The sequence below is a fragment of the Mus caroli genome, unplaced genomic scaffold (assembly GCF_978045245.1).
Source record: "Mus caroli unplaced genomic scaffold, Mus_caroli_1 scaffold_15, whole genome shotgun sequence".
NCBI lineage: Eukaryota > Metazoa > Chordata > Mammalia > Rodentia > Muridae > Mus > Mus caroli.
Window position 1 is genome coordinate 57,961,472 of NW_028227270.1, and position 288,358 is coordinate 58,249,829.

The 288,358-nt window shown below is 40.8% G+C and overlaps 3 protein-coding genes and 6 pseudogenes across 3 annotated transcripts; 4 read left to right on the forward strand and 5 right to left on the reverse strand.

The window, feature by feature from the left end:
* Positions 1-1,974: 1,974 nt before the first annotated feature.
* Positions 1,975-31,877, forward strand: LOC110287698 (uncharacterized). Its single transcript, XM_085831016.1, has 4 exons — positions 1,975-2,074; positions 23,733-23,859; positions 24,046-24,106; positions 25,469-31,877. The coding sequence occupies exons 1-4, from the start codon at positions 2,072-2,074 to the stop codon at positions 26,787-26,789; spliced, it is 1,512 nt and encodes a 503-aa protein (XP_085687142.1). The 5' UTR covers positions 1,975-2,071; the 3' UTR covers positions 26,790-31,877.
* A 22,111-nt stretch (positions 31,878-53,988) lies between these two features.
* On the reverse strand, positions 53,989-199,416 carry LOC110288370 (uncharacterized). Its single transcript, XM_085830835.1, is given in 9 exon segments — positions 53,989-54,491; positions 106,121-106,124; positions 123,462-124,180; positions 170,836-170,842; positions 173,756-174,332; positions 174,334-174,393; positions 178,569-178,629; positions 178,824-178,950; positions 199,399-199,416. Coding segments are annotated over 9 exon segments (2,076 nt in total).
* Positions 76,889-99,083, forward strand: LOC147000936 (uncharacterized). Its single transcript, XM_085831014.1, is given in 8 exon segments — positions 76,889-76,976; positions 94,738-94,864; positions 95,051-95,111; positions 96,756-98,258; positions 98,260-98,330; positions 98,333-98,434; positions 98,437-98,536; positions 98,538-99,083. Coding segments are annotated over 8 exon segments (2,370 nt in total). The 5' UTR covers positions 76,889-76,973; the 3' UTR covers positions 98,941-99,083.
* On the reverse strand, positions 125,473-125,853 carry LOC110307687 (zinc finger protein 431-like; annotated as a pseudogene).
* On the forward strand, positions 148,030-150,001 carry LOC110307686 (ATP-dependent RNA helicase DDX18 pseudogene; annotated as a pseudogene).
* Positions 199,417-208,278: 8,862 nt separating the features above from the next.
* Positions 208,279-211,659, reverse strand: LOC110288255 (uncharacterized; annotated as a pseudogene).
* A 20,585-nt stretch (positions 211,660-232,244) lies between these two features.
* LOC147000937 (homeobox-containing protein 1 pseudogene) lies at positions 232,245-233,257 on the reverse strand (annotated as a pseudogene).
* A 28,751-nt stretch (positions 233,258-262,008) lies between these two features.
* On the reverse strand, positions 262,009-277,006 carry LOC110307688 (uncharacterized; annotated as a pseudogene).
* Positions 262,668-262,990, forward strand: LOC147000938 (NADH dehydrogenase [ubiquinone] 1 beta subcomplex subunit 2, mitochondrial pseudogene; annotated as a pseudogene).
* Positions 277,007-288,358: the final 11,352 nt, after the last annotated feature.

Sequence of the window (288,358 nt, forward strand, 5' to 3'; positions counted from 1 at the left end):
AATGCTATTCCTTCTACTGGGAAATGGACTGCTCTTTTTAAAGTCAGAATGGCTATGTGTTTTTTCAATAATATTTATGGTTGTAAAAAGTCAATTATTGGTTCCCTTTAAATGCAGCACTGCTCTGATCTCTTACTTGTATCCATTCTGTGATGTTTCCCAGGCACAAGAATTTCTTTCCATTTCTTTTACAAGTGCTGCTTAGGACAAGGTCTCCTGAAGCCCAGGCTGGCTCATGCTATGTAATTGATAATTGCCTTGAACATCTAATCCTGTCTCTAAAGCCACATGATGGGAAGACAGTCCTGCATCTTTTCTAGGCTAGGCTTTGAAGGTGAACGTTTTCCTGGTATGGCTGTACTTGAAATTAGCAATGAGCAGTGAGGTCACCAATTTTCCATCTTGATAGGCACCTTGACTGGCCATTACTCTGGTCTGCAGACCAGGCAATTAATAATCTGGATAAAGGGGCTGGGGAGAAGGCTCAGCTGGTAAGAACACTGACTGCTCTTCCCAAGGTCCTGAGTTCAAATCCCAGCAACCACATGGTGGCTCACAACTATCCATAATGAGATCTGGAGTGTCTGAAGTCAGCTACAGTGTCATTATGTATAATAATAATAAATAAATCTTTGGGCTAGAGCAAGCAGGGACTAAGTGAGTGGGGCTGACCAGTGTGAAGCAGAGGTCTGAAAAATTCAATTCTCCACAGCCACATGAAGGCTCACAACCATCTGTACAGTTACAGTGTACTCATATACATAAAAAAATATATAAATCTAAAAAGAAAGACTTTGGATAAAAACTGAACTTCCTGTCAACTGTTGTTGCCACCAATGCAATTATTTCAAATGACTGTAGTTACAGGATTTCAGTTACCTAAAACCAAACAGATGGGCACTCTGAGGGGTTTTTGTTTTGTTCTTTTTTTTTTTTTTTTTTAACATTTAAGATGGGAAAACCCTTCTTTACTCTGGAGGTTTTGGTTGACAAGAAAAAAAGTAATCTAGGCCAGAACTTCTACTGTGAGCCTACATATATAAAGGATATTGAAGATGGTAGTTCTTTCTCTTTCTCTTCTTCCCACATACCAGCTAGCAAGGTTTTTAAAATTTTTCTAGCATTAAGGCTCCATCTTTGGAATTCTGTTAAATGCTGAAAACCAGCTGAGACATACAGGCACTACTGTTTTCTTCAACTCTCCATTGTTACAGTCATTGATTTACTAGTGGGGCCACATTCTGTGAGCCATTCTTATCTCTCCACTTTCTGCATAGTCAGAGAGATCCATGCTCTGAGTTCTGTTCATCTGGAAAACCTTTACTAATACAGACATGTTTTTTCACCTTCCCACATAGGAAGACGTGCTGGCTAACAATAGTGCTCCATAGTGATTGGAATCCATCCCCTGCTTTTCTCCCAGGGTTGTCTGGAGTCTCATAAGTAGCAGTTGAATATTACCTGCGGTTTTCCTGATGTCAGTGTAAAATGAGAGAAGCAAACATCACATTTGGTGTCCTAAAATCTCTCTTTAATTGTAAATATCCTTGGATCTATAGTTTATTCGGCTCCAAGTTGAATAAAGTACTGTGCAAGGTGTGGCTCTTGATTCCTTGGTGGAGGAGGGGGCGGAGCGAGGAGGAGGAGAACCGCTGGCGGCCTTGGAGGAGCAGGAAGAAGAAATTCCTGCTGAGTTCTGGATGACAGAAAGATAGACTATTGGAGGACAGGGCTGAAAGAAAGTCTTGCAGATCTGAAAAGGGTCAGCTCCTGGATAAGAAACCCGATCTGGGAAGCCCTATGCTGTGTGCCTTCAGTGCACCTTAACCCTAAGGGAGGTGTTCATGTCAATCAAGACGTATTAACCAATCAGGGCCTCTGGATAGGCCCGCCAATAGCAGTAGAGGCGTGTTCTTCCGTGTACCTTGTTTCCCCCCCCCCCCCCGCCCCCGCCCCCCACCCCGCTCTCTGTTCCTCTCGGTTGCGAGCTGACTGAAGTCTTGGACTGATGTGTTTTGATCTCTGCTGACAGGGGCCTTAGGGAATTGCCAGCGATCTACGACGTGGCGACATGGTGAGCGTGTGACCACTGCCCTTAACGGGAAGGAGCAGGGCATTAAGCAGCTGGAGTCAGGGTGATGGGATGCAGGGGACCAGACCTGGCCGTTCTTGGTTCCTCTTGAGGCAGTTGAAGGGGAAGAGTTTCTGAGGTGAGAAGACTTGGTGTTCAGAGACGTTTAGGGTTGCTGTTTAGTATTAAGACGTTTGCCTATCTTAAGTCTCAGTCGCTTTGCTGCTGAAGCTGACCTGCCTGAGTTCCTCTGAGGCAAGGCTGGGCGCTGCAATCTCTGGTCTTCAGCGCTTCCTCTAAAAACAGCAGGGGATTGAGTAGCTTTTGTTCTATCTCCATAGAAACTGGGCTGCTCCAACTTCCAGCTGTTAGTTGAAGTCACAGGAAGAAAAGTGGGGTACTTTTAAATATGTCTTTAATCTTTATTTCCAAGTTCTTCTAAAAAGTTTCCTATGAAAGTTCTTCAAGGAAAGGGAGTGGGTGATTAAGGAAAGGAGTCATTGCTAGAGCCTTTCCCTCTTGTCCAGATGCCTCTTGCTTGCTAAGCTTGGGGGAAGTTTGGAGCAATAAACTTCTCTTAAACCAGGAGAAGAGAGTCACCCTCACAGAAGGAAAGACTTTTACACAAGCAAATATGGATAAATTCACATAAATTCATAATTCAAATTCATAAACTTTTGGGAGGTTAGTTTGATCCAATGTATATTGAATTTCCAACTAGAGGGGACTCCTTTGCAGATATGTCCAATCCACTTGCACAGTTACTTCAGCTCAGAGTGTTGAGAAGCTGTGTGTTAGGTTACATCTCTCCGCAGCTAACATTGCACATAGGGGTGAGATCTAACTGTATCTTCCTTTTTTGGTGTTTTTTTTGTTTTTTGTTTTGTTTTTTGGATTTTTTTGAGACAGGGTTCTTCTGTATAGCTCTTGCTGGCCTGGAACTCACTCTGTAACCAGAGTGGTCTCGAACTCAGAGAACATCCTGCCTCTTCCAAGTGCTGAAATTAAAGGCGTGCACCACCACTACCTGGCCTAACTTTATCTTCTTATGTCATTATCTCTGCCAGGGAATAGCCTGCAATTTTTCAAAATCACTCTCCTTTACCAATAACCAGACCAACACCAAATGACTTCTCAGCTTTCTCTTTTATAGAAGATTCTGATGCTAGGGATATTTGCTCAAAGGCGCATACATTCTGCTATCTATTATACTTTTAATATGTATTATACATTGTAGTGTGATTAGGGAATCAAAGTCAGCTGGGCATCTGAATTAGACCCAGTCTCAAACACAGGAAGTAATCAAAATTGTGTTTGTGATAGGCTTGCAGACTCCAGTTTTTCTTTCTTTTACAAATTAATATTAAGGTTTAAATTAGATTCCAAGTTAAAAGGCACCTTCTTCTTCTTTTTTTTTTTTTTTTTTGTAACTTGTTCTTTATTTGTAGTTTTGTTATATCCTCATCAGAAATGTGTTCCAGCATTCCTGGTGTGTTCTGTTAACTGTGATAGTGAACTAAGTTACTAACTGAAAAAGATTCCACATTTGTAAGCACATGCTATGTACCTAGGCCTTGAGCCTGACTATAAAAACACTCCCCTGCTTTTTAATAAATCGATTTCTCTTTATTCAATTTACATCCTGCTCATTGCCTTCCTCCCAGTCACCCCCCTCCCACAATTCTTCCTCCAGTCCCCCCTCCCCTTCTCTGAGTGGATGGGCCACATTGTATTACCTAGATTTGGTAGTACAATGTATTTCGTAGGACTCATATGTAGTATCTTGGTTTCACAGTAAGTTCAAATTTTTATTCAGATTCTTGATTGCCTGGTGTGTGGACCCAAAAAATAGGCCCGTCAGACTCTTGTCAATGGTCTACAATTGAATAATTGATTAACTCACTGTTCATTCTTTTTTATATATATATTTTTTTAATTACATATTTTCCTCAATTACATTTCCAATGCTATCCCAAAAGTCCCCCACACCCTCCCCCCCACTTCTCTACCCACCCATTCCCATTTTTTTGGCCCTGGCGTTCCCCTGTACTGGGGCATATAAAGTTTGCGTGTCCAATGGGCCTCTCTTTCCAGTGATGGCCGACTAGGCCATCTTTTGATACATATGCAGCTAGAGTCAAGAGCTCCGGGGTACTGGTTAGATCATAATGTTGCACCTACAGAGTTGTAGATCTCTTTAGCTCCTTGGATACTTTCTCTAGCTCCTCCATTGGGGGTCCTGTGATCCATCCACTTCTGTGTTTGCTAGGCCCCGGCCTAGTCTCACAAGAGACAGCTATATCAGGGTCCTTGCAGCAAACACTTGCTAGTGTATGCAATGCTGTCATTGTTTGGAGCCTAATTATGGGATGGATCCCTGGATATGGCAGTCTCTAGATGGTCCATCCTTTTCTCTCAGCTCCAAACTTTGTCTCTGTAATCCTTCCATGGGTGATTGTTTCCAATTCTAAGAAGGGGCAAAGTGTCCACGCTTTCTTTGGTCTTCGTTCTTCTTCAGTTTCATGTGTTTTGCAAATTGTATCTTATATCTTGGGTATCCTAGGTTTCTGGGCTAATATCCACTTATCAGTGAGTACATATTATTTGAGTTCTTTTGTGATTGTGTTACCTCACTCAGGATGATGCCCTCCAGGTCCAACCATTTGCATAGGAATTTCATAAATTCATTTTTTTAATAGCTGAGTAGTACTCCATTGTGTAAATGTACCACATTTTTTGTATCCATTCCTCTGTTGAGGGGCATCTGCGTTCTTTCCAGTTTCTGGCTATTATAAATAAGGCTGCTATGAACATAGTGGAGCATGTGTCCTTCTTATGAGTTGGGACATCTTCTGGATATATGCCCAGGAGAGGTATTGCGGGATCCTCTAGTAGTACTATGTCCAATTTTCTAAGGAAGCGCCAGACTGATTTCCAGAATGGTTGTACAAGCTTGCAATCCCCCAACAATGGAGGAGTGTTCCTTTTTCTTCACATCCTCGCCAGCATCTGCTGTCACCTGAATTTTTGATCTTAGCCATTCTGATTGGTGTGAGATGGAATCTCAGGGTTGTCTTGATTTGCATTTCTCTGATGATTAGGGATGTTGAACATTTTTTCAGGTGCTTCTCAGCCATTCGGTATTCCTCAGGTGAGAATTCTTTGTTTAATTCCTAGCCCCATTTTTTAATGGGGTTATTTGATTTTCTGGAGTCCACCCTCTTGAGTTCTTTATATATATTGGATATTAGTCCGCTATCTGATTTAAGATAGGTAAAGATCCTTTCCCAATCTGTTGGTGGTCTTTTTGTCTTATTGACGGTGTCTTTTGCCTTGCAGAAGCTTTGTAGTTTCATGAGGTCCCATTTGTCAATCCTCGATCTTACAGCACAAGCCATTGCTGTTCTATTCAGGAATTTTTCCCCTGTGCCAATATCTTCGAGGCTTTTCCCCACTTTCTCCTCTATAAGTTTCAGTGTCTCTGGTTTTATGTGGATGGAGTTCCTTGATCCACTTAGATTTGACCTTAGTACAATGAGATAGGAATGGATCAATTCGCATTCTTCTTTCTACATGATAACCACCATTTGTGCCAGCACCATTTGTTGAAAATGCTGTCTTTTTTCCACTGGATGGTTTTTGTTCCCTTGTCAAAGATCAAGTGACCATAGGTGTGTGGGTTCATTTCTTGGTCTTCAATTCTATTCCATTGGTCTACTTGTCTTTCGCTATACCAGTACCATGCATTTTTAATCACAATTATTCTGTGGTACAGCTTTAGGTAAGGCATGGTGATTCCACCAGAGGTTCTTTTATCCTTGAGAAGAGTTTTTGCTATCCTAAGTTTTTTGTTATTCCAGATGAATTTGCAGATTGCTCTTTCTAATTCGTTGAAGAATTGAGTTGGAATTTTGATGGGGATTGCATTGAATCTGTAGATTGCTTTTGGAAAGATAGCCATTTTTACAATGTTGATCCTGCCAATCCATGAGCACGGGAGATCTTTCCATCTTCTGAGATCTTCTTTAATTTCCTTCTTCAGACACTTGAAGTTCTTATCATACAGATCTTTCACTTCCTTAGTTAGAGTCACGCCAAGATATTTTATATTATTTGTGACTATTGAGAAGGGTGTTGTTTCCCTAATTTCTTTCTCAGCCTGTTTATTCTCTGTGTAGAGAAAGGCCATTCCCTTTTTGAGTTAATTTTATATCCAGCTACTTCACCGAAGCTGTTTATCAGGTTTAGGAGTTCTCTGGTGGAATTTTTTAGGGTCACTTATATATACTATCATATCATCTGCACAAAGTGATATGTTGACTTCATCTTTTCCAATTTGTATCCCCTTGATCTCCTTTTGTTGTCGAATTGCTCTGGCTAGGACTTCAAGTACTATGTTGAAGAGGTAGGGAGAAAGTGGGCAGCCTTGTCTAGTCCCTGATTTTAGTGGGATTGCATCTACCTTCTCACCATTTACTTTGATGTTGGCTACTGGATTGCTGTAGATTGTTTTTATCATGTTTAGGTATGGGCCTTGAATTCCTGATCTTTCCAAGACTTTTATCATGAATGGGTGTCAGATGCTTTCTCTGCGTTTAGGAGATGATCATGTGGTTTTTGTCTTTGAGTTTGTTTATATAATGGATTACGTTGATGGATTTCCGTATATTAAGCCATCCCTAGAATTAAAACCTACTTGGTCAGGATGGATGATTGGTTTAATGTGTTCCTGACTTCGGTTAGCGAGAATTTTATTGAGTATTTTTGCATCGATATTCATAAGGGAAATTGGTCTGAAGTTCTCTATCTTTGTTGGATCTTTCTGTGGTTTATGTATCAGAGTAATTGTGGCTTCATATAGTGGGTTGGGTAGAGTACCTTCTACTTTTTTATGTGGAATAGTTTGTGCAGAACTGGAATTAGATCTTCTTTGAAGGTCTGATAGAACTCTGCACTAACCCCATCTGGTCCTGGGCTTTTTTTGGCTGGGAGACTATTAATGACTGCTTCTATTTCTTTGGGGGATATGGGACTGTTTAGATCGTTAACTTGATCCTGCTTTAACTTTTGTACCTGGTATCTGTCTAGAAATTTGTCCATTTCGTCCAGGTTTTCCAGTTTTGTTGAGTATAGCCTTTTGTAGAAGGATCTGATGGTGTTTTGGATTACCTCAGGATCTGTTGCTATGTCTCCCTTTTCATTTCTGATTTTGGTAATTAGGATGTGCCCTCTAGTGAGTCTAGCTAAGGGTTTATCTATCTTGTTGATTTTCTCAAAGAACCAACTCCTTGTCTGGTTAATTCTTTGAATAGTTCTTCTTGTTTACACTTGGTTGATTTCAATTTACATCCTGCACACTGCCTTCCTCCCAGTCACCCCCCCACCCTGCAATTCTTCCTCCAGTCCCCCCTCCCCTTCTCCTCTGAGTGGATGGGCCACATTGTATTACCTAAATTTGGTAGTACAATGTATTTCGTAGGACACATGTAGTATCTTGGTTTCACAGTAAGTTCAAATTTTTATTCAGATTCTTGATTGCCTGGTGTGTGGACCCAAAAACTGGGCCTGTCAGACTCTTGGCAATGGTCTACAATTGATTACCTCACTGTTCATTCTTTTCTTTTTTTTTTTAAGATTTATTTATTATTATACATAAGTACACTGTAGCTGACTTCAGACATACCAGAAGAGGGCATCAGATCTCATTACTGGTGGTTGTGAGTCACCATGTGATTGCTGGGATTTGAACTCATGATCTTCGGAAGAACAGTCAGTGCTCTTACCCGCTGAGATATCTCGCCAGCCCTCACTGTTCATTCTTAATATTACATACTGTCAAAGCAGCGAAGTTATCTACTTCCTTTGGTCCTGTCCCTTTCTGGGCTGTGACTACAGTACTTTCAGAGTTCCTGAACTAGAATCCTGAGCTTGAAGGTGTATACTGTGTGCCTTCAGCACATTCTAACCCTAAGGAGCATGCTTATGCCACTCAAGAATCACTGGCCAATCAGGGCATCCGGGCAGGCCAATCAGGAAAATAGGAGGGTTCTTCTGAGTACTATCTGCCATACTGGAGGTTCAGCTCTATGGTGAGCCTGTGACTGCTGCCTCTAACCTGAAAGAGCAGGGCCATGAACATTTGAAGATGGGGAAGTGGACACTTCCCTTGGCTGGGTGAGAACCAGTGGTCAGATGTGCTGAGCCATCTCTCCAGCCCCAAGTTAAACACTTTAAAAAGTTGCCTTGGATGAATGAATGAATGGATGGATGGATGGATGGATGGATGGATGGATGGGTGGATGGGTGGATGGATGGGTGGGTGGATGGGGCAGAATCTTCAAACAGTCTTATTCTGAGGTTAGAAAAGATCAGCAGGCATGTTCATATTGGAACCTTAACTACAGTGCTGTTAGGTGATGTTTCCTTGATATTTTCTGTATTTGTGTTCTCTGTCCTTTATGTAGGGGAGAGTTGTGGCATGGATCTATCTTTTACAACTCTTTTCTAGATCTTACATTATCGACTAGAAGATAGTTTTGCTCTGTAAATCTCCATCAGCCTCAGTGGCTAAACTTGCAAGGTCCTGTCCCCCATTAAAGTGTTCAAAGTATAACTTGGGGGCTGAACCTAAAAGGACTTATTGATGACACCATATGTGAAATTTATACTGTTTCCTAGGCTGGGTCTTCTTTGGGCATCAGCCCGAGCTGAATAAGTGATCTCTCCCTGGGGAAGATGTTAATTCCACACCAGCTGTACCTCCAGGCTTTAAATAATGTTTCTGATAGAAGCTTTCCTATGTTGAGTCAGGTAGCATTCATTCCGCTCTGTTTTTTCCCAGTACAATAACATTGAGCTCCTATTGACTAAACCAATTAAATACTTAAGTCTAAATCTCTACCACCACTGTGTTTTTAAATTACTGGCTGAGTCATGTATGTAATCAACTTTTTATTATAGTAAGAGGAACAGGATTTGCATGAAGGGCATAGCTTATGCATTCACACCAGAAGATAAGGGAGTTTATCATGATCCCTACTGGGGAAACAGTGTAGTAGGCCTGGCTAGGGAGAACCCTTCTTTATTCTGGAGCTTTTGAATTGACAAAAACATTGTTTAATCTAGGCCACAGCTTCTGGTAGCATCCTACATTTATTTTTATTTTTTTTTTTTTCACTTCTTTAGATGAGTTTTATTTGGTGGATTTAAATCAAAGCACAATGCATCTTTTGAATATGCACTGATCAGTTTTTATGTGGCGTTCCTGAGTGGAACATTGATCATAGATTTGGGGCAGCAGGCTTGGGGGAATAAAGGGAGTGAGAGAAAACCTGCGTCCTGCCAGAGTTCGGTGCTCTGGGCCGGCAGACGTGGGAGGACTGCCTCATGCTTTCCACATGGCCCAGGTTGGTGTCTGGCTGTGGGAAGCCACGGAACCCAGTCTGCTGGGTGGTAGACAAGGGGCAGTCCGAGGTCTCTGGGCATCACTGAGGCCAGAGATAACAGGTTCTCATTCTCCAGCATCCCAGACACTGCTGGACACCATGGAAGAGCTGAGAACAAAATGGGGGCTCAGGAGCTGCTCAGTCATCCCCAGGGCCTAAGGGAGGAGAGGGCAGAGGGAGAGGGGGCACTGGGTGCTTCCCACACTGGTGAGAGTCTTTAGTCCAGAGTGCAAGAAGGCCTTCCAGCTGGAGGTTAGATGCAGCTCTTTAGGAGAAAGCCTATCCCATCGTTCAAGCACAGCAGGTCTTGATGAGCAGAGACAGTCTATGGTTTTAGAGTTTTATTGTAGAAAGACAGGGAGAAAGAGAAAATAGAAAGAGTGAGACCAGCCATGGACACATAGAGAGAAAGGGGAAGGGAGGGAGAGTAGAAAGGTGAGAGCTTAAAGAGAGCATCCTACATTTATAAAGGATATTGAAGATGCTCGCTCCCTCTCTTTTTCTGTTTGCCATAATCTGGCAAGAGAGATCAGTTGATTTTTCTAGCATTAGAGGTTCCATCTTTGGAATCAAGGTATATGCGGAAGGCCAGTTGAGACATACAGGCACTACTGTATCCTTCAACTTTCCATTTCCAGTTAGTTTCCTAGTTGGACCACATTCTGCGAGCCATTCTTATATATCCACTTTCTACATACAAAGGGAGATCCATACTATCAGTTCTGTTCAAGTGGAAATTCTTTAATAATACAGATGTTTTTTCACCTTTTCACTCAGGAAGATGTGCTGGCTAACAGTAGTGCTCCACAGTGATTGGAATCCATTTCCTCACTTCCTGCTTTTCTCCCAGGGTTGTCTGGAGAATCATATTGAAAGGGCAAGATAAACCCTATTTTTCTCTATCTAAGGAGCCCTTTTGTTGCCATTTGAGGACTAATCCTTATTTCAAAAAGGTGCCAGCTTAAGAAATAAACTGAAAATCCCAAAAGTAAGTCATAAGACACCAGGTTTAGGAACAGACCATAAGATCCAGAAGAATATGGTAGAACCCCCTTCCAGAGACCAGACTGGGGATATCTACAGAAATGGGGAACGATCTGAGAATGGTCCATCTGGGCTGGGCAGCCCTGTTTCATCATATGGTTAAAAGTTCATGACATAGGAATGCAGATCACTGACAACCTGTGACCCCTAGCCCTACCAATGAAATTTTAGACTACACTATCCTTCTTGAGGGTTCCACCTGTTTCCTATAAGGAGGTCCTCATACCTTTGTCTGGGGTCGCCATTTCAAAGAATGCTGGTTGTTTCTCCAGAATGAGTGCTTTTTCTTTTTGCATATTGTCTGATCTGGGGTGTTCAGTGATTTTTCCACCCTTTCAATATGTAATAGGTGAATATTAGCTGCAGTATTCCTGAGATCAGTGCAAAATCACAAAAACAAATATCACATTTTATATCTTAAAATGACGCATTTATTGATAATATGCATGGAACCATTCTGCATGTGGTTCATACAGTTCACTCTGCACCAAGATGAATAATGAACTGTGCAAGCTACCCATCTGGATTCTAGTAAGAGGAAGAGAGTCAGAGCAGGGCAGGGAGAAGAAGAAAAGGATGAAGAGGAGCGGGAGGAAGAGGAGGGGTGGAGGAACATTCGGGAGATATGATGATGAGGAAGAACAATAGGATGAAGAGGAGGAGGAGGAAATAGAGGAGGAGGAGGAACAGGAGCAAGAGGGGAGGAGGAGGATTAGGAAGTGGAGGAGGAACAGCAGGAGGAAGAGGAGAGGGGGAGGATTACGAAATGGAGGGAGAAGATATTTGTGCTCAGTGCTGGTAACAGAAAGCTCGGCTTTTGGAGGACAGGCACATGTAATACTGAAACAAAGATTTTGCAAATCTGAAAAGTGTGAAGTCCTGGACTGATTTCCTGGGGTAGGAAGCCCTAAGAGGCAAGCTTTCAGCACAGTCTATTCTTAAGGCCAGTGCTCTTGTCATTGGCCAATCAGGGCCTCCTGTAAAACCATCCAACCAGACGAAGAGGAGGCCTCTTCCAGATGCTTTGTTCCCTGTTGCAGGTTCAGCAGCATAGTAAAGCAGGCTTCTATGGTTGCTGTGATGTACTTTGACCTCTGAGGCTGGGTGCCTTTGAAGAGTGTAGGCGAGCTACTAAGTCTCATCATGGTGAGCATGTGACCACTGCCACTAACCTAAAGGAGCAGTGGGGTGAGAAGCAGGAATCCTGATAGTGGGCTCTCCCCTGGGTTAGGTGGAAAGTAACAGCCAGCTGTGCAATTCTTGAGGTCTTAGGCACTAGATGTACTCAGTGGTGGCATCTTAACAACTTCATTATGGGAGCTTCATCTGCACAAAGCATTTGAAGCAAGGGCTTGCCATGTAGAAACATCCTTAGCAAGATGCCAAATTCGGAGAGTCCGAGATTCTCTGGTATCTTCTAAATATTGTACCCTGGCCGCCATTTAAAGATCCATTTGGAGTTAATCTTGTGGCAGTTGTAAACCCAACTCATGAACTCCAAATTTATGCTGTGATAAGAAGCATAGAGTAGAATCTCTGATTGAAAAGACTTTCCAATAATAAGAAAATGGGAAGTCACATTTAGTTGAGGGAGGGACTGCCTCCTAAACACCCACAGAGAAGTAGTATGGTAACCAGGCATCTGAGAGACTATGATGCTAGGATACATGGGGTTGTTCATCAGCATTGTGGGGAAATATTGCTCCAGGTCATAACAAAGGAGACAACCCTGATTAACAAATAGGCCCTTTCCCAGGTCACAGACCAGCCCTTTAACAAGCTGCTCAATGAAGTATTGCAGGCTCACAACCAACACTAAGGCCTAGTGTGCCATAAAGGACCATTTTTTTTTTCTTGAAAAAGCATAGTTCTGCCACATGGTCAAGACATCTGTCAACACCATTTGGAAAGGAAAAACACTGTTGTGGTGAGGACTGTCCTGATCAAGCAAGGCTATCCCTGAGGCCTTCATAGATGGAGAATGACATAGCTTCTTCTCAAACTCAGCAACGTTCTTGGTTGGGCCTCTAACAGCGTGTGGCCTAGGCATTGGGATCTTTCCCTAAGGCCATGAGGTATTGACAAAGAAACAGAGAAAAAGAGCTCCTTCCCTAAAACCAGGTATATTCTTGGAAGAGCTGGTAATGGTCTGGGGCCAGAGCCTGTGGAGAGGGGTGGTTTCTTATCCTGAGAATCTAATAGTTCCTACCACATAGGGCTGATGATGTCAATCACAGACCTCCGTAGGCATGCGCAGTGATATTGATGAGATTACTTGTGTTCTCCTTGAGCAGCAGTGTTTGATTAGATTCTTCCTTTGTCCCATTGTATGCTAGTTTCTCCTGACTGCATGGAAGTCTCCCATCTTTCCATTTCCTTGTAGGTAGTGTACACGATGCCATTGCTCCCCCACCCCAGCTTTTATCCTTTCTACCTCCTATTTTTTCCTATCTTTGGCCTCGTCTGAGACTTTCCACTTAGGATTCTGCCAGTGCAGACTGACCTGATGCTTCAGGGAATTGGTGTACTTAAGAAATGAGTCTGAAGCCGGGCGTGGTGGCGCACGCCTTTAATCCCAGCACTTGGGAGGCAGAGGCAGGCGGATTTCTGAGTTCAAGGCCAGCCTGGTCTACAAAGTGAGTGCCAGGACAGCCAGGGCTACACAGAGAAACCCTGTCTCGAAAAACAAACAAACAAACAAAAAAGAAATGAGTCTGGAATATCCTGCTATGTTAATCTCCCGTCTGCCTAAGAGGCTGGCCAGATCCCCAGTGGTGTTCAGTCCATTGTTAAACTGTTCACATTATAACCTGGGGTGAGAACCTAAAGAAGAGTTAAGGATAGCAACACATGGAGAATAATGGAAAATCTCTCTAGGTTGGCTCCTCTTTTAGCTTTAACTAAAGCTAGATACATACTATTTTCACAGAGATTTTTTTCTTTTTCTCTTTTTTTTTTTCCTTTTTACACTCCAGATCTTATTCCCCTTCTGGTCCACCCTCAGACTGTTCCACATCCTATACCTCCTTCCTTTCCCGTTGTCTCTCCTAGGATGCCCTCCCACCTCCCACCAAAGCTCTAAACTTCCTGGGGCCTCAGTCTCTTGAGGGTTTGGTGCATCTTCTCTGAGTGAACCCAGACCTAGCAGCCTCATGCCTTGGTGATCTGATAGGATGCATGAGATTATTCCAGTCTTCTTGTATCTGTTGAGACCTGCTTTGTGATGAATTATATGGTCGATTGTGGAGGAGGTACCATGAGGCACTGAGAAGAAGGTGTATTCTTTTGTTTTAGGTGAAATGTTCTTCTGTAAATATCTGTTAATCCTTTGGGTTCATAACCTCTATTGCTTTCAGTGTGTTTCTGTTTAGTTTCTGTTTCAATGGGTTGGTGAGAGTGGACTGTTGAAGATTCACACTATTATGTGTGGGATTTAATGTGTCTTTTGAGCTTTAGTAAAGTTTCTTATTTGAATTTGCCCTTGTATTTGGAGCATAGATGTTTAGAACTGAGTCTTTCTCTTGGTGGATTTTCTCTTTGATAAATATGAAGTGTTTTTCCTCATCATGCTATATAACTTTTGGTTAAAAGTGTATTTTATTGGATAGTAGGATAGCAGCTCCAGCTTGTTTTTTGGGACCATTTGCTTGGAAGACATTTTTCTATCATTTTACTCTCAGATAGAGTCTGTCTTTGTTATTTAGGTATGCTTCTTGTATGCAACAAAATGTTAGATCTTGCATGCAAATCCAGTCTGTTAGCGTATGCCTTTTTATAGAAGAGTAGAGTTCATTAATATTGAGAGATATTAAAGACAGATGACTGTTGGATCCTGTTATATTTGTTTTTGTAGGTGGCTTCATGGGCTTGTGGTTCTTTCCTTTTGGCTTTGTTGCAAGAGGCTTAATATCTGTGTTTTCTTTGTTGTGGGTACCTTCTTTGTGTAGGAGTTTTACTTCTGGATACTCTGTAGGGCTAGATTGGTAGATAGATACTGTTTTAATTTGGTTTTGTCCTGGAATATTTTGATTTCTCCAATCTATGTTGATTGAGCATTTCACTGGGTATAGTAGCCTGGGCTGGCATTTGTGTTCTCTTAGAGTCTGTGTGACCTCTGACCAGGCACTTTTGGCTTTCATAGTCTCTGTTGAGAAGTCTGGTATAATTCTGATAGGTCTCCCTTTGTGTGTTACTTGGCCATTTTTCCTTGTAGCTTTCAATATTCTTTCTTTCTTCTATGTGTTTAGTGTTTCGATTATTACATGATGAGAGGATTTTTTTTAGGTCCCTTTTTTTTGGGGGGGGAGGTGTTCTATAGGCTTCTTTTACTTTAACAGCCATCTCTGTCTTTAGGTTGGGGAAGTTTTCTTCTATGATTTTGTTGAAGATGCTTTTGAGATCTTTTGCGCTTGCCATCTACATTCTCCACTATTCCAATTATTCTTAGACTTGGTCTTTTCATTATGTCCTGAATTTCCTGGATGATTTTATGCTGTTGTTTTGGATTTTTGTTTGTTTCTTTCTTTTATTGATTTGTTTTGTTTTGTTTTTTCTCGAGACACGGTTTATCTGTAAAGCCCTGGCTATCCTGGGACTCACTTTGTAGATTAAGTGAGAAATCTGACTGCCTCTTACTCCCAAGTGCTGGGATTAAAGTCATGCACCACCACTGCCTGGCTTCTTGGATGTATTGATTAGGAGTTTTATATGTTTTGAATTTTCGTTGACGGTTGTGTCAGTATCTTCTACAGCTGCGATTCTTCTATCTCCTGTATTTTCTTGTTTGTCGATGAGTAATGCCTGACCTCTTTCCTAGGTTTTCCATTCCCAGGTTTGTATTTTCTTTATTGTTTCTACTTCCAATTTTAGGTCTTGGAGTGCTTTCTGCAATTCCTTTACCTGTTTGATTGTGTTTTCCTGTGTTTCTTTTCTTTCTTTTTTTTTTTTTTCTTTTTTCGAGACAGGGTTTCTCTGTATAGCCCTGGCTGTTCTGGAACTCACTTTGAGGACCAGGCGGGCCTGGAACTCAGAAATCCTCCTGCCTCTGCCTCCGGGGTGCTGGGATTAAAGGCATGACCGACCACGCCCGGCTTTCCTGTATTTCTTTAAGGGATTTATTGTTTCCTTTTTAAGGGCTTTTACCTGTTTACCTGTGTTTTCCTGAATTTCTTTCAGTGAGTTATTTGTATCCTCCTTAAAGAAATCGATTATCTTCATTAGATAGGATTTTAGGTCAGCTTCATGATTTTCAGGTGTGTTGGTGTATTCAGGGCTTGTCTTGGTGGGAGGACTGGGTTCTGATGATGTTCACCGACTATATTCTGTTCTTTATGGTCTTGTACTTGCCTCTCCCCATCTGTTTAATCCCTGTTGTCTGTCTGTAGTCTGCTCTTTTGTTCCTGGGTCACTTCAGGTCTCCTGGTAGGTCTAGCTATAACAGACCTCCGGATGTGAGGTCTTCCAACTGGGGGGTGGGAGTTGGGTTCAGAAGGTCAGAGAAGCTCCTGATCTGTTTGTTGCCCTGGCTGCAGTAGATCTCCAGGGAGGACATCAGACTTTTGGGTCTTCAGAGGAGCAGTCAAACTGTTGTCCTATGGGAAGCCTGTGGACTGTGCTTTCATTTTCCCTGTGTGCAGCAGAACTCCAGGGAGGCTTTTAATCTATTGGGTCAGTTGCCCTGCACGCTACAGAGCCCCAGGAGGTCTTCAAACTGTGATGTTGGTTGCCCAGTTGCCCTGTGTACAGAGGAACCCCTGGGATACCTTCAAATTGTGTTGTGTTCAGGGGAGTACACAAACTAGTGATCAGCTGTTCAATTGTCCTGTGTGCAGCAGATCTCCTGGGAAGTCTCTGGCTGTGGTGTCAGAGGCTTAAGTGAAGCAGATCTCCTGGGATGCCTCAGGATATGGTGTCTTCAGGAGAGCAGACTAGCTAGCAGTCAGTCTGTCCAGGCAGAAATCACCAGGGGAAGGGGAGATTTTTTTTTCTTAATCTTTGAATTGTGTGTTGAGTGTTTCCCTCCCTGGGAAGGCATACTAATTCTAGAACAGATGGATTTTCAGCCTTTCAGGCACATTTTTCTAACAGGAGGTATATATCTTTACAGGGTCCTGATCCCAGTCTGTTGTTTCCCAGGGCAATGGCCTTGCTTTCTTCTTGATTAAAGTTTCTGAATTCCTAAGTTAAAGGGTAGTAGCACAACAGAGTTTTAATATTACCCATTTGGCTCCTGGAATAAACTGTGTGTTGCAGTAACAGGGAAAGGATTTGCATGAAGCATTGTCACAGCCCTGAGAACAGAACAGGAGGAACAGTATCCAGTGTACAGTGCAGAGTGAAACAGAGTAAGCAATAGCTAGATCTCAGACTAACTCAAGTTTAAGGCACTCAGCTGAGGGCTCACCAATATGAAGGACCTGAGTTGCACAGGTTGGGTGATCTTGTGATTTCCTAGCCTATGTGAATTTGTACATTTTAATATAAACACACAAGACTGGTGGGTGTACAATTTGAAGTATTTAGGTTGATCCAATGAATACTGAATTTCCAGTTAGGGTACTGTCCTATGTGGATGTGAGTGATGCTCATTGACATGGTTAAGTCAGCTAAGATTTTTGAGACACAGGCCACTCATTAGGTGCAGCTGTGTGTGTCAGGTTTCAGGACTCAGCAACTACCAGTCCACACAGGGGCAAGATCAAAAAGTATTTTATTAGCCAGGCATGGTGACGTACGCCTTTAATCCCAGCACTCGGGAGGCAGAGGCAGGCGGATTTCTGAGTTCGATGCCAGCCTGGTCTACAAAGTGAGCTCCAGGACAGCCAGGGCAATACAGAGAAACCCTGTCTCGGAAAACCAAAAAAAAAAAAAAAAAAAAAGTATTTTATTAATGCCATTGCCTCTGCCAGGGAATGGCCTGTTCTTTGTCATTGCCTCTGCCAGGAAATGGCCTGTTCTTTGTCAGTGCCAGTATACCTGTGTGTTATATATCTTTCCCCAAAGTCCATTTTTGGCATTAATTTATAAATTTCATTTTTTAAAGAACCACACCCTGACTTGTTTGAATTCTCCAAAATTTTCCAATCAATAATATTTTTAATTTTTTCCTAATTTTTTTGCTTATTTGTCCATATTTATAGCAGTACCTTCTGTGGCTCAGACTTGACTTATCCTGTATAATTGAGAATTACTTTGGAAACTCAATCTTTCTCTGCCACCCAGTTCCTGAACAATAGACCTGAAACACATTCCAGGATGTGCCATGGCTGGTCGGTCAATGAAAAGGAAAAAAGACCATGCATGAGTGTTTTCTGAGGTCTCTGTCCTTTTGGGGTTAATTACAAATAAAGTGGAGCTTTCTTAAGAATTGACTTCATTGACTTGTATGGAAGGGTGGATCTGAGGAGACCTGTCCTGTCTTAGTTCCTTGATCAGTAAACCTCCAGTAGGGGAGATGCTAAGTTTCTGAGGCCCAGGTAGGTGGTCCAAGCTAATGAGGGACACCAGTGGGAGAGAGCATGCAGGTTCTTCTAGGATTCTCCTCAGCTACATGCATTTGAGTTCTGAGGAAGACCACAGTCCTAACCATGGAGAAGGTAAGGACAACTGACCCCAGACCAGGAAGAGCACATTGGTAGAGCTATCAGAGTCCAATCTGCTGGAACTAGAATGGACTATGAGCCACACTGTTCTGTTCATACATGTGTTGATCTAGGTTGATCACATGGCTTTCTTTACTCCTTGACAGTGAATTCCTTGGGGATGGGAGGCTTTGCAGTTGTCACCATTGGATGCTATAGTGTTGATACCATCACTATCCAGTGTGCACACAGAGTCTTTTGGTATGCAATTTGAGGACAGGTAGGGAAACTTGAGATCTGGTTTGTAGAAGTTCTAAATGTTCTATTCCACACTTCGGTTTCATTGGATACATTTTACAAATAGTTTAGGAACTGGTAGGATGGGGGTGCTGATCATCTGTGAGCCTTACTTCATTAGAATCCTTTTAACTTTCAACTCCTACCAGTCCCAATGGCATGATTCAGGCAAATTCAGTTCCATGGTACAAAGAGAGTTTCTGTGATACAGAGGTGTTTGATGTGTTCATTGTGTTGAGCTGTCAATAGGGCAGATTCTGCATTTTGTTTCATAAGTCATGTGACAGGAAGCAGACATTAAATTATTCTTCAACTTTGTTTTTTGTGTGGGCATCAGAGGGTCTGGGTTTGACTGAAACCACAACAGCCTATGAGGAGTTATAAAGCCATAGCCCACCTTTCTGATCACTTCCATTTTCAGAGGGAGCTCTAGAGAATGGGGCCTCTCTATATGGAAGAAAGATGAGAAGTAGGTGGAGGGGCAGAAATATAACAACTTAGGGGTCACTTTGAGTTATTTTTCCTGTGAATTTTGAGTTTGTTTTTTTTTCTAAGCAAATACAATCACAGTTAACATCATTGAAACTCTAATTTTTCCTGGCTGAGATTCCTCACAGCTTTTGATGAAGACTTGAATATATTTGGGCATTTTATTCTTGGCTTGTTCTCTACACACAACATGTATGTATAAGGTCAGTAGAAGACTCAGCAGTAGGGATAGCCATGATTATTGGGTCTCAGATAACAGTTACTAGGGATGGTCCACGTGCCTCTACCCTGGTCCTATAATTCACATCTAAACACTGAGCTTCAGGTTCTCTGCACTAATTTATTCACTTCTTTATTAATTTAAATTTTTGTTTTTATTAATCTGTGTGAGTCTTTTCCTTTATTTCAAGAAAAGGCTCTGTGACCTGGGCAGGTCACTCAGGAAGCATTTTGCTTGGGGTGACCTGAATTCAGATACCAACACCCATGTTTACTACCTGCAAATCCAGATCCAGGAGGTCTGACACCCTCTTCTCTGGTGTACCACTCACACATACATGGAAAACATCCTCTCTCACATGAAATCATACACATGAACATAGGGACAGACATGTCTTCAAAGGTGCTAATATCTTATAATGCAAGGTAAGCAAATCAAGCAAGTTTATGTGTATAATAGAAATCATACAGTGTTTTTTAATCTGGGATTTTGTATTTTTTTAGAGTTTCCATTTCATAAATGTAGTACACACTTAATATCTAATCATCAATCATAGGAAAAACATGGATTCTAAGTGATCCCAATAGATATCCTTTTTTCTTAACATAATAAATGAGATGTTTTTAGTAAGTAACCCTACTTCTTCCAAATTGAAAATATCAGAATGCTTAATCTCTTCAGTTGTTTGGATTAGCCTCCATTCCCAATCCATCTCACATTATTTATTGTCAAAGGAGACAATAGGAATGAACAGGAAGAGTGCTGGCCACTGAGTTTGTAATTTTCATTCTGATTATAATCTTGCAGTTCTTATTTAAATGACCATGTTAGATTCACAGGCCTGTTTGTGTTTCCTTTTCTCTGTGCTATCATCAATTTTGTATGATTCATTAATTAAAATCTAATTATACTCTTGTTTCTCTAAGAAATAATAAACCTTCACCTCTTTTTTTTTTTTCTTCTGATAATTTACTATCAGTTCCTTGAGTTTTTGTTGGTTTGGGAACTTTTTGTGGAGAAACAGTGTTAGCTTTATCTTCTTGACCTGAAAAGGTTGCCTCTTCTCCTTTCTTAGAAAATCTGTGTTTTCCAGTCCTTGCAGTCATCAATGTTTGGATTTTTATTCCTTTAGCGACTGATTTGGTATTGGGACGTTTAAATTTTTTTTCATATATTATTGTGTCTGTCTCCTAAGTTACTTAATTTGTCAGCATTTCAGAGCCTACAATCATTTGAGAGAACTACAGTTGAGGCAGTACACAGTCAGAATGGATGTTTGCTAACTTGGTGAGAGATTGTGGTATTGACTCTTGACTAGTGAAGGCTCATCCACTGAGTGTGGAAGAATTGCTAAGTGAGTAGGCCTGGTGTGGATGAGTGAGAGCAAGCAAGAGAGCAAGCCAGGAAACAATGTTTGCTCATGATTTTTGCTTTTATATTTGAAGTTGAGTTTCTATCATAAGATTTCCAAATAATGGAATGAGGTTTTTGTTTTTTTGTTTTTTAAATTGGATATTTTGTGTATTTGAAATACATAAAACAATTCAAATGTTATACCCTTTCCCCATTTCCCCTCTGGACCCCCTTTTTCCCCATACTCCCTCCTCCTGGTTCTATGAGGATACTGCCCCTCCCACCCACCTACTCCCATCTCATGGCACTGGCATTCCATTACACTGGGGCTTGGACCCTTCACAGGACCAAGGGTTTCTCCTTCTGTTGATGCCAGACAATTCCATCCTCTGCTCCAGATAGGGCTGGAGCCATGGGTGCCAACATGTGTACTCTTTGTTTGGTGGTTTAGTTCCTAGGAGCTCTGAAAGGTCTGGTTAGTTGATATTGTTGTTCTTCCTATGGGGTTGCAAACCCCTTCAGCTGTTTCAGTCCTTTCTCTAACTCCTCCATTGTGGTCCTTGTGCTAAGTCCAGTGGTTGCCTGTGATCATCTGCCTCTGTATTTGTCAGACTCTGGCATTACCTCTAAAGAGACAGGTATAATAAGCTCCTGTCAGCAAGCATTTCTTGGCATGCACAGTAGTGTCTGGGTTTGGCGTCTGTATAGGAGATGGATTCCCAAGTGGGGCAGTCTCTGGATGGTCTTTCCCTCAGTCTCTGCTCCATACTTTGTCCCCTTCTTTCCTTTGGACAGGAGCCATTCTGGGTTAGGAATTTGAAGATGAGTGGTTGGCCCCAGCCTCCAACTGGGGATCTTGCTAACCTCTGGATATGGTCTTTAATGATTCTCCCCTCCTTTGTTGGGCATTTCAACTAATCTCATCCCTGTTAGGTCCTGGGAGCCTTTTGCTTTCAAGCATCTAGGACTTGTTGGTAGCTACCCCCAGATCCCCCTTCTGCATTGCTACACACCTATTGGAGGCTGTAGCCTCCCCCTTAGGCTGCCCAAGCCATACCTTAAAGATGGCGCCTGCCCGATGCAGAGCTGGTGGTGTAAACAAGTCTATATTTGGTGGAGATGCGCCCCTGCACCTGCCGCCCAGATTGGCTGAAGCCACGTGCCTGGAGAGGTGACATGGCCTACCGTGAGTGGATGGGGCCTGAGAGTATATAACAGTGAGAGGCCCAGGATTCGGGGGAGAAAGATGAAGGGAGAGAGATGAAGAGGGAGAGAGATGAAGACTGAAGCTTGCTGAATAAACTGCTGTTAGAAGAACTGGTGGTCATGTGCTTCTTGCTGGTCAAGAGCAGATGCGAGACACACACACACACACACACACACACACACACACACACGTGTGCTTAAATTCCTGATCCTCTGTAAATCATCCCTCTCTCCTTACATACTTGGTCCTGTTCCCTTTTTCCTCCCTTCCACTCCTCACTTCTTGCCAAGTCCCTCCACATGAGTATTTTCTTCCCCCACTTTCTCTTCTATTAATTTCAGTGTATCTGGTTTTATGTGGCAGTCCCTGATCCAAGTGGACTTGAGGTTTGTACAAGGAGATAAGCATATATCAACTTGCTTCCACTCTAGACTGGTGCCATGAGTGGACATTGGGTGTAAATTCCACAGCCTGTCCCACAACACGCAGAGGAAGCACCACTCCCAAGTGCTCTAACACTTCCAGGATCATAGGATTAGAGGTGAGGAGCACAAAACATGTGCCCCAACACTTGCAGTTACTGGGACCATCGGTAACCTGGCACCCAGGAACTCGGCCAATATCTTCTTATGTCCAAGTGGAACTGCTAAACCATATATTCCCTTTTGGTGACATCTTATTAGTGTTAAAGTGTGACCGGTGTACCTGGGGTTCTAGAAGATGAATACAGAACTGTATTGTATGTATCACTCTCAAAAGACTTTATGTAAAGGGCTAGATAGATGGCTAGCAGGTAAGAGCACTGACTGCTCTTCCAAAGATCCTGAGTCCAATTCCCAGCACATGGTGGTTCACAACCATCTGTAATGGGATCTGATACCCTCTTCTGATGTGTCTGAAGAAAGCTACAGTGACATATATATGAAATAAATAAATAAATAAAATCTTTTTTTTTTTAAATAAGAACTTAAATAAAAGCACATGAGTTCATTCTGGGTTTCCGGTTTGGTTGGTTAATTATGGCAGGAGATACAGGGTCTTCCTATGTATCTTTGGTTGTCCTAGAACTCATTGTATACATCACACTGACATCCTACTCAATGTCTTCTGCCTATGTCTCCTGACTGCATTGGTTTGTTTTGGTTTGGTTTTTCAAGACAGGAATTTTCTGTATAGCCCTGGCTGTCCTGGAACTCACTCCAGGCTTGCCTCTAACTCAGATATTTGCCTGCCTCTGCCTCCCAAGTCCTGAGATTAATGGCATGAACCATCCTGCCTGGCTCTGACTGCATTGTTAAAGGCATAAGCCAAGAGACCCAGCATGCTTATTGATTTTTATATATAGTAATTGTTAATATTAATACAATTTTTTGGTGTGTGCCAAACACTATTGTTCTTGTAGACCTTTTCTCTTTATATTTGTAATTGACATTTTTAAAAAGGGTACATCCTATTCAAAGGGCTGAGAAATGACAGGGGTGACAGGGCTAGAATGATGCCTCAGGGCTTAGAACACTGATTGTTCTTTTTTTTTTTTGATTTTTCGAGACAGGGTTTCTCTGTGTAGCCCTGGCTGTCTTGGCACTCACTTTGTATACCAGGCTGGCCTCGAACACTGATTGTTCTTGAAGAGGTCTTGAATTTAATTCCCAGCAACCACATGGTGTCTCACAACCACCTATAATAGGGATTCGATGCACTCATCTTGTGTGTCTGAAGACAGCAACACAAGTAGGAGGTTTTGCCGTAACCTTAATCCATATTTCACATGTCTATGAGAACAATGAGTGTACTCACGTATATGAAATACATAACTCTTAAAAAAAAGAAAAAAAAAGAAATGACAGGGGCGAACCTTATTATTAAGTTTCCTTCTGATATGACTTGGTAGTTACAGTAGAACTTGGGTGTGAGTAAATAAGTGGGACAGGCCCCAGAATTATATGAACACATTGCCTATGAAGAATAGATGCCCGATGTTGTTTCTGTTGTGCTTTCTTTTGTACACGTTTATGGGATGCTCTAGAATGCAGTGACTTATGAGGACGTGCATGTGAACTTCACTCAAGAGGAGTGGGCTTTGCTGGATCCTTCTCAGAAGAAGCTGTACAAAGATGTCATGTTGGAGACCTACAGGAATCTCAGTGCTTTAGGTAAATTTGTGAATTCCCTTTCCTGATTTAAAATTCAAGAAAACAGTTTTTTCTTTTGATACACTTCTGTAGTTTCAATAAAAATGAAGGAAGGATTTGGTGAATAAATCATGCATGACTATAAGGTTCACTGAAGATAGTAACTTAAATTTTGCTAAATTTAAAGGCATACATTTTCTGTTTTAGGCTTTAGTTGGGAAGCCCAAAATATTGAAGAACATTGTCAAAGTTCTAGAAGACACAGAAGGTAATTTTCATGTGCAAGCTCATACAAATCTGCCTCTAAAGATATGTTAATATGTGCTGAAAACTGATAAGAAAAGGAGCAGTGTAAATTAGCACAGCTTTAAGTGCATTAATGATTGTTACATTCCAACAAAACCATTGCCATTAATGTCCTGTATCTGATTTTTTGCAAGACCTTCCTTTAAGAAAGAGGACAAGGAAACAATGCCTTCGTGTGTATCCCCATTTGAAACATAGCCCTATTGATGCTCCATAGTACAACTGCCAGTCTGTTTCTGCTTACTTTGGAAAAGCTACACAAATTGAATAGTTGATAAGTATGTGTCCAAAAGCTTCTAAGAAGCAAATAGTCTATATTTAAGCTGGTTGTACTCATTTATTTGCAGTGTCAGTGCTAAGTTTAGTTAGAAGGGCAGCAATTGGGAGGTGAGTAGGAGGTTTTGCAGTAACCTTAATCCATATTTCATATGTCTATGAGAACAATGAGTCAAACATTGTGAATGCAAACTTCAACATTTTATTTATTGGACTTCCTTTCATAAGTATATTATATTTTATAATGGATACACACCATGTACACCAAACAAATATCCCAAAAAACTATGTCTATCTGTCTATCTCTCTCTCTTTCCTTCTGTCTCCTATAACTATTAGAAGATATATAGTGGGTTTCAGTTATAGAGTAGACTTTTTGAACATAATACAAGTTAACAGTTAATTACATTTCCACGTTTGATGGCAATACATCAGCAACCTCATTCTGGAGAAAATTCTCTTGAGTCCTAGGGATGTGGAAATGCTCCTATTTCTCCTGGTTCACTTTGCAAATATACTATGAGCCACCGTACAGTAAAATTTGGAATACACTTAGTATGTTAAAGCTCTGAATTCCTCCACTTTTCTTAAAGTATGGGAACAACATTTTATAGAAAAAGAATACGTAAAACTGAGACATGTAATCAATGTTCATACCTTCTCAGGTGTCTCTGACCATGAGAAACATCCATAATGAAGAGGAACAGCATGAATGTAAGCAAAGGGATAAAAGGTCTGATGGCTCTTTACATTTAGATAAATAGTAACATTAAATCCCAGAGATGAAAGTATTCTGGGACTTCAGAGATGGCTCAGCAGTTAAGAGCACCAACTGCCCTTCTGAAGGTCCTGAGTTCAAATCTCAGCAACCATATGGTGGCTCACAACCATCCATAATGAGATTTGACTCCCTCTTCTGGAGTGTCAGAAGACAGGACAGCTACAGTGTAGTTACATATAATAAGTAAACAAACAAATAAACAGAAAAACAAGAAGAAAGTATTCATCCGTGGGGTAAAGCTTTCACATGTGCCAATTCTCTTCTCAGGTGTGAAAGGAGTCAGCGTGCAGAGAAACCCTCTGAATATACTCAACGTGGTAAAGGGTTTGCTTTACATGCTCACAGTCATGCCCAAAGGCATGAAAGGATTCATACAGAAAAGATCCCCTCTGAAGTTATTCACTGTGTCGAAGACTTTTTACCTTACACAAGTCTCCAAGTACATAAAAGAACACAAACTAGACAGACACCCTATGAATGTAAACAATGTGGTAAAGGATTTGCAATGCCCAGTCGTCTTAAAAGGCATGAAAGATTTCATACTGGAGAGAAACCCTACAAATGTAATGAATGTGACAAAGCCTTTTCAGAGAAAGGTAGTCTCCAAATACATATAAGGATACATACTGGAGAAAAACCCTACAAATGTAATCAATGTGATAAAGCCTTTTCCCATAAACAGAGTCTCCAAATACATATAAGGATACATACTGGAGAAAAACCCTTCAAATGTAATCAATGTGATAAGGCCTTTTCAACACACAGTTCTCTTCAAACTCATAGAAGATCACATACTGGAAGGAAACCCTTCAAATGTAATCAATGTGATAAAGCCTTTTCCCGTAAACATTGCCTGCAAACACATATAAGGATACATACTGGAGAAAAACCCTTCAAATGTAATGAATGTGATAAAGCCTTTTCACAAGACAGTACTCTTCAAACTCATAGAAGAACACATACGGGAGAGAAACCCTTCAAATGTAATCAATGTGATAAAGCCTTTTCTGTTAAACATAGTCTCCAAACCCACATAGGAATACATACTGGAGAAAAACCCTACAAATGTAATATATGTGATAAAGCCTTTTTACAACACTTTCAACTTCAAAATCATATAAGAACACATACTAGAGAGATGCCTTACAAATGTAATCTATGTGAGAAAGCCTTTTCACGACACAGAAATCTTCAAATTCATAGAAGAAAACATACTGGAGAGAAACCCTACAAATGTAATGAATGTGATAAAGCCTTTTCACAACACAGTACTCTTCAAACTCATAAAAGAACACATACCGGAGAGAAACCCTTCAAATGTAATGAATGTGATAAAGCCTTTTCACGACACAGTACTCTTCAAGTTCATAGAAGAACACATACTGGAGAGAAACCCTTCAAATGTAATGAATGTGATAAAACCTTTTCAAAACACAGTACTCTTCAAACTCATAGAAGAACACATACTGGAGCGAAACCCTTCCAATGTAATGAATGTGAAAAAGCCTTTTCCCAGCATTATAATCTACAAATTCATAAGAGAAGACATACTACAGAGAAACCTTACAAGTGTATTCAGTGTGTGTAAGTCTTTTCAAAACATGGTCATCTTCAAAAGAATAAAAGAATCCACGCTGGAGAAAAAAGCTACGAAGGAAATGGATGTGAGCAACCTTTTTACAACGCCATCATTTCTGAATGTATAAGTGAACATACTGAAGAGAAAGACTGTGAATGTGATCATAGTCTTAATCATCATGAACATATTTGTAGGGGCCAGAATCCTTCTGAGTATAAGCAATGTGGTAAAACCTATGCTGGGCAGTTATCTCCTAGTGTGTGTGTGTGTGTGTGTGTGTGTGTGTGTGTGTGTGTGAGAGAGAGAGAGAGAGAGAGAGAGAGAGAGAGAGAGAGAGAGAGAGAGAGACCTTATAAATATACACAATGTGGTAAACCTTTGCATATAACAGTTATCTTTGAATACATAAAAGAGCACATGATATATCTCAGAATACATAAAAGAAGACACTGGAGAGTGAAACTGTGTGTGAATAATGTGGTAAGAAATTTGCAGTTGACATTGATATTTATCTCATAATGTATAAATTAACACAGACTTGTAAGAAACCTCATGAAAGCCGGGGTGGTTGCGCACACCTTTAATCCCAGCACTCAGGAGGCAGAGGGAGGCGGATTTCTGAGTTCGAGGCCAGCCTAGTCTACAAAGTGAGTGCCAGGACAGCCAGGGCTACACAGAGAAACCCTGTCTTGAAAAACCAACCAACCAAACAAACAAAAAAACCTCATAAAAATAAGGAATGTGGTAAAGCTTGTGTGTGGACCAGTCGTTTTTTTCTTGAGAAAAATCCATGCTGTAGGGTAACCCTGTAAATGGAGCCACTGTGGAAACATTTTGTACGTCACAGTAGCTGTATGTGTGAGTAAAACCTTTGTCAAGTACTGGATCAGTTAAAGTTTGCATGTCAAAATAATCTTTTAGGACTTTAAAGAACTCAAAAATAAGGCAATCTATGACTGATGGAACCGTGTCCATCTTGGGCCGACCCAGTTACATTAATTCACACAACATTATTCATTCTTGAGAAAACCTTTAGCAAATGTCAACTATCTGCTCAAGTATGATGATGTCTCTATTTTGTTCATACCTGGAAACTCATAGGGACAAAAGCCCTGTGAGGTTCATTGATAAGATAACTGGTTTAGAATTCACAGTTCACTTTAAGTCCATGAAATAACTCATTCAGCTGTGAAACCCTGTTGTTGAGTATTACTGCATTTTTTTTGTTGTGATAAAATGTCTAAGGTATTGTAGAAAACTGCAGCCCCAAATCAGGGTTTCCACCCCAGCTTTGGCCATTTCTTTTCCAGGTAAAACACACACAGCTTTTATATTTGTAATAAATCTTAATCAACACCCATATTGGCTGATATCTATCCTCTATGCTATCATGTCTATTCCCCAGGCAGTAATTTTGTCATATAATTTTGCCTTATTTCATTTGGGCTATGCTTAACTCCACTTAGTCACCCCACATGGCCATTATTTTATTATTGATCTCACCTAAGGCTGCTTTTTCTCTGTCTGCTTTCTTCTCCTTGTGGTTCTCCTCTGACCCCAAGTCCAGTATCCCTAATCCCTGTCTATGTCTCTTCTGCCCAGCTACTGTCCAGCTGTTGATTGTTGTCATCTTTAATAACCAGTCAGAAGAAACTTGAGAGAAAGATCACACACCTTCTCTTGGGTCTGTGTGCAGATCTTGTCTTCAATGGAACAATCAGTTTTTAGTTTCCTGCTTTTAACATTACAGTACATAGCAAGAGATGAAACTCCAACATGAAGGCTATTTTTAGAAGCATTTAAATTTCATTAAAGTTCCAAAGGGATATAGGATCACCATGATATTGTCAGGGCAACAATTGTCATTTGTGGCAGCTAAAGAAGGAGCTGAGAGCTTACTTCCTCAACCTATAGCCTTAAAAAGAGTGTTAGAGCCGGGTGTGGTGTCACTCACCTTTAATCCCAGCACTTGGGAGGCAGAGGCAGGAAAATTTTCTGAGTTCGAGGCCAGCCTGGTCTACAGAGTGAGTTCCAGCAGAGCCAGGGGTACACAGAGAAACCCTGTCTCAAAAAATCAAAAGAGAGAGAGAGAGAGAGAGAGAGAATGTGTTATGACTAGACATGATTTGAGAATGTAAACTCTGAAATTCAACCTCAGTGACATATTTTCTCCAGCAGGCAGACATTTCCTACATCTCCTCACATGACAGTACTAACTGAGAAGTATTGATTTCTCTGCCATCAATCCTCTATGCTTGCTTTCTGTTACATAAGCCAACTCATGATGAAGAAAAACTGTTGATAAGCGTTAGATTCCACAAACCCTGGGTTATAGTAGTCAATGCTTATATAAGAAGAACATCATGAGTAAAGTTTTCTTTGCTCACCAATTTCCTTTAGTTTTATTTATGGGGTTTGTCTGCATCCTCGAGTGAGTATGTGCATGTCTATGCTGATTTCTAAGATTATTAAGTTGTTGTATCTTCTTATGGCAGAAGATACAGGAAGATGTCCGAACCTGACCTTGTCCCTGGGACTGAATTTTTCTTAATTACTTTGCCATCTCTCTAGCTATCTAAATAATTAAAGTGTTTTATATCATCATGATGTCAGGAAATAGAAAAAAATGTTATACAAGAGAAAAACCCTATCCATGTTGATGACCTCGTTATACCCTGTAACATCACAGATGTTTTCCATATCAAGGAAAACATCCTGTTTCTTGTCTTCTCCATCAGAGCCTTGAAGGAAGTAAATTATTTCCCATGGTCACTCAAGTGTTGTAGTTGAGATCTCCAATTGTGGTGGTGGTTTTATTTTCAAACATTTGGAATAGATATTAACGTTTGTTCTGTCTTTCAAATCCATTTACAGATGTTTGTTATGCAATCCTTGACTTCCTTCTGTGATTTCTGTTCAGCTTTAATCCCACTTTTCTTGTTGATAGGTACTCTTCTACTGCAATGGAATTAATTGGATGCTCATCTTCTAAGTGGTCCATTGTTTATTTAAATATGGGGCAGTGAGATCATACATTTCTAGTAAGGTTGCTGGTGAAAGCATAGTGGGCGCTGCTTTGTGTTTCATTTTCTCACAAAATCCTTTGAGAGTTGGTTGTTATGCATCCTGGCTTTGGTGTCAGTCATTAGTCAGTGTTATCCTTTTACTCTTGATAGTCATGTGTCAGCCTTCTGAGTACAAGTCCAAAGATAGAACATGTACACTTAGTGGGTCCTGCTTTGTCAACATGCTTTAATAATATTGAAATTAAAATGCTTAATAGATGAAAATAGAACAACCATACCTTAGGTATACACCCAGAGCATCCGATTCATCTCTCTCATAGAGATGTAATAATGTAGCATCGTCAGCAATCAACTACATATCTCGCAGACAGGTGGACATGTTGTTGCCAGATAATACTTTTTTGTTGTTTTGGTTTTTTTGTTTAATGAGGTTGAATGGTCCAGCCTAGCTGGTTAGAGTAGTTAGGACACAGTCCCTAGTCTTAACACTATTAACAGAAGTCTCCCATCCTATGTAGCTTTCCTACCTAAAAGCCACTCTCTGTGAACTAAGTACAGTATTATTTTGGTTTATGGTGGCATCTATTATAATTCACCAAAACTAGGGTAGACTTCTATTTTTATTCTACAGATGGTAAAACTGAGGGTCACAGAGTTAAGTTGCTTCTGAATCTACTTAATTGGAACTGTTCATCTTTCACATGCTGTAATTCTAGTGCATTAGTAATTGAAGTGGAAGCCACCTAAACCAGGCATGGTTGCACATGCCTATATTCATGATGCTTAAAAAGTGAGGACACCAGGATTTCACAGTCATCCAAGTTAAAAGTGGTCAATAGGGTGTGTTGCAAGGTCCAGAGAGCCCAGGCAGTCTGTGATTGTCTAAGGCCAATGGTCATAGTCTTCCCTGCAGCTCCAAAACTTCGGGGTCATGACATCAGTAAGTGTTATCTGAGATGTTTACCACTGTAAGTTTTCTATTCTTCAAGTTTTTTTGTGCAAGATAGCCTAGGTCACTTCAGGGTCAGATTCTGCCCCAATTGAAAAATTCGTCATGCTGGGATGAGCTTCCTCATGGCATATTCAATGCAAATTATTCATCCCTGAAAATACAAATGCAGTCAAAGGAATGCACACAGCAGGTTTTCTTGATGTATTTGTTAATTATCTTTCATCCTTAACCAACAATATATTAGAACACATTTGGGAATGGATAAAGAATAGAAAATGAAGCAGAAAATAATGCAATGTTTTTACTTAACATATACAAAAATACCATTTAAATAAGCACCTTGCTGAATAGACAGCCAAGTAGTTAACATGAACTGGATATTGTTACAGTAGATAGGGGTCCCATTCCCCAGACTACCTGGTTGCTAACTATTATTGCCAAGTATTTGCTGTTGCCTTCTGGTCTCAGAGTATACAGAGCCCAATCATATGCATGCAAAGTAAAATTAAAATTCATATTAAATAAAATTAAAAAGTATAGCTCAAAAAACTGGAATTTTCCACTTTGTAGAAATGGCCCTGAGATAGAGGGCAGTCGGGTTAGTTGAAAAGTAACTTTTTCTTGTACTGCATTGATGCATCCATTGCCTTCCTCTGAACCAGCTTGCTCTGGAGGAAAAGCTGTTTTTTGTTTGTTTGTTTGTTTGTTTGTTTGTTTTTGATTGGAGTAGCTCAGCAGAATTGTTCTTGTGCAAGCAGTAACCACAGTACTGTTAGGTGACTTTTCCAATATTCTATATTTGTGTTTTGTGACCCTTGTATATGTGGGAATTGTGGCATTGATACATTTTTAACTCTATCTTTAAAATCCTACTTCGTGATTAAAATATAGACTTGCGTTATAAATCTCCATGTATCTCAGTGGCTAAACTTGCAGACTCCTTTCTCTATTGCTATGGTTCAAAGGATAACCTGGGTCCTAAAACTTAAAAAGAATTAAAATGGTAGCATATGTGAAATGCAAAATCTTTTCTTGGCTGGTTTCTCTTTGAGCTGAATACACACTCTTTGTAAAGAAAAATTTCAAAATAATCATTTACTTTTGTGCAGTGATTTTCTTATCAAAACACATTAATGCTCGAGCAGTTGTACCTCCAGCCTAGAAAGATGTTTCTGAGAAAAACTCTCCCACTTACACTCAGGTATCCTTGATCTCAGTTCTTGCTCCCGAGGGCAATAACATAATGTCTTCTTGATTAATCTAGCCAAATGGTTAAATGAACTGCCTGCACCTCCACTCAGTTTTAAATTATCTGTTCGAGCCCTGTAGTCAACTTTCCATTGCAGTAAGGGGGAAAGGATTTGTATGTGGAGCATGGCTTCTACCTTCAGACCAGAGTAGGAGGACAAGATTCTTGTGTAATTCACGGAAAGACATTGGGTACACAAACATCTCTCAGTATCACCATTATGTAGAAGTACCAGGTTATGCCTGGGTGAGTGATTTTGGAATTCCCCAACATTTATTAACTCACGTCATGTGAGTGAAAGCAGATCAGACTGTTGGGCATGCACATTGGGATGATGAGCTTGGTCGGATGAATATTGAATTTCCAAGTAGATGTCAATATTGCCTATATGTCCAATCCACTTCCAAATTTACTTCAGCTCCGAGGGCTGAGAAACAGGCCATTGATTTCACTGCATGTGTTAAGTTACTTATCTCAGCAGCTAACATTGCTCATAGGGGTGAGGTAAAACCCTTTCTTCTTAACAGCATTCTCTCTGCCAGGGAATGTTCTCCTTTTTTTGAAAATTGGTTCAGATATGTGAGAACTTGTCAATGATGTTTACCTTTTTAAAGAGTTAATACTTGATTTCGGTGTTTGAATGTGATTTCCTTTAAATGCTGACCCATCCAGCAGGTCCAGTTATTCGAGGGTCTCGAGGGGACCTTCTCCTAAGAACCAAATGGGGGGAGGGAGAGACGGACACCAAGTATGAGAATGACATGGAAGCAGTCTGAATAGCATCAAGGTGTCTCTGTATTCATCAAGGCTTAAATGCACAAGCAAAAGGGGAAGTACTTCTCAGCAGGAGGAATGGGGCAGCGGAAATGCACAAGCAAAGGAGGAAGTACTCAGCAGGAGAGATGGGTCAGTGGAAAAAGAGGAAGTACTTCTCAGCAGGAGGGATGGGGGAGCAGAAAATTTTCTTTTGGTGACTACATGGGGAAGCAGGAACTTGGTGGTATCCGGGTATATCTTGTGGTCAGGAGTTCCAGCGCTGACTTAGGGCTGGAACATTCTGTGGTTGTTCTCAGAGCGGTGCGTCAGTGGCCCACTTTTTACCCCTTTTTCTTCTGGGGGGGGGTGGGAGAGGCCCAATTAAGAGATCAGGACAATTGTGTTGTCTTAATAGCTCCCACTATGTCCCCCGTTTTAATATTTTTTTTTTTTTTTGGTTTTTCGAGACAGGGTTTCTCTGTGTAGCCTTGGCTGTGCTGGCACTCACCTTGTAGACCAGGCTGGCCTCGAACTCAGAAATCCGCCTGCCTCTGCCTCCCAAGTGCTGGGATTAAAGGCGTGCGCCACCACGCCCGGCTTAATATTTTTATAAAAGCATATTGTATAATAAATTTGTAGCCACGTTTTTAACGACCACCTAAACGTCTGTTTGCTCACCGGGTGATTCTCTAAAACCACGAAGGACACAAGGACAAGTCATCTATGAGGCTTGAATTAACGGTTCCATCTGTTGGGTATAACCTGGGCTAGCCAAGGGATTTAGGAATGAAGCAAGCTCCATGGGTAGAGGTAGAGGTCTGATCCCCAGTGTGCAATGTTAGGGGCCATGTACAGGATTGACTCTCAGGCTCACAGATTTTGACCCAGAGTAACCCTGACCTGCTCCCATGCCGTTTTTTCCTGGGGGAAGGACCCGAGGGCCCTCAACCTTCATGCAATCAGACATGCCTCTCACAGACTATCTAACAGCTTCCAGACTAATCTCTGTGCAGTGTTTAGCCTTACAACTCTCATGGGCGATGGCTTCAAGTTCCAATTTTTCGATGTGTCTAGCCTAGGATGACTGTTTAGTTTCCAATGTGGTGAGAATGTATATTACCATGTCGGAAGCACAGACTATGGCAATCTATAAATGATTCTTGGCATGAGACTGATGGCCAAATTTAGGGGGAGGGGAATGATCTTACTTAAGCATTTTATTGAAATTGAGTCTCTCTCCCCGAGACAAGGGTGATGAAGCAGTATCCATGTCTGACTCTTCTCCAGTAACCTGCTTGTTATCGCCAACATTCAGCTGATGGTAATGAACTGAAACAGATGCGCTTGAAAGAGATGAATCAATTTGAGTTTTTACAAATCAGGTCAATTTCTGAAATGCCCAAGGACCGAAGGATATCAATAATAGGAGTCCCAATAGGGGCCCTAAAAGGGAGGGCAACAAGGTCGAAAGCCAGGGGGAGGTTGAAAACCAATTTTGATACCATGACTCTTGTTGTTCCCTCTCTCCTTTTTTTTTTTTTTTTTTTTCCTAAACTGGCAGTAACCTTGGCAATGTTATCTTTAACTAATCCAGTTTTATCAACATATACGCAGCATTCTTCCCTAAGTGCAGCGCATAAGCCTCCTTGTTGTAGAAAGAGCAAATCTAATCCCCTTCTATTTTGAAGGGCAACTTCTGAAAGGGAGACCAAGGAATCAGTAAGATCATCTAGGTTCCTTTTTATATTCTCTATATCTTGGCTAATAACCTCACTGAGCAGATGGTAATTGCTCGCATTCTGTTGAGACGACACAAGGGCTGCGATTCTGGTCTCAGTCCCAGCAGCACCCAGGCCAAGAAGGACTGCAAGGGTCACCGCCGAGATGGGCTCTCTTTTTGGCAGGATGGCAAGGAGGCACCTCGATCCCAAAACTTCAGTAAGTCATCTGACTCATGAATACTAAAATTTGGAAAAAGCTGAACCAAGACACAATAATCTCTATTATTTATAAAATCTTGTATAATAATGTACTGTTTAAGGCCCGTGGAACATGCCAAAAAGGTATCATTTGGGGCAAGAAGATAAGAAAACCCATTTTTATTTACTCCAAACGTGTTATTGCAAATCTCTAGCAAGGGCCACAGAGAAAGCATGCCTGGGCCCAACACACAACCTCCTATCCCAGAGAGTTCTGTCAAGGTAAGCTGAACTGACTCGAAGGGAAGCTACCTAGCATCTGAAAGCAGGGTAAAATCCTCATAAAAGGGCGGGAAAGCAGAAAAGCACATCCAACAATCTTCAAATTCTGATGCATTATCTCTTTTTGTCTTATCCATCAAGGCTAAAGCAGAAGCATTCAATATAGATCACAGTAAATCAGTGGAAGAGGGGGGAACCCCTGCAGGGAGAGTGGACTGAAATAGGGTCATAGCACACCTTGGGGCAGGAACAGTGGGGCGGGTACCTGGGAGTTGAGGATTGCTTGGGGATATAGGGTGGTGTAACTGGGGATTAGGCCCTATAGATGCTTTATATTTGTTGGGAATTTCCTTTTGTAGTTTAATCTTGAATTTCAATCCCCATTCTGTGTCCTCTTTATATATGCTCAACCCCCAAGAGAATTCTCTCTTGGTCCAGTCAGCAATCCTTGCGGCTGTTGTAAAGCCCATTTGTAATGGGTTGCACCACCCTTGTCTAGAAGAATTGGGGGAACAATAGCTATTAAGGGGTTGTTTTCCAGGGGAGGTGACTTTGGAATTGGGGTAAAGTCGTTTAACTGTGACATAATCCCAAGAGGAGGACGGGGTCCAATAGGTATCCCCAGTGGTTTCACAGCCCCAAGAGGTGCAGTAAAAATCATTTTCATAGCCACATTTATAATTTAGAGATCTATCTCGATGAGTTCCTGGACAGACATATATACCTCCAGTGTGTAAGGCCAGGGCAGCACAATGTATATCACTGCTGCAACCTGGATCAATCTTTTTATCACCTGTGTTAACTGCTGTTAATTGAGGCATATAATAATCAGGGGTGCCCCAGGCAGCGTCTGCACTCAATGCGAGGACACAGATGTCTACTTCTATCTCAGGCCAATGGGGCTCGGCACCAATCTTGGAGCTGGAGTTAGAGCAGCCCCAATGGCCAGGTTAATAGACTTAGAAACTTGTTGATAAAACACATCTACCTCATTACAAAGCTTGATCATACCATTTATATCTAAACTCTTGGTTTTACCTCTCAGGGCAGCCCTACATGCCCAATTGGCGTTTTCAAGAGCAAGTTGTTGGACCAACAGACCCTCACTTTCCTCAGGTCCCAAAATTCTCTCAGCTGCTTCCTGCAATCTGGCAACGAACTGCTCATAGGTTTCTTGGGGCCCTTGTATAATCTTGGTTAGGGGCGTAGTTAGCGCCCCTGCAGCAGGGACAGCACACCAAGCTACCAGGACTGCCTGTGCCATCTGGGCGAGGACACCAGGGGAGAGCCCTAATTGTTTTATGTCTACAGCGAAATTGCCTTTACCGCAGATTTTATCAGCAGTCCAGGAGGCTGTCTTACTATTAGGATTCTTTCTATTATTTGCAGCCAAATTTTCTCCTCTGTCCACAAACTCTGCCTTCCAAGTTAAATATTGGCCTCTAGTGAGGATAGACTGAACAACTTTATTCCATTCATTGGGTATCAAGTAGCCTTCCCCTGCTAAACCTTCTAATATAGACACTGTGAACAGGGGCATCAATAATCGATGAAGGCCGAGACTGATGATTCGCCAGCAGCTTAGTTTCGCTCGGGAGTTTTCTAAAAAACTTCAGTAAGGGCTAGGAGGCAAGTGCCCTCTCCGCCCTTTTCTGCCTTCTCAAGGAGGTCTCTGATGATTCCCCAATAACCAAAAAAGGACTCAGGGACATCTTTTCCTTGTTTTATTAAACTATTGATATCTTTGCCTACCTTATTCCAAGTTAAAGGGTGTATTTCAGGACCATTCAATACCAGCCATGGATATCTCTTGTCCACAAAACAAAAAAAAAATTCCTTTTTCTTAACTTTTATCCCTCTCTCCTTAAGAGACCCCTTCATCTCTTGAATAAAAACTGTCTCTTTAGACAGAACATTCCCCATGGTTAATTGGAAAACAACTGAATGCCTAGGCTTACCTCTCAATGTCCACGACACTCGAGCGAAGTACGGGGAACTGTCTCACTGTCTGTGCGGTACCTCTTGAATCCATTGTCCGGAGGGTGGTTGTACCTCGTGCCCCACATTTGGCACCACTTGACCCGTACAGCAGGTCCAGTTATTCGAGGGTCTCAAGGGGACCTTCTCCTAAGAACCAAATCGGGGGTAGAGCGAGATGAGAACCTTGTGCAATGAACGACACACATGGAAGCAGTCTGAGTAGCATCAAGGTCCCACTGTATTAGCAAGGCTCAAGGTTTAAATGCATAAGCAAATGGGGAACTACTTCTCAGCAGGATGAATGGGGCAGCAGAAATGCACCTCAGCAGGAGGAATGGGGCATTGGAAAAAGAGGAAGTACTTCTCAGCAGGAGGGATGGGGCAGTGGAAATTTTTCTTTTGGCTACTACACAGGGAAGCAGGAACTTGGTGGTATCAGGGTACATCTTGAGGTCAGGACACCTGGAACTGACTTAGGGCTGGAACAATCTGTGGTGGTTCTCGGAGCGGTGCGCCAATGGTACGCTTTTGACCCCCTTTTCTTCTGGGGGGAGAGGCCCAATTCAGAGATAAGGACAATAGTGTTGTTTTAATAGCTCCCAACAAAATATATATTTCAATGCCTTTACCATCTAAAGATCCTATATTTTCAACCTAAATGGAAATGACAACATTCCTAGGTTCTGTCAAGCAGCAAATTCATGTTTTACTTAGCATTTTATTTTTCTGACTAGCAAGCTAGATCTGTTGTGATTAAATCCTAAAACCAAATGTCTCAATTAACAAGGAATTTTATGTGCTGGTTCTTACAAACGTCATTCCATTGATCTTCCTGCCTGTCACTGTACCAATACCAGGCAGTTTTATTACAGCTTGAGGTCACGGGTGATGATTCTTCCAGTAGTTCTTTATTGTTGAAGAGAGTTTTTAGGAGCCTGGGTTTATTGTTATTCCAAATGAATTTCAAATTGCTTTTTTACTCTATGAAGAATTGAGTAGGAATTTTGAAAGGGACTGCATTGAATTTGTATATTACTTTTAACAAGATGGCCATTTTTACTTTATTAATCTTGCCAATCCACAAGCATGGGAGATCTTTGCATTTTCTGAGGTTTTCTTTGATTTCTTTCTTCAGAGACTTGAATGTTTTACAAATCTTTCACTTGCTTAGCTATTGTTGTTATGCCAAGGTATTTTTTATTATTTGTGACTACTGTGAAGGGTGTCATTTCCCTAATTCCTATCCCAGCCTGTGTATCCTTTGAGTTGTGGAAGGCTACTGACTTATTTAAGTTAATTTTATATCCAGCCACGTTGCTAAAGTTGGTTAGCCTGTGATTCTTTAAAAAAAAAAATGAATGGTGGCGCACGCCTTTAATCCCAGCACTCGGGAGGCAGAGGCAGGCGGATTTCTGAGTTCGAGGCCAGCCTGGTCTACAAAGTGAGTTCCAGGACAGCCAGGGCTATACAGAAAAACCCTGTCTCGAAAAAACCAAAAAAAAAAAAAAAAAAAAAAATGAGAGGCAGGCAGATTTCTGAGTTCGAGGCCATCCTCCTCTACATAGTGAGTTCCAGGACAGCCAAGGCTACACAGAGAAACACTGTCTCGAAAAACCAAAAACAAACAAACAAACAACAACAACAACAAAACCAAAAAACAAAAAAAAGAAATTTATAAATTAATGCCAAAAATGGACTTTGCGGGAAGATATATAACACACAGGTTTATTGACACTGAAAAAGAGCAGGACATTCCTTGGCAGAGGCAATGGTATTAATAAAATAGTTTTTGATCTTGCCTGTACGTGGACTGGTAGTTGCTGAATCCTGTAACCTGACACACACAGCTGCACCTAATAAGTGGCCTGTGTCTCAAAAATCTGAGCTGACTTAACTATGTCAAAGAGGACCACACATATCCATATAGGACAGTACCCTTACTGGAAATTCACTATTCATTGGAACAACCTAAATACTTCAAATTGTACACCCACCAGTCTTGGGTGTTTATATTAAAATGTACAAATTAACATAGGCTAGAAAATTACAAAATCACCCAACCTGTGCAAATCAGGTCCTTCTTCATATTGGTGAGCAGCTGAGTGCCTTTATCTTAAGTTAGTCTATGATCTAGCTTCTGCCTACCCTGTTTCACTCTTGACTGTACTCAGGGTAACTGACACTACAGCCTGAGGCATCCCAGATCTGCTACTCACAGGGCAACTGAGCAACCGATAGCCAACTTGTGTGATCCCCTGAAGACACCACAGCTTGAAGGGACCTCAGTGGTTCCTCTGTACACAGGGCAACTGGGCACCAACTTCTGAAGACCTCCTGGGGGCTCTGTGGCATGCAGGGCAACTGACCCAACAGACAGAAAGCCTCCCCTCCAGTCTGCTGTACACAGGGAAACAGAAACCACAGTCCACTGTCCACCCTGGAGAACAACTTCACACAGGACAACAGTGGGACTGCTCCTCTGAAGACGCAATAGTCTGAAGTCTCCCAGGAGATCTACTGCAGCCAGGGCAACAGATCAAGAGTTTCTCTGTACCTCTGAAGAACCCCCATCTCAGTTGGAACGTCGCACAGGAGGTCTGTTATAAGGAGGGCCTCAGGTCTACCAGGAGACTTGAAGCAACCCAGGGACAAAAGAGGCATACTCCAGACAAGTCACCCAGACCAGCAAACACCAGGGATAACCAGATGGAGAGAGGCAAGCAAAAAAATCATAAGAAACAGAAGGCAATATAGGTGGACACCATCAGTACCCAGTTCTCCCACAGCAAGCCCTGAATACACCAACACACCTAAAAATCAGGAAGCTGATCTAAAATCCTATCTCATGAAGATAATAGATTTCTTTAAGGAGGATATAAATAACTCACTGTAAGAAATACAGAAAAACACAGGTAAACACGGAAAAGCCCTTAAAGAGGAAATAATAAATCCCTTAAGGAAATACAGAAAAACACAACCTTACAGGTGAAAGAATTGCAGAAAGCAGTCCAAGAAAAAAGTAGAAGGAGAAACAATAAAGAAAACACAAAGAGAGGCAAACCTGGAAATAGAAAACCCCAAGCATTGCTACAGAGCAATAGTGATATATGCTGCATGGTATTGGTACAGAGACAGACACGTTGCTCAATGGAATAGAATTGAAGACACAGGAAATAAATTCACACACTCACTGAACACTTGATCCTTGAAAAAGATGCCAAAAATAAACAATGGAATAAGAAAGCATCTCCCATAAATGGTGCTGGTCTAACTAGCTGTCTGTTTGTAGGAGAATGAAATAGACCCATACTTGTCACCTTGTACAAAGCTCAAGTCCAAATGGATTTAGGACCTTCACATAAAACCAGATACACTGAATCTAAGAGAAGAGAAAGTGGAAAGAGCCTTGAACTCACTGGCATAGTGGGGAATTTCCTAAACAGAACTCTAATGGCTCATGCACTAAGTTCAAGAATTGATAAATGGGACTGCATAAAACTGGAAAGCTTCGGGAAAGCAAAGGACATAGTCAATAAGACAAATCAGAAAACTACTAATTGAGAAATAATCTTCATTAACCCCACATCTGATAGAGGAATAATATCTAAAATATGTAACAAACTCAAGGAGATAATTACCAAAAAATCAAACAACCCAATCAAAATGTGGGGTATAGAACTAAACCAAGAATTCACAACTGAGGAATCTCAAATTGCTGAGAAACATCTAAAGAAATGTTCAAAGTCCTTAGTGATCAGAGAAGTGCCAATCAAAAGGAACCTGAGATTTCACCCTACACCAGTCAGAATGGCTAAGATCAAAACCTAAGGTGACAACACATATTGGAGAGGACGTGGATAAAGAGGAACATTCCTCCATTGCTGGTGAAATGGCAAACTGGTACAACCACTCTGGAAATCAATCTGGAGATTCCTCAGAAAATTGGAAATAGATGTACCTGAAGACCCAGCTATAACACTCTTGGGAATATACCCAAAAGATGCCCCCCCACCATGCCAAAGGGGCAGGTGTTCCACTCTGTTCATAGCTGCCTCATTTGTGATAGCCAGAAGCTGGAGACAACACAGATGTCCCATGACAGAAGAATGGATTCAGAAAAGGTGGTTCATTTACACAATGGAATACTACTCAGCTATTAAGAACAAGGACATCCTGAGTTTTGCAGGCAAATGGATGGATCTAGAAAATATCATTCTGGCCGGGCGTGGTGGCGCACGCCTTTAATCCCAGCACTCGGGAGGCAGAGGCAGGCGGATTTCTGAGTTCGAGGCCAGCCTGGTCTACAAAGTGAGTGCCAGGACAGCCAGTGCTACACAGAGAAACCCTGTCTCAAAAAAAAAAAAAAACCAAAAAAAAAAAAAAAAGAAAATATCATTCTGAGTGAGGTAACACACACAAACCAACCTGCATGGTATGTACTCATTAATAACGATATTAGCCAAAAAGAAAGAAAAAGAAAAAACCTATACAGAATACACAGGACACAGTCCACAGAATTTAAAAGGCTCAACAAGCCGAAGTGTTCAAGTGAGGATGCTTCATTCCCACTTGGGAGAGAGAAGAAAGCAATTAATCACAAGTGGGGAGGGAGGGAGCAACTTGAGAGGGAAAGTGGATGGGTTGGGGGGCAGTGGGAGGTAGAGGGGAACCTGATTTGGTATTGGTTGAGTGAAAAGGACTGAAGACCTGAGGGCCAGCAGAAAGAATGTAAACAGGCAACCTCAGGAAATAGGAGGTTGGGGGTGACACCCTCCCCCCCCGCCCCCAGAATGCACCAGAGACTTGGGAAGTGAGAGATTACCAAGACTCATAGGGAGGGACCTTTGATGAAATGCCTGACAGTAGGTAGGGGGAACTTATAGAGCCCACCTCCAGCAGGAAGACAGGACATCAAATGAGGGATGGGGTTGCCATTCCACAGTCACATCTCTGTCCCATAATTGTTTCTGTCTGAAAGAATTACAGGGATGGAAATGGAGTGGAGCCTGAGGAGAAGAAGTTCTAGCGACAGGCCCAAAGTGGGATCCAGCTCAAGGGGCGGTCCCAAAGCCTAACACTATTACTGGGGTTATGTAAAGCTCACAAAAAGAGATCATGACTGACCCCTGAAAGACCCAACAAGCAACTGAAGGAGTCAGATGCAGCCATTTATACCCAAGCAATGGACAGAAGCAGCTGACCCCTGTTGTTGAATTACGGAAGGCTGAAAGAACCTGAGGAGAAGGGCGATCCTGTAGGAGGACCAGCGGTCTCAATTAATCTGGACCTCCAAGATCCTTCAAACACTGGACCCTCAAACAGACAACATATATCAGCTGATATGAGGTCCCCAACACACATCCAGTAGAGGACTTCCAGTTCTGTGTTCATTCAGAGATGATACACCTAACCCTCAAGAGACTAGGTGTTTAGAGTTCAGGTGGGGTTGGCCATGGAAGCATCCACGTGTAGATGGGGTTGGGTGGGGAGGAAGTGTGGGACGGATGGGGAAGGTTGGGGAATAGAATATGGAGTGTAAAAATTGAATTAGAAATAAAACAGGGCTGGTGAGATGGCTCAGTGGTAAGAGCACCCGACTGCTCTTCCAAAGGTCCAGAGTTCAAATCCCAGCAACCACATGGTGGCTAACAACCATCCGCAATGAGATCTGGCGCCCTCTTCTGGAGTGTCTGAAGACAGCTACAGTGTACTTACATATAATAAATAAATCTTTAAAAAAAAAATGTATCCAAACTCTTAAAAAAAAAAAAAAGAAAAAAAAAGAAATAAAACATTTTTTAAAGGATATTTCTATAGGAAATTCTGTGTTCCAAATGTTTTTGTAGATCCAGCTCCCATAAAAAAGTTATTAGGAACCTGACAGGTGGCTGCTGGTTTCTACTCCGCGCAGGGGAGAGTCATCACCTCATCTCCCACTTCTCAGTCAACTGGGAATTCAGGTTAGGGGGCAGTGGTCACGGCTGCCACTTGCCTAAGGCACTCAACAATAGAGGTCAAAGCATATCACACCAACCACAAAAGCCAGCTCAGCAATGGAGGTGAATGGAATAAAGCATATGGAAGAACCCTCCTCCTCTTCTGATTGGAGGTCTTCCTGGTGTTTCTGATTGGCCAGCTGTAGCCTCCCCTCCCCCAGCCTTAATGGCTCCACTGTTTACACCTGGATAGAGCTTCCGGCTAAATCGTTTTGCCACGCCCACTGCTGGAACCTGCTGCTTTGCTGTTCCAAAGCCATCGTGTGATCACCCTGCTACTGGACCCCAAGATTATTTGGCGGGAATTGGGCCCCTCCACCTTCCTTCATAATGGAGTGCCAAAATAGTAAAAATTAAACCTTGAACAGAGACCTTTGTCTTGGTTCCTTACTTATCTCACATAGCCCAGCCCCTCTTCTCTTCCAGGTTTCCAAAATGCATTTCCAGGCTAAAACCCAGGTTGTGATCTACTGGCCAGACACAACAGCCAGCGAATCTTGAGTGACACTAGCACCTTCCTTAGGGTTAGACTGTGCTGAAGGGCACACAGCAACATTAGGTTTCCTGGCCCAGCTTTCTTGTGCAGGAGCTGACCCATTATTAGAATGGCAAGTTTTGCCTTTCAGTATCACTTTTGCCTATCTTTCAATAGCCTACCTTTCTGTCTTCCAACACTAAGCAAGGGTTTCTTCCCGGACCCATGCTCCTCCTCCTCCCTTCTCCTTCACCACCTCCTCTATCTTTTCTATTTCTTCTTCTCCTGCTCTCCCTTCTTTTCATCTTCTTCTTGGTCACCTTCTTGTTCTTTCTCTTATTTTTCATCTTTTCTACATGTCCCTCCTCCTCCCCCTCCTCTTCTCATGCTAAACCTCCTTGAATCAAGATGGAGAGCTTCAAAAATCCGTTATTCATTATATGACCCATTCGCAGAATGATTCCGAGGATATTAAAAATTGAGAGAGATTTTAGGACACAAAATATGATATGTGATTCTGTGATTTCACACTTCCATCAGGAAAACTGTAGCTAATATTCATCTGCTACATAATGTATGTGTCTGAAAATCGCTGAAGGAAGACCCCAGACTCAGATACTATGCAAAAACAAAGAGGGCCTTGTCTAGAGAGTGAGTTCCAGGACAGCCAGGGCTACACAAAGAAACCCTGTATTGAAAAACAAAAACAAAACTGAAAACAACAAAAACAAAAAAAAAAATCCGCATAAAAAATGAATTTACCAAAAAATCAAATTTCTATAGTTACACTAATCCTACCAAAAGGGTATCTAGGTACTGATTGTGGTTCAGTTTTTTTTTTTTTTTCTTTTTTTTTTTTTTTTTGGTTTTTGGAGACAGGGTTTCTTTGTGTAGCCCTGGCTGTCCTGGAACTCACTTTGTAGACCAGGCTGGCCTCGAACTCAGAAATCTGCTTGCCTCTGCCTCCCAAGTACTGGGATTAAAGGAGTGCACCACCACCGCCTGGCTTCTTTGCAGATTCTAGAACACCTGGTGTTGGACCCAAAAAATGGGTCAGCAGGATACTTATCAATCATCTAAAATTGATTACCTCATTGTTTATTGCTAATATTAGGCACTGTCAAAGCAGGGAATTTATCAACTCTTTTGGCCTGTCCCTTTCTGTCTCCACTTTCCAAGCACCATGATTGCAGGCCTGTGCCTCCATGTCTGGCTGAGGTGACTTCCACTTCATTGACATAGTCCCTGGAAACAGCAGGAATAAGAAGAACAGTTCCATATATCTATTCAGTACTGACTTAACACTCTGAGTCTCAGTTTCACCATCTATAGAATAAGGAAAGAATCTGCCCTAGTCCTTTGGTGACTTATAACAGATGTTATGATAAAGCAAAACAACATAGCTCCTAATGTGAAAGACAGGGGAGTTTAAGGCAGGAAGGCTGCATTTCATGGTGGACTTCTGTTACTAGAGTTAGGACCTTAGTCTATGTCCTAGCTACCCTAACCTGATATAGACTCAGCCACTCATGTTCACTAAGCCAATTAAAAGAACTCATTTATCTAGCTGTCACATGCCCACCTATAATGCTGGTAATCTGGAGGAAAGGTGGGCAGAAGTCTCTGATGTTCTAGAACAGATTTTAGTTCTGGGCCATCCATCGTAAGAATAGTCTTTAAAATAAAACAACAGAAATGAATAAAGTAAAAAAAGGAAATTACTAATGAAAATTGAAAACAGATTAACTGGGCTGGAGAGATGGTTCAGAGGTTAAGAGCACTGACTGCTCTTCTGCAGGTCCCAAGTTCAATTCCCTGCAACCACATGGTGGCTCACAACCATCTGAAACAAGACCTGATGCCCTCTTCTAGTGTCTGAACAAGGCTACAGTGTACTTACGAATAATAAATAAAATAAATCTTTTTTTAAAAAAAGAAGAAAACAAATTAATATATTTGTTCATGTGACTAATTTGAAACCGAATTTTCTCCCTTTTCTAAGTTCTGAACAGAATTTTAGCTCCTTGCTCTCCTGAAAAACATTTAGTTAACAAATAAATATTTATTATACACAGAGGTCCTTAACTAGAGAGAAACATCATTTACACGAATGAGATTCCAAGGAAAATTCAAAATTCCTGGCGTCCACTGTAACACTACACCACAACCAAAGGGAGAGATGAGTATCCAATTCCTACCATCCCTGCAGGATACAGGGATAATGGGGTAGGGACTGAGAGGCTTTATGGCCTAATTGGACACCCCATGGGGTATGCAAGGTACTATCATCTACTGACTGTGTAGTTGCCTTGATAAAAAGAGGGGAAGAAAAAAAAGAGGGGACTGACCCACCACAGCTGAGTGGATACACAGAGTACAATAGAAGCAGCTGATGTTCAGCTACACCCCAAGCATTGCACTCCAGATGGCCTTTTCTTCCTCTTTCTTTAAAACCAAAGTCTCACCCTCCACCCCCAATCCATACTCCATGGTTCTTTTGAAATGCCTGACTTCCACAGTTCTAGAGTGACCTGGATTTGAGGGCCCTGGTCCCTGACAACAGCCTTGATGTCACCTAGAGTCACCACCACTCAGAATTCAGAAATGAATGTTTTACAGGCATTAAGGAACCAGAATAGGATCCAATTCAGCTAGTCAATCTTCATACATGCATGGTACTCTTCTCTTATTACAAAAAGCATAAATTACATCAGAGGCTCCTACTGCTGCCAAATGAGTCCAGAAACCAGACAGATTGTATTAGAAATTTTTCAATAAAATGAAGTATGCTCTTTCTTTTTGGATTTTTTTTTCTTGAAACAGAATTTCACTATAAAATATGTTCCTCCAAGAACTCACTATGTACACCACCTTGGCCCAAAACTCAGAGACATGCCTACCACTATCCCTAATGTCATAGGTTTACAGGTATGCACTTCTAAGATGAGCTGTTTTTTAAATGACTTACATTCGAACCAAAGAACGAATGACAAGGTAAGAACTGAAGAGGAAACCTCATGGTTTTGATGTTCAGTACTACTGAAATGTAATAGTAATAATTTAAACTGCCAAATCATTTCATGTTTTCAAAAATGGGGTTATTTTCTTGGCTTTGTTAATTTCCTCCATGGGAAATTGTTTCAACTGTGTTTGTGGATATACAGCTGTGCCATGGGTGTAGGCAGCAGTGAGAAAATTACAGGTGTCTATTATCTACTTCCATTATGGGAGTTCTAGAAAGAAAACCCAAGGAGGTTTGGGCTGCAACTCACACCGTTGTACCTTATTTTGTACCATTTATATACTGCTGGTGTGTGACATGCATAAGCCAGAACCTAAGTATAGGAATAAGAAAATAATGAGGATAATATGGGTCTATCACTGACTGAACTCAGGTCCTAAGGTTTAGAAGCAAATAGCTCTACCCACTGAGACAGTTGTCTGGCATTCATTTGTGGTGCTGAGAAAAGTGTTCTAAAGAAGTGTTTTCACCTAAGAATAAAATAACACTTTTTTTTTTTCTTTTTTGGATTTTCGAGATAGGGTTTCTATGTGTAGCCCTGGCTGTCCTGATACTCACTTTGTAGACCAGTCTGGCCTCGAACTCAGAAATCTGCCTGCCTCTGCCTCCTGAGTACTGGGATTATAGTCGTGTGCCACAATGCCCAGTAACACATTTTTAAAACGACATAGGAGTACATCATTTTCTTTTGCTGATAAAATGTATTATCACTGTGAGATGGCTCAGTGGTTAAGAGCGCCGACTGCTCTTCCAAAGGTTCTGAGTTCAAATCCCAGCAACCACATGGTAGCTCACAACCATCTGTAATGAAATCTGATGCCCTCTTCTGGAGTATCTGAGGACAGCTACAGTGTACTCATATAATAAATAAATAAATCTTTAAAAAAATGTGTTATCACTTTATACTGTTTTCTTCCATCCTTATAGGACAATATGTTTACAATCTAAAAGGAAGGCAATGTTTTCTGGTAAAATGTTTCATCCACATAATCTTATTTGAGCATCTATGAGAAGGCTCAGTGTGAAACACATCTGGTGTGCAAGGTTGGCAAACTGATATTGATCAACGTATAATGATGGCCAAATGTGATCACACAAAGTCATCTTCCAGTCTTCACCTATCCATGGGGGCCTAAAGGCCTATTGTCACATCACACACATACAACACAAAACAAAATAATACATCTCATTGCTCTTGCAATATCTAGCATCTCTAGATAATTCTATCACAACTGAGTAATTCAAGATGTAGTGCCAAATGGATAACTAATGGGGATATGAAGGAGCATGAATTGTCAAATTGTACATACATCTTTGCTCTGGAGAGATGGCTCAGTGGTTAAGAGCACTGACTGCTTTTCCAGAGGTCCTCAGTACAATTCCCAGTAACCTCATGGTGGCTCACAACCATCTGTAATGGGATCTGATGCCCTCTTCTGGTGTGTCTGAAGATAACTATGGTATACATAAAATAAATAAATAAATCTTTAAAAACACATAAAACAAAAAAACAAAACAGCAGAACTTCTGTAAGGCAAAGAACACTGTCAGTAGGATCAAACAACAGCCTAAACACTGGATCATAATCTTCAATAATCCTTCATCTGGCAGAGGGATAATATTCAAATTTCTAAATAACTCAAGAGGTTAGACACCAACAACCCAAATATCCCAATTAAAGTATAGGGTACAGTGCTTATCAGAGAATTCTCAACAGAGGAATTGTGAGTGGCCAAGGAATACTTAAAGAAATGTTCAAAGTCTCTTGTCATCAGGGAAATTCAAATCAAAACTATAAGGGTCCATCTTACACCCACTGGAATTGCTAACATCAAAAACTCAAAAAATGCGTATGCTGGAAAGAATGTGGAGCCAGAGAAACACTCATCTAATCCTGGTGGATGTGCAAACTTGTAGAACCACTTTGGAAATCATTTTGCCATCTTCCAAGAAAACTGAGAAATGTTTTACATTAAGAGCCGGCTATATCACTCCTGGGCATATACCCAAAATATGCTCCCCGACTCCACCAGGACACTTTCTCAACTATGTTAATAGCAGGTTTATCCATAACAGATATAAACTGCAAAAAGAAAACTTTCATGTCGCTGAGCTGAAGAATGGATAAAGGACGACATGCCATTCCATTACACGAAAACACTCTGGCATTAAAAACAAGGGCATTAGACGGGCGTGGTGGCGCACGCCTTTCATCCCAGCACTCGGGAGGCAGAGGCAGGCGGATTTCTGAGTTCGAGGCCAGCCTGGTCTACAAAGTGAGTTCCAGGACAGCCAGGACTATACAGAGAAACCCTGTCTCGAAAAAACCAAAAAAAAAAAAAAAAAAAAAAAACAAGGGCATCAGCCGGGCGTGGTGGCGCACGCCTTTAATCCCAGCACTTGGGAGGCAGAGGCAGGCGGATTTCTGAGTTCGAGGCCAGCCTGGTCTACAAAGTGAGTTCCAGGACAGCCAGAGCTACACAGAGAAACCCTGTCTCGAAAAAAACAAAACAAAACAAAAACCAAAAAAAAAAAAAAAAAAAAAAAAAACCAAGGGCAACGCCGGGCGTGGTGGCCCACGCCTTTAATCCCAGCCCTTGGGAGGTAGAGGCAGACAGATCTCTGAGTTCGAGGCCAGCCTGGTCTACAGAGTGAGTTCCAGGACAGCCAGGGAACACGGAGAAACCCTGTCTCGAAAAACAAAAAACAAACAAACAAACAAACAAAAAACAAAAAAAGTGGGGGGGGGGCATCATGCAGGCAAATGGATGAAATAAGAAAACGTCATCCTGGGTGCGTAGCCCAGACCTGAAAATACATGAATGTTAGGCACTGAATTATAAGTGGATATTACAGACAAAGTATAGGATAATCATAATAAACTTCACAGATCTAAAATACCCAATTAATTAAGAGGGCCCAAGGAAGGCTGGTTGAATGTTCCTCATAAGATTTCAAACTGGGTGGGAAAAGAAATTCAGAAGGAAGCTGTGGGTGGGGGGAGTGGGGTTCAGATGCAGGGAAAGCAGAGAAGATAATGGAAACTGGTGGTATAGGATCCAAAAGACATGTTTAGGTTCTGCCAGGAACCTCAGATAGGGGGATCCCCCAAGATGACTATTGCAAGACTCTAGCTAAAACTCTTTTTTTTTGTTTTTTGGTTTTTTTTTTTTTTGTTTGTTTGTTTTTGAGACAGGGTTTCTCTGTATAGCCCTGGCTATCCTGGAACCCACTTTGTAGACCAGGCTGGCCTCCAACTCAGAAATCTGCCTGCCTCTACCTCCCAAGGGCTGGGATTAAAGGCATGGGCCACCACGCCCGGCTAGCTAAAACTCCTAGGACTGGAAGATGTGGATCATGAATTGCCCACTTCCTGTAGCCAAGCAGGTCTCCCAGTGGAGAAATATGGACATCATCTCACCCACAAAATCTTCCATCTACTCTTGACTTCTTACTCTAGCTCTGTCCTCTCCCTCCTGCTCCCCCTTTCACCCCATTCCTCTCCCCCTCTCTCTCCAGTGCTCATGGCCAGCCTCTACTCCTCTGTTCTCTCTCTGCCTTTGTCTATCTCTACTACCTTCTTAACTCCCCTCCCCTGTGCTGAATAAACTCTATTCTCTACTCTCTCTGTCTCTCTCTCTCTCTATCTCGCTCTGTCTATCTCTCTCTTTCTCTGTCTCTCTCTGTCTCTCTGTCTCTCTCTCTCTATCTCGCTCTGTCTATCTCTCTCTCTCTCTGTCTCTCTGTCTCTGTCTCTCTCTCTCTCTACACACACACACACACACACACACACACACACACACACACACACAAACTTCCTTCTAAAACCTGCCCTGTCTATAAGACAAATAGGGAGAAGAGAGCAAAGAAGGAAGAAGTGGTCAACCAATAACTGGCCCAAATTGAGAACCATTCCATGGACAAGAACCAATCCCTCACACTATTAATGATATCATGTTATGCTAGCTGACAGGATACTAGCAAACCTCACTTCTGAGAGACTCTAATGAACAGCTAACAGAAATACATGCAGAGACAGACAATCATTAAACAGAGCTTGGTGAAGTGTGTGGAAGAGTTCAGGAAAAGATTGAGGGACCCAAAGAAGATAGGGAATCCACAGGAAGAACAATAGAATCTACTACCCTGGAATCTTGATGGTTCCCAGAGACAGAACAACCATCCAAATTGTGAGCATGAACTGGACCTAGGCCCTCTCTCATATATGTAACAGAGGTACATATTGGTTTCAGTGTGGATTCCCCAACAACTATAGTGGTGGCTGTCTCTGATTTGATGCCTGCCTGTGGATAACATGCCCCTAAGTGGACTGCCATATCTGACCTCAATGAGAAGATGTGCCTAGTCCTGTAGAGAATGATGTGTTCAGGCTGGAAGGATGGAGAGGACGGTAGAGTTGAGGCTCATACACAGGACTGGTTCCTCCATCTCAAAAGGGAATATGGAGAGGAGCTGCAAGAGGGTGGTTGGAGAAGAGGGGCTGATACTGGGGATTTAGTTGAAAAATAAATATATTTTTTAAAAAGTGAAATCAATTGTTGACTCTTAAAAAAGGACTCTTAAAAAATCTATGTAGCTTTCCTAACTTTGAAAAGGAGAAAGCAGGACTGGAGTGATGGCTCAGCGGTTACAAGAACTTCTGAAGGTCCTGAATTCAAATCCCAGCAACCACATGTGGCTCACAACCATCCGTAACAAGATCTGATGCCCTCTTCTGGAGTGTCTGAAAACAACTACATTGTATTTACATATAATACATAAATTAATCTTTTTAAACAAATAAAAGAGTGCCATTCCCCTGCAGAGAGAAAGGCATTAAGAAGGTGCTATATAATCTTGCCCTAAATACAATGTTAACTTCTAAGACATGTAAACATACAATGTCTTAGTTAGGGTTTTACTGCTTAGTTAGGGTTTTACTGAATAGACACCATGAACAAAGCAACTCTTATGCGGCAAAGAATTAATTGGGGCTGGCTTACAGTTTCAAAGGTTCAGTCCATTATCATCAAGGTGGGAGCATAGCAGCATCCAGGCAGGCATGGTGCAGGAGAAGCTGAGAGTTCTTCATCTTCATCTGAAGACTGCTAGCAGAATACTGGCTCCCAGGCAGCTAGGACAAGGGTATTGAAGCACACACCTAAAAGGCCACAGCTCCAACAGTGACGCACCCTGGGCCAAGCATATAGGAAACATCATAAATACATACAGTTAAAACCAATGGCCTGTTTCTCACCCCTCTGAGATGAATTACCTATGAAAGTGAAGAAAACATATCTGCAAGGAGCGCCCTCTACTGGTAAATTTAATATTCACTGGATCAAGCACACCTCAAATTGTATGCATACAAATCTGGTTGGCACATGACGTGAATTATTAATACATGCAGTAAAATTACAAAATCCTTCAGCATGTCACAATGAGGTACTTTTGCATAACTGTGACTCTATCAGCTGATTGCTTACAATATTTCTCCCTGTGAATTGTACAATAAGAGACTACTCTCATTCTTGTGTGAAGTTAACAGCCATTGTCCACATCCAAATCCTTTTCCTCTTGCTGTGATGCAAAGTTGACCACATGATTCAAATGGGTAACTGAAAAACTGAGTGGTGGTACACCCAGCTAATTGAAGGGCTTAGCTAGGTTAGTCAAGAAGACAACATGTTATTGCCCTCAGGAGCAACAGTGGGATCAAGGCCAGTCTCATTCTAGACTGGGAGCGGCTGCTCTAGAATCAATTTGTATCTCTTGCAAGAAATTATTCTACACATTTAAAAGATTATTTTTTCAAAGCATAGCCAAGATGAAGCAAGGCAAATTCTAGGATGAAATCATTGGCTGGGAAATAGACATAATAGCATAGAGCATAAATATCTGCCAAGCTCATATGCTGGTTAAGGCTTATTATAAATATAAAGGCCGTGTGTCTTTTACCTGAAAAATAAACGGCCAAAGGTGGGGTGGAAACCCTGGTTTGGGAATTTTCTACAATACTTAAAATATTTTCTCCCATCAACAGAAAACACACTAATATGCACCCATAGTTTTACACATGGATGAGTTATTTGATGGACTTAAAGTGAACTGTGAAATTTAAACCAGTTACCTTATCAATGAAATTGAAAGGGCTTTTAAACCTATGAATTTACATGTTAAAAAATTGAGACATAGCGTATTTGAGCAGATAGTTGACACTTGCTAGATTTTTTCTCAGGAATAAATAATTTTGTGTAACTTAATGTATGTGGATTGGCTAAAAATTGTTCCAAGTCCATCAGAGTCGTAGCCTGCCCTACTTATGAGTTCTTAGAGGTTGAAAAATTACTGTGATGTGCTAAAGTAACAGATTTAGTATAAGCTAAAGGCTTTCCTCTCACATAAAGATACTGTGAAGTGCAAAGCTTTACCTTAATGACTACATTTGTAGGGCTTTCCTGCAGCATGGATTTTTACCACATTGTGTACATTCATAAGTTCCCCCCCCCCCACACACACACCTCTGTCTCCCCAGTATGTGCTCCTTGATGCATTAGAAGATAAGTGTGTTGGGATAGGTTTTAGCACACAGTTAATATTCATAGGGTTTCTTGCCAAAACAAATATGTTCAGGATGATTAAGACTATGGATATTTGTAGATTTTACCATATTACATACATTCATACGCTTTCTCTACAGTATGATTTCTTTTATGCTTTTGAAGATGCCTGTGACATATACAGGCTTTCACACATAGATCACATTCATCAGGTTTCTATCCAGTATGTATTCTTTTATGTCTTTGGAGGTTATAGTGTTGTAAAAAGGCTTTCTCACATTTATTACATTTATAGGGTTTCTCTCCACTATGAATTCTTCTATGCGACTTGAGGGTACTATGTTGTAAAAAGGCTTTCTCACATTTATTACCACTGTAGTGTTTCTCTCCAGTATGAATTCTTTTATGTGAATGGAGGTGAGTATGTTGTGAAAAGGCTTTCTCACATTTATTACATCTGTAGGGTTTCTCTCCAGTATGAATTCTTCTATGGACCTGGAGGTTACCATGTCGGGAGCTATTAAGACAACGCTATTGTCCTGATCTCTGAATTGGGCCTCTCCCCCCGAGAAGAAAAGGGGGTCAAAAGTGAGCCACCAACACACCGTTCTGAGAACAACCACAGAATGTTCCAGCTGTAAATCAGCACCAGATGTCCTGACCACACCCTGATACCACCAAGTTCCTGCTTCTCCGTGTAGCTGCCAAAAGAATAATTTCCACTGTCCCACCCCTCCTGCTGAAAAGTACTTCCCCTTTTGCTTTTGCATTTAAGCCTTGAGCCTTGCTAATACAGTGGGACCTTGATGCTACTCAGACTGCTTCCGTGTGTTGTTCATTGCACAAGGTTCTTGTCTCTCTCTACCCCCCCACCCCCATTTAGTTCTTAGGAGAAGGTCCCCTTGAGACGCTCGAATAACTGGACCTGCTGGACAGGTCAACCATGCTGTGAAAAGGCTTTATCATATTCATTACATTTGAAGGGTTTCTCTCAGGTATGTGTTCTTTTATGTATTTGGAGATTATGATGTTGGGAAAAGACTTTCTCACACTGATTATATTTGTAGGGTTTTTCTCCTGTGTGTGTCCTTTTATGCTTTTGAAGATCACTGCTTTGGGAAAAGGCTTTTTCACATTCTTTACATTTGTATGGTTTCTCTCCAGCATGTATTCTTTTATGTACTTGGAGCATAATATGTCGAAAAAAGGCTTTGTCACATCGATTACATTTGTAGGTATTCTCTCCAGCATGTATTCTTTTATGCATTTGGAGATCACGGTTTTGTGAAAAGGCTTTATCATATTCATTACATTTGTAGGGTTTCTCTCCTGTATGTGTTCTTTTATGCTTCTGGAGATTCCAGTGTTCTGAAAAGGCTTTCTCACATTGATCACATCTGTAGGGTTTCTCTCCAGTATGAATTCTTCCATGCCTTTTAAGCCAACTATGTTGTGAAAAGGCTTTACCACACAGATTACATTCATAGCATTTCTCTCCAGTATGTGTTCCTTTATGTTGTAGGAGATTACTGTGACTTGAAAGGCTTTTTCACACTGATGACATTCATAAGGTTTCTCTCCGGTGTGAATTCTTTCAGGCATTTTAAGATGACTGTGATCTGCAAACGCTTTACGACATTGCTTCCATTCATAGAGTTTTTTTTAGTTTGTGCTCTTTTAAGAATTTGGAGACTATGTTGAGCAAAGGCTTCAACAAATTGAATAATTCCATGGGGGTTCTTGTCTGTATAAATTCTTTTATGCCTTTAAGCATGATTTTGACCATGTTAAAAAAAAAAGACTTTATCACATTGAGTATATTCAGACACTTTCTCTGCCCTCTGACTTCTTTCATGCCTGACAAGAAAATTGGAACATGTGAAAGCTTTTTCACACTGAGAAATACTTTCACCTGTATGAATTAATGGTATTATTTGTCTAAATATAAAGAAGAATCAGATCTTAAGATTTTTATCACTTTGCAGTTTATCATTCATGCTATTACCCCTTCCTTATGTTTTTTTTTTTTACCTTCAAAGATACCTGAGAAGGTATGACCATATATTACATGGCTCTACTTTATATATTCTTTTTCTATAAAAGGATTTTCCCATATTTGAACAAAAGTGGAACAACTGTGGTCTGTTCCTGAAGCTGGTGCTTTATGGCTGTTTTAAAAGCCAGGCTCTGGGAGCTGGCGAGATGGCTCAGTGGGTAAGAGCACCCGACTGCTCTTCCGAAGGTCCAGAGTTCAAATCCCAGCAACCACATGGTGGCTCACAACCATCCGTAATGAGATCTGACTCCCTCTTCTGGAGTGTCTGAAGACAGCTACAGTGTACTTACATATAATAAATAAATAAATCTTTAAAAAAAAAACCAAAAAACCAGGCTCTGTCTTCCCAATGGAGACAAATGGGGTTCTTAAAGGAGACAAATGGAGTTTATCTCTCCCTTTCATTATGATTCTCCAGAAATGAGGTTTATTTTGTCCTTTCAACATGAGATTCCAGACAACCCTGGTAGAAAAGCAGGGGATGGAAGCCAATCACTATGGAGCACTATTGCTAGCCTGCATGTGTTCCTATGTGGGAAAGTGAAAAAACATATCTGTAGTATTAAAGTTTTTCCAGAGGAACAGAACTCATAGAATGGATCTCTCTATGCATGCAGATAGTTGATTTGTAAGAATGGCTCACAGCAGAGCAGGAGACATTGCTCAGCAGGTAAGAGCCACTGACTGTTTTTCTGAAGGTCCTAAATTCAAATCCCAGAAACCACATGGTGACTCACAACCATCTGTAATGAGATCAGATGCCCTCTTCTGGGGTGTCCGAAGACAGCTACAGTATATTTACATAAAATAAATAAATAAATCTGTGGGCCAGTGCAAGTGGGGCTGGAGCATCTCAGGCCAGAAATACAGATAAAGTGTCTGAAAACATCTATGGTGTACTTACATATAATAAATAAATAAATCTTAAAAAAAAAAAAAAAGGGAGCTGTGTGTGGTGGTGCACACCTTTAATCCCAGAACTCAGGAGGCAGAGGCAGGCAGATTTCTGTGTTCTGGGCCAGCCTGGTCTACAGAATGAGTTCCAGGACAGCCAGCGCTATACAAAGAAACCCTGTCTCCAAAAAAAAAAGAAAAAGAAAAAAAAAAAAAAGAATGGCTCACAGAATGTGGTCCAACTAGTAAAACAAAGACCATATAGCAATGGAAAGTTGAAGAATACAGTACTGCTTGTATGTCACCGCTGATCTGCAGCATATGCCAGAATTCCAAAGAAGGAATCTCTAATGCTAGAAAAATAAAGTGATCTCTCTTACAAGATACGGCAAGCAGGAAAGAGAAAGTTACCATCTTCATTATCCTTTATGTATGCAAGCTGCCACCAGAAGCTGTGTCCTAGATCAAAGTATTTTTCCTGTTGAATCAAAAGCTCCTGAATAAAGGGGGGTTTCCCATGGTAAGGATTGCAAATTGTAAAACGTCCTCATGGTGCCCACCTGTTCAGTGTTACATCATTAACTACAGTAATTCGAACTGCAGTGCATTTTACCTCATCCTGATTGCTGCCTGTCTCAAGGCTGTGACATCTGCATAAAAGACTCCATTTTTATACTTTATTTTCATTTTATGTCTGAGTGTTTCCCTGGCACTTGTTTGTGTTCAGGGCCTGCAGTGGTCAGAAGAGGGCATCAGATTCCTTGGGATTGAATTTATAGCACGTGTGTCAATGCCACGTGGTCATCTGTAACAATAGCTCATACCTATGCCACCTCTGTACTCTGGTCTACAGAGTGAATTCCAGGACAGCCAAGAATACACAGAGAAACCCTGTCTCAAAAAAACAAAAACAAACAAAGAGACAAAAAAAAAAAAAAAAACACCCCAAGAAAAGGAGAGTTTCACAAAGGTATCAATAACAAGTTTAAAGCCGTGTTTTATGCTGTAAGCATATATTAAGTTCAAAGCAACAGTGTTCACATGGCCTTGCCTTATCGAAGTGCACACCTGTATCTTCATCCCAGGACCTGAATGTTTTTCCTTGAACACAAATTTGTTCCAAACCTGGTTCTCCTTTTAGTGTAATTATGAATGCTCATTGTATTTCCTATTTAAAAGACTTTACTTAGTTTTAGTAGGAATGGGCACAGTCTATAAAAAAAATTCTTCCCTAGATTATTTTAATTCAAATCAAGAACTCCATAAAATCATTAATTATTCTAAAAGCATTAATTCATCAAAGTTCATCTTCATGTTGATCTGAAGGAAATTTACCCAATAAGATTTGCTGATGCCCATGAATCATTAAACTAAGTAATAGTGATAAAAATGCATATCTTCTGCCAGAAGTAATCCTGGTGTGAAGTGTCTTGGGACCTTTCTTCGAAGAGCTCACCCATCTTATGCGACGCAAAAGGAGGTGGGCTGCATATAGGAAGGACTCCTGCTTGACTTAGCCTTTCCTAGATGGCCCCTGACACTCAGATCCATTTGGTGGGGAGCTTAGAGGGAGAGTAAACTGCACTTCTGCTACATATGTACCAGGGACCTCATTCCAGCCCATGTGTGCACTTCTTAGTGTGCCAAAGGCGTGTGCCACCACCACCCTGCAAGCTGGAACTTTTGAATTGACAAAAAAAGTCTTTAATCTAGGACACAGCTTCTGGTGGCAGCGTACATATATAAAGCATATGGAAGATGGTAGCTCCTTTTCTTTTTCTGCTTGCCACATTCTAGCTAGCAAGATCATTATATTTTTCTGGCATTAGAGGCTGCTTCTTTGGACTCCTGGTATATGCTGAAGACCAGCTGAGACATACAGGCACTACTGTATTCTTCAACTTTTCATGGGTACACGCTAATTGCTTCACTAACTGAACCACATTTTCTGAACCATTCATATGTATCTGCTTTCTGCATACATAGAGAGATCCATGCTATCAGTTCTGTTTGTGTGTAAAACCTTTCCTAATACAGATATGCTCACTAACCTTCCCCCTGAGGAAGACGTGCTGGCTAACAATAGTGCTCCATAGTGACTGGCATCCATCTCCTGCTTTTCTCCCAGGGTTGTCTGGAGAAACATTTTGAAAAGGTAAAATAAACCCCATTTGTCTCCATCTAAGGAGCTCTTTCGTTTCCATTTGAGGACCAGTCCTGATTTCAAAAAGGTGCCAGCTTCAGGAATAAGCTGTAAATCCCAAAAGTAAGTCATAAAACACCCAGGTAAGAACAGACCATAAAATCCAGAAGAAGATGGTAGAATCCCCTTCCAGAGACCAGACTGAGGATAACCACAGAAATGGGGAACTATCTCAGAATGGTCCATCTGGGCTGGGCAGCCCTGTTTCATGATAAGGTGAAAAGTACATGGCATAGGAATGCAGATCACTGACAACCTGCAACCCCCTAGCCCCTACCAATAAAATTTAAGATTGCCCTATCTTTCTAGAGAGTTCCATTTTTTTCCTATAAGGAAGAGTTTGTGCCTTTGTCTGGGGTTGCCTTTTCAAAGAATGCTGGTTGTTTCTGCAAAATAAGTGCTTTTTTCCCCCCATACTATCTGAATCTGGGGTCTTACTTCAGTGATTTTTGAACCCTTACAGTATATAGCAGATGAATATTAGCTGCAGTAATCCTGACATCAGTGTAAAATCACGATAACAAATATCATATTTTGTGTCTTTAATTGTCTCTTTAATTGTTAATAGGCACAGAACCATTCTGCCTATGGGTCATATAGTTTACTCTGCTCCAAGGTGAACAGTGGACTGTGCAAATTATACAACTTGAGTCTAGGAGGAAGAGGAGAGGCAGAGGAGGGGATAAAGAAAAGAGGAGGACTAGGAGGAGGAGGGGGAGGAGTAGGAAAAGAGGAAGGAGATGAGGAGGAGTAGAAACAGAAAGGGGAGGAGGAGGAGGACTAAGATGATTATGAGGAGGAGGAAGATATTCGTGCTGAGTACTGCAATACAGAAAGATAAACTATTGTAGGACAGGGAAACGCCATACTGAAACAAAAGTCTTGCGGATCTGGAAAAGACCAGCTTCTGTACTTAATTCCTGGGCCAGGAAAGCATTAGGCCTGGGCCTTCAGAACTCATGTCACTCAAGATTGCCTGCCAATCAGGGCCTGCAGGAAAACCATCCAATCAGGAGAAGAGGCGGGTTTTCCCGGGTGATTTGTTTAGTGCTGCAGATTCATCTCCTTTGCTGAACAGCCTTGAATGGTTGGTGTGACTTCCTTTGACCTTTGCTGCTGGGTGCCTTGACGGAGTGCCTGCGAGCTATTGAGTCTCATCATGGTGAGCATGGGAACACTGCCCCTAAACGGAAGGAGCAGTGGTCTGAGAAGCAGGAGTCTTGGTAGTGGGTCCTCCCCTGGGTTAGGTGGAAACTAGCAGCCACCTATGAGGTTCCATGAGGTCTTAGCCACTAGATCTACTGAGTGGTGGCATCTGAATAACTTCATCATGGGAGCTTTATCTGCACAAACCATTGGAACAAGGGCTTGCATATAGCAACATCCTTAGTGGATGCCAAATTTGGAGAGGCCCATCATCTCTGGTTTCTTTTGGAACTTGTGTCCTGGCCGTTTAACATCCATTTGGAATTAATTTTGTGGTGGTTGTAAATCCCATCTTTCAGGCTGCGTAACACTCCAGATTGAAGCTGGCCTCGAACTCAGAAATTCGCCTGCCTCTGCCTCCGGAGTGCTGGGATTAAAGGCATGCACCACCATGCCCTGCCTAAAGGAGTTTCAAATACTTAGGAAATAGTAAGTCACACCTAGTAGAATTTAGCAGAGGTAGGGACTGACTCTAAAACACTTTACAGGTAGGTAGTATGCTAACCCAAGCATCTGAGAGATTAGGATGCTGGGATACACATGTTGGTTCTTCAGGATTGTGAGAAATATGGCTCCAGGTCATAAGAAAGGGGACAACCCTGATTAACAAACAGCCACTAGGCCCATGCCCAGATAAAGGTCAGTACTTGAACAATCTGCTCAATGGAGCATTGTGTGGTCACAGCCAACACTTAGGCCTGGTGCCATAAAGGATCAGTTTTCTTCTTGAGAAAAGCATAGTTTTGCCACATGGGCAAGACATCTGATGAAACCATTTGAAAAGGAAAAACACTGTTGTGGTACGGACTGGCCTGCTCAAGCAAGGCTTTCCATGAGGCCTTCATGGATGGAGAATGACATAGCTCCTTCTCAAATCCAGATACATGCTTGGCAGAGCCTGTAACAGTCTGTGGTCTAGGACTAAGAAACTTTCCCTAAGGTCTTGAGGTATTCAAGAACAAAAACAAAGCCGGGCATGGTGGTGCATGCCTTTAATCCCAGCACTTGGGAGGCAGAGAAAGGCAGATTTCTGAGTTCCAGGCCAGCCTGGTCTACAAAGTGAGTTCCAGGACAGCCAGGGCTATACAGAGAAACCCTGTCTCGAAAAACAAAAAAAAAAAAAAACAAAAAAAAAAAAACCCTAAAAAAACAAAAACCTGAACTGCTTCCCTTTAGCCAAGCATATGCTTGAGAGAGCTGCTAATGGTTTGGGGCTTGGTCCTGTGGAAAGGGGATGTCTCTGATCTTGAGATTCCAAGAATTCCTCCCATGTGAGGCTGATGATATCAGTTGCAAACCACTGTAGGCGTGGACAGTAATGTTGAAGAGAGTATCCTGTTCTCAGAGAGCAGCATTGTTTGATTAGATCCCTCTTTAGTTTGTCCCATTGTGTGGTAGTTTCTGCTGACTTCATAGAAGCCTCCCATTTCTTTCCCGTTCCCCTGTAGGTAGTATACAAGCTGCCTTAGCATAAGCCTTATCTCCTGGCCAACCACCCCAGCTTTTATACTTTCTACCTCCTACTTTTTGTACCTTTTGCATCCTCTGAGGCCTTCCACATAGGACTATGTCAGTGAAGAATGGCCTGCTCTTGGAGGGTATTGGTGTACTTAAGAAATTATTAATGAAATATATTGACTGTGTAAATCTACCGACCACCAAGTGGCTAAACCAAGTAGTGTCTGCTCTATCCTTAAAGTGTTCACAGTATAACCTAGGGTGTAAACCTAAAAGAGACATAAGGATGACAGAGTATATGGGATGCAAATCTCTTCTGGCCTGGCTCCTCTTTGACCATTAATCAGAGCTAGATGAGTGGTATTGTTATAGAGATTTATTTTTCTTAATGTTTTGTTGTCTGATTTCCTTCCTGGGAAGACATGTTAATTATAGAACAGCTGTATTTTTAGCCCTTTAGAAAAATGTTTCTGATACAAACATTTTTGTGCCCTCAGGGGCACTGGCACTGATCAAAGCCTGTTTCTCCCCAGGGCAATGACCTTGATTTCCTCTTGATTAAAGTTTCTAAATTCTTAAGTTAAAGGGTACTAGCACAACAGTTAAAGTTACGCTTTTGAGTCAAGGAATAAAATGTGCATTGCAGTAACGGAAAGGATTTTCATGTGGAGCATGGCTTCTGCCCTCAGACCAGAAAAGGAGGAACAGTGTCCTGTGTGTAGAGCAGAGTAAAAGAGAGAAGGTGATAGCTAGATCACAGACTTACTCAAGTTTGAGCCAACCAGCTGCAGGTCTCACCATTATGAAGGAGCTGATGGAAGCAGGGTGGGTGATTTTAAAATTTCCTAGCATGGATCAATTCATGCATGTTAGTGAAAATACACATGATTGGTGGTTGTACAATTAGGAGTGATTGGGTTGATTCAATAAATATTGAATTTCCAGTTAGGGTACTGTCTGTTTTTTGTGGTTACTTCTTGTCCTCAATGACATGGTTACGTCAGCTCAGATTTTTGAGACACAGGGCATTCATTGACTGCAGCTGTGTGTGTCAGGTTACAGGACTCAGCAACTAGCAATTGACATAGGGGCAAGATGAAAAATAATTTTATTAATGCCATTGCCTCTGCCGAGGGATGGCCTGCTTTTTTTCAAAAACAATATACCTATGTCTTTTTGCATATATATATATATATATATATATATATATATATATATATATATATATATATATAAAATCTTCCCCAAAAGTCCATTTTTGGCCTTACATGTTAAATTTCATTTTGTAAAGATACTTAGCCTAATTCTTTATTTGTTTCAATTCTCCAATGTTTCCCCATCACTAATCTTTTCTCTTTTCCCCAATTACTTTATTTATCTCTGTTCATAGCAGTATCTTCTGTAGTGCATGAGTGACTTATCCTATTTAATTGAGAATTACTTTGAACAGTCCATCTTGACTCTGCCACCCAGTTCCTGGAGACAGTCCCGCAACACCTTCCAGGATATGCTATGACTGGTCAATGGGAAGGAAAACAGACCAGTGCAGGGCTGTTTTCTGAAGTCTCTATCCTTAATTACAAATAAAGAACTTTTGTAAGAATTGACTGCACTGTTCTTGAATGAAATATAGGCCTATCCAGAAAGCTCTCAATATAAATAGTTATAATTGACAAATGGTTCTCTGTATTTTTTCATATTTTTAAAATTTTTATTTATTTATTTTATGTATATGAGTACACATATGTATATGTGGTTGTTAGGTATTAAATTTAGGACCAAGACTCGCTTAGGTCAACCCCACTTGCTCTGGTTGGTCCTCTGGCTCAGTTCCTCCTTGCTCCAGCCCAAAGACTTACTTATTATTATAAATATGTATACTGTAGTTGTCTTCAGACACACCTGAAGAGATTGTCAGATCTAATTATGGGTGGTTGTGAGCCACCATGTTGTTGCTGGAATAGAACTCGGGACCTTCTGAGAACAAGTCAGTGCTCTTACCTGCTGAGCCATCTCACCAGCCCAGTTCTCAGTAGTTTTATGAGGAGTCTCTCATAAGATGTTTCTTGTGTATCTACAAGTAAAGCCTCCAGTCACTAATTACCCAGAAGGTACAGTGCAGGTTTCTTGTGTGTCCATGTAGAGTACATTCCCACGGAGATGTTCCACTAGGAAGAACAGTCATAGGCAATAACTTGCATTTCTGAAACTATGAAAATGTTAGTGTAAATAATATTCTCAAAGATTTCCTTAAAGGTCATCATCTAATAAATCTTTTTACTTGAAAATTCAAAAGCTGTAAAGTTGCTCACATATAGACTCCTTATTGCAGGTTGATTTTGAGAGAATAAATTGTCTAGGGAAGGAAAACTTAAAGTGAACATCTCAAGGGTAGAATACACTTTGACCCAAGTCATTGCTCCAGAATTGTCATATCCATTGTGTTATCTTGCAGATGAGATAGACCTTGAGATAGATATCTGACCGTGCACATCATAATTTGCTAGTTAGATTACTCTGCACTATGAAAGCTAAAAGAATCATATTTGATCACAACTCATTCAGTACATGTCATAATGAGTTAAGTGATTAACAATGTAGTATAATGTATTTATTTTAGTGCTTTAATATTTTTGATGTATTTTGCTAACGGTAAAATGAACTGTCTCTTAAAGATAAAATGCTGCTCATTGAAAAAATAAATAAATAAAAGAATTTACCTCACTGACAACATCGTGTGGACGGGTAGATCTCTGAAGACCTGTCCTGTCTGAGTTACTTGATCACTAAACCTCCAGTAGGGGAGATGCTAAGTTCCTGAGGCCCAGCTGTGTGGTCCAAACTAATGAGGGACATGGGCAGGCCTGGCAGTCAGCAGCACCAGAGGGAGATAACCTGCAGATACTTCTAGGATTCTCCTGAGACAAGGCCATTAATAACTCTGAGGGAGACTACAGTCCTACCATGGTGAAGGTGAGGATCAATGACCCCAGACCTGGAAGGTCACATTGGCAGCACTATCAGAGAGCAGTGGAAGATGCAGCAGTAGGGGTAACCATGACTACTGTGTCTCAGAGAACAGTTACTGGGGATGGTTCCCAGGCCTCTCTATCCTGTTCCTATAATTAACATCTAAATACCGAGCTTCCGGTTCCCTGGATTAATTTATTCAGTTCTTTATTAATTTAAATTTTCATTGTTGTTAATCTGTGAAAATCTTTTCCTTTATTGGGCGAAAAGATTCTGTGAGCTGGGCAGGCCACTCAGGAAGCATTTTGCTTGGGGTGACCTGAGTTCAGATACCAACACCCATGTGAACTACCTGCTACTCCAGATCCAGAGGATCTGACACCCTTTTCTCTGCTGTGTCATTTGCACACACATGGAATGTATTTTCTGTGACACATAAAAACATACATATGAAAATGGTGAGTGACATGTGTTGAAATGTGCTAATATCTTATAAAACAAATCAAGCCAATTCATGTGTATAATAGGAATCATTCACTGTTTTTAAATGTTATATTGTATTTTTTAAGGTTTTCATTTCATAAATGTCATACACACTTAACATCTAATCATCAATCATAGGAGACAACATGGTTTTTAAGTTATCCTAATAGGTACCCTTTTTTCTTAATATAAAAGAGTTAGGTAGCTTTAGTTATCAACCCTATTTATTCCAAACTTGAAGTGTCAGAATGCTTAATGTCTTCAATGTGTTGGAAGTGCCTCCGCTCCCAGTCCATCTCCCACTATTGTCAAAGGAGAGAACCAGAATGAATAGGAAGAGTGCTGGCCACTGATTTTTGTAATTTTTATTCTGATTACAATCTTGTAGTTCTTAATTTAAATGACCATGCTAGATTCGCAGGTCTGTTTTTGTGTTTCCTTTTTTCAGTATTGCCATCTATGGTGTAGGGTTCATTAATAATAATCTTATTATATTGTTATTTCTCTAGGAAATGATAAACCTTAACCTCTTTTGTCTTCTGATAACTTACTGTATTATAAGATCTTTGAGTTTTTGTTGGTTTGGGAACTTTCTATGGAAAAACAATTTTAGTTTTCTCTTTTTAACCCAAAAGGATTGCCTCTCTCATTTCTTGGAAAATCTGTGTTTTCCAGTTCTTGCAGTAATCAGTGTTTGGATTCTTAATACTTAAGTGCCTGATTAAGTTTGGGATTCTTAAATTTTTCTCATATATTATTGTCCCCATCTCCTAATTTCTTAAATTGTCAGCATTTCAGAGCCTACAGTCATTTGAGGGAACTACAATTGAGGAGGTGCCCCAATCAGAATGGCTCTTTGCTAACTTAGTGAGAGATTGTGGTGATTGACAATTGTCTAGTGAAGGCTCTTCCACTGAGTGGGGATGAATCCCTAAGGAGGTGGGCCTGGTCTGGATGAGCCAGCTAGCTGAGCATGAGACAGTGACCAAGCAAAAGAGCAGGCCAGGAAACAATGTTTGCCCATGGTGTTTGCTTTTACTTTTGAACTTGAGTTGCTATTACAAGCTTCCTAAATAATGCAATGTGGTTGGGAAGAACCAACCAAATGAACCTGTTTGTCACTTGAGACACATTGGCTTTTAGCACTTCATCACAACAGTTCTAACATGCAAGTGAGAAAAATAAAATGGTAAGCAAAATGTGTTTGCTTAGATGCAACTTCTTATCCAAATGAAATTTAAGTGACTACAGACTTAATCTATTTCCTCTTCTTTCTGTTTATTCTGCTTTGCTTGAAACTCATCCTTCATTTTCCATCTCATGTTCTTCCTTCCTGTCATGCCTTCCCCATAATAGACTCTGTCCTTGAATCGCATAAGGTGCAGTAGAAGTAATAGCTAGCAATTCAGATTCTAAGCTGTTTTGCTTACTTAATGTTTTCATAGTTTAAAATTATTTATTTTTATTGTCAGATGGGTCTGTAGTGTACGTGTTTTTATATGGCAAGTGTGTGCTTTTATGCTGAGCTTCGACCACATCTTGATTTTTCAAATTCTGGATGCATTATCATTCTCTTTCCCAGGATGGTACTACTCATGATGGTAATACTGCTGACCCTTCTCAGTCATTGGATGGCAGGTGCTGACCTTCTTTCTCCCTGATGTGTTTGTTGTGACTTAGGTAGACTGTGAGTCTTTTGCCTGTATGTGTGAATATATACTTTATGTGTGCCCAGTCCTTACAGTAGTCAGAGATGGCCTGAGACCACATGTAAGAGGAAGAATCGATAGCTGTGGGTCCCTGTAAATACAGGCAGACACTTGAGCTCACTTATTTGTTGGGCCAGCAAGAGCTTTTCATGTAGTGTGTAGCCTTTTAACTACCTCTTTTTATTTGTTTTGTTTTTTGTTTTTTGTTTTTGTTTTTGTTTTTGTTTTTTGAGACATGGTTCCTCTGTAATAGCCCTGGCTGTCCTGGAACTCACTTTGTAGACCAGGCTGGCCTTGAACTCAGAAATTCTCCTGCCTCTGCTTCCCAAGTGCTGGGATTAAAGGTCTGCCTCACCACCACCCAGCAACTACCTTTTCTTAAGCCCCAGACAGGCAGACAGACTGCCTCCCGAGTGCTGGGATTAAAGGCGTGGGCCACCACGCCCGGTTTTATTGTTTTATTTTAAAGAATATTCTTACTATGAACCCCTGGATGGCTGGGAACTGTACTGTCTGTTCTAGGACATCAGAGAATTCTGCCCACCTTGCCTCCAGATTACCAGTATTATAGATGGGCATGTCACAGCTAGATAAATCAGTCCTTTTAAGTGGCTTAATAAGGATGATTGGCTGAATCTCTCTGGGTAGGGTAGCTAGGACATAGACTGTGGTCCTAGCTCTAGTAACAGAAGTCAATCATGAAATGCAGCCCTCCTGCCTTCAACTCCACTGTCTTTCAAATTAGGAGCACTATTGTTTTGCTTTATCATAACATCTGTTATAAGTCACCAAAGGACTAGGGCAGATTCTGTCCTTATTCTATAGATGGTGAAACTGAGATTCAGAGTGTTAAGTCAGTACTGAATGTGGAACTTCTTCTTCTTCTTCTTTTTTTTTTTTTTTTGACCTTCAACTTTATCTGCATTTATTTTATGCTGAATTTATTCCTGGGCCATGAGTTTTTGTTTCTTCAGTTTCTTCTGGGATATCTTTTTCTTCTGTGTAATCTCCTCTTCTGGCTTTGGAATGATCTGTTCCTTCTCAGTGAGGATCTTCTCAATGTGGCAGGGGGAGCTCACGTACAGGTTAATCTGGCCATGAGCTCTGTAGGTTCGTTGGCGCATCTTAGGTGCCTTGTTCACCTGGATTGTTCAATGACTAGAGAATCTACTTCTAAACCCTTAAGTTCAGCGTTACTCTCTGCATTTTTAAGCATGTGTAGCAAAAATTCAGCACTCTTTTTCGGCCACCGACCCTGTGTCCAGCCCTACTGTTTGGCCTGGGCGCACCTATCCACTCCACCATTATACCACCGGAATGGTGTCAGAGACCATCCCGTGAGAAAGTGATCCCTTCTCAAATCTCTTTAACAAATCAAATGGCCTTGTGCTAAGAGCTGGTTGCCACCCCCCTTCCTCCTTATTCCCTTCCTAACACCTAAGGCTATAAAGTTGAATAAAAGTCCCCTCTTCCCTATCTCTTCCTGAGTTCCCATGACATCCAAGGACATGAGCTATGCCTGAGCCCAGCCTGACACCCAAGGCTGTCAAGGAGGATCTATGTTCCAGAGATAAGATGCAGAGTGCCCGCCGTTTGGCGCCTGACTTCGGCCCCCATGTCAGCAGATGCCCACTTCTTTGTTCTTTGTATAATTCTCCCTCGACCCCTCCCATATTCCCCGCGATGTATGCTTTAAAAAGAAGGCACCTCAGCCTAATAAACGAGACCTTGATAGGTACAATCTACTTGGTCTCCACCTCTCTTTCTTTTCCTCCCATTTCCTTCCAGGTTCGTGGTCCCCCTCGCACCCAGGAATAACTGAATCCCGCAGGACGGGATAGAATGGCACACATTGCTTCTTTAAAGTTGACCCGTCCAGCAGGTCCAGTTATTCGAGGGTCTAGAGGGGACCTTCTCCTAATAACCAAATGGGGGGTAGAGAGAGACGAGGGCCTTGTGGGAATAACGACACAGAACCGTTCTGAATTGCATCAAAGCCCCAAATGTATTGAGAAAGGCCCAAGGCTTAAATGCACAAGCAAAAGGGGAAGTACAGATACTTATCAGCGGGAGGGGTGGGGTAATACAAGCAAAAGGAGAAGTACTTATCAGTGGGAGGGGGGCAATAGAAATTCTTTCTTTTGGCAGCTACATGGGGAAGCAGGAACTTGGTGGTATCAGGGTGTGGTCAGGACATCAGCGATGACTTAGGGCTGGAACATCCCGTGTTTGTTCTCAGAATCGATGTGTCGGTGGCCCGCTTTTGACCCCCTTTTCTTCTCGGGGGGAGAGGCCCAATTTAGAGATCAAGAGTTGTCTTAATAGCTCCCAACATCTCCCCCGTTTTAATATTTTTATAAAGGCAGATTGTATAATAAATTTGTAGCCATGTTTTTAACGATTGCCTAAATGTCTGTTTACTCACCCGGTGATTCTCTAAAACCACGAAGGACACAAGGACAAGTCATCTATGAGGCTTGAATTAATGGTCCCAGTCTGTTGGGTATAACTTGGGCTAGCCAAGGGATTTGGGAACGAAGCAAGCTCCGTGGGTAGAGGTAGAGGTCTGATCCCCAGTGTGTAATATTAGGGGCCATGTACAGGGTTGACTCTTAGATTTTTACCCAGAGTAACCCTGACCTGCTCCTGTGCCGTTTTTCCTGGGGGAAGGACCCTAGGGCACTCAACCTTCATGCAATCAGACCTGCCTCTCAGAGACTGTCTAACAGCTTCCAGACTAATCTCTGTGCAGTACTTACTCTTACAACTCTCACGGGCGACGGCTTCAAGTTCCAATTTTTCGATGTGTCTAGCCTGGGATGACTGTTTAGTTTCCAATGTGGCGAGAATGTATATTACCATGTCGGAAGCACAGACTACGGCAATCTATAAATGATTCGTGGCATGACACTGATGACCGAATTTAGGGAGAGGGGAATGATCTTAGTTAAGCATTTTATGGAAATTGAGTCTCTCTCCCCAAGACGAGGGTGATGAAGCAGTATCCATGTCTGACTCTTCTCCAGTAACCTGCTTGTTATCGCCAACATACAGCCGATGGTAATGAATTGAAACAAATGCGCTTGGAAGAGATGAATCAATTTGAGATTTTACAAATCGGGTCAATTTCTGAAATGCCCAAGGACCAAAGGAGATCAATAATAGGAGTCCCAATAGGGGCCCTAAAAGGGAGGGCAACAAGGTCGAAAGCCAGGGGGAGGTTGAAAACCAGTTTTAGTAGTCCACCTTTCCCCTAGGCCATTTTAAATATGTGTGTATGGGTGTAACTCAGCTATCTATAGTTCTAAGTATCTACTCTGGTTCCTCTTTAGGTCTTAAACTTCCTTCTTCCTAGATGATGGTAAATTCCTGTGTAAGGCAGTGATCTAGCTTTTATTCAAAGTGATAGTGTAATGCCAGAGGCAATTCTGAATGTCACTGAATAGGCAACGTTCTTCCTGAATTCCAAACCCATGGTCAGCTCAAGGACTTTCTAGGATGCTATATCCTGTCCTATGCTAAGACTACTACTTCTAAGACCTCTTTTGCCTCTAAATTTTTATCTATATAATATGTTGCTCTGACAAAGCTATGGAAATATTCCTATGCTTATCATTAACAAAATGGGCAGTATGTAGCTGCTGATCTAAAGCTGTGGTAGATACCTTTTTAAAGTTTGTATTCTCAGATTTTTAAACCAAGGATCATTTTCTAATTCTAATAAGCAGCAAAACATAAGTAGGTCTCTTTAACAAAATCATAACAGCAGATTCCTTATCTAAATTAGGATCTACACAATTATTTAAATGACAAGAATTACAATGAATATGAAAGGACTTGTCAAGATTGGCGATCTTAACTCTTAAAATTATCTAACAATAAGCATATAGGTAAGGTACACAAACTTTCATAGCTATAAGGAGCTGGCCTGAATGACCAAAAACAGTGTCTCTGACGAAAGCATCTTGTACATTCTCTGTACCAGTCTTTTTGCCTCATGAGTCAGCTTTTTAAATTGTTTTTATTTTAAGTTGGCACCAAGTTGTTTTTTAATTGTTTTTATTTTAAGTTGGCACCAAGTTGGCACTCCTTGCTGCAGCCCATGGTGGAGATAGGAAGTTTCCTCATTTGTTTATAAGTGGCTGTTCTCCGGTTTCTCCTCTTTTGTGCACTCAACACAGCCTTTTGGTCACCACTGTCAGGGCACTCACAGGTCACAGGTCAGCCTATCACATTGGAAGCTAGCATGCTCTTGTAGCATTCTGTGGAAAAAACAGAAACATTCCCCCTTTTCCCCATATTAATTATCTGAACAGGATCATGGCAAGTGCCAATAAGTGGATCCTTTTTATCTGCCCTAGACACTATTATATCCAGTTTTTCCAAAAACAAAAATGTGATCCAAATAATGTGCACGGGGATATAATTTCTCTCCCCCCTTCTTTGTTTTTAAAGAAGGTATAGTTTTTAAAGTTTTACAATACCTTGTCTTTGAGAATTATAAAATATCTCAGTAACATGTGTAACATTAAATTGTTGACAAAACATCTCAAATCTTAGGCTGTAATAGCCAGTTTTAATTTGATTTAGAATACCAAGTAAGCAAAAAAAAAAAAAAAAAAAAAAATCAACACAGGCAGTGACTAACTATACTTTTAGTTGTTTTTCTTGTTAAAGTAGTTGTAATTAGAAAGATTAAAAAGGTATCAATAATCATATGTGCATATTTTATTTTTTTTAAATAAAAAATGCGTATCTATTTGCAATAATTGATTAAGTATAAGTCCTCGAGAATTAACACCAATGTGTGGAACAGGTAGAAACTGAGGACACTGAGAGCAAATCTTTACAATATGACATGCACATTTATTTATTTATTTATTTATTTAAAGTGCCAAATTATTATTTTAAGCCATTACTATTTTGATGATGTAAAGAATGAGATTATATGGCCAATTATTTTTGTATAAGATCCATAATCTACCTGGGATATAAATCTAGAGTAGCGAACCATCTTGGCAGGTTACCTCTGGCCGCTTACAGGAAGATCAGAGCTTCTCTTCTTACTCATGATATGTTTCCAATGACTTAATCAATGACATGAAAGCCACCTCAGCCAGACATGATGGCTCAGGCCTGTAATCATGGTGCTTGAAAAGTTAAGACAGAAAGGGACAGGACAAAAGAGTTGATAAAGTTCCCTCCTTTGACAGTACCTAATATTAGCAATGAACACTGAGATAATCAATTTTAGATGATTGATAAGTATCCTGCTGGCCCATTTTTGGGTTCAACACCAGGCATTCAAGAATCTGCATAAAAAATTGAATTTACTGAAAAATCAAATTACCGTAGTTACACTAGTCCTACCAAAAATAGTATCTAGGTACTGATTGTGGACGTGCCTAATAAGACAGTTTTTTTTTTTTTCAATTTTTAAGATGATCCTCCTGAGAGAATAGGCATGAGTAATACTTGGTGTGCTTTAATACACTTCCCTCCTCTCTGGAGAACATAATCATCAAGACTTTTCCACTTTAAAAACAATATTTTGCCAGTATAATTATGACATTTTCACCATCTCTCTTCTGTCTCTGAATTCGTTCATAGAAAATTTATTGTTTTTCATGAGGGATATTTTTCCTTGAACAATAGTTACTGTTTGAATGTGACCTATGATTTCCTGCAGGACTTCCCAACTATGAAGCAAATTGATGGCTGAACAGGAATATAGGTGTGGAATAGCATGTACACATAATGTACCCTGTTCCTTGATTGAAGAAGAAGACATGCTCTGGGAGACTGCAAGAATTTGTTCATAACTACAAAGTTTCCAAACTCAGTCCATGTCTACCACTATTGTGGCTGTGCAGAGCTCAATGGGCCTGTACTGTCTGAATCCTTTCATCTCTCATCATCCAGTAGCTGTGCTGCTATTGTCCTGAGACCCAGCTGGGTGACCCTAGATAGTGATGTACTCTGGGCAGAGCTAACAATCAATAGCAACAGTAGGAGGTACCTTGTGGGATCCTTCTAGGATTCTCCTTTGATGTGCACTAGTGAGCTGTGATGTAGACAACAGGCAATACTGTACTGAGTGTGGCAGCCACTGTTCAGGACAGTAAATTCCATGACTAGGAAGAGCAGGTTGACTGACCTATCACAATCTGATCTGCTGGGACTGGGATGGATTATGAGCTATACTATGGTTCTGGTCATACATGCGGTGATCTGGACAGAGGAAAACTCTCTCACTAAGTACCCCCCTAAGTAACTGAGAAAACAAAAGGAGTGAAAATAAAACATGGTTCAGAATTGAACTGTGCATCTGACCCTGGGAGGGAATTGTGAGTTAGTACATAGAATAAATTCTGATTGCTGTAGGTTAAGAATTTTGACACATAACAACTCAAAATTAGTTAAAACTTTGTGGTTTTTTTTGTTTGTTTTTGTTTTGTTTTGTTTTGTTTTTGTAGTTGATTTATTTCCGAGGAAACTGAAATACCAGGAAAAAACCAACCCCCCTAGCAAACAGAGTAGAGGCAAGAATGTAGGTTAGCCAGTTCAGTGACTCTGTTCCAGGAACTTGACTAACCACAGGACAGATAATTACACAGTCTGCTTCAGTGACCTTGTTCCAGGAACTGGCTGACCACAAAAGTTAGATTAAAACTTGAGAACAATCTTGAGAAGCAGGGAGTTTCCCCTTGTGATTTTTTTCACTGGTATTTTTGGTATTTTCCAATAAAGCCCTCCCTACCCTCTTGGGTTGTGTGTTTTTTTTTTTTTTTTTCCTCTAAATACCTCCTCTCCAACCCCTGTGTGGGATTCGAGGAGTCAGTCCTAGTATGCTCGCTGGTTCCTGTCAATAAACCTGATGTTATTGCAGCAAGGACGGTCTCTCTTGAGTTCTTGGGGAGATCGCGTGAGGGTTACCCCTCTTCAGGGGTCTTTCAAAACCATACATTTGATTCTTTACATCACATGTCATTGCTGACTGAAAGAGTAACTCAAACATGTTTTGTTACCTTGTAGTATACAAGTATATATTTATACCATTAACTCTTGAGTCCATATGACAGAACACACAGAAAAGCTCTCATTTATGGAAATACCCAAGAAAATGCCAGGTGACAGCTCATATGTAACTATTTAGACTTTAGGATTTTGGGGAACTATAGTTATAGATCAAGGTGAGCTGCCATGGAAATGCTAGGAATGAAAGCTGGTTCTCCAGTTGGTACTCTTAACAACTGAAAGATCTCTCCAGCCCTACTAACCCACATTCAATAAAGTAAAATATAATACAATACACAAGGTATTTTGGACAAGAGGAGCAGCTTTGAAAAGAGCTGCAAGCACATAGTGGAGTTGGCCTAAAAGTGAGACTATGTGTGCTTCAGAGACAGAGGTGTAAGATTAGGGATGCCTAAGTATATTGTAGTCAGGCAATTTCATTATCTGAAGAAGCTGAAAAATAATCTTCATGGTTTTATATTTTTCTGCTGGATTTGGTCTGTTCCATCGATATGGTTTGATTCTTTGTGGAATAATATTGTTTATTCTTAGCATTGTATGTTGGAAACATAACACTCTCATTGATGGAAGAGTGTGGTTGGGTAAGAAACAGAATTCACTCTCTAGGCATTGAAGCAAGATGTGGTGTTTAAATGAGAATGTTGCCCTTTGCTTCTATGTTGCATACTTATTTTCCAGTACCTGGAAGTCTTTCAGAGGTGTAGGGGAAAAGTATAGGATGATAATTGTGGGGAATTTGGGTGACAGCTACCTCTATATCTAAGGTGGGAGAGGTTTGCCACCACAAAAAGCAAAAAGCTCACTTGCAGCGTTTGGATTCAAGGTAGGTACTTAATCTACTTCACAGAGAAGAGGGCCCATCTTATTTTCATCATGATCTGTCATTTGTGCTCTCCAAGTCCTATTGCTTATTAAAGAGTGGAACTCTTAAGTAGGAGAATTAGCCCCAGGCAATGAGTTCCCTATTTGGCTAATCAATGCAAGTCAGTCAGTCCTTGAATCATACACATAATCAATAAAAATGCAGTGAGCAAGTTTTATTTATGTATTTGAGTCTTCATAGTCACGCATGTATGTAACAAGGAAGAAACTGGCAGGGAAGAATTTAGAATGGAGATGGGAGAAGTAAGGGGATAAATTGTTGAAGGATATTTGAATATGGTTCATAGAAAACCTAATTGGTATTGAAATTTCCAAGCTTAGGAAGATACTGACTTTTAGATGCAGCTAGGTGTGTCTTGGAAAGGTATATTTTGGGTGTGCCTTTGAAAGCCAAAGCCTCAATACAAGAGAATGCTAATGAATGGAAAGTGCCTGCCCATTTTGAGGCAAATTACTTGGGAGAGGTCTTGAGGTCTTTTTTCAGTGACTTGGGGCAAAATCAGCTTGGATGGCATTGAGGTGCTCTTCTGTAAAGGTGAAGTTTCAGCTCTCTACAGACTTGACCCAGATCCTCCCACCACTACCTCCCCCTGGAGCTGACCTGCTGCAGCCTGCCAAGGATGTAATAAGGGAGATACCGCCTGCTTTTGCAGTAATAAGACATTTGAGCTTTCTCCTGGTGGGCACTCTCTTTGGACTCTATCTCTTGTCTTAGAATAGCATTGTGGAAGCAGAGTGGTAAGAAATAGCAGGACAAAGATGAGGAAGGATTTGAAGAAAGAGAGCAAAGGAGCCCTCCTGGGTTTCAGCGAGCTCAAGAGAAAGGTAGACTACCTATGTAAACTGGCATAGACAAAGAGATTTCTGAGCGTCTATCAGTTTAATTGTACATTCAAGCTTGTAAATAGATATATTGCATATAGTTAAGGAAATGAAGTTAGCTCTTTAGGCTTTCATGTTTTTACCAAACCTCCCACCTCATTTGACATTATTGTATATATATCAGAAAAATGGAAAAGGTAAAGATTACATGAAGTGATATATTATATTCTAATTTAAATGCATAAAAATTAATTTTACAAGAAAAATATAATAAATACAGATATAGTTATGAGCATTGGATGTTGTTCCACGTGATGCAGGTTGCATTCTAAAAAACCTCATGGCTGTAATTCAATTGCTGTATCTGCAATTCAGAGGATATAATGCCCTCTTCTGACCACTGTAGGTAATGCACACAGACAGGACCCAGCAATAGACTCACATAAGTAAAATAAAAATAAAGTATAAAATATGGAATCTTCTACAGAGATGTCACAGCCTTGAGACACACAGATTCCGGATGCACTTCTTCCTGGTCCTACAGAGAAGCTCCTGTGCCTTTCCTCTGAACCAAGTTGCTTAGTAAAAAAGCAGCCTTTTTTACTCACATAAGAACGGTAACCACAGTGCTGTTAGGTGATGTTTCCTTGATATTTTCTGTTTGTATTCTCTGTCCATTGTATATGGAGAGTTGTGGCATTGATACATCTTTTAAATTTTAGATCATACATTATTGACTAGAAGGTCGTTTTACTCTGTAAATCTCCACCTGCCTCTGTGACTATTCAAACTATAAGCTGTGGCCCAAACCTAGGAGAGACTTATGTAGAACAGCATATTTGGAACTAAAAATTCTGTTCTAGGCTGGCTCTTCTTTGGGCATCAGTCAAAGATGAATGAGTGATCTTTTCCTATGGAAGGATGCTAATTCTCCAGCCTTTTAGAAAATAATTTCTGAGACAAGGTTTCCTATGGTGAGTCATGTAGCTCTCATTCCACTTTGATATCTCTCAGGGCAGTAGCATTGCTATCCTATTGTTTAAACCAACTAAATTCTTTTCTTTTTAAAAAAGATTTGTTTATTTATTATACACTGTAGTTGTCTTCAGACACACCAGAAGAGGGCGTCAGATCTCATTAAGGATGGTTGTGAACCACCACGTGGTTGCTTGGATTTGAACTCAGGACCTTTGGAAGAGCAGTCAGTGCTCTTAACCGCTGAGCCATCTCACCAGCCCACCACAACTAAATTCTTAAGTTAACATCTGTACCACCTCTGTATTTTAAAGTTATGCATTTGAGTCATGTAATCAACTGTTTATTGAGTCAAGAGGAAAATGATTTGCATGAGGGCCATAGCTTCTGCATTCTGACCAGAATAGGAAGAAGTTTATTGTGTACACTAATGGGGGAAACAGGGTGGGTAACCAGCTGCTGGAGTCGCCATAATGAAAAGTGCCTGATGCTGGCATGGAGGTAATTTTATAATTTTGCAGCGTGCCTTAATTCATGTAGGGTAAATGAAAGCAGACTAGATTAGTGGGTGTATGATTTGTGATGTCATTTAAGCCAGTGAATACTCAAATTGCAGTTCGGTTACTACTGTCCTATGAGATATATGCAATCCTCATTGTAATTAAGTCAGCTCACAAATTTAAAACACAGGACTTCACTGGCTGTAGTTGTGTGTGTCAAGTTACAGGTCTCAGCAGGCAACAATCCACATAGAGGCAAGGTCAAACAGTATTTGAAAGATGGTATTCCTTCTACCAGGCAATGGACTATTCTTTTACAAAGTCAGAATGGCTATGTGTTCTTTCAATAATATTTATGTTTGTAAAAAGTCAATTATTGGTTCCCTTTAAATGCAGCACTGCTCTGATCTCTTACTTGTATCCATTCTGTGATGTTTCCCAGGCATAAGAATTTCTTTCTATTTCTTTTACAAGTGCTGCTTAGGACAAGGTCTCCTGAAGAAACCCAATCCGGGAAGCCCCTATGCTGTGTGCTTTCAGCGCACTGTAACCCTAAGGGAGGTGTTCATGTCAATCAAGACTCACTAACCAATCAGGGCCTCCGGATAGGCCCGCCAATAGAAGTAGAGGCGTGTTCTTCCGTGTACCCCGTCCCCCCCCACCCCCCCACCCCCGGTCTGTTCCTCTCCGTTTCAGGCCGACTGAAAGCTTAGTCTGATGTGTTTTGATCTCTGCTGACAGGGGCCTTAGGGAATTGCCAGCGATCTACAACGTGGCGACATGGTGAGCATGTGACCACTGCCCTTAACCGGAAGGAACAGGGGGCTAAGCAGCTGGAGTCGGGGTGATGAGGTGCAGGGGACCAGCCCTGGCCATTCTTGGATCCTCTTCAGGCAGCAGAGGGGAAAGAGTGTCTGAGGTGACAAGACTTGGTCTTCAGAGATATTTAAGGTTGCTGTTTAGTTAATAGACGCTTGCCTATCTTAAATCTCAGTCGCTTGGCAGCTGAAGCTGATCTGCCCAAGTTCCTCTGAGGCAAGGGTGGAAGCTGCAATCTCTGGTATTTAGAGGCTACTCTAAAAACAGCAGGGGATTAAGTGAGTAGTTTTTGTTCTATCTCCACAGAAACTGGGCTGCTCTAACTTCCAGCCTGCTAGTTGAAGTCACAGGAAGAAAAGTGGGACACTTTTAAACATGTCTTTAATCTTTATTTCCAAGTTCTTCTAAAAAGTTTCCTATGAAAGTGCTCTAAGGAAACGGAGTGGGTGATTAAGTAAAGGAGTCATTGCTAGAGCCTTTCCCTCTTGTCCAGATGCCTCTTGCTTGCTAAGCTTGGGGAAGTTTGGAGCAATAAACATCTCTTAAACCAGGAGAAGAGAGCCACCCTCACAGAAGGAAAGACTTTTACACAAGCAAATATGGATAAACTCACATAAATTCATAATTCAAATTCATAAACTTTTGGGAGGTTAGTTTGATCCAATGTTGTTGAATTTCCAACTAGAGGGGACTCCTTTGCAGATGTGTCCAATCCACTTGCACAGTTACTTCAGCTCAGAGTGTTGAGAAGCTGTGTGTTAGGTTACATCTCTCGGCTGCTAACATTGCACATAGGGGTGAGATCTAACTGTATCTTCTTATGCCGTTCTCTCTGCCAGGGAATGGCCTGCACTTTTTCAAAATCACTGTCCTTTCCTAATAACCAGACCAACGCCAAATGGCTTCTTAGCTCTCTCTTCTATAGAAGAGAGAGATGCTAGGAATATTTGCTCAAAGGCGCATACATCCTGCTATCTATTATACTTTTAATATGTATGATATATTGTAGTGTGATTAGTGAGTCAAAGTCAGCTGGGTGTCTGTTTCAGACCCTGTCTCAAACACAGGAAATAATCAAAATTGTATTTGTGATAGGCTTGCAGACTCCAGTTTTCCTTTCTTTTACAAATTAATATTAAGGTTTAAATTAGATTCCAAGTTAAAAGTCACCTTCTTCTTTTTCTTCTTTTTCTTCTTCTTCTTTTTTTTTTTTTTTTTTTTTTTTTTGTGCCTTGTTCGTTATTTGTAGTTTTGTGATTTCCACATCAGAAATGAATTCCATCGTACCGGGTATATTCTGTTAACTGTGTGATAGTGAACTAAGTTACTAACTGAAAAAGATTCCACTTTTGTAAGCACATGCTATGTACCTAGGCCTTGAGCTTGACTATAAAAGCACTCCCCTGCTTGTTAATAAATTGATTTCTTTTTATTCAATTTACATACTGCACACTGCCTTCCTCCCAGTCACCCCCCTCCCGCAATTCTTCCTCCAATGCCCCCTCCCCTTCTCCTCTGAGTGGATGGGCCACATTGTATTACTAGATTTGGTAATACAATGTATTTCGTAGGACACATGTAGTATCTTGGTTTCACAGTAAGTTCAAATTTTTATTCAGATTCTTGATTGCCTGGTGTGTGGACCCAAAAAATGGGCCAGTCAGACTCTTGTCAATGGTCTAAAATTGATTACCTCACTGTTCATTCTTTTCTTTTTTTTTTTTTTTTTAAGATTTATTTATTATTATACATAAGTACACTGTAGCTAAATTCAGACACACCAGAAGAGGGCATCAGATCTCATTACTGGTGGTTGTGAACAACCATGTGGTTGCTGGGATTTGAGCTCAGGACCTTCGGAAGAACACTCAGTGCTCTTATCTGATGAGCCATCTCGCCAGCCCTCAGTGTTCATTCTTAATATTACATACTGTCAAAGCAGTGAAGTTATCTACTTCCTTTTGTCCTGTCCCTTTCTGGGCTGTGACTACACTACTTTCAAAGTTCCTGAACTAGAATCCTGAGCATTGAAGGTGTATACTGTGTGCCTTCAGCACATTCTAACCCTAAGGAGCGTGCTTATGTCACTCAAGAATCACTGGCCAATCAGGAGAATAGGAGGGTTCTTCTGAGTACTTTCTGCCATAATGGAGGTTCAGGTCTATGCTAACCTGAAAGAGCAGGGGCATGAACAATTGAAGCTGTGGAAGTGGGCACTTCCCTTGGCTGGGTGAGAACCAGTGGTCAGATGTGCTGAGCCATCTCTCCAGCCCCAAGTTAAACACTTTAAAAAGTTGCCTTGGATGAATGAATGGATGGAGGGATGGATGGGTGGATGGGTGGTTGGATGGGTGGGTGGGAGGGGCAGAACCTTCAAACAGTCTTATTCTGAGGTTAGAAAAGATCAGCAGGCATGTTCATATTAGAACCTTAACTACAGTGCTGTTAGGTGATGTTTCCTTGATATTTTCTGTATTTGTGTTCTCTGTCCTTTATGTATGTGAGAGTTGTGGCATGGATCTATCTTTTAAAACTCTTTTCTAGATCTTACATTATGGACTAGAAGATAGTTTTGCTCTGTAAATCTCCATCAGCCTCAGTGGCTAAACTTTCAAGGTCCTGTCCCCCATTAAATTGTTCAAAGTATAACCAGGGGGCTGAACCTAAAAGGACTTATTGATGACACCATATGTGGAATTCATACTGTTTCCTAGGCTGGGTCTTCTTTGGGCATCAGCCCGAGCTGAAAAAGTGATCTCTTTCTGGGAAAGATATTAATTCCACACCAGCTGTACCTCCAGGTTTTAAATAATGTTTCTGAGACAAGCTTTCCTATGTTGAGTCAGGTAGCATTCATTCCACTCTGTTTTTTCCCAGGACAATGACATTGTTCTCCTATTGACTAAACCAACTAAATACTTAAGTCTAAATCTCTACCACCACTGTGTTTTTAAATTACTTGCTGAATCATGTATGTAATCAACTTTTTTATTACAGTAAGAGGAACAGGATTTGCATGAAGGGCATAGCTTCTGCATTCACATCAGAAGAGAGTTTATTGCAATCCCTACTGGGGAAACGGGGTAGGCAATCAGCTACTGGAGTCACCATTATGAACAAGACCTGATTATGGCAGGGAGATGATTTTTTTTCTTTTTTTTTTATTGGGTATTTATTTCATTTACATTTCCAATGCTATTCCAAAAGTCCCCCACACGCTCCCCTACCCACTCCCACTTCTTGGCCCTGTACTGAGGCATTTAAAGTTTGCATGACTAATGGACCTCTCTTTCCACTGATGGCTGACTAAGCCATTTTCTGATTCATATGCCTCTAAAGACACTAGCTCCAGTGGGGTACTGGGTAGTTCATATTGTTGTTCCACCTATAGGATTGCAGATCCCTTTAGCTCCTTGTGTACTTTCTCTAGCTCCTCCATTGGGGGCCCTGTGATCCATCCAATAGCTGACTGTGAGCATCCACTTCTGTGTTTGCTAGGCCCTGGCATAGTCTCACAAGAGACAGACATACTGGGTCCTTTCAGCAAAATCTTGCTAGTGTATGCAATGGTGTCAGCGTTTGGAAGCTGATTATGGGATGGATCCCCGGATATGGCAGTCTCTAGATGGTTCATCCTTTCATCTCATCTCCAAACTTTGTCTCTGTAACTCCTTCCATGGGCGTTTTATTCCCAATTCTAAGAAAAGTGTGCACACTTTGGTTTTCATTCTTCTTGAGTTTCATGTGTTTCGCAAATTGTATCTTATATCTCGGGTATCCTAAGATTCTGGGCTAATATCCACTTATCAGTGAGTACATATTGTGTGAGTTCCTTTGTGATTGGGTTACCTCACTCAGAATGATGCCCTCCAGGTCCATCCATTTGCCTAGGAATTTCATAAATTCATTCTTTTTAATAGCTGGGTAGTACTCCATTGTGTAAATGTACCACATTTTCTGTATCCATTCCTCTGTTGAGGGGCATCTAGGTGCTTTCCAGCTTCTCAATATTATAAATAAGGCTGCTATGAACATAGTGGAGCATGTGTCCTTCTTACCAGTTGGAACATCTTCTGGATATATGCCCAGGAGAGGTATTGTGGGATCCTTTGGTAGTACTATGTCCAATTTTCTGAGGAACCACAAGACTGATTTCCACAGTGGCTGTACAAGCTTACAATCTCACCAACAATGGAGGAGTGTTCCTCTTTCTCCACATCCTCGCCAGCATCTGCTGTCAACTGAATTTTTGATCTTAGCCATTCTGACTGGTGTGAGGTAGAATCTCAGGGTTGTTTTGATTTGCATTTCCCTGATGATTAAGGATGTTGAACATTTTTTCAGGTGCTTCTCTGCCATTCGGTATTCCTCAGGTGAAAATACTTTGTTCAGCTCTGAGCCCCATGTTTTAATGGGGTTATTTGATTTTCTGGAGTCCACCTTCTTGAGTTCTTTATATATATTGAATATTATTCCCCTATCTGATTTAGGATAGGTAAAGATCCTTTCCCAATCTGTTGGTGGTCTTTTTGTCTTATTGACGGTGGTTATTTGATTTTCTAGAGTCCACCTTCTTGAGTTCTTTATATATATTGAATATTATTCCCCTATCCGATTTAGGATAGGTAAAGATCCTTTCCCAATCTGTTGGTGGTCTTTTTGTCTAATTTTTTTTTTTATTTTTTTATTTTGTTTTTTTTTTTATTTTTAGATTTATTTATTTTTATTATATGTAAGTACACTGCAGCTGTCTTCAGACACTCCAGAAGAGGGCGCCAGATCTCGTTACAGATGGTTGTGAGCCACCATGTGGTTGCTGGGATTTGAACCTCGGACCTTCAGAAGAGCAGTCGGGTGCTCTTACCCACTGAGCCATCTCACCAGCCCTCTTTTTGTCTTATTGATGGTGTCTTTTGCCTTGCAAAAGCTTTGCAACTTTATGAGGTCCCATTTGTCTATTCTTGATCTTACAGCACAAACCATTGCTGTTCTATTAGGAAATTTTCCCCTGTACCCATATCTTCGAGGCTTTTCCCTACTTTCTCCTCTATAAGTTTCAGTGTCTCTGGTTTTATGTGGAGTTCCTTAATCCAGTTAGATTTGACCTTAGTACAAGGAGATAGGAATGGATCAATTCGCATTCTTCTTTCTACATGATAACCACCAGTTGTGCCAGCACCATTTGTTGAATATGCTGTCTCTTTTCCACTGAATGGTTTTAGCTCCCTTGTCAAAGATCAAGTGACCATAGGTGTGTGGGTTCATTTCTTGGTCTTCAAGTCTATTCCATTGGTCTACTTGTCTGTCACTATACCAGTACCATGCATTTTAAATCACAATTACTCTGTAGTACAGCTTTAGGTAAGGCATGGTGATTCCACCAGAGGTTCTTTTATCCTTGAGAAGAGTTTTTGCAATTCTATTTTTTTTTTTTTTTTTTTTTTGTTATTCCAGATGAATTTGCAGGTTGCTCTTTCTAATTCGTTGAAGAATTGAGTTGGAATTTTGATGGGGATTGCATTGAATCTGTAGATTGCTTTTGGCAAGATAGCCATTTTTACAATGTTGATCCTGCCAATCCATGAGCATGGGAGATCTTTCCATCTTCTGAGATCTTCTTTAATTTCTTTCTTCAGAGACTTGAAGTTCTTATCATACAGATCTTTCACTTCCTTAGTTAGAGTCACGCCAAGGTATTTTTATTATTTGTGACTATTGAGGAGGGTGTTGTTTCCCTAATTTCTTTCTCAGCCTGTTTATCCTTTGTGTAGAGAAAGGCCATTGACTTGTTTGAGTTAATTTTATATCCAGCTACTTCACTGAAGCTGTTTATCAGGTTTAGGAGTTCTCTGGTGGAATTTTTAGGGTCACTTATATATACTATCATATCATCTGCAAATAGTGATATTTTGACTTCTTCCTTTCCAATTTGTATCCTCTTGATCTCCTTTTGTTGTCAAATTGCTCTGGCTAGGACTTCAAGTACAATGTTGAATAGATAGGGAGAGAGTGGGCAGCCTTGTTTAGTCCCTGATTTTAGTGGGATTGCTTCAAGCTTCTCACCATTTACTTTGATGTTGGCTACTGGTTTGCTGTAGATTGCTTTTATTATGTTTAGGTATGGGCCTTGAAGTCCTGATCTTTCCAAAACTTTTATCATGAATGGGTGTTGGATTTTGTCAAAATCTTTCTCCCCATCTAACAAGATGATCATGTGGTTTTTGTCTTTAAGTTTGTTTATATACTGGATTACGTTGATGGATTTTCGTATATTGAACCATCCCTGCATCCCTGGGATGAAATCTACTTGGTCAGGATGGATGATTGTTTTGATGTGTTCTTGGATTTGGTTAGTGAGAACTTTATTGAGGATTCTTGCATCGATATTCATAAGGGAAATTGTTCTGAACTTCTCTATCTTTGTTGGGTCTTTTTGTGGTTTAGGTATCAGCGTAAGTGTGGCTTCATAGAATGAGTTGGGTAGAGTACCTTCTGTTTCTATTTTGTGGAATAGTTTGTGAAGAACTGGGATTAGATTTTCTTTGAAGGTCTGATGGAACTCTGCACTAAACCCATCTGGTCCTGGGCTTTTTTTGGTTGGGAGACTATTAATGACTGCTTCTATTTCTTTAGGGGATATAGGACTGTTTAGATCATTAACCTGGTCTTGATTTAGCTTTGCTACTTGGTATTTGTCTAGAAACTTGTCCATTTCATCCAGGTTCTCTAGTTTTGTTGAGTATAGCCTTTTGTAGAAGGATCTGATGGTGTTTTGGATTTCTTCAGGATCTGTTGTTATGTCTCCCTTTTTTTTTTTTTTTTTCTGATTTTGTTAATTAGGATGCTTTCCCTGTGCCCTCTAGTGAGTCTGGCTAAGGGTTTATCTATCTTGTTGATTTTCTCAAAGAACCAGCTCCTCGTTTGGTCGATTCTTTGAATAGTTCTTCTTGTTTCCACTTGGTTGATTTCCTGCCGTCTACTCCTCTTGGGTGAATTTGCTTCCTTTTGTTCTTGAGCTTTTAGGTGTGTTGTCAAGCTGCTAATTTGTGCTTTCTCTAATTTCTTTTTGGAGGCACTCAGAGCTATGAGTTTTCCTCTTAGAAATGCTTTCATTGTGTCCCATAAGTTTGGGTATGTTGTGGCTTCATTTTCATTAAACTCCAAAAAGTCCTTAATTTCTTTCTTTATTTTTTCCTTGACTAAGGTATCATTGAGAAGAGTGTTGTTCAGTTTCTATGTGAATGTTAGCTTTCTATTATTTATTTTGTTATTGAATCAGCCTTAGTCCATGGTGATCTGATAGGATGTATAGGACAATTTCAATATTTTTGTATATGTTGAGGCTTGTTTTGTGACCAATTATGTGGTCAGTTTTGGAGAAGGTACCATGAGGTGCTGAGAAGAAGGTATATCCTTTTATTTTAGGATAAAATGTTCTGTAGATATCTGTTAGATCCATTTGTTTCATAACTTCTGTTAGTTTCACTGTGTCCCTGTTTAGTTTCTGTTTCCGTGATCTGTCCATTGGTGAAAGTGGTGTGTTGAAGTCTCCCATTATTATTGTGTGAGGTGCAATGTGTGCTTTGAGCTTTACTAAATTTTTTTAATGAATGTGGCTGCCCTTGTATTTGGAGCATTGATATTCAGAATTGAGATTTCCTCTTGGAGGATTTTACCTTTGATGAGTATGAAGTGTCCCTCCTTGTCTTTTTTGATGACTTTGGGCTGGAAGTCGATTTTATTAGATATTAGAATGGTTACTCCAGCTTGTTTCTTCAGACCATTTGCTTGGAAAATTGTTTTCCCGCCTTTCATTCTGAGGTAGTGTCTATCTTTTTTTTTTTTTTTCTGAGATGAGTTTCCTGTAAGCAGCAAAATGTTGGGTCCTGTTTATGTAGCCAGTCTGTTAGTCCATGTCTTCCTATTGGGGAGTTGAGTCCATTGATATTAAGAGATATTAAGGAAAAGTAATTGTTGCTTCCTATTATTTTTGTTGTTAGAGTTGGCATTCTGTTCTTGAGGCTGTCTTCTTTTAGGTTTGTTGAGGTATTACCTTCTTGTTTTTTCTAGTACGTGGTTTCCGTCCTTGTATTGGTTTTTTTCTGTTATTATCCTTTGAAGGGTGGGATTCGTGGAAAGATAATGTGTAAACTTGGTTCTGTCGTGGAATACTTTCGTTTCTAAGGTAATTAAAAGTTTGGCTGGGTATAGTAGCCTGGTCTGGCATTTGTGTTCTCTTAGTGTCTGTATAACTTTGTCCAGGCTCTTCTGGCTTTCATAGTTTCTTGTCAAAAATCTGGTGTAATTCTGATAGGCTTGCCTTTATATGTTACTTGACCTTTTTCCCTTACTGCTTTTAATATTCTATCTTTATTTAGTGCATTTGTTGTTCTGATTATTATGTGTCGGGAAGAATTTCTTTTCTGGTTCAGTCTATTTGGAGTTCTGTAGGCTTCTTGTATGTTCATGGGCATCTCTTTCTTTAGGTTTGGGAAGTTTTCTTCTATAATTTTGTTGAAGATCTTTGCTGGTCCTTTGAGTTGAAAATCTTCATTCTCATCTACTCCTATTATCCTGAGGTTTGGTCTTCTCATTGTGTACTGGATTTCCTGGATGTTTTGAGTTAGGATCTTTTTGTGTTTTGTATTTTCTTTGATTGTTGTGCCGATGTTCTCTATGGAATCTTCTGCACCTGAGATTCTCTCTTCCATCTCTTGTATTCTGTGCTGATGCTCGCTTCTATGGTTCCAGATTTCTTTCCTAGGGTTTCTATCTCCAGCGTTGCCTCACTTTGGGTTTTCTTTCTTGTGTTTACTTCCCTTTTTAGGTCTTGGATGGTTTTATTCAATTCCATCACCTGTTTGGTTGTGTTTTCCTGCAATTCTTTAAGGGATTTTTGTGCTTCCTCTTTAAGGTCTTCCACCTGTTTAGCAGTGTTCTTCTGTATTTCTTTAAGTGGGTTATTAAAGTCCTTCTTGATGTCCTCTACCATCATCATGAGATATGCTTTTAAATCCGGTGCCGCAGACCTTCTTTTTCCTGTGCCTCGTAAGAACGAGTCTCTCGAGTGGATAGGCAAAGTGTCAGATGGCGACAGACAGAATCAATCACACAAGAGAGGTGTTGAATCTGAATGTAATTTTCTGGTCGAGCTTAGACTAATTATATTACAGCAAATATCATAAATTGTAAAACATAACAGGTACGGTACATTGAAGTTTCCCAGGTGCAAGAGGAGTGACTACAAAAAGAATTTGCAGGAACCAGATAAATGTTTAGGTTAGGGATAAGTATCCCTCCAGATGTAAGAGGAGTGACTTCAAAAGGACTATGTTTACTTAGAGATTAGCGCCTGCTTCAGCCCTGGCCAGGCAAGAGTTTTACACTTTGTTAATTGCTCCAGGGGGTTTAACTCTTGACAGGCTTCAAGAGTAATGTAGTGTCACTGACCCCGAAATTCTCTAGGCCTTATTAAATTTTATCTAGTTTGGAGAATTCCCATTATCAGGATAGTATATCAACTTGCTCTGGTGTGGAATGTAGTTTGTAGTAAATATTTCTATCTCAGTGAGACTTTTAGTCTCTTTCTGCAGATAACTGAGCTAATGGCTAGTGCTTTTATTGTTTTATGGTAGAGCTAAATTAGTTACTGAATAGGTTAAACTCCTTGCTGCTATCTGGAATCTAAGAACACTGGGAAAAGGCTTTAGCTATGTTAGAATACAATCTTAAAAGGCATTTACTCTAAGGTAATGCTTAATAGAGTGCACGTGAGTCTATACATTAGACTAATGTGGTGGGAATTTGATTATTATGGGTTCAGGAGAAAACGCCAAACTTCCGGGAGGGGAATTACCATGGAACTCTGATCCTCAAGAACAGCTTCCGGGGGCTGGTGAGATGGCTCAGTAGGTAAGAGCACCCGACTGCTCTTCTGAAGGCCCAGAGTTCAAATCCCAGCAACCACATGGTGGCTCACAACCATCCGTAACGAGATCTGGCGCCCTCTTCTGGAGTGTCTGAAGACAGCTACAGTGTACTTACATATAATAAATAAATAAATCTTTAAAAAAAAAAAAAAAAAAAAAAAAAGAACAGCTTCCAGGCTTTACACCTGTCAAACTGACCCAAACTGGAGGGCTGACTTTCGTCAGACTTCCAGGAGAAGAGTCCTAGGAATTCATTTCTCATGAGCAGCTTTTTGGCATTACTGCCTCAAGCTGGCTCCACCAGAGTCCCTTGGCAATCCCGGTCTAGCTTTTCGGGTGTGTTGGGGTGCCCTGGACTTGGTGAAGTTGAGTGCTGGGTTCTGATGATGGTGAGTGGTCTTGGTTTCTGTTAGTAAGATTCTTACGTTTGCCTTTCGCCATCTGGTAATCTCTGGAGTTAGTTGTTATAGTTGTCTCTGGTTAGAGATTGTTCTGCTGGTGATTATGTTAGCCTCTATCAGCAGACCTGGGAGACTAGCTCTCTCCTCTGAGTTTCAGTGGTCAGAGCACTCTCTGCAGGCAAGCTCTCCTCTTACAGGGAAGGTGTACAGATATCTGGCTATCGGATCTCCCTCCTGGCCGAAGATGAAGGCCCAAAACAGGACCTGTCCCAGAAGCTGTGTTGCTTTGGCCTGTCCGAGAAGCTGTTAGCTTCTGTAGTCCACACTCTCACCTGTGCAGACTACTTTCCGTGGAGTCTCAGACCCAAGATGTCTTTCCCCCTCCCCCCCATGCTGAGCCAAAGCCCTCCTGGGTCGGAAGGTCACCTATCCTCTGGCTGGGAAGGTGGCCGGATGTCTGGAGCCTGAAAAGGGGGCTCTCTCAGAAGCTCTGTGTCTCCTGCCTGTCCCAGAAGCTATTAGCTTCTGTAGTGCATACTCTTACCTGTGCAGACTACTTTCGGCGGAGTCCCGGAATCAAGATGGCTCCCACCGATGCTGAGCAGGGAGGTGATTTTTAATTTTGGATCTCTGATGAAGACAGCCTATATTGATGGGTGTTTGATTTGTGAATGTCAGTTAAGCCAATGAGCATTCAATTTGCACATAGGGTACTGTTCTACAGATATATGTGCTATCTTCACTGAGATCATTAAGTCAGCACAGGAATTGAAACCCAGGCCATTGAGTGTAATTGTGTGTGTGTCAAGTTGTGTGTCAAGTTACAGGTGTCAGCAGCTAAGAGTCCACATAGAGGCCAGTTCAAATAGTGTTTGATTAATGCTATTCCTGATGTGAGGATATGGGCTGCTAATTTTGAATGTCAGTATGGCTATGCAGTTTTTTAGTAATACTTAAGTTTGAAAAAAATCAATTATTGTTTCCCCTTTCAACGTAATTTCTGTGAATTCAGCTCTGCTCTGATCTCTTACTATTTGCAATTCTGTGGTTTTTCCCAGGTATAAGAATTTCTTTCCAATTTTTCAATAGCTGGCTCATGCTATGTAATTGATAACTGCTTTGCACATCTGGTCCTGTCCCTAAGGCCACATGATGGGAAGACAGTGCTGCATCTCTTCTACCCTAGGCTTTGAAGGGGAAAGTTTTCCTGGTTTGGCAGTACTTGACATTAGCAATGAGACGTGAGGTAATCAATTTTACCTGGTCAATAATCATCTTGACTGGCCATTACTCTGGCTGCAGAAAAGGCAGTCATGAATCTGGATAAAGAACTGAACTTATTGTCAACTGTAATTGACACTACTTCAAGTAGTTCAGATTACTGTATTAAAACAAGTAAAGTAACCTAAAACTGAAACAGGTGGGCATTGTGAAAGTGTGTTTTTATTATTTGCAACATTTAACATGGGAGAATCCTTCTTTATTCCGGTTCTTTTGAATTGACAAAAATGTCTTTAATCTAGGCCACAATTTCTGGTGGCATCCTACATTTATAAAGGATATCGAAGATTCTCTCTCCTTCTCTTTTTCTGCTTGCCATACTCTGTCAAGGGAGATCATTTGAGTTTTCTAGCATTAGAGGTTCCATCTTTGGAATTATGGTATATGTGGAACACCAGTTGAGACACACAGGCACTACGGTATCCTTCAACTTTCCATTGGTACGCAGTTATTAGTTTCCTAGTTGGACCACATTCTGCGAGCCATTCTTATATATCCACTTTCTACATACATAGAGAGATCCATACTATCAGTTCTGTTCAAGTGGAAATCCTTTAATAATACAGATGTTTTTTCACCTTTTCAACTCAGGAAGATGTGCTGGCTAACAGTAGTGCTCCACAGTGATTGGAATCCATTTCCTCATTTCCTGCTTTTCTCCTAGGGTTGTCTGGAGAATCATATTGAAAGGGCAAGATAAACCCTATTTTTCTCCATCTAAGGAGCCCTTTTGTTGCCATTTGAGGTCCAATCCTTATTTTAAAAAGGTACCAGTTTCAGAAATAAACTGAAAATCCCAAAAGTAAGTCATAAGACACCAGGTTTAGGAACAGACCATAAGATCTAGAAGATGGTAGAACCCCCTTCCAGAGACCAGACTGGGGATAATCACAGAAATGGGGAACTATCTGAGAATGGTCCATCTGGGCTGGGCAGCCCTGATTCATCATATGGTGAAATGTTCATGGTATAGGAATGCAGATCACTGACAACCTGTGACCCCCTAGCCCTACCAATGAAATTTTCGACTATCCTATCCTTCTAGAGAGTTCCACCTGTTTCCTATAAGGAGGTACTCTTACCTTTGTGTGGGGTCACCATTTCAAAGAATGCTGGTTGTTTCTCCAGAATAAGTGCTTTTTCTTTTTGCATATTATCTGATCTGGGGTCTTCAGTGATTTTTTTTTTTTTTTTTTTACCTTTCAATATGTAGTAGGTGAATATTAGCTTAGGTATTCCTGAGATCAGTGTAAAGTCACAGAAACAAATATCACATTTTATATCTTAAAATGATGCAGTAATTGATAATATGCATGGAACCATTCTGCATGTGGTTCATATGGTTCACTCTGCACCAAGATGAATAATGAACAGTGCAAGCTACCCATCTCAATTCTAGGAGGAGGAGGAGAGGCAGAGGAGGGCAGGGAGAAGAAGAAAAGGAGGAAGAGGAGCGGGAGGAAGAGGAGTGGTGGAGGAACATAGAACATTAGGATGAAGAGAAGGAGGAATAGATAGAGGAGGAGGATGAACAGAAGCAAGAGGAGAGGAGGAGGATTGGGAAGTGGAGGAGGAGAAGCAGGTGGAAGAGGAGAGGGGGAGGATTACGAAATGGAGGGAGAAGATATTTGTGCTCAGTGCTGGTAACAGAAAGCTCGACTATTGGAGGACAGGCACATTGCAATACTGAAACAAAGATTTTGCAAATCTGAATAGCGTCAAGTCCTGGACTGATTTCCTGGGGTAGGAAGCCCTAAGAGGCAAGCTTTCAGCACAGTCTATCCTTAAGGCCAGTGCTCTTGACACTGGCCAGTCAGGGCCTCCTAGAAAACCATCCAATCAGACGAAGCTGAGGCCTCTTCTAGGTGCTTTGTTCTCTGTTGCAGGTTCAGTAGCATTGCAGAGCAGGCTTCTATGGTTGCAGTGATGTGCTTTGACCTCTGATGTTGGGTGCCTTTGCAGAGTTCAGGCGAGCTACTAAGTCTCATCATGGTGAGCATGTGACCACTGCCACTAACCTAAAGGAGCAGTGGTGTAAGAGGCAGGAATCCTGATAGTGGGCTCTCCCCTGGGTTAGGTGGAAAGTAAGAGCCAGCTGTGCGATTCCATGAGGTCTTAGGCACTAGATGTACTCAGTGGTGGCATCTTAACAACTTCATTATGGGAGCTTCATCTACACAAAACATTTGGAGCAAGGGTTTGCCATGTAGAAACATCCTTAGCAAGATGCCAAATTCGGAGCATCCGAGATTCTCTGGTATCTTCTAAACATTTTGTCCTGGCCGCCATTTAAGATCCATTTGGAGTTAATTTTGTGGCAGTTGTAAACCCCATCTCATGAACTCCAAATTTATGCTGTGATAAGAAGCATAGAGTAGAATCGCTGATGGAAAAGACTTTCCAATAATAAGAAAATGGGAAGTCACATTTAGTTGAGGGAGGGACTTCCTCCTAAACACCCACAGAGAAGTAGTATAGTAACCAAGCATCTGAGAGACTAGGATGCTGGGATACACAGGGTTGTTCATCAGGATTGTGGGGAAATATTGCTCCAGGTCATAACAAAGGAGACAACCCTGATTAACAAATAGGCCCTTTCCCAGGTCACAGACCAGCCCTTTAACAAGCTGCTCAATGAAGTATTGCAGGCTCATAACCAACACTAAGGCCTAGAGTGCCATAAAGGACCATTTTTTTTTCTTGAAAAAGCATAGTTCCTCCACATGGTCAAGACATCTGTCAACACCATTTGGAAAGGAAAAACACTGTTGTGATGAGGACTGTCCTGATCAAGCAAGGCTATCCCTGAGGTCTTCATAGATGGAGAATGACATAGCTTCTTCTCAAACTCAGCAAAGTTCTTGGTTGGGCCTGTAACAGCCTGGGTCCTAGGCCTTGGGATCTTTCCCTAAGTCCATGAGGTACTGACAAAGAAACATAGAAAAAGAGCTCCTTCTCTAAAACCAGGCTTATTCTTGGAAGAGCTGGTAATGGTCTGGGGCCAGAGCCTGTGGAGAGGGGTGGTTTCTTAACCTGAGAATCTAATAGTTCCTACCACATAGGGCTGATGATGTCAATCACAAACCACACTAGGCATGCACAGTGATATTGATGAGATTACTTGTCTTCTTGATCAGTAGTGTTTGATTAGATTCTTCCTTTGTCTCATTTTATGCTAGTTTCCGCTGACAGAATTTAGAAGATGTGACAGTCCAAAGATTGTCTTGAGGGTCAAAAGAGACTTTGGACATTTGAACACTGTGTATGATGTTCCAGATTTTAAGAGCCCATGAAGTGAGAATAAATGCATTTTTATCAAGGAATGACCATGAGCCTATAGTGTCCAAGGTCAGAGCATAATTAGGTTCAAAGAGGTCAAAGGGGTTCCAGATAGAATGTTGGCTTTAAAGTCTTATCTCTTCTTGGTGTTCTTCCTTTTTGAGAATATGGAGGTTTTGTAAAAGGAGCCCTACTAGATGCATTTCCTTATTGACATGGGATTGGAGTGTCTATTGACTTAATCCATTTTCTCTTTTTTCTGTTTATTGGGTTTTGATTGAAATTTATCCGTCAGCTTTCTTTTCATATCCTTCCTTCCTATCATGCCTTCCTCATAATAGACTCTGTCTTTAAATTGCTTAAGATGCAGTGGAAGCAATAGCTAGCTAGTCAGTGTTAAGTTATTTTGCTTAACCAATGCGTTCATACTTTATTTGTGTTTTCTGTCTTTGAAGATAATGTTTCTCTGTCGTCCTACCTAGTAGTCCTGAATGCCATCCAGGCCTTGAACATAGAGATCAAATTGATTCTGACTTCAAATGTTGGGACCAAATGTGGGCCAACTAGCCTGGCCTTTTTTATTGACAGATGTGCCTGTAATGTGTGTGTATTTCGTATGTGTAATATCAAGCATATGTTTTTGTGCTGAGCTTTATCCTCCTCCTGGTTTTTGAAATTTCACAGACATTATCATCTTATTTTTCAGCATGGCATGTACGCATGACATTAATACTGCTTAGACTTCTCAGTTATTGGATGGCAGGTGCTGACTTTTCTACCTGTTGTGTTTGTAGTGACTTATGTTGGGAAGACTATGAGTCTTTTGCCTGTATGCACAAATAAATATCTCATGTGTGCCCGTTCCTCACAGTTGTCAGAAGATGGCCTGAGACTTCCTGAAAGTGGAATAATGGATAGCTGTGGAACCCCTGTAAATAAAGGGAATTGAGTTCACTCTTTTGTAGGACCAGCAAGAGCTCTTCATGTAGCACCTAGCTTTTTAACTACCCCTTCTTAAGCTCTGGAAAGGCTGGGCAGTGGTGATACATGCTTTTAATTGCTGCATTTGGGAGACAGAGGCAGGTGAATTTTTGAGTTTGAGGCAGCTGGTCTATAGAGTGAGTTCCAGACAGCCAGGTCTATACAGAGAAACCCTATCTCAGAAACAAAACACAACAAAACAAAAAGATCTGGATGAAAGTCTTACGCATGCTCTTGCACACACACCCACACACACGCACATACACATACACCTTAATATTTTTACCATGCCTTGTGGCTCAGTGTCTTGCCTTTTCCAGCCTCCCACAACTAGTGTGTCCTTTCCTTTAGTCCTTGCTCAACCCTCTCAATCTGCACTCAGCTTTGTTGCCCACTTACCTTTTCCTTGCCCAGCACCCTAATTCTGCTGTCAACTTAGTTGTATTTTGAACCTCCCACCTGGGGAAGTGGCCAATGATCACTCACTGGGGATCACACATGGCTGGTGACTGTCTTTTCCTCTAAAGCATGATAGATCTCCCTTTCCTGCCCCATGGCTCTCTCTACTCTCCTTCAGGAATCTGGCAGTCCTTCCACCCATGCATTGACTGTTGTCAACCATACTGATTGATCAAAATCCAGGTAAAGACAAGGACCTTCAGAGTTTACAGGCAGAGTCCCAGTCTTAGCATTAGAACCATGCCCTAAATTTTATTGCTGAACTACCTCTCCTACCATATATTGTTTACCTCTAATCAACATTAGTGTGGCCAATATTTTCTTATGTACAAGTGGAACTATTAAACCATATATTCCCTTTTGGTAATATCTTATTAATGTTATAGTGTGAGCTGGTGTACCTCAGGTTCTGGAAGATGAATACAGAACTGTATTGTATGTATCACTCTCAAAAGAGTTTAAGTAAAGGGCTGGAGAGATGGCTCAGCAGGTAAGAGCACAGACTGCTCTTCCAAAGATCCTAAGTTCAATTCCCAGCAACCACATGGTGGTTCACAACCATCTGTAATGGGATCTGATGCCCTCTTCTGATGTGTCTGAAGAAAGCTACAGTGACATATACATGAAATAAATAAATAAATTCTTTTTTTTTTAAAGTAAGATCTTAAATAAAATCACATGAGTTCATTCTGTGTTTCTGGTTTGGTTGGTTAATTATGGCAGGAGATACAGGGTCTTACTATGTATCTTTGGCTGTCTAGAACCAATTGTATATATCACACTGACATCCATCTCAATGTTATACTTCTGCTTATGTCTCCTGACTGCATTGTTAGAGGCATAAACCAATAGACCCAGCATGTTTATTGATTTATATATATATTAATTGTTAATACAATTTCTTTGGTGTGTGCTAAACAATATTGTTCTTGTAGAGCTTGTCTCTGTATATGTGTAATTGAACATTCTTTGAAAAGGCTACATCCTATTTAAAGGGTTGAGAAATGACAGGGGTGACAGGGCTGGAGAGATGCCTCAGCGCTTAAGAACACTGTTCTTACAGAGGTCCTGAGTTTAATCCCAGCAACCACATGGTGGTTCACAACCACCTGTAATAGCTATCCAATGCCCTCATCTTGAGTGTCTGAAGATAGCAACAGTATACTCACATATATGAAATATATAACTCTTAAAAGAAGAAAAAAAGAAATGACAGGGGCGAACCTTATTATTAAGTTTCCTTCTGATATGACTTGGTTGTTACAGTAGAACTTGGGTGTGAGTAAATAAGTGGGACAGGCCCCAGAATTATATGAACACATTGCCTAGGAATAATAGATGCCCGATGTTGTTTCTATTGTGCTTTCCTTTATACACGTTTATGGGATGCTCTAGAATGCAGTGACATATGAGGACGTGCATGTGAACTTCACTCAAGAGGAGTGGGCTCTGCTGGATCCTTCTCAGAAGAAGCTCTACAAAGATGTCATGTTGGATACCTACAAGAACCTCAATGCTATAGGTAAATTTGTGACTTCCCTTTCCTGTTTTAAAATTCAAGAAAACAGTTTTTTCTTTTGATGCACTTCTGTAGTTTCAATAAAAATGAAGGAAGGATTTGGTGAATAAATCATGCATGACTATAAGGTTCACTGAAGATAGTAACTTACATTTTGCTAAATCTTAAGGCATACTTTTTCTGTTTTAGGCTTTAATTGGGAAGCCCAAAATATTGAAGAATATTGTCAAAGTTCTAGAAGACACAGAAGGTAATTTTCATGTGCAAGCTCATACAAATCTGCCTCTAAAGATATGTTAATGTGTGCTGAAAATTGATAAGAAAAGGATCAGTGTAAATTAGCACAGCTTTAAGTGTATTGATGATTGTTACATTCCAACAAAACCATCGCCTTTAATGTCCTGTGTCTGATTTTTGCAAGGCCTTCCTTTAAGAAAGAGAGCAAGCTGTGGCCGGGCTTGGTGGCGGCACGCCTTTAATCCCAGCACTCGGGAGGCAGAGGCAGGCGGAGAAAACCAAAAAAAAAAAAAAAGAAAAAAAAAAAAAAGAAAGAGAGCAAGCGCTGGGCGTGTTGGTACATACCTGTAATCCCAGCACTGGGGAGGCAGAGGCACACAGATTTCTGAGTTCGAGGCCAGCCTGGTCTACAAAGTGAGTTCCAGGACAGCCAGGGCTGTACAGAGAAACCCTGTCTCAAAAACTAAAAAGAAAAAAGAGGACAAGGAAACAATGCCTTAATGTATATCCCCAATTTGAAACATAGCCCTATTAGTGCTACACAGTACAACTGGCAGTCTGTTTCTGTTTACTTTGGAAAAGCTATACAAACTGAATAGTTGATAAATATATGTCCAAAAGCTGCTAAGAAGCAAATAGTCTATATTTAACCTGGTTGTACTCATTTATTAGCAGTGTTGGTGCTAAGTTTAGTTAGAAGGGCAGCATTTGGGAGGTGAGTAGGAGGTTTTGCAGTAACCTTAATCCATATTTCACATGTCTATGAGAACAATGAGTCAAACCTTATGAATGCAAACTTCAACATTTTATGTATTGGACTTCCTTTCATAATTATATAATATTTTATAATGGGTACACAACATGTATACCAAACAGATATTCCAAAAACTATGACTGTCTGTCTTTCTCTCTCTCTCTTTCCCTCCCTTTCCTAAAACTATTAGAAGATATATAGTGGGTTGCAGTTATAGAGTAGACTTTTTGAACATAATACAAGTTAACAGTTAATTACATTTCCACCTTTGATGGCAATACATCAGCAACCTTATTCTGGAGATAATTCTCTTGAGTCCTAGGGATGTGGAAATGCTCCTATTTCTCCTGGTTCACTTTGCAAATATACTATGAGCTACAGTACAGTAAAATTTGTAATACACTTAGTGCATTAAAGCTCTGACTTCCTCCACTTTTCTTCAAGTACGGGAACAACATTTATAGAAAAAGAATACGTAAAACTGAGCCATGTAATCAATGTTCATACCTTCTCAGGTGTCTCTAACCATGAGAAACAACCCGTAATGTAGGGAAACAGCATGAATGTAAGCAAAGTGATAAAAGATCTGATGCCTCTTTACATTTAGACAAATAGTAACATTAAATCTTACAGATGAAAGTATTCTAGGAGTTCAGAGATGGCTCAGCAGTTAAGAGCACCAACTGCCCTTCTGAAGGCCCTGAGTTCAAATCTCAGCAACTACATGGTGGCTAACAACCATCCATAATGAGATCTGACTCCCTCTTCTGGAGTGTCAGAAGACAGGACAGCTACAGTGTACTTTCATATAAGTAAAAAACAAACAAACAAACAAACAGAAAAACAAGAAGAAAGTATTCATCCATGTGGTAAAGCTCTCACATGGGCCAATTCTCTTCTCAGGTTTGAAAGGAGTCAGAGTGCAGAGAAATCCTCTGAATATACTCAACTTGGTAAAGCCTTTGATTTACATGCTCACAGTCATGCCCAAAGGCATGAAAGGATTCATACAGAAAAGATCCCCTCTGAAGTTATTCACTGTGTCGAAGACTTTTTACCTTACACAAGTCTCCGAGTACATAAAAGAACACAAACTGGACAGAAACCCTATGAATGTAATCAATGTGGTAAAGGATTTGCAACGCCCAGTCATCTTAAAAGGCATGAAAGAATTCATACTGGAGAGAAACCCTACAAATGTAATCAGTGTGATAAAGCCTTTTCACAGAAACGTAGTCTCCAAACACATATAAGAATACATACTGGAGAAAAACCCTACAAATGTAATCAATGTGATAAAGCCTTTTCCCAATATGGTCATCTCCAAATTCATATAAGAACACATACTGGAGAGAAACCCTTCAAATGTGATGAATGTGATAAAGCCTTTTCAAAACGCTTTCACCTCCAAAATCATAAAAGAACACATACTGGAGAGAAGCCTTACAAATGTCATCAATGTACCAAATCCTTTTCACAACACAGTACTCTTCAAACTCATAGAAGAACACATACTGGAGATAAACCCTACAAATGTAATCAATGTGATAAAGCCTTTTCTGAGAAACGTAGTCTCCAAACACATATCAGGAAACATACTGGAGAAAAACCCTACAAATGCAATCAATGTGATAAAGGCTTTTCCCAATATGGTCATCTCCACATTCATAGAAGAACACATACCGGAGAGAAACCCTTCAAATGTAATGAATGTGATAAAGCCTTTTCTCAATTTGGTCATCTCCAAATTCATAGAAAAACACATACTGGAGATAAACCCTATAAATGTAATCAATGTGATAAAGCCTTCTCCCAGAAACGTAGTCTCCAAACACATATAAGAATACATACTGGAGAAAAACCCTACAAATGTAATCAATGTGATAAAGCCTTTTCCCAATACGGTCATCTCTATATTCATAGAAGAATACATACTGGAGAGAAACCATTCAAATGTATTGAATGTGATAAACCGTTTTCAAAACAATTTTGCTTCCAAAATCATAAAAGAACACATACTGGAGAGAAGCCATACAAATGTAATCAATGTGATAAAGCCTTTTCACAACACAGTTATCTTCAAATTCATAGAAGAAGACATACAGGAGAGAAACCCTTCAAATGTAATCAATGTGATAAAGCCTTTTCTGAGAAACGTCGTCTCCAAACACATACAAGGATACATACTGGAGAAAAACCCTACAAATGTAATCAATGTAATAAAGCCTTTTCCCAACACAGTAATCTCCACATTCATAAAAGAACACATACTGGAGAGAAACCCTACAAATGTAATGAATGTGATAAAGCCTTTTCCCAATATATTCATCTCAAAATTCATAGAAGTACACATATGAGAGAGAAACACTTCAAATGTAATGAATGTGATAAAACCTTTTCAAAACACTTACCTCCAAAATCATAAAAGAACACATACTGGAGAGAAGCCTTACAAATGTAATCAAAGTGACAAAGCCTTTCACAACACAGTTATCTTCAAATTCATAGAAGAAGATATACAGGAGATAAATCCTACAAATGTAATCAGTGTGACAAAGCCTTTTCCCAATCTTGTAACCTCCAATCCATAGAAGAATTTATACTGGAGTGAAATATTACGAATGTTATGAATGTGATAAAGCCTTTTCCCATCATTATAATCTACAAATTCATAAAGGACATACTAGAGAGTCCTTACAAGTGTAATCAGTGTGTGAAAGTCTTTTCAAAACATGGTAATCTTCAAAAGAACAAAAGAATCCACACTGGAGGGAAAAGCTATGAAGGAAATGGATGTAAGCAACCTTTTTACAACGCCATCATTTCTGAATGTATAAGTGAATGTACTGAAGAGAAAGACTGTGAATGTGATCATAGTCTTAATCATCATGAACATACTTGTAGGGGCAAGAATCCGGAGTATAAGCAATGTGGTAAAACCTATGCTATGCAAAGTTATTTCCTAATGCAGCAGGGAGCACATACTGGAGAGAGACAGAGACAGAGATACAGAGAGAGAGAGAGAGACTGTATAAATATACACAATGTGGTGAACCTTTGCATATCACAGTTATCTTTGAATACATAAAAGAGCACATGATATATCTTAGAATACATAAAAGAAGACACTGGAGAGAGAACCTTTGTATGAATAATGTGGTAAGGCCTTTGCAGTTGACATTGACATTTATCTCATAATGTATAAATTAACACAGACTTGTAAGAAACCTCATAAAAATAAGGAATGTGTTAAAGCTTGCATGCGGACCAGTCGTTTTTTTTTTTTTTTTCTTGAGAAAAATCCTTGCTGCAGGGTAACCCTGTAAATGGAGCCACCGTGCAAACATTTTGTACGTCACAGTATTTGTATGTGAGAGTAATACCTTTAGCATGTACTGGATCGCTTAAAGTTTGCATGTCACAATAATTTTTTTTTTTTTTTTTTTTTTTGGTTTTTTCAAGACAGGGTTTCTCTGTGTAGCCCTGGAACTCACTTTGTAGACCAGGCTGGCCTTGAACTCAGAAATCTGCCTGCCTCTGCCTCCCAAGTGCTGGGATTAAAGGTGTGCGCCAACACCGGCCGGCAACATTATTTATTCTTTTTTTTTTTCTTTTTTTTTCCCCTTGGGTACTTTCTTCATTTGCATTTCAAATGCTATTCGAGAAGTATAGAGGACTTTTGGGAACATTATTCATGCTTGAGAAAAACTCTAGTAACTCTCAACTATCTGCTCAAGCATGATGATGTCTCTGTTTTGTTCATACCTGGAAACTCAGAGGGACAAAAGCCCTTTGAGGTTCATTGATAAGGTAACTGGTTTAGAATTCACAGTTTACTTTAGGTCCATGAAATAACTCATTCAGGTGTGAAACACTGTTGGTGAGTATTAGTGCCTTTTCTGTTGTTGTGATAAAATGCCTAAAGTATTATAGAAAAATGGAATCCCAAACCAGGGTTTCCACCCCAAGTTTGGCCATTTCTTTTCTAGGTAAAACACACTCAACTTTTCTATTTGTGATAAAGCTTAATCAGCACCAAATATTGGCTGATATCTATCCTCTATGCTACCACGTCTATTTCCCAGCCAGGAATTTTGTCATATAATTTGCCTTATTTCATCTGGGCTATGCTTAATTCCAAGTAGTCACCGCACATGACCATTATTTTTTTATTGACCTAACCTAAGGCTGCCTTTTCTCTGTCTACTTTCTTCTCTTCCTTGTGGTTCTCCACTGACCCCAAGTTCAGTATCCCTAAACCCTGTCTATGTCTCTTCTGTCCAGATACTTCCCATCTATTGATTGTTGTCATCTTTAATAACCAGGCAGAAGTAACTTGAGAACAAGGTCACACAGTGTCTCTTCGGTTTGTGTGCAGATCTTGTCTTCTATGTAGCAATCAGTTTTTAGTTTCCTGCTTTTAACATTACAGTACATAGCAAGAGATGAAACCTCAACATGAAGGTAATTTTTAGAAGCATTTAAATTCATTAAAGTTCCAAAGGGATATAGGATCGCCATGATATTCTCAGGACAACAAGTGTCATTTGTGGCAGCTAAAGCAGGAGCTCAGAGCTCAAGTCCTCAACCAATAGCCTTAAAGAGGGAGTAAGAGCCAGGTGTGGTGTCACTCGCCTTTAATCCTAGCACTTGGGAGGCAGAGGCAGGCAAATTTCTGTCCCGAGCTATGGTTCTCTCCGGCAAGAACACACTCGGACAACCGGATTCTTCTGCAGCAAAAAGCTTTATTGCTTCTTCAAGAGGGAAGACCCAGACCCCGGAAAATGATGTTGCTTATATAGCCCTCAGCCATGGCATTTCAGCACCTGATGTGGCATGTCAGCTCCTGATTTGTTGCTTGCCCATCACCCCATTACTACGCCCCGAGATGGGCAGTGACTAGGCGTGAGTTCACTCGCACCTGCATACAAGGCTTGTTTACTAGTTAGGCACAGCAGAGGCCGGTGCCATCTTATACTGGCGATTGCTCGCAGCACGGCTCTCCACAAATTTCTGAGTTCGATGCCAGCCTGGTCTATAGAGTGAGTTCCTTCACAGCCAGGGCTACATAGAGAAACCCTGTCTCAAAAAAACTAAGAGAGAGAGAGAGAGAGAGAGAGAGAGAGAGAGAGAGAGAGAGAGAGAGAGAGAGAGAGAGAACGAACTAGATATGACTTGACGAAGTAAACTCTGAAAATCAACCACTGTGACATATTTTCTCCAGCAGGCAGACATTTCCTACATCTCCCCAAATGACACTACTAACTGAGAAGTATTGATTTCTCTGCCATCAATCCTCTATGCTTGCTTTCTGTTACATAAGCCAACTCATGATGAAGAAAAACTCTGTGGATAAGCCTTAGATGCCACAAACCCTGGGTTATAGTAGTCAATGTTTATACAAGAATAACATCATGAGTAAAATTTTCTTTGCTGACCAACTTCGTTTAATTTTATTTATGGGGTTTGTCTGCATCTTCGGGTGAGTATGTGCATGTCTATGAAGATTTCCAAGATTATTAAGTTGTTGTATCTTCGTATGGCAGAAGATACACCAAGATGTCCAAACCTGACTTTGTCCCTGGGAATGAAATTTTCTTAATTACTTGGCCATGTCTCTAGCCATCTAAATAATTAAAAGTGTTTTATATCATCATGATGTCAGGAAATAGAAAAAAATCTTATACAAGAGAAAACCCTATCCATGTTAATGACCTCGTTATAACCTGTAACATCACAGATGTTTTCCATATCAGGAAAAACATCCTGTTTCTTCTCTTCCTCATCAGAGCCTTGATGGAAGTAAATTATTTCCCATGGTTCCTCGAGTGTTGGACTAGAGATCACCAATTGTGGTGGTGGATTTATTTTCAAACATTTGGAATAGATATTAAAGTTTGTTCTATGTCTTTCAAATCCATTCACAGATGTTTATTATGCGATCCTTGACTTCCTTCTGTGATTTCTGTTCAGCTTTAATCCCACTTTTCTTGTTGATAGGTACTCTTCTACTGCAATGAAATGAATTGGATACTCATCTTCTAAGTGGTCCCTTGTTTATTTAAATATGAGGGCAGTGAGATCATACATTTCCAGAAAGGTTGCTGGTGAAAGCATAGTGGGCGCTGCTTTGTGTTTCATTTTCTCACAAAATCCTTTGAGAGTTGGTTGTTATGCATCCTGGCTTTGGTGTCAGTCATTAGTCAGGGTTATCCTTTTACTCTTGATAGTCATGTGTCAGTCTTCTGAGTACAAGTCCAAAGATAGAAGATGTACACTAAGTGGGTCCTGTTTTGTCAACACACTTTAATGATATTAAAATTAAAATGCTTAGGGCTAGAGACATGGCTCATCGGTTAAGAGTACTGATTGCTCTTCCAAAGGCCCGGAGTTCAAATCCCAGCAACCACATGGTGGCTCACAACCATCTGCAATGAGATCTGATGCCCTCTTCTGGTATGTCTGAAGAAGGCATCAGATCTCATATAATAAATAAATCTTAAAAAAATTAAAATGCTTAATAATTGAAAATAGAAAGAACAGTGATACCTTAGGTATACACCCAAAGCATCCTATTCATCTATCTCAGAGACGTAATAATGTACAATAATCAACAATCAACTGTGTATGTCACAACATAGCTTGACATTCATTGTGTATGTATTCATTATTTGTCATTCCATGCTACTTCATATCCTGTGAGTTGTGCAATTGGCATTTCATCTTGACCCACTGCCTTCTAAGGAAATTATCTGTATTGTAAGTGTGGTGAACTTTATTTTACAGTTTTTTACTTGGGTTTGTGTAGAATATGGTCATGAGAACCACAGATATGTGGAGACTCAAGACAACTTTGTGGCTTCTACTTTTGGCCATCATTATACTGAAATCAAGGATAGGTTGGCAGCCTTGCTGACAACCTACTTTCATACTAGGCCTTCTCAGTGATAGTCACATAAGATTAAATGAAAGATTACAGTAGTAAAATATAACCTTCCCCCTGAGGAAGACATGCTGGCTAACAATACTGTTCCATAGTGATTGGCATCCATCTGTTGCTTTTCTCCCAGCGTTGTCTGGAGAGCCATATTGAAAGGGCAAGATAAACCTCATTTATCTCTAAGGACTCCATTTGTCTCCATTTGGAGGACCAGGCCTGGTTTCAAAAAGGCCATGAGGCACTATCTCCAGGAATAAACCATAAGTCCCTGGAGCTAAGTCATAAGACATCTGCTCCAGCAACAGACCATACAATCCAGAACAAATTCATTAACCCCCTTCCAGAGAAGAACCTAGGGATAACTATAAGAATGGGGAAATATCTCAGAACCAGCCATCCAGGCTGGGCAGCCCTATTTTATCATATGGTTTAACATCCTTAACTTAGGATTTCAGACCACTGACAAACCTGTGACCCCCTAGAACCCACCAATGAAATTTTAGATCACTTAATTCTTCTAGAACTCCACCTGTTCCCTATAAGGTTTGCATGCCTTTCTCTAGGTTTGCCATTTCAAAGAATGGTTGACAGCCACAAGCTGGTTGTTTGTGCAGAATAAGTGCTTTTTGTTTTTGCATTCTGAGTCTAGGATCTTCCTTCAGAGATTTTTGGACCATTACAATACGTACCAGGTGAATATTAATTCCATTTTTTCTGACCTCATTGTGAAATTACAAAAACAAATACACTATTTTGTGTCAAAAATATCTCTTCAATTGTTAATATCCTTGTAAGCCTTCTGCCTTTGTGACATGTAGTTCGCTCTACTCCAAGGTGAATAATGGAGTGTACAAGGAATCCATCTTGATTCAAGACGGAGAAGAAAGAGGAGGAGGAAAAGAGAAGGAGAAGGAGAGTGAGCAGCAGAAGCAACTGCACAGGTCCTGGAGAAGGAGAAGGAAAAGGAAGAAATTCCTTCAGAATCCTGAAAGACAGAAAGATAGGTTATTGGAGGACAGGCACAGGTGATACTGAAACAAAAATCTTGCAGATCTGAAAAGGGTCAGCTTTTGCCCTAGAATACTGGGGCAGTCAACCCTCATTGTGTGTCTTCAGTGCACTCTAACTTCAAGGGAAGTGCTCTTGTCAGTCAAGATTCACTGGCCAATCAGGGCATCTAAGAAGACCTTTCAATAAGGAGAGGAGGGTTCTTCCAGGTGCTTTCCTCCAAACTGCAGGTTCAGCATACTATACCCCGAAGGGAGGAGATTATGACAGTCAAAATTCAAAGGCGAATCAGGGCTCCCAGGAAGATCTGCCGATCAGAAGAGGAGGGTTCTTCTGGTTGCTTTGCTCTGAGCTGCAGGTTCAGCTCCATTGCTGACCAGCTTGAGTGGTTTGACCTCTGCTGCTGAGTTCCTTAGGGGAGTGCCAAAGGGGTGAGCTACTAAATTGCTATATGGTGATCATGGGACCACTGCCCCTAACCTGAAGGAGAGGTGGTCTGAGAAACTGGAGTCTGGGTGGTGGGTTAGGTGGAAATTAGCAGCCATCTGTGAGGTTCCCTGTCAGGAGCCATAATGGGACAAGCTAATAACTAGCAGGTGATCATCCTGAAGTGGCCTGCCTCAGATTATTATATAATCTGTGACAGGTGAGCCCTCATTAAGCAAGGCTGTGAGGGACTAATTTTGGGAAAGATTCCTGCTATTAATATAGTTTTCCTGTTATTATTAAACATATATAACAATCACTAAGTAGAAGTACACCCCCCTTTGAAGTAGATCTCTGCAGATCCATGAAGATGTACTATCTTGTAGGGATGCTATATAGACAAATAGATGACTTAAGTCTTAATGATGATCCTATAAGAATTCCTAAAATTATATCTGTGATTATTAAGCTCTTTTATAATGGGACTGCTATTAAGTCCTTTTCTGATAGTAAAATCTGCAATGAGAACTCTGCCAGTCTCCTAAGCGTCACCAGTTAATTGCTCTTAGATGATTACCAGACTTTCTCCTACTCAGAGCACATTCTAAGATGTTGTAAACCAATTAACCAAAGTCATTAAAAGGCAACTAATGATTTATTATAGGAGCTAGGACAGAAGATAAAATATGGACTGGGTTTATCTATACAAAAATTCACTAATAACTTATAGTTTTTTATCTTTTTTTTTTTTTTTTTTTTTTTGAGACAGGGTTTCTTTGTGTAGCCCTGGCTGTCCTGGAACTCACTTTGTAGACCAGGCTGTCCTCGAACTCAGAAATCTGCCTGTCTCTGCCTCCCCAGTGCTGGCATTAAAGGCGTGCACCACCACTGCCTGGCTAGTTATGGTTTTAAACATTCAGTGTACCTGTGGAGCTCAGAAAGATGATGGATGTTTAGCCAGATGATTACTCCTAGTGTATATGCATGTAAACATTCACCACTGTAAACTATTACAATTTATGATTGGATTTTTTGTGTGAACTTGTGATGAACTTTGTAATATGTGATCATGTATTCTGAATGATGTTGAAGAGCAGACGACAAAGACTAAGAATTGACTTCACTGACAACCTTTGAAGCTGGCATAATCACTACATAAGGGAAGATGAGAGAAAGGAGAGAGCTTTCCTGTGTGACAGTAGTCGGCATTGAGTGGTCAGGAATACTTTAGGATGATCAATAAACATTAAAACTGCCCAGTTTTGGGGGGTTCATAGACAAGGCAAGTCCACAATCTAAATATGGAACAAATGACTGTAGTTATTACCCTGGTTCAATCAATTCACATTAACTTTCAAACAAGTGTGACTGTGCCTAACAGGAATGTTATTTTTCCTATCTGAAAATACACAACCTGAGAGAAAAGAGGTGAGTAATACTTGCCCGGCCCTAGTGCACATGCTTAGACCTGGAGACTCTTGGACCATAATGCCTGTTTCAACTGTTTAAAATAATTTCTATGCTTATACTTAAACCATTTCAACCTTCTCCTTACTTCTTACTGTTGAGTCTCCAACCCTGGGACAAATGCTTAATATGCCTATTTAACAACCTAGCATCCCTTGTGTGTAGTACCCTTCTCCCAGGTGTACCTCCTCATGCAATAGGAACATGGGGTTACCTGCTCCTGTTCATCTATCATTTACCCTTCTGTACTCTTGGCATATTTCTGCCCTCTCCTCTCTCTCTTCCAATGGCTCAGGGACATGTCTACTCTGGCCTCAGATGTCCCTGCTTCTGGCTGTCCTCTCCTTTTTATCTATAATAAACTTTCTACTACTTTGTGCTTAGGAGATCGTGTCTTTCTTTCTATTGCTTTTTTGCTTCCATTCACCTCCCTTTACTCCTCCTTCCTTTCAAGTTTGTTGGATCTTTTTGCTTTAATTGTTGTGACTGAGTGAATTTAACTGAAGTTTAGGGACAGGACTTCCCAAGCATGTCTGCACTGGACATTCAGTGTGTAATGAAATGTGCACACAATGGACCTTGTTACCTGGAAGATGAACATGTGCTCTACAAAACTGGATGATTCTACAAAAATACAAATATTAGGGCTCTATCAGACCTTAAGGTGGAAAGATGGATCTGGGAAGGCCTATCCTGTCTGAGTTATTTGTCACTAATCCTCCAGTAGGGGAGCTTCTACAGTCCTGAGGCCTAGCTGGTTGGTCCAAGGTAATGAGGGACATGGGCAGGCCTAACAGTCATATGCACTAGTCGGAGATAACCTGCAGGTTCTTCCAGTATTCTCCTGAGACACAGGATTCTCCAAGGGAGACTATAGTCCTACCATGATGAGGGTGAAGACCACTGGCCCCAAACCAGGAAGAGCACATGGGTGGAGCTATCAGAGTCCAATTTTGTGTAACTAACATTGACTGTTAGCCACACTTTTGTGTTGGTACATGTGTTGATCTGGGCAGAGACGTTTGACATTCTTTCCTCCCTGAGAGTGGCTACCTGAGAGCCTCTCTTCTTGAGGAGGAAAGGCTCTGCAGTTGTGGCGTTCAAAGCTGTGGTGCTGGATAACATCACTATCCAGTGTGCACACACAGACTTTTGATGTGTATTTCAAACACATATAGGGAAACTTGAGGAGTGTTTTCTAGAAATTCTGAATGTTCTATTCCACAATCCAGTTTCATCTGATACATTTTATAAATTGTTTAAAAACTCCATTCTCACTAGAATGGATGTGCTGATCTTCCTTCATACTTACTTGATTAGAATCCTTTTAACTCTTTACTCCTACCAGTCCCACTGGCATGGTTCAGGCAAATTCAGTTCTGTGGTACAAAGGGAGTTTCTATGATGCAGAAGTGTTTGATGTATGCATGTATTGTGTGGTGGATAGGGCAGATTCTACACCTTGTGCCATAGGTCATGTCACAGAAAGCAGACATTAAATTATTCTTCAAATTTGTTTTGTGGCTGGGTATCAGAAAGGCTGGGTTTGACTGAAATCACAAGGGCCCAATCACTTGCATATTCAGACCTAGTTCTAGAGAATGGGGCCTCTCTGTCTGATGGAAAGATCAGAAGTAGGTACAGTAGTAGAAATAAACTACTTAGGGGTTACTTTAAGTTACTTTTCTTGGAGTTGTGAAGTCTATTTATTATATTTCTAAACAAATACAATCCTAGTTAACATTGTTGAAATTCTAATTTTTCCTGACTGATACTTGTCATGCTTTTGATAGACTTGAATATATTTGGGCCTTTCATTCTTGGCTTTTTCTCTGTACACAACAGGTGAGGACAAGGGCATTAGAAGATGCAGCAGTAGGGCTAAACCTCATTATTGTGTCTCAATTGCTGGAGATGGTCCCCATGTCTCTTACCTGGTCCCATAACTAACATCTAAATACTGAGCCTCAGGTTCTCAGGATTAATCTATTCAGCTCTTTATTTATTTAGGTGTTTGTAGTTGTCAATCTGTGAAACTCTTTTCCTTTATTAAATGGAAAGTACTCTGTGGGCTATGCAGGTCACTCAGGAAGAATTTTCCTTGGGATGACCTGGGTTCAGATATCAAGACCCATGTTAACTACCTGTTACTCAAGATCCAGAGGATCTGCCACCCTCTTCTCTGCAGTGTCGCTCACACACAGATCGAATACATTCTCTACACATAAAAACATACACATGAAAATACAGACAGACATGTTTTAAAAAATGCCTATATATTATAATGCAACTAAGGCAAAAAAGTTTATGTGTGTAATAGAAATAATAGTTTATTTTTTATAAATCTGTTATTTTGTATTTTTTTAACTTTTGATTTCATAAATGACTTATGTCTAATCATCAATCAATCATAGAAACAACATGGTTTCTAAGTCATCCTAATAGATACACTTTTTTCTTAATATAAAAAAAGATGTTTTTAGTAAACATCCCTATTTCTTCCTAGTTTGAACTATCAGAATGCTTCATCTCTGCAGCGTGTTGGAAGAGCATCCACTCCCACTCCATCTCACATTATTGTCAAAGGAGAGAATGAAATGAACAGGATGAGTGCTGGCCAATAATTGTGTAGTTTTTATTCTGATTATAATCTTGCAGTTCTTAGTTAAATGACCATGCTTGATTCACTGATCTGTTTTTGTGTTTGCTTTTTCCAGTGTTACCATCTATGGTGTATGATTCATTAATTATAATCTGATTATATTGTTGTTTCTTTAGGACATGATAATCCTTCACCTCTTTTGTCTTCTGATAATTTAGTATATTATAATTTCCTTGAGTTTTGTTGTTGTTGTTGTTGTTGTTGTTTGGGAACTTCTTGGAAAAACAGTTTTAACCTTCTCTTGTTGACCTGAAAGCGTTACCTTTCCCTGTGTCTTGGACAACCTGTGTTTTCCAGATCTTGCAGTCGTCAGTGTTTGAATTTTTACAATTTTGGTGACTGGTTTGGTTTGGGTTCTCACTACTTGCTTAGATAGTTATCTCTTTCTCTTCATTTGCTTAGGTTGTCAGTATTTCAGGGCCAGCAACCATCTGAGGGAGCATCCATTGAGGGCTTCCAATGTCAGAATGGCTGTTTGCTAAGTTTGTGAGATATCATGTTGAATAACACTTGAAGTGGGAAGGCTCTTCCTCTGAGTGGGGATGAATCCTTAAGAAAGTGGGCCTGGGCTGGATGAGAGAGCTCGGTGAGCATGAGACAGTGACCAAGCAAGAGAGCAGGCAAGAAACATTGTTTGCCCATGGTTTTTGCTTGTATTTTTGAACGTGTGTTTCTATCATAAGCTTAGCAAATAATGGAAATGTGGTCTGACAGAACCAGCCAAATAAGAGTGTTTGTTACTTGACACACTTTTGGTGTGAGGATTTACTCACAACAATTCTAAGAAGAAAGTTAGAACAAAAAAAAATGGTAAGAAAAAACTGATTTTGCAGCAGGACAGAACCTGGAAATATCATTTGCTGGTATGCTGAAAATATAGGATCTTTGAAATCTATATTCATCCTAATGAACTATTCTTGTAGAACCTGGAATGCTGGCCTGCTAAGAGTAATACATACAAAGAAAATCAATGTTATATGATTTCAGTGGGAAATAGACACCATGAAAAATTAAACTATAGGTCATTTATGTGATATTTTGGCCCAAAACCCTTCTCATTTTGCCCATGCTGTGGGATATTGAGTAGGGCAGAATTAAATAGTAAGGGGCTAATTTGTTAGATGGAAAAATAAATCTTTAGGACAGTTATTACTAGTGACTCATTCAGGACAACAGTGAAATAACTCAAAAGTGGGGGGAGGGGGGAGTTAAAGCGAATTTTGTTGGTTGTCTAGAAAAACAGCCCAGGTAGTTTCAGATGGCCCTGAACGAAGGTCCTTGCTATGAACTTGAAACTTAGAAGATATCATTGGAGTTATACTCTCCTGGTAACCCTGCAATCATAATGAGTGATCCTAGTCCTATTTAGGAATTCCATTCAAAATGTGCCGCCAAACTGATTTCCAGAGTGGTTGTACCAGCTTGCAATCCCACCAACAATGAAGGAGTGTTCCTCTTTCTCCACATCCTCGCCAGCATCTGCTGTCAACTGAATTTTTGATCTTAGCCATTCTGACTGGTGTGAGGTGGAATCTCAGGGTTGTTTTGAGTTGCATTTCCCTGATGATTAAGGATGTTGAACATTTTTTCAGGTGCTTCTCTGCCATTCGGTATTCCTCAGGTGAGAATTCTTTGTTCAGTTCTGAGCCCCATTTTTTAACGGGGTTATTTGATTTTCTGGAGTCCACCTTCTTGAGTTCTTTATATATATTGGATATTAGTCCCCTATCTGATTTAGGATAGGTAAAGATCCTTTCCCAATCTGTTGGTGGTCTTTTTGTCTTATTGACGGTGTCTTTTGCCTTGCAGAAGCTTTGCAACTTTATGAGGTCCCATTTATCAATTCTCAATCTTACAGCACAAGCCTTTGCTATTCTATTCAGGAATTTTTCCCCTGTACCCATATCTTCGAGGCTTTTCCCTACTTTCTCCTCTATAAGTTTCAGTGTCTCTGGGCCTTTTTTCTTTCTTAAATTGACAGGCCTATAATGAGGGTGTCTTTAAATGTTGAGCATATGCTTTTGTGCTGACCACAAACACCTTGAGTTTTGAAATTTTGCAGACATTATTATTCTATTTCTCAGGATGGCACTACTCACAACATTGATACTGTTGAGCCTTCTTAGTCACTGGATTGATAGTGCTGACCTTTTTTCAGCCTGTTATGTTTGTTGTGAATTTATGTTAGAAAGACTGAATCCTTTGCCTGTATGAATGAATAAATATGTACTTCATGTGTGCCAAGTCCTCACAGTAGTCAGATAATGACCTGAGACCTCCTGAAAGTGGAATAATTTATAGCTGTGAGCCCCTGTAAATACAGGCAATTGAGATCAGTTATTTGCAGGATCAGCAAGAGTTCTTCATGTAGTGTGTAGCCTTTTATCTACCCTGCTTTAAGTTGGGCAAAGGCACACTACCAGTACCTGCCCTGGTTCCCTAGTATCTGCAGATGAAAGTCTCTCTCTCTCTCTCTCTCTCTCTCTCTCTCTCTCACACACACACACACACACACACACACACACACACAAATACACATTAATACTTTTTACCCCGCCTTATGGGACAGTGGCTGTGCTCTTCTAAGCCTCTCACAGGTAGTGTTCCTTTCCCTTTACTCCTTGCTCAACACTCTATATCTGCTCTCAGCTTAGTTCCATTTCTATTGCCCACCTGGGAAAGCAGCAAATGACCACTCCACTGGGGCACTACAGATCTCCCTTTCCTGTGCCATGAACTCTTTCCTCCCTTTCAGGAACCTGGAAGTTCCACCTCTTCCACCCAACCGTTGGTAGCTGGAAACTTTATTGATTGAAAAAAAAAAAAAACATTTCGAGACAAGGACCTTCAGCATTTATCGGCAGATTCCCATTCAGAGCATCAGAACAACACCCTACAATTCACTGTTGAGCTATCTCTCCCTATGTGGTATACCTCTAATCAACATTAATATTGGTAATATTTTCAAATTCACTGTTGAGCTATCTCTCCCTATGTGGTATACCTCTAATCAACATTAATATTGGTAATATTTTCTTTTGACCAGTTGTAACTGTTTAAACATATATTCCATTTTGGTAATATCTTATTGATGTTATAGCCCAAACTAGTCCACCTCAGATTTCTGGAAAATGAATACAGAACTGGATTTATGTATCATTCTCTTATGAATTTAAGTAAAATCCTATGAATTCTTTCTATGTTTCTGGTTTGGTTGATTAATTCTTGCAGGGAATACAGGGTCTTTTTTGTACCTCTGACTGACCTAGAACTCATACCATACAACATACAACATACCTGACTCAATGTGATAGTTTTGCCTCTGTCTCCTGAGTGCAGTGTTAAAGGCATAAGCCATTAGATGCAGCTTACTTACTGATTTTCATGCTTAGTAATTGTTCATAAAATTTCTTTGATGTATGATAAGCACTATTGATCTTGTAGAGCTTGTCTTCTCTTTACATCTGTAATTGACATTTCTCTAGAAAGGCTACATTCCATTCAAAGGGCTGAGAAATGACAGGGGTGAACCTCATTATTTAGTTTCCTTCTAATATGACTTAGTAGTTACAGTAGAACTTCAGTGTCAAGAAATAAGTGGAGCAGGCCCCATAATTATATAAACATATTGTCTATAAAGAATACATGCCCACTGTTTCTTTATTGTGCTTTCTTTTATACACGTTTATGGGATACTCTAGAATGCAGTGACTTATAAGGACATACATGTGAACTTCACTCATGAGGAGTGGGCTCTGCTGGATCCTTCCCAGAAGAAGCTCTACAAAGATGTCATGTTGGAGACATACAGAAACCTCAACGCTATAGGTAAAACTGAATTCCCTTTCCTGTTTTATTTTTATTATTTATTTATTATATATAAGTACACAAGTACACTGTAGCTGACTTCAGACACCCCAGAAGAGGGCATCAGATCTCAATATGGATGGTTGTGAGCCATCATATGGTTGCTGGGATTTGAACTCAAAACCTTCAGAAGAGCAGTCAGCACTCTTAACTGCTGAGCCATCTCTCCAGCCCCTCCCCCTTCCTGATTTAAAATTCTAGAAAACAGTTCCTTTGAAGCACTTCCTTAATTTCAATTGAGATGGATGCAATTTGGTGAATAAATCATGTGCAACTCTAAGGTTCACTGAAGATAGTAACTTACATTTTGCATATTTCCATACATACATTTTCTGTTCCTCTATTTTAGGCTTTAATTTGAAAGACAAAAATACTGAAGAACATTGGCAGAGATCTAGAAGACAAAGGTAATTTTCATGTGCAAGCTCATACAAATATGCCTCTGAAGAAATTTTAATGTGTGTTGAAAGTTTTAAACAAAAGCAACAGTATAAATAAGCACATCTATAATTGTATTGGTGGTTCATAAATTCTAAGAAAACCATGGTCCTCAATGTCCTATATCTTGTTTTTGGAAGGCCTTCCTTTAAGAAAGAGGACATGGAAACAATGCCTTAGTGCATATCACCATTTGAAACATAGTCCTATTAGAGCTACACTGTAGATCTGGCAATCTTATTCTTTTTATTATGTAAACGCTATACACATTAAATAGTAATACCTGTAGGTCCAAAAGCTTCTGAGAAGCAAATAGTCTATAGTAAAGCTAGTGTTGCTCATATATTAGTAGTGACATTCAATGAGATGAGCAGCTTATGAGATGCAGAGACAGGCGAATTTCTGAGTTCTAGGCCACCCTGTTCTACAGAGTGAGTTCCAGCACAGTCAGGGCTACACAGAGAAACCCTGTCTCGAAGCCCCCCCACCCCCCAAAAAAAAGAATGATGTTGTATGGTAAACATAGTCCCTATATCACATATCTCTGAGGAACAAAATGTTACACTCAGTGTGTGCAATGTTCAAATTTTTTATTTGTTAGTCAGCCTTTTATAGATATATCATATGTCATAATGGATACAAACCACATATACATAAGAAATATTAAATGAATTAGTGTACCCCCTCTGTCTCCCAGGACAATTAGAAGACATGTATTGGGTTGCAGTTAGGGTAGACTTTATGAATGTGATACAAGCTTCATATCATTGGATTTTCAACCTCATTCTGTAGAATATTGTCATGAGTAATAGGCATGTGGAAATGCTTCTATTTCTCCTGGTTCATTTGTCAAATCTAGTATTACTCACAGTATAGGAAAAGTTGGAATACAGTTAGTGTGTTAAAGCTCTGAGTTCTTCCACTTTTCTTCAAATATGGAAAAAAACCCTTTTATATAAAGAGAATATGTAGGGCTGGAGAGATGGCTCAGCGGTTAAAAGCACTGACAGCTCTTCAAAAGGTTCTGAGTTCAATTTCCAGCAATCACATGGTGGCTCACAACTATCTGTAATGGAATCTGATGCTCTCTTCTGGTGTGTCTGAAGACAGCTACCATATACTCATATAAATAAAAAAAATAAATTAATTTTAAAAAAGAACAGCATAATAAGAAAGAGAATATGTAAAGCTGAGCCATATAATAAATGCTCATACCATTTCAGGTATTTTTGATGATGAAAAACAACTCATAATGAAGGGGAAGAGCAGCAATGTAAACAAAGTGATAAAATCTTAAGGTCTGATGCCTCTTCATATTTAGACAAATGGTACCATTAAATCATACAGACAAAAGTATTTATCAGTGGAGTAAAGCTCTCACATGTGCCAATTCTCTTCTCAGGTATGAAAGGAGTCAGAGTGCAGAGAAATCCTCTGAATATACTCAACCTGGTAAAGCCTTTGCTTTACGTGCTCACAGTCATGCCCAAAGACATGAAAGGATTCATACAGAAAAGATCCCCTCTGAAGTTATTCACTGTGTCGAAGACTTTTTACCTTACACAAGTCTCCAAATACATAAAAGAACACAAACTGGCCAGAAACCCCATGAATGAAATCAATGTGGTAAGGCATCTGCACAGCACAGTAATCTCCTTACAGCAGAAAAGAAGACACTGGAGAGAAATGCTATGAATGTAATCAGTGTGATAAGGCCTTTTCACAACATAGTCATCTTAAAAGGCATGAAAGAGCCAGGCGGTGGTGGCGCACGCCTTTAATCCCAGCACTCGGGAGGCAGAGGCAGGTATGTTTCTGAGTTCGAGGCCAGCCTGGTCTACAAAGTGAGTTCCAGGACAGCCAGTGCTATATAGAGAAACCCTGTCTCGAAAAACAAAAAACAAAAAACAAAACAAAAAAACCCAAATAAACAAAAAAGATACATACTTGAGAGAAACCCTATGAATGTGATCTATATGGGAAAGCCTATGTATGTCACAGGCATCTTCAAAAGCATGAAAGAATTCATACTGTAGAGAAAGCGTATGAATGTATTTAATATTCATACTCTTAATTATGAACATATTTGTATTGGTAAGAAACTGTCTGAATATAAACCATGTGTTAAAGCCTATCCCAGCACACTTATCTCCAAATGCAGCAAGGAGCACATATGGAGTAAGACAGCGACAGACACTCTGTATCCACTTAGCTGTGGCCACTCAGTCCTGTCCAGTTCTTCCCACTCCCCACCCCCTTGGCAAATGCACAGAAGTGTCAGTGATAGCACCGTGCATACCCCATATGACAATCTCCAATTAGACCATAAAGCCCCTCATTCTCTGCCACATTATCCTTGTATCTTGCCCAGATGGTAAGAATTGGATATTCTAAAGACATTCACATCTCTACCTTTGTTTGTGGTCTAGTGTAACAGTAGACCACATGAATTTTGAATTTCCCTTGTAATTGTATTCTCATAAGTGATTTACTCCTCTAGGTAAGGACTTCTGTACAAATTATATATTATTTGTTAACTAAATACTTTTCAGGGTAGCAAAGAGCTAAAATTCAGTTAAAGACTTAGAAACAGAGAAAATTCTCTATTCCAATTAGTCACACTGAACAAATATGTTACTGTTTTCCATTTTCATTAATAATTTCCTTGTTTTCTTTTTATTCATTTTTGTTGTTGTTTTACTTGAAATTGTTTTCTCACTGAGTATCTGGTTGGCCTGGAACTATAATCTGTTCTAGGACATCAGAGAATTCTGCCCACCTTGTCTCCAGATTACCAGCATTATAGGTGGGCATGTCACAGCGAGATAAATCAGTCCTTTTAAGTGGCTTAATAAGGATGAGTGGCTGAATCTCTCTGGTTAGGGTAGCTAGGACATAGACTGTGGTCCTAGCTCTAGTAACAGAAGTCTACCATGAAATGCAGCCCTCCTGCCTTCAACTCCCCTGTCTTTCACATTAGGAGGCATGTTGTTTTGCTTTATCGTAACATCTGTTATAAGTCACCAAAGGACTAGGGCAGATTCTGTCCTTATTCTATAGATGGTGAAACTGAGACTCAGAGTGTCAAGTCATTACTGAATAGATATGTGGAACTGCTTTTCTTATTCATGCTGTGTTTCCAGGGACTCAGTAAATGAAGTAGAAGCCACCTCAGCCAGACATGGTGGTACAGGCCTGTAATTATGTTGCATGGAAACTGGAGACAGTAGTTTCAGGATTTTTCATACAAGGTGAAAGTGGTCTATGAAGTTTGGTGCTAGGCTCAGAGAATAAAGGCAGATTGTGATTGGTTCAGGCCAATATCCATAGTCTTCCCTGCAGGTCCAGAAGTTCAGGGTCATGACACAAGTAAGTGTTAGCTGAGGTATTTACCACACTAAGTTTTCTATTCTTGATGTTTCTTGCCCAAGACAACCTAGGTAACTTCAGGATCAGATTCTCCCACAAGGGCAACTATTATCCACAAGCCAGGATGAGCTCACTAATGGCTTATACAAAGCCAATTATTCATCCCTGAAACCATAAATAGACATCCAACAGAAATGCAACAGCAGGTTTTATTCATATATTTGTGCATTTTTTTCATAATTAACAAGAAGAAATTGAAAATAATTTGGGAGTGGCTAACGAAAAGATAAGGAGCCCAGTGTGGTGGCTCACACCTTTAATCTCAGCACCTGGGAGGCAGAGGCAGGCGGATTTCTGAGTTCGAGGCCAGCCTGGTCTACAGAGGGAGTTCTAGGACAGCCAGGGCTATACAGAGAAACCCTGTCTCGAAAAACAAAAAGCAAACAAACAAAAAACAACAAAAAAAGAAAAGATAAGGAAGAGGGAAAGTAATGCCATATATTTTCCTGAACATGTACAAAAACACATTTTAAATAAAAACTTGACCAGATAGACAGTGTAACAGTTAAAATAAACTGAGCATGGTTACAGTAGACGGGTCCCATTTCCAAAACTAACTAGTTGCTAACTATCATTGTGAAGTGTCTGCTTTGCCCTTCTGGTCTCACTGTATACTGTGCACAGCCACATGCAGGCAAAATACCCACATATAAAACAACATTTAAAAAGAATAGCTCAAGCAGGGCAGTGATAGCACATGCCTTTAATCCCAACACTTGGGAGGCAGAGGCAGGCAGATTTCTGAGTTTGAGGCCAGCCTGGTCTACAGAGTGAGTTCTAGGATAGCCAGGGCTACACATAGAAACCCTATCTCGAAAAACAAAAACAAAAACAAAAACAAAAACAAAAAAAAACCCAAAAAACAAAAAAAACAAAAAACCCCACAAAAACAAAAAGAATAGAATATCTCAAAAAACTGGAATTTTCTACAGTGAAATCATTGCCCCGAGAAAGAGACCCGGCGGGCTAGTTGGAATGTAACTCTTTCTTGTCCTGCACTGATGCGTCCATTGCCTTCCTCTGAACCAGCTCGCTCAGGAGGGAAAGATGCTTTTCTTTGAGGTTAGAGTAGCTCTGCAGAATTGTTCATGTAAGAACAGTAACCCCAGTACTGTTAGGTGACTTTTCATTGATATATTCTGAATATGTTCTGTGTCCTTTGTATGTATAAAAATTGTGGCATTGAGCCTGGAGGTGGTGGCGCATGCCTTTAATCCCAGCACTTGGGAGGCAGAGGCAGGCAGATTTCTGAGTTCGAGACTAGCCTGGTCTACAAAGTAAGTTCCAGGACAGCCACGCCTATACAGAGAAACCCTGTCTCAAAAAAAATTGTGGCATTGAAAACATCTTTTAAGTCTATCTTTGAGATCATACTTCATGATCTAAAATGTAGACTTGTGTAGCCCCCCGATGCTACACGAACCGTGTTCTTGAATGGGAGGCTGGAGCTATAATGGGAGGAAACGGTGGGAGAAATAATGAGACCAAGACAAGATACTGATCAAGGCCCCAGAGTTACTAAAGAGTCTAAGCTTATAAAGGGGGAAGGCACGTCTTCCACCACATCAGATCTTGATGCTTTGTTGCCAGGCTGTCAGCACTTGGTCATGAATGTCTCAGGAAGACAGGTTCAGCCTCTCAGTGTCTTAAAGAAGAGCACAGAGGTGGCAGAACAATATAGACCTGTCTAGGTCAGAAGACTCCACCCTAGATGGTCTCACTCACAATGGCAGAACATGTCTGAGCCAACCTGCTCAAGGCTGGGGGAGGGCTACAGACTTGCACTGTAAATCTCCATCTGCCTCAGTGGCTAGACTTGCCTATTGGTGGCTAGACCCTATTGGTGTGGTTCAGAGAATAACCTCGGGCCTAAAATTTAAAAAGAATTAAGAATGGTAGCATTTGTGGAATGCAAAATCTGTCCTTGGTTGGCTTTTCTTTGATGTGAATACACACTCTTTGTAAATAGATATTTAAAAATAATATTTTAGGTGTGTGGAGTGGTTTCCTTATCAAAAGTCATACAGATGCTAGAGCAGCTGTACCTGCAGGCCAGAAAGATGTTTCTGAGAAAAGCTCTCCCACATACACTTTGGTGTCCTTGATCCCAGTTGTTGCTTCTGGGGGCAATAATATATTATCTTCTTGATTAAGCTAGCTAAATTCTTAAATTAGCTGCCTGCACCACCACTTAGTCTTAAAATCCCCTATTAAAGCCACATAGTCAGCTTTCCATTGCAATAAGAGGAAAAGTATTTGCATATGGAACATGGATGGCTTCTTCCTTCAGACCAGAATAGGAGGACTAGTTTCTTGTGTATTTCACTGGAAGAAATACGGCAAGCAAACAAGTTAGCATACTCATTATGATGAAGTACCTGCTTGTGCCAGGGTGAGGGATTTTGTAATTCCCCAGCATGTATTCATTCATGTCATGTGAATCAAAGCAGACCAGACTGATGGGCATACAAATTAGGAGGTCAGCTTGATCCAATTAATACTGAATTTTCAACTATAGGGCACTATCACATATATATCCAATGCACTTGCAAATTCACTTCAGCTCAGAGTTTTGAGAAACAGGCCATTGATTTTAGCTGCATGTGTTAAGTTACATATCTCAGCTGCTAACATTGTTCATACAGGAAAGGTAGATCCCCTCTTCTTAATACCATTCTCTATGCCAGGGAATGCCCTGCTTTTTTTTTTTTTTCAAAATCAGTACTGATATGTGGGGACTTCTCAATGATGTTCACCTTATGAATGAGTACATAATAGATTTCAGTTTTAAAATTTGAATTCCTTTAAAGGCATCTCTGCTACTATCTCTTAACTGTTTTCATTCTCCAATGCTTCTAGTTTCTCTCCACTGAATTTGATGTTGGCTTCTCGTGGTATTCCGGCTCACTCTAGCTGCTTCCACTGACTTCTGACAATCCAATGAAGCCTAAATTGGCAGAACCAACTAACCTGGCACCTTGGGGTTTTTAAGAAAATTAACCACCAGGCGAAAAATGAGCATAAACTGAAGCTAGCTGCACTCCTCCCCACTCCAACCCCCACAACCAGCACATATATACCAGACAGAAGTACAGCTTGGTCCTTATATGGGTCCACTAACAAATGGAAGGGGTCTTTCCCTGAATATGTTGACTGCCAGACAATCCAATTCCCCTAACTGGAGCAGTACTGTCTGAACTCAGTGAGAGAGGGTGTCTAGTCCCGCAGTGACTGATGTGTGAATATTTGCAGATTAGAGGACTGGGTGGAGGTGGATGGGGCAGTTGGAGGTCATACACAGGGAAAGCTCCATTCTCAGAGAAGAGAAGGGGAAACAGGGGAAGGAATAGTGGAGATATAAGGGAGAGGGAACTAATATTGAAATATAAAGTGGTCTTAGCCATTCTGACAGGTGTGAGGTGGAATCTCAAGGTTGTTTTGATTTGCATTTCCCTGATGATTAAGGAAGTTGAACAACTTGGGTGGTGGTGGCTCACGCCTTTAATCCCAGCACCTGGGAGACAGAGGCAGGCAGATTTCTGAGTTTGAGGCCAGCCTGGTCTGCAGAGTGAGTTCCAGGACAGCCAGAGCTACACAGAGAAACCCAGTCTCGGAAAAATACAAAACAAAACAAAACAGAAAAAGAAAAGAAAGGATACTGAACATTTTTTCAGGTGATTCTCAGCCATTCGGTATTCCTCAGTTGAGAATTCTTTGTTTAGCTCTGAACCCCATCTTTTAATGGGGTTATTTGAATTTATGGAGTCCAGCTTCTTGAGCTCTTTGTATATATTGGATATTAGTCCCCTATCAGATTTAGGATTGGTAAAAATTCTTTCCCAATCCGTTCGTGGCCTTTTTGTCTTATTGACAGTGTCTTTTGCCTTACAGAAGCTTTGCAATTTTATGAGGTCCCAATTTGTCAAATCGGATAGGGGACTAATATCCAATATATATAAAGAACTCAAGAAGGTGGACTCCAGAAAATCAAATAACCCCATTAAAAAATGGGGCTCAGAGTTGAACAAAGAATTCTCACCTGAGGAATACCGAATGGCTGAGAAGCACCTGAAAAAATGTTCAACATCCTTAATCATCAGGGAAATGCAAATCAAAACAACCCTGAGATTCCACTTCACTCCAGTCAGAATGGCTAAGATCAAAAATTCAGGTGACAGCAGATGCTGGCGAGGATGTGGAGAAAGAGGAACACTTCTCCATTGTTGGTGGGATTGCAAGCTTGTACAACCACTCTGGAAATCAGTCTGGCGGTTCGTCAGAAAATTGGACATAGTACTACTGGAGGATCCAGCAATACCTCTCCTGGGCATATATCCAGAAGATGTCCCAACTGGTAAGAAGGACACATGCTCCACTATGTTCATAGCAGCCTTATTTATAATAGCCAGAAGCTGGGAAGAACAAAGATGCCCCTCAACAGAGGAATGGATAGAGAAAATGTGGTACATTTACACAATGGAGTACTACTCAGCTATTAAAAAAAATGAATTTATGAAATTCCTAGGCAAATGGATGGACCTGGAGGGCATCATCCTGAGTGAGGTAACCCAATCACAAAGGAACTCGCACAATATGTACTCACTGATAAGTGGATATTAGCCCAGAAACTTAGGATACCCAAGATATAAGATACAATTTGTTAAATGCATGAAATTCAAGAAGAACGAAGACCAAAGTGTGGACACTTTGCCCCTTCTTAGAAATGGGAACAAAACGCCCATGGAAGGAGTTACAGAGACAAAATTTGGAGCTGTGACGAAAGGATGGACCATCTAGTGATTGCCATATGCAGGGATCCATCCCATAATCAGCTTCCAAACACTGACACCATTGCATACACTAGCAAGATTTTGCTGAAAGGACCCAGATATAGCTGTCTCTTGTGAGACTATGCCAGGGCCTAGCAAACACATAAGTGGATGATCACAGTCAGCTATTGGATGGATCACACGGCCCCCAATGGAGGAGCTAGAGAAATTACCCAAGGAGCTAAAGGGAACTGCAACCCCATAGGTGGAACAACAATATGAACTAACCAGTACCCCGGAGCTCTTGTCTCTAGCTGCATAAGTATCAAAAGATGGCCTAGTCAGCCATCACTGCAAAGAGAGGCCCATTGGACTTGCAAACTTTATATGCCCCAGTACAGGAGAACCCCAGGGCCAAAAAGGGGGAGTGGGTGGGTAGGGGATTGGGGGGGTGGGTATGGGGGACTTTTGGGATAGCATTGAAAATGTAAACGAGGAAAATACCTAATAAAAAAATAAATTAAAAAAAATTTAAAAAAAAGAAAAACCAAAATCAAACCAAACCAAACCAAACCAAAAATCAAAAAGAAATCATGATTTTGATGAACAAAAATATTTATTGAATTTTATAATAATGATTTAAACTGGCAAATCCTTTCATATGTTCTCAATAATTATTTTCTTTGCTTTGTTAATTTCCTACATTTAAACATGCTTGAAATGTGTTTGTGGGTATATGTCTGTTCATATGGTGTTAATGTGACAGTGACTGAACACCTTACAGGCCATCTGTAATCTACCTCCACTATGAGAGTTATAGAAATAAAACTCAAGAAGCATTTGGCTACAAATGACCTCACTGTTCCTTATTTGGGTTTACAAATAATTTATGTAACTGTTGGTGTGTCAGCATATACATGACAGGGCCTAACTGTAGAAATAAGAGAACATTTTGTCGATAATATGAGTCTCTCAGAGACTGAACTCAGGTCATCAGGCTAAGCGGTAACCAAATTTAACCAATGAACCAATCCTCTGGCATTCACTTGTGGTTCTGAGATAAGTGTTATAAAGAAGTGTTTCCTCCTAAGAATGAACTAACACATTCCAAAAAAAGAGATAGCAGTTTATCAGTTTCATTTGCAAATATGATTTATTATTCAACTTGTTCTGTTTTCCTTCATCCTGAAATGACAATGTGTTTAGAATCTGAAAAGAAGACAGTATTTACTGATGTGATGTCTCACCTAATCTTATTTGAACATCAGTGAGAAGGCACAGTGAGAAACATCTATGGTGTGTGAGGCTGGCAAATGACTTTAATCACCAAGTAAAGATGGCCAAAAGTGCCGGGTGGTAGAGGCGCACGCCTTTAATCCCAGCACTTGGGAGGCAGAGGCAGGTGGATTTCTGAGTTCGAGGCCAGCTTGGTCTACAAAGTGAGTTCCAGGACAGCCAGGGATATACAGAGAAACCCTGTCTCGAAAAACCAAAAGAGAAAAAAAGAAAAAGATGGCCAAAAGTAGAACCCAAAAAATTCTTTCAGTCTCCACATATCTGTGGTGTCCTAAAAACCCATCCATTACAAACACAAACAACAGGAAAAAATTAAAATGAATTTCATTGATCTTACTTATCTCTAGATAATTCTCTTAGAATGCAGTACTTCAACATGAAGTGCCAAATGAATAACTACTGGGAACATGAAGAAGTATGGATCCTGAAATAGTATATATGTATCCATAGCACATTAAGAAATATTGTAAGAGATATATTTGATTGATTATCCTATGTCATGACATCCCTACAGTATTCATAAAAATGATGCTTTGTGTACATACATGAGGTATTTAATTTTATATTTCCTTCTATTAAGCATTTTTTTGAGACAGGGTTTCTCTGTGTAGCCCTGTCCTGTCCTGAAACTCACTCTGTAGAGCAGGCTGGCCTCGAACTCAGAAATCTGCCTTCCTCTGCCTCTCAAGTGCTGGTATTAATGGTGTGCGGCACCATTGCCTGGCTCTCTATTAAGCCTTTTACCATTAATATTACTAAAATGTTATGACAAAACTGGACACGTTGGAGGTACACCTTCTACCCTTGGATTGTACTTAGGAAGCTGACACATGAGAATCAAGACTTAAAACATAACCGTGACTAATGACTGACAACCAAGCCAGGTTGGATAACAAACATCTGAAAGGAATTTGTGAAAATACGAAAACCAAAACAAGGCCCACAGGCCCACCACACATTCACAGGCATACTTTCTTGAAAAGTGTGATCGCACACAGCCTGATATTTAAATAAACAATGGGCCATTAGATGTTGGGCATCCCATTTTATTCATTGCAGCAGAAATCTATCCATCACCAAGTGACGTACAGTAGAGGATGAACAATATAGACCTGTGAGTGCATTCATAAGGTGTCCCCAGTATGTGCTCCTTTCTGCATTCCTGAGATATCTGTGCTGGGCAAAGGCTTTACCACACTTTTTATTTTCAGAGAATTTCTTGTCAGTATGTATATTTTCTTGAGAATGAAAACTATGTGGATTTATAGAGACTTAACATTAAATATATTCATAGAATTTTTTTTTACATTATGAATTCTTTTATGCCTTTGAAGACGACTGTGACATGCAAAGGTTTTACCACATTGACTACATTCATAGGGTTTCTCTCCTGTATGTGTTCTTTTATGCATTCCTAGATGACTGTGTTGTGAAAAGGCTTTATCACATTGATTACATCTGTAAGGTTTCTCTCCAGTATGAGTTCTTTTATGCAGTTGGAGACCAGTGTGTCGTGAGAAAGCTTTATCACATTGATTACATTTGTAGGGTTTCTCTCCAGTATGAATTCTTTCATGCATTTGAAGACTCCTGTGATATGAAAAGGCTTTGCCACATTCATTACATTCATATGGTTTTTCTCCAGTATGTGTTCTTTTATGCATTAGGAGATTATAGTGTTGAGAAAAGGTTTTACCACATTGGTTGCATTCATAGGGTTTCTCTCCACTATGTGTTCTTTTATGTCTTAGGAGTCCAGTGTGATTTGTAAAGGCTTTATCACATTGATTACATTTGTAGGGTTTCTCTCCAGTATGAATTCTTTCATGCATTTGAAGACTCCTGTGATATGGGAAGGATTGCCCACATTGGTTACATTCATATGGTTTCTCTCCAGTATGAATAACTTCATGCCTTTGAAGATGACTGTGATTTGCAAAGGCTTTACCACATTGATTACATAAATAGGGATTCTGGATAGTTTGTATTCTTTTATGTATTTGGAGACTACTGTGATGTGCAAAGGCTTCAACATATTGAATAACTTCATAGGATTTCTTTTCAATATGAATGCTTTCATGCCTTTGAGCATGACAGTGGTATGCAAAGGCTTTGCATTGAGGATATTCAGAGGTTTTCCCTCCAGTATGACTTCTTTCATGCCTGTGAAGATAATTAGCACATGTGAAAGCTTTACCATTCATTACATTGATGAATCTTTTCATCAACATGCAATAATTTTACAATGTGTCTAAATGTAGAAAGGGATCGGCACTTAAGGCTTTATCGCTTTCCTTAAATTCACGGGGTTCCCTTTTATTATGGGTAGTTTTTCATCTTTGAAGATAATTGTGGTGGTAAGAGCATTTATCACATGGCTCAGATTTATGCATCCTTTTTCTAAGAAAGGTTTTGCATATATTTTATGGAAACAAAATTCTTTGAAGAACGCAAAGCTTTATCACTCTGATCAGATTCACAAATTTTCCTGTGATACGTGTCATTCTACACTTGCAAAGTGAACCAGGACAAATAGAAGAATTTCCCCATTCCTAGCACTCAAGATTATTTTCTACAGTGTGAGCTTGTTGATGTAGTCCCAATGAAGTTGGAAAAACAACTAATTATCATCTCGTTTCAAGCTCAGTAAATCTACTCTAATTGGGGACTACTGTGAATCTTCTTGTTCTGGGAAAAAAAGAAGTTCATTGTTTTTATCAATATCACTTATGTAGACATGGCTTGTTTCCACTGTGAGAAAGGTTATACTTATGAAAGGAAGACTAAGAAATAAAAGGATTCCACATTGAATTCACACAGTTTGACTTTTTGTTCCTTATAACACATGTGGTATAAGGATAAAGGTTACTCCACAACAGCCTTGCTACCTCTCATAAACTGCCCCCTCACTAAACTTAGCAACATCACTACAAGTATGTGAGTAACACCAGCTTTACTATATACTATTTGCTTGCTAAAATTTCTTAGACATACATTTTTCACCTTTTCGATATGTATAGCTTTTATAGTATCAGGGGTAGTATGAGAAGAAATGAATGGATGGGCACCTTTAAAATGTAACTCTAAAAGGTCTATGATTCAGATGGTGATATATGATAAGGCATTGTTTCCATGTCTCCTTTCTTAAGGAATGCCTCACAAAGGAAATTCAGATACCTGCAATTGAATTACATGGTTTTATGAAAATTTAATAATCATCAGTATACTTAAAGGGTTACACGCTTGCTTTTCCTTAAAACTTCCAGGACATAATAAAAATTCTTCAGAAGCATCTTTGTACGAGTTTGCACATGGTAATTACCTTCCATGTCTTCTAGAACTCTGACGATGTTCTTCAATATTGTGGTCTTCCCAATTAAAGCCTAAAATACAGTGCCAGAAAGTGTATGATATAATATTTGAAATTATGCAGTATTTAAGTTACTATCTTCAGTGAAACTTAGGGTCATTCCTCTTCCTCCTCAGTTGAAACTATAAAAGAGCATCCAAAGAAAGAAACGGTTGTCCCTTATTTTAAAACTGGAAAGAAAATTCAGTCTTACCTATAGCATTGAGGTTCCTGTAGGTCTCCAGCATGACATCTTTGTAGAGCTTCTTCTGAGACGGATCCAGCAAAGCCCACTCTTCCCGAGTGAAGTTCACATGCACGTCCTCATAAGTCACTGCATTCTAGAACATCCCTTATATGTCATTTTTTTAAAGCATGGAAATGATAACACTGGACATGCATACTTCATTGACAGTATGTTCAAATAATACTAGTTCTTCTCCTACACATTTCCTAACACAGAAGTTCTAATGAAACTACCAAGTAATTTTAGAAGAAACCTAGATGATGAGGTTCACTTGTCATTTCTGCGCCCTTTGAATGAGGTATAACCTCGGAAGGGAAATGCCCATTAACAGACACAAAGAGAAGGGGGTGTGCAATCAAATCAATAATACTTATCACACATCAGAGAAATTATAAGAACAATTATTAATTACAAAAATAAACAGCAAGGTGGGTCTCTAATGGCTCAGACCCTTCATCTCTGCATTTAGTAGACAGAGGCAGGAGTAGCTCGTTTAATTGGATGCCAGCATGGTGTATGTAATGAGGTCTAGGACACCAAAAGGTACATGGTAAGATACTGTCTCCCCTGCAAGAATCAAGAACACAAATCAAAAAGGTAGGAAGAGGGCTGGAGAGATGGCTCAGCAGTTAAGAGCACTGACTGTTCTTCCGAAGGTCTTGAGTTCAAATCCCAGCAACTACATGGTGGTTCATAACCACCTGTAATGAAATCTGATGCCCTCTTCTGGGGTGTCTGAAGACAGCTACAGTGTACTTACATATAATAGTAAATAAATAAATCTTTTAAAATATGATACATCCACTCCAGTTCTGTATACATCTTCTAGAAACCTGAAGTGTCTCAGTTCAAACTGTTACAGTAATAAGATATTACCAAAAGGGTATTTTAAACAGTTACAATCAAACAGATGAAAACAGTAGCAATGTTAATGGCGAACTTGTGGAAACAACTTAGGAAACTGGAGAGATGTCTCAGCAGTGAAGAGCTCTTGCAGGTTCTACAAATAACTGAGCTCAATCGCCTGTAAATATATGTGGCTCACAACTATCCATTATTCCAATTTCAGGAGGTCTGAGGCCTGCATTCATGCACACAGGCAAAATACTCTGCCTTTCTACATAAATTCAAAACAAACAAAAAAGATAGGAAGAATGTCATAAAACTGCATTCCAATGATCAGAAGTTTCAAGCAGTAATAATATCATGAATGCATGTCATTCTGGGAAACAGAATGATACTCTCAAGCAAATTTCAAAAATCAAGATGTCAGTGAAGCTCAACTCAGCAGAACAGCACATGTTTGACATGTTAAAAAAAACAACAACAACTCTATATTCCAGGTCCATCAGCCAATAATATAAAATCATAAAAACAAAACAAACAAACAAACAAACAAAAAACCCAAGCATGTTGGCCCAGTCTTTATCCCAGCACTTTGAGGCCAGAATCAGAGGGATCTCTAAATTCAAGGTCGGCCTGATCTACAGGCCTACTTTCTGGACAGCCAATCTACCCAGAGAAACATTGTCTTTAAAACGAAAAACACCATAGTTAAAAAATATAATAGTATTGGGCTAGCAAAATAGCTTAGCACTGAATTGCTGCTACTGTATCTTGAGTGATTTATGGAGAGAGTCTATTGTGGTGAAGGCATGACAGCATGAGAAGGAGACTGAAGGATCATTTTCAACCACAACACAGTAGACTCAAAGAACAGGAGATGGGTTTTGTCTACAGACACTCAACTCCCATCCTGAGAAGGAATTGCGTCTAGAAAGGCTTATTCCACAAAAGCTTCCATATTCTCCCTAAGGAAAGCCATCAAGGAGAAACAAATGTTCAAAGACATCATCCTATCTGGGAGCTTTCTGATTCAATTAACTGCATTGTTGAACCCTGGTCACAATAGGCTCATATTCATTCCATGATGAAAATGCATATAGTTCAACTTCAATGATCCTCAAATTCTGCAATAGTCACTATACTGTTCAAATGTCCAAAGTCTCTTTACTTACTCAAGGTAACATTGGACTGATACAACTTGTAAGGTCAGAAAACAAGTTATATATATATATATATATATATATATATATATATATATATATATATTTTTTTTTTTTTTTTTTTTTTAAATCTGTACTCACAGATCAGTGCCTAGGGGCTTCCTGTGGCAGGCAGCTAGTGGGAGCAAGATGAAGTATTTATTTATTTATGTATATGAGTACACTGTGGCTTCCTCCAGACACACCAGAAGAGGGCATCAGATCCCATTCCAGATGGTTGCGAGCCACCATGTAGTTGCTGGGATTTGAACTCAGGACCTTTGGAACAGCAGTCAGTGCCCTTAACCACTGAGCCATCTCTCCAGCCCCCAAGTTATATTTTTATAACATGCAATGACACAGAATATTCCTTCCCTTTACAATAGACAAGGATATGCACATAGGGAAGATTGTAGCCAGGCAAGTAACTCAGAAGGGCAAACACCAAATCCTGTGGCTTTCTCAGACACATGCAGCTCCAATTGTAAAGAGCTTAGATGGCCCTATCCCTACAATTTCTCATACATCTCTTGGTTTGGTTAGTTCCACTCCCTATATACAGCCATGTAAGGCAGATGCCTCATAGCTTGTGAATCTCAACATCTTGGGATCTCAGTGTGAAACTGAGGCTTCATCTTCAGGGCTTCAGACAATGAACTCTCACGCTCTCTCTCTTTTTTTTTTTTAATAATTTTTTATTTATTTATTTTTACTTTTATGTATTTTGGTGATTTGACTACATGTATATCTGGGGGGGGGCGTGGTGGGGGTGTCAGATCCCCTGGGGCAGGTATCACAGCCAGTTGTGAACTGCCATGTGGTTGCTGGGAATTGAACCCAGGTCCCCTAGAAGAACAGCCAGTGTTCTTAACCGCTGAGCCATCTCTCCAGCCCTCACGCTCTCTTAATTAGGGATCTGACTCTGCCAAACACAGATGACTGGAACAGTGCTGAACTGAAACCACAGAACAAGCATCTGTGACCTTACATTTTGCATCATTCTTGTTTCTAGGACCAGCACAACATGGGTGATCCTGTCGAGTTTAGCTTCTAAATAAGGATGGACCCCATCATGTTTGGACCACAGTTGTAGCAGGCTTCATATAAAGTTGCTCCTTGGAACTAGAAATCATTTTGCCTACTGCTTCCACTAATTGAAAGGCTAGCAGGACAGAGTTTTACTATTATGGCACCTTCTTAAGCTTCCATTTCAGAGTAAGGGCCTTCATTTTAATTGTGATGATCTTCTTGAATAACAGTTTTTTTTTTTTTTTTTTTAAACAGTGAAGCCGGGCATGGTGGCGCATGCCTTTAATCCCAGCACTTGGGAGGCAGAGGCAGGTGGATTTCTGAGTTCGAGGCCAGCCTGGTTTACAAAGTGAGTTCCAGGACAGCCAGGGCTATACAGAGAAACCCTGTCTCAAAAAACAAAACAAAAAAAAAAACAAAAACAAACAAACAAACAAACAAACCCCAAAAAAACAAAAAACAGTGTATGATTTGTATTAAACACCAAAAGCTGTTTGCACCAATTCTTTATAATGAGAGGTAAAATCTTAAACATAAAAAAAAATCCCTGGGGCTTGTGAGATGGCTCAGAGGTCCTGAGTTCAAATCCCAGCAACCACATGGTGGCTCACAGCCACCCATCATGAGATCTGACGCCCTCTACTGGTGCAGCTGAAGACAGCAACAGTGTACTTATCTATAATTATAAATAATTCTTAAAAACAAACAAACACACAAACAAAAGTCTCAGTTTCCCAGGAAAGCAAATGAAGCTCCTCATACAGACCTCCTGACAATGGGCTGTTAAGTATTGATAACTCTGACAAAAAATAACCTCAGAGCTGAGTCAGTTCCTAGAACATTTGACCAAAGATAATAACTAGGCTGGAGCTGAATCAGTTCATGAAATTTGCTCAAGGCCTCACCAAATATAGTAAAGCTAATATAGCAGCCAATCAGAAACTGAACCATGTAACTTCCTCTGTACCCACCAATGAAGTTTTAGATTACCTAACCTTTTCTTTTAATTTCCTATAAAGGACTTCTGCGCCTTCCCTGGAGTCACCATTTTGACAAATGGTTGATCCAAGCATGCTGGTAATTTCTGCAGAATAAAGAATCTTTACCATTGCAAACTATTGGAATCTGGGATCTTCCTTCAGTGTTTCTTGTACCCTACCAATAAGGCATAAGCACTTTTGAAAAACAAGTCTATTATCATTTTCATGTGTGTATTTGTATGTGAGTTAGAGAAGGTCTTCCATTTGTATACAGGTAAGACACCAAAGAAGAGGGAGTCGGATCATCTGGATGTAGAGGAGCAGGTTGTTATTAGCCTCCCAGGATGGGTTTTGGTATCTGAACTTAGGTCATCCCCATTAAGAATACTTCATGAGTGACTTGTACAGTCCACTTAGTCCTTTTTACTCAACAAAGAAAAGGCCTTTCACAGATTAATAACAACAAAAATCTAAATAAAGAAATGAAGAAACTGTTCCTGGGAACCTGAAGTGTCAGTATTTAGATGTGGGGTATGGGACAAGGTTGGAGGCCTGTGTACAATCTCCACTGTTATCTGAGACTCAATACTCAGGTTGACCCCAGTGCTGCATCTTCCTCGTCCCTTGTCCTTACCCTTTATAGAAATCACCAACCTTTGCCCATGTACTCTTCTCTTTCTGCCCATCTCTGTGTCCAAGCCCCTAACTCTGGGCAGACAGCCCCTGCTCAGCCAACACCATGTCATGCCTGCTGAAAGACCAGGCAGGGTATCCACCAACCTACCACATTTTTTGTTACCCTAGACACATTCTTCATATTTGCCCCTAACACTGGAATACAACACCAGAGGCAACTTTTCATCCCCACTGTTCATACCTCCTGAGGAGCCCTCTTACCCTTCCCCAACCATCCAACACCAGCAAGCATTGCCCTGTGGATACAACAGCCCAACAGGACAGTAAAAAACACAATCCCCATCACCCTCTCTAAAATACAGACAACAAACAGAAGTCTAGGGTAAAACTATTTTTCTAAACCAGTCAAATCCAGAATTCAGAACCTAGACCTATAAATACCTAAAACACTGAACACAGATGCATAAATGTCAGCTAGGGACATAATCAATAACAGCTGAGAAATATGTCACCAATAGAACCATGGTATCCTACCACAACAGGTCCTGAATATACCAACTGTCTTAGTCAGGGTTTCTATTCCTGGACAAAAACATCATGACCAAGAAGCAAGTTGGGGAGGAAAGGATTTATTCGTCTTACACTACCATACTGCTGTTCATCACCAAGGAAGTCAGGACTGGAACTCAAGCAGGTCAGAAAGCAGGAGCTGATGCTGAGGCCATGAAGGGATGTTCTTTACTGGCTTGCCTCCCCTGGCTTGCTCAGCTTGCTTTCTTATAGAACCCAAGACTACCAGCCCAGAGATGGCACGACCCACAAGGTGACCTCCCCCCTTGATCACTAATTGAGAAAATGCCTTACAGCTGGAGCTCATGGAGGCATTTCCCCAACTGAAGCTCCTTTCTCTGTGATAACTCCAGCCTGTGTCAAGTGGACACAAAACTAGCTGGCACACCAACAAATCTGAAGAACAAGAAGAAATCCTTGGGGCTGGCAAGATGGCTCAGAGGGTAAGAGCACTGACTGCTCTTCCGAGGGTCATGAGTTCAAATTCCAGCAACCACATGGTGGCTCACAACCACCCATGATAAGATCTGACACCCTCTTCTGGTGTGTCTGAAGACAGCTACTGTTGGGAACTAAAAACAGGGGCCCTGGGGAAGAGGGGAAGGGAAGACCCACACCCCGCCAGAGTTCCACCCATGCTCTGGTCAGTCAGGCATGGGAGGGCTGCCAGACGCTTTCCACTCAACCCCGGGAGGGCATCTAAGCCTCTGACCCACTCTTGGGGTGTGGGGGTGGGGGCTAAGAGGCAGCCCTACCTGGGAGCCCCGGGCTACTTTGCTAAAGCCACCAGGGTTATGGGAGAGAAGGATGAGGGAAGAGAGGTTCCCAACACTGGCGAGAGTGAGCGCAGCCTTAATGAGCAGAGACTGTCTATGGTTTTAGGGCTTTATGGTAGAAAGGCAGAGAGAGAGAGAGAGAAGGCTAGAGAGAAAGAGAGTAAGAGGGAGAGAGGAGAGAAGACGAGAGAGGAGAGAGAGGGGGTGAGAGTGAGGGGCAAGAATAGGAGAGTAGTGAGAGGGCAAGCAGGGCCTGAACAGCCCTTTTTACAGTCTTTACTGTTGCTAGGTAACTGGGGAGGAGTTTAGCCTGAAGGTCAGAAGCTTGGGCCATTGTCTATGTTACTTCTAGCCAGGCTTCTCTTGTGGGGGGCTGGGGAGAGAGGGCGGTAACTTAGGCAGGAGCCAGAGTTCCAGGAACGTAAGGGAACACCTACCGTGTCATGAAGGTGAATTATCACCCTTTGGGGTTCAGACCTCAGCTCAACTGAAGACCAGCCTGTCTGTGCATAGCCCAATTCCCCACAATCTACAGTATACTTATCTCTAATAATAAATAAATCTTTAAAAAAGAAAAAAGAAGAAATCTTTAAAACCAAATACATAAAGATGATAGAGGTCCTTAAAGAGGAAATAAATCCCTGAAAGAAACACAGGAAAACACAAACAAACAATTGGAGAAAATAATATCTCCAAGAAAGTCAAGAAAGCACAAATACAGTTAAAGGGCACCAACAAATATTTTAAGTCAAGCTGAAAAAACGAACAGTTGAAGCAAACAAACAAAAAAAACTGTTCAAGACTTGAAAATAGTAATAGAAGCAATTAAAAATAAATAAACAGGGGCTGGAGAGATGGTTTAGTGGTTAAAAGCACTGACTGCTCTTCCAGAGGTCCTGAGTTTAATTCCTATAACCACATGGCAGCTCACAACCATTTGTAATGGGATCTGATACCCTCTTCTGGTGTGTCTGAAAAGAGCAATGGTGCACTCATATATATAAAATAAATAAATAAATATTTAAAAGAATAAAAATAAAAGTTTCAAAGGAAGAAGTTCAAGTAAGATAAAAAACAGACCTATTAGAATTAGACCCGTTTTCTCAATGGAGACTCTAGAAGCCATTAGGACTTGGGAAAATGTGCTGCAAACTCATATAGCCAGGCGTGGTTTTGCACGCCTTTAATCCCAGCACTCGGGAGGCAGAGGCAGGCGGATTTCTGAGTTTGAGGCCAGCCTGGTCTACAAAGTGAGTTCCAGGACAGCCAGGGCTATACAGAGAAACCCTGTCTCGAAAAACCAAAAAAAAAAAAAGGAAAGAATCCAGAATTCAGACCAGATTACTATACCCAGAAAACGTTCAAAAATCATGAATAGAGAAAATAAGACACTCCATGATAAAGTCAACTTTAACAGTATCTATCTACAAAAAAAACCATACAAAAGCTACTAGAAGGAGAACTCCAATACACACACGCACACACACGCAAACACACACACACACACACACACCACAACACAATCCACTACTTGCACCACCACAAATAAAAGTAAAATAACAGGCATTAACAACAATTGCTCGTTGCTGTCTTTCAGTATCAAAGGTCCCAGTGCCCTAATAAAAAGACACAGATTAACAGAATGGAAGTTAAAAAAACAGGATCCATCCTTCTACTGCCTACAAAAAATACAGTTCAAAGTCAAGGATAGACATTACCTCAAAATAAAGGGCTGGAACAATATATTTGAAGCAAATGGACCTAAGAAAAAAGCTGGTATAGCTAGTTCAACATCTATTAAAACAGATGTCAACAAAATTTAATCAATATATATTCACATACACATTATTGGCTCACTGGGTAGAACTTACAAATGTTAAATCAATATAATATAGCCAACTTAAATAGACCTACAACCCCTAGTAAATGGAAGAATTCATAACAAGACCCAAAACCAAAAAGCCCAGTGAGGGATGCTTTTAGTGCAGAATTCAATCCGATTTTCAAAAGAAGACTTACTGTCAATACTGCTCGAAGTATTCTACAAAATAGAAACAAAATGAAGCATACACAATTTGTTTTATAAATCCAAAATTAACCATGATTCCCAAATCATATGCTGACTTAACAAAAAAGACCAATTTACTCCATGGACATAGATGCATCACCATATAAATAACCAGACAGAAATAAGCCACAGAATCATCTCATTAGACACCAAATAAGCCTACATCAAAATCCAACACTGCTTCATGACGAAGGTCTTAAAGAGAGCAGGGATACAATGGACCCATCTAAATATAATACAAGAAATTGACAACAGTTCTATAGCCAACATCAAATTAAATGCAGAGAAAAGGACAAAGCAGTTTCACTAGAATCATAAACAAGACAAAAACATCTACTCTTTCCATATCTATTCAGTATTGTACTTTTAAGTTCTAGCCAGACCAATAGGACAACTGAAAGAGATCAAGGGGATATAATTTGGAAAGGAAGAAGTCAAAGTATCCTAGTTGGAGGATGACATGACAAAAAAAAATTCTACCAATCTCCTACAGTTTCAAGAAAGTGGCTGGATACAAGATTAATCCAAATAAAATCAGTAGCCCTCCTATGAAAAATGACAAGCAGATTGAGAAAGAAATCAAGTAAACAACATCCTTCACAATAGCCTCAAATAATATAAAACATGTTGGAATAAATTTTATTTTTAAAAAAAGCAAGTGAAAAAGCAATCTACAGATTCAACAAAATCTCCATTAAAATTCCAAAAGAAGCTGGGCAATGGTGTCGCATGCCTTTAATCCCAGCACTTGGGAGGCAGAGACAGGTGGATTTCTGAGTTCGAGGCCAGCCTGGTCTACGAGTGAGTTCCAGGACAGCCAGGGATACACAGAGAAACCCAGTCTCGAAAACAACAACAACAACAACAACAAAGAAAATTTAATCAAGATGAAAATAAGGTCATTGCCCTGGGAAGATTTTGGGATCAGTGCCCTCTTAGGCAATATAGCTTGTATCACAAACATTTTTGTAATGGGCTGAAAATCCCGCTGTTCTAGAATTAGTGTGCTTTCCCAGGCAAGAAATCTTAACACATAATTAAAATATTAATTTAAAAAAATCTAGCCGGGCGTGGTGGTGCACGCCTTTAATCCCAGCACTCGGGAGGCAGAGGCAGGCGGATTTCTGAGTTCGAGGCCAGCCTGGTCTACAAAGTGAGTTCCAGGACAGCCAGGGCTATACAGAGAAACCCTGTCTCGAAAAACCAAAAAAAAAAAAAAATCTTACCAGGCAGTGGCGGTGTACACCTTTAATCCCAGCACTTGGGAGGCAGAGACAGGCGGATTTCTGAGTTCGAGGGCTACCTGGTCTACAGAGTGAGTTCCAGGACAGCTAGGGCTACACAGAGAAACCCTGTCTCGGAAAAAAAAAAAAAAAAAAAGAAAAAGAAAAAGAAAAAGAAAAAGAAAAAAAACCTCTATAGAAATAGCATTCATCTAGCTCTGGTTAAGGCTGAAAGAGAAGCTAGGCTAAAAAATATTTTGCATCCCACATGCGCTGTCATCCTTATGTGTCTTTTATATTCTCACCCCAGGTTATGCTATCAACAATTTACAGATGGACTGGAGACTACTGCTGATCTAGCCACTTAGGCAGATGGGAGATTTACATAGCAAAGATAATCCAGAAATATCTCTTAAGTATACTAGTGTCCTGAAACAGCAGGTCATTCAGCATTAAGGGTTCTAAGTGGAAGGTCTTAGAGAATGCAAAGATAGGGAAAGTAGAAGGCAGAAAGCAGAAAACCTGCAGTGAGGTGGCCAGGAGCTAAGGCTTATGCTAAGTAAGCTTAAGAAAAGCAGCATTTGCCCAGCAGCTGTGGTGGCGCGCGCCTTTAATCCCAGCCTTTGGGAGGCAGACGCAGGCAGATTTCTAAATTCAAGGCCAGCCTGGTCTACAAAGTTTTTTCCAGGACAGCCAGTGCCACACAGAGAAACCCTGTCTCGAAAAACCAACCAACCAATCAACCAACCAACCAAACAAACAAACAAAAAACCCCAAAGAATAGCAGCATTCATGCTACTGACAGGGGGTGGGGGTGGGGAATGAAAAGAAGCGGGAGACTAAGAAACTACCATGTAATGGGACAGACTAAGGAGTAATCTAATCAAACAGTGCTGGGGAGGGAAACACAGGATAACTCACCAACATTGCTGGCCATGCCTACAGTGTTCTCAGAACTGATAAAATAAGTGCCCTGTGGTAGGAAAGGCTGGATTCTCGGAATCTGAAGAAACTCCCCTCCAAAGAGCCTGGCCCCAGACCATTACCAGCACTCCCAATCATATGCCTGGTTTTAGAAAAGGAGCTCTGTGTTTTTACCAATACATCATGTTCTTAGGGAAACCTACAAGATTGATAGCTCCTCCTCCTCCTTCTCCTCCTTCTTCTACAAGATTGATAGCTCCTCCTCCTCCTTCTTCTTTTTTTTTTTTTTTCCGAGACAGGGTTTCTCTGTGTAGCCCTGGCTGTCCTGGAACTCACTTTGTAGACCAGGCTGGTCTTGAACGCAGAAATCCGCCTGTCTCTGCCTCCCAAGTGCTGGGATTAAAGGCGTACGCCGCCACCGCCCAGCGAGACCTGGTTTTTGATCTGTGGAAGGGCCTAGTGGCTAGTTGTTAATCTAGGGTTGTCTCCTTTGTTTTGATCTGGAGCCACATTTCTGGATAATCCTGGTGAACAAACATGTGTATCTTAGCATCCCAATCTTTAAGATACCAGGTTTGCATACTGCTTACCTGTAACCTGTTTTAGAGGCAATCCTCCCTCAGGTAAATTCTTTGTGGTGTGACTCTTTCCTAAGCACTGAAAATCCCTTAGGTCATTGATTCTACTCTTCTCATCACAGCTTAATATTGGAGTGCTACCCAGCACATGACATGGGGTTTACAATTGCCACAAAATTAACTCCAAATGGATCTTACATTTAATGTTAAATGTCAAAGTCACAATTTCTAGAACAAACCAGAGAATGTGGCCTTCTCTTAATTCGGCAACCTACCAAGGATATTTCTACACACAAGACCAAATGGTTTGTGCAGATGCAGCTCCCATAACGAAGTTACTCGGATGCTACCGCAGAGTAAATAGAATGGCTGCGACCACAAGAAATCCCAGAAGTGGCTGCATCTGGCCACTGGTTCCCACCCAGCACATGGTAGGGTCCACCACCACAGCTCCCGCTGCTAATCCCTCTGGTCCATCTAGTTAGAAGCAGCAATCATATGCTCACCATGTTGTGACTCGGGAGCTTGCGCAGCAACAGAGATCAGAGTAATCAAACCAACAATTCCAGCCTACTCAGCAATGGAGCTGAACCTGCAGCATGGCACAAAGCACCCGGAAGAACCCTCCTCTTCTCCTGTTAAGAGGACCTGCCTGGAGGCCCTGATTGGCCAGTGACTCTTGAATGACATGAGCACCTTCCTTGGGGTTAGAGTGTGCTGATGGCACACACCATAGAGTTTTAGGGCCCAGGATTCTACCAGGAGCTGACCCTTTCCAGATCCAAAAAGATTTGCGTTTCAGTAGCACTTGTGCTTGTCCTCCCATAACCTATCTTTCTGTTTTCTAGCACTCAGCAGGCATTTCCTCTTCTTCCTCCTGGAATCAAGGTGGATAACTTGCACAGTCTATTATTCAACTTGCATCTGAGTGAACTATCAAATCCACAGGCAGAACTGTTCTAACAATTAAAGAGAGATTCTAGGAAACAGAATATATTTGGTTTAGTGAGTTCACAGTGGTATCAGGAAAACTGCAACTACTCTTTACCTGCTACCTATGAGACTCTAAACCACCATGGGAGAATAGCAGGAAACACGAAAACCACTCTATAGCAATATTGTTAGCCAGCACATCTTGCTCAGTGTGAAGAAACTCAGCTGTACTAGTTTAAAGTCTCTATATGAACAGAACTGATGGCATGGATCTCTGTGTATGCAGAAGATGGATATATAAAAATAGCTCACAGGATGTGGTTCAACTGAACAAACAATGGCTATCTACCAATGCAAACTTGAAGAATCCAGTAGTGGTTCAGTCCTTGTGCCTGGATGTCTCAGCCGGTCTTCAATATATATCAGAATTTCAAAGATGGAGCCTTTTTTTGGTTTTGGTTTTGGTTTTGGTTTTGGTTTTGGTTTTGGTTTTGGTTTTGGTTTTTCGAGACAGGGTTTCTCTGTAAAGCCCTGGCTGTCCTGGAACTCACTCTGTAGACCAGGCTGGCCTCGAATTCAGAAATCTGCCTGCCTCTGCCTCCCAAGTGCTGGGATTAAAGGTGTGTGCTACCACTGCCTGGCAAGAAGGAGCCTCTTATGCCAGAAAAAAATAAAATGATTTTGCTAGCCAGAGTAGGACAAGCAGAAAAAGAGAAAATCAACCATGTTCAATGCCCTTTTAATATGTAGGCTGCAACCAGAAGCTGTGGCTACCAATTAGGTTTTCTATGAAATATAATCTAATATCCTGCAACAATTTACCCAATTCCTTGTCATTTCTTTATCCCAAATATTTCCCCACTTCTTTCTTCCTTTATACATATGTGTGACTATGACTGCTCAAATATATGAATAAAACTTGTTGAGTGCATTTATAACGGTTGTGTGTATATGGTACCAGGACTGATCCTGTTGTGTTGGATGGCCAAATAGGTATATCATCCTTGCCTGCAGCTCCTTCTACCATTTGCAGGAAAGTTCCACTCTTTAACAAGCAATAGGGCTTTAGGAGCACAAATGATCCATAGATCACTAGAAAAATAAAGGTGGGAGAGAGAATAGGGAGGGACTTGGGTGGGGAGCAGTTCAGGGTCAGAAGTGAAGAGGGGCAGAGGGTATGGCCAGATGACCAGGAGAATGAATGCAAATCTGCAACCACCTAGGGGTGGGGAAGGGGCATCACTAGGAAGAGAGGGAGACTTGAGATAGGGGAGGCACCTGTGAATCAATGGGGATGTCCTTGCTGTGACTCATAGCATTGTAGATTTGAAGCCTTGGAAGACTGCCGCCTTTATCTCCTAGAGAGATAAAGAAACCAACGGACCCACAAGACTTTCCACCTCAAATTTATCCTGCCTAGAAAAATGCATGGATTGGGGATGGAGCAGGGACTGAGGGAATTACCAACCAATAAACCAGCCAAGCTTGAGATCCATCCCATGTTCAAGTATCTGTCCTTATTAATGATACTGTCATGCTTGCAAAAAGGAGTCCAGCATAGCTGTCCTCTGAGACTCCACCCACCAACTGACTCTGATAGAGGTTTACACCCACAGCCAAACAGTAGATGGAGCTTGAGGACACTTATGGAAGAATAGGAGGAAGGAATGCAGTCCCTAATGGAATAGAACTCCACAGGAAGGCCTACAGAATCAGCTAACCTGGAACCTTGGAGCTCTTTGAGACTGAGCCATCAACCAAAGAACATACACGGGCTAGATCTAGACCTCCCAGCAAGTATGTAACAGATGTGCAATTTGGTCTTCATGTGGGTCCTGAATAAATGGAGTGGGGGATATTCTAAAAGCTGTAGCCTCCAAGTGGGATATGTTCTAGCTGGGATGCCTTGTCTGGCCTCAGTGGGAATGGAAGTGGCTAGCCTCCCAGAGTCTTGAAGTACCAGGGTAGGGGGGATACACATGGAGGCCCCCACTGGTTCAGAGAAGAAGGGGAGGAAAAATGGGGAAAGGATTATGGGAGGGAGTGACTGGGAGGAGGGCAGTGAGCAGAAATGAAAGTGAATAAGTAAAAAAATTAATTTAAGCTGGGCAGTGGTGGTACATGCCTTTAATCCCAGCACTTGAGAGGCAGAGGCAGGCAGATTTCTGAGTTTGAGGCCAGCCTGGTCTACAGAGTGAGTTCCAGGACAGCCAGGACAACACAGAGAAACCCTGTCTTGAAACCCCCTCCCAAATAATAATAATAATAATAATAATAATAATAATGTACTTATTTTAAAAAGCAGGGGAGTGCTTTTATAGTCAAGCTTAAGGCCTAGGTACAGAGCATGTGCTTATAAAAGTAGAATCTTGTTTTTTCTAAAGATTTATTTTAAGTGTATGAGTACACTGTCCGTCTCTTCAGACACACCAGATGAGGGCATCAGATCTCATTACAAACGATTGTGAGTCACCATGTGGTTGCTGGGAATTGAACTAAGGACCTCTGGAAAAGCAGCCAGTGTTCTTAACCACTGAACCATCTCTCCAGCCCTCAAAGTAGTATCTTTTTCAGTTAGTAACTTAGTTAACTATCACGGAGTTATCAAAACATACCAGGAACCCTGGAAACCATTTACGATGTGGAAATCACAAGTTTATTGATGAAGAACATGTCAACAAAAAAAGGTGACTTTTAACTTGGAATCAAATTTTAACATTATGATTAATTTGTAAAAGGAGAAAACTTAGAATCTGCCAGCCTATCACAAATACAATTTTTATTATTTACTTTGTTTCAGAGTCTCATTTAGAATCCCAGTGACTTTGATTCAATAAGCATACTATAATGTATAATACATATTAAAAGTATAATAGATAGCAGTATATATTTAATTATGTGCTGTTGGACAAACATTCCTAGCAGTAGAATATTCTATAGAAGAGGGAGCTGAGAATTCATTTGATGTCGGTCTGGTTCGTGGTAAAGGAGAATTTTCTTAACAGAATTGCTTCTTCATAGCAGCCTAGACTTGTCAATCCTGGGATCATTCCAACCCTCAGAAGAATTGGACTGCTCTAGAGCTAGATGTAGAAGAAAATCTGGTTTCTGTAGTTGGAAAGGGAGATTTACTGTGTTCTGATCCATCACACAATCCTTCTGTATAGTTAACTTTTAGTGCTGTCATAAAACATACCATAGCCAATGCAAATTATACATGAAAGCATTAAATTGGACTTACACTTCTAAAGGATTAGAGTCCATTATGACAATGTAAGCACATGGCAACAAGAGCAGAGAGCTCACATTTTGAATCTCTGTCTGGATGTAAACATCAACATAGATTTTTTTAAAAATCCAAATAAAAATTTTAACCATTTAAAACAGAAAGCTGGGCTGGAGAGATGGCTCCAAGCTTAAGAGCACTGACTGTTCTTCCGAAGGTCCTGAGTTCAAATCCCAGCAACCACATAGTGGTTCACAATCATCCATAATGAGATCTGATGCCCTCTTCTGGTGTGTCTGAAACAGCTACAGTGTACTTACATATAATGAATGAATAAATAAATAAATAAATAAATAAACAAACAAACAAATCTTTTAAAAAAATGACTTAAAATAATAAAATAAAAATAAAACAGAAAAGCTGATCCCAGGGTATGTGCCATGATCTAGAACACAGAGTTCTCAACAGGATTATAGAGAAATAGAAAACACACTGACACAATAAGACACAAAGATACAACAATCAAGACTGTGTGCAGTGTTGGTGACATAATGAGGGAATGAAGAGAAATAGCCATAAACAAATGCACAAAATATAGTCAAGTTTTTATCAAACACTTAAGGAAACGTTGCCAGACATAGTATCATTTTCCATTGTTACCTGTGATTGTATGTGTGTAAAAATTAAAAAAAAAAAAAACAGATTCACAAGCCCCACAAACATAACTCAAACTGCTCCCTAACTGTAATATTTCTTACTGCCCAGTTACTACTGATCTTTCTCCCAGGAATGTTTCCTGTCACCTCTTTCTATCAGTTTCTAAACTATTTGTAAAATTTATCCTGCAAACCAAAATGTGAAATGCAATGTTCACAAGTCCTAGAAATCAGACTTTCAGTCTTAGAAATTATCTTCTAACTTCATAACAAAAGCAATACCTGTGCGTCTTCTCTGGATAGTGATTTTGTAAGCACTACAGCTTTCCACTGCCAGGACTGCAGACCTTTCCCCTTCCCCATGAAATCCAAACTCAGGAAGGCTCAAACCAAGGGCCCCTGCCCAGGTGACCATATGAATGAACAGAACCATACATAGTCCATCCCTGCCCCACCAGAACAGATTCTGAAAGCTCAGCCAATCTGCTCTTCTCTTCCTGGTTATGAAACAGTGGATGACACACTCAGCATGGTATAGCTTGAAGTCTACTGCAGAGCTTCCTAGACCTGTATCAGAGAAGAATTCTGGAAAGAAACCACAAGATACTTTCTACTGGTCATACTGATTGCTGTGGCTTCCCAGAGTCCATCATTATCTAGCTTCACACACCTGGGCCTTAGGACAGTAGCAGCATCCCTGGGTCAGAAGAGATTAAATGACTCAGAAGGCACAGGCCTACCCAAATCTGCACTTCCACCCTAGGGGCAGATGAGGTCCAAGTCTGGGGAATTTGTAGTTCAAAAGAAATTCTTGCTGGGTGTGGTGGCGCACACCTTTAATCCCAGCACTTGGGAGGCAGAGGCAGGTGAATTTCTGAGTTCGAGGCCAGCCTGGTCTACAGAGTGAGTTCCAGGACAGCCAGGGCTACACAGAGAAACCTTGTCTCGAAAAAAAAACTAAAAAAAAAAAAAAAAAAAAAAAAAAGAAATTCTTGCTGTCTCCCAGAGAACATCTATTTCTCCTACCTGCCAGGAGCCATGGCCTCAGTCATGGCTTTGTGGATATTTTCTAGCTTACATAAACAATCCTGAGAGAACATTTGTGGTCATAACAGTAAGAATGTTTATGCGAAAAGAGGACACTGTGACCGTTAGTTCCAGGAACTGACGATTGCCACCTGACCTTCAGAGAGCCCCCGGGCTCTTCTCTTGCTTATGCTTATATTGCCACTCCTGAATAAAATTTTCAGAGCTTGATCAGTATGATTGACTTGCTCTCATTCTTTGTGTCTCTTGTCCCTCCCACTCTCTCTCCTGCCCTGGATCCCCGCTGATTATCCCTGCATGTCCGGGGTACATACCAAGTCACATGGCACTTTGTGTGCACTTTCCCCTACACCCTCGATGTCCAGGGCAGCCATACCTTTGCTTCATAGCTGGGAAGTCTTGAAGCCCAATATAGGTCATGTTCAAACAGTAACTGTTGTTAAAGCAAAAAGTGGCCATGAATCAAAATATAATGAGGGGTTTCTAAAAAGCCTTGGAGACATAAGGAAATGGGGGAAATTAAGTAATGATAATCCCAAATATTCATTTAAAAAGTTGAAAGTGGCTCTATGACCATGTGCTCCATAGACGAGGGATTTGTATTAGAACATACCAAGTATACTTAACTATATTCTCTCATGAACATTATCTTAGAAATTGAAAACAACAGTCCTGTTAGGAAGGGTCACATCATTTGACCTAGATATTCTATTTGGTATAACTAGGGTTACTGCAGTGACTGTGTTTCACTATAAGTTCAATTTTCTTCCAAATTCTTGATAGCCCGGTGTGTGGACAGGGAAAAATGGCCAGTCAGGACATTTATCAATCATCTAAAATTGATTACCTCACTACCCATGGCTAATGTTAGGTAATGTAAAAGCAGGAAGGCTTTCAACACCCTTTGTCAGATCCCTTTCTGAACCCCGATGACACTGCTTTCAAAGTTATTCATAGAACTCAAGTCTTTCCCAGGTTTCTCTTCATTTATAAGTCCAAACAGAAACCAAAGAGGTTGGAGGACACTGAATCGGTGGCCTATTTTTCCTTTTAATGACCTGTCAAAGCCAAGCCTGGTAGAATTGCAGGACTGACTCTCCGGTACAGGGCAACGGAGGCAGGAATGGGTGTTCAAAGAAATAATCAGCTATGTAGGATGGCTGAGCCTGCGGTACAGGATACATTCCTGTAAACAGAATTAAATGACAAATAACACTTGTGAAAAATGAAAATAAATTTTTTAAAAGACTTATTTATTTATTATATGTAAGTACACTGTAGCTGTCTTCAGACACTCCAGAAGAGGGCATCAGATCTCCTTATGGGTGGTTGTGAGCCACCATGTGGTTTCTGGGATTTGAACTCAGGATTTTCAGAAGAGCAGTCGGTGCTCTTAACCACTGAGCCATCTCTCCAGCCTGAAAATAAATTTTTTTTTTTTTTTTTTTTTTTTTTTTTTTTTGGTTTTTCGAGACAGGGTTTCTCTGTGTAGCCCTGGCTGTCCTGGAACTCACTTTGTAGACCAGGCTGGCCTCGAACTCAGAAATCCGCCTGCCTCTGCCTCCCGAGTGCTGGGATTAAAGGCGTGCGCCACCACGCCCGGCTATAAATTTTTAACAACTGAGAGACATTGGAGAATAATAACAATAAAGAGATAAGAGCAGTGATGCATTTAAAGGAAATGAAATTTAAAAGTGAAATCAATTAATCAATTATTGACTCTTTAAAATGATAAACATTGTCAATTTTAAAAAAAGACCCATATGTACGTATTGACTTTGAAAAAATGCAGGCCATTCCCTGGCAGAGAGAGCAACATAAGAAGATACAGTTAGATCTCACCCCTATGTGCAACGTTAGCAACCGAGAGATGTAACCTAACACACAGCTTCTCAACACTCTGAGCTGAAGTAACTGTGCAAGTGGATTGGACACATCTGCAAAGGGGTCCCCTCTAGTTGAAAATTCAACAACATTGGATCAAACTAACCTCTCAAAGTGTATGAATTTGTATTATGAATTTATGTGAGTTTATCCATATTTGCTTCTGTAAAAGTCTTTCCTTCTGTGAGGGTGGCTCTCTTCTCCTGGTTTAAGAGAAGTTTATTGCTCCAAACTTCCCCCAAGCTTAGCAAGCAAGAGGCATCTGGACAAGAGAGAAAGGCTCTAGCAATGACTCCTTTACTTAGTCACCCACTCCCTTTCCTTAGAGAACTTTTTTTTTTTTTTTTTTTTTTTTTTGGTTTTTCGAGACAGGGTTTCTCTGTAGCCCTGGCTGTCCTGGAACTCACTTGGTAGACCAGGCTGGCCTCGAACTCAGAAATCCACCTGCCTCTGCCTCCCAAGTGCTGGGATTAAAGGCGTGAGCCACCACGCCCGGCCTTAGAGAACTTTCATAGGAAACTTTTTAGAAGAACTTGGAAATAAAGATTAAAGACATGTTTAAAAGTGTCCCACTTTTCTTCCTGTGACTTCAACTAACAGCTGGAAGTTAGAGCAGCCCAGTTTCTGAGAGATAGAACAAAGGCTACTCACTTAATCCCCTGCTGTTTTTAGAGGAGGCTCTAAATGCCAGAGATTGCAGCTTCCAGCCTTGCCTCAAAGGAACTCGGGCGGGCAGGTCCGCTTCAGCTGCAACGCCACTGAGACATAAAATAGGCAAACGTCTTAATACTAAACAGCAACCCTAAATATCTCTGAAGATCAAGTCTTGTCACCTCAGAAACTCTTCCCACTCTGCTGCCTCAAGAGTATCCAAGAATGGCCAGGGCTGGTCCCCTGCATCCCATCACCCCGACTCCTACTTAGCTCCCTGCTCCTTCCGGTTAAGGGCAGTGGTCACGTGCTCACCATGTCGCCTCCTTGTAGATCGCTGGCAATTCCCTAAGGCCCCTGGCAGCAGAGATCAAAACACATCAGACTAAGTTTTCAGCCTGCTCACAACTGCAAGGAACTGAGAGCAGGGGAACAAGGTACACAGAAGAACATGCCTCTACTTCTATTGGCGGGCCGATCCGGAGGCCCTGATTGGTTAGTGAGACTTGATTGACATGACCACCTCCCTTAGGGTTATAGTGCGCTGAAGGCAAACAGCAAAGGGCTTCACAGCTCCGGTTTCTTATCCAGGAGCTGACCCTTTTCAGATCTGCAAGACTTTCTTTCACTCCTGTCCTACAATAGCCTATCTTTCTGTCATCCAGAACTCTGCAGGAATTTCTTCTTCCTGCTCCTTCAAGGCCGCCGCCTGTTCTCCTCCTCCTCGCTCTGTCCCATCCTCCACCAAGGAATCAAGAGCCACACCTTGCACAGTACAGTATTCAACTTGGAGCAGAATGAACTATAGGTTCCAAGGATAATTACAATTAAAGAGAGATTTTTGGGTCATAAAATGTGATGTTTGCTTCTCTCATTTTACACTGACATCAGGAAAACCGCAGCTAATATGCAATTGCTACAGATGAGACTCCAGACAACCCTGGGAGAAAAGCAGGGGATGGATGCCAATCACTATGGAGCACTATTGTTAGCCTGCACGTCTTCCTATGTGGGAAGGTGAAAAAACATACCTGTATTAGTAAAGGTTTTCCATGGGAACAGAACTCAGAGCATAGATCTCTCTAATTATGCAGAAAGTGGATAGATAAGAATGGCTCACAGAATGTGGCCCCACTAGTAAATCAATGACTGTACCAACGGAGATTTGAAGAAAACAGTAGTGCCTATATGTCTCAGCTGGTTTATCAGAATTCCAAAGATGGAGCCTTAATGCTATAAAAATAAAAAGACCTTGCTGGCCATTATTTGGGAAGAAGAGATTGAGAAAGAACTACCATCTTCAATATCCTTTTTATATGTAGGCTCACAGCAGAAGTTCTGGCCTAGATTGATTTTTTCTTCTCAACCAAAACCTCCAGATTAAAGAAGGGTTTTCCCATCTTAAATGGTGAAAATAATAAAAAGCCTCAGAGTGGCCATCTGTTTGGTTTTAGGTAACTGAACTCCTGTAACTACAGTCATTTGAAATAATTGCATTGGTGGCAACAACAGTTGACAGGAAGTTCAGTTTTTATCCAGAGTCTTTCTTATTAGATTTATATATATATTTTATGTATATGACTACACTGTAGCTGTACAGATGGTTGTGAGCCTTCATGTGGCTGTGGAGAATTGAATTTTTCAGACCTCTGCTTCACTCTGGTCAGCCCCACTCACTCAGTCCCTGCTTGCTCTGGCCCAGAGATTTATTTATTATTATTATACATAATGACACTGTAGCTGACTTCAGACACTCCAGATCTCATTATAGATAGTTGTGAGCCACCATGTGGTTGCTGGGATTTGAACTCAGGACCTTGGGAAGAGCAGTCAGTGTTCTTACCCGCTGAGCCTTCTCCCCAGCCCCTTTATCCAGATTATTAATTGCCTGGTCTGCAGAACAGAGTAATGGCCAGTCAAGGTGCCTATCAAGATGGAAAATTGGTGACCTCACTACTCATTGCTAATGTCAAGTACAGCCATACCAGGAGAACATTCACCTTCAAAGCCTAGCCTAGAAGAGATGCAGGACTGTCTTCCCATCATGTGGCTTTAGAGACAGGATTAGATGTTAAAGGCAATTATCAATTACATAGCATGACCCAGCCTGGGCATAGGAGACCTTGTCCTAAGCAGCACTTGTAAAAGAAATGGAAAGAAATTCTTATGCCTGGGAAACATCACAGAATGGATACAAGTAAGAGATCAGAGCAGTGCTGCATTTAAAGGGAACCAATAATTGACTTTTTACAAACATAAATATTATTGAAAGAACACATAGCCATTCTGACTTTGTAAAAGAATAGTCCATTTCCTGGTAGAAGGAATAGCATCTTTCAAATACTGTTTGACCTTGCCTCTATGTGGATTGTTGTCTGCTGAGACCTGTAACTTGACACACACAACTACAGCCAGTGAAGTCCTGTGTTTTAAATGTGTGAGCTGACTTAATTACAATGAGGATTGCATATATCTCATAGGACAGTAGTAACCTAACTGAAATTTGAGTATTCACTGGCTTAACTGACATCACAAATCATACATCCACCGATCTAGTCTGCCTTCATTTACCCAACATGAATTAAGACACACTGAAAATTATAAAATTACCTCTATGCCAGCATCAGGCACTTTTCATTATGGCGACTCCAGCAGCTGATTACCCACCCTGTTTCCCCCATTAGTGTACACAATAAACTTCTTCCTATTCTGGTCAGAATGCACAAGTTATGCCCCTCATGCAAATCCATTTCCTATTGACTCAATAAACAGTTGATTACATGACTCAAATGCATAATTTTAAAACACAGTGGTGGTACAGATGTTAACTTAAGAATTTAGTTGTGGGGGCTGGTGAGATGGCTCAGCGGTTAAGAGCACTGACTGCTCTTCCAAAGGTCCTGAGTTCAAATTCCAGCAACCACATGGTGGCTCACAACCATCCTTAATGAGATCTGACGCCCTTTTGTGGTGTGTCTGAAGACAACTATAGTGTATAATAAATAAACAAATATTAAAAAAAATAAAAATAAAAAAGAGGGCGGCCCGGCAAGATGTCGCAGTTGCAGATGAAACTCCTGCGCAAGAAGATCTAGAAGCGGAACGCCAAGCTGCGGCAGCAGAACCTGAAGCTGCAAGAAGCATCAGACACAAGCCTGTCACAGCCTCAAAATGGAGATGTGCCTAAAGAAACAGGAAAAGGTGGAAAAGTGAAAAAGGCCCTGAAACGTTCTGTGCCTGTGGGCGCAGCAGAAGCACAAAGTGGAGGCATGCCTGAGGAGACCGTGGAAAATACCAAAGTTAAAAAGTCACCCCAGAAACTTATGACTTTACCCAACGGAGAAGCAACACCAACACCGCCTCCTGATTCAGAGGTAATAAAGAAAAAGAAGAAAAAGAGGAAAATGGCAAATGATGCGGGGCCTGATACAAAAAAAGCGAAAACTGAAGAAAGTGCTGAGGCTTGTGAGGAACCAGAAGATGACGTGAAAAAGGCAGATGGCAGCGAGGTGCCCAGCCTGCCCCGAGGACTGACAGGTGCTTTTGAGGACACTTCATTTGCTTCCTTGTCTAATCTCGTCAATAAGAACACCCTGAAGGCCATAGAAGAAATGGGCTTCAAGCGCATGAAGGAGATCCAGCATAAAAGTATCAGGCCACTTCTGGAAGGCAGGGACCTTCTGGCAGCTGCGAAAACCAGCAGTGGTAAAAACCCTCGCTTTCCTCATCCCTGTGATCGAGGTCATTGTCAAGTTAAAGTTCATGCCCAGGAATGGAACAGGAGTCCTGATTCTCTCTCCTACCAGAGAAATGGCCATGCAGACCTTTGGTGTTCTCAAGGAGTTGATGACGCACCAAGTTCACACGTATGGTCTGATCATGGGCGGCAGCAACAGGTCTGCTGTGGTGCAGAAGCTCCTCAATGGGATCAACATCATCGTGGCCACGCCCTGCCGGCTCCTGGACCACATGCAGAACATGCCAGGATTTATGTACAAGAACCTGCAGTGTCTGGCTGACCGTATCTTGGATGTTGGGTTTGAAGAAGAATTAAAGCAAATTATTAAACTTTTGCCAGCATGTAGGCAAACCATGCTCTTTTCTGCCACACAAACTTGAAAAGTTGAAGACTTGGCAAGAATTTCTCTGAAAAATGAGCCTTTGTACGTGGGTGTTGACGAGGACAAAGAGGTTGCCACAATTGATGGCCTTGAGCAGGGCTATGTTGTTTGTCCCTCTGAGAAGAGGTTCCTTCTGCTTTTCACATTCCTTAAGAAGAACCGGAAGAAGAAAGTGATGGTCTTCTTTTCATCTTGTATGTCTGCTAAATACCACTATGAGCTGTTGAACTACATTGACCTTCCCGTCTTGGCCATCCATGGAAAGCAAAAGCAAAATAAGCGAACAACCACGTTCTTTCAGTTCTGCAACGCGGATTCAGGAATACTGCTGTGTACTGATGTGGCAGCCAGAGGGCTGGACATCCCTGAAGTGGACTGGATTGTTCAGTATGACCCTCCCGATGACCCCAAGGAATACATCCATTGTGTCGGTAGAACAGCCAGGGGCCTGAATGGAAGAAGGCACACCCTGCTCATCCTGAGCCCTGAAGAGTTGGGTTTCCTTCGTTACTTGAAACAGTCCAAGGTTCCATTGAATCAGTTTGACTTCTCCTGGTCTAAATTTCTGATATCCAGTCTCAACTGGAAAAACTGATGGAAAAGAACTACTTTCTCCACAAGTCTGCCCAGGAAGCATACAAATCCTACATACAAGCATATGACACTCTCTCTCTCTCAAGCAGATCTTCAATGTCAACAACTTAAATTTGCCTCAGGTTGCTCTGTCTTTGGTTTTAAGGTCCCTCCTTTTGTTGATCTGAATGTAAGCAACCATGATGGCAAGCTTAAGAAGAGAGGCGGTAGTGGGGGATTCTGCTATCAGAAAACAAAGAAAGTGGAGAAGTCCAAGATCTTTAAACACATCAGTAAGAAGCCAGCAGACCGCAGGCAGTTCTCACACTGAGGCAATCTGACTTCTGTCTGGACTGACTTTGCCCAACTCCCCCCTTCCCCAGTACCCTTTAAAAAGGAACTTTATCACCTTTAGGATCTTTTTGTCTTTACTATGATGATAATATTTTATTTTTAAATACTTCCATAAAACAAACAAACAAAAAAAGAATTTAGTTGGTTTAAACAATAGGATAGCAATGCTACTGCCCTGAGAGATAACAGAGTGGAATGAGAGCTACATGACTCACCATAGGAAACCTTGTCTCAGAAATAATTTTCTAAAAGGCTGGAGGATTAGCATCCTTTCATAGGAAAAGATCACTCATTCATCTTTGACTGATGCCCAAAGAAGAGCCAGCCTAGAACAGAATTTTTAGTTCCAAATATGCTGTTATACCTAAGTCTCTCTTAGGTTTGGGCCACAGCTTTTAGTTTGAACAATAGTCACAGAGGCAGATGGAGATTTACAGAGTAAAACAACCTTCTAGTCAATAATGTATGATCTAAAATTAAATTTAAAAGACGTATCAATGCAACAACTCTCCATATACAATGGACAGAGAATTCAAACAGAAAATATCAAGGAAACATCACCTAACAGCACTGTGGTTACCGTTCTTATGTGAGCAGGTTTGCTGAGCTAGTCTAACCTCAGAATAAGGCTGCTTTTCTAGCCGGGCGTGGTGGCACACGCCTTTAATCTCAGCACTTGGGAGGCAGAGGCAGGCGGATTTCTGAGTTCGAGGCCAGCCTGGTCTACAGAGTGAGTTCCAGGACAGCCAGGACTATACAGAGAAACCCTGTCTTGAAAAACCAAAAAAAAAAAAAAAAGAAAAAAAAGGCTGGTTTTCTTACTCAGCAACTTGGTTCAGAGGAAAGGCACAGGAGCTTCTCTGTAGGACCAGGAAGAAGTGCATCCGGAATGCTGTGTGTCTCAAGGCTGTGACATCTCTGTAGAAGATTACATATTTTATACGTTATTTTTATTTTACTTATGTGAGCCTATTGCTGGAACATGTCTGTGTACATTACCTACAGTAGTCAGAAGAGGGCAGTATATCCCTGTGAATTGCAGTTACAGCAATTGAATTACAGCCATGTGGTTTTTTTAGAATGCAACCTGCATCACCTGGAACAACATCCAATGCTCATAACTATATCTGTATTTATTATATTTTTCTTGTAAAATTAATTTTATGCATATAAATTAGAATATAATACACCACTTCATGTAACCTTTACCTTTTTACATTTTTCTAATATATTCCCAATAATGTCAAATGAGGTAGAAGATTTGGTAAAAACATGCTAGCCTAGTGAGCTAACTTCATTTCCTTAACTGTATGCAATATATCTATTTACAAGCTTGAATGTACAACTAAACTGCTAGATGCTCAGAAATCTCTTTGTCTATGCCCATTTACATAGTCTACCTTTCTCCTGAGCTCACTGAAACCCAGGAGGGCTCCTTTGCTCTCTTTCTTCAAATCCTGCCTCATCCTTGTTCTGCTATTTCTTACTGCTCTGCTTCCACAATGCTATTCTAAGTCAAGCAATAGAGACAGAGTCCAAAGAGAGTGCCCACCAAGAGAAAGCTCAAATGTCTTATTGCTACAAAAGCAGGCTCTAGCTCCCTTACTACATCCTTGGCAGGCTGCAGCAGGTCAGCTCCAGTGGGAGGTAGTGGTGGGAGGACCCGGGTCAAGTCTGTAGGGAGCTGAAACTTTTCACTTTTACAGAATGGCACCTCAATGCCATCCAAGCTGACTTTGCCCCAAGTCACCCAGCAAAGACCTAGAGACCCCTCCCAAGTAATTTGCCTCAAAATGGGCAGGCACTTTCCATTCATTAGCATTCTCTTGTATTGAGGCTTTGGCTTTCAGAGGCACACCCAAAATACACCTTTCCAAGACACACCTAGCTGCATCTGAAAAGGCAAAGTATTCCTAAGGTAGGATATTTCAATACCAATTACTCTTTCTATAAACCATATTCAAATATCCTTCAACCATTTATCTCCTTACTTCTCCCTTCTCCATCCTAAATTCTTCCCTGCCAGTTTCTTCCTTGTTACATACATGTGTGAATATGAAGACTCAAATACATAAATAAAACTTGCTCACTGCATTTTTATTGGTTATGTGTATATGATATAAGGACGGACTGACTTGCATTGATTAGCCAAATAGGGAACTCATTGCCTGGGGATAACTCTCCTACTTAAGAGTTCCACTCTTTAATAAGCAATAGGACTTGGGGAGCACAAATGACAGATCATGATGAAAATAAGATAGGCCCTCTTCTCTATGAAGTAGATAAAGTACCTACCTTGAATCCAAAAGCTGAAAGTGAGCTTTTTGTTTTTTATGGTGGCAAACCTCTCCCACCTTAGATATAGAGGTAGCTGTCACCCAAATTCCCCACAATGATCATCCTATACTTTTCCCCTACTCCTCTGAAAGACTTCCAGGTACTGGAAAATAAGTATGCAACATAGGAGCAAAGGGCAACATTCCCATTTAAACGCCACATCTTTTTTTTTTATTATTATTACGTATTTTCCTCAATTACATTTCCAATGCTATCCCAAAAGTCCCCCATACCCTCCCCCCCACTCCCCTACCCACCCATTCCCACTTTTTGGCGCTGGCGTTCCCCTGTACTGGGGCATATAAAGTTTGCATGTCCAATGGGCCTCTCTTTCCAGTGATGGCCTACTAGGCCATCTTTTGAGACAAATGCAGCTAGAGTCAAGAGCTCCGGGATACTGGTTAGTTCATAATGTTGTTGCACCTACAGGGTTGCAGACCTCTTTATCTCCTTGGATACTTTCTGTAGCTCCTACATTGGGGGCCCTGTGATCCATCCAATAGCTGACTGTGAGCATCCACTTATGTGTTTGCTAGGCCCCGGCCTAGTCTCACAAAAGACAGCTATATCAGGTCCTTTCAGCAAATGCTTGCTAGTGTATGCAATGGTGTCATCGTTTGGAGGCTAATTATGGGATGGATCCCTGGATATGGCAGTCTCTAGATGGTTCATCCTTTTGTCCCAGCTCCAAACTTTGTCTCTGTAACTCCTTCCATGGGTGATTGTTTCCAATTCTAAGAAGGGGCAAAGTGTCCAAACTTTGGTCTTCGTTCTTCTTCAGTTTCATGTGTTTTACAAATTGTCTCTTATATCTCGGCTATACTAAGTTTTTGGGCTAATAGCCACTTATCAGTGAGTACATATCATTTGAGTTCTTTTGTGATTGTGTTACCTCACTCAGGATGATGCCCTCCAGGTCCAACCATTTGCCTAGGAATTTCATAAATTCATTCTTTTTAATAGCTGAGTAGTACTCCATTGTGTAAATGTACCACATTTTTTGTATCCATTCCTCTGTTGAGGGGCATCTTTGTTCTTCCCAGCTTCTGGCTATTATAAATAAGGCTGCTATGAACATAGTGGAGCATGTGTCCTTCTTACAGGTTGTGACATCTTCTAGATATATGCCCAGGAGAGGTATTGCAGGATCCTCCCGTAGTACTATGTCCAATTTTCTGAGGAACCACCAGACTGATTTCCTGAGTGGTTTTACAAGCTTGCAATCCCACCAACAATGGAGGAGCATTCCTCTTTCTCCACATCCTCGCCAGTATCTGCTGTCACCTGAATTTTTGATCTTAGCCTGTCTGACTGGTGTGAGATGGAATCTCAGGGTTGTTTTGATTTGCATTTCTCTGATGATTAAGGATGCTGAGCATTTTTTACAGGTGCTTCTCAGCTATTCGGTATTCCTCAGGTGAGAATTCTTTGTTTAGCTCTGAGCCCCATTTTTTCATGGGGTTATTTGATTTTCTGGAGTCCACCTTCTTGAGTTCTTTATATATATTGGATATTAGTCCCCTATCTGATTTAGGATAGGTAAAGATCCTTTCCCAATCTGTTGGTGGCCTTTTTGTCTTATTGACGGTGTCTTTTGCCTTGCAGAAGCTTAGCAGTTTCATGAGGTCTCATTTGTCAATTCTCGATCTTAGAGCACAAGCCATTGCTGTTCTATTCAGGAATTTTTCCCCAGTGCCCTTATCTTCGAGGCTTTTCCCAACATTCTCCTCAATAAGTATCATTGTCTCTGGTTTTATGTGGAGTTCCTTAATCCACTTAGATTTGACCTTAGTACAAAGAGATAGGAATGGATCAATTCGCATTCTTCTACATGATAACCACCAGTTGTGTGAGCACCATTTGTTGAAAATGCTGTCTTTCTTCCACTGGATGGCTTTAGCTCCCTTGTCGAAAATCGAGTGACCATAGGTGTGTGGATTCATTTCTGGGTCTTCAATTCTATTCCATTGGTCTACTTCTCTGTCACTATACCAGTACCATGCAGTTTTTATCACAACTGCTCTGTAGTAAAGCTTGAGGTGAGTCATGGTGATTCCACCAGAGGTTCTTTTATCCTTGAGAAGAGCTTTTGCTATCCTAGGTTTTTTGTTATTTCAGATGAATTTGCAGATTGCTGTTTCTAATTTGTTGAAGAATTGAGTTGGAATTTTGATGGGGATTGTATTGAATCTGTAGATTGCTTTTGGCAAGATAGCCATTTTTACAATGTTGATCCTGCCAATCCATGAGCATGGGAGATCTTTACATCTTCTGAGATCTTCTTTAATTTCTTTCTTCAGAGACTTGAAGTTTTTATCATACAGATCTTTCACTTCCTTAGTTAGAATCAGGCCAAGATATTTTATATTATTTGTGACTATTGAAAAGGGTATTGTTTCCCTAATTTCTTTCTCAGCCTGTTTATTCTTTGTGTAGAGAAAGGCCATTGACTTGTTTGAGTTAATTTTATATCCAGCTACTACACCGAAGCTGTTTATCAGGTTTAGGAGTTCTCTGGTGGAATTTTTAGGGTCACTTATATATACTATCATATCATCTGCAAAAAGTGATATTTTGACTTCATCTTTTCCAATTTGTATCCCCTTGATGTCCTTTTGTTGTTGAATTGCTCTGGCTAGGACTTCAAGTACTATGTTGAAGAGGTAGGGAGAAAGTGGACAGCCTTGTCTAGTCCCTGATTTTAGTGGGATTGCTTCCAGCTTCTCACCATTTACTTTGATGTTGGCTACTGGTTTGCTGTAGATTGCTTTTATCATGTTTAGGTATGGACCTTGAATTCCTGATCTTTCCAAGACTTTTATCATGAATGGGTGTTGGATTTTGTCAAATGCTTTCTCCACATCTAACGAGATGATCATTTGGTTTTTGTCTTTGAGTTTGTTTATATACTGGATTACATTGATGGATTTCCGTATAATTGAACCATCCCTGCATCCGTAGGATGAAACCTACTTGGTCAGGATGGATGATTGTTTTGATGTGTTCTTGGATTCGGTTAGCGAGAACTTTATTGAGGATTTTTCCATCGATATTCATAAGGGAAATTGGTCTGAAGTTCTCTATCTTTGTTGGATCTTTCTGTGGTTTAGGTACCAGAGTAATTGTAACTTCATAGAATGAGTTGGGTAGAGTACCTTCTACTTCTATTTTGTGGAATAGTTTGTGCAGAACTGGAATTAGATCTTCTTTAAAGGTCTGACAGAACTCTGTACTAAACCCATCTGGTCCTGGGTTTTTTTTGGTTGGGAGACTTTTAATGACTGCTTCTATTTCTTTAGGGGATATAGGACTGTTTAGATCATTAACTTGATCCTGATTTAACTTTGGTACCTGGTATCTGTTTAGAAATTTGTCCATTTCGTCCAGGTTTTCCAGTTTTGTTTAATATAGCCTTTTGTAGAAGGATCTGATGGTGTTTTGGATTTCTTCAGGATCTGTTGTTATGTCTCCCTTTTTCATTTCTGATATTGTTAATTAGGATGCTGTCCCTCTGCCCTCTAGTGAGTCTAGCTAAGGGTTTATCTATCTTGTTGATTTTCTCAAAGAACCAACTCCTCCTTTGGTTAATTCTTAGAATAGTTCTTCTTGTTTCCACTTGGTTGATTTCGCCCCTGAGTTTGATTATTTCCTAACGTCTACTCCTGTTGGGTGAATTTGCTTCCTTTTTTTCTAGAGCATTAGATGTGTTGTCAAGCTGCTAGTGTGTGCTCTCTCTAGTTTCTTTTTGGAGGCATTCAGAGCTATGAGTTTCCTTCCCTCTTAGAAATGCTTTCATTGAGTCCCATAGGTTTGGGTATGTTGTGGCTTCATTTTCATTAAACTATAAAAAGTCTTTAATTTCTTTCTTTATTCCTTCCTTGACCAAGGTATCATTGAGAAGAGTGTTGTTCGGTTTCAACGTGAATGTTGGCTTTCCAATATTTATGTTGTTATTGAAGATCAGCCTTAGTATATGGTGATCTGATAGGATCCATGGGACAATTTCAACATTTTTGTATCTGTTGAGGCCTGTTTTGTGACCAATTATATGGTCAATTTTGGAGAAGGTCCCGTGAGGTGCTGAGAAGAATGTATATCCTTTTGTTTTAGAATAAAATGTTCTGTAGATAACTGTTAAGTCCATTTGTTTCATAACTTCTGTTAGTTTCACTTTGTCCCTGTTTAGTTTCTGTTTGAACGATCTGTCCATTGATGAAAGTGGGGTGTTGAAGTCTCCCACTATTATTGTTTGAGGTGCAATGTGTGCTTTGAGCTTTACTAAAGTTTCTTTAATGAATGTGGCTGCCCTTGCATTTGGAGCATAGATGTTCAGAATTGAGAGTTCCTCTTGGAGAATTTTACCTTTGATGAGTATGAAGTGCCCCTCCTTGTCTTATTTGATAACTTTGGGTTGGAAGTCGATTTTATTCGATATTAGAATGGCTACTCCAGCTTGTTTCTTCAGACCATTTGCTTGGAAAATTGTTTTCCAGCCTTTCACTCTGAGGTAGTGTCTGTCTTTTTCCCTGAGATGGGTTTCCTGTAAGCAGCAGAATGTTGGGTCCTGTTTGTGTAGCCAGTCTGTTAGTCTATGTCATTTTATTGGGGAATTGAGTCCATTGATATTAAGAGATATTAAGGAAAAGTAATTCTTGCTTCCTTTTATTTTTGTTGTTAGAGTTGGCATTCTGTTCTTGTGGCTTCTTCTTTTTGGTTTTTTGAGGGATTACTTTCTTGCTTTTTCGAGGGTGTGATTTCTGTCCTTGTATTGCTTTTTTTTCTGTTATTATCCTTTGAAGGGCTGGATTCCTGGAAAGATAATGTGTGAGTGTTCGCTGATTCGCCCGCGAATGAGGACACCACACACAATAGGGTTCTTCTGCAGTAAGCTTTATGCGTCTTGAGAGGGAGAGCATAAGCTTCACAACCGGAGACCCCAGGCAGTCCGAGCCCCTCCTTTTTATAGGAAATTCTCCCCGCCTCGGACGTGGCAAGCCATGATTGGCTCAACACTGATCACCCCATATGACGTTATCCCTGAGGCGGAGCTGCCCGGGGCGGGGATTTCCAGCGCAGGCGCAAACTAGATGTTTACTAGTTGGTACTGAGGAAATGACTCAGTACCGGAAGATAGCGGCGCCCCACATCTCCCCCTTTTTTGTCTAATAAAACCAACTGGACACCCAGTATGAGAGGACGGGAACATTGGCCGAATCCTCTTACTCAGAGATGTAAGAACTATGTCCGCAAGCAACAACTAGGCTTGAGTGGGACCCGAAGTTGCTCCGACCTGTCCCTCTGCCATTTTTTCGAGGAGGGGAAGACTAGGGCAGGAAACCCCCACTAGACGGCATATTCCCCAGGTGGGACGGGGGGACCACCTGTGCGATGCATTGCTCTACAATCCTCTAGGGCTGCTGAAGCTCACCCGCTAAGGCGTGGGCAGCCAGCGACCAGTGGTGCAAATCAATTTTGTTTAAGCGCCGCCAGCCATACCTGTGCAGATTGCCCCTGCTCCAGGGCAGCAAGCGCCTGGGATATCATGATTTTGTCTCTATTATTTTTCTTATATAATTTGCAAATTAACCATAGGCTAAATACCGATCCGAAGCAAAGGAGAATTCCAAACAAACCCACCCCCACCCATTCCTTAAAATAAGAAACAGCAGAAGAAATCCATGACGAAAAGCCTTCGGTCAAGGAGAGGTCAAGTCTGGTGGAATTGATTTGGACGATGGCCAATCGAAGTTTCTGGAGGGTTTGGTCAAAATCAGACGTCCAATTATATAGCAGCTGTTGGGACAAACTCTTAGAAAGATTAGCGGCATATGTGAAATTATTATATTGTACTGATGTGATGCATAACCCTGGCATTCTGACTTCACATCCCAACTGCACGAGTTGCCAGAGGATATCAATTTGTTCTTGAACCAAATCTATACGTTGATTAACCAGTAATAATCCTCCCCGGAGCTGGGTATAGGCAAGATGGCTATCTTCAATTGCTGCAGACACAGCGGCCGACAGTTGATTAATAGTATCTGCGGTCTGCACAGTCCCTGACAGGGCCAGAGCTGATGCAGTTACTGAGGCGGTTATGCCCACAGCAGCCACGATTCCTACAATCACTGCAGAGACACCAAAATCCCTCTTTTCCCTAAAAAGGGACAGGGAGCTGGGGGCCACCACCGGGACTGGAACAAAGCGGGGCAAACGGACAACCATGGCAAAGGAAAAAGCCTTGGCATCCCAGCATGTAGCATAAAAGCAGGAATAATTTTGACAATAAATGTCAGTCAAATTATTAGGCAAGGTAGAATTACTAACAAGCCAAAGAAAAGGGGGCCAAACACAAACAGGCGTAGGGGGATGTTGAAACTGTTGAGGCGATCCCACCCACCATGTGGAGGAGGAATTTAGGCTGAATCGCATAAAACCCCTTTGGGACCAGCCTCCCTCTATTAATGCCAGAGGCGTAATATCGGTGCAGCTTCCATTAATGCCACACAAAAGCCACAAATTGAAAGGATAGCCAATGGCTGAGGGATTATCTTCGCCATTGCGTCTTGCCACATTATATGAACCATTAATCAAGGGTGGGGATAATGTGAAATAATCATTAACTCGCCCCACTCGACGCGCTTGGCAGCCGGCCCAAGGCAGGGAGGAAAACAGCTCGTCCTTTGCTACACAAAAGGGGGCTAACCTTGGTTGCTGATACTCAGTATGATTAATAATTTTTGTTACCTTGGGCCAATCTCCAGACAAATCAACAAGATCTCCACCATAAAATGTATCATTCATTTGTGCATTGGGAATATGGACAACATACTGATAGGATAACCCAATGCACTCGGTCAAAGAACTATTGAGGGAGAAACATAAGCTCCCCCTCAAATTATGTTTTCTCTGTTCAGTGACCTTTTCAATCTGGGGATCCCACGGTAAATATGGAAGTCCATGACTTTCGTTGGTAGAAAAAAGGCGGGGAAATACCTGAGCATCATACATCACCGGCATGGGGAGTGGGAATGTTGACATTATTCCCCATCGAAGCCCTTTTTCCTGGGACATCACTTGCAGAGGCAGGGTGGTTCCCAATATCAGCAGGGCGATCTTCATCATCTTGGGGTATTGATCGTGTTAGTCTTTCTGGGACCCAGAATGGATTTTGTTCGCTCTGCGGGAAGACACAAACAGCTCCCCTGGATCTTATCAGAATAGGATCCGGGCCTCTCCATTTGTTGGTTAGGACATCTTTCCATTTTATTAATTCTTTGGGTCTAGTTGGTTCAGAACAATGTCTGTCAGCAGCAGTACGGCCATGTGCATCAAGATTTAAAAAATTGAGGGTGAATAGTGCCAATGACACAGACACCTTTGGCGTACGGGGTATAGCTTCATCAGCGCCCCCTTTTTGTTTAACAACATAAGATTTAAGGGTCCGATGTGCTCTCTCAACAATGCCTTGACCTTGTGGGTTATATGGGATACCAGTTAGATGCGTTACTCCCATTTGGCGACAAAAGCTTTGAAATTTTTGTGAAGTATAAGCTGGTCCGTTATCAGTTTTAATAAATTTAGGTTGTCCCCAAGCGCTCCAAGCCTCGAGGCAGTGTTGGATCGCATGTGTTGCCTTTTCTCCCACATGGGGAGATGCAAAAATAATGCCAGAGCAGGTATCAACGGACACATGAAGATATTGTAACTTGCCAAAGGAGGGGACATGTGTGACATCCATTTGCCATATTTGTAAAGGCTGAATGCCGCGGGGGTTGATCCCCACATGAGGGAGGGGCAGAAACTCACAGCAATTTTGGCAGCTAGTGACGATGTCACGAGCTTCTTTCCTAGTCAAGGAGAAGCGACGGCGCAACGTTTCTGCCGTTACATGAAAGCGATTGTGGAATCCTTTTGCAGCTTCCACAGAGGATGACAGGGCTGTGGCTATTAATTTGGTGGCTTTGTCTGCCAAGTCATTACCCAGGGACATGGGGCCAGGTAGGCCTGAATGAGCCCTGATATGAGTGATGAAAACTGGGAATTTTCTTTGAAGCAACACTGATTGTATCTCTTGAAAAATTTGTGCTAAAGTGCTAGAGGGTTTGATTACTCCAGCCACCTCCAGCAAGTTTACTGCATTTACTACATAACTAGAATCTGACACAATATTGAGGGGTTCAGAGAAGGTTTTTAATACCTCCAGAACCACTAGACACTCTATTACTTGAGGTGATGCTTCTTTATATTGTTTGGAACATATTTTGCCATTGACCACAAAGGCCCCTACACCATTCTTGGAGCCATCGGTATACACCATGAGCCCTTCCTTAATTGGGTTTCTTACCGTTACATGCGGGAACACAATTGACTGGCTCTGGGCAAAGTGTAGGATCGGGTGTTTGGGATAGTGATTGTCTATGCTTCCAGGGAAAGTTGTAACTAGTATAGCCCAGTCATTAGATATGGCGGCCAAGGTCTGAACTTGCACAGAGGTATAAGGCACCACCAAGAGGTGGGGGCTACGCCAGAAATGGGTGATGGCTGCTTTATAGCCTCTGAGTGCAAGCTGAGCTATGGCTTCAGGATACCAATGTATTATTTTTGCTGGGGATACATTTGGGTGAACCCATAGCAAGGGCCCATTCTGCCAAAGAACGGCAGTTGGCAAATGGGCAGTTTGTAAGACACACAGACTAAAGGGTTGTGATTCTTTGATACGGAGCAGCTGCGCTTGTGTCAGGGCCATTTCCACCTTTTGTAGGGCCAGATCAGCAGCTGGAGTCAATGTTCGGGGGGACGTGATGTGCGAATCTCCTTCTAAGATATTGAACAAAGATCTTAATTCCGAAGTGGGGATTTTTAAAAAGGGTCTAAGCCAGTTAATGTCCCCCAACAATTTCTGAAAATCATTTAGGGTATGGAGGTGGTCCCTTCTTATCTCTAATTTTTGAGGTATGATGTTATTTGGTGTCACCATGGTACCCAGGAACTGTCCAGTATTTGAAATTTGGACCTTTTCTACAGCTATTTGAAGTCCCCATTGACTCAAAGTTTTAAGTAAAAGGGGGTAGGCCCTTTGAAGCAGGCCAAGGTCCTTGTGGCACAGAAGGATGTCGTCCATATAATGGAGCATGACTAACGAGGGAAATTGATCCCTTACTGGAGAAAGGGCCTCCTGCACATAAAGTTGGCACATAGTAGGGCTGTTGGACATTCCTTGTGGTAGAACCTTCCATTGGTACCTTTTATCGGGTTCCATATGATTAACAGAGGGTATGGTGAAAGCAAATCTGGGCCTATCTATTGGACATAGAGGTATAGAAAAGAAACAGTCTTTAATATCTATTATAATCAAATTCCAACCCCTGGGCAGGGCAGAGAGCACAGGAAGGCCTCTTTGCACAGGGCCGAACAAATGCATTTGTTCATTAATGGCTCTAAGGTCATGGAGCAACCTCCATTTCCCTGATCTTTTCTTAATAACAAATATGGGAGTATTCCAGGGGGAGGTAGAAGGTTCTATATGATCCAATTTTAGTTGTTCATTTACTAATTGTATTGCGGCCTCCATTTTTTCAGAGGATAGGGGCCATTGAGGGACCCACACCGGGTCCTCTGTTTTCCACGGTATAGGCCGAACCGTCCCCATGGCCCCTAGGAAAAACCCAGTCCTTGCCGGGCTATATTTCCTACTGGTGAAATAGGCTCAATTCCTCCTTGCTCTGACCGTCCTAATCCTTTGCCTGTCCTGTAGCCCATCTTTAGCATCATGTTTTTTGCCTTGTTCAAGCCTTCCCCCAACACAATTTTTTCATTGGACAGGGTTAGGCCCAAATGTTGCATAATGTCTCTCCCCCAAAGGTTTACTGGGAGCGGGAGCACATAAGGTTCGAATTTACCCTTTTGTCCCTCAGGAGCCTTCCAGGTCAAACTCATTGAGCTTATGGCAGGGCATGAATGATATCCCAGGCCTTGTAGAGAGTGGGACGATTTCGTAGTGGGCCAAGCTTTTGGCCACCAGTGCGTGGATATAATACTTTTGTCTGCCCCGGTATCAAGAATACCTTCAAACCTTTTTCCATTTACTTCGAGGCAGAGTTTGGGCCTTTCATTCAGGGATACAACAAGGTAGGCTGAATCAGTTCCTGACGACCCCATCGTTTTGGGACTGGGGCCTGGGGAGCCCTCCCAGAGGGTGTCGGGGAGGAGCAGCAATTGAGCTATCCTATCTCCTGCACTGATGGAAAACACGCCCCTGGGGCTGGAACATAAGACCTGTATTTCGGGGGAATGTAGGTGGTCAACAACCCCAGGATGGACCACTAGGCCCCGTAGGGTGAGTGACCCTCGTCCGAGGATAAGGCCCATGGTCCCAGGGGGCAAAGGTGACATTGGCTCTATAGGTACTGGTTGGATACTCATTTGGGGCATTAGTAGGAGGTCGGAGGCGGCGCGCAGGTCCACCCTTGTGGGTCTTCCTGGGTCGCTTCTTCCGCCATCCCGGAGGTTCTGACAAACCGGTTCCCATATCTTTGAGGGCCCTGGGACCGTGGGCCCAATGACCCGTTTTTTGACACATTGGGAGCAGGAACATTTAATGGAGGCAAAAGCCTTCCCTGTATATCTCGCACTGAGCGACATTGATCTGCTCTGTGGTACCCTTTACCACACCTCGTGCAGAGGGTCAAGACCCCCCCTTTCTTGTCTGGGGCTTTGCAATCTCTTTTGAAATGTCCAGGCTTACCACAATTAAAACAGGTCCGTTCACCGGTCTTCTTTTGTGGAGGATGCTTTTGTGCTAACATGATGGCAGCCGCGAGGCCAGTATTGCTAAGTGGACCTCCAAGCTCTCTACACACTCTTAGCCATTCTTGCAGCCCTTTTGATTTTCTAGGAGCAATGGCATTCCTGCATTCCTGGGTGGCTTGTTCAAAGATCAGTTGCTCAATAAAGGGTCCTATCCCCTCTGGGTCCCCAAAGATTTTTCCTGCCGCCTCCATCATGCGTGTGACGAAGTCGGCAAAGGGCTCCTGGGGCCCTTGAACAATTTTTGTAAGCTGATTGGTGGTTTCTCCCTTGCGATTAAGTGACTTCCAGGCCCGTATGGCTGTGCTGGAAATCTGGGCGTACGCCCCCCAATGGTAATTAATTTGATCTGCGGCCCACGGGCCTTGGCCTGTTAAAAGGTCAAATGTCCAATCCCGCTGCTCTTGCGTAAGGGCTATTGCGTTGGCCCTGGCCTGGGACTGGGCTGCCTCATGCCACAAGGCTTTCCATTCTATGTATTGTCCCATAGTAGGCAAGGCGGCCTTAACCACCATTTGCCAATCACTAGGTGTCATGGCAGTTTGTGCCATTCTTTCAAGAATCATAATAGTAAAATTAGCATTGGGACCATATTTTCTTACTGATTCTGCAAGATCTTTTATCTGACTATAGTCTACAGGAGCGTAGATTCTCCCCCCTTCCTGTTCATAAACAGGAAACGCTAAGTGTAGCTTGCGGAGGATCCTTTGGGGAAAAAAGGAAATTGTGGATGACCGGGCCTCATAAGGTGGGGGAGCGGAGGGAATGGCGGCAGCCAACAATCTCCTATCCTTAGAGGAGACACCGGACGCGGACTTACTTGACTTAGGTCGCCCGCCTTCATCTGGGTGATACCTTTCTCCTTTATATCTAACTGCTTCTTCTTCTAACTCGCCCTCTTCCTCCGAGGTCAGTTTACTATCCTCGGTTTCGGAAGAATCCGAGGTATCTCTTAGGTGGAGGGCAGCCAGTTCTCGGGTCGGATATAACCCGGGCTTGCTGCTCCCCTTCTCTCCCTTTCTATTTCTCCCGGGAGGTCCTTTTTCACTTCCCTTTTTTGCCTTTTTTACGGTTTTTGTGCGCACACCCATCCTCTCACTACGCTCGGATTCTGACATACCTTCCTGCATAGCTTCTAAAACCTTTTGCCCTTTCTTTCGCTCCTCCTCACAGGCCTCATCTTCAAGACAACTCTTAACTAGTTTCCATATGGCCTTAACTCCCAACCTGAGGTCTGAACAGGTTTCTAGATCGTTGCCTAGCTTATTCCATGACGGCAGCGTCAGAGATCCTGACACCGCATACCAGGGAGCTACTCGATCAACTTCCTCGACAAAGCGGCGAAGAACTCTATCCCCAAGCTTCAGGTCCCTTCTTTTGAGAAGTTCTTTTAATGAAGTTTGTACTGATTGAGAAGCCCCCATGATACTCTAAAGGAGACTGCAGTTTATGTCTCCGGGATCGTATAGGCGCGTTCCGCTCTTTGCTCTTTTATTTACGAGAGACTGACGCGCGCTAGGGTTGTAAGAACTTCAATTTAACACAACCTTCTATGTTCACAAAGGAAGAGGGCTAGGAACCATACAACCAAGGCCACGAGGACGATAATTAAAGCCTCGGGCAATCCCTCCCACGGCCCGGTTAGTTGAAGGGAGTGCGAAAGGGTCAGGTAAAATTCAGGCATACCTTTCCGAGACGTAGTTCCTGCAGTTCTGGACCCTCCCCGTCACCGAGGGATCTCCGACGGTGCTCGCGATGTTCTTCGTTTTCCCGGGATTTCGGCACCAGATGTGAGTGTTCGCTGATTCGCCCGCGAATGAGGACACCACACACAATAGGGTTCTTCTGCAGTAAGCTTTATGCGTCTTGAGAGGGAGAGCATAAGCTTCACAACCGGAGACCCCAGGCAGTCCGAGCCCCTCCTTTTTATAGGAAATTCTCCCCGCCTCTGACGTGGCAAGCCATGATTGGCTCAACACTGATCACCCCATATGACGTTATCCCTGAGGCAGAGCTGCCCGGGGCGGGGATTTCCAGCGCAGGCGCAAACTAGATGTTTACTAGTTGGTACTGAGGAAATGACTCAGTACCGGAAGATAGCGGCGCCCCACAATAATGTGTGAATTTGGTTTTTTCGTGGAATACTTCGGTTTCTCCATCTATGGTAATTGAGAGTTTGGCCGGGTATAATAGCCTGGGCTGGCATTTGTGTTCTCTTTTTTTTTTTTTTTTTTTTTTGGTTTTTCGAGACAGGGTTTCTCTGTATAGCCCTGGCTGTCCTGGAACTCACTTTGTAGACCAGGCTGGCCTCGAACTCAGAAATCTGCCTGCCTCTGCCTCCCAAATGCTGGGATTAAAGGCGTGCGCCACCACCGCCCGGCACATTTGTGTTCTCTTAGTGTCTGAACTACATCTGTCCATGCTCTTCTGGCTTTCATAGTCTCTGGTGAAAAGTCTGGTGTAATTCTGATAGGCCTGCCTTTATATGTTACTTGACTTTTCTCCCTTACTGCTTTTAATATTCTCTCTTTATTTAATGCATTTGTTGTTCTGATTATTATGTTTAGGGAGGAATTTCTTTTCTGGTCCAGTCTATTTGGAGTTCTCTAGGCTTCTTGTATGTTCATGGCCATCTCTTTCTTTAGGTTTGGGAAGTTTTCTTCTATAATTTTTTTTGAAGATATTTGCTGGCCCTTTAAGTTGAAAATCTTCATTTTCATCAACTCCTATTATCTGTAGGTTTGTCTTCTCATTGTGTCCTGGGTTTCCTGGATGTTTTGAGTTAGGATCTTTTTGTGTTTTGTATTTTCTTTGATGTTCTCTATGGAATCTTCTGCACCTGAGATTCTCTGTTCCATCTCCTGTATTCTGTTGCTGATGCTCGCATCTATGGTTCCAGATTTCTTTCCTAGGGTTTCTATCTCCAGCGTTGCCTCACTTTGGGTTTTCTTTATTGTGTCTATTTCCCTTTTTAGGTCTTGGATGGTTTTACTCAATTCCATCACTTGTTTGGTCGTGTTTTCCTGCAATTCTTTAAGGTATTTTTGTGCTTCTTCTTTAAGGTCTTCTACCTGTTTAGCTGTGTTCTCCTCTGTTTCTTTAAGTGAGTTATTAAAGTTCTTCTTGATGTCCTCTACCATCATCATGAGATATGCTTTTAAATCCGGGTCTATCTTTTCGGGTGTGTTGGGGTCCCCAGGACCAGGTGGGGTGGGAGTGCTGCGTTCTGATGATGGTGAGTGTTCTTGATTTCTGTTAGTAGGATTCTTAGGTTTGCCTTTCGCCATCTTGTAATCTCTGAAGCTAGTTGTTATAGTTGTCTCTGGTTAGAGCTTATTCCTCAGGTGACTCTGTTAGCCTCTATCAGCAGACTTGGGAGACTAGCTCTCTCCTTAGTTTCAGTGGTCAGAGTATTCTCTGCAGTCAAGCTCTCTTCTTGCAGGGAAGGTGCCCAGATATCTGGTGTTCGATCCTGCTTCCTGGCAGAAGTTGTGTTCCACTCACCAGAGGTCTTAAGATCCCCTGGAGGGTCCTGTGAGGGCCTTGGGGGTGGCCAGAAACTCTGTACGCAAGGAATCCTGGTGCTGGAGTGGATCAGAAGGGACTTGTGCCCCTGATCAGGTCGGGTTATCTGCTTCCCTAGTTAATGCAGTCTCAGGTCCGGCGCGATTGGATTGGAGCAGACGCTGTGATCTACTCACCAGAGGTTTTAGGATCCAGTGGGTAATACTGTGTGGGTCCTTGCAGGTGTCCGGAGACTCCACGGGTAAGGCACCCTGGTGCTGGAGTGGACCGGAAGGGCAAAACACCACATCTTGCTTCAATGCCTAGAGAATGAAATCTGTCTGTTACCCAATCACACTCTTCATGACCATCAATGAGAGTGTTATGTTTCCAACATACAATGCTAAGAATAAACAATATTATTCCACAAAGAATCAAAGCGTATCAATGATGGAACAGACCAAATCAACACCAAATCCAGCAGAAAAATATAAAATCATGAAGCTTATTTTTCAGCTTCTTCAGATAATGAAATTGCCTGACTACAATATACTTAGGCATCTCTAGTCTTCCGCCTCTGTCTCTGAAGCACACATAGTCTCACTTTTAGGCCAACTCCACTATGTGCTTGCAGATCTTTTCAAAGCTGCTCCTGTTGTCTGAAATACCTTGTGTATGGTATTATATTTTACTTTATTGAATGTGGGTTAGTAGGGCTGGAGATCTTTCAGTTGTTAAGAGCAACAACTGGAGAACCAGCCTTAATTCCTAGCATTTCCATGGCAGCTCACCTTGATCTATAACTATAGTTCCCCAAAATCCTAAGGTCTAAATAGTTACATATGAGCTGTCACCTGGCATTTTCTTGGGTATTTCCATAAATGAGAGCTTTTCTGTGTGTCCTGCCATATGGACTCAAAAGTTAATGGTAGTGCTGGGCATGGTGGCGCACGCCTTTAATCCCAGCATTTGGGAGGCAGAGGCAGGTGGATTTCTAAGTTTGAGGCCAGCCTGGTCTACAAGGTGAGTTCCAGGACAGCCAGGGCTACAGAGAGAAACCCTGTCTCGAAAAACAAACAAAAAGAACCCAAAAAAACCAAAACAAAGCAAAACAAAAAAGTTAATGGTATAAATATATACTTCTATACTACAAGGCAACAAAACATGTTTGAGTTACTCTTTCAGTCAGCAATGACAACATGTGATATAAAGAATCAAATGTGCCGGGCAGTGGTGGTGCACGCCTTTAATCCCAGCACTTGGGAGGCAGAGGCAGGCGGATTTCTGAGTTCGAGGCCAGCCTGGTCTACAAAGTGAGTTCCAGGACAGCCAGGGCTACACAGAGAAACCCTGTCTCGAAAAACCAAAAAAAAAAAAAAAAAAAAATCAAATGTATGGTTTTGAAAGACCCCTGAAGAGGGGAAACCCTCACGCGATCCCCCCAAGAACTCAGGAGAGACCGTCCTTGCTGCAATCACATCAGGTTTATTGACAGGAACCTGACAGGATGTTTTCTGGTAAATGTGTGGTTCACTGTGAAAGACCAAACTGTGGGAAACTAGACCCTTAACAACTCTCACCCTGAAGATCCGGCTGACCCTTTGAAGAGAGTTATGTCACCCCTTCCTTCATTGTCTCCACCTGACGCCTGGGACTGCCAGCTTCACCTCCTCCTTTATGTCTCCATTTGGTGCCTGGGACTGTTTATGGCACTCCAAGATAAGCTAAAAGATGTTTGATGACTGCCTGGGACTGTTTGGTTAGGGATGACACTCCAAGATAAACTGCAGAATGTTTGAAGGCTGCCCAGAACTGTTTTAGGGCCAACATTCCAAGAGAAGCTGCAAGATGTTTGAAGCCTGCAATCAGCATCTGCCCCAGATGTCCATCCCTTTCTCTGTATTTTATTATACCCCCTTGACACCTCCCTATTTTTTCTTATTGTGTGCTTATAACCAGACTCTTAGCCTCCATTAAACAGACCTTGAACTCTTTGCTTGGTCTCGCTTCCCTTTCTCCACCCGTTTCTTTTACAGGCCTCAGTCCTCCTCGACCCAGGGAATAACTAAGTCCTGATGGAGGGACCATTCTCCTAATCTTATTTGAGCATCTATGAGAAGGCTCAGTGTGAAACACATCTGGCATGCAAGGTTGGCAAACTGATATTGATCAACATATAACAATGGCCAAATGTGATCACACAAAGTCATCTTCCAGTCTCCACATATCCATGGGGGCCTAAAGACCCATTATCACATCACACACATACAAAACAAAACAAAATAATACATCTCATTGCTCTTGCAATATCTAGCATCTCTAGATAATTCTATTAGAAGTCAGTAATTCAAGAGGAAGTGCCAAATGGATAACTAATGGGGATATGAAGGAGCATGAATTGTCAAATTATACATACATCTTTGCTCTGGCGAGATGGCTCAGTGGTTAAGAGCACTGACTGCTTTTCCAGAAGTCCTCAGTACAATTCCCAGCAACCACATGGTGGCTCACAACCATCTGTAATGGGATCTGATGCCCTCTTCTGGTGTGTCTGAAGATAACTATGGTGTACTCATATACATAAAATAAATACATCTTTAAAAAACATAAAACAAAACAAAACAGAACAGTGGAACTTCTGTAAGGCAAAAGACACTGTCAGTAGGATCAAACAGCAGCCTACACACTGGATCATAATCTTCAATAACCCTTCATCTGGCAGAGGGATAATATTCAAATTTCTAAAGAACTCAAGAGGTTAGACACCAACAACCCAAATAGCCCACTTAAAGTATAGGGTACAGTGCTTATCAGAGAATTCTCAACAGAGGAGTTGTGAGTGGCCAAGGAATACTTAAAGAATGTTCAAACTCTTTCATCATCAGGGAAATTCAAATCAAAACTATGAGGGACCATCTTACACCCACTGGAATTGCTAACATCAAAAACTCAAAAAATGCACATGCTGGCAAGAATGTGGAGCCAGGCCGGGCGTGGCGGCACACGCCTTTAATCCCAGCACTCCAGAGGCAAAGGCAGTTGGATTTCTGAGTTCGAGGCCAGCCTGGTCTAAAAAGTGAGTTCCAGGACAGCCAGGGCTACACAGAGAAACCCTGTTTCGATAAAAACAAAACAAACCAAACAAACAAACAAAAATGTGGAGCCAGGGAAACACTCTCCTATTGCTGCAAACTTGTAGAACCACTTTGGAAATCATTTTGTCAGCAACCAAGAAAAATGGGAAATGTTTTACCTCAAGAGCCGGCTATATCACTCTTGGGCATATACCCAAAATATGCTCCCCCACTCCACCAGGACACTTTCTCAACTATGTTAATAGCAGGTTTATTCATAACAGATATAAACTGCAACAAACCCTTTCATGTTGGTGACCTGAAGAATGGATAAAGGACAAGCCATTCCATTACACGAGGAACACTCAGGCATTAAAAACAAGGGCATCATGCAGGCAAATGGGAGAAATAAGAAAATGTCATCCTAGGTGCGGTAGTACAGACCCAAAAATACATGAATGTTATGCACTGATTTATAAGTGGATATTACAGATAAAGTATAAGATAATCATACTAAACTTCATAGATCTAAAGTACCCAAATAATTAAGAGGGCCCAAGGAAGGCTGATTGAATGTTCCTCATAAGATTTCAAACTGGGTGAGAAAAGAAATTTGGAAGGAAGCTGTGGGTGGGGGGAGTGGGGTACAGGTGCAGGGAAAGCAGAGAAGATAATGGAAACTGGTGGTATAGGATCCAAAAGACATGCTTAGGTTCTGCCAGGAACCACAGACAGGGGAGCCCACAAGATGACTATTGCAAGACTCTAGCTAAAACTCCTTTTTTGTTTGTTTGTTTTTGTTATTGTTTTTTTCGAGACAGGGTTTCTCTGTATAGCCCTGGCTGTCCTGGAACTCACTTTGTAGACCAGGCTGGCCTCCAACTCAGAAATCTGCCTGTCTCTGCCTCCCAAGTGCTACAATTAAAGGTGTGCACCACCACTGCAGTACTGACGCGAATTATTAATACATGCAGAGAAATTACAAAATACTTCAGCATGTCACAATGAGGTACTTTTGCATAATTGTCACTCTAGCAGCTGATTGCTTACAATATTTCTCCCTGTGAATTGTACAATAAGAGACTACTCTCATTCTGGTGTGAAGTTAAAAGCCATAGTCCACATCCAAATCCTTCTCCTCTTGCTGTGATGCAAAGCTGACAACATGATTCAAATGGGTAACTGAAAAACTGAGTGGTGGTACACCCAGATAATTGAAGGGCTTAGCTAGGTTAGTCAAGAAGACATGTTATTGCCCTCAGGAGCAACAGTGGGATCAAGGTCACCAGAGTCAACCAGAGGAGCTTTTCTCAGTTTCATTCTAGGCTGGAAGCAGCTGCTCTAGAATCAATATGTATCTCTTGGAAGAAATTATTCCACACATTTAAAAGATTATTTTTTTCAAAAAATCTTTTAGTAACAGCCTACATTCAGCTTGAGTTAATGCTCAAAGACAAGACAAGCAAGAACAAAATTTGTATTCCACATATGCTGTCATTCTGAAGACTGTTTTGTTAACAGTCTGAAAATAAAACAGTACTTTATTGTTTATAGTCTGAAAAGAAAACAGTATCCTACTGATATAATCTCTCTATTTCTTTGAGCATTAGTGAGAAGGCTCAATGTGAAAGGTCAACGGTGAGCAAGGCTGGTAACCTGACCTTGATCTCCATATAATGGTGGCCAAAAGTAGAAGCCAAAAAGTTGTCTTCCAGTCTCCACATATCTGTGCTGATCTAAAAACACATCACCACATCCTTCAAAGTAAAAATGTATAAAATCTCACTGCACTTACATCATTTTACATCTGCAGGTAATTTCCTTAAAAGACAGCAGTAGTTCAAGATGAAGTGCCAACTCCATAACTCACAGGACATGAAGAAGCATGGGCTGACAAATAATATATACACAAACATTGCATAGCAAGCTATGTTGTGAGATATTCACTTGATTGCTGATTATCGTACATTACATTTCTATGCGATAGAGAAAAATGATAGGAATTTTATTGTTCTTTCTATTTTCATCTATTAAGCACTTTAACATTAATATTATTAAAACAGGTTAAAGAAAAAGGACACACTGAGCATACATCTCCTATCCCTGGACTTGTACTCAGAAGGCTGACACATGAGTATCAAGAAATGCTGACTAAAGACTGACAACAAAGCCACGCTGGATAACAAACAACAATATCTCAAAGAAATTTGTGAATAAAATGAAACACAAAACAAAGCTCACCATGCTTTTACCAGCAACCTTACTGGAAATGTATAATCACACAGATTCTCATATTTAAAGAATGGACCACTTAGAAGAGGAGTATCCAACTAAATTCATTGCAGCAGAAAATACCTTTCAACAAGTAAAGTTGAAATAAAGGTGAACTTAAGTCTCAGAATGAACTCAAGGATCCCCTAATAAACATCTGTAAATGGATTTGAAAGTCATAGAACAAACTTCAATATCTATTTCAAAAGTTTAAAAATAAAAACCACCACTACGATTGGTGATCTCTACTACAACACATGCGTGACAATGGGAAATAATTTACTTCCTTCAAGGCCATGATGAAGAAGAAATGAAACAGAGCTTTTCCCTAATATCAAAAACAACTGTGGTGTCTACAGTCTATGAGATCATCAACATACATAGGGTTTTTCTCTTGTATAAGTGTTTTCCATTTCCTGGCATCAAGATGATGTAAAACACTGTAAAATATTTACACACAAAGACACAAGGCCAAGCAATTAAGAAAAGTTTAAGCCGGGCGTGGTGGCGCACGCCTTTAATCCCAGCACTCGGGAGGCAGAGGCAGGCGGATTTCTGAGTTCGAGGCCAGCCTGGTCTACAAAGTGAGTGCCAGGACAGCCAGGGCTACACAGAGAAACCCTGTCTCGAAAAACCACCAAAAAAAAAAAAAAAAAAAAAAAGAAAAAAAAAAGAAAAGTTTATTCCCTGGAACCAGGTCAGCGTTTTCCATCTTCCTATATTTTCTGCTATACAACTGCTTAATTTTCTTGGAAATCAGCATTCACACAATCACACAAAGCCACAGACAAAGCATAGCCTAGATGAAGCAAGGAAAATTCTAGGATGAAATCATTGGCTGGGAAACAGACATAATAGCATAGAGCATAAATATCTGCCAAGCTCATGTGCTGATTAAGACTTATTATAAATATAAAGGCTGTGTGTCTTTTACCTGAAAAATAAATGGCCAAAGGTAGGGTGGAAACCCTGGTTTGGGATTTTTCTACAGTACTTAAAATGTTTTATCACATTAACAGAAAACACTCAAATATGCACCCAAAGTTTTACACATGAATGAGTTATTTAATGGACTGTGAAATTTAATGAACTGTGAAATTTAAACCAGTACCTTATCAATGAAATTGAAAGGGCTTTTGAACCTATGAATTTACACATTAAAAAAAATAGACACATCATCATATTTGAGCAGATAGTTGACACTTGCTAGAGTTTTTCTCAAGAATAAATAATTTTGTGTAACTTAATGTAAGTGGATTGGCTAAAGATCGTACCAAGGCCATCAGAGTCATAGACTGCCCTACTTATGAGTTCTTAGAAGTTGAAAAATTACTGTGACATGCAAACGTTAACAGATTTAGTATAAGCTAATGACTTTCCTCTTACAGAAACATATTGTGAAGTGCAAAATTTTATCAGAATGACTACATTTGTAGGGCGTCCCTGCAGCATGGATTTTTACCACATTGTGTACATTCATAAGTTCCCCCCCCACACACACATACCTCTGTCTCCCCAGTATGTGCTCCTTGATGCATTAGGAGATAAGTGTGTTAAAATAGGTTTTACCACACAGTTAATATTCAGAGGATTTCTTGCCAATACAAATATGTTCATGATGATTAAGACTATGGATATTTGTAGATTTTACCATATTACATATGTTCATAAGCTTTTTCTACAGTATGAATTTTTTTATGCTTTTGAAGATACCTGTGACATACACAGGCTTTCACACATAGACCACATTTATTGGGTTTCTATCCAATATGTATTCTTTTATGTCTTTGGAGGTTATAGTGTTGTAAAAAGGCTTTCTCACATTTATTATATTTGTAGGGTTTCTCTCCAGTATGAATTCTTCTATGTGACTGGAGGTGAATATGTTGTGAAAAGGCTTTCTCACAGTTATTACATCTGTAGGGTTTTTCTCCAGTATGAATTCTTCCATGCCTTTTAAGCCGACTATGTTGTAAAAAGGCTTTACCACACAGATCACATTCATAGCATTTCTCTCCAGTATGTGTTCCTTTAGGTCGTAGGAGATTACTGTGACTTGAAAAGGCTTTTAAACACTGATGACATTCATATGGTTTCTCTCCCATATGAATTCCTTCATAGCTTTTAAGATGACTGTGATCTTCAAAGGCTTTACCACATTGCTTCCATTCATAGAGTTTCTTTCCAGTTTGTGCTCTTTTATGAATTTGGAGACTATGTTGAGAAAAGGCTTCAACAAATTGAATAATTCCAAGGGGGTTCATTTCTGTATGAATTCTTTCATGCCTTTGAGCATGACTGTGAGCATAAAAAAAAGACTTTATCACATTGAGTATATTCAGATGCTCTCTCTGCACTCTGACTTCTTTCATGCCTGAGAAAAAAATTGGCACATGTGAAAGCTTTATCTCACTGATGAATACTTTCATCTGTGTGATTTAATGGTACTATTTGTCTAAATATAAAGAGAAATCAGATCTTAAGATTTTTATCACTTTGCTTATATTCATGCTGTTACCCCTTCATTATGGGTTGGTACCTGAGAAGGAATGAGCATGTATTACATGGTTCAGCTATATATATTCTTTTTCTATTAAAGGGTTTTCCCATATTTGAACAAAAGTGGGAGAACTCAGACCTTTACCACATAAGTGTATTCAAATTCTTCCTAGACTGTGGGTCATTCTATATTTGCAAGGTGAATCAGGAGAAAGAGAAGCATTTCCACATCCCTAGGACTCAAGAGAATTTTCTACAGAATGAGGTTGCTGATGTATTGTCAATGAAGCTGGAAAACCAATGATATGAAACTTGTATCACATTCAAAAATCTACCCTAACTGCAAGCAAATGCATGTCTTCTAATTGTTCTGGGAGACAGAGGGAGGTACACTATTTCATTCAATATCCCTTAAGTACACATGGCAGGTATCCATTAGGATACATGATACATCTATAAAAGGACAACGGGCAACTAAAGTTTTAACATTTTGTTCACTGAGTATAACATTTTGTTCCTCAGTGATATGTGATGTAGGGACTAATGTTACCATACAACATCATTCTTACATCCCATAAGTTGCTCGTCTCAATCAACTTAGCAATGTTACTACAAATATATGAGTAACACTATCTTTACTATAGACTATTTGCTTCTTAGAAGATTTTGGTCCTATATGTATTACCATTTAATGTGTATAGCTTTTACATAATGAGAAGAAATGGATTGCCAGCTGTACAGTTTAGCTCTAATATGGCTATATTTCAAATGATGATATACACTAAGTCACTATTTCCATGTCCTTTAAAGGAATGCCTTACAAAAACAAATCAGATACAGGACCCTAAGGACTATGGTTTTGTTAGAATGTAAGAATAACCAATACAATTATAGTTGTGTTTATTTACATTGCTGCTTTTCTTTAAAAGCTTCAGCACACATTAAAATTTCTTCAGAGGCATATTTGTATGAGCTTGCACATGAAAATTACCTTCTACATTCTATGAAGCCACAATTACTCTGATACCTAAACCACACAAAGACCCAACAAAGAAAGAGAACTTCAGAACAATTTCCCTCATGAATATCAATGAGAAAATACTCAATAAAATTCTTGCAAACCAAATCCTAGAACACATCAAAACAATCATCCATCATGATCAAGTAGGATTCATCCCAGGGATGAAAGGTTGGTTCAATATACAGAAATCCATCAACATAATCCAGTATATAAAAAAACTGAAAGAAAAAAAACCACATGATCATCTCATTATATGCTGAGAAAGCATTTGACAAAATCCAACACCCATTCATGAGAAAAGCCTTGGAAAGATCAGGAATTCAAGGATGATACCTAAATATAATAAAAGCAATATACAGCAAACAGTAGCCAACATCAAACTAAATGCTGAGAAATTTGAAGCAATCCCACTAAAATCAGGGACTAGACAAGGCTGCCCATTCTCTCCCCACCTATTCAATATAGTACTCAAAGTCCTATCCATAGCAATTAGACAACAAAAGTGGATCAAAGGGATACAAATTGGAAAGAAAGAAGTCAAAATATCACTCTTTGCAGATGATATGATAGTATACATAAGTGACCCCAAAAATTCCACCAGAGAACTCCTTCAGCTGATAAACAACTTGAGTGAAGTAGCTGGATATAAAATAAACTCAAACAAATCAGTGGCCTTTCTCTACACAAAGGATAAACAGGCTGAGAAGGAAATTAGGGAAACAAACCTTTCAAAATAATCACAAATAATAAAAATTACCTTGGTATGACTCTATCTAAGCAAGTGAAAGATCTGTATGATAAGAACTTCAAAACTTTGAAGAAAGAAATCAAAGAAGATCTCAGAAGATGGAAAGATCTTCCATGCTCGTGGATTGGCAGGAGTAATATAGTAAAAATGGCTATCCTGTTGAAAGCAATCTACAGACCCAATACAAACAATTGCCATCAAAATTCCAACTCAATTCTTCAGAGAGTTAGAAAGTGCAATTTGCAAATTCATCGGGAATAACAAAAAACCTAGGATATCAAAAACTATTCTCAACAATAAAAGACCTCTGGTGGAATCACCATGCTTGACTTCAAGCTGTACTACAGAGCAACTGTGATAAAAACTGCATGGTACTAGTACAGTGAAAGACAGTTAGATCAATGGAATAGAATTGAAGACCCAGTAAAGAATCCACACACCTATGGTCACTTGATCTTTGACAAAGGAGCTAAAACCATCCAATGAAAAAAAACCCAGCATTTTCAGCAAATAGTGCTGGCTCAAATGGTGGTTAGCATGTAGAAGAATGCATATTGATCCATTTTTATCCCCTTGTACAAAGCTCAAGTCTAAGTGGATCAAGGAACTCCACATAAAACCAGACATGCTGAAACTTATAGAGGAGAAAGTGGGGAAGAGCCTCGAAGATATGGGCACCGGGCAAAAATTCCTGAATAGAACAGCAATGGCTTCTGCTCTAAGATCAAGAATCAACAAATGGGACTTCATAAAATTGCAAACCTTCTGTAAGGCAAAGGACACTATCAATAAGACCAAAAAGCAACGAAGAGATTGGGAAAAGATCTTTACCAATCCTAAATCCAACACAGGGCTAATATCCAATATATACAAAAAACTCAATAAGTAAGACTCCAGAAAACCAAATAACACTATTGAAAACGGGGTACAGAGATAAACAAAGAATACTGAGTGGCTGAGAAACACCTAAAAAATATTTAACACCCTTAATCATCAGGGAAATGCAAATCAAAACAACCCTGAGATTCCATCTCATACCAGTCAGAATACCCAAGATCAAAAACACAGGTGATAGTAGATGCTGGTGAGGATGTGGAGAAAGAGAAACACTCCTCAATTGCTGGTGGGACTGAAAGCTGGTACAACCACTCTGGATATCACTTTGGCAGTTCTTCAGAAAATTGGACACAGTACTACTGGAAGATCATGCAATACCACTTCAGGGCATATACCCAGAATATGCTCCAACTTGTAATAAGGACACAGGCTCCACTATGTTCATAGCAGCCTTATTAATAATAGCCAGAAGCTGAAAAGAACCAGGATGTCCCTCAACAGAGGAATGGATACAGAAAATGTGATACATTTACAGAATGGAATACACAGCTATTAAAAACAATGAAATTATGAAATTCTTAGACAAATGGACTGATTTGGAGGATATTATCCTAAGTGAGGTAACCCAATAACAAAAGCACACACATGCTATGCACTCACTGATAAGTGGATATTAGCCCAGAAGCTCAGAATACCCAAGATATAATTTGCAAAACACCTGAAACTCAAGAAGAAGAAAGACCAAAGTGTGGATACTTTGATCCTTATTAGAAGGGGTAAAAATACCCATTGAAGGAGTTACAAAGACAATATTCAGAGCAGGGACTGAAGAAATGACCATCCAGAGATTACCACACCTGGGGATCCATCCCAGAAACAACCACCAAACCCAGACACTATTGCAGATGTTAACAAGAGTTTGCTGTCAGGAGGCTGATATAGCTGTCTCCTGAGAGGCCCTGCCAGTGCCTGACAAATACAGAAGTTGATGTTCACAACCATTCATTGGACAGAGAACAGGGTCCCTAATGAAGGAGCTAGAGAAAGTACCCAAGGAGCTGAATTGGTTTGTAGTCCCATACAATATGAACAACAATATGAACTAATGAGTACCCCTAGAGCTCCCTGAGACTAAACCACCAATCACAGAAAACATATGGTGGAACTCATGGCTCTAGCTGCATATGTAGCAGAGGATGGCCTAGTCAGTCATCAATGGGAGGAGAGGCCCTTGCTCCTGTGAAGGTTCTATGCTCCATTATAAGGAAATACCAGGGCCAGGAAGCAGGAGTGGTTGCAATGGTAAGCAGGGGTAGAGGAAGGGGAGAAGGAATAAGGGATTTTCAGGGGAAACTAGGAAAGGGGATAACATTTGAAATATAAATAAAGAAATTATCTAATAAAAAGTAAAAGTAAAAATAAAAAAAGAAAGAAAGAAAATTACCTTCTGTATCTTCTAGAACTTGGACAATGTTCTTGAATATTTTTGTCGTCCCAATTAAATCCTAAAATAGAGTAACAGGAAATGTATGTGTGGAAATTAGGTAAAATATAAGTTACTATCTTTAATGAACCTTAGAATTATGCATGATTTATTCACAAAATTCTTCATCCATCTCTATTGAAATTACAGATGTGCATCAAAAGAAAGAAACTTTTTTTCCAGTTTTAAAACAGGAAAGGGAATTCATAGTCTTACCTATAGCATTGAGGTTCCTGTAGGTCTCCAGCATGACATCTTTGTAGAGCTTCTTCTGAGAAGGATCCAGCAGAGCCCACTCCTCTTGAGTGAAGTTCACATGCACGTCCTCATAAGTCACTGCATTCTAGAGCATCCCATAAATGTGTACAAAACAAAGCACAATAGAAACAACATCGAGGGGTTGGTGAGATGGCTCAGTGGGTAAGAGCACCCAACTGCTCTTCTGAAGGTCTGAAGTTCAAATCCCAGCAACCACATGGTGGCTCACAACCACCCATAATGAGAACTGATGCTCTCTTCTGGTGCTTCTGAAGACAGCTACAGTGAAGACAGCTACAGTGTACTTACATATAATAAATAAATAAATAAATAATCTTAAAAAATAAAAAGAAAGAAACAACATCGGGCATGTATTATTTGCAGGCAATGTGTTCATATAACTCTGGGGCCTATTCCACTTATTTACCGACACCAAAGTTCTACTTTAACTACCAAGTCATATTAGAAGGTAACTTAATAATGAAGTTCACCTCTGTCATTTCTCAGCCCCTTTGAATAGGATGTAGCCTTTCTAGAGAAATGTCAGTTACAGATATAAAGAGGAGACAAGCTCTACAAGATCAATAGTGCTTACCACACATCAAAGAAATTGTAGTAACATTAACAATTACTAAACATAAAAATCAGTAAGCATGCTGGGTCTACTGCCTTATGTTGTTAACACTACAGTCAGGGGACAGAGGCAGAAGTATCACATTGAGTTGGACGCCAGTGTGAGTTCTAGGACAGACAAAGGTTGAAAGTAAGAACTGTCCCTTGCCAGAGCTCATCAACCTAACCAGAAAGTTAGAAAGAAATCATAGGTTTTTAGTTAAATTCTTAATAGAGTGATACATACAATCTAGTTCTGAATTCATCTTCCAGAAACCTGAGGTGCACAAGTTCAAACTATAAATTAATAAGATACTATCAAAAAGGAATGTATGTTTAAACAGTTATAATTGGACAGAAGAAAATACTCGTAATTTAATGTTGATTAGAGGTAAACAACATAGGGCAGTAGAGATAGCTCAGAAGTGCAGTGTAGGTCATGGTTCTGATGCTCTGACTGAGATTTGGCCTGTAAACTCTGAAGGTCCTTTTCTCCAATTGGCACTTGAACCATCAATAAAGTGGCGAGCAGCCAATGGAAGGATGGAAGAGGCAGGATTTCTAGGTTCCTGAAGGTGAAGGAAAAAGAGGCAGGAAGCAGGAAAGGGAGATTGGCCATGCTTGGAAGGGTGAGAGAGTCACCAGCCAGGTGAGATCCCCCTGGAGAAGGCACTGGACACCTTCCCAGATGGTAGCTTAGAAATGCAACTAAGCTGAGAGCAGACTTAGGGTATTGAGCAAGGAGAAGGAACCAGGGCAACGAGGCTGAGGTCAGATTTTAGATGTGGAGCAAGGAGAAGGTAACACCAAATAAGCTAATGAAAGATTCAGACTGTTGAGCAAGTATTAAAAAGAACACAATAGCTGTGAGAGGTAGGGAAAAGCCCAGCCAATGAGCCATAAGGCAGGGTAAAAATATTAGTGTGAGTGTGTGTGTGTGTGTGTGTGTGTGTGTGTGTGTGTGTGTGATTTTAATCCATGGAGTGAAGGGAACCAGAGTGGGGGCTGGTAGTATGCCTGTCTGGAGCTTAAGAAGAAGGTAGTTGCTGCGTGGTGGTGATGCACGCCTTTAATCCCAGCACTTGGTAAGCAGAGGCAGGAGGATTTCTGAGTTCGAGGCCAGCCTGGTCTACAAAGTGAGTTCCAGGACAGCCAGGGCTATACAGAGAAACCCTGTCTGGAAAAACCAAACAAAATACAAAAAAACAAAAAAAAAACAAAAGAAGAAGAAGAAGAAGAAGAAGAAGAAGAAGAAGAAGAAGAAGAAGAAGAAGAAGAAGAAGAAGAAGAAGAAGAAGAAGAAGAAGAAGAGGTAGTTAAAAGGCTACACACTACATGAAAAGCTCTTGCTGGCCCAACAAATAAGTGAGCTCAAGTGCCTGCCTGTATTTTCAGGGAATCACAGCTATCGATTCTTCCTCTTACAGGAGATCTCAGGCCATCTCTGACTACTGTGAGGACTGGGCACACATGAAGTTTATATTCATGCATACAGGACTCACAGTCTACCTAACATAAGTCACAACAAACACATCAGGGAGAAAGAAGGTCAGCACCTGCCATCCAATGACTGAGAAGGGTCAGCAGTATTATCATCATGAGTAGTACCATTCTTGGAAAGAGAATGATAATGCATCCAGAATTTGAAAAATCAAGATGTGGTCAAAGCTCAGCACAAAAGCACACGCTTGCCATATAAAAACACGTACACTACAGACCCATCTGACAATAAAAATAAATAATTTTAAACTATGAAAACATTAAGTAAGCAAAACAGCTTAGCACTGAATAGCTAGCTATTACTTCTATTCCACCTTATGTGATTCAAGGACAGAGGCTATTATGGGGAAGGCATGACAGGAAGGAAGAACATGAGATGGAAAATGAAGGGTGAGTTTTAAGCAAAGAATAAACAGAGAGAGGAAATGGATTAAGCCTGTAGACACTTAAATCCCATTTCAATAAGGAGTTGCATCTAAGCAAACACATTTTGCTTTCCATTTCATTTTTCTCACTTGCATGTTAGAACTGTTGTGATGAAGTGCTAAAAGCCAATGTGTCTCAAGTGACAAACAGGTTCATTTGGTTGGTTCTTCCCAACCACATTGCATTATTTAGGAAGCTTGTAATAAAAACTCAAGTTCAAAAGTAAAAGCAAAAACCATGGGCAAACATTGTTTCCTGTCCTGCTCTCTCCCTTGGTCGCTGTCTCATGCTCAGCTAGCTGGCTCATCCAGACCAGGCCCACCTCCTTAGGGATTCATCCCCACTCAGCGGAAGAGCCTTCACTAGACAATTGTCAATCACCACAATCTCTCACAAAGTTAGCAAAGAGCCATTCTGATTAGGGCACTTCCTCAATTGTAGTTCCCTCAAATGACTGTAGGCTCTGAAATGCTGACAATTTAAGAAATTGGGAGATGGGGATGATAATACATGAGAAAAATTTAAGAATCCCAAACTTAATCAGGCACTTAAGTATTAAGAATCCAAACACTGAGCCCGGCGTGGTGGCGCACGCCTTTAATCCCAGCACTCGGGAGGCAGAGGCAGGCGGATTTCTGAGTTCGAGGCCAGCCTGGTCTACAAAGTGAGTGCCAGGACAGCCAGGGCTACACAGAGAAACCCTGTCTCGAAAAAACCAAAAAAAAAAAAAAAAAGAATCCAAACACTGATTACTTCGAGAACTGGGAAACACAGATTTTCCAATATATGAGAGAGGCAATCCTTTTGGGTTAAAAAGATAAAACTAAAATTGTTTTTCCATAAAAAATTCCCAAACCAACAAAAACTCAAAGATCTTATAATACAGTAAGTTATCAGAAGACAAAAGAGGTTAAGGTTTATCATTTCCTAGAGAAATAACAATAAAATATGATTATTATTAATGAACCCTACACCATAGATGGCAACACTGAAAAAAGGAAACACAAAAACAGACCTGTGAATCTAGCATGGTCATTTAAATTAAGAACTGCACGATTGTAATCAGAATAAAAATTACAAAATCAGTGGCCAGCACTCTTCCTGTTCATTCTGGTTCTCTCCTTTGACAATAGTGGGAGATGGACTGGGAGCGGAGCCACTTCCAACACAAGAAGAGATTAAGCATTCTGACACTTCAAGTTTGTAATAAATAGGGTTGATAACTAAAGCTACCTAACTCTTTTATGTTAAGAAAAAAGGGTACCTATTAGGATAACTTAGAAACCATGTTGTCTCCTATGATTGATGATTGGATGTTAAGTGTGTACCACATTTATCAAATGAAAACCTTAAAAAATATAATATAACATATTTAAAAACTGTATGAGTCCTATTATACACATAAATTGGTTTGATTTGCTTTATAGGATATTAGCACGTTTCAACACATGTCAGTCTCCATTTTCATATGTATGTTTTTTTTTAATTTTTAATATTTTTATTACATATATTCCTCAATTACATTTCCAATGCTATCCCAAAAGTCCCCCATAGCGCCCCCCACTTCCCTACCCACCCATTCCCATTCTTTTGGCCCTGGCATTCCCCTATATTGGGGCATATAAAGTTTGCAAGTCCAATGGGCCTCTCTTTCCATTGATGGCCGACTAGGCCATCTTTCGATACATATGCAGCTAGAGACAAGAGCTCCGGGGTTCTGGTTAGTACATCATGTTGTTCCAACAATAGGGTTGCAGATCCCTTTAGCTCCTTGGTTACTTTCTCTAGCTTCTCCATTGGGAGCCCTGTGATACATCCAATAGCTGACTGTGAACATCCACTCCTGTGTTTGCTAGGCCCCGGCATCATCTCACAAGAGACAGCTATATTTGGGTCCTTTCAGCAAAATCTTGCTAGTGTATGCAATGGTGTCAGCGTTTAGAAGCTGATTATGGGATGGATCCCTGGATACAGCAGTCTCTAAATGGTCCATCCTTTCATCACAGCTACGAACTTTGTCTCTGTAATTCCTTCCCTGGGTGTTTTGTTCCCAATTCTAAGAAGGTGCACAGTGTCCACACTTTGGTCTTCATTCTTCTTGAGTTTCATGCGTTTAGCAAATTGTATCTTATATCTTGGGTATCCTAAGTTTTGGGCTAATATCCACTTATCAGTGAATACATATTGTGTGAGTTCCTTTGTGATTCTGTTACCTCACTCAGGATGATGCCCTCCAGGTCCATCCATTTGGCTAGGAATTTCATAAATTCATTCTTTTTAATAGCTGAGTAGTACTCCATTGTGTAAATGTACCATAATTTCTGTATCCATTCCTCTGTTGAGGGACATCTGGGTTCTTTCCAGCTTCTGGCTATTATAAATAGGGCTGCTATGAACATAGTGGAGCATGTGTCCTTTTTACCGGTTGGGACATCTTCTGGATATATGCCCAGGAGAGGTATTGCTGGATCCTCCGGTAGTACTATGTCCAATTTTCTGAGGAACCGCCAGACTGATTTCCAGAGTGGTTGTACAAGCTTGCAATCCCACCAACAATGGAGAAGTGTTCCTCTTTCTCCACATCCTCGCCAGCATCTGCTGTCACCTGAATTTTTGATCTTAGCCATTCTGACTGGTGTGAGGTGGAATCTCAGGGTTGTTTTGATTTGCATTTCCCTGATGATTAAGGATGTTGAACATTTTTTCAGGTGTTTCTCTGCCATTCGGTATTCCTCAGGCGAGAATTCTTTGTTCAGTTCTGAGCCCCATTTTTTAATGGGGTTATTTGACTTTCTGGAGTCCACCTTCTTGAGTTCTTTATATATATTGGATATTAGTCCCTTATCTGATTTAGGATAGGTGAAGATCCTTTCCCAATCTGTTGGTGGTTTTTTTGTCTTATTGATGGTGTCTTTAGCCTTGCAGAAGCTTTGTAGTTTCATGAGGTCCCACTTGTCAATTCTCGATCTTACAGCACAAGCCATTACTGTTCTATTCAGGAATTTTTCCCCTGTGCCCATATCTTCAAGGCTTTTCCCCACTTTCTCCTCTATAAGTTTCAGTGTCTCTGGTTTTATGTGAAGTTCCTTGATCCACTTAGACTTGACCTTAGTACAAGGAGATAGGAATGGATCGATTCGCATTCTTCTACATGTTAACAACCAGTTGTGCCAGCACCATTTGCTGAAAATGCTGTCTTTCTTCCACTGGATGTTTTTAGCTCCCTTGTCGAAGATCAAGTGACCATAGGTGTGTGGGTTCATTTCTGGGTCTTCAATTCTATTCCATTGGTCTATTTGTCTGTCACTATACCAGTACTATGCAGTTTTTATCACAATTGCTCTGTAGTAGAGCTTTAGGTCCGGCATGGTGATTCCACCAGAGGTTCTTTTATCCTTGAGAAGAGTTTTTGCTATCCTAGGTTTTTTGTTATTCCAGATGAATTTACAGATTGCACTTTCTAATTCGTTGAAGAATTGATTTGGAATTTTGATGGGGATTGCATTGAATCTGTAGATTGCTTTTGGCAAGATAGCCATTTTTACAATGTTGATCCTGCCAATCCATGAGCATGGGAGATCTTTCCATCTTTTGAGATCTTCTATAATTTCTTTCTTCAGAGACTTGAAGTTTTTATTATACAGATCTTTCACTTCCTTAGTTAGAGTCACGCCAAGATATTTTATATTATTTGTGACTATTGAGAAGGGTGTTGTTTCCCTAATTTCTTTCTCAGCCTGTTTATTCTTTGTGTAGAGAAAGGCCATTGATTTGTTTGAGTTAATTTTATATCCAGCTACTTCACCGAAGCTGTTTATCAGGCTTAGGAGTTCTCTGGTGGAATTTTTAGGGTCACTTATATATACTATCATATCATCTGCAAAGAGTGATATTTTGACTTCATCTTTTCCAATTTGTATCCCTTTGATCTCCTTTTGTTGTCAAATTGCTCTGGCTAGGACTTCAAGTACAATGTTGAATAGGTATGGAGAAAGTGGACAGCCTTGTCTAGTCCCTGATTTTAGAGGGATTGCTTCAAGCTTCTCACCAATTACTTTGATGTTGGCTACTGGTTTGCTGTAGATTGCTTTTATCATGTTTAGGTATGGGCCTTGAATTCCTGATCTTTCCAAGACTTTTATCATGAATGGGTGTTGGATCTTGTCAAATGCTTTTTCCGCATCTAACGAGATGACCATGTGGTTTTTGTCTTTGAGTTTGTTTATATACTGGATTACGTTGATGGATTTCCGTATATTGAACCATCCCTGCATCCCTGGGATGAAACCTACTTGGTCAGGATGGATGATTGTTTTGATGTGTTCTTGGATTCGGTTAGCAAGAACTTTATTGAGGATTTTTGCATCAATATTCATAAGGGATATTGGTCTGAAGTTTTCTATCTTTGTTGGGTCTTTTTGTGGTTTAGGTATCAGAGTAATTGTGGCTTCATAGAATGAGTTGGGTAAAGTACCTTCTGTTTCTATTTTGTGGAATAGTTTGTGAAGAACTGGGATTAGATCTTCTTTGAAGGTCTGATAGAACTCTGCACTAAACCCATCTGGTCCTGGGCTTTTTTTAGTTGGGAGACTATTAATGACTGCTTCTATTTCTTTGGGGGATATAGGGCTGTTTAGATCATTAACCTGATCTTGATTCAACTTTGGTACCTGGTATCTGTCTAGGAACTTCTCCATTTCATCCAGGTTCTCCAGTTTTGTTGAGTATAGCCTTTGGTAGAAGGATCTGATGGTGTTTTGGATGTCTTCAGGATCTGCTGTTATGTCTCCTTTTTCATTTCTGATTGTGTTAATTAGGATGCTTTCCCTGTGCCCTCTAGTGAGTCTGGCTAAGGGTTTATCTATCTTGTTGATTTTCTCAAAGAACCAGCTCCTTGATTGGTTGATTCTTTGAATAGTTTTTCTTGTTTCCACTTGGTTGATTTCGCCCCTGAGTTTGATTATTTCCTGCTGTCTACTCCTCTTGGGCGAATTTGCTTCCTTTTGTTCTAGTGCTTTTAGGAATGTTGTCAAGCTGCTAATGTGTGCTCTCTCTAGTTTCCTTTTGGAGGCACTCAGAGCTATGAGTTTTCCTCTTAGAAATGCTTTCATTGCGTCCCATAAGTTTGGGTATGTTGTGGCTTCATTTTCATTGAACTCTAAAAAGTCCTTAATTTCTTTCTTTATTCCTTCCTTGACCAAGGTATCATTGAGAAGAGTGTTGTTCAGTTTCCACGTGAAGGTTGGCTTTCTATTATTTATTTTGTTATTGAAGATCAGCCTTAGTCCATGGTGATCTGATAGGATGCATGGGACAATTTCAATATTTTTGTATCTGTTGAGGCCTGTTTTGTGACCAATTATGTGGTCAATTTTGGAGAAGCTACCATGAGGTGCTGAGAAGAAGGTATATCCTTTTGTTTTAGGATAGAATGTTCTGTAGATATCTGCCAGATCCATTTGATTCATAATTTCTGTTAGTTTCACTGTGTCCCTGTTTAGTTTCTGTTTCCATGATCTGTCCATTGGTGAAAGTGGTGTGTTGAAGTCTCCCACTATTATTGTATGAGGTGCAATGTGTGCTTTGAGATTTAGTAAAGTTTCTTTAATGAATGTGGCTGCCTTTGTATTTGGAGCATAGATATTCAGGATTGATAGTTCCTCTTGGAGGATTTTACCTTTGATGAGTATGAAGTGTCCCTCCCTGTCTTTTTTGATGACTTTGGGTTGGAAATCAATCTTATCAGATATTAGAATGGCTACTCCAGCTTGTTTCTTCATACCAGTTGCTTGGAAAATTGTTTTCCAGCCTTTCATTCTGAGGTAGTGTCTATCTTTTTCTCTGAGATGAGTTTCCTGTAAGCAGCAAAATGTTGGGTCTTGTTTGTGTAGCCAGTTTGTTAGTCTATGTCTTTTTATCGGGGAGTTGAGTCCATTGATATTAAGAGATATTAAGGAAAAGTAATTGTTGTTTCCTGTTATTTTTGTTGTTAAAGTTGGCATTCTGTTCTTGTGGCTGTCTTCTTTTAGGTTTGTTGAGGGATTACCATCTTGTTGTTTCTAGGGCGTGGTTCCTGTCCTTGTATTGGTTTTTTTCTGTTATTATCCTTTGAAGGGCTGGATTCGTGGAGAGATAATTCGTGAATTTGGTTTTGTCGTGGAATACTTTGGTTTCTCCATGTATGTTAATTGAGAGTTTGGCTGGGTATAGTAGCCTGGGCTGGAATTTGTGTTCTTTTAGTGTCTGTATAACATCCGTCCAGGATCTTCTGGCTCTCATAGTCTCTGGTGAAAAATCTGGTGTAATTCTGATAGGCTTGCCTTTATATGTTACTTGGCCTTTTTCTCTTACTGCTTTCAGTATTCTATCTTTATTTAGAGCATTTGTTGTTCTGATTATTATGTGTCGGGAGGTATTTCTTTTCTGGTCCAGTCTATTTGGAGTTCTGTAGGCTTCTTGTATGTTCATGGGCATCTCTTTCTTTAGATTTGGGAAGTTTTCTTCTATAATTTTGTTGAAGATGTTTGCTGGTCCTTTGAGTTGAAAATCTTCATTCTCATCCACTCCTATTATCCGTAGGTTTGGTCTTCTCATTGTGTCCTGTATTTCTTGGATGTTTTGAGTTAGGATCTTTTTGCATTTTACATTTTCCTTGATTGTTGTGCCGATGTTCTCTATGGAATCTTCTGCACCTGAGATTCTCTCTTCCATCTCTTGTATTCTGTTGCTGATGCTGGTATCTATGGTTCCAGATTTCTTTCCTAGGGTTTCTATCTCCAGTGTTGCCTCATTTTGGGTTTTCTTTATTGTGTCTACTTCCCTTTTTAGGTCTAGTATGGTTTTGTTCATTTCCATCATCTGTTTGGATGTGTTTTCCTGTTTTTCATTAAGGACTTCTACCTGTTTGATTATGTTATCCTGTTTTTCTTTAAGGATTTGTAACTCTTTAGCAGTGTTCTCCTACAATTCTTTAAGGGATTTTTGTGCTTCCTCTTTACTGTCTTCTGCCTGTTTACCAGCGTTCCTTTGTATTTCTTTAAGTGTGTTATTAAAGTCCTTCTTGAAGTCCTCTACCATCATCAGGAGATATGCTTTTAGATCCGTGTCTAGCTTTTCCGGTGTGTTGGGGTGCCCTGGACTGGGCGAAGTGGGAGTGCTGGGTTCTGATGATGGTGAGTGGTCTTGGTTTCTGTTAGTAAGATTATTACGTTTACCTTTCGCCATCTGGTAATCTCTGGGGTTAGTTGTTGTCGTTGTTACTGTTTAAAGATTGGAGCAGAAGCTGTGTTCCACTCACCAGCAGTCTCAAAATCCTGTGGCTGGGGTCGTGGGTAGCTGGCGGTACCCAGGTGCTGGTCCAGCCGGAAGAGGCCTGTGGTCCTACTCAGGCTGGTTTTCTGCTTCCCTAAATAATGCAGTCTCAGGTCCCGCGCGCAATTGGATTGGAGCAGAAGCTGTGTTCCACTCTCCAGAAGTCTTAAGATCCTGTGGCGGGTGTTGTGGGTAGCTGGCGAGTGTCAGCCGACCCTGCGCCCTAGCTACCCAGGTGCTTTTCTGACCGGAAGAGGCTTGTGGCCCTATGTAGGCCGGATTTCTCTCTCCCCAACCAGAGCAGTCTCAGGTCCCGCGTGATTGGACTGGAGCAGAAGCTGTGTTCCACTCACCAGCAGTCTCAAAATCCTGTGGCGGGGGTCGTGGGTAGCTGGCGGGTGTCAGCCGACCCTGCGCTCTAGCTCCCCTGGTGCTGATCCGGCCGGATGAGGCCTGTGGCCCTACTCAGGCCGGTTTCTGCTTCCCTAACTAATGCAGTCTCAGGTCCCTCGAGCAATTGGATTGGAGCAGAACCATATGTATGTTTTTATGTGTGACAGAAAATACATTCTATGTGTGTGCAAGTGACACAGCAGAGAAGAGGGTGTCAGATCCTCTGGATCTGGAGTAGCAGGTAGTTCACATGGGTGTTGGTATCTGAACTCAGGTCACCCCAAGCAAAATGCTTCCTGAGTGGCCTGCCCAGTTCACAGAATCTTTTCGCCCAATAAAAAAAAAAAAAAGATTTTCACAGATTAATAAAAATGAAAATTCAAATTAATAAATAAGTGAATAAATTAAAAAAAAAGATTTTCACAGATTAATAAAAATGAAAATTCAAATTAATAAATAAGTGAATAAATTAATCCAGGGAACTGGAAGCTTGGTATTTAGATGTTAGTTATAGGAACAGGTTAGAGAGGCATGGGAACCATCCCCAGTAAATGTTATCTGAGACACAGTAGTCATGGTTACCCCTACTGCTGCATCTTCCACTGCCCTCTGATAGTGCTGCCAATGTGACCTTCCTGGTCTGGGGTCATTGGTCCTCACCTTCACGATGGTAGGACTGTAGTTTCCCTCAGAGTTACTAATGGCCTTGTCTCAGGAGAATCCTAGAAGTATCTGCAGGTTATCTCCCTCTGGTGCTGCTGACTGCCAGGCCTGCCCATGTCCCTCATTCACTTGGACCACACAGCTGGGCCTCAGGAACTTAGCATCTCCCCTACTGGAGGTTTAGTGATCAAGTAATTCAGACAGGACAGGTCTTCAGAGATCCACTCTTCCACACGATGTTGTCAGTGAGGTCAATTCTTTTATTTTATTTTTCAATGAGCAGCATTTTATCTTTAAGAGACAGTTCATTTTACCATTAGCAAAATACATCAAAAATATTAAAGCACTAAAATAAATACATTATACTACATTGTCAATCACTGGACTCATCATGACATGTACTGAATGAGTTGTGATCAAGTATGATTCTTTTAGCTTTCATAGTGCAGAGTAATCTAACTCTCAAATTATGATGTGTACAATCAGATATATATCTCAAGGTCTATCTCATCTGCAAGATAACACAATGGATATGACAATTCTGGAGCAATGACTTGGGTCAAAGTGTATTCAACCCTTGAGATGTTCACTTTAAGTTTTCCTTTCCTAGACAATTTATTCTTTCAAAATCAACCTGCAATAAGGAGTCTGTGTGTTAGCAACTTTACAGCTTTTGAATTTTCTTTTTTTTTTTATTGGTTTTTTTTTATTACATATTTTCCTCAATTACATTTCGAATGGTACCCCAAAAGTCCCCCATACCCCCTCCCCACTTCCCTACCCACCCATTCCCATTCTTTTGGCCCTGGCATTCCCCTATCTTGGGGCATATAAAGTTTGCAAGTCCAATGGGCCTCTCTTTCCAGTGATGGCCGACTAGGCCATCTTTTGATACATATGCAGCTAGAGACAAGAGCTCCGGGGTACTGGTTAGTTCATCATGTTGTTCCAACTATAGGGTTGCAGATCCCTTTAGCTCCTTGGGTACTTTCTCTAGCTTCTCCATTGGGAGCCCTGTGATACATCCAATAGCTGACTGTGAGCATCCACTTCTGTGTTTGCTAGGCCCCGGCATAGTCTCACAAGAGACAGCTATATCAGGGTCCTTTCAGCAAAATCTTGCTAGTGTATGCAATGGTGTCAGCGTTTGGAAGCTGATTATGGGATGGATCCCTGGATATGGCAGTCTCTAGATGGTCCATCCTTTCATCACAGCTCGAAACTTTGTCTCTGTAACTCCTTCTATGGGTGTTTTGTTCCCAATTCTAAGAAGGGGCATATTGTCCACACTTTGGTCTTCATTCTTCTTGAGTTTCATGCGTTTAGCAAATTGTATCTTATATCTTGGGTATCCTAAGTTTTGGGCTAATATCCACTTATCAGTGAATACATATTGTGTGAGTTCCTTTGTGATTCTGTTACCTCACTCAGGATGATGCCCTCCAGGTCCAACCATTTGGCTAGGAATTTCATAAATTCATTCTTTTTAATAGCTGAGTAGTACTCCATTGTGTAAATGTACCATAATTTCTGTATCCATTCCTCTGTTGAGGGGCATCTGGGTTCTTTCCAGCTTCTGGCTATTATAAATAAGGCTTCTATGTACATAGTGGAGCATGTGTCCTTCTTACCGGTTGGGACATCTTCTGGATATATGCCCAGGAGAGGTATTGCTGGATCCTCCGGTAGTACTATGTCCAATTTTCTGAGGAACCGCCAGACTGATTTCCAGAGTGGTTGTACAAGCTTGCAATCCCACCAACAATGGAGGAGTGTTCCTCTTTGTCCACATCCTCGCCAGCATCTGCTGTCACCTGAATTTTTGATCTTAGCCATTCTGACTGGTGTGAGGTAGAATCTCAGGGTTGTTTTGATTTGCATTTCCCTGATGATTAAGGATGTTGAACATTTTTTTAGGTGCTTCTCTGCCATTCGGTATTCCTCAGGTGAGAATTCTTTGTTCAGTTCTGAGCCCCATTTTTTCATGCGGTTATTTGATTTTCTGGAGTCCACCTTCTTGAGTTCTTTATATATATTGGATATTAGTCCCTTATCTGATTTAGGATAGGTAAAGATCCTTTCCCAATCTGTTGGTGTATTTTTTTGTCTTATTGATGGTGTCTTTTGCCTTGCAGAAGCTTTGCAGTTTCATGAGGTCCCACTTGTCAATTCTCGATCTTACAGCACAAGCCATTGCTGTTCTATTCAAGAATTTTTCCCCTGTGCCCATATCTTCTAGGCTTTTCCCCACTTTCTCCTCTATAAGTTTCAGTGTCTCTGGTTTTATGTGAAGTTCCTTGATCCACTTAGACTTGACCTTAGTACAAGGAGATAGGAATGGATCAATTCACATTCTTCTACATATTAACAACCAGTTGTGCCAGCACCATTTGCTGAAAATGCTGTCTTTCTTCCACTGGATGGTTTTAGCTCCCTTGTCGAAGATCAAGTGACCATAGGTGTGTGGGTTCATTTCTGGGTCTTCAATTCTATTCCATTGGTCTATTTGTCTGTCACTATACCAGTACCATGCAGTTTTTATCACAATTGCTCTGTAGTAAAGCTTTGGGTCCAACATGGTGATTCCAGCAGAGGTTCTTTTATCCTTGAGAAGAGCTTTTGCTATCCTAGGTTTTTGTTATTCCAGATGAATTTGCAGATTGCACTTTCTAATTCGTTGAAGAATTGAGTTGGAATTTTGATGGGGATTGCATTGAATCTGTAGATTGCTTTTGGCAAGATAGCCATTTTTACAATGTTGATCCTGCCAATCCATGAACATGGGAGATCTTTCCATCTTCTGAGATCTTCTATAATATCTTTCTTCAGAGACTTGAAGTTTTTATTATACAGATCTTTCATTTCCTTAGTTAGAGTCATGCCAAGATATTTTATATTGTTTGTGACTATTGAGAAGGGTGTTGTTTCCCTAATTTCTTTTTCAGCCTGTTTATTCTTTGTGTAGAGAAAGGCCATTGATTTGTTTGAGTTAATTTTATATCCAGCTACTTCACTGAAGCTGTTTATCACGTTTAGGAGTTCTCTGGTGGAATTTTTAGGGTCACTTATATATACTATTATATCATCTGCAAAAAGTGATATTTTGACTTCATCTTTTCCAATTTGTATCCCCTTGATGTCCTTTTGTTGTTGAATTGCTCTGGCTAGGACTTCAAGTACTATGTTGAAGAGGTAGGGAGAAAGTGGACAGCCTTGTCTAGTCCCTGATTTTAGTGGGATTGCTTCCAGCTTCTCACCATTTACTTTGATGTTGGCTACTGGTTTGCTGTAGATTGCTTTTATCATGTTTAGTTATGGGCCTTGGATTCCTGATCTTTCCAAGACTTTTATCATGAATGGGTGTTGGATCTTGTCAAATGCTTTTTCCGCATCTAACGAGATGATCATGTGGTTTTTGTCTTTGAGTTTGTTTATATACTGGATTACGTTGATGGATTTCCGTATATAGAACCATCCCTGCGTCCCTGGGATGAAACCTACTTGATCAGGATGGATGATTGTTTTGATGTGTTCTTGGATTCGGTTAGCGAGAACTTTATTGAGGATTTTTGCATCAATATTCATAAGGGATATTGGTCTGAAGTTTTCTATTTTTGTTGGGTCTTTTTGTGGTTTAGGTATCAGAGTAATTGTGGTTTCATAGAATGAGTTGGGTAGAGTACCTTCTGTTTCTATTTTGTGGAATAGTTTGTGAAGAACTGGGATTAGATATTCTTTGAAGGACTGATAGAACTCTGCACTAAACCCATCTGGTCCTGGGCTTTTTTTGGTTGGGAAACTATTAATGACTGCTTCTATTTCTTTGGGGGATATAGGGCTGTTTAGATCATTAACCTCATCTTGATTCAACTTTGGTACCTGGTATCTGTCTAGGAACTTCTCCATTTCATCCAGGTTCTCCAGTTTTGTTGAGTATAGCCTTCTGTAGAAGGATCTGATGGTGTTTTGGATGTCTTCAGGATCTGTTGTTATGTCTCCTTTTTCATTTCTGATTGTGTTAATTAGAATGCTTTCCCTGTGCCCTCTAGTGAGTCTGGCTAAGGGTTTATCTATCTTGTTGATTTTTGCAAAGAACCAGCTCCTTGATTGGTTGATTCTTTGAATAGTTCTTCTTGTTTCCACTTGGTTGATTTCACCCCTGAGTTTGATTATTTCCTGCTGCCTACTCCTCTTGGGTGAATTTGCTTCCTTTTGTTCTAGTGCTTTTAGGTGTGTTGTCAAGCTGCTAATGTGTGCTCTCTCTAGTTTCTTTTTGGAGGCACTCAGAGCTATGAGTTTTCCTCTTAGAAATGCTTTCATTGTGTCCCATAAGTTTGGGTATGTTGTGGTTTCATTTTCATTGAACTCTAAAAAGTCCTTAATTTTTTTCTTTATTCCTTCTTTGACCAAGGTATCATTGAGAAGAGTGTTGTTCAGTTTCCACGTGAAGGTTGGCTTTCTATTATTTATTTTGTTATTGAATATCAGCCTTAGTTCATGGTGATCTGATAGGATGCATGGGACAATTTCAATATTTTTGTATCTGTTGAGGCCTGGTTTGTGACCAATTATGTGGTCAATTTTGGAGAAGCTACCATGAGGTGCTGAGAAGAAGGTATATCCTTTTGTTTTAGGATAGAATGTTCTGTAGATATCTGCCAGATCCATTTGATTCATAACTTCTGTTAGTTTCACTGTGTCCCTGTTTAGTTTCTGTTTCCATGATCTGTCCATTGGTGAAAGTGGTGTGTTGAAGTCTCCCACTATTATTGTATGAGGTGCAATGTGTGCTTTGAGATTTAGTAAAGTTTCTTTAATGAATGTGGCTGCCTTTGTATTTGGAGCATAGATATTCAGAATTGATAGTTCCTCTTGGAGGATTTTACCTTTGATGAGTATGAAGTGCCCCTCCCTGTCTTTTTTTGATGACTTTGGGTTGGAAGTCAATCTTATCAGATATTAGAATGGCTACTCCAGCTTGTTTCTTCATACCAGTTGCTTGGAAAATTGTTTTCCAGCCTTTCATTCTGAGGTAGTGTCTATCTTTTTCTCTGAGATGAGTTTCCTGTAAGCAGCAAAATGTTGGGTCTTGTTTGTGTAGCCAGTTTGTTAGTCTATGTCTTTTTATCGGGGAGTTGAGTCCATTGATATTAAGAGATATTAAGGAAAAGTAATTGTTGTTTCCTGTGTTGTACTAGTACCCTTTAACTTAAGAATTTGGAAACTTTAATCAAGATGGAACCAAGGACATTGCCCTGGGAAGTAAAATCCTGGGATCAGGACCCTGTGAGTCAATATACCTCTTGTCAGGAAAATGTTCCTAAAAGGCTGAAAATACAGCTGTTCCAGACTTAGTATGCCTTCCCAGGGAGGGAAACACTCAACACACAATTCAAAGATTAATTAAGATAGCTAGAAGCTGGAAACAACCGAGATGTCCCATGACAGAAGAAGGATACAGAAATTGTAGTTCATTTACACAATGGAATACTACTCAGAATTACTACTATTAAGAATGAGGACATCTGGCTGGGCGTGATGTCACACAACTTTAATCTCAGCACTTGGGATGCAGAGACAGGCAAATTTCTGAGTTCAAGGCCATCCTGGTCTACACAGTGAGTTCCAGGACATCCAGGGCTATACAGAGAAACCCTGTCTCAGAAAACAAAAAAACAAAAAGGAAGACATTCAAATCTTGCATTTTGGGTGTTTTGGATGTCTGTTATAGCTGTCTTATATGAGGCTATGCCAGTGCCTGGCAAATACAGAAGTGGATGCTCACAGTCATCTATAACATGGAACACAGGGCCCCCAATGGAGAACCTAGAGAAAGCACCCAAGGAGCTGAAGGGGTCTGCAACTCTATAGGTGGAACAACAATATGAACTAACCTGTACTCCCAGAGCTCATATCAATAGCTACATATGTAGCAGAAGATGGCTTGTTGGCCATCACTGGAAAGAGAGGCCCCTTGGTATTGCAAACTTTACATGCCCAATATAGGGGAATGCCAGGGCCAAGAAGCAGGAGTGGGTGGGTAGGGGAGCAGGGCGGAGGGAGGGTATAGGGAATTTTCAGGATAGCATTTGAAATGTATATAAAGAAAATATCTAATAAAAAGTAAATAAATAAATAAATAAATAAAAAACAAAGGAAAAAAAAAAAAAGAACGGGGACATCCTGAGTTTTGCAGGCAAATGAATGGATCTAGAAAATATCATTCTGAGTGAGGTAACTCACACCCAAAAGGACATGCATGGTATGTACTCATTAATAACTGGATATTAGCCAAAAGAAAGAAAAAGAAAAACACCTATACAAAACACACAAGATACAGGCCACAGAATTCAAAAGGCTCAACAAGCTGAAGTGTCCAAGTGAGGACAACTCATTCACACCTGGGAGAGAGAAGAAAGCAATCATAAGTGGGGAAGGAGGGAGGAACTTGGGAGGCAACGTGGATGGGGTTGGGGGGCAGTGGGATGTAAAGGGGAACCTGATCTGGTTTTGGGTGAGAGAAAAGGACTGAAGACCCGAGGGCCAGCAGATTTATTATATGCATTATTAAAGTTTTTCCATGGGAACAGAACTCATAGCATGGATCTCTCTATGCATGTAGATAGTGGTTTTTTTTTAATTAATTAATTAATTTATTTATTTTATGTAAGTACACTGTAGCTATCTTCAGACACTCCAGTAGAGGGCGCCAGATCTCGTTACGGATCTGTGAGCCACCATGTGGTTGCTGGGATTTGAACTCCGACCTTCGGAAGAGCTGTCGGGTGCTCTTACCCACTGAGCCATCTCACCAGCCCCAGATAGTGGTTTTTTAAAAATGGATCACAGCAGGGCTGGAGACATTGCTCAGCAGGTAAGAGCCACTGACTGTTCTTCTGAAAGTCCTGAATTCAAATCCCAGCAACCACATGGTGGCTCACAACCATCTGTAATGTGATCTGATGCACTCCTCTGGGGTGTCTGAAGGCAGCTATAGTGTATTTACATAAAATAAATAAATCCGTGGGTTAGAGCAAGCGGGGCCAGAGCATCTGAGGCCGGAAAGAGAGATAAACTGTCTGAAAATAGCTACAGTGTACTTACATATAATAAATAGATAAATCTTTAAAAAAAGAAAAGAATGGCTCACAGAATGTGGTCCAACTAGTAAAACAAAGACCATATAGCAATGGAAAGTTGAAGAATACAGTACTGCTTGTATGTCACCGCTGATCTGCAGCATATGCCAGAATTCCAAAGAAGGAATCTCTAATGCTAGAAAAATAAAGTGATCTCTCTTACAAGATACGGCAAGCAGGAAAGAGAAAGTTACCATCTTCATTATCCTTTATGTATGCAAGCTGCCACCAGAAGCTGTGTCCTAGATCAAAGTATTATTCCTGTCGAATCCAAAGCTCCTGAATAAAGGGGGGTTTCCCATGGTAAGGATTGCAAATTGTAAAACGTCCTCATGGTGCCCACCTGTTCAGTGTTACGTCATTAACTACAGTAATTCGAACTGCAGTGCATTTTACCTCATCCTGATTGCTGTCTGTCTCAAAGCTGTGACATCTGCATAGAAGACTCCATTTTTATACTTTATTTTCATTTTATATTTGAGTGTTTCCCTGGCACTTGGTCGTGTGCAGGGCCTGCAGTGGTCAGAAGAGGGCATTACATTCCTTGGGATTGCATTTAGAGCACCTGGGTCAATGCTACGTGGTCATCTGTAACAATAGCTCATACCTATGCCACATCTGTACCTAATACATTTTGATTATAATTAATTTTATACATTTGAATTAAAATATAATATATCACTTTCTGCAACCTTTACCTGTTTACATTTTTCTAATACACATTCGCAAAGACAAATGAGGTTGGAGGTTTGGTAACAACATGCTGCCCTAGTAAGCCAACTTCATTTCCCTAACTGTATGCAATATATCTATTTACAAGCTTGAATGTATCAAGAAGCTGCTAAATGCTAAGAAATCTCCTTTTGTCTATGCCCTTATACCTAGTTAGTCTACCTTTCACTTGATCTCATTGAAACACAAGTGGTTCCTTTTGCTCTCTTTTCTCAAATCCAGTTTCATCTTTATCCTGCTACTTCTTACCTCTCTGCTTCCAGGATGCTTTTCAAAAATGAGAGATAGAGTCCAAAGAGAGTGCTCACCAAGAGAGAGAGCACTCAAATGTCTATTTGCTGTAAAAGAGCAGTCTACCACCCTCAATACACCCTTGACATGCTGGAACAGGCTATATCTTGATGGGGCTTTGGGCGGGACAGGGGTTACCCTGGGCCAAAACTTTTCAACTTTATTGTGCAGCTCCTCAGTGCCAGCCAGCTGACTTTGCCTCAGGTCATCAAGCAAAGACCACAAGAGGAACATTCCTTTCTTTAGCATTCATTCTATTGAGGCTTTGGCTTTCAGAGCCACACCAAAACAAGGTTTCTGGACACACCTAGCTGCTTCTGAAAAGGCAATGTCTTCCTAAACTTGGATATTTCACTACCAGTTAGGTTTTCTATGAACCATATTCAAATATCCTTCACCAATTTACCCCCTTACTTCTCCCATCTGCATTCTAAATTCTTCCCTGCCAATTTCTCCCTTGTTAAATATGTGTAACTATGAAGACTCAAATACATAAATAAAACTTGCTGATTGCATTTTTATTGGTTGTGTGTAAATGGTGGAAGGGCTGCCCACCTTGAATTGATTAGCCAAATAGGGAACTCATTGCCTGGGGCTATTTCCCCTACCTGAGTGTTGCTCTCTTTAAGAAGCAATAGCATTTGAGGAGCACCAATCAGCCACAGATCAAGAGGTCAATAAGATAGGGTCTCTTCTCTGAGAAGTAGACAAAATACCTGACTTGAATCCAAAAGCTGCAAGTGGACTATTTTATTTACTTGTGAGCATTTTGCTACTGGTGGTGGCAAGCCTACCATACCTTCAATATAGAGGTAGCTGTCACCCAGATTCCCCAGAATGATTCTCCAAGACATTCCCCCTGCTCCTCCCAAAGATTTCCAGGTACTGGAAAATAAGTATTCAACATAGGAGCAAAGGGCGACATTCCTATTTAAACACATTACCTTGCTTCAACTCTTATAGAGTTAATTCTGCCTCTTACTGTTGGGAGCTATTAAGACAACTCTTGATCTCTAAATTGGGCCTCTCCCCCCAAGAAGAAAAAGGGGTCAAAAGCGGGACCGACACACCAATTCCGAGAATGTTCCAGCCCTACCGATTCCGAGAATGTTCCACCCCTAAACCATTGCTGATGTCTTGACCACACCGTGATACCACCAAGTTCCTGCTTCCCCCTGTAGCTACCAAAAGAAAGAATTTCTATTGCCCCCCTCCCATAAGTACTTCTCCTTTTGCTTGTATTGCCCTACCCCTCCCACTGATAAGTATCTATACTTCCCCTTTTGCTTGTGCATTTAAGCCTTGGACCTTTTTCAATAGATTCGGGGGCTTTGATACATTCCAGAAAGGTTTCCGTGTCCTTATTCATACAAGGCCCTCGTCTCTCTCTACCCCCCATTTGTTTGTTAAGAGGAGGTCCCCTCGTGACCCTCGAATAACTGGACCTGCTGGACGGGTCATCTTACCCTACCACACTCTTCCATGATTGTCAATGAGACTTATGATTCCAACATACAATGCTAATAATAAACAATATTATTCCATAAAGTGTTAAAGCATATCAATGATGGAACATACCAAAGAAAGACCAAATCCAGCAGGAAAATATGAAATCAGGAAGTTCATTGTTCAGCTTCTTCAGATAATGATGAAATGGCCTAGACTACAATATATTTAGGCATCTCTAGCCTTCCACCTCTGTCACTGAAGCACACATGGCCTCACTTTTAGGCCAATCCAACATCAAGCTTGCAGCTCTTATCAAAGATTCTCTTCTTGTCCCAAACACCTTGTGTATGGTATTATATTTTACTTTATTGAAATTGGGTTAGCTGGGTTGTGGTGGCTCATGCCTTTAATCCCAGCATTTGGGAGCAGAGAAAGGTAGATTTCTGAGTTTTAGGCCTGCTTGGTCTACAAAGTGAGTTCCAGAACAGCCAGGACTATATATAGAAACACTATCACAAAAAAATAAACCAAATAAATAAATAAAATAAAAAGAAATTGGGTTAGTGGTGCAGGAGAGATCTTTCAGTTGTTAAGAGCACTGATTGTAGAACCAGGCTTTATTCCTAATATTTACATGGCAACTCACAATGATCTAGAACTATGTTTAGTTCCACAAAACATAAGGTCTAATTGTTACATATGAGCTGTCAGCTGGTATTTTCTGGGGTATTTCCATAAATGAGACCTTTTCTGCATGTTTTTCATATAGATTCTAAAATGAATGGCTTAAAAATATACTTCTCTACTACAGAGGAAAAAAACAAAGTTCCTTGAATTACTCTTTCAGTCAGCAATGGCAACATGTGAAATAAAGTATCATAGGTATATTCTAGTCTACGATTTCAGGGGAAATAAATCAACTATACCAAAAGCAAAAACCAAGCTTTTAACCAATTTGAGTTGTTATTTGTCAAAAACACTAATCTACAGTGATCAGAGTTTATTCTATCTACAAACACATAATCCCCTACCACAAAGAGATTCACAGTTCAATTCTGGACCATGTTTTGTTTTCGCTCCCTTTCCTTTCTGTGTTAAACCATACTTAGTGGTATAATTTTCCTCTGCCCAGGTCACTACATGTATGAGTAGGACTACTATCTCTCTAACAATCCTTCCCAGTCCCAGCAGATCAGATTCTGATAGCTCAGCCAACCTGCTTTTCCTGACCATGGAATTTACCATCCTAAACACTGGCTGCCACACTCAGCATAGTACTGCTTGTAGAGCTGCTTCAGAGGAGAATCTTAGAATGAACCTACAAGGTACCTCCTACTGTAGCTACTGAGTGTTAGCTCTTTCCAGAGTCCATCACTATCTAGGGCCACCCTCCTGGACCCCAGGAAAGTAGCAGCACTGCCACTGGATGGGAAGAGATCAAATGACTCAGATAGTCCAGGCCTATTGAGCTCTGCCATTCCACAATGGGTGCAGACAGGGTCCTAGACTGTGAAATTTTAGATATGAAGAAGATCTTGCAGTCTTCCAGAGCATGTCTACTTGATTTATTCAATGAAGGAACAGGGTACATCATGTGTACATTCTCTCACATACCTACAGTCAGTTCAGCCAGTGTGGTTGCTGGGATTTGAACTCAGGACCTTCAGAAGAGCAGTCAGTGCTCTTACCCAGTGAGCCATATCGCCAGCCCTCAGGAGGATCATCTTAAAACTTGAAAAAAATTGTCTTATTTAGTAGCAAGACAATCATTACCTAGACATTATTCTTGGTAGAACTAGTGTAACTATAGTAATTGGACATTTTAGCAAGTTCAGCTTTTTATCCAGATTCTTGATTGCCTTGGTTTGGATAGAAAAATGGGCCAGCAGGACAGTTACCAATTATTTAATATTGATTACCTTAATGCTAATCTTAAGTACTGTCAAAGCAGAGATATTATCACCTCTTTTTGTCCTGACCCTTTCTGGCCCATGATAAACATATTTCAAAGTTGGTCACAAAATTCAATTCTTGCACAGGTGCAGCTTCATTGAACAGTCCCAACAGAAAACAGAAGTTGGATGACAATCATTCACTGGCCTATCTTTCCTTTCAATGCACAGTCAAGACCCAGGCTGGGAGAGGTGCAGGACTGACATCCAAGCTTGTGGCAGCAAAGACAGGATTGGAAGTTCAAATTAATTCTAAATTACAGAGTATGAGCCAGCCTATTGTTCAGGACATAATGCTCTAAACAGAAATAAATAATCAACAGCACTCTTTAAAAATGAAAAGAAATTTTTAATCACTGGGAAGTATTGGAGAATGGAAACAATTAAGAGACAATAACAGAGATGCATTTAAAAGAAATCACGGGAGGCGGTGGCACACACCTTTAATCCCAGCACTTGGGAGGCAGAGGCAGGCAGATTTCTGAGTTCGAGGCCAGCCTGGTCTACAGAGTAAGTTCCAGGACAGCCTGGGCTACACAGAGAAACCCTGTCTTGAAAAACCAAAACAAACAAACAAATAAACAAACAAAAAAAGATAAACATCATTGAAAAGTTCTCACATATCTGAACCAATTTTCAAAAAAAGGAGAGCATTCCCTGACAGAGGGAATGCTGTTAAGAAGAAAGGGTTTTACCTCACCCCATGAGCAATGTCAGCTACTGAGTTATGTAACAGTGAGGAGCTGCCCTTGCAATCGCCATTAAAAGATGGCGCTGATATCCGGTGTTCTGACTAATAAACAAGTAGTCTGTGCATGTGCTGGGGTAATTTTCCATGCCTTGTGCCCTGCCTGTCCCGTGGCGTCATTCTGGGCTGATAGTGAGCAACCACTAAGGGTAAAATACGTATCCAGAGCCGGGCGTGGTGGCGCACGCCTTTAATCCCAGCACTCGGGAGGCAGAGGCAGGCGGATTTCTGAGTTCGAGGCCAGCCTGGTCTACAAAGTGAGTTCCAGGACAGCCAAGGCTACACAGAGAAACCCTGCCTCGAAAAACCAAAAAAAAAAAAAAAAAAAAAAAAAAAAAAATACGTATCCAACTGCTCTTGTGGGTTATAAAAGGACCGAGTTTCCTGTGTTCTGGGCCTCCTCCTCCCCAGAAGCTGATCATCTATCTCTTGAGATGCATTAAAGCTGTTTGCTGCAGAAATTTCCGATTGTGTCCCGTGTTTGTGTCCTCGCCGGCGAGACTCCTTATCACACAGACATGTAACTTAACACATGTAGTGAGATCAATGACCTGTTTCTCAGCCCTCGGAGCTGAAGTAAATTTGCAAGTGGATTCGACATACAGGCAATATTGACATCTAGTAGGAAATTTAAAATTCATCAGACCAAGCTAATCATTCCCCACGTGTATGCCCACCAATCTGATCTGCTTTCACTCACATGACATGAATTAATAAATGCTAGGAAACTACAAAATCACTCACACTGGCATAACCAGGTACTTCTACATACTGGTGATACTAACAGTTGTTTGTGTGCCAAATATCTTTCTGTGAATTACACAAGAATCTTGTCCTCCTACTCTGGTCAAAGGTAGAAGCCATGCTCCTCATGCTCCACATGCAAATCCTTTCCCCCTTAGTACAATGGAAAGCTGACTACATGGCTCGAACAGGTCATTTAAAACTGAGTGGTGCTGTGGGCAGTTCATGTCATCATTTGGCTAGCTTAATCAAGAAGACAATATGTTATTGCCCTTAGGAGCAAGAACTGAGATCAAGGCCACCTGAGTGTAAGTGGGAGAGCTTTTCTCAGAAACATCTGTCTAGGCTGGAGGTACAGCTGCTCTAGCACTGATGTGTTTTGATAAGGAAATCACTGCACAAAAGTAAATGATTATGTTGAAAAATCTCTTTACAAAGAGTGTGTATTCAGCTCACATAGAAACCAGCCAAGAACAGATTTTTGCATTTCACATATGCTACCATTTTAATTCTTTTTAAGTGTTAGGACCCAGGTCATCCTTTGAACCACAGCAATAGGGAAAGAAGTCTGCAAGGCTAGCCACTGAGGCACATGGAGGTTTATAACTCAAGTGCACATTTTAATCATGAAGTAGGATTTCAAAGATTGAGTTAAAAGATGTAACAGTGCCACAATTCTCACACACAAGGAACACAAAACACAAATATAGAATATTGGAAAAGTCACCTAACAGTACTGTGGTTGCTGCTCTTACATGAACAATTCTGCAGAGCTACTCTAACCTCAAAGAAAAGCATCTTTCCCTCCTGAGCAAGCTGGTTCAGAGGAAGGCGATGGACTCATTAATGCAGGACAAGAACGACTTACATTCCAACTAGCCCAACTGTTATCTATCTCAAGGCCATTACTTCAGTGTGGAGAATTCCAGTTTTTTGAGTAATACTTTTTAAGTTTTTATTAATATGTAGTTTAATTTTATTTTGCATGCATGTGTCTGGGCTCTGTATTTTCTGAGACCAGAGGCAACAGCAAATACTTTGCAATAATAGTTGCAACCAGGTAGTTTGGGGAATGGGACCCCTGTCTACTGTAACAATATCTAGCTTATGTTAACTGCTAGGCTGTCTATCTGTCAAGGTACTTATTTAAACTGTACTCTCGTACATGTTTAAGTAAAAATATTGCATCATTTTTTGCTTCATTTTCTATTCTTTATCTATTCCCAAATGTGTTTCAATATCTTCTTTGTTAAGGATGAAAAATAATGCACAAATACATGAGGAAAACCTGCTGTGTGCACTCCTTTGACTGTATTTGTTTTTTCAGGGATAAATAATTTCCATTGAATATGCCATGAGCAAGCTCATCCCAGCCTGAGGACTTTTTTCACTTGTGGGAGAATCTGACCGTGAAGAATAAACTTATAGTGGTAAAAATCTCAGATAACACTTACTAGTGTCATGAATCCAAACTTCTAGAGCTGCAGCGAAGACTATGGCTACTGGCTTGAGACAATCACAGTCTGCCTTGGCTCTCTGGACCTTGCAGCACACCCTGTTGACCACTTTTAACTTGGTTGACTATGAAATTCTGGTGTTCTCACTCTGTAAGTACCATTAATATAGGCATGTGCAACCATGCCTGGTTTAGGTGCCTTTCACTTCAATTAGTAATGCATTAGAATTACAGCATGTGTAAGATGAACAGTTGCAATTAAGTATATTCAGAAGCAACTTAAGTGTGTGACCCTCAGTTTTACCATCTGTAGAATAAAAATAGAAGTCTACCCTAGTTTTGGTGAATTATAACAGATGCCATCATAAACCAAAATTATATTTCTGTATTGTATATATTATATATATATAACACACACATATATAATATACATTATATATGTATAATATACATATACATATATATAATGTATGGTCGTGGCTTATTTTTAGGTGTATGAGGAAGTCAGATGCAAGTCATAAGACTTAGCTGCAGTCCCGGGCGCCATCTTGGGACTGCTGCCACACCCGCTCCTCACTGTTGTTCTTTCTATTTTCATGTATTAAGCATTTTAATTTTAATATTAAAGCATGTTGACAAAACAGGACCCTCTGAGTGTATATCTTCTATCTTTGGACTTACACTCAGAAGGCTGACACATGACTATCAAGAGTAATAGGACAAGCCAGGCGTGGTGGTGCACACCTTTAATCCTAGCACTTGGGAGGCAGAGGCAGGCAGATTTCTGAGTTCAAGGCCACCCTGGTCTACAAAGTGAGTTCCAGGACAACCAGGGCTATACAGAGAAACCCTGTTTAAAAAAAACCAAAAAACAAAGCAAAATAAAAAAGTAAAAAAATAACCCTGACTAATGACTGACACCAAAGCTAGGATGCACAACAACCAACTCTCAGAGGAATTTGTGGGAAAATGAAACACAAAGTAGTGCCCACCATGCTTTCACCAGCAACCTTACTGGAAATGTATGATCTCACTACCCATATATTTAAATAAACAAGGGACCATTTAGAAGATGAGTATCCAATTCATTTCATTGCACTAGAAGAGTACCTATCAACAAGAAAAGTGGGATTAAAGCTGAACAGAAATCACAGAAGGAAATCAAGGTTTGCATAATATACATTTGTAAATGGATTTGAAAGATAGAAAAAACTTTAATATCTATTCCAAATGTTTGAAAATAAAACCACCAGCACAATTGGTGATCTCTACTATAACACTCGAGGGACCATGGGAAATAATTTACTTCCTTCAAGGCTCTGATGAAGAAGAGAAGATACAGGATGTTGTCCCTGATATGGAAAACATCTGTGATGTTACAGGTTACAACGAGGTCATCAACATGGATACGGTTTTTCTCTTGTATAAGATTTTTTTTCTATTTCCTGACATCATGATGACATAAAACACTTTAATTATTTAGATGGCTAGAGACATGGCCAAGTAATTAAGAAAATTTCATTCCCAGGGACAAAGTCAGGTTTGGACATCTTGGTGTATCTTCTGCTAGAAGAAGATACAACAACTTAATAATTGTGGAAATCAGCATAGACATGCACATACTCACCCAAAGATGCAGATAAACCCCGTAAATAAAATTAAACGAAGTTGGTCAGCAAAGAAAATTTCATTCATGATGTTATTCTTGTATAAATATTGACTACTCTGACCCAGGGTTTGTGGCAAATAATGCCTATCCAGAGTTTTTCTTCATCATGAGTTGGCTTATATAACAAAAAGCAAGCATAGAGGATTGATGGCAGAGAAATCAATACTTCTCAGTTAGTAGTGTCATTTGGGGAGATGTAGGAAATATCTGCCTGCTGGAGAAAATATGTCATTGAGGTTGAATTTCAGAGTTTACTTCCTCAAATCATGTCTAGTCCTCTCTCTCTCTCTCTCTCTCTCTCTTGGTTTTATTGAGACAAGGTTTCTCTGTGTAGCCCTGGCTGTGCTGGAACTCACATTGCAGACCAGGCTGGCCTCAAACTCAGAAATTTGCCTGCCTCTGCCTCCCAAGTGCTGGGATTAAAGGTAAGTGACACCTCACCTCTCTGTAACACTCTCTTTGAGGCTATAGGTTGAGGATGTGAGCTCTAAGCTCCTCCTTTAGCTGCCACAAATGACACTTGTTGCCCTGACAATATCATGGTGATCCTATATCCCTTTAGAACTCTAATGAAATTTAAATGCTTCTAAAAATTGCCTTCATGTTGGGGTTTCATCTCTTGCTATATACTGTAATGTTAAAAACAGGAAAATAAAAAATGATTGCTCCTTAGAAGACAAGATCTGCACACAGACCTAAGAGAGGGTGTGTGACCTTGCTCTCAAGTTTCTTCTGACTGGTTATTAAAGATGACAACAATCAATACCTGGACAGTAGCTGGGCAGAACAGACATAGACAGGGATTAGGGATACTGGACTTAGAATCAGTGGAGAACCACAAGGAGAAGAAAGTAGACAGAGAAAAACTAGCCTTAATTAACAGTCAACAGTAAAATAATGGAGTTAAGCATAACCCAGAAGAAATAAATCAAAATAATATGACAAAATTACTGGCTGGGAAATAGATGTGATAGAATAGAGGATAGATATCAGCCAATATTGGGTGTTGACTAAGCTTTATTACAAATATAAAAGTTGTGTGTGTTTTACCTGGAAAAGAAATGTCCAAAGCTGGGGTGGAAAACTTAGTTTGGGACTTCAGTTTTCTATTATACCTTAGACAGTTTATCACAACAACAGAAAAGGCACTAATAGTCACCAACAGTGTTTCACACCTGAATGAGTTATTTCCTGGACTTAAAGTGAACTGTGAATTTTAAACCAGTTATCTTATCAATGAACCTCACAGCGCTTTTGTCCCTATGAGTTTCCAGGTATGAATAAAATAGAGACATCATCATGCTTGAGCAGATAGTTGACATTTGCTAAAGGTTTTCTCAAGAATGAATAATGTCGTGTAAATTAATGTAACTGGGTTAGCACAAGATGGAACCATGTCCATCAGAGTCATAGATTGCCTTATTTTTGAGTTCTTTAAAGTCCTAAAAGATTAATGTGACATGGAAACATTAACCAATCCAGTACTTGCTAAAGGTTTTACTCTCCCATACAGATACTGTGATGTAGAAAATGTTTCCACAGTGGCTCCATTTACAAGGTTAACCTGCAGCATGGATTTTTCTCAAGAAAAAAAAAAACGACTGGTTCACACACAAGCTTACCACATTCCTTATTTTTATGAGGTTTCTTACAAGTCTGTGTTAATTTATACATGATGAGATCAATGTCAATGTCAACTGCAAAGGCCTTACCACATTATGCACACACAGTTTCTCTCTTCAGTGTCTTCTTTTATGAATTCTGAGATATATCGTGTGCTCTTTTATGTATTCAAAGATAACTGTGATATGCTAAGGTTTACCACATTGTGTATATTTATACGGTCTCTCTTTGTATCTCTCTGTCTGTCTGTCTCTCCAGTATGTGCTCCTTGCTGCATTAGGAGATAACTGCCTGGCATAGATTTTTCCACATTCCTTATACTCAGAAGGATTCAGGCCCCTACAAATATGTTCATGATGATTAAGACTATGATCACATTCATAGTCTTTCTCTTCAGTATGTTCACTTATACATTCAGAAATGATGGCATTGTAAAAAATTTGCTCACATCCATTTCCTTCGTAGATTTTTTTCTCCAGTGTGGATTCTTTATTCTTTTGAAGATGAAAATGCTTTGAAAAGATTTACACACACTGAATACACTTGTAAGGTTTCTCTCTAGTATGTCTTCTCTCATGAATTTGTATATTATAATGGTGGGAAAAGCCTTCATCACATTCATTAAATTTGAAGGGATTCTCTTAGGTATGTGTTTTTCTGTGAATTTGAAGATGACAGTATTGGGAAAAGCCTTTATCACATTGATTATATTTGTAGGGTTTTTCTCCAGTATGTGCTATTTTATGAATGTGGAGATTACTATATTGGGAAAAAGCTTTATCACATTCATTACATTTGAAGGGTTTCTCTCAGGTATGTGTTCTTCTATGAGTTTGAAGAGTACTGTGTTTTGAAAAGGCTTTATCACATTGATTACATTTGTAGGGTTTCTCTCCAGTATGTGTTGTTATATGAATGTGGAGATTACTGGATTGGGAAAAGGCTTTTTCACATTGATTACATTTGTAGGGTTTTTCTCCAGTATGTATCCTTATATGTCTTTGGAGACTAGATTTCTCAGAAAAGGCTTTATCACACTGATTACATTTGTAGGGTTTCTCTCCAGTATGTATCCTTATATGGTTTTGGAGACTATATTTCTCAGAAAAAGCTTTATCACATTGATTACATTTGTAGGGTTTCTCTCCAGTATGTATCCTTATATGCTTTTGGAGATTACATTTCACAGAAAAGGCTTTATCACATTGATTACATTTGAAGGGTTTCTCTCCAGTATGTGTTCTTCTATGAATGTGGAGATAACTGTATTGGGAAAAGGCTTTATCACATTGATTACATTTGTAGGGTTTCTCTCCGGTATGTGTTCTTCTATGAGTTTGAAGAATACTGTGTCGTGAAAAAGCTTTATCACATTGATTACATTTGAAGGGTTTCTCTCCGGTATGTGTTCTTCTATGATTTTGAAGAGTACTGTGTTGTGAAAAACCTTTATCACATTGATTACATTTGAAGGGTTTCTCTCCAGTATGTGTTCTTCTATGATTTTGAAGAGTACTGTGGTTTGAAAATGTTTTATCACATTCATTACATTTTAATGGTTTCTCTCCAGTATGTGTTCTTCTATGAATGTGGAGATGACTGTATTGGGAAAAGGCCTTATCACATTGATTACATTTGTAGGGTTTCTTTCCGGTATGTGTTCTTGTATGAACGTAGATATAACAGCATTGGGAAAAGGCTTTATCACATTGATTACATTTGAAGGGTTTCTCTCCAGTATGTGTTCTTCTATGACTTTGATGAGTACTGTATTGAAAAAAGGCTTTATCACATTGATTACATTTGTAAGGTTTCTCTCCAGTATGTGTTCTTCTATGACTTTGAAGTATATTGTATTGAGAAAAGGCTTTATCAGACTGATTACATTTGTAGGGTTTCTCTCCAGTATGTATCCTTATATGTTCTTGGAGATTACATTTCTCAGAAAAGGCTTTATAACATTGATTACATTTGTAGGGTTTCTCTCCAGTATGTGTTCTTCTATGACTTTGAAGATGATTATGCTTTGAAAAGGATTTATCACACTGATTACACTTGTAGGGTTTCTCTCTAGTATGAAATCTTTCATTCCTTTTAAGATAACTGGGCATTGCAAATCCTTTACCACATTGATTACATTCATAGGGTGTCTGTCTAGTTTGTGTTCTTTTATGTACTTGGTGACTTGTGTAAGGTAAAAAGTCTTCGACACAGTGAATAACTTCAGAGGGGATCTTTTCTGTATGAATCCTTTCATGCCTTTGGGCATGACTGTGAGCACGTAAAGCAAACCCTTTATCAGGTTGAGTATATTCAGAGGGTTTCTCTGCACGCTGACTCCTTTCACACCTGAGAAGAGAATTGGCACATGTGAGAGCTTTACCACACGGGTGAATACTTTCTTCTTGTTTTCCTATTTGGTAGTTTGATTACTTATTATATGTAAGTACACTGTAGCTGTCCCGTTTTCTGACACTCCAGAAGAGGGAGTCAGATCTCACTAGGGATGGTTGTGAGCCACCATGTGGTTTCTGAGATTTGAACTCAGGACCTTCAGAAGGGCAGTTGGTGCTCTTAACTGCTGAGGCATCTCTGAAGTCCCAGAATACTTTCATCTCTAGGATTTAATGTTACTATTTATCTAAATGTAAAGAGGCATCAGACCTTTTATCCCTTTGCTTACATTCATGCTGTTCCCCTTCATTATGGGTTGTTTCTCATGGTTACAGTCACCTGAGAAGGTATGAACATTGATTACATGGCTCAGTTTTAGGTATTCTTTTTCTATAAAATGTTGTTCCCGTACTTGAAGAAAAGTGGAGGAATTCAGAGCTTTAACGCACTAAGTGTATTCCAAATTTTACTGTACTGTGTCTCATAGTATATTTGCAAAGTGAACCAGGAGAAATAGGAGCATTTCCACATCCCTAGGACTCAAGAGCATTTTCTCCAGAATGAGGTTGCTGATGTATTGCCATCAAACGTGGAAATGTAATGAACTGTTAACTTGTATTATGTTTAAAAAGTCTACTCTATAACTGAAACCCACTATATATCTTCTAACAGTTATAGGAGACAAAAGAAAAGAGAGAGAGAAAGAAAGACAGACATAGTTTTTTGGGATATCTGTTTGGTATACATGGTGTGTATCCATTATAAAATATTATATACTTATGAAAGGAAGTCCAATACATAAAATGTTGAAGTTTGCATTCACAAGGTTTGACTCAGTGTTCTCATAGACATGTGAAATATGGATTAAGGTTACTGCAACACCTCTTACTCACCTCCCAAATGCTGCCCTTCTAACTAAACTTAGTACTGACACTGCTAATAAATGAGTATAACCAGCTGAAATATAGACTATTTGCTTCTTAGAAGCTTTTGGACACATAGTTATCAACTATTCAATTTGTGTAGAATTTCCAAAGTAAGCAGAAACAGACTGGCAGTTGTACTGTATTAGGGCTATGTTTCAAATGGGGATATACACTAAGGCATTGTTTCCTTGTCCTCCTTCTTAAAGGAACATCTTGCAAAAAATCAGATACAGGACAGTAAAGACGATGGTTTTGTTTGAATGCAGCAATCATCAATACACTTAAAGCTGTGCTAATTTATACTGCTCCTTTTCTTATCAATTTTTAGCACACATTAACATATCTTTAGAGGCAGATTTGTATGAGCTTTCACATGAAAATTACCTTCTGTGTCTTCCAAAACTTTGACAATGTTCTTCAATATTTTGGGCTTCCCAACTAAAGCCTAAAACAGAAAATGTATGCCTTGAAATTTAGCAAAATGTAAGTTACTATCTTCAGTGAACCTCATAGTCATGCATGATTTATTCACCAAATCCTTCCTTCATTTTTATTGAAACTACAGAAGTGCATCAAAAGAAAATTTGTTTTCTTGAATTTTAAGTCAAGAAAGGGAATTCACAAATTTACCTATAGCATTGAGGTTCCTGTAGGTTTCCAACATGACATCTTTGTAGAGCTTCTTCTGAGAAGGATCCAGCAGAGCCCACTCCTCTTGAGTGAAGTTCACATGCACGTCCTCATAAGTCACTGCATTCTAGAACATCCCATAAATGTATACAAAGGAAAGCACAATAGAAACAACATCGGGCATCTATTCTTCATAGGCAATGTGTTCATATAATTCTGGGGCCTGTCCCACTTATTTACTCACACCCAAGTTCTACTGTAACTACCAAGTTATGTCAGAAGGAAACTTAATAATAAGGTTCACCCCTGTCATTTCTTTTTTTCTTTTTTTAAGAGTTATGTATTTCAGATATGTGAGTACACTGTTGATATCTTCAGACTCCCACATGAGGGCATTGGATCCCTATTACAGGTGGTTGTGAGCCACCATGTGGTTGCTGAGAATTATACGTAGGACCTCTGCATGAACAATCAGTTTCTTAAGTGCTGAGGCATCTCTCTAGCCCTGTCACTCCTGTCATTTCTCAGCCCTTTGAATAGGATGTACCCTTCTTGAAAAATGTCAATTACACATATAAAGACAAAAGCTCTACAAGAGCAATAGTGTTTGGCACACAACAAAGAAATTGTATTAATATTAACCATTACTACATATAAAAATCAATAAGCATGCTGGGTAGACTGGCTTATGCATTTAACAATGCAGTCAGAGCCAAGCATGGTGGCACATGCTTTTAATCTCAGCATTTGGGTGGCAGAGGTAGGTGAATTTCTGAGTTAGAGGCAAGCCTGGTCTACAGAGTGAGTTCCAGGTCAGCCAGGGCTACACAGAAAAATCCTGTCTCGAAAAACCAAACCAAACCAAACCAAATCAAAACAAACCCAACTAAACCAAACCAAAACAATGCAGTCAGGAGACATAGGCAGGAGACATTGAGTAGGATGTCAGTGTAATGTATACAATGAGTTCCAGGACAGTCAAAGATACATAGAAAGACCCTTTACTTAAACTCTTTTGAGAGTGATACACACAATACAGTTCTGTATTCATCTTCCAGAACCTGAGGTACACCAGTTCACAATATAACATTAATAAGATATTACCAAAAGGGAATATGTGGTTTAGCAGTTCCACTTGGACTTAAGAAAATATTGGCCCAGTGCCTGGGTGCCTGGTTACCTATGGTCCCAGTACTGCAGGTATTGGGGCACATGTTTTGTGCTCCTCACCTTTAGTCCTATGATCCTGAAGTGTTAGAGCACTTGGGAGTGGTGCTTCCTCTGGGTGTTGTGGGACAGGCTGGGGAATTTACACCCAATGTCCACTCATAGCACCAGTCCAGAGTGGAAGTAAGTTGATCCATTCTTATCTCCTTGTACAAAGCTCAAGTCCACTAGAATCAATGCCTGCCACATAAAACCAGATACACTGAAACTAATAGAAGAGAAAGTGGGGGGAGAGCCTCAAAAACATGGGCACAGGGAAAAATTTCCTGAACAGAACACCAATGGTTTATGCTCTGTCTTAGTCAGGGTTTCTAGTCCTGCACAAACATCATGAGCAAGAAGCAGTTGGGGAGATAAAGGTTTATTTGGCTTACACTTCCAAACCTACATCTGCTAGAGGGCTTATATTCAACATAGATAAAGAACTTAAGAAGTTAGACACCAGAGAATCAAATAAACCTATTAAAAATAGAGTACAGAGCTAAACAAAAAATTCTCAACTGAGGAATATTTAGTGGCTGAGAAGCACCTAAAGAAATAATCAACATCCTTAGTCATCAGGGAAATGCAAATCAAAACAACTCTGAGATTCCACCTTACACCAGTCAGAATGGCTAAGATCAAAATTTGAAGTGACAGCAGATGTTGGTAAGGATTTGGCAAAAGAGGAATACTCTTCCATTGTTGGTGGGATTGCAAGCTGGTACAACCACTCTGGAAATCAGTCTCAAGTTTCTTCAGAAAACTGGACATAGTACTACCTGAGAACCCAGCTATACCACTTCTTTTTTTTTTTTTTTTTTTTTTTTTTACAAACCCAGGCTTCCAGCAGAAAGTATTTCTGAGTACCCAAGAGAGAACCAAGATGTCGCCAACGCTAATACAGAGAAGTCCTGCAGAAGCTGCCATGAGATTCCAAGGTAGAGAGAAGGAGGGGAGCCTGAAGAGCAGAGTCCTGAGAAAGCCTGTCTCACTCAGAACATAAATGGCATGGTGGACTCCACTCCACATGGCAGGACATGTTGGTAGTACCGCTATATTTGTGTACTGTGTTTAGTACAGTATATATGTAGCCCTATGTTTAGTGACAACCTGAGGCTATTGTGTGTGATGGAAATAGAAAATGGGGTTTGCTGTCTTTTTAGGCTAGAAAATAAAATGGCCACAGGATGGCAGTACAAGGTAAGAGATGAAGGTTAGCCAGGTATTCTGTTAACTTTGTTGTTGTTTTTTTTTTTTTTTTGATTTTTAATATTTTTATTACATATTTTCCTCAATTACATTTCCAATGCTATCCCAAAAGTCCCCCATAGCGCCCCCCACTTCCCTACCCACCCATTCCCATTCTTTTGGCCCTGGCATTCCCCTATATTGGGGCATATAAAGTTTGCAAGTCCAATGGGCCTCTCTTTCCATTGATGGCCGACTAGGTTCCTCAGAAAATTGGACATAGTACTACTTGAGAACCCAGCTATACCACTTCTGTGCATATACCCAAAAGATGCTACAACAAATAACAAGGACACATGTTCCATTATGTTCATAACAGCCTTATTTATAGTAGCCAGAAGCTGCAAAGAACTCAGATGTCCTTCAACAGAGGAGTGGATACAGAAAATGTGGTACATTTACACAATGGAGTACTACTCAGCTATTAAAAACAATGACTTCATGAAATTCTTAGGAAAATTGACGGAAATAGACAATATCATCCTGAATGAGGTAACCGAGTAAAAAAGGACACACATGGTATGCACTCATTGATAAGTAGATATTAGCTGAAAAACTCAGTATAACTAAGGTAAAATTAATAGACCATATGAAGTGAAAGAAGAAGGAAAGTCAAAATGTGGATGTTTCAGTCCTCGTAGAAGGGGGAAGAAAATACTCATGGGAGGGAAAGTGTGGCAGGACTTGGGAAGAAGGGAGGAGTGGAAGGGAGGAAAAGGGGGACAGGACCAAGTATGGGAGGAGAGAGGGATGATTTACAGAGGATCAAAAGTTTGAACACAGGTGTGTACCAATGGGGAAGGGAAATCTGGGGGTAGCTACCAGCATGTCCAAGATGCTATGAGAGCAAAAGGCTCCCAGGATGTAATAGGGATGAAATTAGTTGAAATGCCCAACAAATTAGGGGAGAATCATTAGAGAACATATCCAGAGGTTAGGCAAGGACCCCATTTGGAGGCTGGGGCCACCCACTCATCTTCAAATTCCTAACCCAGAATGTCCTGTCTAAAGGAAAGAATGGGTCAAAGTATGGAGCAGAGTCTGAGGGAAAGACCATCCAGAGACTGCCTCACTTGGGAATCTAGCCCTTATACAGACAGCATCCAGAGACTGCCCCACTTGGGAATCCATCCTCTATACAGACACCATAAAAGACTGCCCCAATTGGGAATCCATCCCCTATACAGACACCAAACCCAGACACTACTGTGCATGCCAAGAAATGCTTGCTGACAGGAGCCTATTATCCCTGTCTCCTTAGAGGCAATGCCAGAGTCTGACAAATACAGAGGTAAATACAGAGGTAGATGATCACAGCCAACCACAGGACTGAGCACATGGACCCCAATGGAGGAGTTAGAGAAAGGATTGAAACAGCTGAAGGGGTTTGCAACCCCATAGGAAGAACAACAATATCAACCAACCAGATACCTCAGAACTCCTAGGAACTAAACCACCAAACAAAGAGTAAAGATGTTGGCACCCATGGCTCCAGCTCTATGTGGAGCAGAGGATGGAATTGTCTGGCATCAATAGGAAGAGAAGCCGTTGGTCCTGTGAAGGCTCCATGCCCCAGTGTAGTGGAATGCCAGAGTGGTGAAATTGGAGTGGGAGGGTGGGAGGGGCAGTATCCTCATAGAAGCAGGAGGAGGGAGTTCCAGAAAGGAGGAAAAGGGGGTTCCAGAGGGGAAATGGGCAACAGATATAACAATTGAAAAGTTTTATGTATTTGAAATACACAAAATATGCTATTACAAAAAAAACCCCAAAAACCTCCTTCCATTATTTGGGAATCTTATGATAGAAAACCAACTTCAAGCATAAAAGCAAAAACCATGAGCAAATATTGTTTCCTGTCTTGCTCTCTTGCTCATCCAGGCCAGGTACTCACTTACCGATTCTTCCACACTCTGTGGATGAGCCTTCACTAGTCAAGGGTCAATGCCACAATCTCTCACCAAGTTAGCAAACAACCATTCTGACTGTGTACCGCCTCATCTGTAGTTCTCTCAAATGATTTTAGGCTCTGAGATGCTGACAAATTAAGTAACTTAGGAGACAGAGACAATAATATATGAAAATAATTTAAGAACCCCTATACCAAAGCCGGGCGTGGTGGCAGACGCCTTTAATCCCAGCACTCGGGAGGCAGAGGCAGGCGGATTTCTGAGTTCGAGGCCAGCCTGGTCTACAAAGTGAGTTCCAGGACAGCCAGGGCTATACAGAGAAACACTGTCTCGAAAAAAGCAAAAACAAAAAGAACCCCTATACCAAATCAGTCGCTGAAGGATTAAAAATCCAAACATTGATGACTGCAAGGACTGGAAAACACAGATTTTCCAAGAAAGGATGAGAGGCAACCTTTTTAGGTCAAGAAGAGAAAGCTAACACTGTTTCTCCACAGAAAGTTCCCAAACCAGCAAAAACTCAAGGAACCGATAGTAAATTATCAAAAGAAGAAAAGAGGTGAAGGTTTATTATTTCCTAGACAAACAACAGTATAGTTAGATTATAATTAATGAATCATACAACATAGATGGCAGCACTGGAAAAAGGAAACACAAACAGGCCTGTGAATCTAACATGGTCATTTAAATTAGAAGGGCAAGATTATAATCAGAATGAAAATTACAAACTCAGTGGCCAGCACTCTTCCTATTCATTCCTATTATCTGCTTTGACAATAATATGAGATGGATTGGGAATGGAGGCTAGTCCAAAAAAGGGAAGAGATTAAGCATTCTGGTATTATAATATTATAAAAATGTGAACTACATTTATGAAATGGAAACTCTAAAAAAATACAAAATACCAGGTTAAAAAACACTGTATGATTTCTATTATACACATAAGCTTGCTTGATTTGCTTACCTTGCATTATAAGATATTAGCACCTTTGAAGACATGTCTGTCCCTATGTTCATGTGTATGATTTTTTTGTGAGAGAATGTTTCCCATATATGTGCGAGTGGCACACCAGAGAGGAGGGTGTCAGACCCCCTGGATCTGGAGTCGCAGGGAGTAAACATGGGTGGTGGTATCTAAACTCAGATCATTCCAAGTAAAATGCTTCCTAAGTGACCTGCCCAGGTCACAGAGTCTTTTCACACAATAAAAGAAAAGACTTAACATAGATTAGTAACAACAAAAATTTAAATTAACAAAGATGTGAATGAATTAGTTCAGAGAACCTGAAGCTCAGTGTTTAGATGTGAGTTATAGGGCCAGGGTGGAGGCACGTGGACCATCCCTAGTAACTGTCATCTGAGACCCAATAATCATGGCTATCTCTACTGCTGAGTCTTCTACTGCTCTTATACTTACCTGCTGTGTGTAGAGAAACAGCCAAAAAAAAAAAAAAAAAACATCTTTATTAGTAAAGGTTTTCCACTTGAACAGAACAGATAGTGTGAATCTCTCTATGTATGTAAAAAGTGGATATATAAGAATGGCTCACAGAATGTGGTCCAACTAGGAAACCAATAATTGCATACCAATGGAAAGTTGAAGGATATAGTAGTGCCTGTATGTCTCAACTGGCCTTCCTCATATACCATAATTCCAAAGATGGAACCTCTAATGGTAGAAAAATCAACTGATCTCTCTTGCCACAGTATGGCAAGCATAAAGAGAAGGAGAGAGCATCTTCAATATCCTTTATAAATGTAGGATGTCGCCAGAAGCTGTAGCCTAGATTAAAGACTGTTTTTGTCAATTCAAAAGCTCCAGAAGGAAGAAGGGTTCTCCCTAGCCAGGCATGGTGGTGCACGCCTTTAATCCAAGCACTTGGGAAGCAGAGGCAGGCAGATTTCTGAGTTGAAGGCCAGCCTGATCTACAGAATGAGTTCCAGGACAGTTCCAGACCCAAACTTATGGGACACAATGAAAGCATTTCTAAGAGGGAAACTTATAACTCTGAGTGCCTCCAAAAAGAAACTAGAGACAGCACACACTAGAAGCTTGACAACACACCTAAAATCTCTAGAAAAAAAGGAAGCAAATCCACCAAAGAGGAGTAGAATGCAGGAAATATTCAAACTCAGGGGCAAAATCAACCAAGTGGAAACAAGAAAAACTATTCAAGAATCAACCAAATGAGGAGCTGGTTCTTTGAGAAAATCAACAATATAAATAAACCCTTAGCCATACTCACTAGCGGCCACGAGGAAAGAATCCTAATTAACAAAATCAGAAATGAAAAGGGAGACATAACAACAGATCCTGAAGAAATCCAAAACACCACCAGATCCTTCTACAAAAAGCTATACTCAACAAAACTGGAAAACCTGGACGAAATGGACAAATTTCTAGACAGATACCAGGTACCAAAGTTAAATCAGGATCAAGTTAACGATCTAAACAGTCCCATATCACCTAAAGAAATAGAAGCAGTCATTAATAGTCTCCCAACCAAAAAAAGCCCAGGACCAGATGGGTTTAGTGCAGAATTCTATCAGACCTTCAAAGAAGATCTAATTCCAGTTCTGCACAAACTATTCCACAGAATAGAAGTAGAAGGTACTTTACCCAACTCATTCTATGAAGCCACAATTACTCTGATACCAAAACCACAAAAAGATCCAACAAAGATAGAGAACTTCAGACCAATTTCTCTTATGAATATCGATCGACGCAAACATACTCAATAAAATACTCGCTAACCGAATCCAAGAACACATTAAAACAATCATCCATTCTGACCAAATAGGTTTTATTCCAGAGATGCAGGGATGGTTTAATATACGGAAATCCATCAACGTAAACCATTATATAATCAAACTCAAAGACAAAAACCACATGATCATCTCGTTAGATGCGGAAAAAGCTTTCTACAAGATCCAACACCCATTCATGATAAAAGTCTTGGAAAGATCAGGAATTCAAGGTCCATACCTAAACATGATAAAAGCAATCTACAGCAAACCAGTAGCCAACATCAAAGTAAATGGTGAGAAGCTGGAAGCAATCCCACTAAAATCAGGGACTAGACAAGGCCGCCCACTTTCTCTCTACCTATTCAACATTGTACTTGAAGTCCTAGCCAGAGCAATTCGACAACAAAAGGAGATCAAGGGGATACAAATTGGAAAGGAAGAAGTCAAAATATCACATTTTGCAGATGATTTGATAGTGTATATATAAGTGACCCTAAAAATTCCACCAGAGAACTCATAAACCTGATAAACAGCTTCGGTGAAGTAGCTGGATATAAAATTAACTCAAAAAAGTCAATGGCCTTTCTCTACAGAAAGAATAAACAGGCTGAAAAAGAAATGAAGGAAACAACACCCTTCCAATAGTCACAAATAATATAAAATACCTTGGTGTTACTCTAACTAAGGAAGTGAAAGATCTGTATGATAAGAGCTTCAAGTCTCTGAAGCAAGAAATTAAAGAAGATTTCAGAAGATCGAAAGATCTCCCATGCTCATGGATTGGCAGGATCAACATTGTAAAACTGACTATCTTGCCAAAAGCAATCTACAGATTCAATGCAATCGCCATCAAAATTCCAAGTCAATTCTTCAACAAATTAGAAAGAGCAATCTGCAAATTCAACTGGAATAACAAAAAACCTAGGATACCAAAAACTCTTCTCAAGGATAAAAGAACCTCTGGTCGGATCACCATGTCTTACCTAAAGCTGTACTACAGAGTAATTGTGATTAAAAACTGCATGGTACTGGTATAGCGATAGACAAGTAGACCAATGGAATAGAATTGAAGACACAGAAATGAACCCACACACCTATGGTCACTTGATCTTTGACAAGGGAGCTAAAACCATTCAGTGGAAAAAAGACAGCATTTTCAACAAATGGTGCTGGCACAACTGGTGGTTATCATGGAGAAGAATGCGAATTGATCCATTCCTAAATCCTTGTATTAAGGTCAAATCTAAGTGGATCAAGGAACTCCACATAAAACCAGAGACACTGAAACTTATAGAGGAGAAAGTGGGGATAAGCCTCGAAGATATTGGCACAGGAAAAAATTCCTGAATAGAACAGCAATGGCTTGTGCTGGAAGATCGAGAATTGACAAATGGGACCTCATGAAACTGAAAAGCTTCTGTAAGGCAAAAGACACCGTCAATAAGACAAAAAGGCCACCAAAAGATTGGGAAAGGATCTTTACCTATCCCAAATCAGATATGGGACTAATATCCAATATATATATAAAGAACTCAAGAAGGTAAATGCCAGAAAATCAAATAACCCCATTAAAAAATGGGGCTCAGAGCTGAACAAAGAATTCTCACATGAGGAATACTGAATGGCTGAGAAGCACCTGAAAAAATGTTCAGCAACCTTAATCATCAGGGAAATGCAAATCAAAACAATCCTGAGATTCCATCTCACACCAGTCACAATGGCTAAGATCAAAAATTGAGGTGACAGCAGATGCTGGCGAGGATGTGGAGAAAGAGGAACACTCTTTCATTGTTGGTGGGATTGCAAGCTTGTACAACCACTCAGGAAATCAGTCTGGTGGTTCCTCAGAAAATTGGACATAGTACTACTGGAGGATCCCGGAATACTTCTCCTGGGCATATATCCAGAAGGTGTTCCAACTGTTAAGAAAGACACATGCTCCACTATGTTCATAGCAGCCTTATTTATAATAGCCAGAAGCTGGAAAGAACCCAGATGCCCCTCAACAGAAGAATGGATACAAAAAATGTGGTACATTTACACAATGGAGTACTACTCAGCTATTAAAAAGAATGAATTTATGAAATTCCTAGGCAAATGAATGGACCTGGAGGGCATCATCCTGAGTGAGGTAACACAATCACAAAAGAACTCAAATGATAGGTACTCATTGATAAGAAGATATTTGCCCAAAAACTTAGAATACCTAAGATATAAGATACAATTTTCAAAACACATGAAACTCAAGAAGAACGAAGACTAAAGTGTGGACACTTTGCCCCTTCTTGGAATTTGGAACAAAACACCCATGGAAGGAGTTACAGAGACAAAGTTTGGAGCTGAGACAAAAGGATGGACCATCTAGAGCCTGCCATATCCAGGGATCCATCCCTTAATCAGCCTCCAAACGCTGACACCATTGCATACACTAGCAAGATTTTGCTGAAAGGACCATGATATAGCTGCCTCTTGTGAGGCTATGCCGGGGTCTAGCAAACACAGAAGTGGATCCTCACAGTCAGCTATTGGATGGATCACAGGGCCCCCAAAGGAGGAGGTAGAAACAACAACATGAACTAACCAGTACCCCGAAGCTCTTGTCCCTAGCTGCATATGTATCAAAAGATGGCCTAGTCGGCCATCAATGGAAAGAGAGGCTCATTGGTTATGCAAACTTTATATGCCCCAGTACAGTGGAACGTCAGGGCCAAAAAGTGGGAGTGGGTGGGAGGGTATGGGGAACTTTTGGGATATCATCGGAAATGTAAATGAGGAAAATACCTAATTAAAAAAAAAACTGCATAGACATACTGACATTCAAAAATAGCAGCCCATACCCTCATATCAGGAATAGCATTAATGAAACACTATTGAACTTGCCTCTATGTGGACTCGTAGCTGCTGACACCTGTATCTTGACACATGCAACTACAACCACTGGCCTGGGTTTCAATTCCTGAGCTGACTTAATGATGTCAGTGAAGATTGCACATGTATCTATAGAACAGTACCCTACGTGCAAATTGAATACTCATTGGCTTAACTGACATTCACAAATCAAACACCCATCAATATAGGCTGTCTTCATCACAGAACGTGATTAATACATGATCCACAATTAAAAATCACCTCCCTGCCATAATCAGGTCTTGTTCATAATGGCTACTCCAGCAGCTGATTGCCTACACTGTTTCCCCAGTAGGGATTGCAATAAACTCCCTTCTCTTCTGGTGTGAATGCAGAAGCCATGCCTGTCATGCAAATCCTGTTCCTCTTACTGTAATAAAAAAGTTGATTACATACATGACTCAGCAAGTAATTTAAAAACACAGTTGTGGTAGTGATTTAGACTTAAATATTTAGTTGGTTTAGTCAATAGGAGAACAATGTTATTGTCCTGGGAAAAAACAGAGCAGAATGAATGCTACCTGACTCAACATAGGAAAGCTTATCTCAGAAACATTATTTAAAGCCTTCAGGTACAGCTGGTGTGGATTAACATCTTTCCCAGGGAGAGATCACTTATTCACCTCTCGCTGATGCCCAAATAAGACCCAGCCTAGGAAACAGTATGAATTCCACATATGATGTCATCAATAAGTCCTTGTAGGATCAGCCCCCAGTTTACACTTTGAATAATTTACTGGGGGACAGGACATTGCAAGTCACTGAGGCTGATGGAGATTTACAGAGCAAAACTATCTTCTAGACCATAATGTAAGATCTAGAAAAGAGGTTTTGTTGTTATTGTTGTTGTTATTTGTTTTTTTGTTTTGTTTTGTTTTGTATTTTCAAGACAGGGTTTCTCTGTATAGCCCTGGCTGTCCTGGATCTCAATTTGTAGACCAGGCTAGCCTTGATCTCAGAAATCTCACTGCCTCTGCCTATCAAGTGAAATTAAAGGCATGTGCCACCACTACCCGGCTTAGAAAAGAGTTTTAAAAGATAGATCCATGCCATAACTCTCCCATACATAAAGGACAGAGAACACAAATACAGAAAATATCAAGGACACATCACCTAATAGCACTGTGGTTATGGTTCTAACATGATCATGTCTGCTGACCTTCTCTAACCGCAGAATAAGACTGTTTGAAGGTTCTGACTCACCCACCCTCCCGTCCGTCCATCCATCCATCCATCCATCCATCTATTCATCCATCCATTCATCCAAATATATGTGAGTAGCCATTTTCCACTTTGCCCACTGTATATGTTTCTGTGTGAGTGACTCCTTTCCTTTCCTCTCCTCATTCTCTTGAAGAAAGTTAACACACTTCCTGGCCAGAAAGTAGCTTCTAGCAAGAAATCGTTGTATTTAATACTCTCCAGGCTAACCAGCATGTTCTAATCCCCTGATGTTAGTGTTTATTTATGTATAAATAATAAGAGTTACGTTGATAGCAATAGTAAGACATAACAGACATAAAGAGTTAATAAAGAATTGTTTCCCCAGGACTTAATGTACCACAAAATAATGAGAAAGAATTTAGATTTTAACCACAAGATTGTAATAAAGAGGTAAGATTGCCCAGCACGGTATGAAGCACAGAACAGTGATAAAGTTAAGAAGGAGTTAAGTTTTCAGGGCTTAATAAAGCACACAATAGTAAAAGAGAGTTATAACGTGAAGATACAGCAATTAATAAAACACAGAGTTTCATAAAGTAAAAATAATGCACAATGAGATAAAGAGAAAAGAAGCCAGCCATTTTCAGCCACACTATGAGCAAGAGAGTGTCAAGTCTCTAGAAGCCATTAGCTGATAGCATCCAGTACAACTGGAGAAAGTTACAAGGCCAGAGATCATCAGTCTTTAGGCCCTCATCCAATGCTGTGTCCCACCCACCTGAGCTGTAAACCCCCAAGAGCTGGTACGCCCCCAGCAGCAGGGGCTGTCCCTAAACCTGTAGCCTGATGTGGTATCTGATGCACCTAATCTGGGGAAGACTTGAGCAAAGTGGGGAGGATACCTGGGGCCAGGAGAAGAAATGGGAAAGGTCTCTATGACAAGGAGGGGAGATCTAGGATGGGACAGCATTTGAAATGCAAAAAACAGCACCTCAGTTTAGTAAAGCTTTCACCAAGAACCTAAGGCAAACCTGAGAGGTAAAATGTGAACTTGATCAGTGTTACCAAAGGCTTTATGTGTAGAAAATTAAAACACCCCAGACTTCTCAATGCCCACAATAATGACTCAAACTGGACCCTAATCTGTTATATTTCTCACCCTCCAGCTACTACTGATCTTTCTTCCAAGCCTGATCCCCATCACCTCCTCTCTCAGTTTTGAAACTATTTGTAAAGTTCATCACACAAACATGTCTGTGGAATGACATGTTCAGAAACCCTAGTAACCAGAAATTTATTCTGTAAAATTGTCTTTCCACTACATCCACAAAACAATGTCTCAGTGAGTACAATGCATAGTAATTTTCTAAGCACCACAGTTTCCCACTGACAGGACTGCAGAACCTCTCTCTCCCCAAGAAATCCAAACTCAGGAAGGCTGACAGGCCAAGGGTTTCTCTGCTCAGTTCACCACATGTACGAATAGAACCATTGTCTGACCCACAGTCCATCCCACTCCCTACAGATAAGATTATGATAGCTCAGCCTACCTGCTCTTCCTGGTCATGGAATTTCCTGTCCCAAACAGTGGCTGCCACACTCAGCACAGTATTGCTTGTGGTCTACCTCACAGACCACTCGTGCTGCATCAGAGGAGAATCCCAGCAGGATTCCACAAGGTACCTCTTAATGTTGCTTCTAATGACTAGGTCTTCCCAGAATTCATCACAACCTAGAGTCACTCAGCTGTACCTCAGGACAGAAGCAACATTGCTACTGGATGAACAGAGAACAAATGACTCCTACAGCACCGACCTACCTAGCCCTGTACTTCCACAATAGGGGCAGACAGGGCCCTAGTCTGGGAAATTTGGAGTTATCAAGACATTCTTCTAGTCTCCCAGAAAACATCTTCTTATTCAATCAAGGGACAGAGTACCTTGTGTGTGCACTCTATTACCCTCCAATAGTCCATTTCAGCCATTAACTCACTTCATATTTGGAAAGTCCTGCAGGCAGACATAGGTCACATTCAAGCATTAACCATTGTTCAAGCTAAAAGAGCTCTTAGATGATAAACAAGAGTCACCTATGGAAGGATTTGGAGGCAGAAGATGGATGGTGGAAATGCCATAAGTATAGTCACAAAATATTGTTTAAAAGTTGAAATGGGCCTTATAGGCATGTGCTCTAAGACGCTGGCCAGTTTGCGTCTCAGTCATGATGTTTGTGGAGGAATACAAACTGTGACTAAGACAGTGATGGTAACGGTTGTTTGCTTGCACTATTTCTCTCCGTGAATTACACAAGAATCTTGTCCCACTCTGGTCTGAAGACAGAAGCCATGCTCCACATGCAAATCCTTTCCCCCTTATTGCAGTGGAAAGTTGATGACATGACTCAAACCGGTAAGTTTTAAACTCAGTGGTGGTGCAGGCAGTTCATTTAAAAATTTAGCTAGCTTAATCAAGAAAACAAAATTTTACTGCCCACAGGAGCAACAACTGGGATCAAAGACACTGGAGTATGTGTGGGAGAGCTTTTCTAAAAACATCTTTCTAGGCTGGAAATACAGCTGCTCTAGCATTAATATGTGTTTTGATAAGGAAATCACTCTACACAATTAAAAATTATCTTTCAAAATCTTTTTTAATTAGATATTTTCTTTATTTACATTTCCATTGCTATCCCCTTCCCTAGTTTCCCCTCTGAAAATCCCCTATCCCTTTTCCCACTGCTCATCAATCCACCCACTCCCACTTCCTGACCTTGGCATCTCCTATACTGGGGCACAGAACCTTCGCAGAACTAAGGGCCTCTCCTCCCAGTGATGACCACCAAGGCCATCCTATTCTACATATGCAACTGGAACCATGAGCCTCACCATGTGTTTTCTTTGACTGGTGATTTAGTCCCAGGGAACTCTGGGTGTACTGATTAGTTCATACTGTTGTTCCTCAGCCTGGAACTCTCAGCCCCATAAAAAATAGGGGAGGTTCAGGAGGGAAGTTAAGTCAAGAGGGTGCGTTTTCTAATCTCAACATTGTCAGTCCCTCAAAATCAAAGTTGCCCCTTAACAAGAAACAGAAAGCAGAGTGGACAGAAGGGACAGAGAGCAAAAATAAACAAGACACCATATGGAGAGGTTCCACATCCACTCAGTCTTTTCCAGAAAGTAACACCAGGAGCACTCTGTTCCCTGGGGTCTGGGAACATCTCTCAAGGCCCCATGGCTATGAGGAACCAGCACATCTGCTGCAGCGAGATTACACATCCTCTTTTGTCATTTCTTCCATGAAATACAAAGTTTTAGGCTTCTTCAGAACAGAATTAGAGATTTAGAACAGAATTATTGTGGTACCACACAGGCACATAGACACAGACATTACTGGCATTGAGACCTACTGTGTTGGGTCCTGGTGGCCTTGGAGTTCCTGTGCCAGAAAGCATTCCTTAACCCCAAAGACCACCAAGGAGCCATTTCTGATGTAATAGGATAAGGGTCGCTTAATTACAACTCAGGCTTGGGCTCTTCTCCAACCCAACTCTGACACAGTGGGACAGGAAGGAAAGGTGGATGAGCCCCAAATCTCAGCAGGACAAGATTTTATAGGACAAAAGAACCGAATGAGGGGGTGAGGGATGATGTCCAGTCTGACAAATATCTATTAGAATAACTATTGTAAGCCAACAGGTGGGTTCTCTAAGGCAAGATCATATACAATCACCACAAGTCTGAAAGTACATCTGAAACAATCAGATTGTCTTTGATTAACTGTTGCTTGGAGGGGCTGGTGAGATGGCTCAGTGGGTAAGAGCACCAGACTGCTCTTCCGAAGGTCCAGAGTTTAAATCCCAGCAACCACATGGTGGCTCACAACCATCTGTAACGAGATCTGGCGCCCTCTTCTGGAGTGTCTGAAGACAGCTACAGTGTACTTACATATAATAAATAAATAAATCTTTAAAAAAAAACAAAAAAAAACCTGTTGCTTGGAAGTAGCTAGGAAGAACTATGGCCAAGGATAAACAGTGGGGTCCTTGCTGGTACAGGGGTGGGGCTTGGGTACTCCTTTAGGTCAAGTTCTCAGGCTTTTTTTTTTCTTTTCTTTAAGATGGAGGGCAGTCCCAAGATGGAGTAGATATAATCTCTCAAAACAACATCTCAGAGTAATTTGTGGAAATATGAAAAACAATACAAAGCAAAACTGCTCCGAACAAGCAGACTTCCTTGAAAAGTATGATTTAGCACAGCCTGATATTTGTATAAACAATGAGGAACTTAGATGATAGGAGTCCCATTCTATACATTGCTGTAGAAAGCTACCTATCACCAGGTGAAAGCATATTCCAAGATGAACAGGAGTCACAGAAGGAAGACAGGAAGAGCCAAATAATTTCTCTGAATAGATTTGTCACACACAGAGCAAATGTTAATATCTACTACTAATGTTTCAACAACCCAATTGGTCATCTCTCCAAATGTACTTCAGTGAATGTGGTAAATAATTTAATTCCTTCAAGGCTACGAGGAAGAAGAGATAAAACAAGGGTTTTTTTGTTTGTTTGTTTTTTGTTTTTGTTTTTTTTTCAGACAGAGTTTTTCTGTATAGCCTTAGCTGTCCCGGATATCACTCTGTAGACCATGCTGGCCTCGAACTCAGAAATCCACCTGCCTCTGCCTCCCAAGTGCTGGGATTGAAGGCATGTACCCCCACGCCCGGCTTAACTTTTTTTTTTTTTTTTTTTTTTTGGATACTAGATGTTTTCTCTTGAAATATAGACAACTCTGATGTCTACTGTCTTTACCAAGTCATTTTCATGGATAGGATTTTTCTCCTGTAAAATCTTTTCCTATTTACTGACATTAAGATGATATAAACAGACTTGAAAATATTTACAGCGCTATAGACATAGTCAAGCCGTAAAGAAAAGTTCATTTCCAGCCGGGCGTGGTGGCGCACGCCTTTAATCCCAGCACTCGGGAGGCAGAGGCAGGCGGATTTCTGAGTACGAGGCCAGCCTGGTCTACAAAGTGAGTTCCAGGACAGCCAGAGCTATACAGAGAAACCCTGTCTCGAAAAACCAAAAAAAAAAAAAAAAAAAAAAAAAAAAAAAAAGAAAAGTTCATTTCCAAGACAAATGAAGATTTTGGACAATGTTTTATAATTCCTTCTAAAAGAAGATCTATTGGTTAAATCTTCTGGGAAACCAGTATGTATATCCTATCACAAAGACACAGAGATGTCTCTTGATAAAAAATTAAAACAAAATCTATAAATATAGTTACTGTGGTGAATGTCAACACTTCATGGTCCCTTTAAAAGTAAAATTTTGAGAGTGTACTCAATCTGTCAAAGCCTTTGCATAATACAGAAGTCTTTCAGGACCAGAGAGAATTAACACTGAAGGAACTCTAAGACTACAAAGAATGTGGTATGATCTTTAGCTAGCCCGCTTATGTTAAGTTCCACACGATTGTATTTTCTTGAGAAAAACTCTAACAAGTATCATGAGTCTTCTTAAGTATACTGATGTCCCTCTCTGTTGTTTCTGTATTTGCAAACTCATGGAAAGAAACCTATGGATTTCATTGATAAGGCAACCTGTTTAGATTTCACACTTCTCTTTACTTCCATGAAATAACTCATTCAGTTGTAAAAGGTTATGGCTAGGTACCAGTGCCATCTTAGCTGCTGGTGATAAAACAAAATATCTAAGGCAACTTTTTAAAGTGTTTAACTTGAGGCTGGAGAGATGGCTCAGCACATCTGGCCACTGGTTCCCACCCAGCCAAGGGAAGAGCCCACTTCCCCAGCTTCAAATGTTCATGCCCCTGCTCTTTCAAGTAAGAGGCAGATGTCACAGAGTCACCATAAGAGCAGAACTTCCAGTATGACACAAAGTACTGGGAAGAACCCTCCTATTCTTCTGATTGGCCTGCCTGGATACCCTGATTGGCCAGTGATTCTTGAGTGACATAAGCATGCTCCTTAGGGTTAGAGTGTGCTGAAGGCACACAGTATAGACCTCCAATGCTCAGGATTCTAGTTCAGGAACTTTGAAAGTAGTGTAGTCACACCCCAGAAAGGGACAGGACAAAAGGAAGTAGATAAGTTCGCTGCTTTGACAGTACATAATTTTATGAATGGACAGTGAGGCAATCAATTTTAGACCATTGACAAGAGTCTGACTGGCCCAATTTTGGGGTCCACACAGTAGGCAATCAAGAATCTGCATAAAAATTTGAACTTACTGTGAAACCAAGATACTACATGAGTCCACCAAATCTAGGTAATACAATGTGGCCCATTTACTCAGAGGAGAAGGGGAGGGGGAGCTGGGGGAAGAATTGAGGTATGGGGGTGACTGGGAGGAAGGCAGTGAGAAGGATGTAAATTGAATAAATAAAGAGAAATCGATTTATTAAAAAGTAGGGGAGTGCTTTTATAGTCAAGCTCAAGGCCTAGGTACATAGCATGTGCGTACAAAGTGGAATCTTTTTCTGATAGTAACTTAGTTCACTATCACAGTTAACAGAACACACCAGGAACACTGGAATCCATTTCTGATGTGGAAATCACAAAACTACAAACAAAGAACAAGTCAAAAAAAAAAAAGAAGGTGACTTCTAAGTTGGAATAGAACTGTAACATTAAGATTAATTTGTAAAAAAAAGAAAAACTGGAGTCTTCAAGCCTATCACAAATACAATCCTGATTATTTCCTGTGCTTGAGACTGGGTCTAATTCAGATGCCCAGCTGACTTTGATTCCCTAATCACACTACAATGTATCATACATATTAAAAGTATAATAGATAGCAGGATGTATGTGCCTTTGAGCAAATATTCCTAGCATCAGAATCTTCTACAGACGAGAGAGCTGAGAAGTCATTTGGCATTGGTCTGGTTATTGGTAAAGGAGAGTGATCTTGAAAAAGTGCAGGCCATTCCCTGGCAGACAGAACAGCATAAGAAGATACAGTTTGATCTCACCCCTATGTGCAATGTGAGCAGCCGAGTGATGTAACCTAACACACAGCTTCTCAACACTCTGAGCTGAAGTAACTGTGCAAGTGGATTGGACATATCTGCAAAGGAGTCCCCTCTAGTTGGAAATTCAACATACACTGGATCAAACTAACCTCTCAAAAGTGTATGAATTTGTATTATGAATTTATGTGAGTTTATCCATATTTGCTTGTGTAAAAGTTTTTCCTACTGTGAGGGTGGCTCTCTTCTCCTGGTTTAAGAGAAGTTTATTGCTCCAAACTTCCCCCAAGCTTAGCAAGCAAGAGGCATCTGGACAAGAGGGAAAGGCTCTAGCAATGACTCCTTTACTTAGTCACCCACTCCCTTTCCTTGGAGAACTTTCATAGGAAACTTTTTAGAAGAACTTGGAAAAAAAGATTAAAGACATGTTTAAAAGTGTCCCGCTTCTCTTCCTGTGACTTCAATTAGCAGCTGGAAGTTAGAGCAGCCCAGTTTCTGAGAGAGAGAACAATGGCTACTCACTTAATCCCATGCTGTTTTTAGAGGAGGCTCTAAATACCAGAGATTGCAGCATCCAGCCTTGCCTCATAGGAATGGATGGGCAGTTCGGCTTCAGCTGCAAAGCAACTGAGATGTAAAATAGGCAAAAGTCTTAATACTAAACAGCAACCCTAAACATCTCTGAAAACCAAGTCTTGTCAGCTTAGACACTGTTCCCCCTTCCCTGCCTCAAGAGGAACCAAGAAAGGCCAGGGCTGGTCCCCTGCATCCCATCACCCGGACTCCAGCGCTTAGCCCCCTGCTCCTTCAGGTTAAGGGCAGTGGTCACATGCTCACCATGTCGCCACGTTGTAGATCGCTGGAAATTCCCTAAGGCCCCTGGCATCAGAGATCAAAACAAGTCAGACCAATCTTTCAGCCTGCTCTCAAAGGAGAGGTACAGATAGCAGAGAAACAAGATAAACGGAAGAACACGCCTCTACTTTTGGCGGGCCTATCCGGTGGCTTTGATTGGCTAGTGAATCTTGATTGACATGACCACTTCCCTTAGGGTAAGAGTGCGCTAAAGGCACACAGCATTGGGTTTCCTAGCGCGGGTTTTTTATCCAGGAGCTGACCATTTTCAGATTTGCAAAACTTTCTTTCAGCCCTGTCCTCCAATACTCTATCTTTCTGTCATCCAGAACTCAGCATGAATTTCTTCTTCCTTTTCATCCAAGGCCGTGGCCACTGGTTCTCTTCCTCCTCCTCCTCCTAGCTCCGCCCCCCCCCCCCCCCCTCTGAGGAATCCAGATCCACACCTTGCACAGTACATCATTCAACTTGGAGCAGAGTGAACTATAGGTTCCGAGGATATTTACAATTAACGAGAGATTTTAGGACTCAAAATGTGATGTTTGTTTCTCTGATTTTACACTGACATCAGGAAAACCGCAGGTAATGTTCAATTGCTACATATGAGACTCCAGACAACCCTGGGAAAAAAGCAGGGGATGGATGCCAATCACTATGGAGCACTATTGTTAGCCAGCACGGTTTCCTACGTGGGAAGGTGAAAAAACATAGCTGTATTTAACATACCAGATGAACAGGACTCAGAGCATGGATCTCCCTGAGTATGCAGAAAGTGGATAGATAAGAATGGCTCACAGAATGTGGCCCCACTAGTAAATCAATGACTGTACCAATGGAGAGTTGAAGAAAAGAGTAGTTCCTGTATGTCTCAGCTGGTGTTCTGCATGTAAGAGAATTCAAAAGATGGAGCCTTAATGCCAGAAAAATTAAAAGATCTTGCAAGCCAGTATGTGGGAAGAGGAGAAAGAGAAAGAACTACCATGTTCAATATCCTTTATATATGTAGGCTCACAGTAGAATTTCTGGCCTAGATTAATTTTTTTTTCTTCTCAATCAAAACCTCCAGATTAAAGAAGTGTTTTCCCATGTTAAATGGTTAAAATAATAAAAACCCTCACAGTACCCATCTCTTTGGTTTTAGGTAACTGAATTCCTGTAACTACAGTCATTTGAAATAATTGTATTGGAGTCAACAACAGTTGATAGGAAGTTCAGTTTTTATCCAGATTCTTTTTGTTTTTTGTTTGTTTGTTTTTTCTCGAGACAGGGTTTCTCTGTATAGTCCTGGCTGTGCTGGAACTCACCCTATAGACCAGGCTCGCCCCGAACTCAGAAATTTGCCTGCCTCTGCCTCCTGAGTTTTGGGATTAAAGGCATGCACCACCACCGCCCGGCTTTTATCCAGATTCTTTTTTTTTTTTTTTTTTTTGGATTTATGTATTTTTATTAACAAAACTTGCTTAAAATTTCACACTGTATGATTATTTCAGAATTAATACATTCATGCTTTTACTAATACAAATCCATAATTTAAAAAAAATTCAAGGCTTCAAATTTCATGGAGAGTCATTGTCTATGAGCACTTGACTCATGCCACGGTAACATCAGAAGTGCTTTGTGAAGAACACTGGGCTGGGACCTGCATCTGAGGCGAGTGTCCAGACCACTGACCACAGCTGAGCTCATGTCTTAACCTGGCTTCTGTATGGCTGCATTGCAAGCATTGGCAATTTCTTCTCTCTTTACTTCATCTGGGTACTGGTTCTCACTGAAGTAACTTTCCATGACAGCTAGGCACTCCTTTCTCCAGGTAAATCTACTCCCTAGTGGAAGCCTGAAGGTTCCAGGTGTGGAGGAGACTGGGGGAGGTGTTTGTCTCCATTCAGGGTCGTCTATTGGAATGGGGGCAGGTCTCTTACTTAACGTAGCCCCAGGGTTTGTCTTCTCAAGTTGATACCCTCGGTAGAACGCCCTTTTCTTCTGCTCACTCAGATCTGATCCCTGCTGCAGCAACCAGTGAGAGATTCAACTCTGACTGATTCCTGTTACCTGTGCAACAACTGCTTGGGAAATCCTCCGATTAGCAAGAAAGGCTTTGATTTCCTCTTTTATCACACTGCTGTCTCTTCTCATTAATTCCTCCACTTTATCATCTACATCTAGGTCCTCTTCTGAGGCCTCAAAGCTATATGACCTCTGACCCATGCTGTTTGCATGGTAGCAAGATGGTGACATCTTCCCATTGGATGTGGACAATCGATCATTGGTCTCCCTCCCATTTTGATTGGTAGTGCAAGGCAGTGGGGAGGTATAGTAACTGTTGCTAGGTGATGGGGACATTCCCGACTGCTGGGTCTGCGTGGAAGCTGTGGTTATAGAGGAAGATGCTGGAACAATGTTGGTACTGTTCCCATATGAGCTTCCCCCGTAGCTGGACCTCCTTCCAAACTTATCACTATGCTCTTGATCAAGACGATCCAAAGTTTCTAATGCATGAAGAATTTCATGTTTGGTCATCACGGTACGCCGAAGACATCAGAGCAGATCTATCTGTTCTATGGTAAATCTGGGTTCCTCTGTATAGTGAGACATGGTATCCATCAAAACCACTGGAAAGGAGCTGGGCATACTTTACATGAGGCAGATCAATGGCCTTTCCAAAGATGGCCAGCCTTATTTACCATTCTCAGAAATCCAGCTGAGAGTTCTCTGCACCAGGCTCAGCCCCCTCCCCAGTGTCCCAGTGCAAGGCTGAGGGAGGGGGGAGGAAGGCTGGAGGGGGAGGGGATCTTCACTGCAGGGGCGCCCTGCGGGAGGGGCTGAGGAGGGCTCCAGGCCCTCACAGGAAGAGCCTAGGTGGGAGGGGAGGCCCCTATCTCCCAGTCTCCCCCTGAAAACCTCACATGTCTCAATCACACCAGACTGACTGTCTTTGTCTGGCTGACAACTGCCATGTTGATAGCAACAGCTTAGCTCTGACCTGCTGCTGCTCTTATCCAGATTCTTAATTGCCTGATCTTCAGACCAGAGTAATGGCCAGTCAAGGTGACTATCAAGATGGAAAATTGGTAACCTCACTGCTCATTGCTAATTTCAAGTACAGCCATACCAGGAAAACTTTCACCTTCAAAGCCTAGCCTAGAAGAGGTGCAGGAAGCTGGGGGTGGGGAAGCAAGTTGCTTAGGCTTATGCTAAGGAAGCTTCATAAGAATGGCAGCTTTGAGCCAGGCATGGTTCGAAGGGCTGAGTTCGAGGTCAGCCTGGCCTACAAAGTGACTTCCAGGACAGCCACGGCTATACGGAGAAACCCTGTTTCAGGGGAAAAAAAGAAAAAGAATGGCAGCTTGTAGCCGGGCCATGGTGGCGCATGCTGTTAATCCCTGCAATAGGGAGGCAGAGGCAGGCGGATTTCTGAGTTCGAGGCTAACCTGGTCTACAGGATTAGATGGGGACAATTATATATGAGAAAGATTTAAGAATCCCAAACTTAATCAGCCACTTAAGTATTAAGATTCCAAACACTGATTACTGGGAGAACTGGAAAACACAGATTTTCAAAGAAATGAGAGAGGCAATTCTTTTGGGTTAAAAAGAGAAAACTAAAACTATTTTCCATAAAACATTCCCAAACCAACAAAAACTCAAAGATCTTATAATACAATAAGTTATAAGAAGACAAAAGAGGTTAAGGCTTATCATTTCCTAGAGAAATAACAATATAATATGATTATTATTAATGAACCCTACTCCATAGATGGCAATACTGAAAAAAGGGAACACAAAAACAGACCTGTGAATCTAGCATGGTCATTTAAATTAAGAACTGCACGATTGTAATCTGAATAAAAATTACAAAATCAGTGGCCAGCACTCTTCCTGTTCATTCTGGTTCTCTCCTTTGACAATAGTGGGAGATGGACTGGGAGCGGAGCCACTTCCAACACAAGAAGAGATTAAGCATTCTGACACTTCAAGTTTGGAATAAATAGGATTTCTAAAGCTACCTAATTCTTTTATGTTTAGAAAAAAAAAAGGGTTCCTGTTAGGTTAACTTAGAAACCATGTTGTAGCTGGGCAGTGGTGTACACGCCTTTAATCCCAGCACTCAGGAGTCAGGGGCAGGCAGATTTCTGAGTTCAAGGCCAGCCTCCTCTACAAAGTGAGTGCCAGGACAGCCAGGGCTACACATTTATGAAATGAAAACCTTGAAAAAAATACAATATATTAAAAATCAGTGTATGGTTCCTATTATAAACATAAATTGATTTGATTTGCTCTATAAGATATTAGCACGTTTCAACACATATGTCAGTCACCATTTTCATATGTATGTTTTTATGTGTGACAAAAAGTATATTCAGCCGGGTCTACAAAGTGAGTTCCAGGACAGCCAGGGCTATACAGAGAAACCCTGTCACATAACACCTCCCCCCCACAAAAAAAAAGAAAAAGAAAATATATTCCATGTTGTGCAAGTGACATAGTGAAAGAAAGATGAAATTTCAAGACCTGTAAGTCATATAAAGTACTCAGAAATTGCTGGTTGTTTGCGAACTTAGAGGCTGCCTGGGGCTGAGAAAAAAGAAAAACAAACCTGGGTATGCTCCATAGTTAAAACATTCCTGGGAACAGCTTGACCATAAGATAGGAGGAATATGAGGACATAACAGGGCTATCTGAACTGAGTCATCAACTCACAGAACTCTGACACCCTGCACGAACATGTAATTTTTCTGCTGATGTTTGAATAAGCCAACAGTGTGTCGCTATGCTGAATTCCACACCCCTAAGCCCCTTACCCCATAAAACCCCCTAGCTTTCAAGCTTAGTGGCCGACATCTGTTATCTCCTGTGTGGGATGCATGTTGGTCCGGAGCTCTGTCATTAAACGACCTCATGTAATTACATCAGGGTGGTCCTTAGTGATTCTTTGGGTGCCCGCCGAATGGGGAATTGAGTGGGGGTTTCCCCACTAGGTTTTAACAACAGCAGAGAAGAGGGTGTCAGATCCTCTGGATCTGGAGTAGCAGGTAGTTCACATGGGTGTTGGTATCTGAACTCAGGTCACCCCAAGCAAAATGCTTCCTGAGTAGCCTGCCCAGCTCACAGAATCTTTTCGCCCAATAAAGAAAAAGATTTTCACAGATTAATAAGAATAAAAATTTAAATTAAAGCCGGGCGTGGTGGCGCACACCTTTAATCCCAGCACTCGGGAGGCAGAGGCAGGTGGATTTCTGAGTTCGAGGCCAGCCTGGTCTACAAAGTGAGTTCCAGGACGTCCAGGGCTACACAGAGAAACCCTGTCTCGAAAAACCAAAAAAAAAAAAAAAAAAAAAAAAAAAAAAAAATTAAATTAATAAAGAACTAAATAAATTAATCCAGGGAAGCGGAAGCTCAGTATTTAGATGTTAGTTATAGGAACAGGTTAGAGAGGCCTGGGGACCATCCCCAGTAAATGTTATCTGAGACACAGTAGTCATGGTTATCCCTACTGCTGCATCTTCCACTGCCCTCTGATAGTGCTGCCAATGTGACCTTCCTGGTCTGGGGTCATTGATCCTCACCTTCACCATGGTAGGACTGTAGTCTCCCTCAGAGTTACTAATGGCCTTGTCTCAGGAGAATCCTAGAAGTATCTGCAGGTTATCTCCCTCTGGTGCTGCTGACTGCCAGGCCTGCCCATGTCCCTCATTAGTTTGGACCACACAGCTGGGCCTCAGGAACTTAGCATCTCCCTTACTGGAGGTTTAGTGATCAACTCATACAGGACAGGTCTTCGGAGATCCACTCTTCCACACGATGTTGTCAGTGAGGTCAATTCTTTTATTTTATTTTTCAATGAGCAGCAATTTATCTTTAAGAGACAGCTCATTTTACCATTAGCAAAATACATCAAAAAATATTAAAGCACTAACATAAATACATTATACTACATTGTCAATCACTGGACTCATCATGACATGTACTGAATGAGTTGTGATCAAGTATGATTCTTTTAGCTTTGATAGTGCAGAGTAATCTAACTAGCAAATTATGATGTGCACAGTCAGATATATATCTCAAGGTCTATCTCATCTGCAATATAAGACAACGGACATGACAATTCTGGAGCAATGACAGGGGTCAAAGTGTATTTTACCCTTGAGATGTTCACTTTAAGTTTTCCTTCCCTAGACAATTTATTCTTTTAAAATCAACCTGCAATAAGGAGTCTATAGGTTAGCAACTTTACAGCTTTTGAATTTTCAAGTGAAAAGATTTATTTGATTTCCTTTAAGGAAATCTTTGAGAATATTATTTACAGTAGCAGTTTCATAGTTTCAAAAAATGCAAGTTATTGCTGATGACTGTTCTTCCTAGTGGAACATCTCCGTGTGATGTATCCTACATGGACACACAAGAAACCTGCACTGTACCTTCTGGGTAATTAGTGACTGGAGGCTTTATTTGTAGATACACAAGAAACATCTTATGAGAGACTCTGCCGGGCATGGTGGCACAGGCCTTTAATCCCAGCACATGGAAGGCAGAGGCAGGCAGATTTATGAGTTCAAGGCCACCCTGGTCTACAAAGTGAGTTCCAGGACAGCCAGGACAATAAAGAAAAAAAAAAAAAAGAAAGAAAAGAAAGGAAAAGAAAAAGAGACTCCTCATAAAACTACTGAGAACTGGGCTGGTTAGCTGGCTCAGCCGGTAAGAGCACTGACTTGTTCTTCAGAAGGTCCCGAGTTCTATTCCCAGCATCCACATGGTGGCTCACAGCCACCCATAATGAGATTTGAAGACCTCTTCAGGTGCTGCCTGAAGACAGCTACAGTGTACATATTTATTATAATAATAAGTAAATCTTTGGGCTGGAGCAAGGAGGGACTGAGCTAGCAGGCTGACCAGAGCAAGAGGGGTTGATCTGAGCGAGTCTTGGCCCTAAATTCAATACCTAGCAACCACATATACATTTGTGTACTCGTATACATAAAATGAATAAATAAAATTTTAAAAAAATGAAAAAATACAGAGAACCATTTATCAATTATAACTATTTATATGAGAGCTTTCTAGATAGGCCTATATTTCCTTCAAGAACAGTGCAGTCAATTCTTACAAAAGTTCTTTATTTGTAATTAAGGATAGAGACTTCAGAAAACAGCCCTGCATTGGTCTGTTTTCCTTCCCATTGACCAATCATAGCATATCCTGGAAGGTATTGCAGGACTGTCTTCCAGGAACTGGGTGGCAGAGTCAAGATGAACTGTTCAACGTAATTCTCAATTAAATAGGATAAGTCAAGCATGTGCTACAGAAGATACTGCTATGAACAGAGATAAATAAAGTAATTGGGGGAAAAGTGAAAATATTAGTGATAGGGACATTGGAGAAATGAAACGAATAAAGGTTTAGGCTGAGAATCTTTACAAAATGAAATTTAACATGTAATGACAAAATTGGACCTTGGGGGAAGATATATATAACTGCAAAAAGACATAGGTATATTGACCTTGAAAAAAAAAGCAGGCCATCTCCTGGCAGAGGCAATGGCATTAATGAAATACTTTTTGATCTTGCCTTTATGTCAATTGGTAGTTGCTGAGTCCTGTAACTTGACACACACAGCTGCAGTCAATGAATGGCTTGTGTCTCAAAAATCTGAGCTGACTTCACCATGTCATTGAGGACCAGAGATATCCACAAAGGACAGACAGTACCCTAACTGGAAATTCAATATTCATTGGATCAACCCAATCTCTCCTAATCGTACAACCACCAATCATGTGTATTTTCACTAATATGCATGAATTGATACATGCTAGGAAATTTTAAAATCACCCACCCTGCATCCATCAGCTCCTTCTTCATAATGGTGAGACCTGCAGCTGGTTGGCTCAAATTTGAGTTAGAAAGGCAGAGGAAAGAGAGAAAGTAGAAACAGAGAGACAGGCCATGGCCAAGAGAAGAGAAGGGGAAAAGGAGAGAGAGAAGAAAGGCTGGAGAGGAAGAAAGCTTAAAGAGAGAGAGAGAGGAGAAAGCTTAGGAGACTAAGACAGAGAAAGTAAGAGGGAGAGGATAAGGAAAGTAAAGGCTTAAGAGAGCAAGGAGTGGCCAAGCAGCCCCTCTTAGAGTGGACTGTGTTATCTTGCTGTTGCTAGGTAACTGAAAGGAGTCTAGCCTGAAGGTCAGAAGCATGGGACATTGTCTATGTGACTGAAAGCCATGAGCTTGTCCTCTGGGGGCTGTTGGGGTGGTAACTTTGTCAGGAGCCAGGGGTCCAGGAGAATGAGGGAAGCCTTCCTTCCCATGTAGGTGAAAATTATCACCACCATTTGCACCGGGGTTTTCACCGGGGTTCCACCTCTCAACTGGACTGGAGACCACCCTGTCTGTGGTGGTCATTAGCTCATTGTCCCACAATGTATATGTGTAGTGTATATGTGCCTATGTGAGTGACTCCTTTCCTCTCTCTCTCGTTCAAAGAGGTAACAAACTCCCAGGCCAGCAAGAAGCATCTAGCAATAAATCCTTTCACTTAATACCCACAAACTAAACAGCATTTTTTAATCCCCAGATATTAGCACTTATTTATGCACAAGTAATCAAGAGTTAAGTTTTTAGCACAGAAGAGTAAGAGCTGTTTCTCAAGCACTTAATGAACCACAGAATAAATCATAAGAAACAATTTAGATTTTAGCATAGAACACTAATAAGGAGTTAATAAGGAGTTAAGTTTTCAGAGCTAAATAAAGCATAGAAGAGTAAGAGAGAGTTATAACATAAAGATACAGCATTGAATAAAGCCCAGAGTTTTATAAAGTAAAAATAACACACAGCAAGATAAGGAGAAAAGAATCAAGCCAAGAGAGTTATAGGTTTCTAGAAGACATTAGCTGATAGCATCCAGTACAATTGGAGAAAGTTATAAGACCAGCGATCATCATCCAACGCTGTGTCCCACCCACCTGAGCTGTAAATCTCCAAAAGCTGGTACGCCCCCAGCAGCAGGGGCTGTCCCTAAACCTGTAGCCTGATGTGGTATCTGATGCACTTAACCTCGGGAAGACTTGATGGCCAACAGTGGGAAGATAACTAGGGCTAGGAGAAGCAATGGGAAAGGTCTCTATGGCAGGAAGTGGGTAGTGGGGAACCAGCAGAAGGAGCAGCCTTTGGAATGCAAAAAAAAAAGTACCTAACTTTAGAAAAGCTTTCACCAAAAACCTAAAGATGCTGGGCAAGACAAAATGTGAACTTAACCAATGTTACCTATGGCTTTATGTGTGGAAAAATGTATAGAACATTCTGAGCTTTTGGGCTAATATCCACTTATCAGTGAGTGTATATGATGTTTGTTCTTTTGAGTTTGGGTTACCTCACTCATGATTCTATTTCTATCCATTTGCCTGTGAATTTCATGAAGTCATTGTTTTTCATAGTTGAGTAGTACTCCATTTTGTAAATGTACCACATTTTCTGTAGCCTTTCCCTTGTTGAGGGACATCTGGGTTCTTTGCAGCTTCTGGTCATTAGATACAAGGTTGCTCTAAACATGGTGGAACATGTGTCTTTGTTATATGTTGGAGCAAGTTTTGGGTATATGCCCAGGAGTGGTATTACTGGTCTTCGGGTAGAGGTATTTCCAGTTTTCTTAGGAACTTCCAGATTGATTTCCAAAGTGGTTGTACCAGCTTGCAGTCCCACCAGAAATGGAGGAGTGTTCTTCTTTCTCCACATCCTTGCCAGCATCTACTGTTGCCTGAAGTTTTGAACTTACCCATTCTGATTGGTGTGAGGTAGAATCTCAGAGGTGTTTTGCTTTGCATTTCCCCGATGACCTAGGATGTTGAACAATTTTTAAGGTGCTTCGTGGCCATGCTAGATTCCTCAGTTAAAAATTCTTTGTTTAGTTCTGTACCCCATTTTTTACCCACAGAACATATGAAGCTCAGGGGGAAGGAAAACCAGAGTGTGGATGCTTCAGTCTGGCATAGAAAGGGGAACAGGATGGTTGAAATAGGTAGAAGGAATAGGGACCTGGGAGGGAGACATGAGGGGGAAAGAATGGGGGGGAGGTATTGGAGGGGACAGGAGAGAATTACAGAGGATCAGGAAATCAAATAAAATTATGTATCAGTGGGGGATGAGGAACTGGGGGTAGCCACTGGAGACCCAGAAGACAGGGAAGTGAAAGGCTTCCAGAATGCAATGGGGATAACTTTAGCCTCAACAGGGATGACTTTCGCTGAAATGAGAAGCAAAGGGGAGATAGAACCTCTAGAGACCACCTCCAGTAGATTGGCATGGCCTCCAGTCAAAGGATGGAGCCACCCACCTATTTCAAAGACTTTAACCCTGAAATGTCTCTGTCCAAAGGACAGACAGAGAGAAATATTGGAGCAGAGACTGAAGCAGGCTATCCTGGGACCACTCCAACTGGGGATCATCCCTTCTGCAGACACCAAACTCTGACACTGGACACTGTCATTGTTACTAAGAGGCGATTGCAGACAGTAACCTGGTGTGGCTCTTCATGGGAGGTCCTGCTAGTACCTGATGAGAACAGATGTGGATGCTCTCAGCAAAACATCACACCGAGCTCTGGACCCTGGTGTGGGAGCTCAGGGGAAGGACTAGAAGAGCAGAGTGGGATTGCAATCCCATAGGAAGAACAATGTAGGCTGAGCTGACCACTCAGACCTCCAAGGGACTGGAGGGACTTGGTCCTGTGGAGGTTTGATGCTCCAGCATAGGGGGCTGATGGTGTGGTATGGCAGGAATGGGTGAGTTGGTGGGAGAGCACCCTCATAGAGGCAAAAGGGACTAGGGAGAAGAGAGTTGGAATGTGGTAGTGGCAGAGATGTAACTAGAAAGAGTGATATCATTTGAGGTGTATACTAATTGAATGATAAATTAACAAAATTTAGTAATTAAAAGTACAAAGATGACTGGGCATGGTGGTACACGTCTTTAATCCCAGCACTCAGGAGGCAAAGAAAGGTGGATTTCTGAGTTCGAGGCCAGCCTGGTTTACAAAGTGAGTTCCAGGACAGCCAGGACTATAGAGAGAAACCCTGTCTCAAAAAACAACAACAAAAAACAACAACAACAAAAATTACAAAGTCTTCTCAACACCCAAATAATAACGCAAACTAGACCCTGATATGTAATTTGGTATATTTCTTTTCTTTTTTGTTTTTGTTTTTGTTTTCTACACAGAGTTCATCACAATCTAGTGTCATCCTGCTGGGCCTCAAAACTGTGGCAGCATTGCTACTGGACAAGAAGAGATCAAATGACTAAGACAGCACAGGCCTGCCCTGCTTCCACAATAGGGGCACACAGATCCTTAGTTTGGGAAATTTGTAGTTATCAAGAAATTCTTGTAGTCTCCCAGAGTACATTTTCTTATTCAATCAAGTGGCAGAGTACCTTATTTGTACAATTACTTCCAATTTTCTGAGGGATGGCTAGATTGTCTTTCAGAGTGGTTATACAATTTTACAATCCCACCAGGAGTGGAGTGGTCCCTTTCTCCACACCCTTGGGAGCATGTGCTCTTACTTGAGTTTTTGACCTTAGCCTTCTTTAAGGGTTTCCCAAACTTTCCAGATTCTTCTGTTGAGAATTTTGTCTCCAATTATATGCTTAATTTTGGAGAATTTTCTGTGAGGTGCAGAGAATCAGGTATATTCTTTTGTCTGAATGTGAAATGTTCTTTAGATATCTGCTTTTGAAAGAATTCTAAAAGAGCTAGAAAATTTCAAAAAGATCTGCATTATCTCTCTACACGTTTTTCAACCAATATCCTAAATTCCAACTGAAAACATTTTTTTTCAAGAACTATTTAGGTTTTCCAGATACGTCCAGAGTGCTCAGGTCTTGCAAAAAAAAAAAAAAAAAATCTAAAAAGGAAGTGGTACAGCTTTTAGCTAGATAATCTCATGCAGACCAAAAGCCAAGGTTTTAATTTACATATCAATTTAATTCTTTATTGTAGGGTCGCTTTTGATTATCCTATGAATCCATAGTCACCAGAACCTTGACAACAAGCACTTTTTTTTTTAAGCACTGCAAAAGAATTCAAAGGTCTGTCTTCAGAGCATAAATTTAGCTGGGTGAGACCTTGTCCTGAGATTTCCATTCTGACCACACCTAGACCTAAATTCTCTCTGTTGCAGGCTGACTTTAAACTCAGGGATCTGCCTGCATTTGCGTTTGCCTGTCTTTGAATCTTTCTGATAAGCTGGCTTGTAGTATAGCTGCCTGTTTTTCTTAAGATCTGTGAAGATCCTTATACAATTTATATTGCACCCTTATATTTTTGTGTAGTTCAGAAATGATATAGTTTCAAACTCACGATTTTTAAGTTCTTTTGCACAGGCTTAGGTCATTCCTGAACATCCTAGGATTTACCATGTTGATGAGATGTTAGCCACACCTTTTCTTCCCAGGCTAATTCTGTCTCTGATTATCTTGGAGTCATTAACATTAACAGGGAGGAGACTCCTCAAGGAGGAACGTGAGAACGTGTACAATATAATACAAACAAGCCTTACCTCCCCAGCATTCATTGACTCCAAGTGGCCCATGGCTTCTGGTCCTGTCCTAGGAACAGGAACCATGTCTTGCTGTCCCTACCAAGGCCATGCTGGACTCTGGCAGTATCCATTTCTGTTGCTTGTGTGTATATTTCAGGGATGAACATTTTCCATTGAAAATGACAGTAAGGAGCTCATCACTGCCTGAGGATAACCTTCCCCCTCACAGTACATTCTGACCCTGAAGTAACCTAGGCTATCAGGACAGGAAACATTATCAACAATAGAGCACTTGGCATGGTGAATACGTGTGCTAAAAGTTACAGGTGTCATGGCCCTGCAGTTCTGCAGCTGCAGGGAAAACTATCCATATTGGCCTGAGCCAAGCACTCACAGGCTCTCTTGGCTCTCTGGATCTCCCACCATACCCCACTAACCACTCTCATCTTAGATGATTTGAAATTTTAACAGTGCTATCTAAGCACCAGGTATACAGGCCTGTATCACCATGCCTGGTTTAGTTGGCTTCCACTTCACGTAGCTGGTCATTACAGTTACAGGATGAATAAGATGAACAGTTACACTGAAGTATAATCAGATACGACTTAGCTCTGTGAACCTGGTTTTCACCACTTATAGAAAAATGAATGAACTCTGCCCTAGTTCTTTGGTGAGAGTTAACAGATGCTGTGAAAAAGCAAAAACAATACTGCTTGTGTTTGGAAGACAGTGAGGCAGGAGGGCTGCATTTGATAGGAGCCTTCTTCTGTTACTTGAGTTAGGACCACTGCCTGATCTCTGATGTCTCCACACAACCTATTCCACATACTAGATTCCAGGTGAGCCTGAAATTAATAGTCAGATAATTCTTTAAAATAAAACAAAAATAACTGAAAGAACACAAGAAAATATTAATGAAAATTGAAAAGATGTTACCGTATTTATTTAGTGTGCCTAATCTGGAACACTGATGAAGACATAAGGTAACTAAGCCATCCTTGGGGACCTACCATGTTTTTATGTGTACAACTTAGCAATATGCTCAATCCATAGGCTGACTATTTTCCCGTCTGTAAATGCATTGCTGATTTTCAGCTCCATTCTCTCCTTTATAGTATTCAGATAATGACTAAATGTTTATTCAGCAGAGAAGTTCTCATCTGGAGGAATCAGTCTTTTTCCAGCTGTGATCCCAGGGAAATTCTAATTGAATGGAATCCACTGTTTCACTTGACATTAGCCAAAGGGAGGATTTGAATGTCTCTTTAGATATGTATGTTTCTTTAGAATATACAATTCCTACCATGCTGGCATGTGGCAGGAATGACCCAGTGAGGAGTGAGGAGCTTTAAGGAACAATGGGAGAGCACCAAATGGGACCTGCAGGGTGCTGTCACTGACAGCTACAGGTAGCTGCCAAGAAAAAACAAAGAGTGGAAGACCTAGAGGGGCTGACCAACCACAGCTGAGTGGATACAGAGAGTACAATAGGAGACAGCTGGTTCTCAGGTACACCCCAAACACTGGACTCTAAACTGTTCATCCCTAATCCATGGCTCATTTGTAAATGCCTCATGTATGTAGCCTTACAGTGACTGTTTGAGGTTCAGGTTCCTCAGACCCCCCAAAAAACAAACAAACAAACAAAACCCCCCAAAAAACAAAAGAAAACTTGATGTCAACCGGGCGTGGTGGCACACGCCTTTAATCCCAGCACTTGGGAGGCAGAGGGAGGTGGATTTCTGAGTTCGAGGCCAGCCTGGTCTACAAAGTGAGTTCCAGGACAGCCAGGGCTACACAGAGAAACCCTGTCTCGAAAAACCAAAAAAAAAAAAAAGAAAAAAAACTTGATGTCATTCAGAGTCACCACCATTCAGGTCTCCTAAGTACATCAAGAAAGCAGAATATGATCCTATTCAGATAAATCAATCTTCAGGCTTGCATGTTCCTTTTCTCTCCTTACAGGAAACAAAAATCACATTAACTGACATGTGTCCTTGCGGGAATCACATGAAATCTGATAATAATAATTTCAACTGTGAATCATTTCATATGTTCCCAATAATTTTGTGATTTTCTTTGCTTTGCTAATTTCACCATACAAATGCTATGGTGTTTGTGGATATACACCTGTGCCATGGTGTGTAGCTGGCAGTGAGAGAAGACTTTACAGGTATCTGTTATCTGCGTCTACTAGGTGAGGTCTAGAGATAAAACCCAAGGAGCCATTAGGCTCTGAGCACCCCTTATTTGGGCTTAAAATATATTCATGTAAGTGCTGGGGTGTGAGCGTGCATATGCCAGAGTCTAACTGTAGAAACACAAGAAAATTTGTACAAGTAATATGAGTTTCTAAGAGATTAAACTCAGATTTCCAGGCATAGCTGCAACCAACTTTACCCATTAAAACAATTCTCTGCCACTCATTTGTGATTCTGAGAAAATTGTTATAAAGAAGTGCTTACTCTGGGTGTTATGACTCCTCCTCTGAAGGTCCTGAGTTCAATTCCCAGCTCAGAATTCAAGGCTCACAACCACCCATGATGACATCTGATGCCCTCTTGTGGTGCATCTAAAGAGAGCCACAGGGTACTTACATATAATAAATAAATTAATTAATAAAAAAAAGTGTTTACTCCAAGAATAAACTAACACATTGCAGAAAAAGGAAACAACAGTATATACTTTTCATTGGCAAATAAGATTTATTATCCTTTGATGACACTATGTTTGTATGTTGAAAAGAAGAAAATATTTTAGTGATGGAATCTTTTATCTAATTTTTTTTTTTTTTTTTTTTTTGGTTTTTCGAGACAGGGTTTCTCTGTGTAGCCCTGGCTGTCCTGGAACTCACTCTGTAGACCAGGCTGGCCTCGAACTCAGAAATCCGCCTGCCTCTGCCTCCCGAGTGCTGAGACTAAAGGCGTGCGCCACCAACGCCCGGCTTCTTTTATCTAATCTTTTTTTTTTTTTTTTTGGTTTTTTGAGACAGGGTTTCTCTGTATAGCTCTGGCTGTCCTGGAACTCACTTTGTAGACCAGGCTGGCCTCGAACTCAGAAATCTGCCTGCCTCTGCCTCCCGAGTGCTGGTTTTATCTAATCTTATTTGAGGATCAGCAAGAAGGCTTAGTGTAAAACATTTGTGGTATGCAAAACTAGCAATCTGACCTTGATTGAGGTCAGGATGGCCAAATGTAGACTCTATAAAGTTGTCTTCCATTTCCAAATATCTGTGTTGGCCTAAAAACCCACCAGCATATTACACACTACATACATACACATAGACACACAGACACACACACACAAACATACATCACAGAAAATGAGATCTCATTGTTCTTACACAATGTAGCATCTGTACATAGTTTCCACTGAAAGCTGTACTTGAAGATGAAGTACAAAAAGGATACGTGGTACAGTTATGAAGAATTATGGGTCATCAAATAATACATATATACCCATAGCACAGAAAGCTATATTATAAGATACACATTTGATTGGTGATTATCCTATGTTATTACATGTGTGAGAGACAGTTGAAAATGATGCTTGGGATACACAAGTGACCTATCAGTGTTTATCGTAGCCCCTTGTATTAAGCATTTTTTTTTTAAAGTATTCCATTTGGCAAGTCTTTTTTTTTTTTTTAAGATTTATTTATTTATTATATGTAAGTACACTGTAGCTGTCTTCAGACACTCTAGAAGAGGGCGCCAGATCTCGTTACGGATGGTTGTGAACCACCATGTGGTTGCTGGGATTTGAACTCTGGACCTTCGGAAGAGCAGTTGGGTGCTCTTACCCACTGTGCCATCTCACCAGCCCGTATTAAGCATTTTAACATTAATATTATTAAAACATGTTGACAAAACAGAGCACACTGGGGGTACATCTTCTACTCCTGGAGTTGTCCTCACAGTATTGACACATAAGAATGAAGAGTTAAAATGTAGCCCTGCCTAATAGCAGACCTCCAAGCCAGGCCACATAACAAGCAACAACTCAAAGGAATTTGATAAAATATGTAAAACAAAACCAGACAAAACAGCCCACAACCCTTTCCCAAGCACCCTTACTTGAAAAGTATGATCAAGCACAGCCTGATATTTGTATAAACAGTGAGGCACTTAGATGATAGGAGTCCCATTCTATACATTGCTGCAGAAAGCTACCTATCACCAGGTGAAAGCATATTCCAAGGTGAACAGGAGCCACAGAAGGAAGACAGGAACAACCGAAGAAACTTCCTTGATGGAGTTGCCACACACAGAGCAACGTTAATACCTACTACACATATTTCAAAATATAATCAATAAGCCGGGCGTGGTGGCGCACGCCTTTAGTCCCAGCACTCGGGAGGCAGAGGCAGGCGGATTTCTGAGTTCCAGGCCAGCCTGGTCTACAAAGTGAGTTCCAGGACAGCCAGGGGCTATACAGAGAAACCCTGTCTCGAAAAACCAAAAAAAGAAAAAAAGAAAAAAAAAAAAAAAACAAAAAACAAAATATAATCAACAACCACAATTAAGAATTTAGAAAGTTTAATCTAGAGGATAGCAAGGTCGCCGGGCGTGGTGGCACGCGCCTTTAATCCCAGCACTCGGGAGGCAGAGGCAGGCGGATTTCTGAGTTCAAGGCCAGCCTGGTCTACAGCGTGAGTTCCAGGACAGCCAAGGCTATACAGAGAAACCCTGTCTCGAAAAAACTAAAAACAAAAAACAAAAAAAAAAAAAACTAGAGGATAGCAAGGTCATTGTCCTGGGGAGTCCCTGACGCAACATAGTTCGTGTCAGAACATTTTTCTAAAAGGCTGAAAATCCAGCTGTTCTAGAATTAACATGTCTTCCCAGGGATGAAATCAGACAACAAACAATTAAAATATTAATTAAGAGGAAAAAAATCTCTGTAGCGATACCACTCATCTAGCTCTGGCTAATGCTGAAAGAGGAGCCAGACCACAAGTGATTTTGTATCCTATATATGCTGTCATCCTTATGTCTCCTTTTGGTTTACACCCTAGGTTATACTGTGAACAATTTAAGGATGGAGTGGAGACTCCTTGGTTTAGCCACTTGGCAGTTGGGAGATTTACATAACAAATATATTTCAGCAAATATTTTTTTTTAAAGATTTATTTATTTATTTATTATATGTAAGTATAATTGTAGCTGTCTTCAGGCACTTTTTCTTCTCCCTCCGGCCCCGACCCTCCAGTTCTACTTACTCCAGCCCAGTTTGCTCCATCAAATATTTCTGTTTTTTTTTTTTTAAAGATGTATTTATTTATTTATTATATGTAAGTACACTGTAGCTGTCTTCAGACACTCCAGAAGAGGGCGTCAGATCTCGTTACAGATGGTTGTGAGCCACCATGTGGTTGCTGGGATTTGAACTCCAAACCTTTGGAAGAGCAGTCGGGTGCTCTTACCCACTGAGCCATCTCACCAGCCCCCAGCAAATATTTCTTAAGTAGACCATTACCCTGAAATACCAGCCCAGCCAGAGACTACAGTGAGAATAAACTTTAAAATAAAACAACAAAAATGAATTTAAGAAAGGAAATTATTTATGAAAATTAAAAACGATTAACATATTTCCTCAGTGCGACTTATTTGGAAAAGGGGATTTTCTCCCTTTCCTAGCTCCTTAACTAAATTTTAGCTCCTTTCTCCCCTGGAAAGCATTCAGTAAAGGAGTATATATAATGCAGAGAAGTCCCTACCTAGAGGAATCAGTCATTTTCCAGAGATTCCAGGGGAAATTCAAAGTTCATGGGATCCACTGTTACACTACACCACAACCAAAGAGAGCAATGTGAATGTCTCTTTAGAATATCTAATTCCTACCAGGAGGACAGGTTATAGGTTTGATGGGGTGGGGACTGAAAGGCTCTATCGTCTAATTGGAGACTGCCACGTGGGGTATGCAGGGTGCTATCACAGACATCTCTGTGTAGTTGCCAAGGGGGGTGGGGGGTGGGGGGGTGGGGCGGGACAGGGGAAGAACTAGACAGGACTGACCTAGAACAGCTGAGTGGATACAGAGAGCACAATAGAAGGCAGCTGGGGTTCAGCTACACCTCAAGCATTGCACTCCAGAGGGCCGTTCTTCTTCTTTTACTTCCAAACACCCAACCACCATCACCACCACCACCACCAATAGTTCATTCATACTCCATGTTTCTTTCTGAATGCCTGTTATGCAGTTTTAGAGTGACTTCTGTTTGAGGTTCAGAGTCCCCTGATGACAGCCTTGCTGTCACCTACAGTCAACACCACTCAAGAGTTCCTAACTGGATGTTTTGTAGGCATCATGGAACCAGAATAGGAACCAATTCAGCAAGTCAATTTTCATGCATGCGTGTTACTTTTCTCTCACTACAGGAAGCATGAATTACATCAGAGCTTCACCTGACATGCATTGTTGTGGGCTTCTACTGCTGCCAAATAAATCCAGAAACCAGTCTGATTCTATTAGGAGATTTCAATAAAATGAGGTATGCTCTGTCTTTTTAGGCTTTTTCTTGAGACAGAATGTCACTATATATGATGGCTGTCCAAGAACTCACTATGTACACCACCTGGCCTGAAAGTCAGAGAGACTGGCCTGCCACTGTCCCCAATGTCCTGGGATTACAGGTATGTACCTCAAAGCCCAGCTGAGATTATTTTTCAATGGCTTATCTTTGAATCAAAGAATGAATGATAAAGAAGATTTAAAAAGGAAATCTCATGTTTTTGATGTTCACTAATACCTACTGATATTTCATAACAATGATTTAAACTGGCAAAATCATTTCATATGTTCTCAAAATCTGGGATATTTTCTTTGCTTTGTAATTCCTCCATGTAAAATTGTTTCAACCATGTTGCATGGATATACATGTGTGCCATGGCACACATGTAACAAGGAGATACAAAAACATTTTACAGGTATTTATTATCTACTTCCATTATGTGAGTTCTAGAGAAAAAACCCAAGGAAACACCCGTGGCTGGAACTCACACCCTTGTTCCTTATTTTGTTTAACATTTTATATACTGCTGGTGTGTGTCATACATATGCAAGAGCCTAAGTATAGAAATAAGGATAAATTTGTAGTAATGAGCTGTACCCTCTGAGACAGTTGTCTGGCATGCATTTGTGGTTCTGAGAAAGTGTTCTGAAGAAGGGTTTCCACCTAAGAATAAAATAACACATTTTAAAAAAAGAGTTAGCAGTACATCATTTTCTTTTACAAGTAAGAACATCAACTTATACTGTTTCCCTCCATCCTTATATGACAATATAAGAAAAAAAAACACAAAGATTTCTACTCTGTATCTGTGCAATATAGTACTTGAAGCACTAGCTAGCACAATAAGACAAGGGAGAACAAGGAGATACAAACTGGAAAGGAAGAAGTCAAGTGTCACTCCTCCCAGCTGATATAATGGTATAAATATCTAATGTCTAAAATTCTTCCAGAGAATTTCTGAAGCTGATAAACCCCTTCACCAAATTGACTGGAAACAAATTAACTCAAAAACAACAAACAAACAAACGTTAGTCCTCACTTATACAAACTATAAATATGTGGTGAAAGAAGTCAGTCACAATATCCATAAATAATATAAAATGTCTTGGTGTAACTCTAGCCAAGAAGTGAAAGATCTGTATTACGATAACTTCAAGTCCCTGAAGCAAGAAACTGAAGAAGATATCAAAAGATGGAAAGATCTCCCATGCACATGTCCCCCATACTTCCAGGACACTTGCTCAACTATGTTAATAGCAGCTTTATTCCTAATAGACAGAAAGTTCAAAAAAACAAAAACAAAAAACCAAAACAAACAAACAAACAAAAAAACCAAAAAAAAAAAAAAAAAAAAAAACCCTGTCCCTTCAACAGAAGCATGGATAAAGGAAATGTCATTCAATTACAAGGGGACCCCTCAGTCATTAAAAACAAGGACATCAAGCAAGCAAATGGATGGAACTAGAAAATGTCATCCTAAGTGGGGTAACCCAGGCCCAAATGGGTATGAATGGTATGTATGTACTGAGTTATAAGTGGATATTACCGATAAAGCATAGGATAACCATGCAAAAATCCACAGACCCAAAGAACCCAAATAATTAAGAGGGCCCAAGGAAGGCTGGTTGAATTTTTCTCATAAGACTTCAGAGGTGGATAATGTAATGCATCTGGGTAGGAGAAGAAATGGGAAAGAAAGCTGTAGGGGGAGAGGGAGGTACAGGTGCAGGGGAAGTAGAGAAAATCATGGAAATTAGTGGTGTAGGGATCCAGAAGGCATCTCTAGAACCTGCCAGGAACCTGGGACTAAGCGAAGCCTACAGGATGAATATTGCAAGACTCTAGCTATAAGTCCTAGGAGTGGAAGATGTGGATCATGAATTGGCCACTTCCTGTAGACAAGTAGATCTCCCAGTGGAGAAATAAGGACAGCATCCCACCCACAAAATCTTCTACCTAACATCTGTCCTGTCTGCAAGACAAATAGGGAAAGGGATAGAGCAGAGAAGGATGGAGTGGCTAACCAATGCCATTAAGGAACTCATCCCAGCCAGAGGATAATTTTTTGACTTACAGGAGAATCAGTACCTGAAGTAAATTTGGCTGTCTTAGACAGGAAACATTATGGAAATAGAAATATAACAGATGCATGATAAACCAAAACAATAGTGCTCTTAGTTGGAAGACAGTGGAGTTTTAGACAGGAGGGTTACATATGATGGGAGACTTCTGTTACTAGTGTTAGGGATAGAGCCTGTGTCCTACCTACCCTACCCAGCTTGGCCCAATCATTCACACTCATAAGCAAAAAAGAGTAATCTAGCAATAACATGCCCACCTATAAAAAGTGCTTCCTCCTAAGACTGAACTGCCATATTACAAAGAGAGACACAATAGTATTTTATTTCCTTATTATTCAATTTGTCATGTATTTCTCCATCCTTAGATGACAATAAATTTACAATCTGAAAAGAAGACAGTATTTAACTGATGTAATCTTTCACCTAATCATATGTGAGCATCAGTGAGAAGGTTCAGTGTGAAAGGTCTGTGGTGAGCAAGGCTGCCAAGCTGACCTTGATCTCTGTATAATGATGGCCAAAATTAGAATCCACAAAGTTGTCTTCCAGTCTTCATATAGCTGTGGTTGCCTAAAAACCCATCACCACATTCTACACACACACAACTGTAAAAAAAAAAATTAAAATAAGCCAGGCGGTGGTGGTGCACACCTTTAATCCCAGCACTCCGGAGGCAGAGGCAGGCAGATTTCTGAGTTTGAGGCCAGCCTGGTCTACAGAGTGAGTTCCAGGACAGCCAGAGCTACACATAGAAACCCTGTCTAGAAAAACCAAAAAATAAAAAAATAAATAAAATAAAATAAGATAAATCTCACTGCACTTACATCATTCTACTTCTGTAGATAATTGCCTTAGAAGACATTAGTTCAAGATGAAGTGTCAATTGCATAACTTGCAGGACATCAATTAACATGGACTGCCAAATAATATATACATACACATTGTATAGCAAGCTACATTGTGAGATATACAGTTGATTTCTGATTATTCTACATTATTACATCTCTATGAGATAGATGAATAGGATGCTTTGGGAATATATACCTAAAGTATTTCATGTTCTTTCTATTTCCATCTATTAAATTAAACATTTTAACATTAATGTTATTGAAATGTGTGGAACAAACAGGATACATTGAGAGTACATCTTCTATCCCTGGACTTGTACTCAGAAGGCTGAGTATCATGAGATTGAGAGTTAAAACTTGGGCGCTGGAGAGATGGCTCAGAGGTTAAGAGCACTGGCTGCTCTTCTAGAGGTCCTGAGTTCAATTCCCAGCAACCACATGGTGGCTCACAACCATCTGTAATGGGATCCAATGCCCTGTTCTGATGTGTCTGAGACATGACAGTGTACTAATATACTTAAATTAAACAAAATCTTTGAAAAATATACACATATATTTTTTAAAAAGTTAAAATGTAATCCTGACTAATGGCTGACATCAAAGCCAGGCTGCATAACAAACAAGAGCATCTCAAAGGAATTTGTGAAAATATGAAAAACAAAAATGAGCCTACCAATGCTTTCACCAGGAACCTTACTTGAAATGTATGATCACATATACCCTGATATTTAAATAAGTAATGAACCACATAGAAAATAAGCACTCAACTCAATTCATTGCAGCAGAAAAATACCTATCACCAAGTAAAGTGGATTTAAGGCTGAACAGAAGTCACAGAAGGAACTGGAGAGCAGCCTAATAAACATCTGTCAATGGATTTGAAACACATAGAACAAAGTTTAATGTCTATGCCACATATTTGAAACTATAAACCACAGCCACAATTGGTGATCTCTACCACAAGACTTTAGTGAACGTGGGAAACAATTTACTTCCCTGAAGGCTATGATGAAGAACAGATGAAACAAGATGTTTTTCTGAAACTGAAAACATTGTGATGTCTACAGTCTATATCAAAGTCATTAACATGAACAGGATTATAAGTTTTTCTAATTCCTGACATCAAGATGATGTAAAAACACTTTAAAATATTTACACCCCTAGAAACATGGCCAACTAATTAATAAAATCTCATTCCCGGGAACAAGGTTAGATTTGGACATCTGCTATAAGAAGATGCAACTGTTTAGTTTTCTTGGAAATCAGCATACACATGCACCCAAAGACACAGACAAATCTCATAATTAAAATTCAAGTAAGTTGGTGAACAAAGAAAATTTTACTCATGATGTTCTTCTATAAGCATTCATGACTATAACCCAGGGGTTGTAGCATCTGAAGGCTTATCCACAGAGCTTCTCTCCATCATGAATTGGCTCATGTAACAGAAAACAATCAGATAGGCTTGAAGGCAGGGAAATCAATCCTTCTCAGTTGGTAGTGTCATTTGGGGAGATTTAGGAAATGTTCCCCTGCTGGAGAAAATAAGTCATTGGGGGTAGACTTCAGAGTTTACATCCTGTCTTAGTCAGGGTTTCTATTCCCACACAAACATCATGACCAAGAAGCAAGTTGGGGAGGAAAGGGTTTATTCGACTTACACTTCCACATTGCTGTGCATCACTGAAGGAAGTCAGGACTGGAACTCAAGCAGGTCAGGAAGCAGGAGCTGATGCAGAGGCCATGGAGGGATGTTTCTTTTTTTTTTTTTTTTTTTTTTTTTTTTGGTTTTTTGAGACAGGGTTTCTCTGTGTAGCCCTGGCTGTCCTGGCACTCACTTTATAGACCAGGCTGGCCTCGAACTCAGAAATCCGCCTGCCTCTGCCTCCCAAGTGCTGGGATTAAAGGCGTGCACCACCACGCCCGGCTGGAGGGATGTTTCTTACTGGCTTGTTTCCCTTGGTTTGCTCAGCCTGCTCCTTTATAGAACCAAGACTACCAGCCCAGAGATGGCACCACCCACAAGGGGCCTTTCCCCCTCGATCACTCATTGAGAAAATGCCTTACAGCTGGATCTCATGGAGGAACTTCCTCAACTGAAGCTCCTTTCTCTGTGATAACTCCAGCTGTGTCAAGTTGACACACAAAACCAGCCAGTATACATCCTCACACCATGTCTGGTTCCCATGCTGTCTTTAAGGCTATAGGTTGAGGATGTGAGCTCTGAGCTCCCTCCTTTAGCTGCCACATATGACACTTGTTGCCTTGAAACTGTCATGGTGACCCCATATCCCTTTAGAACCATAAGGCAATTTAAACACTTTTAAAAGTTGCCTTCATGCTGAGGTTTAGTCTCTTGCTATGTACTGTAAAGCAAAGTACAGGACCCTAAAACAAGTTTGCCCTAGAAAAGAGAAAATCTGCACATAGACCCAAGTGAAGCTATGGACCTTGCTCTCAAGTTAATTCCCATTGTTGCATAAAGATTACAACAATCAATGGCTGAGCATAAGAGACATAGACAGGGCTTAGGAGAAGAACCACAAGGAGAAACAGTTAATAGAGAAAAAGCAGCCTTAGGTTAGGTCAATAATAAAATAATGGCCATGCGGGGTGACCAATTGGAGTTAAGCATAGCCCAGATAAAGCAAGGCAAAATTATATGATGAAATTATTGGCTGAGAAAAACACATAATAGCATAGAGGATAGATATCTAACCAGCTCTTGTGCTGATTAAGGCTTATTATAAACATAAAGTTTGTGTGTGTGTTTTACCTGGAAAACAAATGGTCAAAGGTAAAGTAGAAACCCTGGTTTGGGATTAAATTTTTCTACAATACCTTAGACATTTTATCACAGCAACAGAGAAGGCACTAATATGCACCCATAGTGTTTTACACCTAAGTAATTTATTTCAAGTAATTGAAGTGAACTTTGAAATCAAAACAGTTACCTTATCAATGAAATTCATTGGGCTTTTGTCCCTATGAGTTTATAGGTACGAACAAAATAGAGACATCATCATATTTGAGCAGATAGTTGACACTTGCTTGAGTTTTTCTCAAGGATGAATAATTTTGTGTAACTTAATATAAGTGAGTTAGATAAGATTGTATCAAATCCATCAGAGTCGTAGACTGCCTTAATTGTGAGTTCTTCTAGATCTTAAACGACTACTAGGATAACATGCAATCTTTAACAGATTGATCTCCTGTTAAAAGTTTTACTCTTGCATAAAGATATTCTTACTGTGAAGTTGCCTGCAGAATGGACTTTTCTCATCCTTTCCAAAACGACTGGTACATGAACAAACTTTATCACATTGCTTATTTTCATGATGTTTCTTACATGTGTGTTATTTTACACATTAGGAGATAACTGTCACTTGCAAAGGCATTACCACATAATTCACACAGAGTTTCTCTCCTTTATGTGTTCTTTTATAAATTCTGAGATATGATATTGAAAGACTCCAAAACTCCCAAAGGGAGGCACTTACTCAAGCCTCGGGTCAGCCGCGCACCCAAGAAGACACTGAGACCGGTACTTAAGATGTATAGAGAGTAAGATTTAATACAGCAACGACAAGAAAGCATACAAAAAGCACATATACCAGATATCTGGGGTCGAAACTCATGCAGCCTGCAAGGTGCAGAGGAGATTCGGCAATTAGCCCAAACTTTTCACAAGCTTTTATAGGAAGGAGGCAAGGGAGGGAGCAGGGCAGGGAAAATACAGTTTTTACGTCACTAAGTGATTCAACCAAGGGTTTTTCCAAAGTGCTTTTGTAACCTCGTCCCACACTTTGGCCATGTACTTGATTCATTGGAACTGAGGTTTTTACTCACACCCTTATCTCAAAAATGTCCCTGGCACAGTCCTTAGTTGGGAGGGGTAGGACTGGGTTCGTTCCAGGAAACCCTTATCTCAGAAATGTCCCCGGAACAGTTTTCATTTGAGAGGGGGTCTGACTCTGGTGTGAGAGTTCAGAATGTACTCTGGGGTGAGAAGTTCAGGAGGGTTCCGGGAACAATCTCCAGATGGGAGGGGTAGGAGGGCTCTGAGTTGGAGAGTTCAGTAATTTTCCTCTTTCATTCCCCACTCCTTCTAGTGAGTAATTCTAATCTTAGAATTTCAGAAGTCTATATTTTTATGCGGAGAATACTGCATTTACTCTATTTTAACATGGGAACAAAAACAGAATAAGAAGCATTAGTAAACAGAACTAGGCAGGGGCCCTTTTAGCGAGGCTTGAGGGTCTGGGCACGATGTAGGTGCACGTAGATCAGATCTCTGGCTGGAACTGGTGAGATGTCCTTGGGGTACCCAGCTCGTTTACTGTCTCAGCTGTTGGGATCCCTGGAGCAATGTCGTCCGTGTACTCAGTCCGATTTTTCCCAGTTGTGACCAGACCACCTGCAAGCCTTTTAACTTAGCATACAGATCATTATTATAACAACATAGGTTTAAACACATCATTTAAGACTATAATGGGCATAGGAGTCTCATAAAGGATAAAACTGAATCAAGAGGAAGTATTTCTAGTACGTTTAAGTAGGGCATAGGGAAGGAACACCAAGCCTGTGCCAGTCTCTACGATTAATTTTGTCAAGGTCTGTCATAGAGTTTTAAACTAATTTATTTTATCTATCCTGAGCTCTGAGGTCTATACACACAATGTAATTTTTATTTGACCTCTAAATGCTTGGCCACACCCTGACTTACCTGGGCAACAAAGCAGGGCTATTATCTGACACTATTGCTTTTGGCACTCTGAACCTTGGAAAAATTTTCTTCAATAATCTTCTTGATGACTATGTGAGCAGTCTCATTTATCCATTTTGAGAACGTTTTTTCTCAGTAAAGTTTATTTCTCAGTTGATGTCAGGTCTGTCTTTTCAAGGGAGGACTAGTTTTCTTTCTTTCAGTTTTTACCATTTTATACAGGGTTTCTTTTACCAGTCTTAATTTGTCTATAACTTGATAGTCTTCAGACTGCCAGGATCATTGCTCTTTGGGATACCTGTTTTTGGCGGTTAGATCTGCCATCTGATTTCTTTTGTTCACAGCATCTTAGGTCTTTTTCTGTAGATGTCAACAGCTCTCTTTGTCTGTATATTGTTCTATACAGTGGCAAAAGCATACCTGCTGTCAGTGTAGACTTTTATAAAGCTTGTATCAAAGCCACAAGTTTAGCTTTTTGGGCTGAAGTCCCTTTAGGGAGGCTGCTGGCCTAGATCACTTGCTTTTTGTCCACCACTGCACTGCTGTCCCCGCCTTCCGCTTATCTTAGTCAAATCTGGCAAAGCCAGAGCGGGGGCTGCAAGCAGTGCTGCCTTTATGCTGTCAAAGGCTTTTTGGTGTTCCTCAGTCCAGGTGAATGGGACTTTTTCTTTTCAGAGCCTGCAAAGCCCACCGTTCCCAGAAACTCACATACTTGGCGCCGGGTGGTGGGGGTTGGGATCAGCATCACAGTCTTTTTCTGGCCTCGGTGAGCCACCGCTTTTCGTCGTCTCGGCACCTCGGTACGACATAACTGAGCTTTCTTGGCTGATACCCGGTACCCCAACTCACCCAGTTCATTCAGGAGCTTCTAGGAGGGCCAGAATTTCTTCTTTGTCTTTGATGTCTCTGCCTTTAGCCAACCGCAGGGCTTGGGTTAGTGCCAAGAGTTCATGTTTTCCAGAGCATTAGTCAGCCATCGGTCAGGGGGCTGAACCACACTTTTAGGGCATGTGCCAAGTTTTGTCTCAGAGTCAGTTTATCTGCGTCCTTGACCAGAAGCCACTATGTGCAGACAAGCAGGTCATCTTACAGTCACCAGGTCTAATTTTTACAAGTATGCCACCGGTCTTTTTCAGGGTCCCAATCTCTGAGTAAGAACCTCTTTGGCAATACTTTTGTTCTCAGTCACATCTAGGAGTCCCAAAGTTAGGGACAACATTAGGGCAGTCTCAATAGCATCTAAGGCCATCCAAGGTTGTTCTTTTTATTTTTTATACGAAGGGCTGTTTATCTTTTTAATTCAGCAAAACCTGGAATCCACAGTTTGCAAAGGCCTGCAGTGTCCAGGAACCTTTTAAACTTGCTTTGCACTGGTCAGTGGAGGAATATGAAACACAGTCTCTTTTTAGCTGCTTCAACAGGTAGACCACCAGTCTCTTTTAAGGACTCAGCTTCTGTGTTAGCACCCCTTCTGCTTTTTCTTTACTTTCAGCCACAAACAGGTGAAGGGTTTGGTCATGAGGGGGGGCTCCTCTTTTTTTTTGTTAGGGCAGTCTCTCACTCAGTGCTCTTTTTCTTTAACAGATAACAGTAAACACTTTGATCTTCAGCCAAAAGCTTACTTTTGTTGCCGGGTACTAAGTTTTCTAGCTTCCCTGACTTTTGTGGCCGGCATTTTATTTTTCTTATCTTTTTTTTAAAAAATTTTCTGGCTCCCTGTTTCTTACAGATCATTCCTGAGTGCTAGCATTATTAGCAAGTGTCACTTTGCTAGGTTCTAGTCTTTGTCATTTATCTCTCTTTACTCCTATTTCTTAACTGCAATGGAGATCTCATATAATGTCTCTCTTTCTATCTATATATATCTCTTTCTTGTCTTTGCTTACTTTAAATGTTATCTAATTATTACATCTATATTCTGTCACTTAACTTTTTTCATAGTTTACCTCTTTTTACTGTTAACCTATCTCTTCTGAGTCTGCTGAAGCTTTGCTCTCAGCTCTTTTTTTTCTCAGACCTCTATCCTTTTCTTAACTTCTATAACTTTTTATTACCTATTACCTAGGTCAGATTGATGGGACACTTACTAGTCCCACAGACATGAGACCCTCATCAGAGCCTGGCAGTTAGACTCGCAGGTGTTCCTTACCTTGGACAGAAGAAGCCCCAAGTGAGTGGTCTCCCTCACCGGAGCTTAGAACAGACTCACACAGCTCAGGGCAGTGCCTGAGAAGAGAAAACACATGGGGCAGAGAAGGGAGTGCAGCTCTATTTGGCTGCACCAGACCACTGATATTTCAAAATGAACACAATTTTTTTCTCTGTTAACAGTTAGCAAGAGACAGGATACAGGGGACAGGAGAATGAGCCTTTCTCCCACCCAGGAGGCAGGCAAAGGCTGAAAACAGATCCTTTGATGTGAAGAGCCCAGCGCCGAGTCTCCACCACGCGCCGGAATGCGGTGTAAACTCCTGGGAGTGGCAAACAAACGCTGGCAGGCAGAGGCAGCAATTTAACTATTTAACTACCTGATAGACACCTGGTGCTCCCTGCACTGTCTTTGGGGAGGGAGCACGCAGCCGGCCGGCACAAGGGAGTGCGGGTAGACTCTGGGGGGGGGGGACCAAAAGAGGGACGCGGTAGTCGGCCCCTCCCCAGCTGTGGCAGGCTTCACGGCCACTCCGGGACTGGCAGGCGGGGGCCGGCAGGCCGCTGCACTCACTATCAGCATTTTACAACTCATTCGCAGGGCACAGACAGCCTCCGTTGCTGCTGTGTCTGCAGAACTCAGAACCTCAGCACCACTGTGGCAGCTCTGGATCTCAGAGCTCTTTTGAGCAGCCTGGGGAGGACCGGCCTGGTGGTTTTCTTTCCTTTTTTAAAACCATTGCTGACAAATTCTGTCTTGACGTCAGTCCAAATCTACAGTCGACAAAGGGTTAACACACACACACACACACACACACACAGTCTGTCACGTGACAAAAACTACAAACAAGCACACCCGTCCACATCAAACACTATTTTCTGACGGGGTCGGATTCCACATTGACTCCTTTTCCTGATAGGGGTGGGATTCCACATCCACTCCCGCTCTGGCAGAGAGAACACTCTCTCTCTCTCACTCTGCCAGGCAACAGCCAGGTCTTTTTGACTGTTCTGTACCCTGGGCACTCCTTCCAGGGTCTCCCTTGGAACATCTTTTTGGGGTGCAGACTGTGAGGCCATAGACAGTCGTCCTCTCACAGCCACTGCCAGAATAAACCCACAATCTCAGAATACACAAATGCAGCAGTTCCACACCTACACACCCAGCAGATTGTCCCATTTCTAGAATAATAGCAAACACAAGAAGAGCAGACACGAGACTTAGACAAAAGAAACCAAAAACAGCGGCGACTTCCCGTCGCCCACAGGCAACTCACAGATTCAGATGGCCTCTCCAAGGCCGGCCGGTTTAGACCTTCCACCAAAGTGATGGTCTCTCGGCCTTCAGAGGGGTCCGCCAAGCGTCCTTGGCCCTCCCCTTGTCTTCCTGGGGCGTCCCCCAGGGCGATCGGACGGTGGGCACCAGATACGTCTATCTCTACCCACCCCGCGCTCTCTATTGAGACCTGCTTGGTCTCCAGCTCCCGGAGCACGGTCTCTGGTGCTCGTACTGAGCACAGAGCGTCACGCAAAACCAGAATTGCGATCGCACCAGATACAGATTCAGATGGCCTCTCCAAGGCCCACAGATTGAGACTCTCCTGGTCTCCAGAAACAGAACACAGACACCAGACCAAAGCAGAACAGTAAATCTTACTTCTGAGTGGGTCCAGGACTTCTGGGTAGTCGCGCTGATTCCCGGCCAATGCACCAAATGAAAGACTCCAAAACTCCCAAAGGGAGGCACTTACTCAAGCCTCGGGTCAGCCGCGCACCCAAGAAGACACTGAGACCGGTACTTAAGATGTATAGAGAGTAAGATTTAATACAGCAACGACAAGAAAGCATACAAAAAGCACATATACCAGATATCTGGGGTCGAAACTCATGCAGCCTGCAAGGTGCAGAGGAGATTCGGCAATTAGCCCAAACTTTTCACAAGCTTTTATAGGAAGGAGGCAAGGGGGGGAGCAGGGCAGGGAAAATACAGTTTTTACGTCACTAAGTGATTCAACCAAGGGTTTTTCCAAAGTGCTTTTGTAACCGCGTCCCACACTTTGGCCATGTACTTGATTCATTGGAACTGAGGTTTTTACTCACACCCTTATCTCAAAAATGTCCCTGGCACAGTCCTTAGTTGGGAGGGGTAGGACTGGGTTCGTTCCAGGAAACCCTTATCTCAGAAATGTCCCCGGAACAGTTTTCATTTGAGAGGGGGTCTGACTCTGGTGTGAGAGTTCAGAATGTACTCTGGGGTGAGAAGTTCAGGAGGGTTCCGGGAACAATCTCCAGATGGGAGGGGTAGGAGGGCTCTGAGTTGGAGAGTTCAGTAATTTTCCTCTTTCAATATATGCTCTTTTATGTATTCAAAGATGACTGTGATATGCAAAGGTTTACCACACTGTGTACATTCATAAGTCATCTCTCCCTCTTTCTTTCCTTCCCTCCCCACCAACACCCCTCTCTCTAGTATGTGTTCCTTGCTGCACTAGGAGATAACTGTGTTGGGCAGGGTTTCTCTGTGTAGCCCTGGCTATCCTAGAACTCACTCTGTAGACCATGCTGGCCTCGAACTCAGAAATCCGCCTGCCTCTGCCTCCCAAGTGCTGGGATTAAAGGTGTGCGCCACCACACCAGGCTGTATGTATTCTTTTATGGCGTTGGAGATTATTATGTTGGGAAAAGGCTTTATCACATTCATTACATTTGTAGGGTTTCTCTCCACTATGAATCCTTTTATGCTTTTGTAGAACACTGTACTGTGAAAAGGCTTTTTCTCACAGATTACATTGGTAGGGTTTCTCTCCAGTATGTGTTCTGTAATGCACTTTGAGATGAGAGTAATGTGAAAAGACTTTACCACGTTGATTACATGTGTAGGGCTTCTCTGCATTATGTGTTCTTTTATGATTTTGGAGATTATAATATTGGGAAAAAGCTTTCTCACATTGGTTACATTTTTATGGTTTCTCTCCAGTATGGATTCTTCCATGGCTTTTAAGATGATGGTGTTTGTAAAGGCTTTATCACATTGATTACATTTGTAGGGTTTCTCTAGAATACTGTACTGTGAAAAGGCTTTGTCACATAGATTACATTTGTAGGGTTTCTCTCCAGTATGAATTCTTTTATGCTTTTTAAGATTACTGCGATTTGTAAAGGCTTTACTCCATCTTTTACCTTAATAGGGTTTCTCTCTAGTATATAATCTTTCATGCATTTTAAGATGATTGTTCCTGGCATCAGGGGTGGGAACTGCGGTCTTGCTAGTATGTCTGTGCTGACCTACCTGGTACCTTTCCGTTGCTTTGGAGGCTGCCTGCTCCAGGGCTTCCACGCACGTGCGGGTGGCTGGAGAAGGTAGAGTCCGTCATTCTGGTGGTGGTGTACAAATTCAGCCCCGGTACAGGGAGTTTCCACAGTTTACCCGGTCCCAGGTGATCCAGAGCGAGTTCTTAAGCTCACTCATGTGGTTCTGGATTCTTTGGCGATTTTGGCATGAGTCGGATGCTGTGCTGGGTCATTTTTAAAATCCAGATCCTTCACAATGGACAGATGGAAGAACTGGGAATCCCTCCTGATGATGAGGTCTGACGCTGTAAACTCTCTGAACTAGTAGGAGCAAGGTGAGACATTTCAAGAAATTACAGACTTCATTAAAGGCATAAATTAAAGTGGCTTGCCAAAAATGAGGAAAAAAAAAAAAAGGTTGTTCCTTCCAAAGGCTTTACCACATTGATTACATTCATAGGCTTTCTGTCCAGTTTGTGTTCTTTTATGTATTTGGAGACTAGTATAAGGTGCAAAGGCTTCAAAACATTGAATCACTTCATAGGGTTTTTTTTTTTCTGTATAAATCTTTTCATCCCTTTGTCCATGACTGTGAACATGTAAAGCAAAGGTTTTACCACATTGAGTATATTCAAAGGTTTTCTCAGCAATCTGACTCCTTTCATGTCTGTGAAAATAATCACTACATATGAAAGCTTTACCAAATTTATTACAGTGATGAGCATTTAATATATGGCTCAGTTTATCCATCCTTTTTCTAAAAAAACTTATTCACGCCGGGTGTGGTGGCGGACACCTTTAACCCCAGCACTTGGGAGGCAGAGACAGGTGGATTTCTGAGTTCAAGGCCAGCCTGGTCTACAAAGTGAGTACCAGGACAGCTAGGGCTATACAGAGGAACCCTGTCTCGAAAAACCAAAAAAAAAAAAAAAAAAAAAAAAAAGAAACCAAAACAAAAAAAAACTTATTCACATATTTGAAGAAAACTGGGAGCTTTATCACAATGAATGCACTCAAAGTTTTTCCTATCGTATGTCTCCTACCACATTTGTAATTTGCAAAGTGAACCAGGAGAAATAGAAGCATCTCCAAATCCCTAGGACTCAAGTAAGTTTTCTACAGAATGAGGTTGCTGATGTATTGCCAATGACGTCGGAAAACCAATTAATTGTAAACTGTATCACATTAAAAAATTCTACTCTAACTGCAAACTACTACATATCTTCTAATTGTTATGGGAGAGAGAAGGGTACATTGTTTCCCTCAATATACCCTTTGTATACATGGTTTGGATCCACTATGATATATATGATATATGAAAGGAAGACTAACGAATAAAATGTTTGTACATTGCATTCACAGAGTTTGACTTTATAGGTGATCTGAGGATTAAGATTACCCCCACAACATCCATGTAACTACAGATAAGTTGCACAATTTACTAAACATAGCAATGGCAGTACTAGTTGTACTCTGGACTATTTGTTCATTAGAAGCTTTGGACATAGTTTTATCACCCATTCAACATGTACACCTTTTGCAATATCAGAGTCAATGGATTCCCATTTTAAAGGGTAGTTCAAATAGGGCTATGTTTCAAATGCCTGAGCTAAGGCATTGTTTCCATGTCCTCTTTCTTAATGAATGCCTTGCAAGATTAATTCAGATACTGCACATTCAGAAACATGGTTCTGTTAGACTGTAACAATCCCAATACGCTTAAAGCTGTGCTTATTTACACTGTTGCTTCTCCTTAAAACTTCCAGGACATATTAAAACTCCTTCAGAAGCATATTTGTAGGAGCTTGCACATATAAATTACCTTCCATGTCTTCTAGAAATTTGATAATGTTCTTCACTATTTTGATCTTTCCAACTGACCCCTAAAATAGAGTAATAGAAAAATGTATGATATATTATTGATAATTATGGAAACTGTAAATTACTAACTTCAGTGAACCTTAGAGTCATGCGTGATTTATTCACCTAATTCTTCTTCCATCTCAACTGAAATTACAAAAGAGCATCAATAAGAAAGAAACAATTTTCTCTAATTTTTAAAAGGGAATGGAAATTCAGTCTTACCTATAGCATTGAAGTTCCCGTAGGTCTCTAGCATGACATCTTTGTAGAGTTTCTTCTGGAAAGGATCCAGCAAGGACCATTCTTCCTTAGTGAAGTTCACATGAACATCCTCATAAGTCACTGCATTCTAGAGCATCCCATATATGTGAAAAACATAAAGCACAGTAGAGACAACATTGGGCATGTATTCTTCATAGACAATGTATTCATAGGATTCTGGGTCCTGGCACACTTGTTTCCTGACACAAAAAGTTCTACTGTAACTACCAAGTCATTTTAGAAGGATACTTAATGAGGTTCACCCCTATCATTTCTTAGGCCTTTGAATAGGATATAGACTTTCTAAAGAAATGCCAATTAAGACACATAAAGAGAAGACAAGCAAACCCATCAACAGTACTTAGCCCACATCAAAGAAACAGGCCCAACTAAGAATGTTGCTGAGTTTGATAAGAAGCTATGTCATTCTCCATCTATGAAGGCCTCAGGGATAGCCGTGCTTTATCAGGACAGTCCTCACCACAACAGTGTTTTTCCTTTCCAAATGGTGTTGACAGATGTCTTGACCATGGGGCAGAATTATGCCTTTTCAAGAAGAAAAATGGTATACTTTATGGCACACCAGGCCTTAGTGTTGGTTGTGAGCCTGCAATACCTCATTGAGCAGCTTGTTAAAGGGCTGGTCTGTGACCTGAGAAAGGGCCTATTTGTTAATCAGGGTTGTCTCCTTTGTTATGACCTGGAGCCATATTTCCCACAATCCTGATGAACAAACATGTATATCCCAGCATCCTAATCTCTCAGATGTCTGGTTACCATACTACTTCTCTGTGGGTGTTTAGGAGGCAGTCCCTCCCTCATGTAAATGTGACATCCCATTTTCTTATCATTGGGAAGTCTTTTCCATCAGCGATTCTACTCTATGCTTCTTATCACAGCATACTTTTGGAGTTCCTGGGATGGGGTTTACAACTGCCACAAAATTAATTCCAAATGGATCTTAAATGACGGCCAGGGCACAATGTCTAGAAGATACCAGAGAATCTCAGCCTCTAAAATTAGGCATCATGCTAAGGATGCTTCTACATCGCAAGCCCTTTCTCCAAACGCTTTGTACAGATGAAGCTCCCATAATGAAGCTATTCAGATGCCACACCGGAGTATATCTAGTGGCTAAGACCTCATGGAACCTCATAGATGGCTTCTAGTTTCAACTCAACCTAGGGGAGGGACCACTCTCAGGACTCCTGCTTGTCAGAGCACTGCTCCTTTAGGTTAGTGGAAAAGGTCCCATGCTCACCATCATGAGAGTTAGTAGCTCGCCTGCACTCTGCAAAGGCACCCAGCATCAGAGGTCAAACCACATCACACCAACCATAGAAGCCTGTTTTGCAATGCTGCTAAACCTGCAAAGCACCCGGAAGAGTCCTTCTCTTCGTATGATTGGACAGTTTTCCAGGAGGACTTAGGGATAGACTGTATTGAAAGCTTGCCTCTTAGGGCTTCCTGCCCCAGGAAATCAGTGCAGGACTTGACACTTTTCAGATTTGCAAGATCTTTGTTTCAGTTTTGCCTGTGCCTGTCCTCCAATAGCCTAGCTTTCTGTTACCAGCACTGAGCACAAATATCTTCTCCCTCCATTTCATAATCCTCCCTCTCCCCATCTTCTTCCTGCTTCTCCTCCTCCTTTTTCTCCTCCTACTTTCATCCTACTGTTCCTCCTCCTGGTCCTCTTCTTCCTAATGTTCCCCCACCCCTCCTCCTTCCGATCCTCTTCCTCCTTTTCTTCTTCTCCCTGCCCTCCTCTGCCTCTCCTCCTCCTCCTAAAATCAAGATGGGTAGCTTGCACAGTTTACTACTCAGCTTGGAGTAGAGTGAGCCATAGGCAGAATGGTTCTATGCATATTATGAATTACTGCATCATTTTAAGATATAAAATGTGATATATGTTTCTGTGATTTTACACTGATCTCAGGAATTCGGCAGCTAATATTCACCTGCTACATATTGAAAGGGTCCAAAACTCACTAAAGACCCCAAATCAAATAATATGCAAAAAGAAAAAGCACTTATTCTGGAGAAACAACCAGCGTTCTTTGAAATGGAGACTCTAGACAAAAGTACGAGGACCTCCTTATAGGAAACAGGTGGAACCCTCTTGAATGATAGGGTAGTTTAAAATTTCATTGGTGGGTGTAGGGGGTGGCAGGTTGTCAGTGATCTGCATTCCAATGCCATGAACTTTCCACCATATGATGAAGTAGGGCTGCCAAGCCCGGATGGACCATTCTCAGATAGTTCTCGATTTCTGTGGTCATCCCCAGTCTAGTCTCTGGAAAGGGGTTCTACAAACTTTTTTTTTTTTTTGGTTTTTCGAGACAGGGTTTCTCTTTATAGCTCAGGCTGTCCTGGACCTCACTTTGTAGACCAGGCTGGCCTCGAACTCAGAAATCCGCCTGCCTCTGCCTCCCGAGTGCTGGGATTAAAGGCGTGTGCCACCACCGCCCGGCCAGCTCCTACAATCTTTTTTTTTGGGGGGGGGGTTCGAGACAGGGTTTCTCTGTATAGCCCTGGCTGTCCTGGAACTCACTTTGTAGACCAGGCTGGCCTCGAACTCAGAAATCCACCTGCCTCTGCCTCTCCAGTGCTGGGATTAAAGGCGTGTGCCACCACCGCCAGGCCAGCTCCTACAATCTTATTCTGGATTTTATGGTCTGTTTCTAAACCTGGTGTCTTATGACTTACTTTTGGGATTTACAGTTTATTCCTGAAGGTGGTATCTTTTTGAAATCAGGACTGGTCCTCAAATGGCAACTACAGGACTCCTTAAATAGAACAAAATAGGGTTTATCTTGCCCTTTGGATATGATTCTCCAGACAACCCTGAGAGAAAAGCAAAAAATGAGGAAATGGATACCAATCACTATGGAGCACTACTGTTAGCCAGCACATCTTCCTGAGTGAAAAGGTGAAAAAAAAAAATAACCTATCTGTATTAGTAAAGGTTTTCCACTTGAACAGAACTGATACCATGGATCTCTCTATGTATGCAGAGAGTGGATATATAAGAATGGTCACAGAATGTGGTCCAACTAGGAAACCAATAACTGTGTACCAATGGAAAGTTGAAGGATATTCTAGTGCCTGTATGTCTCAACTGGTCTTCCGCATATACCATAACTTCAAAGATGGAACCTCTAATGCTAGAAAAATCAAATGATCTCTCTTGCCAGATTATGGCAAGCAGAAAAAAAGAAGGAGCTATCATCTTCAATATCCTTTATAAATGTAGGCTGTCAGCAGAATCTGTGGCCCAGATTAAAGACTGTTTTTGTCAATTCAAAAGTTCCAGAATAAAGAAGGGTTCTCCCGTGTTAAATGTTACAAATAATAAAAACACTTTCACAATGCCCACCTGTTTCAGTTTTAGGTAACTCAACTTGTTTTAATACAGTAATTTGAACTACTTGAAGTAGTGTTAATTACAGTTGACAATAAGTTCAGTTCTTTATCCAGATTCATGACTGCCTTTTCTGCAGCCAGAGTAATGGCCAGTCAAGGTGATTATCGACCAGGTCAAATTTATTACCTCACTTCTCATTGCTAAGGTCAAGTACTGCCAAACCAGGAAAACTTTCCCCTTCAAAGCTTAGGCTAGAAGAGATGCAGCACTGTCTTCCTATCAAAGTGACTGAGACTTAAGATAGGCAAACGTCTTCATACTAAACAGCAACCCTAAATATCTCTGAAGACCAAGTCTTGTCACTTCAGACACTCTTCTCACTCGGCTGCCTCAAGAGGAACCAAGAATGGCCAGGGCTGGTCCCCCCATCCCATCTCCCCGTCTCCAGCTGTTTAGCCCCCTGCTCCTTCCAGTTAAGGGCAGTGGTCACATGCTCATCATGTTGACACATAGTAGATCACTGGCAATTCCCTAAGGCCCCTGGCAGCAGAGATCAAAACACATCAGACCAATCTTTCAGCTGGCTCAGCAACAGAGAGAAACACAGAGCAGGGAAGCAAGGACCACGGAAGAACATGCCTCTACTCCTATTGGCAGGCCTATCTGGAGTCCCTGATTGGCTAGGGAGTCTTAATTGACATCACCACCTCCCTTAGGGTTAGAGTGTGTTGAAGGCACACAGCATTGGGTTACCCAGATCAGGTTTCTTATCCAGGAGTTGACCATTTTCAGATCTGCAAGCCTTTCTTTCAGTCCCGTCCTCCAATAGTCTATCTTTCTGTCATCCAGAACTCAGCAGGTATTTCTTCTTCCTGCTCCTCCAAGACCGAGGCCACTGGTTCTCCTCCTCCTTGCTCTGCCCCCTCCTCCTCCAGTAAATCAAGAGCCACACCTTGCACAGTACATTATTCAACCTGGAGCAGAGTGAACTATAGGTTCCAAGAATATTTACAATTAAAGATTGATTTTAGGACAGAAAATGTGATGTTTGCGTCTCTGATTTTACAGTGACATCAGGAAAACCGCCGCTAATATGCAATTGCTACATATGAGACTCCAAATAACCCTGGGAGAAAAGCAGGGGATGGATTATTCCAATCACTATGGAGTACTGTTGTTAGCCTGCACGTCTTCCTATGTGGGAAGGTGAAAAACATATCTATATTAGTAAAGGTTTTCCAGATGAACAGAACTTGGAGAATGGATCTCTCTAAGCATGCAGAAAGTGGAGAGATAAGAATGGCTCACAGAATGTGGCTCCACTAGTAAATCAATGACGGTACCAATGGAGAGTTGAAGAAAACAGTAGTTCCTGTATGTCTCAGATGGTGTTCAGCATGTACAGAATTCCAAAGATGGAGCCTTAATGCCAGAAAAATAAAAAGACCTTGCAAGCCAGTATGTGGGAAGGAGAGAACGAGAAAGAACTACCAACTTCAATATCCTTTATATATGTAGGCTCACAGCAGAAGTTCTGGCCTAGTTTCATTTTTTTCTTCTCAATCAAAACTTCCAGATGAAAGAAGGGATTTCCCATGTTAAATGTTGAAAATAATAAAAACCGTCAGAGTACCCATCTGTTTGGTTTTAGGTAACTGAACTCCTGTAACTACAGTCATTTGAAATAATTGCATTGGTGTCAACAACAGTTGATAGGAAGTTCAGTTCTTTATCCAGAACCTTAATTGCCTGGGCTTCAGACCAGAGTAAGGGCCAGTCAAGGTGACTATCAAGATGGACAATTGGTGACCTCACTACTCATTGCTAATGTTAAGTACAGCCATACCAGAAAAACTTTCACCTTCAAAGCCTAGCCTAGAAAGCGTGCAGCCATCATGTGGCTTTAGAGACAGGATTAGATGATCAAGGCAAGTCTTATTACATGGCATGAGCCAGCCTGGGCTTCAGAAGACCTTGTCCTAAATTCTTCCCTGCCAGTTTCTTCCTTGCTACATATATGTGTGACTATGAAGACTCAAATACATAAATAAAACTTGCTCACTGCATTTTTATTGGTTATGTGTATATGATATATGGACTGACTGGCTTGCATTGATTAGCCAAATAGGGAACTCATTGCCTGGGGCTAATTCTCCTACTTAAGGCTTCCACTCTTTAATAAGCAATAGGACTTGAGGAGCACAAATGACAGATCGTGATGAAAATAAGATAGACCCTCTTCTCTGTGAAGTAGATAAAGTACCTAACTTGAATCCAAAGCTGCAAGTGGATTATTTTATTTACCGAGTGAGCTTTTTGCTTTTTGTGGTGGGAAATCTCTCCTACCCTAGATCTAGAGGTAGCTGTCACCCAAATTCCCCACAATGATCATCCTATACTTTTCACCTACTCCTCTGAAAGACTTCCAGGTGCTGGAAAAGAAGTATTCAACATAGGAGTGAAAGACTCCGTGAGGAGCCCCTTGCTCAGGCCTCAGGACAATAGCGGACACCCAAGAACTCATGATAGGCCGAGCTTGTTGCAAACCACATGAGGCTTTATTCGGGGAAAGCCAGAGCTCTGGGTAAGACTCATATCCCACGCAGGGGTAGAGGAGTCAACCTTGAGGGGAAAGAGGTCCCAGTTTTTATAGGCCCTCGGGGGGAAAGGAGAAGGGGGAGAGTAGGGGATTTCCAGATCTAAACAATGTCTATTCTCAAGAAATGGGTATGGGAGGGGTACAAGGAAAGAGTCTCGTGCAGGTGTAGCAACTCAGGATTGGCCGGGCTGTGGTTGCTGGGGAGATTTTATGACTCTTTCTCAGCAACCAATATCACAAACACCTGGCAATGGGCTTCATCAGTGGGCACACACAAGTCAAGGAATGGTCAAAACATTGGCAGACACACGGGTTCAAGGAGTGGCCAGAGCATTGTGCACCTCTATTTTTCTAAATCAGTGAAGCTAGTTCTGCTAACACTGACATCTATCTTGCCAATTTCCGGGCTTCTGTGTCCTTTTACATTTTGTCAGGATCTTTCAGGAGTAAAGGGTGATATTCCCATCTAAACACATTATCTTGCTTCAACTCTCATAGAGTAAATCCTGCCTATTTTTAATAGCTGAGTAGTACTCCATTGTGTAAATGTACCACATTTTCTGTATCCATTCCTCTGTTGAGGGGATCTGGGTTCTTTCCAGCTTCTGGCTATTATAAATAAGGCTGCTATGAACATAGTTGAGCATGAGTCCTTCTTACCAGTTGGACATCATCTTACCACATCTTCTGGATATATGCCCAGGAGAGGTATTGCGGAATCCTCTGGTAGTACTATGTCCAATTTTCTTAGGAACCGCCAGACTGATTTCCAGAGTGGTTGTACAAGCTTGCAATCCCACCAACAATGGAGGAGTGTTCCTCTTTCTCCACATCCTCGCCAGCATCTGCTGTCACCTGAATTTTTGATCTTAGCCATTCTGACTGGTGTGAGGTGGAATCTCAGGATTGTTTTGATTTGCATTTCCCTGATGATTAAGGATGTTGAACATTTTTTCAGGTGCTTCTCTGCCATTCGGTATTCCTCATGTGAGAATTCTTTGTTCAGCTCTGAGCCCCATTTTTTAATGGGGTTATTTGATTTTCTGGAGTCCACCTTCTTGAGTTCTTTATATATATTGGATATTAGTCCCCTATCTGATTTAGGATAGGTAAAGATCCTTTCCCAATCTGTTGGTGGTCTTTTTGTCTTATTGACAGTGTCTTTTGTCTTGCAGAAGCTTTGCAATTTTATGAGGTCCCATTTATCAATTCTCGATCTTATAGCACAATCCATTGCTGTTCTATTCAGGAATTTTTCCCCTGTACCCATATCTTCGAGGCTTTTCCCTACTTTCTCCTCTTAAGTTTCAGTGTCTCTGGTTTTATGTGGAGTTCTTTAATCCACTTAGATTTGACCTTAGTACAAGGAGATAGAAATGGATCAATTCTCATTCTTCTACATGATAACCGCCAGTTGTGCCAGCACCATTTGTTGAAAATGCTGTCTTTTTTCCACTGAATGGTTTTAGCTCCCTTGTCAAAGATCATGTGACCATAGGTGTGTGGGTTCATCTCTGGGACTTCAATTCTGTTCAATTGGTCTACTTGTCTGTCACTATACCAATACATGCAGTTTTTATCACAATTGCTCTGTAGTAAAGCTTTAGGTCAGGCATGGTGATTCCACCAGAGGTTCTTTTATCCTTGAGAAGAATTTTTGCTATCCTAGGTTTTTTGTTATTCCAGATAAATCTGCCGATTGCCCTTTCTAAGAATTTGCACATTGCTCTTTCCAATTCGTTGAAGAATTGAGTTGGAATTTTGATGGGAATTGCATTGAATCTGAAGATTGCTTTTGGCAAGATAGCCATTTTTACTATATTGATCCTCCCAATCCATGAGCATGGGAGACCTTTCCATCTTCTGAGATCCTCTTTAATTTCTTTCTTCAGAGACTTGAAGTTTTTATCATACAGATCTTTCACTTCCGTAGTTAGAGTCACGCCAAGTTATTTTATATTATTTGTGACTATTGACAAGGGTGTTGTTTCCCTAATTTCTTTCTCAGCCTCGAGAAAGAAAACATAAGGATAAACATATTGAGTATGTTTATCCTTTGTGTAGAGAAAGGCCATTGATTTGTTTGAGTTAATTTTATATCCAGCTAATTGATTGAAGCTGTTTATCAGGCTTAGGAGTTATCTGGTGGAATTTTTAGGGTCACTTATATAAACTATCATATCATCTGCAAAAAGTGATATTTTGACTTCTTCCTTTCCAATTTGTATCCCTTTGATCTCCTTTTGTTGTCGAATTGCTCTAGCTAGGACTTCAAGTACAATGTTCAATAGGTAGGGAGAGAGTGGACAGCCTTGTCTAGTCCCTGATTTTAGTAGGATTGCTTCCAGCTTCTCACCATTTACTTTGATGTTGGCTACTGGTTTGCTGTATATTGCTTTTATCATGTTTAGGTATGGGCCTTGAATTCCTGATCTTTCCAAGACTTTTATCATGAATGGGTGTTGGATTTTGTCAAATGCTTTTTCTGCATCTAACGAGATGATCATGTGGTTTTTGTGTTTGAGTTTGTTTATATACTGGATTACGTTGATGGATTTCCGTATATTGAACTATCCCTGCATCCCTGGGATGAAACCTACTTGGTCAGGATGGATGATTGTTTTGATGTGTTCTTGGATTCGGTTAGCAAGAACTTTATTGAGTATGTTTGCATCGATATTCATAAGGGAAATTGGTCTGAAGTGTTCTATCTTTGTTGGGTCTTTTTGTGGTTTAGGTATCAAAGTAATTGTGGCTTCATAGAATGAGTTGGGTAGAGTACCTTCTGTTTCTATTTTGTGGAGTAGTTTGTGAAGTACTGGGATTAGATCTTCTTTGAAGGTCTGATAGAACTCTGCACTAAACCCATCTGGCCCTGGGCTTTTTTTGGTTGGGAGTCTATTAATGACTGCCTCTATTTCTTTAGGGGATGTAGGACTGTTTAGATTATTAACCTGATCTTGATTTAACTTTGGTACTTGGTATCTGTCTAGAAACTTGTCCATTTCATCCAGGTTTTCCAGTTTTGTTGAGTATAGCCTTTTGTAGAAGGATCTGATGGTGTTTTGGATGTCTTCAGGATCTGTTGTTATCTTTCCCTTTTCATTTCTGATTTTGTTAATTTGGATGCTTTCTCTGTGTCCTCTAGTGAGTCTGGCTAAGGGTTTATCTATCTTGTTGATTTTCTCAAAGAACCAGAAGAATAGCTCTTCTTGTTTCCACTTGGTTGATTTCACCACTGAGTTTGATTATTTCCTGCCTTCTACTCCTCTTGGGTGAATTTGCTTCCTTTTGTTCTAGAGCTTTTATGTGTGTTGTGAGGCTGCTAAAGTGTGTTCTCTTTAGATTCTTTTTGGAGCCACTCAGAGCTATGAGTTTTCCTCTTAGAAATGCTTTCATTGTGTCCCGTAAGTTTGGGTATGTTGTGGCTTCATTTTCATTAAACTCCAAAAAGTCCTTAATTTTTTTCTTTATTCCTTCCTTGACCGATGTATCATTGAGAAGTGTGTTGTTCAGTTTCCACGTGAATGTTGGCTTTCTATTATTTATTTTGTTATTGAAGATCAGCCTTAGTCCATGGTGATCTGATAGGATGCATGGGACTATTTCAATATTTTTGTATATGTTGAGGCTTGTTTTGTGACCAATTATGTGGTCAATTTTGGAGAAGGTACCATGAGGTGCTGAGAAGAAGGTATATCCTTTTGTTTTAGGATAAAATGTTCTGTAGATATCTGTTAAATCCATTTGTTTCATCACTTCTGTTAGTTTCACTGTGTCCCTGTTTAGTTTCTGTTTCCATGATCTGTCCATTGGTGAAAGTGGTGTGTTGAAGTCTCCCACTATTATTGTGTGAGGTGCAATGTGTGCTTTGAGCTCTACTAAAGTTTCTTTAATGAATGTGGCTGCCCTTGTATTTGGAGCATAGATATTTAGAATTGAGAGATCCTCTTGGGAGATTTTACCTTTGATGAGTATGAAGTGCCCCTCCTTGTCTTTTTTGATTACTTTGGGTTGGAAGTCGATTTTGGTAGATATTAGAATGGCTACTCCAGCTTGTTTCTTCGTACCATTTGCTTGGAAAATTGTTTTCCAGCCTTTCATTCTGAGGTAGTGTCTATCTTTTTCTCTGAGGTGAGTTTCCCGTAAGCAGCAAAATGTTGGGTCTTGTTTGTGTAGCCAATTTGTTAGTCTATGTCTTTTTATTGGGGAGTTGAGTCCATTGATATTAAGAGATATTAAGGAAAAGTAATTGTTGCTTCCTGTTATTTTTGTTGTTAAAGTTGGCAGTCTGTTCTTGTGGCTGTCTTCTTTTAGGTTTGTTGAGGGATTACCTTCTTGTTGTTTCTAGGGCGTGGTTCCCGTCCTTGTATTGTTTTTTTTTTTTTCTGTTATTTTCCTTTGAAGGGCTGGATTCGTGGAGAGATAATGGGTGAATTTGGTTTTGTCGTGGAATACTTTGGTTTCTCCATCTATGGTAATTGAGAGTTTGGCTGGGTATAGTAGCCTGGGCTGGAATTTGTGTTCTCTTAGTGTCTGTATAACATCTGTCCAGGCTCTTCTGGCTTTCATAGTCTCTGGTGAAAAATCTGGTGTAATTCTGATAGGCTTGCCTTTATATGTTACTTGACGTTTTTCCCTTACTGCTTTTAGTATTCTACCTTTATTTAGTGCATTTGTTGTTCTGATAATTATGTGTCGGGAGGAATTTCTTTTCTGGTCCAGTCTATTTGGAGTTCGTAGGCTTCTTGTATGTTCATGGGCATTTCTTTCTTTAGATTTGGGAAGTTTTCTTCAATAATTTTGTTGAAGAATTTTGCTGGTCCTTTGAGTTGAAAATCTTCATTCTCATCTACTCCTACTATCCATAGGTTTGGTCTTCTCATTGTGTCCTGGATTTCCTGGATGTTTTGAGTTAGGATCTTTTTGCATTTTCCATTTTCTTTGATTGTTGTGCCGATGTTCTCTATGGAATCTTCTGCACCTGAGATTATCTCTTCCATCTCTTGTATTCTGTCACTGATGCTCACATCTATGGTTCCAGATTTCTTTCCTAGGGTATCTATCTCCAGCGTTGCCTCACTTTGGGTTTTCTTTATTGTGTCTACTTCCCTTTTTAGGTCTTGGATGGTTTTATTCAATTCCATCACCTGTTTGGTTGTGTTTTCCTGCAATTCTTTAAGGGATTTTTATGTTTCCTCTTTAATGTCTTCTACTTGTTTAGCAGTGTTCTCCTGTATTTCTTTAAGTGAGTTATTTAAGTCCTTCTTGATGTCCTCTACCATCATCATGAGATATGCTTTTAAATCCAGGTCTAGCTTTTCAGGTGTGTTGGGGTGCCCTGGATGGGTGAAGTGGGAGTGCTGGGTTCTGATGATGGTGAGTGTGGTCCTGGTTTCTGTTAGTAAGATTCTTACGTTTACCTTTCGCCATCTGGTAATCTCTGGAGTTCGTTGTTATAGTTGTCTCTGTTTAGAGATTGTTCCTCTGGTGATTTTGTTACCCTCTATGAACAGACCTGGGAGACTAGCTCTCTCCTCTGAGTTTCAGTGGTCAGAGCAGTCTCTGCAGGCAAGGTCTCCTCTTTCAGGGAAGGTGCACAGTTGTCTGGTGTTTGGACCTCCTCCTGCCCGAATATGAAGGCCCAAAACAGGATATTCCCGAGACGTTGTGTTGCTTTGGCCTGTCACAGAAGCCATTGTTTCAATAGTCCACACTCTCCCTTGTGTGGACTACTTTCTGAGGAGTCCTGAAACCAAGATGGCTACCGCGGATCCTGAGGCAAAGGTCACCCAGGCTGGGTGGACACCTGTCCTCTGGCCCCGGAGGTGGCTGGTTGTCTGGAGCCAAAAATGGCGCCACCTCAGGAGCTCTGTGGCTCTCGCCTGTCCCAGAAGCTGCTGGCCCCTGTAGTCCGCAATCTCACCCACAGAGTCCCGAAACAAAGGTGGCTCCCGCAAAAACTGAGGCAGAAGCCTCCTGGGCCAGGCAGACACCTGTCCTCTGGCCCCGAAGGTGGCTGGTTGTCTGGAGCCAAAAATGGCGCCGCCCAGGAGTATCATTTTTTAACGAGTTATTTATTATTATATGTAAGTACACTGTAGCAGACTTCAGATACACCAGAAGAGGGCCTTAGATCTCATTTCGGGTGGTTGTGAGCCACCATGTGGTTCCTGGGATTTGAACTCAGGACCTTCAGAAGAGCAGTCAGTGCTCTTACCCACTGAGGCATATCGTCAGCCCTCAGGAGGATCATCTTAAAACTGTAAAAAAAAACAAAACCAAACCAAAATTGTCTTATTTGGTAGCAAGACAATCATTACCTAGATATTATTCTTGGTAGAACTAGTGTAACTACAGTAATTTGACATTTTAGCAAGTTCAGCTTTTTATCCAGATTCTTGATTGCCTGCGGTTGGATAGAAAAATGGGCCAGCAGGACAGTTATCAACCATCTAAAATTAATTACCTCAATGCGAATCTTAAGTACTGTCAAAGCAGAGAAATTATCACCTCCTGTTGTCCTGACCATTTCTGGGCTGTGACTAAACATATTTCAAAGTTGGTCACAAAATTCAATTCTTGCACAGGTGCAGCTTCATTGGACAGTCCCAACAGAAAACAGAAGTTGGATGACAATCATTCACTGGCCTATCTTCCCTTTCAATGCACAGTCAAGGTCCAGGCTGGGAGAGGTGCAGGACTGGCATCCAAGCTTGTGGCAGCAGAGACAGGATTGAAAGGTCAAGTTAATTCTAAATTATAGAGTATGAGCCAGTCTATGGTACAGAGGTAATGCTTTAAACGGAAATAAATAATTCACAGCACTCTTTAAAAATGAAAAAAAAAATTGTTAATGACTGTGAAGTATTAGAGAATGAAAACAATTAAGGGACAATATTAGAGATGCATTTAAAGAAAATCACATTTGAAAATTGAAATCATGGTCACTGGTGGCACACGCCTTTATCCCAGCACTTGGGAGGCAGAGGCAGGTGGATTTCTGAGTTCGAGGCCAGCCTGGTCTAGAGAGTGAGTTCCAGGACAGCCAGGACTACACAGAGAAATCCTGTCTTGAAAACACAAAGAAACAAAAACTGAAATGAATTATTAACTCCTTAAAGAGATAAACATCATTGAAAAGTTCTCACATATCTGCACCAATTTTCAAAAACAGGAGAGCATTCCCTGGCAGAGGGAATGCTGTTAAGAAGAAAGGGTTTTACCTCACCGATATGAGCAATTTTAGCTGCTGAGATAAGTAACTTAACACATGCAGTGAAATCAATCGCCAGTTTCTCAGCCCTCTAAGCTGAAGTAAATTTGCAAGTGGATTGGACATATAGGCAATATGGACATATAGTGGGAAATTCAATATTCATCAGACCAAGCTAATCATCCCCATGTATATGACCACCAGTCTGATCTGCTTTCACTCACATGACATGAATTAATAAATGCTGGGGAATTACAAAATCACTCACCCTGACATAACCTGGTACTTGTACATACTGGTGATACTAACAGTTTTTTGTGTGCCAAATATCTTTCTGTGAATTACACAAGAATCTTGTCCTCCTACTCTGGTCTGAAGGCAGAAGCCATGCTCCACATGCAAATCCTTTCCCTGCTTACTGCAATGAACAGTTTACTACATGGCTCGAACAGGTCATTTAAAACTGAGTGGTACTGCATGCAGTTCATTTAACAATTTGGCTAGCTTAATCAAGAAGACAATATGTTATTATCCTCAGGAGCAAGAACTGAGATCAAGGCCACCTGAGTGTAAGTGGGAGAGCTTTTCTCAGAAACATCTGTCTAGGCTGGAGGTACAGCTGCTCTAGCACTGATGTGTTTTGATAAGGAAATCAATGCACAAAAGTAAATGATTATTTTGAAAAAATCTCTTTACAAAGAGTGTGTATTCAGCTCAAAGAGAGACCAGCCAAGAACAGATTTTGCATTTCACATATGCTACCATTTTAATTCTTTTTAAGTTTTAGGACCCAGGTTATCCTTTGAGCCACAGCAATAGGGAAAGGAGTCTGCCAGTCTAGCCACTGAGGCACATGGAGATTTATAACTCAAGTGCACATTTTAATCATGAAGGAGGATTTCAAAGATTGAGTCAAAAGATGTATCAATGCCAAAATTCTTGCACATAAAAGGGACACAAAACACAAATAGAGAATATTTGAAAAGCACCTAACAGTACTGTGGTTACTGCTGTTACATGAACAATTCTGCTGAGCTACTCTAAACTCAAAGAAAAGCATCTTTCCCTCCTGAGCAAGCTGGTTCAGAGGAAGGCAATGGGCGCATCAATGCAGGACAAGAAAGAGGTAAATTCCAACTAGCCCGACTGCTGTCTATCTCAATGGCATTACTTCAGTGTGGAGAATTCCAGGTTTTTGAGCTATAATTTTTAAATTTTATTTTATATGTAGTTTAATTTTATTTTGCATGCATGTGTCTGGGCTCTGTATACTCTGAGACCAGAAGGCAACAGCAAATACTTGGCAATAATAGTTAGCAGCCAGATAGTTTTGGGAATGAGACTCCTGTCTACTGTAACAATATCCAGTTTATGTTAAGTGCTAGGCTCTCTATCTGGCAAGGTGCTTATTTAAATTGTACTTTTGTACATGTTAAGTAAAAATATTGCATTATTTTCTGCTTCATTTTCTATTTTTTATACATTCCCAAATGTGTTCCAATATCTTCTTTGTTAAGGATGAAAAATAATTCACAAATACATGAAGAAAACCTGCTGTGTGCATTCCTTTGACTGTATTTGTTTTTTCAGGGATGAATAATTTGTATTGAATGTGGCATGAGGAAGCTCATCCCAGCCTGAGGAATTCTTCACTTGTGGGAGAATCTGACCCTGAAGAATAAAACTTATAGTGGTAAACATCTCAGATAACACTTACTGGTGTCATGAACCTGAACTTCTGGAACTGCAGCGAAGACTATGGCTACTGCCCTGAGCCAATCACAGTCTGCCTTGGCTCTCTGGACCTTGCAGCACACCCTGTTGACCACTTTTAACATGGATGACTATGAAATCCTGGTGTCCTCACTCTGTAAGTACCATGAATATAGGCATGTGCAACCATGCCTAGTTTAGGTGGCTTCCACTTCAATTACTAATTCAATAGAATTACAGCATGTATAAGATGAACAGTTCCAATTAAGTAGATTCCGAAGTCACTTAACTCTGCGACCCTCAGTTTTACCATCTATAGAATAAAAATAGAAGTGTACCCTAGTTTTGAATTATAACAGATGCCATCATCTGATATATATATATATATATATATATATATATATATATATATCAGGGTTTCTCTGTGTCGTCATGGCTGTCCTAAAACTCACTGTGTAGACCAGGCTGGCCTCGAAATCAGAAATCTGCCTGCCCTTGCCTCCTGTGTGATGGGATTAAAGGCGTGCTCCTCTACACCCAGCAAATAATATTGTTCTTACCTGAGAGAGTGGTTTTTAGGTAGGAAAGGTACATATGATGGGAGACTTATGTTAATAGTGTTAAGACTAGGGACTGTGTCCTAACTACTCTAACCAGCTAGGCTGATCCATTCAGCTTCCTTAATCCAAGGGGAAAAATTGTTTTCTGTCAACAACATGCTCACCTATGTGTGAGATACGTAGTTGATTGCTGACTATTTTACATTATCACATCTCTATAAGATAGATGAATAGGATGCTATGGGTGTATACCTAAGGTATTGTTCTTTCTATTTTCATGTATTAAGCATTTTAATTTTAATATTAAAGCATGTTGAAAAACAGGACCCTCTGAGTGTATATCTTCTATCTTTGGACTTACACTCAGAAGGCTGACACATGACAATCAAGAGTAATAGGACAAGCCAGTCGTGGTGGCACACAACTTTAATCCCAGCACTTGGGAGGCAGAGGCAGGCAGATTTCTGAGTTCGAGGCCCGCCTGGTCTACAAAGTGAGTTCTACGACAACCAGGGCTATACAGAGAAACCCTGTTGTAAAAAGCCCAAAAAAACAAAACAAAATATAAAAGTAAAAGGATAACTCTGACTAATGACTGACACCAAAGCTAGGATGCACAACAACCAACTCTCAGAGGAATTTGTGAGAAAACGAAACACAAAGCAGCACCCACTATGCTTTCACCAGCAACTTTACTGGAAAGATATAATCTTGAAAGACCCCGAGAGGAGCCACTCGCTCAGGCCTCAGGACATGAGCTGACACCCAAGAACTCACGATAGACCAAGCTTGATGTAAAGCACATGAGGCTTTATTAGGGGAAAGCCAGAGCTCTGGGTAAGACTCATATCCCACGCAGGGGTAGAGGAGTCAACCTTGAGGGGAAAGAGGTCCCAGTTTTTATAGGCCCTCGGGGGGAAAGGAGAAGGGGGAGAGTAGGGGATTTCCAGATCTAAACAATGTCTATTCTCAAGAAATGGGTATGGGAGGGGTACAAGGAAAGAGTCTCGTGCAGGTGTAGCAACTCAGGATTGGCCGGGCTGTGGTTGCTGGGGAGATTTTATGACTCTTTCTCAGCAACCAATATCACAAACACCTGGCAATGGGCTTCATCAGTGGGCACACACAAGTCAAGGAATGGTCAAAACATTGGCAGACACACGGGTTCAAGGAGTGGCCAGAGCATTGTGCACCTCTATTTTTCTAAATCAGTGAAGCTAGTTCTGCTAACACTGACATCTATCTTGCCAATTTCCGGGCTTCTGTGTCCTTTTACATTTTGTCAGGATCTTTCAGGAGTAAAGGGTGATATTCCCATCTAAACACATTATCTTGCTTCAACTCTCATAGAGTAAATCCTGCCTATTTTTAATAGCTGAGTAGTACTCCATTGTGTAAATGTACCACATTTTCTGTATCCATTCCTCTGTTGAGGGGATCTGGGTTCTTTCCAGCTTCTGGCTATTATAAATAAGGCTGCTATGAACATAGTGGAGCATGTGTCCTTCTTACCAGTTGGACATCATCTTACCACATCTTCTGGATATATGCCCAGGAGAGGTATTGCGGAATCCTCTGGTAGTACTATGTCCAATTTTCTTAGGAACCGCCAGACTGATTTCCAGAGTGGTTGTACAAGCTTGCAATCCCACCAACAATGGAGGAGTGTTCCTCTTTCTCCACATCCTCGCCAGCATCTGCTGTCACCTGAATTTTTGATCTTAGCCATTCTGACTGGTGTGAGGTGGAATCTCAGGATTGTTTTGATTTGCATTTCCCTGATGATTAAGGATGTTGAACATTTTTTCAGGTGCTTCTCTGCCATTCGGTATTCCTCATGTGAGAATTCTTTGTTCAGCTCTGAGCCCCATTTTTTAATGGGGTTATTTGATTTTCTGGAGTCCACCTTCTTGAGTTCTTTATATATATTGGATATTAGTCCCCTATCTGATTTAGGATAGGTAAAGATCCTTTCCCAATCTGTTGGTGGTCTTTTTGTCTTATTGACAGTGTCTTTTGTCTTGCAGAAGCTTTGCAATTTTATGAGGTCCCATTTATCAATTCTCGATCTTATAGCACAATCCATTGCTGTTCTATTCAGGAATTTTTCCCCTGTACCCATATCTTCGAGGCTTTTCCCTACTTTCTCCTCTTAAGTTTCAGTGTCTCTGGTTTTATGTGGAGTTCTTTAATCCACTTAGATTTGACCTTAGTACAAGGAGATAGAAATGGATCAATTCTCATTCTTCTACATGATAACCGCCAGTTGTGCCAGCACCATTTGTTGAAAATGCTGTCTTTTTTCCACTGAATGGTTTTAGCTCCCTTGTCAAAGATCATGTGACCATAGGTGTGTGGGTTCATCTCTGGGACTTCAATTCTGTTCAATTGGTCTACTTGTCTGTCACTATACCAATACATGCAGTTTTTATCACAATTGCTCTGTAGTAAAGCTTTAGGTCAGGCATGGTGATTCCACCAGAGGTTCTTTTATCCTTGAGAAGAATTTTTGCTATCCTAGGTTTTTTGTTATTCCAGATAAATCTGCCGATTGCCCTTTCTAAGAATTTGCACATTGCTCTTTCCAATTCGTTGAAGAATTGAGTTGGAATTTTGATGGGAATTGCATTGAATCTGAAGATTGCTTTTGGCAAGATAGCCATTTTTACTATATTGATCCTCCCAATCCATGAGCATGGGAGACCTTTCCATCTTCTGAGATCCTCTTTAATTTCTTTCTTCAGAGACTTGAAGTTTTTATCATACAGATCTTTCACTTCCGTAGTTAGAGTCACGCCAAGTTATTTTATATTATTTGTGACTATTGACAAGGGTGTTGTTTCCCTAATTTCTTTCTCAGCCTCGAGAAAGAAAACATAAGGATAAACATATTGAGTATGTTTATCCTTTGTGTAGAGAAAGGCCATTGATTTGTTTGAGTTAATTTTATATCCAGCTAATTGATTGAAGCTGTTTATCAGGCTTAGGAGTTATCTGGTGGAATTTTTAGGGTCACTTATATAAACTATCATATCATCTGCAAAAAGTGATATTTTGACTTCTTCCTTTCCAATTTGTATCCCTTTGATCTCCTTTTGTTGTCGAATTGCTCTAGCTAGGACTTCAAGTACAATGTTCAATAGGTAGGGAGAGAGTGGACAGCCTTGTCTAGTCCCTGATTTTAGTAGGATTGCTTCCAGCTTCTCACCATTTACTTTGATGTTGGCTACTGGTTTGCTGTATATTGCTTTTATCATGTTTAGGTATGGGCCTTGAATTCCTGATCTTTCCAAGACTTTTATCATGAATGGGTGTTGGATTTTGTCAAATGCTTTTTCTGCATCTAACGAGATGATCATGTGGTTTTTGTGTTTGAGTTTGTTTATATACTGGATTACGTTGATGGATTTCCGTATATTGAACTATCCCTGCATCCCTGGGATGAAACCTACTTGGTCAGGATGGATGATTGTTTTGATGTGTTCTTGGATTCGGTTAGCAAGAACTTTATTGAGTATGTTTGCATCGATATTCATAAGGGAAATTGGTCTGAAGTGTTCTATCTTTGTTGGGTCTTTTTGTGGTTTAGGTATCAAAGTAATTGTGGCTTCATAGAATGAGTTGGGTAGAGTACCTTCTGTTTCTATTTTGTGGAGTAGTTTGTGAAGTACTGGGATTAGATCTTCTTTGAAGGTCTGATAGAACTCTGCACTAAACCCATCTGGCCCTGGGCTTTTTTTGGTTGGGAGTCTATTAATGACTGCCTCTATTTCTTTAGGGGATGTAGGACTGTTTAGATTATTAACCTGATCTTGATTTAACTTTGGTACTTGGTATCTGTCTAGAAACTTGTCCATTTCATCCAGGTTTTCCAGTTTTGTTGAGTATAGCCTTTTGTAGAAGGATCTGATGGTGTTTTGGATGTCTTCAGGATCTGTTGTTATCTTTCCCTTTTCATTTCTGATTTTGTTAATTTGGATGCTTTCTCTGTGTCCTCTAGTGAGTCTGGCTAAGGGTTTATCTATCTTGTTGATTTTCTCAAAGAACCAGAAGAATAGCTCTTCTTGTTTCCACTTGGTTGATTTCACCACTGAGTTTGATTATTTCCTGCCTTCTACTCCTCTTGGGTGAATTTGCTTCCTTTTGTTCTAGAGCTTTTATGTGTGTTGTGAGGCTGCTAAAGTGTGTTCTCTTTAGATTCTTTTTGGAGCCACTCAGAGCTATGAGTTTTCCTCTTAGAAATGCTTTCATTGTGTCCCGTAAGTTTGGGTATGTTGTGGCTTCATTTTCATTAAACTCCAAAAAGTCCTTAATTTTTTTCTTTATTCCTTCCTTGACCGATGTATCATTGAGAAGTGTGTTGTTCAGTTTCCACGTGAATGTTGGCTTTCTATTATTTATTTTGTTATTGAAGATCAGCCTTAGTCCATGGTGATCTGATAGGATGCATGGGACTATTTCAATATTTTTGTATATGTTGAGGCTTGTTTTGTGACCAATTATGTGGTCAATTTTGGAGAAGGTACCATGAGGTGCTGAGAAGAAGGTATATCCTTTTGTTTTAGGATAAAATGTTCTGTAGATATCTGTTAAATCCATTTGTTTCATCACTTCTGTTAGTTTCACTGTGTCCCTGTTTAGTTTCTGTTTCCATGATCTGTCCATTGGTGAAAGTGGTGTGTTGAAGTCTCCCACTATTATTGTGTGAGGTGCAATGTGTGCTTTGAGCTCTACTAAAGTTTCTTTAATGAATGTGGCTGCCCTTGTATTTGGAGCATAGATATTTAGAATTGAGAGATCCTCTTGGGAGATTTTACCTTTGATGAGTATGAAGTGCCCCTCCTTGTCTTTTTTGATTACTTTGGGTTGGAAGTCGATTTTGGTAGATATTAGAATGGCTACTCCAGCTTGTTTCTTCGTACCATTTGCTTGGAAAATTGTTTTCCAGCCTTTCATTCTGAGGTAGTGTCTATCTTTTTCTCTGAGGTGAGTTTCCCGTAAGCAGCAAAATGTTGGGTCTTGTTTGTGTAGCCAATTTGTTAGTCTATGTCTTTTTATTGGGGAGTTGAGTCCATTGATATTAAGAGATATTAAGGAAAAGTAATTGTTGCTTCCTGTTATTTTTGTTGTTAAAGTTGGCAGTCTGTTCTTGTGGCTGTCTTCTTTTAGGTTTGTTGAGGGATTACCTTCTTGTTGTTTCTAGGGCGTGGTTCCCGTCCTTGTATTGTTTTTTTTTTTTTCTGTTATTTTCCTTTGAAGGGCTGGATTCGTGGAGAGATAATGGGTGAATTTGGTTTTGTCGTGGAATACTTTGGTTTCTCCATCTATGGTAATTGAGAGTTTGGCTGGGTATAGTAGCCTGGGCTGGAATTTGTGTTCTCTTAGTGTCTGTATAACATCTGTCCAGGCTCTTCTGGCTTTCATAGTCTCTGGTGAAAAATCTGGTGTAATTCTGATAGGCTTGCCTTTATATGTTACTTGACGTTTTTCCCTTACTGCTTTTAGTATTCTACCTTTATTTAGTGCATTTGTTGTTCTGATAATTATGTGTCGGGAGGAATTTCTTTTCTGGTCCAGTCTATTTGGAGTTCGTAGGCTTCTTGTATGTTCATGGGCATTTCTTTCTTTAGATTTGGGAAGTTTTCTTCAATAATTTTGTTGAAGAATTTTGCTGGTCCTTTGAGTTGAAAATCTTCATTCTCATCTACTCCTACTATCCATAGGTTTGGTCTTCTCATTGTGTCCTGGATTTCCTGGATGTTTTGAGTTAGGATCTTTTTGCATTTTCCATTTTCTTTGATTGTTGTGCCGATGTTCTCTATGGAATCTTCTGCACCTGAGATTATCTCTTCCATCTCTTGTATTCTGTCACTGATGCTCACATCTATGGTTCCAGATTTCTTTCCTAGGGTATCTATCTCCAGCGTTGCCTCACTTTGGGTTTTCTTTATTGTGTCTACTTCCCTTTTTAGGTCTTGGATGGTTTTATTCAATTCCATCACCTGTTTGGTTGTGTTTTCCTGCAATTCTTTAAGGGATTTTTATGTTTCCTCTTTAATGTCTTCTACTTGTTTAGCAGTGTTCTCCTGTATTTCTTTAAGTGAGTTATTTAAGTCCTTCTTGATGTCCTCTACCATCATCATGAGATATGCTTTTAAATCCAGGTCTAGCTTTTCAGGTGTGTTGGGGTGCCCTGGATGGGTGAAGTGGGAGTGCTGGGTTCTGATGATGGTGAGTGTGGTCCTGGTTTCTGTTAGTAAGATTCTTACGTTTACCTTTCGCCATCTGGTAATCTCTGGAGTTCGTTGTTATAGTTGTCTCTGTTTAGAGATTGTTCCTCTGGTGATTTTGTTACCCTCTATGAACAGACCTGGGAGACTAGCTCTCTCCTCTGAGTTTCAGTGGTCAGAGCAGTCTCTGCAGGCAAGGTCTCCTCTTTCAGGGAAGGTGCACAGTTGTCTGGTGTTTGGACCTCCTCCTGCCCGAATATGAAGGCCCAAAACAGGATATTCCCGAGACGTTGTGTTGCTTTGGCCTGTCACAGAAGCCATTGTTTCAATAGTCCACACTCTCCCTTGTGTGGACTACTTTCTGAGGAGTCCTGAAACCAAGATGGCTACCGCGGATCCTGAGGCAAAGGTCACCCAGGCTGGGTGGACACCTGTCCTCTGGCCCCGGAGGTGGCTGGTTGTCTGGAGCCAAAAATGGCGCCACCTCAGGAGCTCTGTGGCTCTCGCCTGTCCCAGAAGCTGCTGGCCCCTGTAGTCCGCAATCTCACCCACAGAGTCCCGAAACAAAGGTGGCTCCCGCAAAAACTGAGGCAGAAGCCTCCTGGGCCAGGCAGACACCTGTCCTCTGGCCCCGAAGGTGGCTGGTTGTCTGGAGCCAAAAATGGCGCCGCCCAGGAGTATCATTTTTTAACGAGTTATTTATTATTATATGTAAGTACACTGTAGCAGACTTCAGATACACCAGAAGAGGGCCTTAGATCTCATTTCGGGTGGTTGTGAGCCACCATGTGGTTCCTGGGATTTGAACTCAGGACCTTCAGAAGAGCAGTCAGTGCTCTTACCCACTGAGGCATATCGTCAGCCCTCAGGAGGATCATCTTAAAACTGTAAAAAAAACAAAACCAAACCAAAATTGTCTTATTTGGTAGCAAGACAATCATTACCTAGATATTATTCTTGGTAGAACTAGTGTAACTACAGTAATTTGACATTTTAGCAAGTTCAGCTTTTTATCCAGATTCTTGATTGCCTGCGGTTGGATAGAAAAATGGGCCAGCAGGACAGTTATCAACCATCTAAAATTAATTACCTCAATGCGAATCTTAAGTACTGTCAAAGCAGAGAAATTATCACCTCCTGTTGTCCTGACCATTTCTGGGCTGTGACTAAACATATTTCAAAGTTGGTCACAAAATTCAATTCTTGCACAGGTGCAGCTTCATTGGACAGTCCCAACAGAAAACAGAAGTTGGATGACAATCATTCACTGGCCTATCTTCCCTTTCAATGCACAGTCAAGGTCCAGGCTGGGAGAGGTGCAGGACTGGCATCCAAGTTTGTGGCAGCAGAGACAGGATTGAAAGGTCAAGTTAATTCTAAATTATAGAGTATGAGCCAGTCTATGGTACAGAGGTAATGCTTTAAACGGAAATAAATAATTCACAGCACTCTTTAAAAATGAAAAAAAAATTGTTAATGACTGTGAAGTATTAGAGAATGAAAACAATTAAGGGACAATATTAGAGATGCATTTAAAGAAAATCACATTTGAAAATTGAAATCATGGTCACTGGTGGCACACGCCTTTATCCCAGCACTTGGGAGGCAGAGGCAGGTGGATTTCTGAGTTCGAGGCCAGCCTGGTCTAGAGAGTGAGTTCCAGGACAGCCAGGACTACACAGAGAAATCCTGTCTTGAAAACACAAAGAAACAAAAACTGAAATGAATTATTAACTCCTTAAAGAGATAAACATCATTGAAAAGTTCTCACATATCTGCACCAATTTTCAAAAACAGGAGAGCATTCCCTGGCAGAGGGAATGCTGTTAAGAAGAAAGGGTTTTACCTCACCGATATGAGCAATT

Excerpts from the sequence above, each read along its gene's own strand:
- LOC110287698 (XM_085831016.1), top strand. Across the intron at positions 23,860-24,045 it reads CAGGAATCTCAGTGCTTTAG|GCTTTAGTTGGGAAGCCCAA; the intron begins GTAAATTTGTGA and ends TTTCTGTTTTAG. Across the intron at positions 24,107-25,468 it reads AGTTCTAGAAGACACAGAAG|GTGTGAAAGGAGTCAGCGTG; the intron begins GTAATTTTCATG and ends TTCTCTTCTCAG.